Source organism: Rhinopithecus roxellana, chromosome 4, assembly GCF_007565055.1.
Source record: "Rhinopithecus roxellana isolate Shanxi Qingling chromosome 4, ASM756505v1, whole genome shotgun sequence".
Classification (NCBI taxonomy): domain Eukaryota; kingdom Metazoa; phylum Chordata; class Mammalia; order Primates; family Cercopithecidae; genus Rhinopithecus; species Rhinopithecus roxellana.
The window spans coordinates 12,831,815-13,090,801 of NC_044552.1; the positions used below are offsets into that span (position 1 = coordinate 12,831,815).

Below are 258,987 nucleotides of genomic sequence, written 5' to 3' on the forward strand. Positions count from 1 at the left end.
ATCCTCCTACCTCAACCGCCCAACTAGCTGGGACTACAGGCGTGTACCACCATGCCCAGCTAGTTCTTAAACATTTTTTTTGTAGAGATAGGGGTGTCTCACTATTTTGCCCAGGCTGGTCTTGAACTTCTGGTTTCAAGTGATTCTCCTGCCTTGGCTTCCCAAAGTGCTGGGATTATAGGAAAGAGTCACTGCCCTAGCCTCCAGAGCAAATAAAAATGCTGCCTGGGTGACAAGAGCTTTCCTGGGCACCTGATTCCCTCCGACGGTACCGCACACCTGGGGGCTGCCCCAAGTGGGCTGTGGGTTTGGGGATAGGATCACAACAAATCATAGGACGGCCATGTGACCGGCAATCTGCCGCTTTTAAAATATAACATTTATTGCTTAGATGGTTTGATACAGAACAGCTTTCTTCTCATTCTGAATTTGGAAGTTCTATACAACTGAATACAAAGAGGAACAAAAAGTACCAAAACCAAACTTGTGATTCTCTGTTCATGTGGCATAAACCAGTTTTGTACATAACATGTAGCAGCAGTTTTTAAGTTCCCTTTAGAAAAATATGCATTCTACAAATTTATTATTGTTTCCTGTTTAATGCATGGGCTGAAATCACTAGGATCAATTTCCTTCTTGAAGAAAGAGGAGAGGAAAGAGACGAACAGAGGGTCAGAACGTACGGTGAATCCTCCCGAAACTGGCATCCGGCTGTTCCGTAGCTTCCCCAGCGCTGCTTGGAAAACAGCCCTCTGGGTTGTTCTGTTTTCACAGCCAGGTGTTTCATGTAGTGATTGAATCTCAGCATCATGTCCATTAATCAATGAGGAAAAAAAAAAAAAGAGAAAAAACTTGCACCTCAAAAAACTTTTCAGAAGATCCATATATATATATTTTTTTGTAAAAGCCCTGAGAGAAGGAGAAAGAGAATCAAACAAAATGTATAGAAACAAATTAGCTGGACATGCAAACTAAGCTATGATTCACCCAGAGTTTAAACAAATCACAAATTTCACAGTTTAATATTGGGGGGTGGGGGAAGGGCAAAAACAAACAAATAATACGTTTCTCCACCTCACTAATAAAATGTGGCAAGACCTTATTGACTACGAGGGTACAGATCAAGGCTAAGTAAAGCTTTAAATCAATAGTGATTATTGCGAGCGGCAGCCCCGGCTACTCACGTTGCTGGGAGCTGATTACTGCTACATCTCACCGCAGCGTAGAGTTTACTCACAGCTTCTCCCCACAATATTGCGAGTTTAGTGTGGAGAGTCGCAAAGAAAAAACACAAGAAACCCCAAATGATAACAACAAAAATAACAATAACAACTGTAATAATAAAAAAAGAAACCTAAGGGATGTATGAACTGGTTTTAACTAAGTAGACCAAGGAATCATTGGTTCTGATTTGCATTCATCTCTACAGTAAATAAAACCTTATTTTTAAACTGGTTCATACATCCCTAATACAGTTAAAAATCATATATACCTCAACCTTTTTTCCTTTCATACGCGAAGATATCACTTTTCATTATCTCAAGAATATCTATCTTCCTTTGATGTCTGGGAGGTTGGATTTCAGAAACTGGTGAAGTGGCGGAGAAAAGGGGGTGTGCATGTTTCTGTGTGAACAAGTCTATGTAAAGGAGGGGCACTGGGGCCAGAAAAAGGCAGGGGAAAGCAGCTGGAGTACAGGTATGCCTCCCCAGGGGAAGGCAAGAGGCTCCACACACTGCAGCAAGCACAGGGGTCCCCAGCAGCAGGCTGGCTGGGGGCCCCTGAGGTCTTGGCTGAGGGACCAGGAGCTCAGATGCAGTGGGGTACATTCTCCTCCCTGCAGGCGGGGACAGTGAGGGAAGTCTATTGCCTGCCTAAGATGCTTATGGGTAAAAAGAATCCTGCCTTTTTGCACCCAGGGGTTTGGGCTATTTAAGAAACTAGAAACAGCACATTTATCTTCAAGCACCAACTCCACATCGCAGGAAGGTAAATATAAACCTATTTCTTATCTGACATCTTGCATGTGTAGTTTTATTACCAGTAGTAGTATTTCCTTGCTTTTGCAAATGACAGTAGCACAGCTGGGTAAGGCTTGGATTAGGCTTAGCAGGAAGACTGGGAATACCTCGCTCACGAGTAACGTGCCTGGTCACTGGGTCACTGCTTTGCTTTCTCCAAAGTCATCTCTGCAGTGCTCCAGGCACGGTCCTGGCTTCTTGATGCCTGTTTCCTGGATGCACACACCCTCACTCCACCCTCTCTGAGCTGCTCCTGGGCCATGCTTGGGAAGACTGCTCACGGCCCTGCTAAATTCTGCAGTGACAGAAGAAAGGCTTGTCTCATTCCGGTAGAAGAGCTACCACCCGAGGGTGCCAACCACAGCCGCAGGCACACGTTTACACGGGGACCCGGGTGCGGCACAGGTCTCCCAGGACAAATATTGCCCATTTGATTCTGCTCACTGCAGAGAACAGCAAACTGATGAACTAACAATAATAATAATAATAATAATATTAATAATATAGATACTGAAAGGGAAGAGGAGGCAATCAAATATATGCTATCCGTGCATATTTTCCATAGGTTTAGACGCCAGGGGAGTAACTCTTCTCTATAGTTAAGAATCGATGTCTTGAAACTTGAACGGTGACCATGTCTAATGCTGACAGAGTGGAAACGGACATGAGGCTGAAGCTAGAATCTTTCCTGGTTTTGGCTTGAAACCATATTGGAAACCTTCATCAACCACATCCTGTAATACCAAGGACCGGATGACAGCTCCACCATGAAGCACACAGAAAAAAGGAAAATGTCTATTTAAGAAATTATCATCTTATCCATCTTTCCTCTGGTCATTTACATGAAATTCACATCATTTTCTTCCAGTTATTGGCTATGGGTACCCAAGGGTATGTTTTTTCCTTCTGTTTCCAGCTTACGAACAAACGGTGCTATCACAGATTCACAAGAACAAGCTCACACACACCAATAAAAAATAACGCTAATGCTCAAATGAAGAAGTCCTCTCCAGACAATTCATTACAATATTTGTTTTGTTTAAGAAGTCATTTTGGAAAAATACAACACCCACGATAATATGGAGGGATCCGGTAAGTAGTTAAGGCACTGGAATCGGCACGGGTTGTGGCCTCCCGCGCACGCTGCGGTAAGGCTATGGCACTGAGTGCTCGAGCAGCCACGCTCCTGCTTGTGTCTCGCACTCGCTCTCTCTCTCTCTCTCTCTCTCTCTCTCTCTCTCTCTCTCACTCTCCAACAGCTGAAGGGCACTGAGGAAACCCCATGACGCTTTGCTCTGCTGGCTTTTGTCTGTGCTGAGGGGGACTGAGGCTGTCACTCCATCCCCAGGAGCTGCGAGGCACCATCAGCTGTGGCCAGGGTTGGGTGGGCAGGCCTCTTGCTGCGAGGTTCCAGCAGGTCCTGCCCCAGGGCCGCTGGGCTCTCTGGGTTAAGGTCACCCTGGCCAGGCTCAGACGGCTGCCCTGCCGTGACCTTCTCCTCCCTGTGGTTGCAGTCCTTTGTGGCACTGGCCAAGCCCTCCTTCCGGCTCCGGGTGACGGCCATGTGGCTGCTGGCGCTGGGAGCCAGCTCAGCCTCGTTCTCTGAGACGGGGTTGTTGCCACTGTGGGTGGACTCGTTCTCAGCTGTCTTCCTCACCCCGCTCATCCTTGTCGCTGTCCTTCCCATGGTGTTTGGCATGCCTGGCTTTCTGGTGGATCCGCTGGTGGCGAACCAGGCTGTGCTTCAAGGTGAAGGTTCGCTCGCAGGTCTGACATTTGTATGGCCTTTCCCCTGGAACAAGGGAAGAAAGAAAGAATTTCCATTACCCAAAAGGCACCAGTACCCACCGCACCCTGCTCTGCACAGGAAGAATGAGGCTCCCAGGCTATGTGCGGGGGACCAGGACTCCTTCCGACTCAGCCAGAGGCCTCTTCCTTGAACCAGCAAACGGGAGGGACAAGCTCTGTTTGCTGGTTCAAGCTGTCAGTTTGAGACGTTCCCTCTCCTTCCTCTCTCAGTCCAAGCACCCTACCTACTGATCCAGAAAACCCAAGTCCCAGAAGCAGAAGCCTCAGGAGATGTGCAGACTGGACCTCGACCAGAGCCTAGGAAGGAATCTAGAGGGGGACAGGAGTGGACCCTCTCAGGGATCTCCATGGACAGCAGCACCTAAGTCGGAGGCACCAGGTACCCTCTGCATTGCAATGTGGCACAGCGGGGGCTTTCCTGATGGCTCACATGTCAGGCCCAGGGCAGGGCCCACCACGCTTGCCGGGAGCCCAAGAATCTCTCTCTTCTGAGAGCCAAGGACCCTGGTCCTTCACACGGGCAAGTGCAGCGAACAGCTGACTGCGCTGGGTCGGGGCACACGTGTTCACTGCGGGCTGCAGCTGTGACAAGGAGGGAAGCTGCGGCTGAGAGGAGGGACAGGTTATTTTGGAAGGAAGAAGGATGTATCTCTGGACGCCATGGGCATATTCAGGTCTTTGTCTCAAAGTAAGCGCCCCTGCTCTGGGGTCTGCGGCCTCCACCCTGTGGGTGGCGGGTGAACTCTAGGAGCAGTGTGCAGGGCAGTGGCTAAGAGTCCTGTCCCAGTCACCTCAGCCGGGCTGCACGGCTAAGAAAGGAAAAGACCCTCCTGGCCCTAATGGATCACCCAGGGTGCCTGCCGCCCCACAGTGGCCTGGGGCAGCGCCTATCGTCCGGGCCACAGGACTAGACAGGACCAAGTGGGCCCAAATGGCCAGCACAAGCACCCTCTCCTAGATACCTCTATGAAACAGGGCAGCTGTCACCCCAGCTCTACAGATGGGAAGACGGAGGCTCAGCAGAGCTAAGAGGCAGATCACAGCGTTCTCAAAAACACAACGGCCAAGGACCCTCTCCTGCCTGGCTGCAGGCGGCCTGCACGGTCTTCAAGGGCTAAGAGGGCAACTCCTTAAAACTCCCAGTTCACGGGCTTAAAGGGCACACCCGCAACGTAAGCAAACGTTCTCTTGGTGACCTCCAGCGCCGCTTCAGGGCAGCTCCTAGGACAGAGGTGCCCAACTCGCCGCCTCTTGTTGGGCTGGGGACCTGGCCTGCCCTGGTTACCTGTGTGGGAGCGCATGTGCCGGGTCAGGTCCTGCAGCGACCAGAACCGCTTGTTGCACACGCTGCAGACCTTCTTCCTCTTGTCTGCCTTGCTGACCACGCTTTTGGGGGAGTCTGTCTTTGGTTTCTTGTCATCGTCGCTCTTCTCCGAGGACCTCTTCTCGGCCGCGCTCTCCCCGTCGGAGGGGCCCTCAGTCTCCTCTGCAGGCTTTTCCGCCGGGGCCTCCCCGGCGCCCGGGGCCGACTCCAACACCTCTACCGGGGTCTCGGGGGGCTTCTCCTCCTGCTCAGGGGCGGGCTGGGGCCCCTCCTCCGCAGTGCTGGCGCCATCTCCCTTCTCGTCCTTGGGCTCCTGGTGGCCGTGCGCCTTCCGGTGGCGGCTCAGGGTGCCCAGGAACTTGAAGCTCTTCCCACAGGTGTCGCAGGCGAGCTTCTGCTCCTGCGTGGCCGCGCCCCCGGCGCCTGCCTCGCCCTCGCCCTCGGCCAGCTTGAAGTCCATGAGCTTGGTGGCGAAGTCCAGGTCCAGGCTCTGGTTGCTCGACGCGTCCTCTTCAGCGCCGTCAGCGTCACCGGCACTCTCCTCAGCGCCAGGCTCCTCCTCCGGCTCATGGCTCTCCCCAGGCCCGTGCTCTTCTCCGTGCACAGGCGAGGCCGTTTCCGCCTTGGCCTGCTCCGCAGGGGCATCCCCTGTAACCTGGCGGAGCTCAGTGGCGCCCTCCGACGGCTGCTCTCTGTCCCGTGAAGTGAGGTCTAGCACTTCGCCCGCGGTGGCTGCAGTCTCCGCATCCGACTGGCTGTCTGTGGGGCAAGCACAGCGGGGAGGGCTCAGAGGGGCACCACCAGGTACGCTCATGCCAGGGATGTCACTGGGAGTGGGCTAGACCCACGCCAGCAGCCTGAACCCCAAACCAGTGAGGACTTCTTTCGGCCCAAATCCTCACCACCTGTTACATTCCCCCAGGAGGACCAAGATGACCCCGGGGAGGTAAGAAAGGCAAAAGCAGCCTCCACATCACCTGAGGTGTGTTCCCAGGGCTGGCTGTGCCCCCGAACCCCGGGCTTCCACTGCCCCCGCCCCCAGGAAGGTGTGAGTGACTCAGGCAGGGCAGACAGGGGCTGCGAGATAGGAGAGGGGTGCATTCCAGAGACTCGCAGCGCTAGGGAGGTTGAGGAAGCTTGAGTTATAAGTTATTTTTCCAGTGCAAAGAGATCATACAAACATGCAACATACACAGGACCACCCCCACCCCAATCCCCCAAAGCATGGTCTTATGAGTTTCACAGGAAACGACCCCAAGCCTGCATTCTGTGTGTATGGTATGCACTCTTGCCTGACGCTCATCTCCAGGTGGAGGCTGCAGAGACCCAAGGAGGTGCAGGGAAGCTTGTAGGCTTCCTAGCTGTCAGCCTCCCAGGAGTGGTGGAAATCTTTTAAAGGAAGGGCACCCTTGATGCCAGGCTTGGCAACAGCAGACAGTGAGGGGAGTGGACTGTGAAGGGCTGTGGGTGCCTGTGAAGACAAGGGGTTCTGGGTTCCAGGCATCTCACCTACCCTGACTTCTTGCCTTTGGATTTGTTCCTATCTGTCCATTCCACCCAGTAAAACTGTATGTGGAAAGCCTACCAGTTTTCAACAGTCCTTTTAAGGGGTGGCACGGTTGTAACATTCACAACATCAAACAGTGTCAAAAGGCCTTCCCTTCCTTTCCTAAGGTTGAAAGAGGACTTAATAACTTCTTAAAATTATGCACTACAACAGTGCATTGGAAGCTGGTGGAACCTATTATTTAGCTGCAGATCCTATGTCTGATTTTTTATTAGTTAAGACAGAGTTTCTCCCTGTCACCCAGGCTGGAGTGCAATGGTGTGATCTCGGCTCACTGCAACCTCCGCCTGCCGGGTTCAAGCAATTCTCCTGCCTCAGCCTCCTGAGTAGCTGGGATTACAGGTGCCCACCACCACGCCTGGCTAATTTTTATATTTTTAGTAGAGACGGGGTTTCATCATGTTCGCCAGGCTGGTCTCGAACTCCTGACCTCAGGCGATCTGCCGACCTTGGCCTCCCAAAGTGCTGGGATTACAGGCATGAGCCACCATGCCCGGCCACTGTCTGATTTATTACTGCAGGAATTCAGAAGTTCCTCTGAGAATTAGGTGGATGAAAGTCATTGTTTCATGGCACAAGTATGAGATGCGCCTCCCTCAATAGGCCAGATGTGAGTGCAGTCCTTGAGCCAGCAGATTCACGCACCTAACCTGGATTCTCACTTGGTGTGATCAGGCGTAACTACAGTGTCAACCTGCATCCATCACTCCTCCTCAACGTCACATGCTCCATTATTTGGCCATCAAGGCGGTCAGGAGGGCTGGGGTAAGGAGCTGGTCCTGCCCCATCCCGAGGTCTGAGGAGACAGTACCTACTGCTCACACCTGCTTGGGGCTTTAGGCTTACCCACAGCCATCTGCATAACGCATCCACTTCCATCATTTCATTTCATTAGTCTTACACTGCACTTTTTGGCAGCCACTGAGTATCTCAAGAGGTTTCAGAAGGAAATATTATGGTGTGAATATAAAACTTTAAGGAAGAAATGATTTTGCAAAATTATCCAAAAGCTTAAAGAATATGAATCCTGAGATATGCACACCAATGTCTGGGCCACATTCCAAGGAAAAACAAGATATTCGTTTTCTTGAATCATTTCAACAGAGAGCAGCTATAGAATGGATATTGGTATAAACTCTACAATAAAAATACGAACTGCTCAATTTGTTTGCTGGCTTTGTGGGTAATTTCCCTCCCTAGAGTCAGGGTCTCCCTATGTTGCCCAGGCTGGTCTCGAACTCCTGGCTCAAGGGGTCCTCCTGCCCTGGCCTGCCAAAGTACTAAGGTTACAGGCATAAGTAACTGTGGCTGTGGCTGGCCTTTGTAGGTTTTTTTTTTTTTTTTTTTTTGAGATGGAGTCTTGCTCTGTCACCTGGGCTAGAGTGCAGTGGTGCAATCTCAGCTCACTGTAACCTCTGCTTCCTGAGTTCAAGCAATTCTCCTGCCTCAGCCTCCCAAGAAGCTGGGATTACAGGTGTGAGCCACCATGCCTGGCTAATTTTTGTTTTTTTTTTTTGTTTTGTTTTGTTTTTTGTTTTTTTAGGGGAAAGCGCGAACGCAGTCCCCCACTACCACAAATTATGCAGTCGAGTTTCCCACATTTGGGGAAATCGCAGGGGTCAGCACATCCGGAGTGCAATGGATAAGCCTCGCCCTGGGAAAACCACCTTCGTGATCGTGGTATCTCCCCTGCCAGGTAAGTATAATTTTTTAAAAAAATTTTTGTATTTTTAGTGGAGACAGGGTTTCACCATGTTGGCCAGGCTGGTCTCAGAACTCCTGACCTCAGGTGATCCACCCTCCTCGGCCTCTAAAAGGGCTAGGATTACAGGCCTGAGCCACCACGCCCAACCAGTTATTTTTAAAAGATTTAATCTCTGGTTACTTCCCCTTTGTCCCCAGTATATCCTAGGCTACTTCTATTATTTTTTTTTTCAGCAAAGAACATGCATTATTTTAACTGCATAGAACATATTTAACATGATAAAGCTTGAAAAAAATAAAATAAATTTTGAAATGAAACCCAAATAAATATACTAAGATCAAATTGTTCCTGCTGTTGAGACCTTCCTTTGTGTGGATAATGGAGAGAGATCACCCAGAGTACACTGAAAGGACCAACGCCCTCTTGGGACACAGGGGGCTTGGCTGTATTCTACCAAACTCCCACTAGGGGGAGTGTTTTAGCAGTGCAGGCTGTGCCCTTCACATTCTAAGCAACAACTGATTTTCATTAGTGATTCTCATGAACAAACACTTCACCTCTAAACCTATCATGAACAGTCAACTTATAAGGCCAGGTGCTGTATAAATCCCTGCCCTCAACCACCCAGACTCCCAAATGCAGGTAACTGAGCTGATGACTTTTTATAAGCAATGCTACCTTAAAAATATGCAGTTCTTCCCTCTCCCCATCAGTCCCTCGGTTTGTGTTCAACAACTAAGAAAACTGCCAGAGGAAGCAGAAGGAATCCTGGTAGATAATAAACCCACAGCTCCTCCTACAGGACAGTGGAGACGGCCCTAGTCAGCTCAACAATTAATGATCTATTGCTTCCTAAACATTAAATGTGCCTCAACCGATGTGACAGACTACCAACCGAAGTAATCATCTGACCTGGCAGGGGTGCGTTTGCAGGGAAGCCACTGTGTCTGCACTCTACCCAAAGCATCTGAGGACTGAGAGGGTTTCCTGAGGTGCAGTCCATGCTGACATGTGGGACTTCTGGGCTGGTAAAGGTGGCCACCATTAAGGGAGAGTTTAAACACTTTCACGTTTATATGAATTAAAAACAGCCCTATGTAGGTGCCTACAAACACAAAGACGTGGCATCATCAGAGGAAGGACCAAGGGCATGCCCTTCAAGGGCAGAGGGGGCCAGGGCACCTCTCTGTCCAGGACAGTGAATGAAGAATTTCAGTTGAAATCTGAATATTCAAAATGGACCTTTAAGGGAGAACTGCCCCCACTGTGGCATTTTAAGCATGCTTTTGGGGGACTTTATGTGACTGAAAAAAGTGAGACCTGCATTGTAAAACACGTGTAGGAATTTTAAGAAAATGCCACCTAAGCATATAAGCCTAGAAAACCCCTCAGGGACCTCCTTGGTCATTTCCTCCCCCGCCCCCCCCTTTGTTAAGTGGTCTTCCTTCAAAGCCTCACTTTTTTAACTTCACTGGAGGGAGCCCAGAATGAAGGCTTCACCCCATGCCCATCATGCTCATCTGGTTTTTAAAATCCTCCTTGAAATCACTAAACTCTGCCTCCCTAACCTCCTTTCTCTCCCACTTAAATCTCAGTCCCTTTTCTCACCATGGACTGTGACCACAACTAAACCAAACACAGATTTTCTCTTTGCTGGTCTCACATTACAACTTTCAGTAACTTTTCCTTTTCTAGAGGTTTTGTCCCCTTCAAGAGAACCTATATAACTTCCGGGGTGGGGTGGAGGTGGGACAGGGCTTTGCTGGGATTTGGAAAACAAAACTTGTGAGTACAAACTTATAAATACACTTGGTGCTGAACCGAAGCTAAGACCATAAATTCCGACTCAGCTTTGTGTCTGCAGACGTCAGCAGGAGCCCCAGCCCTTGTTCCTCCCTTATGATAAAGAAGCTGAATGCAAAATGCATATCCAGCACAGAGTTACTAAGACTTATTTGTAAACATGGAAACCCAAGGGCTCCCCCTCAGCTCCCTCAGTTACTGGCTGCTTTCGCTACTGTAACCACTATGGGAAGATCACAGGGCAGCTTTCAAAACCAGGCTGAAAGAAAATGTTCCAGACTAACAGGTAACGTGGCGGCCGATGGTTAAACATTAACAGGATGGTCTGCAGCAAATGCATGCCTGCCAGCACTGGTGTGTGCTTCCCGTGGGCTGAACTGCAGGTCATCTTTGGCTCACAGGGGTCCAAGTTAGGGGAAGATTCCGTGGGCACCCACATCTTTCTGCACTCAAAGATACTGGTGAGTTAGGTGGAAGTGGAAGCTGGGGAAGCAGTGAGCAAACCAGCTTACACTTTCACACCCTCAGAGGGTCTGATCTAGACTGGCGGTGGGGCAGTCAAGAGCACTCACAGTTGGTTTCGCTGGGGCTCAGTGGGAGGCAAAGAGAGGGGCAAAGGGTGGCCTCTCCAGATGCGCCCCCACATCGCTGTAACCAAGGTAAGGACAAGCGGGCTAAGATTAATGCCCAACCCTCTGTCCACATTGACTCCTGAGGCAGGGGTGCCTCCTAACTATAGAGCACCCCATCTTCACCCTATCTGAGGAACAGAAGCCACAGGACGCAATTACAACCCTAGAAAAACATAGCTGGGGAGATCTCTTCGCAGCCAGGAGATAGTGTCAGGTTTTCGAGACTTGCAGAACTGGACCCAGCACCATGATGCTGTCCCTGTCGCTAATCAGTGCCAGCTGGCGGGGTGTCTAAGTGGCCTGCAGCAGGCTGGCTTTTGTTTTGTTTGCTCTTGGGGGTGAGGATGGAGAACCCCAGCAGTCCGAGCGGATGGAGTGTACCGATAGAGGACATGAGTAAATTCAGAAACTACAAGGTAAAAAAGGTGGCAGAAGACGTATCGGGCAGCCGTTAATTGCTCTGTGGGTGCCGGAGGGAGGAAGCACACATCAGCACAGGAGAATAATACTCGGATTCAGGTCAAGCAGAGATGTGATTAAAGAAAGGACATGCACAGTGCTTTTTCAAACAAGGACAGTCTTACACCGGGAAGAGAGTTATTGAAAAGAAGAACACCGCACCCCTCGTTCCTTCAATACCCTGACATCCCAGGGAGCCCAGGCCTGCTCCCGAGGAGGCTGCAGAGGCCAGGGCTCCCCAAACCTTTAAGGTTTCACATCCCCTTTGGATGAGTTCATACCCAGGGCTAAAGTTGTAGGCCTTCCCATACATCCCACCTCCCAACATCGGGAACAAAGGCCTCTTCTGCCAAGAGGGTGACAGATCTTCCCTAGCAGCCCCGAGAGTCACCAAGGGGCACTGTCACTGTTTCCTGCTGTATGTCTAGGCGACCTGACCCAGGAGTTATGCTCCCTCCCAATCATCAGTAGGGCCCGCCTTTCTACTAATAGGCTGCAGGCTCTGAATCCTACAGAGAAGTGAACAAGCAGCCCCTCCGCAGCTCGGACCGGAGTTAGATACAACTCTTAACCGAACTCCTCTCTCTCCCTCTCTCTGGGTTCTTGTTCACCTGGCGGCACTACCTGTGCTATCATGGGATCCAACATCACTCTCTTTTGACTGGGGGATAAGCCCGTTTCTTCTCAGGGAACAGGTGGTAACTCCGTGTTTGCGCAACTGGTGGCGTTCACAGTTAGATTTGGTAGAAAAGAAGGCATCGCATTTTTGACAAGGGAAGGGTTTCTGACCTGAAGCAGGAAAAAAAAATATATTTATCTGGCTTTCTACTGCAATGAAAAACAAAAGTCGCTTTTGTTTATTCTCCTGGGATCACTGGCAGTTGTTCCCCCCTCCTCCACCCCTTCAAGAAAATTAACAAAACATATTAAAAAAAAAAAAAAAAAGAGAGAACATCAGTGACTACAACGATCATTCTCCCTTTTCCTAAGTTAAATGGAATATGAATTTTTGTCTTCAAAATACTAAAATAAATGAAACTGAAAAATATACATTTAAAGTAAAACAATGCTATTACAATTAAAATATTAAATAATGACAACACAAAATAAAAGTGAATGAAGAGATTTTAGAGCACAGCAAGAAAACACCTATATTCTACCACAAAGAGAAAGATGCCCTCTAACGAGTTCTAGTGTGGCAAGGACACCGTAATATGGACACTAGGAAATCCATTGGGGAACCCCCCTGGGTATCTTTGGGGGCCCATGAAGAGAAGTCAGGGACAGCCCCCGGCCAGGGTGGCCAGTCCCCCTTCCTGGCCTTGGTGGCTGTGCCCCTCCCACTGGGGAATGGGAGCAGTTGAGTTCTGACTTCCCAGGACAACTCCTGTCTGACTTGCTGAGATATCCTGCAGTGACCTCTCCTCAAGTTCACTGTGGTCCTAGGTGGCAAGAGTCAGGAGATCTTCTCATTACACTAAAGGTTCTTTCTTCCCCCTGCTCTAAGCTTGGTTGCAAATGAGTGACCAATACGTAACTATGTCTGCATTTGATCATGTGCTCCATTCAACAGATGTGCATGTGAAGAGGACATTTTGGCATCCCTGCCTTGCCCCTAGACCCATCTCAAATGCACAGATGGGTGAGCCACTGAGAGAGGCACAGTACCCTCCTGCTTTGGTCTGCCTACCCTCTCCTTTTACTTGGATTCCTTTTGTGCTGTCAATGTCACGTCTGAAAATGCAATCAAAGCTCCTCTACAACTTTTCCTGGGTTTGTGTGGATGCATGAGGGAGAAAGAAAGCACAAGGGAAAAGGGGGGTGGAGAGGAAAAGAGAGGAGATCAGGAATCTTCAGGAGATGGAAGTTGGTGGTGCATCATTTGTGTATTACTGCATTCCTCCCTTTCCCCCAAGTCACTGGAGTCCAAGGTCCCAGTTGCTAATGTTACAGGGTAAAAGGTTTGGTGTGTTAACCAACATGACTTCAGAGCTGGGGCCTAGTACTTCTGTCTCATAATCCTGGGATTGCCACAATTAAACACAGCTCCCTGGAAACACAGATCACAGGGGCCTCTGGGGTTCGTTTAGATTAATGTCAATAGAAGCCTGAACTAGCACAGGTGCCCAAGGCCACGCACTCCCCTGCAAATGCACAGCAAGGGCCTGTCACCCGGGGACCAGCCAGAGGGGCCACGTGTTTTCCCAGGGGAAGGAGGGACTAGCCTTGACCGGCATGGCTGTGTCACACGACTCCAGGGGGCGCCATTTGTACAGAGCCTGAAGGTGTGGACCTGGCACCGCCCCCGTGACAGCATGGCCACAATTTCATATCAGGAGCAATAATCAGAGACAGGGGACACTGATTCCGTCCTGAGCTAAAAGACCTTTTTTAAATTTTTTTAAATTTTTTATTTATTTTTTATTTTTATTTTTTTTTTTGAGACGGAGTCTCGCTGTGTCGCCCAGGCTGGAGTGCAGTGGCGCGATCTTGGCTCACTGCAAGCTCCGCCTCCCGGGTTTACATCATTCTCCTGCGTCAGCCTCCCGAGTAGCTGGGACTACAGGCGCCGCCACCGCGCCCGGCTAGTTTTTTTTTGTATTTTTAGTAGAGACGGGATTTCACCGTGTTAGCCAGGAGGGTCTCGATATCCTGACCTTGTGATCCGCCCGCCTCGGCCTCCCAAAGTGCTGGGATTACAGGCTTGAGCCACCGCGCCCGGCCTAAAAGACCTTTTAAGATGATGCTTACAAATCTCCTCAGGAACTTTTAAGAATAAAGACACTCGAAACAATCAAAGACAATAGAATTAGAAACCTGGAAAGGGCAGAATCAGAAACCCAGAAACGCGGCCTGTGTGCTTCTGAGGAGCTCCACAAGGCAACCTGAACAGAGGTGAAGAACCCACTGACTGTTTTCAGGGTCTCCTCCTATCATTCTGTAGGTGTTTTCTGCAAAATTTATTTTTTTTCCTTTTTTTTCTTTTTTATTATACTTTAAGTTCTAGGGTACATGTGCATAACGTGCAGGTTTGTTACGTATGTATACTTGTGCCATGTTGGTGTGCTGCACCCATCAACTCGTCAGCACCCATCAATTCATCATTTATATCATGTATAACTCCCCAGTGCAATCCCTCCCTCCTCCCCCCTCCCCATGATAGGCCCCAGTGTGTGATGTTCCCCTTCCCGAGTCCAAGTGATCTCATTGTTCAGTTCCCACCTATGGGTGAGAACATGCGGTGGTTGTTTTTCTCTTCTTGTGACAGTTTGCTAAGAATGATGGTTTCCAGCTGCATCCATGTCCCTACAAAGGACGCAAACTCATCCTTTTTTATGGCTGCATAGTATTCCATAGTTTAAAACATCCACATTAAAAAAAAAAAAAGTATGACTAGTTGTACAGTATCTCAGTGTTTATGGTGCATCTTCCAAATTACTTCTTGCAGCCATGCATGGTGGCGCATGCCTGTAATCCCAACACTGCGGGAGGCCGAGGCGGGCGGATCACTCGAGGCCAGGAGTTCAAGACCAGCCTGGCCAACATGGTGAAACCCCGTCTCTACTAAAAATACAAAAATTAGCTATGCATGGTGGTGCGCACCTGTAATCCCAGCTACTGGGGAGGCTGAGGTGGGAGGAGCGCTTGAGCCTGGGAGGCAGAGGTGGCAGTGAGCAGAGATTGTACCACTGCACTCTAGCCTGGGCAACAGAGGGACTCTGTCTCAAAAATAAAATAAAATGAAAAAAATTACTTCTTGTTTTTCATTTAAAATTGAACACAGTATTTAATAATTTCAAGTAAAAATAAAGTACTTTTAATATTTTATTGTCAAAAGGTAACATTGCTGCTTCTCTGAGTCTGGCCAGATTGAGAAAATAACCGGGCCAAGAGGAAAACAAGTAAGAAGCTATTATGATAGGATTCTTGATTTCAAAGAAAACGATCGGCTTCTCGCTCCCCCTATCACATGGTTTACTCTGTAATTTTCACACTGGTAAGTGCGTCACCTTTACAGTTGGTTAGGACTGCCAGGCTGACGTCCCCATGAGAAGGTCCCTATTAATGCTGGCCAATGTGGTGAAACCCCGTCAAAAAACAGTCCACGATGCAAAAGTATTGCATCAAACGATGAAGGCTCCCGAAGTGACATAACAACTCACACGAGTCATTAAAAGCTCACATTTCACTGCGTAAGTCTGACATTTTTACATAGCAGTGGGCTCTCTGCATTGCAGGGATGCAGGAAAATGGGCCCGTTTGGTATTTTATAGTAACACAGGTTTCAAAAACACTTGTTGGCCAGTCATCTATATAGAAAGTAGCAAATGATTTTATCTATTTGGTAGCTGCCACGAATAACTGCTTTAGGAGGGGTATTTGTAAAAGCACCTGTAACCACAGGGAGTACCTGCACATTCAGGACCTACAGCATTCTGCAAGCCCCAACACGAGCACTTAAACCATCAGCCAGCTAGGCAGAGTGGCTCATGCCTATAATCCCAGCACTTTGGGAGGCCAAGAGAGGTGGATCGCTTGAGCCCAGGAGTTCAAGACCAACTTGGGCAACACAGTGAGACCTTGTCTCTACAAAAAAATAAACAAAAAGACCGGGCGTGGTGGCTCACACCTGTAATCCTAGTACTTTGGGAGGTTGAGGCTGGTGGATTACCTGAGGTTGGGAGTTCAAGACCAGCCTGGCCAATGTGGTGAAACCCCGTCTCTACTAAAAACACAAAAAATTAGTTGGGTGCAGTGGTGTGGGCCTGTAATCCCAGCTACTCTGGAGGCTGAGGCAGGAGAATCACTTGAACCTGGGAAGCAGAGGTTGTGGTGAGCTGAGATCATGCCACTGCACTCCAGCCTGGGCTACAGAACAAGACTTTGTCTCAAACAATAAAATAAAATAACTAAAATAAAATAATAAAATAAAATAGTAAAAAAATTAGCCAGGCATGGTGGTGTGCACTTGTAGTCCCAGTGACTTGGGAAGCTGAAGCAGGAGGATCACTTGAACTCAGCCAGGAGTTCAAGGCTACAGTGAGCTGTGATCATGCCACTGTACTCTAGCCGGGGTGCTGGGTGACAGGGCGAGAGCCTGTCTCAAAAAAAAAAAAAAAAAAAAAAAAAAACAAAAAAAAAAAAAAAAAAAACTTCAAAAACAAACAAACGAAATTAGCCAGTGTTTACTCTCCCAGAACAGTCAAGAAATGAAGAAGGGCATTGGGGCAAGAGAAGAGTGAACAGTGAGAATAGTTTGATGAGGAGATTGGCACCTTGGCCTCCAAGATCAAAAAAACAGAACTGAAAACATTTCTGTTCATTTTTCAAAGACAATCAGGATTAGACAGGTGGGGTCTAACTAGCATGGAAAACCTTGCAGTTGCTTTTCTCTTTTTAACAAGTTGAGCCTGAGCAGCCCAGCCTTCTCTCCATTGCTCCTTCACCCCTACGTGAAGGCATGCTTTCTTTTGGTATTTTCTCTCTGTATTTGGCAGAAGTGTACACAGGAATGGGTAAAAATGGCCAAAGCTGTCTTTTAAGAAAGCTAAAAGTAGCCAAATACAAGTGGTGTCCCAGGTGCTTTCCACACCCAGGTCTGGATGACTCACTGACTGAAGCTCTGACCCTCACTGCCCGGTAGAAGCAGGAGGAAAGGGTGTCGGGGGAAAGCCTGAGCTGGCTCAAAAAGGGTGCTCAAAGCACCCATGAGAAAGTGAGCAAGCCAGGGAAGCCCAAAATGGACATCCCATAGTCCCAAGCCCATCACTGTGGGACAAGGAACCGGAGCAAACGGAAGGGGGAAGAAAATGAGGACAGGCTAGAACAGACTGGCTGTGTTTTCTGGCACCCTCTCCTCCACCTGTGGCCTAAAAACACACGAGATGCTCCCGAGGGGTAAAGGCAGGAACAGTGCACTCTTGTCTCCTATGGAGTGGCACGTTTAGGTAGAGAAAGCTAAGGAACCAGGAACTGTCCTCATCAGCAGGAAACTATGGGCTGGGAGAGAGCTGGAGAGGAGTGGAAGGAAGGAGGAAAGGCAGGTGTGTGTGGAGATTGTGCCAGGGGTATGAAAAATGACAGTCCTGCCAGCTTCCTCATCAGACACAGTTCCTGGAACTTGAGCCGGGAGCAAGAAAAGGCTGAGGCCACATGCTCCTTGCCAGCAGCCAGCAGGTATACCCCTCGTTGGACACTGAACACCGGATCTGCTTCTTGCTGCCCCTGTGAGGAATGGGAGGACTGGAGAACACGTGTTTTGAGACAAAGTAGAGACAGTACAGTAATTTGCTGAGGGGGTAGGAGGAGGCCAGCATTCAAGGTGTAGACAGTTTGTTTAAATGCAGTCCAAAACCGGATGCTGCTCAATGTTTCTGGCTGGAACTCAGCTAGATTTTAACAGTATACTCAAAAACACAAAATGGCCAGGCATGGTGACTCACGCCTGTAATCCCAGCGCTTTGCAATGCCGAGGAGTTCGAGAACAGCCTGGGTAACATGGTGAGACCTTGTCTGTACAAAAGCAAAAAACTAAAAAACCAAAAATACCGCACAAAATATCTTCTCTGAATAACACCTTTGTTTGCAGGGTGGCTGCAGAGTCAATGTTTAACATGTGTACACTTAAGACTTTTTTCAAAGTTTTGGAGACAGCACCTCACAGAAGCCTAGGGAGCCAAGGATCCATGTGGCTTTGAGTGACAGCAGAGCTGCCTACCAGAGGAAAAAGATCATGTCTGTGGGGAGAGGAGGCCCATCAGATGACTTCCCAGGCTCCTTCCAGCTCTAATGCTCCATGAATGGAAAATGCTCTAACACGACACTGGATGTAGCCAAGTGCTCCATATAACATGATTTAGCAGTGGTGATGCTGAACATCCCTGGAAGCTGAGAGTGAAGCACAGCAAAGGAAGTTAATGGAGCTCAGTGGGCACCAACCTTCATACAGTGTCTATGCAGGTGGCTAACACTAATTTGAAGTCTCAAATTAGTTAACAACATTCTGATCCACAGTGGTGTCCCCCCTTATCTCAAACTACTTCCCAATCTTCTGCATGTAGACACGTGGGAACACAGGGAAGCATGGAAGGTGCACCCTGCCCGCTTTCTGCCTTCACACAGAGGAAACACTTGGCACACATACCCTGGCCAGGGGGCAGCTGCACAGAACCTGACCCTGGCTTGGAACAGTAGCTCCATCTCTTATTCCCCATATGGCTGTAGGCAAGTTACTTAGCTCCTTAAGTAAACCTCGACTTCCTTGTGGCAACACATAGATGACATCACCCTCCCAGGGCTGTCATGAACACTAGCTCTACCAAGAACATATTATGATAGGATATAGGGACTGTGCCAAAGCAGACACATCTATTGAGGTTATCAGTAACGTTTAAGGGACAAGAGGCAGAATGTTTGTATTTATATCTACCCCATCCTATCTTAAACAAACCTCCTGCTTTCTTGCTCAGTTTTAGATGCTACTAAATTTTAAACCAACACTGATATTTTGGCATTCAAAGGCCAGGCAATCACAACTGGATTCACAAGTGGGAACACCTATCATGCACCTGCAAAGACATGGGCACAACTCTTAAAAAAGGAAATACTAGAGGAGGAAGATGGGGAGGCTGGGTGACAGCAGGGGGAGGTGAGAGCACTGAGGAAGGGCGCGAGCCAAGCCAATCATCAGATCCAGACCATCTGCTTTCTGAAAAGTGGTAACAGAAAGACTCACTTCTCCATAGAGTCTCAGTAGGCAATAAACAGGTGATACCCAAAAAGGGTAGCAAAAGAGACTGCTATAAGGGGCACCTTCTCTTGAAGATGCATTTTCTTCCCTGAACTGCTGTCATCATTAGAATGGCTGCTTTACTTGTCAGGCTTAAACTATTTTAACAGGGAGACAATGGTAGGAAAGGGCAGTACATACTTTACAAATCTAGAAATCCTGGTTCTCCTCGAGTCTTCCCTGGATAGGCACTCCTGACTTGCTACTCCTCAATCCCTGGATTCAAGGACCCACCACAGTAGAAAGAAATGCCGTGTCTGTGTGGCAAGCTCTGGTGACCAGTGCAGCCTCTGAGAGACCTATGGCTCCCAGCCACAACTCCATCTGGCTCCCAGCTTCCTCTCCCTCCCCAGCTCCATTCTGCACACTGTTCAGGTATCCAGCAGTGGCTCCATGACTTCCCTCCTGCTGTTCCACCCCATCTAGGAGAAACAGCCTTCCACGAGCTTCTCCAAAGCTTTGTAGGATGATCAACTCCACGTAATGCATTTCCACAAAGATACAGAGCACAGCTCACACCAATTCCCACAACCTACCCTCAACATCCTGTCATAAACCTCCTGACTACCTTGGGTTACCATATTTAGCGCAAAAAGAAAAACCCACAAAAAACCAGGATGCCCAGAGCTAAATTTGAATTTTGGATAAACAAATAATTTTTTTAGTAAATCCCAAGAACTACATAAAAATACTTATACTAAAAATTATTTGTTGTCTATCTGATATTCAAATTTAACGGGTGTTCTGTATTTTATTCGCCAATCCAGTACCATTTGGTTTTAGGGCCTATCTATTTATTAATATTTTGGCTGTAAACCCCAAAAAGATAGGATCTCACTAATTTGCCCTTAGTTCAATAACATAAATCATTGAATACTGAGGCTGTTCACTGAGAAAACTCAGAAAATTGTAATTCAGATGAGAGTTGTATGGCCATTTATATACTAGAAGCACCTGATACAAAATTATTTCAAGTATATTCCTATCCTAAACTTCTCTTAAAAAATCAACTTCTAAAAACTAACATTTGAAAAATACTTTTGGGCAGGCCGGGCATGGTGGCTCATGCCTGTAATCCCAGCACTTTGAGAGGCTGAGGTAGGCAGATCACCTGAGGTCAGGAGTTCGAGACCAGCCTGGCCAACATGGTGAAATGCCATCTCTACTAAAAATACAAAAATTAGCCAGGCATGGTAGCGCATGCCTGTAATCCCAGCCACTTGGGAGGCTGAGGCAGGGAGAACTGCTTGAACTGGGGAGGCAGAGGTTGCAGTGAGCTGAGATCACACTACTCCACTCCAGCCTGGGTAACAGAGCGAGACTCTGTCTCAAAGAAAAATACTTTTGGGGCCAGGTGCGGGGGCTCACGCTTGTAATCCCAGCGCTTTCGGAGGCAGAGGCAAGAACACTGCTTGAGCCCAGGAGTTTGAGATCAGCCAGAGCAATGTAGTGAGACTTTGTCTTTAAAAAAAAAAAAAAAAAAAGGAAAATAGTTTTGGGGGTATCATTTTGACAATTTAAGTCTATTACTTAGAATTTTTTCACACTTGGGTGTGAGTTCTTGGGGACGGGCAGGTCGATGGGCTCTATGGACCAGTTGTAGGGGGCCAGGGAAGAAGGGTTCAGGAAGATGTTTTCCTGCTTCACCTGGACCAGCGCCAGGCCTTTCTGAGAGAAGTTTCTCAGAAAGTCTTACAATTGTAGCATAAACAGAAATTTTAAAACATTCTACCACCACTCATTGATTTTCACAATCAACAGGGGAAGATGTGACTTAGTGAACTGAAAGAAAACAGCCAACATCACAATTTGTAATATTTAAGAATATATGGCATCCAAAAAAACTTCACAAAATTTTCAAAATTTAAAACGCTGCATTGAGGACACTGGAATGGAATGTCTAGTGTCAAAGCACCGAGCTCATTATGCCCCAGTACCTTCAAAGTCTCACTTCTCCGGAGCTGCCTCCCTGCTTAGCCCAGCAGATAATCTGGCTACCGCCTCCGGAAGGGATGAGGCGACGCCATGAGTGATCTGAGGGCCTGTGACCACTTTCACCTCAAAACGCCCTGGGTGAACACTCACTAGAATGCCGCCCTTGGAGGGCTCAGCCCCTGCACACAGGCCATGTGGGTACTGAGAGCACATAGGAAATACAGCACCACCAGACAAGCCCGGGGCTTGGCAGACTGGGGAAGAAGGCAAGCTAGGAATAACTGGAGCTGTGGGAGATTGGTCTCGCTTATGACCCCCACCCGTGGCCCCCCCTGCCACCACATAGGACTCACCGCCTGGGAGCCCGGTGGCCCTCTTACCAGTGTGTGTGAGCATGTGCCTCTGTAGGGAGCTGGCCCAAGGGAAAACCCGGGGACAATGGGGACAGGTGATCTTCTGCAGGCAGTTGGTGTACGAGTTCCGCTTGGCCCTCAGCAGCTTGTCTTCTGGGGGACTGCCCTGCTCTTCATCACTGGGCCCGTGGTGGTCGGCGGGGGCTCCGGCCACCTCATCCTGAGTGTTGTCCTCCGCTGTCTGCAGAAACGGACTGAACTTGTTGGTGTCCGTGGTGGCCAGCATCTTCTCGATGCTCGCAAACTCCCCGCTGGAGTCCAGGTCCACCCCAACGCTGTTGGCGCGGGGACGGCTCCTCACCCCCCTTTTCCGGCCCCTCTTCTTCGAGGCGCCCGCTGGGCCCTGCTCAGTGGGAGAGGCAGCCTCTGGGCTGCTGGCTGGAGCGGGAGGCTCACTAGACTCTTTTGGGCTGGTGGTGGCAGCGGTGGCGGCTTTGGGGACACAGCCTCCTAAGCTGTCTGAAGCCGTGGTGTTACTGCCAGTGCTTGCTGGCCCTGGATCTGCCACCTTGGTTTTCAGGAGAGTGGGGGCCGAGGACACAGATGAGATGATCTGGGCAATGGAGGCCAGCGGGGGCAGCTCTTCTGTCACGGGGGGCTTTGGCAAAAGCAGGGGGGGCTTGGGCCGCAGTGGCCGCAGCAAGGCTGTGCCACTCAGGAGGCCTGAGCTGCCCACGAGTGGAGGGCTGCTGACCAGGGCTGAGGAGTAGATTGGGACCGCCAGCTGAACGGGGCCCTGCAGGGGCTGCGCTGGGGGCTCCGGGGTGGCCGCCGGCGCAGGGGCCATGGGGCTTTCCAGGATCCCGTTGGGCCCCAAAGTCATGGGAAGAGAAGGGCCGGGTGCTGGGCAGGGAGAGGGTTGCCCGCTACTCCCCGTCTCCTGCTCAGGCTTCTTGGCTTCGCTGGGAGTGGCCAAATCCTTGTCCCCTTTCCTGAAGTTCTTGGGGATGGACAGGTCGATGGGCTCCATGGAGCAGTCGTAGAGGGCCAGGGAAGAAGGGCTCTGGAAGGAGGTGTTTTCCTGCTTCACTTGGACCAGCGCCAGGCCCTTCTGAGAAAAGTCCAGGGGCTCATTGAAGTCCACCGCAAAGCTACTGGTGGGCTCCAACTTGATCGAGACATGGGGAGGCGGAGCCTGGGTGGGGCTCCTGTGAAGAAAGCCGTTCTGAGGCTCCAGGAAGGCTGTGAGGGGCTTGCAGTCACCAAGGGCAGCGCAGCCACTGTCCTCCCCGCGCCCCGAGGCCTCAGTGGCTGGCGCTTCCGCGGGCCCCAGGCTGTCGGCGGCCAGCACGTAGCTCTCGATGTCCTGCTCGGGCACGTGCAGGTGCTGCTTGAGGATGTGGTGGATGCAGTTGCGCTTGGCCGCGAACGCGGCGCTGCACTCCTTGCACTCGAAGGGCTTGCGGCCCTTGTGGCCCCCGCCCAGGCCGCGGCCGCAGTGCGTGCGCATGTGGATGCGCAGGGCACGGTAGTGCTTGAGGTCCTCGCCACACAGCCGGCACACGGTGTCCGGGGCACAGAAGGCATCCACCAGCTCGGCCGCGCTGCTACTCACATACTCGATGTTCTTCTCGATATCCTTGCGGGTTGCCTTGAGGTGCTTCTTGCGCAGGTGCCGCTCGCAGTTGGCTTTGACAGTGAAGGGATAGTGGCAGATCTTGCAAATGTAGGGCCGCTCCCCACTGTGCGTGCGCAGGTGGCGGATGAGCGCGGCCTTGTCGGCGGCGATGTAGTCGCAGATGTTGCACTGGTATGGCGAGATGCCCAGGTGGGAGCGCACATGGGCACGCAAGACCCCCGAGAAGGCAAACACCTGGTTGCAGAAGCGACAGGGGTAGAGCACCTTGCGCATGGCTGGCGCCTTCTTGCCGCTGGGCGCTGTCATGAAGGCCTTGAGCTCCCCCTCGGTGATCTCCTGCTTGATCTTGGCCTCCATGCTCAGCGGCAGCAGGGCCTCGATGATGCTGTCCTGCTCCAGCTGCGTCTTCATCTCGGGCTGGCCCGGTAGCTCCGCCCGTGGCTGCTGCAGGGAGAGCCGCGTGGCCGCGCTGGGCGGGGTCCCGGACTTGGACTGCAGCAGGTGGGCGTTGGAGGGCGCCTCCACTGAGCCTTTGAGGAGCTTCAGGGGCGGTAGCGGCAGGCTGGGGCTGATACAGCCTGGGGAAGCCTGCTGGGCGTTGATGAGAGGCGGGGGCGTGGAGGTGGCCACCACCGTCCGTGGTGTGACCAGGGGCTTTGGCTTCAGAGGGGGCATGTGCTTGAAGATCGCCTGCAGTGGGGCGGCGGGGGCCTTGGAGAAGGGCGGAAGACTGATCTGAGGGGGAGCCGAGGCCGCCATCTTCAGAATCTGCTGGATGTCTGCCAGCTCAATGGCCGACTCGCCAGAGATGGGCTTGACCACGATGCTGCTGTCAGGCTGGATGATGAAGCCCTTCTGGAAGGGCTGCAGGGACAGGTGCTTTATGCTGTCCTTGGTCGCAGGGAGAACTGTGAGAGAACCGCCTAGGGAAGCAGCTTCAAAAGGAGACAGGCTCAGCAGGTTGGTGCAGCCGGGGTCCTGAGGTAGCTGACACTTGAGTGTCTGGAGCTGAATTGCCTGGTTGTCATCTGGCAGGGGCTCCTCGGCGGGGACAGGCCTGACGTCTTTGGTGTGCTGCAGGCCAAACAAGGCCAGGAAGCCCTTCTGGTCCAGGGCGTCACCAGGCAGGGGCGTGGCCTGCAGCTTTTCTTGACCCTGGTCTGCTGCCATGTGGGTCTGCTTGTGCAGGGCCAGTGAGCAGAGCATGGGGAACGCCTTGTCACAGGTGTCGCAGACAAAACGGTGCTGCTCGCTGATGCACCTCCGCAGGTTTGTTTCACACCAGGCCTATATAGAACCCACCGGTAAAAGCAAGGGAACACACGTGAAGATTGAAAAAATAATCACTAAATGGAGATGCACAAAGTATTTGTTGTACAATTATCCCAGTACACAATCTTCCCCCATAATATAAAGAGTTCCCAGTCTGGGCAACATAGCAAGATCCCATCTCTCTACAAAAAAAGAAAAAAAAAATTTGCCAGGTGTGTTGGCTCATGCCTCTAGTCCCAGCTACTCCAGAGACCGAAGTGGGAGGATCGCTTGAGGCCAGGAGTTTGTGACTAGTCTGGGCAACATAGCAAGACCTCGTCTCTATAAAAAAATAAGAAAATTAGCCAGATGTGGTGGTACATGCCTGTGTCCTAGCTATTGGGAAGCTGATGCAGGAAAAGCACCTGAGCCTAAAGAGGTTGAGTCTTATGCCACACTGCACTTTAGCCTGGGCAACAGAACAAGACTCTCTGCCTTAAAAAAAAAAAAAAAAAAAAGTTGACCTCCTGCTTGCTAACACACTGGACTGAATAAGGAAATCCAAAAAACATCTTAAGAATCATGTTTGCATGATAAATGATATCAACCCCACAGGGAATCTCACGAGAGATTCTGAAGCATAGTTAAGTAACAATACCACAAGGGTAGAATTAATTCTTTTAAAAAATGGGTGCCTTGCAAAACTGAGAGTCGGAGACGTTGGAGAATCAGCTACCCTACCCCTCTATGATTGTGGAAGGGGGACACTGCCTAGGAGGGGCTATGAGGAATATCACCTGGGGGGTTAACATGGGTGTGTGCATTTGGAACAATCCATTGAGTTTGTACCGTATACACTTGAAGAACAACACTGTTGATGCCTTCTATCTCAACTTCTTTAAATGAGGAAAAAAATAATTTCAAAGTAGTTTTGTTTTATTTATTTATTTTTGAGACTGAGTCTCGTTGTGTCACCCAGGCATGATCTCGGTTCACTACAACCTCCACCTCTCAGGTTCAAGAGATTGTCATGCCTAAGCCTCCCCCGCAGCTGGGATTACAGGCATGTGCCACTATGCCCAGCTAATTTTTCATATTTTTAGTAGAGACGGGGTTTCACTGTGTTGGCCAGGCTGGTCTTAAACTCCTGGCCTCAAGTGCTCCACCCGCCTTGGCCTCCCAAAGTGCTGGGGTTACAGGCATGAGCCATTGTGCCCAGCCAATTTCAAAGTAGTTTTAGCAGGTGCTTTATTAGTGGGAATATATATGGCTCTTTTCTTATTCAGGTCAATAGTGACCCAAACTGTTTTTAATAGAAACCACAACACTTAAGAATATTTAGCTGCGATGCAGATAGTAAAGATTTTTTTAAAAGCTCACAAATTCCAATTATTATAGGGCTGGGGTGTTTTACAATTCACAACTTTTATTTTATTAAAAAAATTTTTTTTCTTTTTTTTTTTTTTTTTGAGATGGAGTCTCGCTCTGTTGCCCAGGCTGGAGTGCAATGGTGCGATCTCGGCTCACTACAACCTCAGCCTCCTGGGTTCAAGTGATTCTCCTGCCTCAGCCTCCCGAGTAGCTGGGATTACAGGAGCGTGCCACCACATCTGGCTAATTTTTGTATTTTTAGGACAGATGGGGTTTCACCATGTTGGTCAGGCTGGTCTTGAACTCCTGACCTTGTGATCTGACCACCGTGGCCTCCCAAAGTGCTGGGATTACAGGCATGAGCCACCGTACCCGGCCCTAAAATTTTATTTTTGAGACAATCTTTCTCTGCCACCCAGGCTGGAGGGCAGTGGTGCAATCATGGCTCAATGCAGCCTCGACCTCCTGGGCTCAAGTATCCTCCCACCTCAGCCTCCCAAGTAGCTGGGACTACTAGGTGCACACCACAATGCCTGGCTAATTTTTAAATTTTTTGTAGAGATCAAGTCTTGCTATGCTGTCCAGGCAGGTCCCAAACTCCTGACCTCAAATGATCCTCCTGCCTTGGCCTCACAAAGTGCTGGCATTACAGGTGTGAGCCACTGGGGCCTGGCCTACAATTGACATCTTAAACCTCAAAGACCCAAGAATAGGCAAAAGGCACAGAAGAGCTAGACTGATGCACAAGTTCTTAGGATATTCAACCCCAAACAAGACTACGCACCCTTCTCAACCCAGCAACCCAAGGGAGACTGAAAGGGCCAGCGATAATTTTAAGAAAAAAGGTGTTATAAAAAAGACAAAGCCCAACCGACATTTTAAGGAAAGAAACCTCAGGGAGAGGAAGTTTAGTCTAACTGTGTGGACCATGGTAGGCAGTTGCTGGTTGCTTCCATGAGCTGATCAGAATACCTGAGAAATGCGAGGAAACTTCCTACAGGAGAAGTCCGTGAATCCTAAGTCATGGAAGCCAGCGGGAATCGAAGGGTTGTTCTGTATGAAAGGCCTGCCCATTGCATCCCTGGGAAGTTGTTTGTGGACAAGGGCGTTGTGACGCAGCAGTCCTCGATGTGTTCGAAAGGTGACGCAGCAAATATCACATCTAGGAGAGGAAAGGGAGAACATATGAGGAGGCAGAAAGGGAGAACATATGAGGAAGCAGTTAAGTCAGAATTTCTACTCTTCCAGCCTTATGTTTTTGTTGACTCATTTCAATTGAGTAAAATAAAAATGATATGATGTCAAGAAGCCAGGCTGCATGGTTAGCACCAAAAACCTCTTCCTTTTAAAAAAAAATTGTATTCTATCAACTTCTGGATACCAAATCTTTGCAGGCAGCACAAGATGTACATATGACCTGAACACTCACAGTCTGGGCACAACAAGAAGACAACTGGGAACCTGAAGCCACTGTGGCAGACCTGCACGCTCTCACCTCAATCAGGCATTAGTGGGATCATGTCAGAGGTTTCTCTCTCCCTCAGTTCACTGGATTCTAATGTTTAAAAGTCTAAAGAGTAAATGTTTAAAAGTCAAAAGAGCATATACATTTAAGTAGTAGCTAGAGCAATCAATCAGCATCCCTGGCATCTGATAGGGATAAAAATTATTAAACTTTCCAATCTAATGAGAAGTGATGGTGATTGTGCTTTAAGTTGTGGTATTAGCATCATCATTATCTGAATGATTACCACGGTCCTCACGGACGGAGCCTAGGCACCCTGACAGCACAGCACATATGACAACCCCAGTAGGCAGGTGCATACCATGACTCTCATCTTTCAGATGGACACTGGTGAAAATACGAAGCAATGTGACACTGGTAAAAAATACGAAGCAATGTGACTCATGCCACATAGCCAGTAAGAAACACACATGAAATGTCAGCCTGAGTTCCTGCTCCCACCCATGCCTATCACAAGGCTGCTCTCCTTCCTTGAAAGACTCCCACAGATGCAGTCCACTTCAAAATCTGACCCTTCATTTCAGAGATGATCTTTGACATCCTAAATGTTCCGGGCCACACAGATGCATAGCAAACACCACTTTATAATATTGTCTCTGCTTTTCACACCAGTATTGTCTTCTAGGTCCCCACTGAGAACCATATTAAAAGTTTTACATCAGTGTGCAGATGAGTGGATAAAAACAAAATACCATCGTTATGGTATTATCAACATCCCCTAGACTTGCACGGAATGTAGTAGCCACCAAAGCCACATGTGGCTATTCGAATTTAAATGAATTAAAGTTTCCTCAGTCACTTCAGCCTTCTTTTAAGGGCTCAACTGCATCGGGAAGCACAGACACAATATGTCTGCACCATAACAGGATATTCTGTTGGACAACGCTGTATACCAAGCATCATTCCATGTATTTACGTGTGCGAGCGTTATCTGACCCTCACCACCTCTAAGGTAGCTAGCTCCTTTTATCCCTGTTTCAGCCAGGCAAAGCCACTTGCTTATGTCCACACTGCCTGCACCTCAGTGAAAACTTTTTTGAGAGTCTTCCCTGGAAATAGAGAGATAACGAAGTCAGCCATGAAGCAGCTGCACTCACTTGCAGGAAGCACCGAAAGAAGAAGTATCAGTATGTGCTGCCCTGCTTGCCTTACTGCGCTGTAGCGGGCACAGCAGAACCCGGTCCTGCTGTGCATGCTCCTCCCCTGGCTCCCCTGTTCAGGCAGGGCCTCTCCTGAGCACTCTCTTGTCACTGCTCAGCTACCTTTGGAACCCCAACCCTGGGTTCCCATGAGCCACTCAAAACACAGCGTTCCTTTTGAAGGAATTCTGCTGAGCTTACCACTGTGGTCAAGACCCAGGGAAGGGATGGGTCTGGATAATGAAGAACACCTTTAGGGGCTGGAAATCCTCACACTGCGGGCCCAGACGTCACAGGCCATGAGACAGATCCTGCGGGGAAGCAGAATGGACGCAGCCCCTCTGGGTGGGGTTCTTTCTGGCTGAAACACGTTCAAGCTCTGGGCTGTGCACACAGGGAGGACGGTGACCCTTGGAGGCAACAAGAGCCTCTGTCCCGGAGATGGAGCTCGTTCCTTCTCCCACCCCCAGTTCATTCTCCCCATGCTCAAGTTCAACTGCACCCTCCCCATAGTCACCAATCCATCACCTCGCCACCAGTCGGCTGAAAGATCTATATTGGACTGAAAGGCTAAGATAAATGTCTGAATTGGGGAAATCTAACTCTGATCAGAGATATGTGATATATTCACAAGTGACTGAATGTTTCAGTTATGATATTATTTTGGCTATGCTTTTTAAAAAGGTCCCTTTTAAAAAAAGATATACAATGAAATACTTATAAATAAAACATAGGCTATCTGGGATTTGTTTTGAAATTACCTCAGTTGGGGAAGAGAGGAAACAAAATTGGCTGTGAGTTGATAATCCCTGCAACTGGAGAAGGGTACATGGGAGTTTATTATACCAGATTTTTGCAAGCTAAACTAAAGCAGAATCCTAGATTTTTATGATTATGGCATTCAACTGTGCACAGGTATCTTACCTAGCCTAAATTTGACAGCAACTAAAAAAAATACTCTGTCCAATCTGCACTGTAAGTAAGCCTTTCCAACATAAGTTTCTGCAGAGATTATTCTTTTATTAAAATAATATTCCATCAGCTTATATTAAATTTAATTAAATTATAATAAATGATTACAAATATTACAGACATAAACAGGTTGGGAAGAGACTTTAGGTAGCATGCAAGTCAATTGCAAAAGGCAGGCAGGTAGGACTGAGAGGTGGCTGCAAACTTTCTAAAATGTGCACCACTCCTATAAAAAAGTTTTTCGTATGTGGCCCATATGTGTTTGTTGTTTAGCTGAGAATGTGTATGTGTGTACACAGGTAGTATGTATATGTATTTATATACATGTATATTTGCATATATGTCATGTGCCAGGTACATTATCAAATAGAAATTTTAAAACGGTGAGATAAAAAATATTTTTTTTCCTTGTATCCTAGAGATCTTACTGAATACTCTTCACTTTTTTTTTTGAGACAGAGTTTTGCTCTTGTTGCCCAGGCTGAATGAAGTGCAATGGCGCGATCTCGACGCACTGCAATCTCCGCCTCCCTGGTTCAAGTGATTCTCCTGCCTCAGCCTCCTGCCTAAACCCTCCTGTAGCTGGGATTACAGGCATGCGTCACCACGCCCAGCTAATTTTTGTATTTTTAGTAGAGACGGGGTTTCTCCATGTTGGCCAGGCTGGCCTCGAACTGCCTGCTGATCTGCCCACCAAGGCCTCCCAAAGTGCTGGGATTACAGGCGTGAGCCACTGTGCCCAGCCTTTTTTTTTTCTTTAAAAAAAAAAAAAAAAAAAAAAAAAAAGACAGTCTGGCTCTGTCACCCAGGCTGGAGTGCAGTGGCATGATCATAGCTCACTGCAGCCTTGAACTCCTGGGCTCAAGTGATCCTCCCACCTCAGCCTCCCTTCATAGCTGGGACTATAGGCATGTGCTACCATGCCTGGATAATTTTTAAAATTTTTTAGAGACATGGTGTCACCATGTTGCCCAGGCTGATCTCAAACTCCTGGGCTCAAGCAATGCTCCTGAATTGGCCTCCCAACGTGTTGGGGTTACACGTGTGAGCCTCTGTGCTTGGCTGCTCTCCACTTTTGAGACTTTTGTACTAGTGCATATAGCCTATTGGTTATGAATATTTAGTGTGACTGGCATTAATAAGTAGGTTTTATGAAGGGAATGGAGAATGAATGCCTCTTAATATGGCAATTAGATTTAGAATTTACTGTACCTCTATGGTTGTAGTGATTTTTTCTCTTTTTTGAGGCGGGCTCACTAGGTTGCCCAGACTGGCCTTGAACTCTTGGGCTCAAGCAATCCTCCTGTCTCAGCCTCCCTAGTAACTAGGGCTACAGGTGTGCACCTCTACACCTGGCTTGCATTTTTAATAACATTGAGGTTTTTTTGGTCTCTTATGCCTGTGTCTATCTTCTTCATTCTCTCACTCACCCTCAAAATCCCTCGTTTCTGGACAGCTTCATACGTAGTAGGTGATGAAGACATGACAATAAAGACGTGGCAGAATTATCCAGTATTGACCACAAACTCTGTGTCCCTGGGAAGGCAGCTGTGGAGCAGTGAGTGGTAGGGGGATGTGGACTCAGGGACCAGAGACACCAGGTGGGGATTAGGGAGTCCAGATTGTGTGACCTTGGACAACTTATTTCCATCTGCACTTCAGCTGCCGGCTATGTAAAATTTCCCAAACATGCCAAGAGATAAGAATCCCCACATGACCTTGTTAAAAAAAGCAGACTCCTAGATCACCCCAGATCAACTGAAATCAGAATAACTAGAGGATGGGTCTAAGAATCTGTATATGAACAAGCACACCAGCTGATTCTTATAGTTAGACAAGTTTGGAAGATACAGTGAGTTAGGCGTGAGAATCTGCTATCTAGAAACGTCTTAAAGTACAAGCCTGTTAGATTGTTAGAACTCCCAGAGAAAAGAAATTACCAATACTTCAACTCATCTTTATTACTTCTCTCCTGTTTCTTTCCTTCTCCATACCTCAGTTTCCCTTCTCATCTACAACAGGGGGATCTTTGCAGTTACTGTGAATAACAAAGTCCCTTGAAAACCCCAAAGTACTTTTCCAAATTTAATCATTATGTTTTTGTACTAGAGGAAAAAAGAAATCAGGAAAAGCCCGTTTCCTGGCCCGTTTTAGACAACATGAAAAATCAGGAAAAACTGAGTTTTAATTTCAAAGGAACGTGTTCTCTCTTCTCACAAGAACTTCACAATCGTCCTTACTACTTCTGTCTAACTGAAAGCCTCATGGGAAGAAAAGTGTTCTTTCTGACCAGTCTTCTGCCTCATCCCACCTGCTCCCTTTACCTGCCTCGTGAAAAGAAGTGCATGCTCTCCCAGCCTGCACAAGCACTCAACCTCCTAACAGAATCAAAGCAAGGTCTAAATCCACACTTCACACCCTTTTCATGGAATTTCAACTAAGGCACTCCTAGAAGTGTAAAGACATAAAACGTGAAAGCGGCAGAGAAAAAAAAATCTGCTTTGAAACCAGAAGCATGTGGTGCAGTTGGTTAAAAGGAAGAAACACCCACAGAAAAACACTTGCCTCCCTGCCTCACACTCAGCACCTGTTGATAGACCTTAAATAAAACCAGTGTGGAAAACCACCACCCAGAAACACTTGGATCAGCCCTATCAGGTGGAAACGGGAGGGTTCATCCAGCTTTCCCAAGGCCCCAAGGAGAAAGCTTTGCAACCTTGTTTCTAAGCAGCTCTTCAAGGACAATAGAGGCCACTGTAAATCTGTGGATGGAGCTGCTGGATGCAAAGCCGGCTGCAGGCATCAGGGTATTTGCAAACCTCCCTTGGGCTTGTCAATCTTCATTAAGACCACAGTCACTGGCCAGGTGGTCCCCACGACTCTCTTCTCACCCCGTCTGTGGCGTACCTCCACTCTGCCAGGGACTCATAAAGAGCACGATTGCAAAATATTACTATTTAGATGGGGCAGGACTGCACTTAGAGCCACAGGAGAGGGGAGGGCTGTAGGACAATTTCATTTTGCAAGAGATCTTGACAATGTGCCAGAGGAAAGGTTTACAAATCTGATTGGCTGCCTTTTGATTTTCTGGCAACAGAGATAACTCGATGTTGGAAAAGGGTAACTTTTCCAAATGGAAACTAACTTTGCTGTCAGTAAAGTAAATGTATTTGGGGGAAGTGTATCTCTTTGTAGGATTTAAAGAAATTAACAGAACTCCACTCACCCTTCCAAAAACAACTTTCTTTTTTTAAAAAAATTACACTCAGGAATACATTACTTTCAGGAAGAAAAAAAAAATCATCAGGGATTGACAGATTAGGTTGATTAACTAATCCAAGATACCTTAACTACGAACTGAGTAGAATATCACTGTACTTTTTCTGTAGAAAAAAAAATCATCAGGGGAAAAATCTCCAAATGACAGATTAAGGTTAGATTACACATGGAATCCAAGATGGACCTTCAGCCTGACCTCAACTTACAGGAACTGCTTAGCATATGTGAACTCCCAATCACTGTGCTCACAGAAATAAGTGTTTCTGTACCAAGACAGTGCACAACAGCCTGTTTCACCCACCCCCCAGACCCCCAGGGGACCTGCATTCTAGCACACGTTGGCCAATGTTTCTGTAAGAGGATAAGAAACTTTAATTTAGAATGCTGGAATAGATTGGACCATTCCCCACCCCATGTATGACATTCCAGCCCCTGAAATGTGGGTCCTGCCTCCAGTGGGGCTGCTCCACTGTGAAGGTTCCTATTATGGGGTGGAGGGGCTCTAGCAGTTCTTAGGGTAGATGGTAGGAGGGGGCTGTGGTGTTCAGGTATGTGGAGGTGGAGCTCCCTGGAACAGCAGAGGTGAAGCAGCTGCCTGCACTTATCTCTTCCATCCCTTCCTCCCTCCCTTAGAGTATCAACTGTAATGTCCCTGGTGGCACTGGGTAGGTGAAGCAGAGTGGAGGGCCTGCGGGGCCCAGTGGAGGGAAATGCCTCCCAGGTCACAAGGTAAGCTGTTTCTACATGGCCGCTGGTATATAAAGGCACAGATGACAGGAAGGTGGCTGCCAACACCAGGGGCCGGGAACCATGATCACAGAGTCTTTGATATGTGCTTAGAGAAGTGCCCGTGGTTGTCAGTGACTAGACAGGCACTGTCACAGCCCTTCCTGTCCCTTCTCCAAAAATCAAACAGACAAGCAAAATCCCACAGTATACTGGCTCTGACCCTTGCTGGGCTGGAAAGGGCACAGTGCTAACATGGTCAGAGAAGCCTGACTCCCACAAGAGCTGGTGAACTCCACACTGTCCTGAAGTCACAGAGACCCAACCGGCCAGCCACTGCCTGACCACGTGCATGAGTCACTAAAGGCAGGAGGTACACAGGGCAAGGGGTGGGACCAACCAGCTCCAACAGGTCAAGAAAATACACTCAGTTGCTAACTGGGGTTTTGTCCTTTCAATCCTCAGGGGACTTTAATACAACAAATAATGTTCTTATTCACACTCAGATCCACTAAGTCTTAAGAAAACAAAAGTAAATTAAAATTTTATTTTATTTTTGAGACAGCGTCTCACTCGGTCACCCAGGCGGGAGTGCAGTGGCGCAATCTCAGTTCACTGCAACCTCTACTTCCTGGATTCATGTGATTCTTGTGCCTCAGCCTCCCCAGTAGCTGGGATTACAGGCCTGAGACACCATGCCTGGCTTTTTTTTTCTTCTGTATTTTAGTAGAGATGGAGTTTTGCCATGTTGGCCAGACTGGTCTCCAACTCCTGGCCTCAAGCGATCCCCTTGCCTTGGCCTCCCAAAGTCCTGAGATTATAGGCATGAGCCACCATGAGGCCCTAAAATTCTAAAAAGTCATTGAATTGATGGCTGTCTGTGCTACACAGCCTGCCTATTTAGGCAAGGCACAGATATGTGTTCTTCTGACAGCAAATGTCCTTGGAAGAAGACAGGACATCCTTTTTTTTTTTTTTTTTTTTTTTAAAGAAAGTTGCACAATTCTGAGCTGGGGTAGAAATGCAGTGTGATAAATATGTTGTTATGGTATGGACATTCTTTAGAAGGAGTAATGGTAAAGAGGCAGCCAAAAATAGATCCATCAGTTTTGATACCTCACAGCAGAGTTAAGGTACTTATCAGGAATAACTATCACCGTTAACAGTATCAGCCCTGAAAAGGGCATGTGGAATCTGTAGCCAGTAACTGAGCCTAGTACCTAAAATGGGTAGGGTGCATGCCCAAAGGCAAATTTATCAGCAATGTGATTTACAGAAATGGAAAACAAGGATATCCAAAAGTCTTTTTTTTTTTTTTTTAAACTTCTTAACCTTGTGGCTTAACAGTTTTGGGATTAGTTTCCCCAGTGCTCACTAACAGTAATATTTTATTCATCTGGTGACCTTAACTCTCCAGAACAAGATGAAAATCCCGAAGTCAACAAACAAGCCTTAACAGAGTGGCCCAGAGATGAAAAACCACTCAGGTGCTTCCTTGGGCTCTGTTCTCTGTCACATAACTCCATCAAGTCCACCACTGTGACAGCTGAAGGACATATGACCTCCTCACAATCAGCAAGAAGGGTGAATTTTTTTTTTTTTTAAACTACGCTAAGCATATTTTTGAAAGGCTGCATTGGCAAATTTCAAACATCAGGAAACCCACTTCCTTAGAACCCTAAGGATCCCCCGGCAATCTAAGGAAAGTGATGTGTGGTTCGGTTACGTAGAGGTGTCGAGTTCCTTCACGTTTCTAAATATCTGCTTTCCACATAGTGGGATTAAGAAACATGGGAATCAGGACTCAAACCAAATTTAAGGAGCCACTCCATTTCCCAATCTTTACAAAAGTGAAACTAGATAAAAACAGCTGTTTATAAGAGTAAAGGACAAATTGCTTTCATGTTCTCTACCAAGTAAATCACACATGGAATTTGACTCCTTTTCAATTCCGCTGGAATGGGATAGCCATAGAGTGGCACAACACCTATAACTGTAAATGTTGGAAGGTTTAAAATACTTAAAAAGACATGCATTCTAAATAGTATCAGAAAAAAAATTGCATTTAGTATTTGTTACATACTGAGGATTGTGGAATATCTCCCTTCCTCCTCACAACAGTCTTCAAATCTATTTTCCAGATAGGGAAATCGAGTCACCACTTGCCCGAGGTTACAGAGCCGCCAGGCAGCAGGCTGGGACGGAGCCGGCTGGCTTCATTCCACTTTGCTGGGCTGTGCGTTCAGAGGACAGCTATTTGCAGATGCCCTGGCTCCTTATGTGACCCACACATCCTTAATTCCTGGACGCTGGCTCAGCTGGGAGCATTTCCTAACCCTGACACTCCCTGCTCCCTGCAACCCTCATCAGCAGAACCTGCGAAATACCTGCCGAAAAGCTGCCACTCAGCTTGGCCATTTCCTTCAGATACTGAATTCCTTCCTCATTATTGTGTTTTAATGGAGAGGCTGGCATTCCTTCTCAAAAGGGATTTCATGCTTCATTTTTCCTGTTCTGTCTCCAGAGGCCAAAAGGAGTAAGTGCAAACAACCTCTCCTCTAGAGTCTCAAGCAACTCACACATTCCTCTCTCCCCTCAGCCCACCCTCCCCTGCCCATCTCAGGGCAGAGAACTGACATCCAACAGCTGCACTAATCTCTCCCAGTTGCTTCGAGCAGCAGTGATGGCCCTGTGACAGGGCCCTGGCCAGGCAGCCGCCCCTCCCCATGCCCCAGGAACCCGCCTGGGTTGCACACGGCAACTCAATGCCCCACTCCGATTGTTCAACCAAACCAGCGTGGCGTGAAGCACTGGGCAGAGTCTGAGGGACTTCATGAAGGGTGTGTAGTGGGCACCAAAGCTGGGTGGACCACTCCTTGCTCTGGCCCTTGGGTGGGGGGCAGGGTAGTCCTGACCAAGGCTTCTGTACCTGTCAGGTGAGGGGTGGGAGCAGTCCTCCCCTCCTGGAGGGACCTCCGTTCACAGCCCCCAGAAGTGTTTAAAATCTGTTTCTGCCTGCCCAAGCCTCAGACTCGTGGACTCTTGAATACAAGATGCTGACAAATATTTTATCTTTTCCCTGTTTTTAGGATGACATTTGACAAGGATGGGATCAATACCGGGTAGATGAGGAATCTTGGGGTCTCTGTACATGGTAGGTGTGCAGTGAAGGGAGGCAAACATTCCTTGGAACAGTCGAGAATGTAGGAAAAAGAAGGCATTTCCCTCTGGTGGCCCCACTACTAAGATACAGGCGGGGGTGGTCTCAGCTGCCCTCCCTACTCATGGAGCTGAGGTGCCTGCCAGAGCCCCCTTGGGCTCCCTACGTACTAATTTCCAACAGAGATTTTATGTCATCACCTTGAAGTCAGAGATGACCAGGGTCAATGAAGTACCAGACCCAGTTGGGCCCTGACCCAGAGGAAATTAAGTGAAGCACCACAGCCTCTGATGTAAACAAGGAGAAGCTTTGCATCCACCAGATCCCTCTGCCTGGAATTTGAGGGAAATGTGCCCTCCTGGGCCCTGAACTCACCTCTGAACTTTGTTTTATAACCACCCAGCTTGTTTTGTGCCTAGCCCGTACCCTGTCTCAAACATCACTCTTTCCTTCAAGCCTGGGCAAGTGCCTGGCACACAGTACAAACTCAATCATTTGCTGGGTACATTTTAACTGAAATGATGTTAACATTACTTATTACCCGAACTCCTTTCATCAGGGGACCATCTAAGATTACACAATAACTTTGGCCAAGTTTCACCCTCAGCAGTGGCTGTGCCAACAGGGTCACCATCCAGCTGCCACCCTTGGGCCTTCACACACAAGACACAGCTCTGCATCAAAGCTGCAGCCCTCCCTGCCATAGGTGGCTTGTCTGAAACCTCTCTGTGAGCTGTTAAGCACCTGAAATGTGGCTGGTGTGGTGCAGTCAAGATGGGCTGGTGTCGTGCCACACACACCAGATTTCAAAGAGTCAGTACATGGAAGCAAGAATGTGAACCACATCACTCACAATTTTTCTGTTGATTATGTGTTGACATTATATTTTGATGATATTGGTATACTTGATGAAGCATTATTCATTTTGTCTCTTTCTGTTTACTTTTTAAAACATGACTACTAGGGCCAGGCAGGGTGGCTCACACCTACAATCCCAGCACTTTGGGTGGCTAAGGAGGGGGGATCACTTGAGCCCAGGAGTTCAAGACCAGCCTGGACAACATAGGGAGACTCTGTCTCTACAAAAAATACAAAAAAATTAGCTGCATGGGGTGGCACATGCCTGTGGTTCCAGCTACTTGGGAGGCTGAGGTGGAAGGGTCACTTAAAAGCCTGGGAGGTCAAGGTGCAGTGAGTAATAATCATGCCACTGGACACCAGCCTGGGTGACAGAGCGAGATCCTCAAAATGAAATGAAATGAAATGTGGTTATTAGAAAATTTCAAGGACACGTGTGGCTCGGATTCTCCTGCTGGCCAGGCTGACCTGGATGCTCCTCCCAGCTGACTTCATTCAGAACAGGGTATGGGCAGTTGCTCTGTTCTATTCTGATGGACATTCAATGCCCAGCAACATCCTCACACAAAGGATGTCCTCTGTGTAGCCGCCTGCTCTCTGAACACTCTGTCCCTCACCTCCAATTCCAAACGCCAGCTCACCATAGCCTGACTTGGTTTCCTCCTCTGCCTTCTCTCCCTCATCTGGGGAGTCATGGGGGAAGGGGGATGACTGACTATTGGTCGTGTCAGGGTGAAGCTAACACCCGACCCTAAGAGCCGGCATCTCTACAGGCAGCTTTGGATCTTCCTTTTGTTCTATGATAACATTTCATTCATTTGAAACACAGTGGAGTGGAGGGACATGGAATCAAGATTTACATGAGTTTGGATTTCCAACACTTTTTATTAAGGAACAATGGGCATGTTGCCAGTGTTGGTGGCGGGGGAAGGGAGACAAATGCAGGAGAGTGAGAAGGCAACAGCTGTTTCGAGTTACAAACCTTCAGTCTAAGCGGGTAGCATCCCACTGTGGTTCTGCTGCCTCTGGGGTTTGAAATGGAGCTGGTGTCTATTTTAGTTCTGGGTTAACAAGATGTCTCTGCCACCAGCTACTGTCCCAGTTCACCGCCCAGCTAGTCCCTGCTGGCGCGGGCTGCCCCAGGCCTCCTCTGATAGCAGGCTATTACGGGGATCGGCAGGGCAGAGAGGAGCAAAGGGACATTAACCATGTTCTGTAATCAACTCTTTTTGGTTTCCATGCCAGCCCCACCCCACCTAGCAACAATTATAGATAGAGGCACAGGGCAGGGGTGGCCTGTGTGCCCCCACAAAGGATGCCTGGCAACCTCTTCTTATGGGCCACCCCTCAGCCACAGCTGTGGGGCCAGCAAAGTGAGAGCCTGCCCAGGGGGCCAAGTCCCTGTCAGGCTACAAAACTGTCTCAGCCAACCCCTCACCAAACACAGGGCATTATTTGTAAACAGGTGAGGAAAATCCTCTAGGTTGGCTAGCTGGACATGCGGGACTGAGGGTTCAACTTCACAGCCTGTCTACACCACCAGCCCTACCATCACTGTGGAGTAATCACTCACCAAATCCTGCCCATCCCAACCATGAAAAAAGTGAGAAGCATCCACTGCAACGCCCATCTCCAACCTCTGTGCAGAGGAAGCCTGGCCTCTCCCTGGAGCAGGTCCTTGCTCAGAGGACTGCTTCAGGAGAACCTCGTCCCTCACCCAGGTCAGCATTTCAGAAGGGGACACCTGATCTGCCTCTATCGCTGCCACACACCATGCTATGCAGGCTTGGACTGCTCAGAAATCGCTTGTGGGAGCCACATTACTTTTCCTGCAGAATAGAATTATCTAGACGGGGGTAAATGATAGTTTCTAAGGTGGTATCTGATCATAGAATAATACGAAGTGAGATAACGTACACAGAGGGGCCCAGAGACAGCCTGTATTCACTGCAGCACCGGCTCTCAAGGCTGCTGGGTAGGCACGTGAGCAGGAGCTGGGGTCCCCTGTGCTGTTTCTGCCTCTGCTCATGATTCACTTTGGGAGGCTCAGCTGATAGTGTCATCTCTGCTCACTCAAGTCCTTCATCTAGAGAACGATTGCAGTATTTGCCACCCACTACAAGTCCATATCCTGGGGATGCTGTGGACATTCCTGAACCTGGGAAGTTTCCCAAATCTCTCAGAACTAGAGGGCCTGCACAGAGAGGAGCCATATGCTTTTTCCTGGTAGACAGAATAAAACAACTGTTAAGAAGCAGGCTTTGGGGCTGGGCATGGTGGTTCATGCCTATCATCCCAGCACTTTAGGAGGCCAAGGTGGAGCAGATCACCAGAGGTCAAGAGTTCGAGACAAGCCTGGCCAAAATGGTGAAACCCCATCTCTACCAAACACACAAAAAAAATTAGCCAGGTGTGGTGGTACACACTTGTAATCCCAGCTACTTGGGAGGCTGAGGCAGGAGAATCGCTTGAACCCAGGAGGCAGAGGTTGCAGTGAGCCAAGATTGTGCCAGTGTACTCCAGCCTGGGAGACAAAGCAAAACTTTTCTCAAAAACAAACAAACAAAACAAAAGAAAAGAAAACGAAACAAAAAACAAGAAGGCTTTAGGAACACAAGTTTTATCTGGTCCTGCCCTCCTTCAATTTGAAGGATGAGAAAATAGGCTCAGATGTGGCTGGCTGAGGTCCTGTATGAGCAGAGACAGGAGTGGGGTCTAGGCCTGACAACCAGTCTGTGCCCAACTCAGTGATCAGGCAATTTCTTGAGACTGGGGAGTTCCGTAAAGACATTTTATAGCACTTGAACTGTTCAGCAGTTTAAATTCTTCGTAAGTTCCTTTTTCCCTCACCAATGGAAAAATGTCAGGCTAATATGATTAAGGATAATCATATTTGACCTGGCATCATGTTACTGTACAATTCGGCTTTTCCCTATAACATACGTCTTCAGCTTGCTCAGATATTCCCATTCCTAAGTCACAGCTAAACACGTGTCTTCAAGAAGGAAATCTGGTCCATATATCAGGGATTCAGGCAAACAGATGCCCAAATTCCTGCATTCCCAAGCTGTCTTCTAAAACCCAAAGCTGCACGTGTGTATGGCCCCGCTCTGTGCTTGTGACCCTGCAGCTGTGTGTGACTTCCAGGATGGGCTACTTTCAAGTCTCTCAACAACAGCAGGGGTTCCTAAGTAGTTCTTTGTTCTTTCCAATGCTTAAAATCTCTGGCAGATAACATTTTTAAAGTGGCAATTCTCTAGGAAAAACTTCCAAATCTATCCATTCATCAAGAATACAGGACTGATTGCCTGATGAGTTATCAGAGAAGGTAGAGAAAGAAAGATGAGTCCCCTGAATTCTTCTGGGAAGTCCTGTCACCACCCATGTTTTCTGCCTGGCAAGGCTGAGGATCAGAAACACTGGAGCTGGGAAGCCCCTACAATCGAAGCTGGATGGCAGAGCAATCACCTTTCACTTTTTTATTGAAACATATCAGGCTCCATTTTTGACCAAGTGTCCTGCACTAAGTAGAACTTTCTCTTACCCCAAAATGGCTTCTCAGGTATCTGTGCTGTCAGGTCTAGCTCAGTTCAAACACTTCTGAGTGCCTGTGATGCACCAGTGCTGTGCCGGGGGTATCCAACACATGGGCTGTCCCTGTTTGGGCCACATATTCATGCGTTGCTAATAGTCATTTGAGTGGCAACATCTTTTGCCAAGAAAATCTATCTGTTGTCCAAGAACAACCATAATAGCAGACGGTTGTAGTAGTCAGGGGCTCACCGGTGACTACTCAAGGAGCTTTGCTGAGAGAAAGAAGGCATAGTGAACCATGTGGACACCCTGTGGATACAGCCACCCTCTGACAACTCTCAGCCAACTTCTTCCCCACACCAATACTTTCTGAACTGCCTCCCTAATGTGCACAAGTTCAATCACTGGAGCCCAGTGTGGAGTAACAGGACTTAAGAACATTGTCACATGCCAGGAGAAACAGGAATGAACAAGGTCTAGTTCACCCCTTCTCCTACCTTAGTGGGTTATCTGAATGGGTCTCCATGTGGGTCTCCAGTCCATACTTGCAAACAAACTCCTTGAAACATACTGGGCAGTGAAAGACTTCATCAGCCTTCTTCTCCAAGTCACCTGACTGCCCGTCTTCTACCATCTGAGGGAAAAGGAAAAAAGTGAAGTCACGAGGGAGGTCTCCCACATGGGATGGCTTCGGAAGGGAGGCCAATGCTAAATTCAGAGATTTACAATAATAAAAGGCAAGGGTTGCATTATCCAATCCTGATTATTAAGGACCTGACCATTCATTCATTCACACAACAAATACTCCCGGAACAATACCATTCATTCACCCACCCACCTGACAAGCACTTATGCAGCACCTGGTATCTGCCAGCACTGGTAATAAAAAAGTGAGAACAAGAGTCCCAAACGCTTTTGAAGCTTGCGTTTTAGCTAGAAAAATCAGGTAGAAAGCATGGAAACGACTGTAAAAGCTCTTCATTTCATCTCCGGGCTCAGCAAAGGGGCTCCAAAGAGGAAGTGTACACTAGCACTCTTCTCTCAGACACTCTACAGAAACAGTATGGGAAAACACAGCTTAAGAGCTTAGGATGGATGTCTGCCAAGTCTCCACACTGAGAAAATAAAGATTAGTGGTATTTCTGACAGAAGTCCCATGAGCAGGTGAATCTGCACTGGGAGCCAAGAGGACCTTTTTAGCTGGTGCTGGGTCTTCTCTCTCTGACTCGGCATCGTGACTCAGTTTCCTCTTGGAGGACAATCGCCTACGTTTCAGAGGAGATGGAGGGGCTGTGGCTGTGGCACTGTTAGGGTCCTTCTCATGGATCTTCATATGTCTGAAAAGAAGATCACACAATGTGATCTAACAAAGAAGTCAGTTCATTTATGTTTTTAATATTTTATATTTAGGCATTGGTACTTAAATTTTCTTTAGTTAAGAGATATGAGGTATAATTTATACAGTGACTTCTATCTTTCTAAAACTCTATAATCTCCTTGAACCTCTCTTAAAGCTCTTCCAACTGCTGTTCACTGGAAGACATTCATGAACTTAACTGGCATTAACAAGATGAAAACAAACTATCTGGTGACCTGATCCACTCATGCAGACAAAAAGTACTATTTTAGGACATGGAATTCTATAGAATAAAGAATTCCCAGATACTAAACTGTTCCACTAGTTCATAAACTAAGTGATAATGCTAACCTTGCCCCCAGAACCCACCTCCCATCTATCTGTTGTACACATCTCTCTTTTCTGCTTTGGAAGCATTTTGGTGGTCAAATTCGAGACATGCTAACAGAGCAAATGTCCAGAGTGCTTAAGACCTGAAAGCAGTTCCCTGTTGTTCGTAGTATTATGTGGATTTATAGATCACAAGAGTTAACTCGGACAGTGGAATGAAAAAGTTACATGCGGTAACTCTAATATCTACAGGACTAGGCTACCCATATAATAAGAAAGTATTACGTAAAATATGTGTATGTCTATTCCAAAAAGAGTTTTATGGGTTATTCAACTTAAGTGACCTTACTTTACTGAGTTCTAAAACAAACATTCTAAGAACAAGGTCCCAAGATATGCAGGAAACGAATGACATTACAAATGAATAGTGAGTTTTAATTTCCTAATTTTGCAACATAAAAATGATTTAGTTTTGCCAATGACAATCACCATGACCACTGTCATGTAACTGTGGTTGAACTGTGCCAGATTTAGGAGCATAGTCATAGCTTTTTATGAATAACTATTTTATAGGATTATCTTGCTTGAGAAATTCTCAGGAGTAGGGAAAGACAGCAAAATTTTCATGAGCTATCCTCTCACCCTTCTGAAAAGCAGTTTCGCTCTCTTTTTAGCTGTACTCTCCTTTTTTGTTGCTGTTGAGACGGAGTCTTGCTCTGTCTCCCAGGCTGGAGTGCAGTGGAATGGTACTGGCTCTCAGGAGGTCACGGCTGCAGTGAGCTACGATCATGTCACTGCACTCTAGCATGGGAGACAGTGAGAACCGGTCTCAAAAACAAAAAAAAAAAAAAAAGAAAGAAATAGAATAATAATAAAGAATCACAAACAAACATTATTTAGTTCTTGGCCTCCTAAAGCCTTGTGAAAGTTAATGGAAACAAATAGCTTTGTTCTAAGCACCACCTCTATTCCAAAGTGATTGTGATTTGAGGACACCATCCCTCAATATCAGCATTAGGAGCAAAAAAGAAAGGCTGGCAAGTTTTTGACACTCCAATTTTAGAAATGCTCATTTTAAAGAAAGCATCTAAGAGTTGAGAAAGTATGATAAGAGATGTAAACTAGCATCAAACTTGCCCTTTCAATAAATTACTCAAAACGAATTTTAATTAACAAAATCCACACCCTTTTCTACAGTTGATATGAGAATATTAAAAATTAAGAGGTTGACAACTGTAAACAGTTCATGAGCCCATTTCAAGCAATATCTTTTGAATAATATGACATAATATTTATAAAAATACAAAATGATACTTAATTATTTTGTTCTTGGGATTTATGAAAGAAGCTGTTTTCATAAAGGAGGGACTGGGGCCAACACTTAGTGAGGGCCTAGTAGGAACCTTAGACAGATTTGCATTTTGCAGATGTGGCAGCTGACGTGCAGGGAGGCCAACCTGCCCACAGCCTCAGAGCTTGATTTGACCTATGTGCGCCGACTCTGAGCTCATGCTCTTCCCCCAACCCCAACCTATCTCTCAAGACCACGCCAGTCAGTTAACTCTGTTCTGGATCACCAGCTGCAATCTTAGGGATACAACCTGAACCTGGACACTTCCTCTCTGGTGGACTGTGGCCAAAGGTGGCACAGTTACTACCAAACTTCAACAGGAGAGTGAAGGGGGTGAGGAGCCCACAGCTCAGGCATAGAACGCTGCCACCTCCAGTTTTGCTCAAGGACTGCAGAGCCTCTGTCCTAGTCTGGAAAGCTGGGGCTGCCCTTGAACTGCATCACTCCTAGAAGCGGCAGAGCGACAAAAGCAGGCCAAGGCAGTCTGACAGACAGGGGCTCACTCCAGTTCTCCCACGGAGCCCCAGAACCCCAGGTGCAAAAGCACAAGCACCGCTCCATTCCAGGGTGAAATCCCCAGCTACTGGGCACAACATGGGAAGTTCTTGCTTTGTCCTTCAAGCCACATGATGAGCAAAAGCCACAGGTGCATTGACAACCTCAATTCAGCCCATGGGTGAACTGCAGGGTTGGAGGGGTCCGGCCAGATCTGACGATGGATGTGATGTAGTGAGAGATTCTCCCCACTGCTCTGACCCCGGCTCTGCTTCCCTGGCCTCCAACAACAGGAGTGGCAACTTGCGCTGTTCATTTCCTCCCAAAAGTTCACAGGAAGTGGAGCCAGGATCATCATGATGAGACACTAATGACCCCTTCCCCTCAAGCTGTGGCCAAAACAAATTAGGGGCGGTGGGAAAGAGAATATTCTAATCCTTAGAAGGCTTGGGTCTTTCTCTCAGGGTTGATTTCAAGGGCTAATCTGTCTAAGTTCCATGCATCCTGAGAGTCAATAAATGACAAGGAGCCCATGAACTGGACGGGAGCTGGCATGGGATTCAGCCCTCTATTCTGCATAGAAAGTCCCTCTCCACAACAGACTGGAGGCATCACCGTTTAGTTCTGCTTGGACACTTCCACCACCAAGGACTTCTCCATTTTCACCGGCTGTTCTAATTGTTAAAACCATTTCCTTCACATTGAGTCAGAAATTCTGTCCTTGCTTTAACTGTCTGTCCTCAAGGGAGATGCTGTGTTATAGCATCAGTGTATGTTCTCATCCGCGTGGCAGCTCTTCCAATAGTGTACGAGGACTACTGCGCTTCTGTAATGTGTTCTCTTTTCAAAAGCGAACAGCCCCCCTCAAGCTCTGCTTGCAAGTCTGTGGAATTATATTGGTCCTAAGTAACCTTGGAATGCTCTCCAGTGTACAGGTATCCTTCATGAAATGCTGGATCCAGATGCAAATTCAGTCTGGATGTGATCTGACAGCTCAGAGCACATGGCTGGCACTATAACCTCCAGAAGCTACATAAAGGGAGCCTGGGTGGGTTCCACTGGGTGTGTTTATACCCTCAGTTCCTACCAAGTTTGTTGTCAATCACAACCCCCATGATTACTTCATTTACTGCTATCAAACCACATCTCCTCCATTCTGCACCTGAGCAGTACATCTTTTCACCTTCCAGACTGGTGAGGGTGAGAAAGTCTTACATTAACAATATGCAGTGCTGGTGTGGTTCAGAAGACTGGTACTCTCCCATCATTGGTGAGAGTAGAAATGAGTGACCGCGTTTCTGCAAAGTGGTTGAGCACTAGAGATATGAATTTTAAATATATACGATCTTTACCTTAGTAATTCCACTCCTAGAAATCTGTCTTAAGGTCTAATAACTGAACAAGTGTGCGAAGATCCATATATAAGGATTCACGTTTCAATGGATACGTTGCATAAACACTAGCAATGGCAGGAATTCCTATCAGCTGGTCTTAGTATCTTAAACTGGCCACTGTGCTCTTCCTCTTGCTCTCTTACTTTCCATTTTCTATCCAGCAGTCAGACTGAGCATCTAAAACACAGGACCCAACATACCACTTCCCTGCCTAAATTCCTGTGACAGTCCCATTCTTAGAATTAAAATAAATCTGGCTTCCACCTATCTGCTAGACTTCAACAGTGGAGCACCCTGCCCTCTTCCATCCCAAGGCCCTTTCAGACAGACTAGCCGCTGTGGGTCCCTCAAATGCATCCAACTAGTTCCCACCTCCGGGACTCAGGTGCTTGCTATTTCTGTCCAGAAAACTGCACCCCAGACCTTCCCAAGCCTGGCTCCTGCCATCCAGGTTTCGTGCCACATGCCTCTCCTGCAAAGCCTTGCCTGAGGCCCCACACCCCACCTGTGCAGTTGCTCTCATGCCCACAATTCAGTGTTCCTTCCTCCACAGCACACAGCAGTAGTTGAATATACCATGTATTTTACTCGTCTGACTGTCCCCTCACCCTCAATTGAAAGTAAGTTCCATTACAGCAAGAACCTGGTCTCTGCTGTTCTCTGCATGAGCCCTGGTGGCACATAGGTGTTGGTCAGTAACTATCTGCTAAACTGCTGGATGGAAGAACAAACAAATAACTATTTGTTGAATTCCTGAATGGACCAATGAAGGAGGGAAGGAATGAAGTGCATGTAGAAAATGTTTGCTTCACTCAGAGTATTACTATGACGTTCATTCTCAGGTTCCAGGACACCTTATAACTTGCCTTGCTAGAATGTGGTGTGAGCAAACCTGACATGAGATTGTGAACAGTGCCACACTGAAGGGCCTTCAATCGAAAACACTCCAACAATGAACACTGAGGACATGTGTTAATCTTTTCTTATTGGAATTCGTATGTTTGTTCATTCCAAACAATACCTACACTCATTACAGAGAGAGGTTAATGTAAAATCCAAGTATATTTCTGCTTTTCCATAAAATTCTGTGGTTCTCTTTTGGAAGCATGACACTTTAATAGTAGGAATCCTGCCGCACTGTGGTCTAAGGAAGGAATTTTATCAGAGCTTTTGGAGTCAAGAGAAGTTTTATCCTATTCATAACACCCAAAGAGGCTTTTACAGTGATGAACGAACACAAATATTGCAGATGTTTTTTAAACTTGGAAAAAAAAACAAAACAAAACCCAAATCTGAGCACTTTTTGGCACAACCGGAGCCTACTTTGAATCTAGGAGTAGATGCTGATTTTCAGCTTAAATGGCTTTTCTCCCACAAGTGTAATCATTTGCTTTCTAAAATTTGAGATGGTCCATTGTAGTAGGGTAGGTTATCTGTGAGAATATTGAAAACATCAGAGTTAAACCAAAGAGTACACCCTGTGCAAGGGCTGAAGGCTGGTCAATAACTCCAGGGAGACAGACCAATCCCTAAAACCTGACCCTCCCTGCCTCCCTGAATGTTCTCCTTTCCAGTTCCAAATACAGGAACTTTCTGCTGACCTTCCTTAGGCATGTAAATCATCAGATTTGGGAATGGGGTAAAGCTCTTAGCTATTCAAGCACTGGCTTTCTCTGAGCAGCAATCAGGAATCTGGGTGGGAAGATGGTGTAGACAGACACCATGTGATGCAATGAAACTTTTGGGTGGTCTCTGAGCAGTGACACATTTGAGATGTGTGATCTTTGTTCTGCCACCAGTAACCATGGAGACTCCAGAGAATCTTGGGCTCCCTCAGCTTCAGTTTCCACACTGGTAAAATGAGGACAATCCTGTCAGTCTCCTAGAACACCAGTGTTCACTCTGTAGGCTTCTGACCAGCAGCATGGGCACCATCTGGGAGCTTAATGCAAATAAAAACCCCTGAGTCCCACCCTAGACCTGCAGACTGGTCAGGGCCCAGCAGTCTGGCTTGCACAAGCCCCGCAGGTGATACTAAAGCCTGCTTAAGCATGAGAACCACAGGATCATAGTGAACTTCTCCAGCTCTCTGCACCGTTTGCAGGTTTGGTTAACCATTTGACCAGGACACTAACATTTTTTGGATACCAGCATTAGACATCTCCCAGACTCATCTTCCAATATACCAGCAGTCTCTGCATCAGTTTACCAGGCATAAATGCTTAACCAAAAAGTTGGGAAATTTAACATTCTTAAAATTCTTTTGGGGGCAAAATCCTTTGGGAAACTCTCAACTAGTTTAAATGTGACCCAAACCAAAGATTACTTGGTCATAGCTGCCCTCACAGCAGGTCTCAGACATTCTTCAAGCTCTCCGTGTGTAATTTACGTGTGAAGGTTAAACCTCAGGAGAAATATAGACACTTCCAGTATTTGCTAACTTTTCAGTCTCAATTTCCTCCTAGGACTGTTAATGGAGAAGCCGACTTATTTGATACTCTGAGTAAATGGTACTGTAAAGAAAGTCACTCTGTCAGGACACAGGACGCTGTATACAAAGCACACACAGCACAGCCCAAGATATGCCAAGCCAGAGGCAACAGGTTCAAACAGGGTCTGGCAGGCTGGTTACAGAGACATCCTCATCCGTACCTGGTGCTTGCTTTTTTTTTTGTCCAAAAAAGCCTTTTGATAAACAAAGAGGGAGTGAATAAGATTAAGAACCTCCACAGCTGCACAACCTACATTTGTGGCCAAAGTACGTCTATAGAAAGATGTGTGTATGGTTTCATCACAAATGCCTAGGAGAGGAGCTCAGTGTGAAGGGCTGTGGATGATGCTTGTAATCCCAATCAAATTCTATGCAAGCAAACCGGGGATGGAGAGCAGACAGAGTGGGAGGGGGTAAGGGGAGTACAGCAAGGTGGCAATTCCTGGTGTGGCCCCACCTGTAAAGTGCAGAGGCACCTTCTAGTAATTCAGGTGTTGTTTGGGTTCAGTCATGCCTGTCCGGAAGGCAGGTCACACCAGCTGTTCCAGGGTGTGGAGGAAGGTTAGACAATGCGTAAGCACCTTTGCTGACCCCCAAAGCCAGCCATCTTAGAAAACTCCAAAGTCAGCCTGGCATGAAGTATAAACCCGCAGTCTGCAGGCTCGCTGTGGGAATGCCGTCAGCCAGGCGGCTCCCAGGGCTCTCGGGATGCTCCTGGTGAAATGCACCGGACACTGCAGCCACCACCAGCGGCCAGTTAGATCCCGCAGCCTCTGATGTGGGCAATGTGGCCCATGGAGGCCATGACAAAGTCAATCTTTGTGGCTGATACTGAGGTTTATTCCTACTGCCTTCATTCAGGGAGGTGTCTATAAAGACCATATGCTCCACAGCACAGATTTCCTCTACAAGCCCCCCTTTCCCTGCAATACTAGGGCAACACGTCCCCAAATGGAGAACGTCTGTCATCTACTGACTGTAGCACAGCATTCCAATGGAGCCAGTGTAAGGATAAAGTTAAATTTTATGAGATTTAATTTGAAGTCCAGGTGTACCAGGGGTTCATTTTCATGTTCCTTGTAAGCAAACGCTTTGGCAGGCTCTCAATCTCCACTGCTCATCAGCCCAGAGCTTCTCTCCAACCCCTGGCATGGGGTCATGGTTCTCCACGCTGGACCACCATCTCTGCTCTCCTGCCTCAGGTTCCTTGGCAGTATTTGGAGACAGCAGTTCCTTTTCTATCTTGGTCCTGGGTAAAGATCCTTCTGGTTTCTTGGTACAGATACTTCCTTAATGATGGACTGAGCTAGAATTATAATGCCTGAAGAATATATATTCTTTTCTTTCTGGAAACAGAATCTTGCTGCACCACCCAGGCTAGAGTGCAGTGGTGCGATCCGAGCTCAGTGCAGCCTCGAACTCCTGGGCCCAGCGTCAAGGGATGACATTCTCTTGCTAATGACCGTCTACTTAGAAAACGGAGGCCCCTTCTCTGCTACCTCTACAGCTCCTTCCTCCTCTCGAGTTTCAGATCCAGTAGCGGGTAGGGGGTGTTGGCAGTCAGTCCACATTAACCAGCACTAACCTTTTAAAAATCTTTTACTCTAGACATGATTCCTAACTGCCCTGCCCTTGAATCAGTAGTAACACCCTACATCTGCTTGTGCTTGTCTTTTTCCCTTGCCTGCTTATTTATGCTAAAATAAATGTTCATGTTATTTGGTCCCCATACCTATTTACAAAATCCACAAAGATACACAGTACATATTTTCATACAAAATCAGACATTCTTAAAAACAAACAAAAGACCTCAGAAGTTGGATGAACTGACGTTTCTCTCACCCAAAGAGAACTCTCATTAACACAGAGCTGCAATCGGCCGGCTAGGCCCTTCCTGGGTCAGTCCAGAGACATCAGTGGAAGGCTCCCATTTCCCATGGACAGGCCTTAGATACCTCAGGGCAGCCGCTGTGTTGTCATGGCCTCTTCTTCTTCCCCAGGCTAACCTCCCTCGGTTTCCTCAACATTTACATGCAGCCTGGGGTCCAAATCCCACACCCATGGCTGGCCTCTCCCAGCAGGGACGCTGAATATCCTCATATTACAGCCTGAGGTGATGGTGCCCCAACTTAAGTCATCATTCCCAAAGTGACCTCAAGAGCCCAGAGCTGTCCCCTCTGAGGGAAGCCATCGCCAGCCACCACGGAGACCAGCTTCCCAGGGCAACGGCTAAAATCATATACACCAACCCCCACACCTAAGCTTCGTTGGAGGAGGGAAGTGCTGAAGTCACAGGGGCCATTTCCCACTTCAGCTTGAAGGGAGACCGCTTGAGGTGTCTTCAAGAAGGCAGGACCTAGTCACTCACTCTCTGTGCAGGAGGAAGAGATGACTATCTTCATGACAGGGCAGTGCGAAGTCACTGCCACTCCTCAGCCAGTTCCAAAAGAGGAACAAGAAATGCACGGGCAGGGCCATCCCAGATGGTCGGCCACGCACCCATGAGGAAAGTGGAAGGTGCAGTGGGCGAGTGCAGGAAGAAGCAGAGTGAGAAAGGACAGCCACCCACTCTGGGGATGTTGTGTTATATTGCTTAGCGGCCGCTGAGAAACTGCTGGCAAGGAAAGGGGAACCAAGATTGGAGAGAGAATGATGAATATAAATGAATCCAAAGAGAAATGTCACCTCCCAAGACCAACCAGGCGACAGAGTCCTTCTGTACGACCAAGGCCGTTTATAGCCACTTTTATCTAAAACGGATGGACACGGTGCACACATGGCCCCTGTTCTCCAGAGATGTCGAGGGAGGAACAGTATACCATCTACCAACAGAAACCGGAGAGGAGAGACCCGAAAGAACCTGCAGCATCGCAGACCTCAGTTTTCCTACCCATAAACTTGGAACAGCAGTCCTCTTGAGCAAGCTGGGTTATATAAGCATGAAGAGGAAGAATTAAGTGCTGACACCGCAGGACCAATGAACCCATTATGCAACTGAATCTCCGGTTTAAGGAAATACAAAATCTTTCTCCACTGAAGGCCAACAACCTTTCCATTAAGCATCCCACAGCCCCAAGAGAAGCTGAGGATGGCCCACAGGCACACAAACGTGCCAAAGGTGAGATGAGAATCCGTGTCATGAATACACAGGCTAAGACTTCAGTGCTTCTTGTTCATGTTTCAGTGGGGAAGGTGGGATGGGCGCTGAGGGGGCAATGTTGCCACTAATCACCTTCCTTAACACATCAGAAAAAGGTTGACAGTGAGTGGGCACGCTTCGGGGTTTGCTAGCACCAGCTTGTTCAGCCCGAACAGGTCGGACAGGTTGGATATTTAAACAAAGGCGGAAAAATGTAAGGTATAAAACCCTGTGAACTGCTACAGTGGAACTGCTGCCAGCTCCCTGCAGGTTTCATTTTGTGATCTAATGCTGGAAGTCAGGCTCCCTCTTGACTTTGCCACTTTCGTGTTATGAAACTAAACTGAACACACACTCAGGACCTGTTCAAAGTCCTCAGCGCATCAGACAAGGGGCATGGTCGGAGAGGACACCAGGGCATGTTGCATTCCAGAGCAGAGGCCAGCTCCCTGCTCCTCATCCTACCCCCAGCAAGCCCATCCCTTACCTTCCCTAACCTAATTTCTCACTCTCACCCCTGCTTGCTGTTCAAGTGTGGGCAAGCATGATGTTCCAGATTCTGCTGCGATCCACCAGTTTTACCTGGTAAGACTGAGCTGCTGAAATAACTCAACAAGATATGTCAAAAATACTGTACTGCCTGCATTAAAGATAAAATTTATTTTGCATTTCCTTCGTTTCCAAAAAACAAACTAACGAACACCAACTCTGCTAAAACAGAAGAAAACTTAAGTTATACATATTAGCATCCAGTTGACCAAATGATAAAAAACTAATTATGAACCAGATCACAAATTTGAGAACCAGTGATAGGATGAAAAAGACTTGATTGTTGCTTAACATGTCCACTAAGGGGACAGTGTCCACTTGGACAGTGTTATGATTGTTATGCTCTTTGGCATAACTGAACTTGAACTTGGTCAGTTCAATTCAGAGAGAAATTCTAAATCAAAAGTAAGCATCAGCTACAAGTAGGTTTTTCAAATATTTCTTCAAAAATATAAAGTAAGCCGGGCATGGTGGCTCATGCCTGTAATCCCAGCATTTTGGGAGGCTGAGGCGGGTGGATCACCTGAGGTCAGGAGTTTGAGACCAGCCTGGCCAACATGGTGAAACCCCATCTCTACTAAAAGTACAATATTAACTGGGTATGGTGGCACATGCCTGTAATCCCAAATACAAAATTAACTGGGTATGGTGGCACATGCCTGTAATCCCAGCTACTCAGGAGGCTGAGGCAGGAGAACTGCTTGAACCCGGGAGGCGGAGATTGCGCCACGGCACCCCAGCCTGGGCAACAAGAGCGAAACCCCATCTCAAAAAATTTAAAAAATATATATATATAAATATACATATATACACACACATATATGCATATATATAAAAAATAAGTTGTGCTGATTGTTGAAGGGTATCAGAAAAGAAAAAAACACAAAGTAAAAGGGAAAATATTTTGAGGAAGGTCAAGTCTAGCAAACAAAAAACAGGCTACACAAGAGACTGTCAATTAAAATTGGCCAACTTTTGGCTTTGGTAACTTTCTCATTTGAAGAATAAAATTCAGTGACAAATCCCACTTGCCTACCCTTTTTCTCAGAGGATAGTGGTAGCTTTCAACTATTCAGGTTTCTAAAATGCAAAGTAAAAATTCTGGAAAGAACCACAGAATCTCATCTAATAGTATTAATGCAAATCCACACTAAAAAAGTATAAAAACAGGCCAGGCATGGTGGAGTATGCCTGTAGACCCAGCTACTCGGGAGGGTAAGGTGGGAGGATTGCTTGAGCCTGGGAGGTTGAGGCTGCAGTGAGCTATGATGGCACCACTGTACTCCAGTCTGGGAAACAGAGTGAGACCCTGTCTCAAAATAAAAAACCACACACACAAAAACCCAAGCGCACACACATACACACATATATATGTAAACATCATAGAACAAGCAATAAAAAAAAAAAAAAAGGCAAGTGTTCAGGTAATAATAAGGATTTGTACAACGTGGCCATGGAAATTCAGCACGACACACAGCTACTGTTATACAGCATTGTTACCAGGCTCTTGGGTTCTTAGAATGCAGCCTATGTTGCCCCAATTGTTAAGAAGCTGGGAGTATATTTTCTCACTTTAGTAAATCCATCTGCTGAACTAGTATGTATAAGGAGCTGGTGGGTTAAATATCTTAAGGGAGAAGAGAAAGGAAGGCCTTGAACTACAATTTGTTGTGCACCTAACATGAGCCAGAGGCTTGAGTATATGTTACAGCATTTAATCCTTCTAACAGATTTTGTGAGTAAACATTACCCCCACTAAAGACGAAGAAATTGAGGCTCTTGACCACTCCAGGGATTATCCTTTATCAGCCCTGGCCAGAAAAGTTAGGCAGAGCTATCAGGACTCAGAAGCACCACAGAAAATGTCGCCCTTCTTTAAACCACTACTGAAGTAAAAATAAAAGCACGCAGGTTTCACATCCAGCCAACGAGATGTAAAGAAAGGCTAAATTTGTTTAATCAGTAAACTTATGTGATGAAAGCTTCATAATGTTATTGGGGGGAACTGGTAGCTGAGACATTCTGCTGTAATAAACAGATGTGTAAATACCCGCTCTTTTTCTCCATGTCTTATCTAGTGGAAAATCTCCACTCTGGAGGGAAGATTATGGGCCTCTTACCAAGGTGCACTCTCAAGAGAGGGAAAAGCATATTAAGTGGAATGATCACAGAATGGGATATTACTTACATATATTTTGTTTTATCTGGTTAAAAAGAGAAGTTTCAGCCCTTCTTAAAGAAAAGCTTTCTAAATTATACCAGAAGCATGTCTATTTTAGTGTTCAGAGTACTAACATATGCTGAAAACTGCTTTGATACCCAAGTATCATCATGATGAAACTACAGTACCAAATATTCACTAAATGCCTACCATGAATCAGGAGATATATACAGTTCATACAGCTATGCTGACTACGAATATCCCATTAAAATCACATTTACACAAACCCCTCAACAGTCTGTGTACAGAACATTTATGTCCTTCTAAGTGGAGTTAAATGTGTGAAGATCTCTGAGCATCCCTGAAGGACATTTGCTTTTGATTTGTCCTTCCCCCTTGGATATAGACAACTGAAATGCTTTTAAGATTTTCTTTTCCAAAGAAGTATTTCAAGGGAAACAAAACATTCACACAGTCCAGGGCAGGGTGACCCACAGATTTTTATCCTACAAATAAATATATAATTTATTTCCATGTGAACTGTCCTGATACCTTCCTTCCTGTAGAAGAATATGTCAAGAGGGACAGGGACCTGGTGATTATGAGATTAATTTTAAGATGGGACTGGCTGAACCTTTGAGTGGTCACCTCCACCCTTGAGAAGCAGCAAGTGCCAGCAAGTTTCTGTCCTCAGAAACTTGATATGACCATGATGAAAGTTCACAGGACCCTTCCTCTTGCTGGGCACTGAGGGTAAAGAAATGACTGTCCCCTGCTTTCAGAGACACTGTGCTACCTCTGCCCCTTCTCTAATACTGGCCACCTGTTCCAGATACCCAAGTGCAGTTGTGCGCCAAGGGCTGGCTTAGCCTAGGCATCTGAGAGTAGTATGCTAAATTCAGAGGCTTCGTGGTCTCAATTGTCATGGAGTAGGTCACATTTCTGTGCAGCTAATATTTTCTTCAAGCATAATAGGAACATATAAGCCTCTGTTCCTGAAGCCTATCCTGATGTCCAGGGGCATCCTCAGGTCCTATGTCTCCTACACTTGGGAGCAGAAAAAAATCATGCCTATGGCCGCAGGAAAAAAGCCTGCAACGAAACAACTAGATGATGTTCCAAGGATTTCCCTTCTTCATCTTACCCCTTCTTTTTGAGGCAAAGTTTCGCTTTGTTGCCCAAGTTGGAGTGCAGCAGCGCGATCTCGGCTCACTGCAGCCTCCGCCTCATGACTACAAGTGAACTCAACCTCCTGGGCAGCTGGGATTACAGGTAAGTGCCACCACACCTGGTTAATTTTTGTTTTGTTTTGTTTTTTTAATAGAGATGGGGTTTTGCCATGTTGGCCAAGCTGGTCTTGAACTCCTGTCCTAAAGTGATCCACTCACCTTGGCCTCCCAAAGTACTGGCCCATCTTCACCATTCTAACGACAGCTGAAACCAGAACACATCCCTACTCTTCAAAGAATAAATGAAGTTAGTCATGAAAACCTGCCTCTGCCAGGGTCTTAAGCATGTCCTTAAATGTAACACATGCTCCACAACTCTCTTTAGAATTAAAAGTCTACAGTCTGTAAAATACAGAGCAAAGTGAAAATTAATTTCCTATTTTCCCAAAGCAATTTTAAAAGGAAAATACCAGTTTTAGAGACAGGCTTTTTTCCAAATGAGGCACATTTCAATCCTCTGTTTCAAGTATCATTTCTTCACAGCTTTGCAGCCCAGCACTTTCTGGAACAAGCTTTGCAAATTGCAAAGCTCAATGCCCTTTTTCCTACATTGAGCTCTCCCAGAGGCATGCTCTGGCTCAGTTTCCCAAGTTTGTTTTGGAAGACGAGCACCACTCAATCCAAATTTTCAATGTGGGAGCAACTGATAAAGAGTTCTGGGAAGTTAAAAGCTGGAGCTACGGTGATGTTTCCATGATACATGTTTTGTACTTGATGGCAACCTACTCTTCTGCTCAGCAACTGAGCTGTGGTTAGAAAGGCTTGGGACAAAGGATTTTCAAACCTCAAAAACATGAGAATCTGCATACAGGGAAATGGCAGCTCACAAAGCTATACCAGATACAGTAATAAATTTAAAAGGTCTTTAATCTTTCTCAAAATAAATTAAAATAATATAAGTAATAAATTAAAAAGGCCTTTATCCTAACCTTTCTCAAAATAAGTTGGTATTAGCATCACTCTCATCTCCCTACTTGCCAAAATATAATTACTTTTAAAAGATCAAGTAAATTTATTTACTAGAAAAAAGTATAAGTTTTATCAGTATAAGCTTTATCAGTGCTACAAAGCAACTGTCTATGACTACACATAATTTAATATGCTACCTTCATTCTGTGAAGTTTACTTGATTTGACCAATATAACAATTCTGAGTGTCCTCTTATAAAACTAAGATAAAGAAAACTCTACAAAAAGACTGAGTAGCATTATAAATACAGATAACTAACAAATACTCATAAAATGACTATAGGCTAAAGGAAATAGAGTGAGTTGCTCTATACACCTCAATATCAGCTAAGAGTAACTTGAAACTTCAAAGGATGTAGTCCTCAGAGTCTGTGTTGTGAGGCCCTCTGCGTGTTTCAGCAAAAAAAAAAAAAAAAAACAACTTTGGGGTGGAGCCCAGATCTGCCTCAAGCAGGCAAAACTGGAGAGCTGTGCTCATCTGGAAGAGTGTGCACATACACGGAGGTGTGCACCCCATGTGAGAGTGTGGACAGCCTTCACAGCAGGGGGTGAGCAGAAGAAGGGGGAAGGGTAAGCTGTGTGGTCATCAACTGTGCTGTTGAGGAGCACAGCACAGACCAGCCTTGTGGAATCAAGCCTTCAGAGAAACGAAACTCCAGAAATCCACGCTACAGAGAATCATGCCACGGCAAAGGCCCCACCCAATCTGTGCCCCTCAGGGGAGGAGCCAAAAATCAGAGCACAGGGCCATGTCAGACGAAACTGGCACAGTTGAGGGAGAGCCTCGAGCAGGTTATAAACAAGATGGAACGGAGGCACCTGGGTGTGGGTGTCCTGGGAAGCGGAGGCAGAGGTTCTCTGATCCCTCAGCTTAGCATTGGCTCTGGAGACCCCATGAGGGAATTTCTGGGCACTACCCAATCCCAGCAGGTGCCAACAGACCTTGGGAAGCCTGATAGCGGAAGGGAAACAAGAAACAGAACTTTGATCTTAAGCACTAAACTCTCACAAGTCGACTGATTGCCTTCCATGCTTCTCAGGACCTAGGTTGCATTACTCTTTTTAATTCCCGCACACACATCCCAGGGCAGTTCTGGCCCCTGATTAATGTAACACGGGCCCACAGGTATGCGCTTGGGAGAGATCACAGCTCACTACTAGAGTCTCAGATTCTGGAACAGATCCACTGGGGCAAATAAATCTAACTCCACTCTCTCTGGCACATTTTTGTAAGTGTTCTCACATTTTTATAATTTTTTTCAAAAGTACAGTTTCGCCAACAAATGAAATGGTAATGACTTTTATGTGATTTACCAAAACCCAAATGTTCTTTTAACTCATTATTTGCAACTTTCTGCAAAGACATAATAAATGTAGTATGATAATCCCCAATATTTCAAAAATAGTTACTTAAATTACAGATTTAGTGTAGCAAAAACTAAAACAAACAAACTTAAAAGAAATCACTCTCAATTTACTCAATTTATTTTCTGGCATTATAAGAATGTTTACTCAATATATTTTCCCTCTCTGGCACATACAACAATAAAAGAGTAGTAATCATTATTGATACGTACCATTTAACAACCACTACCAAGTGCTTTGCATGTATTATTTACTGATCATCACAGCATTTCCATGCGGTAGGTACGGCTAATACTACCTTTCACAATGAAATAATTCGGACACAGAGGTGTCAAGTAACTTGTCTGGGATCACACAGCTAGTAGTGGAACACTTTCCTAGATTGTCATTATGGTGGTTTCAACTCTAACAATACAGACTCAGAAACTCCCTCTACCCAGGGGATGTCCATAGTACACTGTAAACCTTCAGAACCTTTTACAAACATTATTAAATCTGAGTCCAAATTCAATGTGAGGTAATACTAAGCCATTCTGTTAAAGTGTCAAAAAATTAAGAGATGTCCACAAAATTCTACAGAACTAAGATTAGAACTCAGCCCCAATTTAGTCCTCTTCTCTGAATCAAGGTGTCTCAAAATAAGTAAAATCAGTACCAGAAAACCAAAAATTAGCAAAAACAAGTATCCCCAAGGCCTGCTTTTCTTCTGTTGCCCAGGCTGGAGTGCAGTGGCAAGATCTCGGCTCACTGCAACTTCCACCTCCTGGGTTCAAGCGATTCTTGTGCCTCAGCCTCCTGAGTAGCTGGGACTACAGGCGCACACCACCACATCTGGCTAATTTTTGGCATTTTTAGTAGACACATGATATTATTATGTTGGCCAGGCTGGTTTCAAACTCCTGGCCTCAAGTGATTGGCTTGTCTCAACCTCCCAAAGTGCTGAGATTACAGGTGTGATCCACCATGCCCGGCCAATGTCTGCTTTAAAAAAATATTTATAAACGACTCCAAAATACAATGACCATAAATGAGAAATGTATCTTAGAATAGTACCAAGGGCTATGCTATAAAAAATTCAAAATAATTTCTAAGACTATCCAAGTAAACCCAAACAACACAGAGTAATAAAATTCAGTCAAAATGGTTGCCCCCAAAACTATCCCATGCTCACTATACATAGAATATGCTAGTGGGATGACAGTAATAGTTTAACATTGAAAATAACGTTCTATAACAGCACAGAATAGTATTGAGAATGAGGAAAAGAGTGAAAGAGTGTTTTTTCTAATATGCAAAGTGACACAAAAGCTACATCAATTATTTCTCACATACAGTCTGTGCGTCCCAATCAGAAAATCTGAAATCTGAAACATTTCAATATTGAAAACTTTTTGAGAGCTAACATGATGCCACAAGTGAAAATTCCACACCTTACCTCATGTAATGGGTCCCAGTCAAAATTTTGTTTCATGCACAAAGTTATTAAAAATATTGCATACAATTATGCTCAGGCTATGTGTATAAGGTGTATATGAAACATATATAAATTTTGTGTGCAGACTTGCATCTGTGTCCCATCCTCAAGATACCTCATTATGTATGTGCAAATATTCCAAGAAAACAAAACAAAAACACAACAAATCAAAATCCCAAACACTTCTGGTCCCAAATATTTTGAATATGGTGTACTCAACCTGTGGTAGTTAAAAGCATGGCCTCTGAAGCCAGATATCCTTTATTCAAATCTTATCACTGCCTATTACTTCAGTTCTTTCCTCATTTGCAAAATGGGATAATAATTATACAATCCTTACAAGGCAGAGTACATAAAAATAACTGGAGATCAATAAGGAAATGGAAGACTTGAACAATGCTATAAACCTACTAGACCTAACAGCAAATCTATAGAACACTCCACCCAACAACAGCAGAATACACGTTCTTCTCAAACAGATGGAACATTCTCCAGGATAAACCATATGCTAGGTGATAAAACAAGCCTCAGTACATTTAAAAAGTTTGAAATCATGCAAAGTATGTTCCCCAACTATAATGGAACGAAACTAGAAATCAGTAACAAATTAATGGAATGAATTTTCCCGACCATAATGAAATGAAACTAGAAATTAGTAAGAAATTTGAGAAGTCACAAATTTGTGAAAACTGAACACCACACTTCTAAATAACCAGTGGGTCAAAGAAGAAATCACAAGGGAAATTAGAAAACATGCTGAGATGAATGAAAAAGAAAACACAACATACAAAAACTTACGGGAAACAACTAAAGCAATGCTTATAGGAAAATGTATAGTTATAAAAGCCTGTATTTAAAAAGCTCTCAAGTCAATAATCCAGCCTTATACTTTGCTGTAACACCGGAAAAAGGTCAAACTAAACCTAAAGAAAGCAGAAAAGGGGAAATAATAATGTTTAGAACAGTAATTTAATGAAATAGAGGACAGAACAGAGGGAAATCAATGAAACCAAAAGTTGGTTCTTTGAAAAGATCAATAAAATTTACAAATGTTTAGCTAGATTGACTAAGGGGAAAAAAAGAAGATTCAAATTATTATAGTTAGGAATGAAAGAAAGGAAATTACTACTGACTTTGTAGAATAAAAAGGATTACAAAAGGATATTATGAGTTATTGTATGCTAACCAATCACTTGATGAAATGGCCAAAATTCCTAGAAAGACACAAACTATTGAAACTGACTCAAGAAGAAACAAAACCTGGGGCCAGGCGCGGTGGCTCGCACCTGTAATCCCAGCACTTTGGGAGGCCAAGATGGGAGGATCACCTGAGGTCGGGAGTTCAAGACCAGACTGGCTGACATGGTGAAACCCCATCTCTACTAAATATACAAAAATTAGCCGGGCGTAGTGGTGCACACCTGTAGTCCCAACTACCCGGGAGGCTGAGGCAGGAGAATCGCTTGAACCCGAGAGCTACAGGTTGCAGTGAGCCAAGATCACGCCACTGCACTCTGACCTGAGTGACAGAACGAGACTCTATTTCAAAAAAACAAATGAACAACAAAAGAATAAAGGACAAAAACAACCCAAGTATAGATGCAAAAAAAAATATCATCTGACACAATCCAATACTTTTTCACGATAAAAACACTCAAAAAACTAGGAAAAGAAACTTTCTCAAACTGGTAAGGAACATTTATTTTAAAAACCTACAACTAATATCATATTTAATGGGGAAAGACTGAATGCCTTCTCCTTAAGATCACAAACAAGAAAAGAATGTTCATTCTCTTTACTTCTATTTGACATTGTTTTGCAGGTTGTAGCCAGGGCAAGTAGGCGAGAAAATGAATACAGACATGATATAGAATAACCTAAGGAATCCACTAAGTAACTACTAGAATGAATAAATTAGGTCACTAAGGTTGGAGGGAACAAAATCAATATATAAATTTTAACTGTGTATCAATACACTAGCCATGAACAATTGAAAAATTAATTAGAAAACTACTTATAGTAATATCAAAAATAATAAAATACTTAGAAATAAATTTAACCAATATACATAAATTTAACTTGTACTCTGAAAACTATAAGACGTTGAAAGAAATTCAAGAAGACTTAACAAGTGGGAAAACATCCCAAGTTCATGGACCGAGTTAGTATTGTTATAATGGCAATACCCCCAAATTGGAACTTTTAACAACAGTTTAGCAATTCCTCGACTTAAACATGGATTTACCATATGACCCAGCAATTCCATTCCTAAGTGTCTACCAAGAAAAACAAAAACACAGGCCCACAACAAATGTTGTACAACAATGTCAACAGCAGCTTTGTTCATAATAACCAAAAAGTTGAAACAACCTAAATGTCCATCAACTGATGAAGGGATAACTAAAATGTGGTATCATATTTCTACAATGAACTATTATTTAACAATAAAAAAGAATCTGAAGCCCACTGAAGTACAAGTACATGCTTTACATGGTATAACGTATGATGTATGAATTATACCGTAAGATGTAAAAAAAAAAAAAAAAAAAAAAAAAAAAGAAAAGAAAAGTGAATACAGATATGTATTCACGTAATACAGATATGACACCCAGAGCACCACAGCTTCAGCAATGATTATTTATTTGTAAAACACACTGCCACACAGGTTATTGTAGAAGACAATAACTATGCCTTTTAGAGCTGTGTTTATTTCAATCATGTCTCAAAATAGAAATTTTCCGAATTAGGAGTGATTGGGCCTAATATCAAGAGATGTCTCATGGAGGATCACAGCGGTCAGTGGTTAGGGCCAAAACGCCACTAGGAGGGTCCTCTTCATCAATGTGCCCACTGCCCCTGCCAACTTGGAGCTGGCCCACGGGGAGTTCCACTGAGCAGGGGCTCAGTAGGAAAAAGTGAAGGAATCCCCAAGAGGGGAACAGGCAATACCTCTAGGACCAGATTCTGAGAAGAGCAAATACGTAAAGAACAAAGGACTTTTTGGGCGTGTGGGGTGTAGAATGAGCAGACCTAAACGCAAAGCAAAAATAAATGATATCAACAGGCCAACACGGTGGTAAAAAAAAAAATAAAAAGCTAAAATGCAAAATATTGTATTGTAAAATAGTGACACTATTCAATTCCTTTATACCCGAAAACACTCCCAAGAGGAGGGGCAAAGAGAATAACCCATCAAGACCGAAATTTATGAGAAAACAAAAAAGCAAAACACTTTGTAAATTCTTAAAATACTCCTACTTTTCATGAAGTCATACTATGCCTCACTTCTAAGAGTTCAGACCGAAATATACATAGGCTTTAAATTATTGCAGCAATACTTAGAAATGCGAATAATAATAAATAACATTGAGTGCTTAGTTTGTGCCAGGAACTGTATGCTAAACTAATTATCACCTAATCCTCATCCTTATCCAATGAAGTAGATACGATTAAAAATCTCATTTTTGGGGGTCAAAATAGCATGAAAGAAAATAATGAAACAAAAAAATCTTTTTTTAAAGATGAGAAACTGGAGTACAAAGAGGTTAAGTAACTTGTTTGAGGATAGAAAATTTACAAGTAGCAGCTGAGACCTGAATTCAGGTGCCTAGTTCCCAAATCAAGAAACTTAACTGCTGTATCAGTATGTCCCACGTGTACGTATAATAAACTGGCCCATCTCATTTTAGTGTTTATATAACCAAATATAATTAGCATATCAATTTTATAGTAATTATATAAAGTTTTCTTTTGAAATAAACATGTAACAAATGCGACTCAACTTTTTTAAAAGAAAGCAGAATAAGGACTGGACAGGAATATGGAAAAGTAAATCCCTCAAAACATGTATGATCTGCCTGTAAACTATTTTCCATAGGTTCACCCCAATTTTACTATGTCCACCACTCTACTGTCTCCCACCTGAGTGAGCATCTTTTTCTCTCAGGAAGTAATGTCCTGACGTTTATCAGATTTTCTTTTTCTTAATTTTATCCTATCTTATCCTGAAGCTCCAGGACCAAGCCATTTAACTATTTATTAAAAGGTCCCAGACTGATTTTTGCAACGAAAAGGTCTGTGAGGAAACTGGTAGGCATATGCAAGTATTTTTTAAATGGCAGGGTTACATGGATGCTACTCTTGGAGGGCTCTTCTTTTACATGTGATAATCTGCCCACTTCTAGCACCCAAACAAACTCCACCTGGCAGAGGGGAAATGACTGTGTTTTATCCTGAAGAACTCTGAAGGGCCACAGACCTTGCCAAGGTACTTCTGTTTCCCATGATCCGACACCTCTAATACCCCAGAGATAGTGTGCATCTCTGGTTTTTCCATACAACGGACACAGTTCCAGAACTCTCTGTATCTTTAGGCAAGTCTTCCGAAGGCTCAGAGGCCACTGTCCTGCCTGCCAACCTCCAGGTACCAGCCAAGCCCCCAAGCAAAGGGCACCCTCACCCACCTGTGCATGTTCCCATTGGTGGTAAATGATTGGCCACACACAGTGCACTTGTAAGGCCTCTCACCAGAGTGCACCAGCATGTGGCGATCGAGGGAGCTGGCCGAGCTCAGTGACTTCCCGCAGATGCTGCATGAGTGGTCGGCTCCTCCAGTGTCTGTGTTGTGCTGCAGAAAGCAATGATCACAGCGGTCACTTACGAAAGTGCATCAAAAGCTCAGCTCTTAGGAAATGCAGATCCAGAGCTTTATTAAAAAACCAATGAACTTTCTTGGCTATGTTTTTTTTGTATTTTTTAGTAGAGACGGGGTTTCACCGTGTAGACCAGGATGGTCTCGATCTCCTGACCTCGTGATCCACCCGTCTCGGCCTCCCAAAGTGCTGGGATTACAGGCTTGAGCCACCGCGCCCGGCCGTGTTTCTCTTTCATTTTAAATATCTTCTTGAAGGGGTACAATGTATCAGGAAAACAGGCAAATAAATATTTTGTATGATCTTCCTCCACTCCCACATTGTTTTGAAAACTATTTTTACTGAAAGGCTCAGAAGAGCCTTCCCAGGTCTTTCTTTGAATCACATACAGATTCACTGACCACATATATTAACTCCTATGAGCCGAAGGACTCTCAACAGTGAAGGAAATATGTCCTCCCATTAAAAGAGTCGATGTCCCTTCTTCAGATTTGATGACTCAGGCCTGCCATCAGAGAAAGAGAACTGAAACCTGCACATGGCAGAGTCTCGGCCTCTGAAAGACGGTAAAAAGGAACATTTCTATTCAAACCCCAGTTACTTTAGTGACCTGATGTTATTCAGTACTATGTCATGATTATACTAGGTCATCAATCCTTCACTGTTCTACACTCATCAATATTTTGTCATGAATTGGCCATAGCAGAAGAAGAAGGATAAATCTTATAATGAAGGAGAAAAGCAAAAAAAGACCCCAAGCTGAGCAGATTTCCTTCTGTGTGATGTACATTTATACTAAGGAACAGGGTCGCAGCTATGATTTCATTATGTTGTAAGGGATTTGGTTCATATCGACAAGCAACATACAACAAAAGGTCCTTTAACTCAATGTTTGTTCAAATTTAAAACGGGATTTTAGGCCGGGCGCTGTGGCTCACGCCTATAATCCCAGCACTTTGGGAGGCCGAGGCAGGTGGATCATGAGGTCAGGAGTTTGAGACCAGCCTGGCCAATGTGATGAAACCACATCTCTACTAAAAATTTTAAAAAATTGGCTGGGTGTGGTGGCGGGTGCCTGTAATCCCAGCTACTTGGGAAGCTAAGGCAGGAGAATCATTTGAACCCAGGAGGCAGAAGTTGCAGTGAGCCGAGATCGTGCCACTGCACTCCAGCCTCAGTGACAGAGCAAGACTCTGTCTCACCAAAAAAAAAAAAAAAAAAAAAAAAAAAAAAAAAAAGGGGGGGGGGTGATTCTATTTTATTTTATGTATTTATTTATTTATTTTGAGACAGAGTCCTGGTCTGTCACCCAGGCTGGAGTGCAGTGGCGCAATCTTGGGTCACTGCAACCTCTGCTCCCGGGTTCAAGTGATTCTCCTGCCTCAGCCTCCCAAGTAACTGGGATTACGGGTGTGTGCCACCATGCCCAGCTAATTTTTGCATTTTTGGTAGAGACAGGTTGGTCAGGTTGGTCTGGACCATGTTGGCCAGGCTGGTCTCAAACTCCTGACCTCAAGTGATCCGCCCATCTTGGCCTCCCAAAATGTTGTGATTACAGGCGTGGGCCACTGCACCCAGCCAAAAGGGAATTCTGCATTGACCTAAGACTTTGTCACAGGAATATGCATATACACAAGTCATTTCATAACCATCTCCCAAAATTATTTAAAATACTAAATTTAAATTAGGCACAGCTACAACTCATTCATTAAAATCCAATTACCCTGCCCTCTGTTTAAGAAGAATAATTTAAATCAAAAATAGGCTGGTCCGAAGGTCGTGAGTTATCTCAACTGACTGCCCACAGTGAGTGCTTAACTCCTTGTTCTACTTTCCCCTCTTCTCACTACTGCACTTGACGAAAAAAAAAGAACAGTGGGAGTCTACCTGGCGAATGTGCATGGTCAGCTGGTGCTGGGTAGTGCAAATCTTCTCACACAGGGGGCAGTTATAGGAAGACTTCTCCTCTTTCGTTTCCTAAAAAGAAAGATTAAAAGGGAAGATAAATTTCAAATCACGGTCAATGAGTGCCTTTTCTTTCTGTAATAAGCACTTGTGTCTATGTAGCTGAGAGCATGGGCTCCAGAACCTGCCCAGGTATGAGCTTGTGCAAGTCACGGCCCTGTCTGCCTCAGTTTCCTCATTTGAAAGATGGGAAGAACAGTACCACACCATGCTGCGATGCAGGTTAAAGTAACACATACCAATCACTAGAACAGTGCTGGGATCATAGGAAGTACTCAGTAAATACTAGCATTCTAATTACACAGACACCACTTCATCATCCGTGATGGTGAAAAATTAAGCACTGACTCACGGAAGAGCTAGAAAGGAATACATTTCTCCCCAAGTCCAACCTGGGCTATTTTCCAACAGGTTTCAAGGTCTCCAAGAACACATTAGAGATAATAAGGTTCTCATCAGAAGAGCCCACTTTACCAAGAGGGAAGTCCTCAGTGCCTAGCTGTGCACCCAGTGGGCATGCTGTGATTCCTCTGCCCACTGCTAGCATCTGCTTAATGTTGCTCATAAATAATCAACAAAAACATCACACAGAAAATTGCTGTCCTCATCACGACAACTTTGATAGGAATGCCAACCCAAATTGAAGACTTCCACAGAAGGTGACAAAAGAACCAGTTCACTACTTGGTGAGGGGGCTCCTTTTATGTTCCCTCAGAATGCACAGGTCAAGCAGTATGTTTTGCCTTTTTAGGAAAAAGCCAATGTCGTTCACTAACACTATGCTACAGATCCTCTTTCCAAATAGTTCATGCAGAGTTCTAGGCTGTGTGCATCATTGCCTCCTCACCCTCACAGTCCCTAAGCACCACGGGTTCCTGTCTACATACCCAAAACTAACTGGACCTAGGCTTGGATGCCTCTCCCAGTGATTTGGAGTTGCGATGCTCAAGAGATTTCTGAAGATCAGCAGAATCACCTGGGGGGCTTTTTCTATGCATTTAACCAGATTCTGGACATGCCACATCAGAGTCATTGGCGGACTGGGGTTGGGGGAGTAGAACCCCAGAAATCTGTTTGTCTCACAAGCTCCCCAGATGATGGTGACATGTGCCCAGGTTTGAGGATGGCTAAGTTACTAAGTTGGGTGATTATGAGCACTTGAACTGAAAGTTCATGGAGAGGTAGAGCTGAACCCAAGGAGGCTTGCACCTGGGCAAGCTCAAGTCAGGAGAAAGCAGTGTGGAAGATGTCAGTGCTAACCCAATGGGATGGAGGGCACTGTCCCTAGGGCTGGATGCTCTGTCTAGGCTCTGGGTCATTTCCTATCCTCGGGCATCTTTCAACAGACCTCTTTTTACTTGCATTCATTTGAATGAGTTTCTGCTCCTTGCAAATAACACCAATTATTGAGCACTTACCATGTGCTAAACTCTATACAGAACCATCAGGGTTTTTTCACAACCACTAACAGACAAGTATTATTACGGATCCCATTTTCTGGACGAGGAAACTGGGGCACACAGAGGCAAGTAACCTGCCCCAAGTCAGAGAACTATCAAGTGGTAGGCACAGCATTAAAACCCAGGTCAGCTGCTCTACAGTCCATGCCCTAAACCACTATGCTATATAAAGTCTGACCAAAAGAAGGATTAACCCCAAGGCACAGAAAGGAAACACTCTTGTGGTTGCTTATGAGCGATGATTAAAATAAAAGTCACCCTGAAGACTATAAAAACAAATGGTGCCATAAACCAGACAGGTGGAATGAAGGCATGATGATGTCTAGCTCACAGCCACCTTTTCTCTCACTACTCTTCAAAGACAAACAAGTCTCATTCTGAGCAATAGGAACTTATTATTATTTTTTTTTAAATGGAGTCTCACTCTGTTGCCCAGGGCGGAGTGCAGTGGCATGATCGTGGCTCACTGCAACCTCTGCCTTCTGGGTTCAAGCGATTCTCCTGCCTCAACCTCCCAAGTAGCTGGGACTACAGGTGTGTGCTATGACGTTCGGCTAATTTTTGTATTTTTAGTAGAGACAGGGTTTTGCTACGTTGGCTGCGCTGGTCTTGAACTCCCAACCTCAGGTGATCCACCCGCCTCGGTTTCCCCAAGTGCTGGGATTACAGGCATCAGCCACCGTGCCTGGCCAAAACTTTTTTCTAATCTATGGAATTGGGTCTGAGAATTAGGTATGCTCCACATTTTCTCACTCTCAAAAGGAGTTAAGAATATGGATTCTACAAAACATGAACATCCTAGAGACAGTGGGAAAAAAAATTCCCGTTCTTACTCATTTATCATACTTCTAGTTCTGAGATATAATGGGGGGAGGGGGTGTCACACTTTCTCAGCCCAGTTCTACAACTGCAGTCGGAGTAGAGCTGGCCAAGGACCCCCATGGGGGCAGAGGTGTGGGGAGAAACAAAAGCAACAGCAACAAAATAAGATTTAACAAGGAGGGATATCTCACAGCCAGGCCAAAAGTTGGGGATGGGTTCCATCTCCGGGGTATTGTTGTCAAATTAGTAGATAGGCAGTTTTATATATATAAAATTTTAAAAGTCACCAATAGGATGTAAATACTTTTTTTTTTTTTTTTTTTTTAAAGGCCTCCAAGTGACCAGCTATGGGGAGACAAATGTTTTTTAAAAATCCTCTTGCATTCACCTTGCAATAGACAGCAGGCACACCGTGTGGCTGCTGGGGCTGACTTGTGTTGACTCTGGGGTGACTCATGAACTGACACCCCAACCTCTGAGGCTGGCAGTGCTGTGCTGCCAGCCATCATACAGGTCCACAAAATCCAAGTTATCTGGGAGGAGGTCTACAGGCCCAGATGTAATCTTTTAAAACTAACCAGTTCAAGCATGGTGGCTCACACCTGTAATCTCAGCACTTTGGGAGGCTGAGGTGGGAGGATCGCTCGAGCCCAGGAGTTTGAGACCAGCCTGGGAAAAGTTTTTTATAATTAAAAAAAAAAAAAGCAAAGCCAGATATCACAGTAATTAAGGCAGCTTACACACTTTAGCTGTATAGTTTATGAAACTAGGAATCAACCATGCTCTGGTGAGAAATAGAGATTCTGTTTATATTTAAAAAATAATAATAATAATAGTAATAATAATAAAATGAACCTCCAAGAAAAGAAAGCACTGTGATACTGGAAGAGAGGCCCTCCTGGAGAATTTTGTTTTTGTTTTTTATAAGACATGGGGGTCTCATAATATTGCCCAGGCTGGTCTTGAACCCCTGGGCTCAGGCAATCTTCCCACCTCCGCCTCCCAAGTAGCAGGGATTAGAGACATGACACCACACCCAGCACCCTAACGGAGAATTTTGAATCCAGTTATTGCAGTCATGCTGGTGGAAGGAGCACACCTCCTGAGTTGAAAGATAAAATTAGCAGCTAATGTGATAACTAACCATTCCATAATGAAACAATCTGGCACCCATGTCAGCATCCGGCTATGGCTAATCTCTCCTGGAACTCTAGGCTCACATCGATGGGACTTTCCCTGGGCTCCCTCTCTCAGCCCTCCCTGTCTAGTCCACAGGTAAGGAGCCTGCTTCCTTCTTCCCCATACTCTCTCCCCACTGACTTTTGTTTTTTGGATTAAGAACTATATTTACCAGGCTACCTCTAGCCAGAACCTCCATTTCAAAAGCAAACTCAGGATACCAGATCCCTGGAGAAGAAGGGAGGGGGGTGAAAGGCGGCCCTGCCCCACCTGCACAGCTGCCTCCTCACACCTGAAGAGGCAGCCTCCAGTTAGCATGCAAACATGGGGGGTGCTGTGGGCATCCTCCAGGGCCCTAACCACTGTCTCTGATCTGGAGGCTGGACTTGGGACAACTTGGAGCTATTTGAGGAAAAGCTCTTCCTATTACTTCCCTTGTTCCTGGTAGAGCAGAAGGATGAGGACGACAACCTTGTCTGTCTTATTCTTCCCCAAATGCCTGGCACCTGGCACAGTAGCTAGCTGGATATAGGAACTGGGTACATATTGTCCAATGGGTTGATGGATGGAGAGATGGATAGATGGACAGTCACATGAGAGTGGAAATAAACCTTTTCTTCTCAGAGCTAGCGCTCCTTCTCGACTCAGGCCACAGTCATACAGGCTGAGTATTTTCTCAGGCACCCATAGGAAGACAGGCACGAGGAGAAAAGGAAAAAAAAAGAGAGAAAGGAATCAATGTTCCAACACTAAAACATCACTGAACTCTGCCAGGTCCCCATCCTTCAGCAAGGTGTGGGAAACGCATCCTCCCCCACACTGCTGACAGGGTTTGGGGCTGGTACAACTTTTCTTGTAGGGCAAGTTGTATCAAAATCTTTAATTAAGGCTCTACTTCTAAGAATTTATAGAAAACCATCATATTAATACCCAGAGAATTCTGTATAAGGACAGCCACAGTAGGATTATTTATAAAAAAGAAAATTAGTTCACAAAAGCCCAGCAGGTTTGCTTTCTCATCCATCTCTGGTTCCTAGACAAATGCAAGACCTCCTTCTCTCCAAGGATTTAGTATAGCCTCATTAAATCAGTTAAACCAAACTTAAACACCAGGAAGTCAATTCGTATTACATGGATCCAGAGATGAAATGAGAAGTATTCATTCTCTGACTCCTTCCTCCACCTACCCTCTGTTCAACAATATGGTGCCAAGATAGCAACACCTTTTCAAGGAAATGTCCCATTTGTACATTGAAAAATCATTTTATTTCCCAGTAGAGAAGACATTAACTTTCATAACAGCATTAACCCTTCTCAATTCCACCTATTTACTTTACTGTGTTCTCCTGATCTGATGCCCAGTGAAAATTCAAGATGACTAAACAGCATCTTAAGTGGAATTATCTGAAGCCAAATTCTGTGCTTTTTCAAGGATAGAAAGCTAAACAGCAGCCCCAGCACAGGCAGTGCTTATTTGCTATCTAATCTGAAGACACTTAAAAATAGCCAGCTGTGTGAATGAGGAAACAAATCACATCACAGTACAGAAATCAGTCACATTCCCTGCCATGGCCATCACGTGAAGAAAGCTTGAGTTAAAATACAATGGTGGGGCCAAAAATAAGGGCACTTCCACCAACATCGACACCACAGCAAAGAAAACTTTCTCCACGAAAGGAAACTAACATAAGTCATGAAAATTTTGCTCTTGAAAAATGATTAAGGCCTCTGGGTATGTCCGTTTTATTCCATATTCTTCCAAGGTTTTATCATAGGAAACTGGGAAACATCTCCCAATGTTCTCATGGATTGAACCCACCAGAGGTCACCACCAGGTGTGAACACTTACCTGGTTCCTTCTGCCAATCCGATTTGGTCCTGGAGGCTTCGAGGGGGACTTGATGCCCTGGGGGCTCCCGCCATTCTCTGTGACCTTCCCTACACTCATGACCGCCGACATCATGGTGTTGATGGAAGACAGGTCTGAACCTTCCAAGCCAACGGGCGAACTTGACGTCATTGGGACAGGGGTTTAAGCTTCTAAGAAGCCTCTGCCATAAAACTGAAAATTGGAAATTGCTGATGTGATCATGGGGAAGTTTAGGCTTCTGTCACTGCCAGGGGGCACTGGCCATGGCTACTCTAATTGTAACTCAGGTCAAAAACATCCAACACTGTCTTTCTCCAGTCAAAGGCCACATTCATTCCCAGAATGATGGAAGCTTTCATCTAAACCAAGTCTCGGCACACCAAGGACTAAGTAACCTCGCTTCCCTTCTGAGTGTGCACTACCAACAGGACTCAAACTCATGAGAGGCAGGTTTCTTCACCTTTCCTAATCTGGGTTAGGCAGAAGTGGGAAAGGCCAAGCTAACAATTACAAAGCCCAGAAAGCTGCCACCCTGCCAGCACCCTCCTAAGGACCTAGACTCATTTACTACTACATAAATGTTCTAGACCTAAAACTAGTGATGAGAAACATCAGGTTTCATTTAACTCCACTGCTGCAATACAGTGATTTTGATGGGGAGCCTGAATTTTATAAGAGATTTGAGAAGCCAACGCTATCAGAGTTACAAACAAATTTCAAATTGACATATAAAAGCCTGTTTCTTAAAAATATATATATAAAGCAGGTAACATACCCTAGAAAATGGAAAGAAGAACCCCCCCCCACCACACCACACTGCTGATTACCTCCATTTTCTGACCCAACTGATAAGACTATGAAACTTCCCCCTGCTGTAGCTATCATTCACATGGAGTAGAAAATGAGTCTGTGTTGACCTTTTCTTCTTCTCTTGTTAGTATTCGTTGACACTGGAAGGGAAGCAAAGGTCCAAAGTGAGCATCTTTTCACTTAGTGAAGAAAAAACTGAAATCATTTATTTGCTATAATCTTAGACCACTATATTCACAACACTGCAAGGAGTACAAATGAGAGGCAATGTCTGCCTTTCTTTCTTCCAAAACCACATTCTGTACCTGTTTCTCAACCTTATCTTAGCCCCTACAGTACTGCCTGTTATGCACACTCCCAACAGCCAAAAGGACTCTGCAGTAAAATTTCACTTTCTGAAGCTCATATTTATATCCATACATCAAATTTTCTTTTTTTTTTTTTTTTTTTTTTTTTTGAGACAGAGTCTTGCTCTGTCGCCTGGGCTGGAGTGCAGTGGCCGGATTTCAGCTCACTGCAAGCTCCGCCTCCCGGGTTTATGACATTCTCCTGCCTCAGCCTCCGGAGTAGCTGGGACTACAGGCGCCCGCCACCTCGCCCGGCTAGTTTTTTGTATTTTTAGTAGAGACGAGGTTTCACCGTGTTAGCCAGGATGGTCTCGATCTCCTGACCTCGTGATCCGCCCATCTCGGCCTCCCAAAGTGCTGGGATTACAGGCTTGAGCCACCGCGCCCGGCCATCAAATTTTCTTTCACACTGTGCCTCAGTCCTTTGCAAGAATGCTCAGGCTCCACTTGACCCATCTCATGCCTTTACCTAAAAGTAACCAAAGACACAAAAGTTCAGGCATTCACTAAAGGCTGAGTTTAGACCCTCTCAGGACAGACCTAAAAGAAACCTGGCGACATGAAAAGAATGACCAAAGGGAAAACTATGGCCCATGGCCATGTCACAATTTACTTCTTCAGGCCCTGTGTGTTCCTTGCAACTAGAACTATTATGGCTACAGGTCCGGTCAGTAGGTATGAAGTCTACTGCTTCCCTCATTTTATCTAGGAGGATATTCTATAGCTGAAGCCCTACCATAAGGTATTAGGATATTAATATCCTATTATCTCACAATGTATGCTAATAAATTATGTAAGTCCACAACAGCAGCTGAAGATCAAGCTCATCATCTCAGCTGTAAAGAGAATGTGTAGGAACAACACAAGAAAGAATATGATTTTTCATGGCTTCCTCCTCCAACTTTAGGGGATATGACCTAGCATATGAGAAATGGTACCACCCAGAGCATTTATAAACATGCGGTACCAGCCTAAATTCTTACCAAAAGGGCAAAAGGGAATCTTACGGAAAGTATTTGTCTTGTAAAGAGACAAGATGTGCCTTCCTTGTTAACAGACATTTTGAAGATGTGAATCAAAGGGTTTTCCAACTGGTAGGTAAAAGGACTAACTGCAGAAACATACAATTTGAGACTATGGATCCAACCTCTTTGCCCACATCTTTCTCCATAAAGAGAGGAAAGCTACAGCCAAAAAAAATCTACACTCTCATCTTTCCATGACCTTTCCCCATGCTAGCAGACCCCTTAAATTTACGAAGAATTGTGCTTCAGGCCGGACACAGTTGCTCACAACTGTAATCTCAGCACTTCGGGAGGCCAAGGTGGGAGGATCACTCGAGCCCAGGAGTTTGAGACCAGCCTAGGCAACATAGCAAGACCCTATCTCTACAGATGATTTTTAAAAATTAAAAAAAAAAAAAAAAAAAAAAAAAGAAGAACTGTGCTTCAAACTTCCTGTTTTTAACTGTCTTTGAAGGTTTACTTTGGGCAATTTCTCTATAGGGAAAAAAAACGTAGACACAAAGTGCACACAAGTGTGTGCACATACTTTTTTCTTAATGGACTACTAAAAAGAGAGTCATCAGTTCCCTAGAGTTTCTGTAATCAATCACGTAATTACGTACGTGATTCATAAATGGATACCTTCAATACTGAATTCACCTCCTTTTAAATACATATATCTCCCTCATAATTTTAATGTACAGAAAATTATAACATAACTAGAAATCTATCTTTCCTGTAATTGTTACAAACTTTCCACCAATTTATACCATGAGTTTTGAAGATGATCTTGCTTTTGTCATATTACTACATTTAGAAAAGAGGGCTACTCCCAGCTACTTCAGAGGCTGAGGCGGAAGGATTGCTTGAGCCCAGGAGTTCAAGTCCAGCCTAGGCAAAACAGCAAGACCCCATCTCAAATTTTAAAAGCAAAGACAAACAAACAACAACAAAATCTATGTGTGTGTGTGTCTGTGTCTCTGTAGACAAAGAAAAGAAAAATGTGGTAGAGTTTGCTCAAGTCTGGGAACAGGTTAAACACCTTTAAGACTAAATGTAAAATTGTAAGTTATTTAAAAAAAATTCTAATTATATCATTGAATAAGGGAAGAAACTGGAGAGGAGGGAAATAATAAGTAAACTGACAAAAATATATTCACTAAACAGAGCCAAATTGCCACTAAGAATTATTTTCAGTCATGTTATCAAAGATACATTCTTACAAACTACCTAAGTATCTTAAATACAGAAAAGCCTAGCAACAGTCAGTATAGTTAATCAATGTAAGGGCTGAAAATTGCAAAAGCTTATCCCACTTGAAAAGGAGAAAAGCCTTGTTGTTTCCCGTTTTGTCTGGGCAGGAAGATATTTGCTAAATGTATTTCTTCCTTGGGGATAAAGTATGAAGTGTGACACTATCCACTGATGACACCGAGATCACTTACATTTACTTCCTTTTCCTATTTTAAGTAAATCGCAATTAAAAAAATAGAGACTCTTATCTCTAATCTGAAAGCATAATTAATAAAATGAAACTCCCAGCTACACTGTTTGAAAAAAAGAAAAGAGTCATTGGCCTCATCCCTGAGAATTTGTTCCAGAAGCAACCAACAACCAGCCCCTTGGGCTGTGACAAGATTGTACTTCAGTTTGTTCTTATGTCTTCTATTTTAGAGTTCTTCCTTCAGGACCACAGAGCAGGGCAGAAGGGGAAAAAGATGGTGCACGGCACAATGGAGCTCATTGTTCTCTGTTAGAAAAAACCCACCATAACATGTGGGCTCTTCTACATGATCATCTAACCAGAGCAAGCTGGCCAGTATTAGTTGGTCCTATCTACCCTATAACCACATCCTGGACAATTTTCGAACAACAGCCCAAACTAACCAACCTAAACCCTCTGATACTCAATCTCAGGGAATAAAAGATCATTTCTAACATTTTTATGGTCTATTCATGAAGCATTTTTTTCTTTCTGGATATTTACATTCCTAGACTTTTCATTCTTTCCTCTGTAACCTTTCTTCTCTCTGACATCACCCCAGTATTAATAATAATATATGATATTATAATAAAATAAGGCCAGGTGTGGTGGCTCACACCTGTAATCCCAGCACTTTGGAAGGCTGAGGTGGGAGGATGGCTTGAGCCCAGCAATTTGAGACAAGCCTAGGAAACATTGCAAGACCCCATCTATACAAAATAAAAATCAGCCAGGGGCGGGCACAGTGGCTCACACCTGTAATCCCAGCACTTGGGAGGCCAGGGCGGGCAGATCACCTAAGGTCAGGAGTTCGAGATCAGCCTGGCTAACATGGCAAAACCCCGTCTCTACTAAAACTACAAAAATTAGCTGGGTGTAGTGGCACATGCCTGTAATCCCAGCTACTCAGGAGGCTGAGATAGGAGAATCGCTTGAACCCAGGAGGCAGAGGTTACAGTGAGTTGAGATAGCCCCATTACAGTCCAGCCTGGGTGACACAGCCGGACTCCATCAAGAAAGACAAGAAAGAAAGAGAGGAAGACAGAAAGAAAGACAGAAGAAAGAAAGAAGAAAGAAGAAAGAAGAAAGAAGAAAGAAGAAAAGAAAGAAGAAAGAAGGGAAGGGAAGGGAAGGGAAGGGGGAGGGGGCAGGGGGGAGGGGGGAGGGGGGGAAAGAGAAGCCGGGTGTGGCAGCATGTGTCATATAGTCCCAGATACTTGGGAGGCCAAGTGGGAAGATCACAGGAGCCCAGGAGTTCAAAGCTGCAGTGAGCGATGATCACACCATTGCATTCCAGCCTAGGCGACAGAGTGAGACCCTGCCTCTTAAAAATAAGTATCACTGGTCATATTCTAATATAATCTCTTCCGACTGGAATCAGAAAGCACTGGGAAGCCAGATGAAGTTCCCAAGTCATAGATATGATCAACATTACCAAGCAGATGAACCTAGTGTTCCAGTTTTTAACACACATGGTCTGGATTTGGAGGGGAGGGAGGGAGAGAAAAGAAAAAAAAAAAAGATGTACAAAGTGTTGCTTCCTGAGACAAACCCTTGGCACCCTTTCTCATTCCACATTTCAGGCCCATCAGATCAAGAACTAACAAGTTATAGTTACAATTTCTTTCCTTTTTTTTTTTTTTTTTGTGAGACAGTCTCACTCTATTGACCAGGTTATAGTACAGTGGCACTATCTCAGCTCACCGCCAACCTCTGCCTCCCAGGTTCAAGCGATTCTCGTGCCTCAGCCTCCTGAGTAGCTGGGATTTCAGGCATGCGCCACCACGCCTGGCTAAGTTTTTGTATTTTTAATAGAGATGGGGTTTCGCCATGTTGGCCAGACTGGTCTCAAATGCCTGGCCTCAAGTGATCTGCCCGCCTCAGCCTCCTAAAGTGCTGGAATTATAGGTGTCAGCCACCGTGCCTGGCCTAGTTACAATTTCAACATGATTTTGCACCAAAGCCTCAGGAGGACCTGGAAAGGGGGACGACAATGAAAAGGGAAGTGGGGAGGGTAGGAGGGGAGGGCATGGGAAGACTCAATGTGCAACATTATTGTGACTCACTGAGAGTCAAAACCATTTCACTAACCTGTTTTCTTTGTGTTATCAAGCTGCCCTCCTTACTGGGGGGCTGAACCTGGCTGGGCCCAAAGGTGGGCAGGGTCACACCTCAGAGCCACCACTCCTGGAGCACACAGTCGGAGCAACCTACAAAAACAAGAAAAGATGATGTTAAAAGAGGATTAAGACCAGAAATGGTCCTCTGCTCAACATCACTGGGAGTCACAAATTAGGACTAGAAAACATTTCCCATCCCTTGCCTGCAATTACAAGCCAGCTGCCAGGAGCCAGGCTGATTCCATCCAGAGTTGTCCCATTAACATCCAAGTAAGAGCTTGGAGCTGAGTGTGCCTTGAACAGACAAGGACACCCCTCTCCCCCAGTCACATTTCAGCAATGTCAAGGGCAGCATAATGTAAGAATGGCTCGGACCACTGGCTCCCGGTGGAGGTGGAGCTTCGTGCATCCTAATGGCATGTTCACAGCAGACACCTACAGACTGCCAGTTTAACAAGAAGAGAAAAGCAAGGCAGCAATTAGTGCTATCAGAAACAGAGGGGAGAAAAATAAGACAGTCGAAGAAATTAAGAAATACACAACTAGCAATGGCTCATGCCTGTAATTCCAGCACTTTGGGAGGCCAAAACTGGGCAGATCGTTTAGCTCAGGAGTTCGAGACCAGCCTGGGCAACATGGTGAAACCCTGTCTCTATAAAAAATACAAACATTAGCTGGGTGTGGTGGCATGTGCCTGTAGTCCCAGCTACTCTGGAGCTGAGGTAGGAGGATGGCTTAAGCCCAGGAGGCAGAGGTTGCAGTGAGCTGAGATTGCACCACTGCACTCCAGCCTGGGCAACAGAGCCAGACCTTGTCTCAAAAAATAAATAATAAGAAATATACAACTGAACAGTGCCTTAAAGTAGAGGAGAGATGATTACATCCTCTTGCAGGTGTGAGAAGAAAGTGTTGCTAACACACGTCAAACAGGACCAAATGCAGACCTTCTCCTGTGGGGAAGATGCAGAAACCGTCTCAAATTACACATGCCCTTCAAAAGTTTGAGCAAGTCTGCTCTGGGGTGTCAAGGGCTTCAAAGCCCTGTGCTGGGAGAAAACTGGAATGCAGCATTTCCCTGAGCTACAGCATGTGGCCACATTCTCTGCTCTCAACACAGCCTCCCTCAGCTAAGGTGAAGAGCACAAAACTGGGAGAAAACTCAGAGGTAAAATAAACCCCACACGGATAACGCCGGGGGAGAAACAACTGCTTGGCATATTTTCTCACTTTTATTTCCCTTCTGGAGCTTCTAGAGACAAGCTGCCCATCTGCGCCACACAGCTGTCACCATGAACCTCAGGACTAACCCACGGGGCGGACCCTGTCCCACAGAAGGGGAGAGACCCTCAAACTGAACATTATGCCCCCCACCCCACTGAAAAAATCCACATACTCTATACTCAACATTTTCATTCAGTACCAGGAGGGTCAGGGACCCTAGAAACCCACCTAGGGACAGCAGGGTAAGAATCCCTGTTTTGCGTGACATATGACCTGCCCTCGTGTAAACTATGAATCAAGTCCATTTTATTAAAAATACCCATGGAGTTTTGAGAAATGCACAAACATCTTTTCAGACTATCTTCACCCATCTAAGGTGAAATTAAATATTGCCTTTTTTTTCAAAGCAAAGTTATTGTTCTTTTTTTCATATTTTAATTAATGACAAATTTTATTAGGAACAAAGCCTGGAGAGGAATAGCCCTTTGGTTTTTTTCTAGAAACTGCCAAGATCTTCAAATAAATAGCACGAGCCATAGTTTACTCATAACTAATAAAAACACACTTCAAAATAAAAAGATGTAACAAAAATTTTTAAAAAATAAATAGGCCAGGCGTGGCGGCTCACGTCTATAATCCCAGCACTTAGGGAGGCTAAGGCAGGTGGATCACCTGAGGTCAGGAGTTCATGACCAGCCTAGCCAACATGGCAAAACCCCATCTCTACTAAAAATACAAAAACTAGCTGAACATCATGGCGCACGCCTGCAATCCCAGCTACTTGGGAGACTGAGGCAGGAGAATCACTTGAACCCGGGAGCCGGAGGTTACAGTGAGCCGAGATTGCGCCTCTGCACTCCAGCCTGGACGACAGAGTGAGAATCCATCTCAAAAAAAACACATAAACACAATAAACACACTTCGGAGTGAGAACAAGTGTCTGGAATTAAAACTTTCTAGCATATAGCTAAGACTTCCATTAAAATTTAGAACTGCTACTTCCCCTTCATTCCATTTTATTTCCCTTCATTTTAAAAAGACATCTCAAAAAAAGGTCCACCGAGTAGCTTCCGGGAAGCCACAGGATAGCAAGGGGGAGAGGATGGTTTTAAAGAAAGAGGGCTAGGCTGAGAGTCTTGACCTTGAAACACCCATCCCCTTGCCCTTGGGTGTAAATGATTTGAATATTGAGAATGTCTTGCAATATAAAGCCAGAGTTCACTAGGCTGTTTGTTTTGGGTTCTATTAGGCCTGAGGGAGTTGCAGAGCTTGAAGAGTGGAAAAGTACAAAAGAGTTATTAGAAGAAACTTTGAGATACCCCTCAGCTCCACCAACAGTGCCTCACGGAAAAAAAAAAAAAAGTAAAAGAAAGACTACTAGCACCCTAAAGATGACTCCCATAGGTGAAATGTGACAGAAAGGCTGGATCTGGTTGTTGGTGGAGGCTGCTGAATTTCTGGATTTGCACTCCCACAAGGTTTATGCAAAGCCAATGGAGGCAGGAGGACTAAGAGAGGGCGGAAGTCCCTCTGTCGGGGGAGGGAAAGGCCAGCCCCCAAGCCCCGGGGAGATAAGGGACAATGCTATGTAAAGCCAGAAACAGAAGATTAGGGGCAGGTCTCCAGGTCTAAGGAGAGAGCAATGAAAAGATGAACGATAAGGGCTGCATCCCAGCTTCTGAAAAATCGGAGGGTTTCTTTCCTTTTTTTTTTTTTTTTTTGAGATGTAGTCTCACTCTGTCACCAAGGCTGCAGTGCAGTGGCACAATCTGCAACCTCTGCCTCCCTGGTTCAGGTGATTCTTGTGCCTCAAGCCTCCTGGGTAGCTGGGATTACAGGCGTGTGTGCCACCACGCCCGGCTAACTTTAATTTTTGCATTTTTAGTTGAGACTAAAATTGGGTTTTTAGGGTTTCGCCATGTTGCCCAGGCTGGTCTTGAACTCCTGGCCTCAAGTGATCCACCCATCTCAGCCTCCCAAAGTGCTGGGATTATAAGCAAAAACCTGAAGGGTTTTTCCCCCCCGTGTTTTTGAGATAGTCTGATTCTGTCACCCAGGATGGAGTGCAGTGATGTGATCTTGGCTCACTGCAACCTCCGCCTCCTGGGTTCAAGTGATTCTCATATCTCAGTGTGCACCACCATGCCCAGCTAATTTTTGTATTTTTAATAGAGACAGGGTTTCGCCATGTTTGCCAGGGTGGTCTCAAACTCCTGACCTAAGGCGATCCAACCACCTCGGCTTCACAAAGTGTTGGGATTACAGGCATGAGCCACCGCGCCCAGCCTCCTCAGGGTTCTTGAAGTGAAATCTAAACTCTGTCCTAAGGCCCCCAGGAAATGTGGAATAAGTTTAGATGCCTAGGATGATGGTTGAGGCCCTGAAAAAAATGTTTCCACAGATGACAGAACAGTAGGTTTTACAACATTTGACCAGGAGGGGCACAGTGCAGAGCCTCCACAATGCCCACAAATACTTAGGATGGCTGATGCATGCTGTGTAAGAGCCTAGTTAACCAGTTCAGGCCAACCCAGGACAGGCTAAAAGTTTGAGTTAACAGTTCAGACACTAAAATGGTCTGAGCCAGGAGGGAGCTTAACAAATAGCAAAGGCATCTCTTGAAGGACGGGCTGAGTCTTGGCTAGGCTGGGGACAGAATCAAACCAGGCTAAATGTTCCACGAGGGCCATGCCTGTTCTGCCTGCAAAGCTCGGGGCAAAACAGTCTCTTCTCACCACCTCACATGTGCTCTGAAGGCTGAGACAGCTGTGATGACGGCTTTGAGTTCCAGAAAGTTGATGTGTTTCTTGGCTTAGGGTCCAGGCTATGCCTTGGATAGGGCGGCAACCCATGAAAGTCACCCCCCCCCCCCCACCGCCACTGCCACCACCAACCCGTGGCTGGCACAGGCTTTGGTAAGACAGGAGCCTTAGCGTGTCACACAGCGCCTCTCAGCATCTAAGCAGGCCCCTACACCATGGGGCACTGGGAGCTGCTTCAGCCAACTCTGATCTTCTCTTCCTGGGTGAGAAGGGACTCCTAAGAGATTGGGGGGAGCTGGGCATGGTGGCTCACGCCTATAATCCCAGCATTTTGGGACGGAGAGGCAGGAGAATCACTTGAGGTTAGGAGTTCAAGACCAGCCTGGGCAACACAAAACCCATCTTTGATAAAGAAAAAAAAAAAAAAAGAGGTGGGCAGGGGATGTATCCCTTGGTACAGGCCATATTCAAGACAAAAGTGCAGAGGTGAAGGGGGGCAGCAAACTTGGGACCCAAGACATACGTCAGCCTCCTCTTTGGGTGTCTTCTGAGCTCCAGAACATTTCTATACTCTCATCCTCTGAAGATTACAGCAAGCCAGGCACAGTGGCTCATGCCTCTAATCCCACCACTTTGGGAGGCCAAGTGGGAAGATCACTTAAGACCAGGAGTTTGAGACCAGCTTGGGCAATGAAGTAAGACCACATCTCTACCAGAAATTCAAATATTAGGCAGGTATAGTGGCACCCTCCTGCAGTCCCAGCTACTTGGGAGGCTGAGGCAGGAGGATTGCATGAGCCCAGGAGTTCGAAGCTGCACTGAGCTAGAATGATGCCACCGTACTCAAGCCTGGTCAACAGCGCAAGACTCTTATCTCAAAAAACAACAACAACAACAAAAAAGACTAATCGTCAGGCTCTTTAACCTGCCATTCAATGGTCTCCATGCTCTGGCCTCAGTCTACCTTCTGGCCCCGTTGCACACCAGTCCCCATGGTTACCCTCTCTGCTCAGTTCCTTGCCCCAGAATATCTGCCTGCACTCCTCTCCTGACCCCATCCCTCACAGCCATGTTCCACATGACTCCCACCCATGGCTCTTGGTTCCAAATTCCAGGACACACCTCTAATTCTGCCATCAGAATCATGGCTAACAATTTTTGAGCACCACGTGCCACATGCATTGTCTCATTTAATCCTTATAACAACCACCATGAGGATTGTTCCCACTGTACAGCCATAAAAACAAAGGTTGAGAAACAAACACTTGTCTCCAAGATCCTAGAGCTGCTGTGTGGTAGAACAATGTCATAAATCCAGTTTCTGACCTCTGTTAAATTTCTTCTGGAAAAGTGTGTGACTCCTGGCCCATGGCTGGAGAGCACACGTGCGCTCCCTTAGTCACATTCTCTGACTTCTAGTAATCTCGCTCTGCATCACTGCTGCCCTTCCAGATGCTCAGCACCTGGCTTTCCATTTCCATCCCGGTCAACACAGGAAGGAGGAGTGCTCTCCTCCCCCTTCACCTCTGCCTTCCTCTCCTTGGCAGGAGGTAAAACTGGACTTCCACCTCAGTCTAAAAGGTTCGCTGCAGCGGGCAAGAGTTTGGAAACACTACGCTTGCTCTGCAAAGTGATGGGACACTTCACGTTTTATACCCTTGTGTTCTAGAAGCAGCCAAGCAAGGTAGGCTCTGCCTGAATCCTGAACAGTCCAGTCCTATCTGATGAGCTGACTTTGCAGAGAAGATCCACCAACACAATGCAGGGAGAGATTAACTACTACAGACCCTCCACCAAACCTCAAGGGCAGAAGCATCCAGCCCTTTATTGGAAAGGCAAATTCTCAGTCCCACCTCAGGCCTACTGAATCAGAAACCCTCTGGGGGCTGGCGCAGCAGTGTAAGTTTCTGAGTTAACAGCTCTCTAGAGGCTTCCATCCAGCCCTGAGAACCAGCTCATGAAGAAGCCCAGGATCTTCCTGAAAATCTTTCTTTAGTGAAGATTTGGGAGAAGCTGCTTGGCTTATCATACACCTCCAGAGCAAAAACCAAGGCCCTGGATCAGAGACAAAGATCCCCATTTCTAACTTTGGCTTTATCTACCACAACAAAAAATAATAATAAATAAGGGACAGGGAGGAATGAATCTATGCAGGGCTTCCTCAGGAACAAAAACACATCAGAGGTAGGCTTCAGACAGGCAAGGCCAGCCTGCAGTGGATGGCTGGCAAAACCACATGGGCCTGGGCCTTCAAGCAGCCCTGGACACTAAAAGCCTTCTCTCCAGCAAACAGCAGTTGCCAAGCCTGTGCTACTTCCCAAAAAACTCCTTGGAGGGGGTTGTGGAATCACCTCCAAACCTGAGCCCTTCAGCCAGGATTCCTGGTGGCCCTGGGTACTCTCCCTCGCCTCTCTGCTGCTCCCGGGCAGTGAGGAGTGAGCAACAAGGTGCAGGTGACGGGAGAGCAGTTAGGGAGATGACTTCAAGGGGAGACACGCAGCCCTGAGGTTCCCTCTGACAGCCTTAGAAATTGCTCACTGTCTACTACAGTTTATCTCTTAATGGGACCAGAGAGTGGAGGAAGAAAAATCAGAGGTCATTCTCACAGGCCAGGGTGTCTGCTCCTTACTCTGACTAGGTTTCAGATACTCGGTTGGTCTTGACCTGGAGCATTTTATTAGAAATAACACAAGCTACTGATGCTCCTTTTCAAAAGCAATGTTGGTTGTTCCGAGGTAAAGGAAAACTTCAATATTTTGTCAAGTGTGGAGGAGGGAGCAGCTTAGTGCAGAGTAATAGTTCCATGCAGGAAGCAGCTTCTCTTAAAAAATCACTTGGACATTCAAATTACTACATTACATATAACTTCAGCAGGGAGGCACACGTTGACTGGGAAGACAGGGTCCCTGCCTACCAAACTTATCTATGTCAGTCAGATTGAGTATTTAAAACATGAACCATGGGAGAGCTGGGGAGATTCTCTGGACAATGCCAGATAAAACCATCCCGTGGTACCCCATTCTTCTTCCTGCACCTCTCTGCAAGGCTCTGTGCTTCTTTAAGGGAAGGAAATGGGGCACAGTCGCAATGATAAGCTTTCCTGCTAGTACATGAGGACTATGAAGAAGCTGACTCCACTTCTTGTAGCTCTTCTCCAGGGAGCATGTCTTCCTGCCAGGATCTAACTACTGCCAGATTTGCAAGGCCAAGACACAGCTGCTAAATGGCAGCCATTTGTCACACAGCACCCTGCTCCCCTGGGAGGGGACACAGCAGCCCTCGGCGCTCAGCTGTGGGAAGAGTTGAGTCCCTGGCCCTTTCCCCAAAAAAGCCAGACTTTTCCTAAACATTGTTTCTCAGCCTGCCTGCCAGGACCTGGTATTTCATCATTTTCTTGCCTAACTTAGCAGAAACGTGTATCATCCTCTACTCTGGGTGGCCAAGGTGGGCTATGCTGTAATAAGGAAGCACCCATGCTGGACCACAGGGGTGGAGGGCCCACAGGTCACCCTCACCTACCCCTAGGGCAGGGCAGGGTCTCCTGGGCCAAGGTTAAAGATGACCCTGCAGGGGATTAAGTTGAGCAGCTCCCCTGCCCTGTCCCACCCTAAGATCTGCTCTCCTGGCTTATCAAGTAGACACAGGTACAAGAAAGGGTAGGGAGAGGCCTCTCCAACCCACCTTGGTTGAGGAATTTGAAAACAGAAAAGAATGTTGCTGTAAGTAACAGAAAACGGGATTCAACTCAGAGTATACTGGAAATCTAATGTGCATCCAATTTTATTTATTCCAGAGCACCCCTTCCCTGATAACCTGGGGCACTGGTACTTGTGACACAAACTCCATGCCAGAAATATGCTAGCCACTTTACATATATTTAATCCTCCCCCAAATCTTGGAAGGTAATGATTAGGCTATTTGCTAGATATAGCACAGTTTTTAAAGGGCAGAGCCAGGAGTCTAGCCTGGGATTGTCTGACTCCAAAAATCTTGTACTTTCCACTGTACTACAAGAAGGGTCTTCGAAAAACCATTCAGAGAAGGGTCATTAGCAAGCTAGAGGATTGGGAAACCAAGTCAAGGGGAAAACTGGAAAGGCTAACAGAATGAAGACAAGAGCCAGCTACAAAAGCTACAGGACTGGTGTGTGGAAGAGGGGCACACTCATTGCACGGGTCCACCATAGAAGGAACGAGGCACAAACAAGCAACTCTGGAGCTCCACGATTCTTTAAACCAGAGTTTTGAACTAAGCCCTCAGATGGATAGAGGCCAGATAAGGTAATGAGCTTGCTGTCACCAGGAGTCTTCAAGCAGAGGGTAGGTAACCCTCTGCTTGAAGGTTAGTAAAAAGCAAACAAAAAACCCCAGTCCAGCAATGGGTGGGAGACCTGGTTGGAAGACTCTTCTGACTTCCAGATTCTGCACTTCTAAGGGGACAATCTATTTTGCATAACACTTGTCCTCTCTGCATAATACCTTAAGATTCCAAAAGCATGTGCAAGAATAAATAATTACAGCATAACTTAAAAAGTACATGACATGGGGAATCTTTTTTTTTTTTTTTTCCCAGACGGAGTCTCACTGTGTCACCCAGGCTGGAGTGCAGTGGCATGATTTTGGCTCACTGCAACCTCTGCCTCCTGGGTTCAAGCGATTCTCCTGCCTCAGTGTCCTGAGTAGCTGGGATTATAGGCGTGCACCACCACACCTGGCTAATTTTGTATTTTTAGTAAAGGTGGGGTTTCACCATGTTGGCCAGGCTGGTTTCAAACTCCTGAACTCAACTGATCCTCCCGCCTCGGCCTCCCAAAGTGTTGCGAACACAGGTGGGAGCCACTGTGCTCAGCCTGACATGGGGAGTCTTAAATCTTGGCCTGGAAACTCAGCTTGCCTTCAATGGAGCCACCAAACTCTGAGCCTCAGTTCTCCCGGCTGGAAAATGAAGCTGGTAACACTGCCCTCCCTACCTTACAATATAGATTCAAAGGAGTGCTTATTAAAATACTTAACAAACATTGTGATATCCTCCAGCGTGCGAGCTATTGATGCTACACTATTTATCCTCCAACATTCCAGGCAGTCCCTGGGCTGATTCTCCCAACTCCTCAATTCACCCATCTGCTTCCCCTATTAGATTGCCAAAGCTCTGAAGGCAGGAGCTCAGCTTGACAGTCTTCTAAAAAAATTCCTGTCCCCAGCGGGGTGCGGTGGCTCACGCCTGTAATCTCAGCACTTTGGGAGGCCGAGGCAGATGGATTGCCTAAGGTCAGAAGTTCAAGACCAGCCTGGCCAACATTGTAAAACCCCATCTCTACTAAAAATATAAAAAATTAGCTGTGCGTGGTGGCAGGTACCTGTAATCCCAGCTACTTGGGAGGCTGAGGCAGAAGAATTGCTTGAACCCGGGAGCCAGAGGTTGCAGCGAACCAAGATCCATTGCACTCCAGCCTAGGCAACAAGTGCAAAACTCCATCTCAAAAAAAAAAAAAAAAAAAAAAAAATTCCTGTCCCAGCCCACAAGTTGGACAATTTAAAATAATTTGGCTTTTCCCAAATGCAATCCCCTGGACAATGAGAACAGCTGCTGACACAGTTGCCATGCTATATGGCGACCAGGAAATAAAAACCCCTCTGACTTCAGTTGCTGCTGAAACCAATCCTGGTCAGCTTCACGTCTGGTTAATTACGGAAGTACACACTACTGGCTCCCACAAGGATGCAGCTCTTTCTTCCCTATATTCACCAAGTTTCTTCTCTTCCAACTAACTGCAGCACCTGAATACAGCATGGCTGACACCGTGACATTGTATGGTAGAAATGGGAGTGATCTGGACACATCTCTGAAGTGAATCTGAGTATCTTCAGTCACATTTCCAGCTTCTGGTTAAGAAGCTGGGGTAAAGTTCAGTAGCAGTTTGCATAGTTTTAGGCAATATCCTGCAACTCTTTCACAGGCCCTGAGGTCGCGGGACTGGCCTTTCTGACATGCTTGGGGAAAGGGTGCAGCAGCAACAGGATTCTCCACTTTGCCCCAGAGGACGAGCTGCAAGCTAAGCAATCCCAGGGCAGGTGGTTTACCTTAAATCTGGGCTTCGAATTCCCAGAATTCAGGATGACACTCCTTAGAAAACCAAAATGACTTGTGGAAGATAAAAGTGTTTGAAATGCTTCTCCCCTAACAGCTTACTTAGAGAAGGCAGTGGAAGGAGGAGATCACATCTTTCCTCGCCCATTGGAAAAGTGGTCAGCTGTGGTCAAAATTTCACAGTGCGTAATCAGACATTACAAACCGTCAGCTGGCAATGACTGTGTGCGGTGAAGTGACCATGCCCAGATCCCAGGAGCTGGATGGGCTGCCCTCTATGCCATGTAACAGAAAACCTTCTAACCCCTCACCCCCAAATTCACCTCTAAGAAAAGTATTTACTACTGTGCATATGAAGGAAAACAAATGCTCTGAGATACACGTGGTTGATAAGTGTTTATCTCAAGCTAGCCAACCAAAAACACTGGCAAGTAAATGTTTTTCTTAAAGTAAACTGAGCAAACCAAAAATGACTAGCAGGCAGGATGGGCCTTTTCGGAAAGCCCATGTACAGCTGGGAGAGGAGGTGGCATGTTCCTGGACCAGCAGAAGCACCTTGGAAGGAGGGGGCCAGGGCCAGGGGCTGGCAGTGGGGGTGGGGAGGGGGATTCATGCAGTCCTGGAGGAAGTGGGAGGCACACAGGCTCTCCAGGCGGTGATGAGTTCACAACTGCACTCCCTGGGGGGTCTAACTGCACAAAGGGCCGCCCCCTCCACAGCCCAGCGGGACCTGAAACAAGCATCACGTCCCCAAGCACACTTGTTCATTTGCTTTGGATTGAGCTCACATAGGGCACTGAACATGCCCAGGCTCTTAAGTGTGGGTTCACATTTATAAGCCCCACCCTGAAAAACAGATAACCCCTTTGCAAGCCCCCAAACTCCCCCCAAATGTTACAAAGAACAGGAAGGAAAACTGAAAAGGAAAGACAGACACCAGCAGGACGGTCTCTTCCTTCAAACTCTTTCATACCTGGGCAATACTTGGGCCAACACCAGACGTACAACTAAGAGGAGACGCGCACACTTCAGAGAAGCAGAGCTGCCCTGCCTGCTCATCTGCTCAGTCCAAGGACAGCTGGACACGTCCACCCAGTCCCCATGGGTCAGGCACACCTCAACAGAGAAGATCTCTGTAGCACTCAGACATGAAAATCCAAGCTGATGCCCATTTAACCTAAGCAGTATGTAATGGGAACATTCTCAATCAAAAGCCTACTTCTACCAATGTTTTCGTGACATGAAATTGTTTTGGCATACTTGTGAAACCAAGTCCTGCTTCTCAGAATTCTTCAACACGCTTGTGATGATAAAAATGAGGCATGCCTTGCTCACTACCTTTAATTTACTTGAATGCATGTGACAAAGGCACCTTCATGTTGTTGAAAAAGAACATCCCTACTCTTTCCTTTTATCTTCCCTTAACAGTTTGCTATCCAGTGATAGGAGGGGCCTAGTCTCCAACAGTCCACACTTTTATCTCCTGCTGACCACAGGAAGGCAAGGGCTGGACTTCCTGCAGCTCGCCTAGAGGGGCTGTTTGAGTTGTTTAAAATACTTGCCTCCAGAGCCTCTTGGAACAATGCCCAAGCAACACCTACCCGGCATCCATTGCAGCTCCAACTCTAACAGCCTTCAAGTCCAACAGATAGCACTCCTTGTGCCTCTGTGTGGGAGAGGCCAATGCTTCCAAGAAGAGAACTTACTTTCAGGGCTCACTTAGATATCTGCTTTCTGTCTGCAGCAAACACAAGTGCTATCTTCATCAAAGTCCAGAAACCCCAGAAGTTAGTTACAGTAGCTCAAGTTAAATGCAGTTTACACTACTATTCTTAAAATAATTCAGTGGCATTTACTAGCATCTTTTAACCACTGGAACTAAAAGCAGAACACCATGTCCTTGCACAAGCAAATGGCCTGAAATACACTGGACCCCTCAGCTGTGGAGCGAGGTCAGGTCATGGTCTTTGACGTTCCTCCCAGCCCTAACTCTGTGCCTGAGATTTGACTCTGTGGGGATGTCTAGGTGTTTTTAGGTTCAGACTCAAAAGCACTTCCATACCTGTCACACAGAGCTTTGCTGTGAATATCCAGGACTCAGTATAGCAGCAAAATCCACTCTTTTGTGCATCAATCAAGAGGGTTGTGAGGCTGTGGGTGCCACTTATTGGATGGGATGCCCTGAGGGAATTCACACACCAGTGGACAGAGTTCCTGATTCCCTGCCATCCAAGGGTAGGAGTTTCATTTTCTTGGCATCTCATCAGCATATGTGAGGTTAATGTATTCAGAAAATGATGAAATCAGACATTTACCACAGTCCCCCTGGAGTTCCTTTCTGGGATACAAAAGATCTTCCTGAAATCAATTAAGGAAAGGAGAAATTTCCTTGCCCAAATACCTACCAATGAACCCCTAACAGTCACACAGGTAAGAGAGCCGGGTCGGGAGAAGGAGATGGGCAATGCGGAGTGGTGATAGTAGGTAGGGAAGGCCATGGAGAAAAGGGTGGGAGGTGAGGAACAGAAGCCAGCTTACAGAATGAGTCCACAATCTGAATTTCTGTGCCAACTCTCCAGAACGGGGCCAGTATTTTTTAGGATCTTTTCTTTTTTTATGAGTCTAGATAATAGATGAGTCAGACAGGGCATGTACAGCGACCAGAGGAACTGTGCTGTCCCCACACAGAACTTAGAACGGTGCCTCTATGTGGCCCCTCTCCTACAGTCACAGGACCCAGCCCGCGGCCCATGGGAGAACAGGAGCCAGCTGACTGGCTCAACCCCACTGGCCAAACGGCAAGTACTCTTCGGCATCCTCAATTTCCTCCCAGCCATGAAGTCAGGAACAACCTGTACAAAGAAAATAGAAAATTTGTGAAACAATGGCATCTACCATGCTCACTGGATATGCCTGAGGAAACTTTTTCAAAATCCTTGAAGATGCTTCATTATAATTCTGCAAAGAAAATGCAGTCAACTATACCCAGGCACACACATGCTCACACAAACCCAATTTCATGCTCTGCCAGCCCCACAACTAAAATGCTGAAGTGCCGGGCGCGGTGGCTCACGCCTGTAATCCCAGCACTTTGGGAGGCCGAGGCGGGCGGATCACAGGGTCAGGAGATAGAGACCATCCTGGCTCACACAGTGAAACCCCATCTCTACTAAAAAAATGCAAAAAATTAGCCAGGTGTGGTGCTGGGCACCTGTAGTCCCAGCTACTCGGGAGGCTGAGGCAGGAGAACGGTGTGAAGCCGGGAGGCAGAGCTTGCAGTGAGCCGAGATGGCACCACTGCACTCCAGCCTGGGCGACAGAGCGAGACTCCATCTCAAATAAAATAAAATAAAACAAAACAAAACACTGAAGTCAACAGCCTCAGTCACCAAACCCATTTAGAATGGGAACTAATACATTTCCACAAAGTATTTCAGAGGCCAATGACATCCTGGAGTGTTCCCAATCTGGAAACAGAACTTTTCTAAGGGGGAAAAAAAGGCTTAACAGATTATACAAATGGCTACCGGGCCACAGTAAAAATGTGAGAAAAAACTCACTGTCTCTTTATTTCGTGTAGTTAAACTTTAATGCTCTGCTCTCATCAAGGGAAGAATAGTCCTTTCAAGGCTTCCCCCAAAAGATACTGCTAGTTATGGTGATGGCTTTCTCTTACCCTACTAGTCAAAATTCACTTTTAATGGATGAGAGTTTGGAAGACAGATATGCAAGTGTGGTGGTAGATACCTTTAGTCCCAGCTACTTGGGAAGCTGAGGTGGGAGGATCACCTGAGCCCAGGGAGATTGAGGCTACAGTGAGCCTTGATCGTGACACTGGACTCTAGCTTAGGCAACAGAGTGAGACCCTCTCTCAAAAAATAAAAAATAAAATGAAATAGGGCCGGATGTGGTGGCTCAAGCCTGTAATCCCAGCACTTTGGGAGGCCGAGATGGGTGGATCACAAGGTCAGGAGATTGAGACCATCCTGGCTAACATGGTGAAACCCCGTCTCTACTAAAAAATACAAAAACCTAGCCGGGCGAGGTGGCGGGCGCCTGTAGTCCCAGCTACTCGGGAGGCTGAGGCAGGAGAATGGCGTAACCCGGGAGGCGGAGCTTGCAGTGAGCTGAGATCCGGCCACCGCACTCCAGCCCGGGCGACAGAGCGAGACTCCGTCTCAAAAATAAATAAATAAATAAAATAAAATAAAATAAAATGAAATAAAGGGGAGCAGTCTACTCAGTTTCCCGCAGCTGGAGTTGTAGGCCCATCCTTGCTGCTTTCAGAGTATAGCCAATCCGTAGGCAGAGAAAAGTGGGCATTCTCAGCATGTTGTTAAAATTAGTGGCATAAAATATTCTATACTGTTTGTATACCCTACACATAGGGCAAGGTTTGGGATCTGTGTGAAAACCTGGGATATGATGACAATCATCCTCAGACATCCAAGGCTAGTAACATTCCAGGTGTCAGAACCACCAAGAGCTGTAAGACAGACAGCCCTGGCTTCCTATGTCAGAGGAGAAACAAGAGAGAGAAATTTCAACTCCAGGGAACCTGGAGTATGAGTCAAACACTTCCAGAGCTGCAGGGGCTCACCAGAGGTAAGCATCACTGAGTACGAGGCAAGGGCAGCAGAACAAAAGCAAACCTGAGCTTGAAGAAGAGATTCGCCTCCCAGCCACATGCAGAAAGCTGGAACACAGTGTGCAGAAAAGGCAGATGATTTGCTGAGTTTCTCACAATGCTGAATTCATTTTTTTTTTTTTTTAGGGTAAACTGCCATCTTTTAAAATGAGATAAAGACAGTAGATGGTGGAGATCATTTTTTAATGCCCTTAGCAAAATTTAAAAAATGGCAACCTTAGTGTCTAACTGCAAAAGTTTTTTGTGTCCTGACCATGAAAACAAAACCCCTGGGAGCCATCAGAGTGCACCAGTGTGTTATGAGAAAGGAGGGAGAGTGGAGTGGGGGAAATGGCAAAGATGCGGCTGGCAGAATGATGCTGGGCTCAAGGTTCCATCTAAGAGCCATGAACTTTATCCCGCTCTGGAAACCCACTGAAGGGCCCCACCTCACAATTTTTAAAGCCCAGGATGAAATAATCATATCTACAGCTTAAAAAGCTCTTGGTAGCAGATTTAAAAATGGACAATCACAGGCATATAACCCAGTTAGGAGGCACTGCAATACTCTTAAGGGACAGGGGCATTGAGGCTGGTGGGTGGAAGCAAAGCTGCAGAGAAGGAACCAAAAGGAGGCCAGGCAGGCGTCGAGAATGAAGGGCAGGAGTTAGGAAAACAGCTCCTAAGACGGGAGGGAGTAAAGAGCATGGATGGTTATCAAGTAGGATTTAGAGGAGTTTTGTTTTAAAGAAAACATACAAATACATGTCTATAACCAAAATGCAGCAGATGGGGAAAAACAGCTGGTTTTGAGAGAGATAGGAAAGGAGGGCATGGGAGCTCCCAGGCACAGGAAGATGAAACACAGCAAAACGTAACACAAAACACAGGCAGCCATATCAATATATATGTTAACTGTCAAACTGAACTCTATGAACAAAACTGACCATCATAAACTGCTGATTGGAGGGGAGCAGAGTGGGGAGGACTGCTTAAAAAGACTACACAAAACTCCATCAAGTTTAAAACTTAAGAGAACAGACCGCGTGCGGTGGCTCACGCCTGTAATCCCAGCACTTTGGGAGGCCAAGGCGGATGGATCACGAGGTCAGGAGATCGAGATCATCCTGGTTAACACAGGTGAAACCCCGTCTCTACTGAAAATACAAAAAATTAGCCCGGCGTGTTGGCGGGCGCCTGTAGTCCCAACTACTAGGGAGGCTGAGGCAGGAGAATGACGTGAACCCGGGAGGCGGAGCTTGCAGTGAGCCGAGACTGCGTCACTGCACTCCAGCCTGGATGACAGAGCAGGACTCCATCTCAAAAAAACAAAAAAACAAAACAAAAAAAAAAACTTAAAGAGAACAATAATATCCACCCCTGTGACTCTTTCAAAGTGGTTAATATAACTAAGGAATTGAACTTGAAGTGTACCTCTTTCTCTTTCGTGTCAAGTTTAACCATCCTAAGAACATTTGCAGTCTTTAATTTGTTTGCCTCCCGGGGTTTTTAAACCCTAAAGCAGGAATAAAGGTAATCTGGGATAGTTTTACCTGTAGGCATGGGAGGGGAGTTAGTGGATCTCAGAAGTAACTTAACTTTGCCTAGCGCTGATGAGAGTTTCAGTTCATAGAGGGAAATAATCCATGAAACCCACAATAGAGGGGTATGTCCTACGCAAGCTGATCTATCCCAGGTGAGTTATCCCCACTCTGCCCCAACTACCCTAAACCTGCTTGAAACTGGTCCCACCTCAAACAAAAAGGTCAATGTGAGCTGGACACTGTGCCTCACACCTGTAATCCCAGCACTTTGCAAGGCTGAGGCGAGAGGATTGTTTGGCCCAGGAGTTTGAGATCAGCCTGGGCAACATGGTGAAACCCTTTCTAGACAAAGAATACAAAAAGTTATCCAGGTGTGGGCCGGGTGTGGTGGCTCACGCCTGTAATCCCAGCACTTTGGGAGGCCGAAGCAGGCGGATCAGAAGGTCAGCAGATCGAGATCATCCTGGCCAACACAGTGAAACTCCATCTTTACTGAAACACAAAAATTAGCTGGGCATGGTGGCGTGTGCCTGTAATCCCAGCTACTCTGGAGGTTGAGGCAGGAGAATAGCTTGAAGCAGGGAGTCAGAGGTTGCAGTGAGCCAAGATTGCACCACAGCACTCCAGCTTGGGAACAGAGTGAGACTCCATCTCAAAAAAATAAAAGAAAAAAAAGTTATCCAGGTGTGGCATTGTGCGCCTGTAATCCCAGCTACTCAGGAAGCTGAACCAGGATTGTTTGAGCTCAGGAGGTCAAGGCTGCAGTGAGCGGTGATCGCACCACTGCATTCCAGCCTGGGTGACAAAGTGAGACCCTGTCTCAAAAAAAAGTCAATGTGTGAAAACATGGGAAAATGCTTATAAAGTTAGGTAAAGTTTAAAAAGCAAGCTGGCACATTTAAGATTCTACGCTATATTTATGGAAAAGTCTAGAAAAGGCAATCTGAAACGATGTATGTATCATGAGAATACAGTGCTTTTTCAAGTACAATTTGATGTCACTATTTAAAACAAACAAAAAAAAACATAATTTTTGAAAATATACCAGAAAGATCCAACTATTCGTGAGGCCAGGAGTTTAAGACCAGCTTGGGCAATATAGCAAGACCCCTGTGTCTAAAAAAAAATCTTAATTTGCTGGCCTTGGTAGTGAGCTGTAATTGTACCACTGTACTCAAGTAGCCTGGGTGGCAGAGGGAAACCCTGTCTCATTTAAAAAAAACAACAACAACAAAAAAAAACCGCAAGAAAGAAAATGATCAAATTTCAGTCCTTCTTAAGATACGGAATTGCTCCCTGTCCTCGCTCCCCCAATTTATGTATCTTTAGTCTGTAGCTCAGTGCCTGGCACACAGTAGGCATTGTTTCTCTCAATCTATAAACAGCTACTGAAAGCCTACTATGGGTCAGCTGAGCTGAACAGATGACATGCTTAGGTTGATAAGCCTTGTTCTGTAGACAAGTGCCAAGAGTCATACCCTTGAAACCACATGTAAAATGTAGATAGTTTTGCACTTTAGGAAAATAGTCCATCAATTTGATCAGCCTTTCAAAAGAATCTATGATTTCCAGGAAAGGTCAGAACTACAGCAGTGGTCTCAGCCTCAGCAGATTTAATCCTACCTTTGGAGAGTTAAGGAGATGGTCGGGCTTTCTCCTTACTTACTATTGTCATCAGTTTCAGGCAGGCCACCAACAATCAGTAAAAACACTGGCAACGCCAAATCCTCTAACTTCCCTTTTCTTGTAAGGGTGAGATGAGCTAAACCATCTCATCAGCGTTTTGGTACTTCAATCAAAACATTATTGACACAAGGCAATAACCCAATGAACATTCGTTAAATCAATTCTTAAAACAATCCACCCAATGCCTGTAATAAACAGTTATAATTTTAAAACAGAACTCATCCTCTGGAAAGGAACAAGAGCGGAGACTTCCTTGTGAGCCCCATCTATTCGGCTGCCTTTGTGTGTGTTTTTTCCCCACTCCCCAGTTATTCCAGGAATGATGTTGGGATTCGAGTTAGTTTCTGAACGGTGACTATTAGGTTAAAACTTTTCTCAGTGTGACTGTGAACACACCTAGGCCGTCAAAGATACTGGGGAGGTTTTCTGTAAAGAAGTCCTCCTGTGGGTGTAAATATGGCCCACAAACTATCAATTCCTAGGAACCTCAAAGGGGACACACAATAGAGGGTGGTCTTATGGAGAACGTTTGTTTTGCAATTAATAAGAGGTACAGGGGCCTTAGTGAGCCTTTTAAAATTAAGCCAAAAATCATTAAATTTGAGTCCCTCGATGCACTGAACAATTCTGCTTACTTAAATTGCAATGCATAAATCGGCTATAAAAGGAGGGATTATATCAACTATAAAATTCAAAAGTCCCAACCAGGGGAGTGGGAAAAGTGACTGTGATTAAAAGCTGTTCGGAGGGTAGGGGTGAGCTGGCTCAGTCCTTGTTTTATTCTGTGTCCTTTGAAGACGAAAACTAATCATTTTTTTCCTGGCTTTTAAGCTATCAAGGTTTAAAAAAAAAAAAAAAAAAGTCTGAAAAAAATAAACAAATGGGACCCACACTCTACCTTCAAATGATTTGGGGGTGAAATACTCAACTTTAGGCCCTCAAATATTTCTTGATGATAAAAATGTATGTCAGTTACTTCAATTACTAACTCCTGATCCACTACTAGGTTGGGGTGGGGGGTTCCATAAGCTTACCAGTTGGTGAGAGGTAAAAGAAAGCTTGGGAAGGTAAGAGAATTAAGTGCTGTCTATACAATTCTAATTTTAGGTCTAGAAAAAGCAGAAATTAGTGGACTGGGGTAGTGTAAGAGGAAGGGTACGGAGGTAGAGGCTGGAAGGAGCTGATACCCAGGAAGTACCACAAGAAGCCCAGGAGCCAGGTCCTGCTGAAGGGCAGAGCCATCATTACAGAGGGTGTGTGTGGAGTGGGCAAATTACAGGAGCTGGGAGAGTTGGGGTTGGGTCTGGGGCAACAGGGGGTATAGGCTGAGAAAGGTGATGTAAGAGTTTTAAGAAAACCTGTTTGAACATGGTATGGGACTGCAGGGGAGGGAGACCTGCCTAGAAACGGTAACAAAGGGAAGAGGGAAGGAAAGTTAAACCTGAACAACTTTCAAAGGGGAGGCAGGTGGGGTAGACAATGGAAAGGGCAGAAAGGAAGACAGTCACTCTGGCCACCGGCAAGGTGTCCTGGGGCACTCAATGGTGCTTGGGCACAAGTTTTAGATTGTTAGGGGGGTTAGGCTACATTCTTTTGTAGAGATTCTTGAATGTGAAGAAATGGAAAGGGATCCAGAAGGTCTTGGTCCTGTGGGATTCATACACTGAAGAATGCACATGGGATGAATCCCTCCACAGAGAAGCCAGGCATGAGCCAGCTGATGATATTCAGGGATAAGAGGGGTCAGACACCCCTGGTAGGGCACAGGCACAGCAACAGGGGCTGGCAAGGATGAGGTCCCCAGGAGGCAGGAATCCAGATAAATGTGAAGGCATTAGCGGCGAGTGGTGGGGCCCTCTTCTGGAGTCAGGAGGGATGAAAGAACAAAGAGGAACAGTGGAGAGGGAGCACAAGAAAACTCGTATTTGGATTTTTTTTTTTTTTTTTTTAAGAGACAGACAGGGTCTTGCTCTGTCACTCAGTTTGGAGTGTGGCTCAGTGCAGCCCTGACTTTCCAGGATCAAGCAACCCTCCAACTTCAGCTTCTCAAACGCTGGGATCATAGGTGCGCACCACCACACCCTGCTAACTTTATTTTGTTTTGGAGAGACAGAGTCTTACTATGTTGCCCAGGCTGGTCTCGAACTCCTGGGCTCGAGCCATCCACCTGCTTCAGCCTCTCAAAGTACTCAGATTACAGGCATGAACCACTGTGCCTGGCCCATGGTCACGCAGCGTACAGGTACACACAATAGGCACTCAAATTTTTTTTGAGATGGAGTCTTACTCTGTTGCCCAGGCTGGAGTGCAGCAGCACGATCTCAGGTCACTACAACCTCCACCTCCCGGGTTCAAGCAGTTCTTGTGCCTCAGCCTCCTAAGTGGCTGGGACTACGGACACGCCCCATCACACCTGGCTAAGTTTTTGTATCTTTGGTAGAGACGAGGTTTCACCATGTTGCCTAGGCTGGTCTTTCTGAACTCAAGCCATCTGCCTGCCTCTGCCTCCCAAAGTGCTGGGATTTCAGATGTGAGCCACCGCACCCAGCCAAATATTTTACTAATTAATTAGTCATCTCTGAAAAATGGGCAGTCAGGTTCTGTGCTATGAGTAAGAAGAAGAGAAAAGAAGAACTGTCAGATTAAGGAGCAAAGGACCCCAGGGAGCTGGGGCAAGGCAGCCCAGTGGCAGTCAAACAGACAAAGGCCTCCCCAACAGCCAGGGAAGATGAAGCTGAACAGAGGGGCAGCTCTTGGTCAGCTTTGCTATTTAAGACCATGTGATCTCAAGGTGCTCTTGAACAAGAATGGGTACACAGGAGCAGCCAAGTGGCACTCTGGAACCCTCTCCTCCTACTCAGGGTACATACAGCATCCTGTTTCCCACACTGGATGGCTGGCTAAGGAGAAGGAAGGAAAACTGACTGTCTTATTTCAAAGGGCTACAACTTATATTCCAGCTGTGACAGGCAAGCCTGTTACATTTCTTCCAACGGATGCCCAATTTACACACACAGCTGCTCTCCTCAAGAATAAACAAGTGAATTCTATATACAAATACCAAGGGCACCAGGTCTCCAAAAGGAGAAAAAATGTTTTATATATGCCCAACCCAAAATGGCTTTCACATTTTTTTCAGGCTGAATTTTGCAGCTTCAACCCAGATGTGGCTCAGTGCAGAAGGTGGCTGGGAGAACCACAAGGGACTGGCTGGTGTTCCCTCCTAAGAGGCAAAACGCCCACCAAGGACCCAGTGTTCGCTGGCCTTCCTCACAGGTTAAGTTGGTCTGAGCAAATCTGTGATTCAATTAGTGTGAGTTCAGTTGCTCTTTTTTAGGTCAGTTCTTTCTTTTGTTTAGATTTGACTCGAGATTTACTTCAATTATCTACACCTCTGCTGAAGTACCTAAGCAAATTAAACCATTTAAAGTGAAGGGAAAGGAAGTGGATGAAGCTTTAAAACAACTTATGCAAATAATTTCCTCCCGCTCCCACCTCTGTTCCCTTCAATTACTTAACTCCAAGACTAGCAACTGCTTCTCAAAGGAAAAGTCTGGACTCTTACGTGTGAATGCGAAAAAACCCCATGGTTAAGCCCTGGCTTGCAGAAAACTAAAAATTTCAGCAAATCTGGAATGAAATGTTACTTTCTGAGTTATACAAAGCTTAGCAGCTGTTCCCAGCAAACATGAAACCCGAAAGGGGTGATGCTATCTTTATCTTCTACCTAGAGTTAAAGCCGGTACTGTCCAGGGCAGAGCTGCCAAGGAGCCGTCTCAGTTCTAGTCTGCTGAACACAAAAGACAAAGAAGCCAAGGGAATACATGGGCCAGCAAAGGACACCTAAACAACAACAAATAATAGGCCCACCTGGAAGAAAGAAAATGCAGTTAATAATTAAAAATTTTAAAAGGATGCAAGGAAACAAGCAGTTCTCAATGTCACTTGGAAAATCCTTTTCAATGAGTTCAAAATTCAAAAGATTAAATCACATCTAACTCTATCTGGATTTCCCAAGTGCAAGCGGAGGAAACTATTTTATCAGGTTTCTTGGAAGGGAAAACACATTTTCTCTATAAAAACCTTAAGTCTTGGCTGGGTGCTGTGGCTCACGCCTGTAATCCCAGCACTTTGGGAGGACGAGGCAGGCGCATCACCTGAGGTCAGGAGTTCGAGACTAGCCAGGCCAACAGGGTAAAACGCTGTCTCTACCAAAAATACGAAAATTAGCTGGCTGTGGTGGCACATGCCTGTAATCCCAGACACTCAGGAGGCTGAGTAAGGCAGGAGAATCGCTTAAACCTGGGAGGCGGAGGTTGCAGTGAGCCGAGATCACGCCACTGCACTCCAGCTTGGGCAATAGAGCAAGGCTCTGTTTCAAACAAACAAAATAAAACAAAACAAAACTGAAGTCCAGCTCATAAAGACTTCATAGAAACCTTCTGCCGGGCGCGGTGGCTCAAGCCTGTAATCCCAGCACTTTGGGAGGCCGAGACGGGCGGATCACGAGGTCAGGAGATCGAGACCATCCTGGCTAATACGCTGAAACCCCGTCTCTACTAAAAAATACAAAAAAACTAGCCGGACTAGATGTACCATATGACCCAGCCATCCCACTACTGGGTATATACCCAAAGGATTATAAATTAGTCTACTACAAAGACACATGTACACGTATGTTTATTGCGGCACTATTCACAATAGCAAAGACTTGGAATCAACCCAAATGTCCATCTGTGACAGACTGGATTAAGAAAATGTGGCACATATACACCATGGAATACTATGCAGCCATAAAAAAGGATGAGTTTGCGTCCTTTGTAGGGACATGGATGCAGCTGGAAACCATCATTCTTAGCAAACTATCACAAGAAGAGAAAACCAAACACCGCATGTTCTCACTCATAGGTGGGAACTGAACAATGAGATCACTTGGACTCGGGAAGGGGAACATCACACACTGGGGTCTATCATGGGGAGGGGGGAGGGGGGAGGAGGGAGGGATTGCATTGGGGAGTTATACATGATATAAATGATGAATTGATGGGTGCTGACGAGTTGATGGGTGCAGCACACCAACATGGCATAAGTATACATATGTAACAAACCTGCACGTTATGCACATGTACCCTAGAACTTAAAGTATAATAAAAAAAAAAATAATAAATAAAAAAAAAAAAAAAAAAAAAAAAAAAAAAAAAAAAAAAAAAAAAAACTAGCCGGCCGACGAGGCGGGCGCCTGTAGTCCCAGCTACTCGGGAGGCTGAGACAGGAGAATGGCGTGAACCCGGGAGGCGGAGCTTGCAGTGAGCTGAGAGCTGGCCACAGCACTCCAGCCTGGGCGGCAGAGCAAGACTCGTCTCAAAAAAAAAAAAAAAAGAAACCTTCTTCAGACCACCTGATGGAATCAGCCTCAGCTCAGATGAGCATCTCAGGGCAGGCAGATGGATGATGGAAAAAGACCAAAGAAGAATCAAAAGGGAGGGTGATGAGAACAAGGCCTTTCTTCTCATAAGCCTGAACATTACACATAGGTTAACTGAAGAAAATATTCTTCTAGTGCGACTGAACTATCTCCCTCTGAGAAACCACTTCCCACTAGGCCCCTTCGTTCCGCCCTTAACAACCCCGTTCTATTTATTGTTCAGTTTTAAATGACTGGGCAGCTGCTGCCTAGCCAGGCCCCTCTAGTATTGGCCAACACTGTCACCAGCCCCCCACACACGTAAACCACCAACGAATGAAGCTCGTGGTAAGGGGGCTTAACTTGGAATGTGAACTGTCACCAGCACACCACACTTCCTGCAAACTCTGACAGACTGTCTTCATGCAAGAAAAAATGAAAAGACTACCTTAAGGCCTGGTGCGTTACCATCCAAAGATGAACAAGTGGAACTGCACAGTAGTTAAGGAGTAAGCTCTGGAGCCACATCGCAAAACCTGCCTCTACCACTTGCCAGCAGCGGTAAGTGGCCTGACCCTTAGACAGTTAGGGAACCTCTCAGTTCTGCAATTTCCTCGTCTGTGAGGTGGAGACAATAATAATACTGAATTCATATGACTGTTGTGAGAAATAGCTTAGTCAAATCTATAAAGTGCTAAAACCTATCTGGGACACATACCACCATCCCTCAGTGCTTTTTATTATCATATACAATGCTCACACCTGAGCACACATACTGTACGTTCACATTAGCAAGTGTCTATTAGTCCTTCACATCCCCAGTCATGAGTTCAACACTCCCACTGGGCAGTCATTTTCAAACTTTAGTATGCACCTGGAGAGCTTACTATAACAGATTTCTGGGCCCCACCTCCACATTTTTGATTCAGCAGGGCTGGAGTGGGGCCTACAAATTTGTGTTTCTAACAAGTTCCCAGGTGATGCTAATGCTGCTTGTCTGGGGACCACACTTTGAGAACCAAAGTGTCATTATGTTCTAGGCTTCAGGCCTAAGCTTCATCTAGTTTATGTGCATAGAGAACCTTATGGAGATGAAATGGAAAAGGAGAATAATGCAAAGATGCTTGCTGCTCAAAGAATATCCACGTATTCTTCCGTATTTCCTGGCAACCCTGTACCTTTGGGGTCAGGCAGGTCATATGACTAGCCCTGGCCAATGAGCTGTGAGCACAAGTGCCAACCATCACTTCCAGGCTGCAGCCTTTCAAAGCTGGTATGTAACCCACTAGCTCCTTCCTTGTGGTGGCAACCTGGAAGCATGTGTAATGAGAGTAGCTGTAAGACAAGAGCAGCCTGGATCCCTGGGTTACCACTTGTAAGGGAGCTATACTAGAGAGCTGCCAGCTCTGCAGAGGATTCTACACAAACAAGCAACAGCATTTTGTGGGTTGAGCCACTGGGATTTCAGGGTTTGTTTGATACTTCAACATAGCTTCACCTAACCTGCCTTCACTATAAAGAGGATGCGCATATCATCCGTCTTAAGCCCAACCTATCAAACAGATCTGAGATATTTTATAAAATCAGCCAGAATTTCTACCCTACTCTCATTCACTTCTATTCACCAAAACAGATGAATTGTTTTTAACCTCCTATTTTGGGTCTGTTTCTCACTAACTAAAAAAATTATTTACTGCAACATGATTATGTACTAGTTGCTAATAATTTAGAAAGCTCGGTCTGCTAAAATGTATTAAAAATGTGAAAAGTAAATACGTTGGAGGATTTGTGTGTGTGTGTACGTGTGTGTATGTGTATACCACTACTGGAATCCTTTGGCTTTAATTCAGCAGGGAGGAGCAAGAGCAAAGGGTTTCAATTTTATTTATGTAATCATGTGTGGACTGATAACCGGTTTTGCCAAAACAGGAGAAAGCGATCTCTTTAAGAGCATCAGAATTTAGCCACAAAACTACATTAAAAAAAAAAAAATTGTTCTACTAACCTAGGAACATTTTGCAATTTAATGTGTAGGTAATGAGCTGTCAACAGTATACAACTTACCAGACAGTGGAATTAAATGTTAAAAAAGATTTTCCTCTTACAAAGATTAATATCTCCTTCACTCACACTCTCTCTCTCTCTCTCTCTCTCACACACACACACACACCACCCCAAAACACATTACAATCCAGAACACCTCAATTAACAACTTAAGACTACAAAATTCATGAAATACACAAAATTAAAATAATTAGGGAGACGGAACTAAGAAGTATGTAAGAGAATCGCATAGGACCTTTCAGGTCTACAGAGCAAAGCAGCACTTCTTTGGAGGGCTATCTTTTAGTGGGATTGACAACCAATCTCAAAGGTGGTGGAATTTCCTGCTAGAATTCTCCCCAGCACTTTTTACAGAGAGCAGTGGAACAACTCCTCTGTGTAGACACACGTTTTAAAAACTCACTTGCTAAGGAGCTCAGTGACTTCTGCTTCCCACTTAGCACTGGCAAAGCTAAGCACTGAGATGAAGGGACCCTGCTGCTCCTGGCCTTCTCAAGTTCATAGGCCCCTCGAGTGCCCCATTCTCTGGGTGTGTCACATTCCATCTCTTTAGGTACTTCCATGTGGCCAAAAAGGAAAGGAAAAAAAAGGTAAACACTCATGTGATGCATTTGGTCACATTTATAGCTCAGCTGTAAAATCAAAGTTGAGAATAATAAAAAGGCCCCAATGCTAAAAGTTGAATTTCTTTCATATTTTTCATAGCTATTCAGCAACTGTTGGGTTTTTTGGTGAGGGGATTATTTTCTCCTTTTTTGTGTTTCAGGAGACATGAAAAAACGTCAATCAACAATAATGAAAACCTGAAGATCTAACATTAGTGCAAGTCTATTTTTTAAAATCACATAGTATCGCACTTATAAGAAATTAGGGAGACCAAGAAAGTCGTCATGTACACCCTGAAACAGGATTATTTCTTTACTTTTCATAAGGAACTAACGCTGGGGGAGATTCCCTTAGGCTACTGGAAACAAGAGGAATAATGTGCAATTAGATACCAAGTGGACTTATACACATAGCTAAAAAGCTCAGCATCACATATTACTATCACTGTCCCATAAAGTCCCAGAACTCCCTATTATTTAGCAAAGTGATGTTCTAACACTCATAATGCATCCTCAAATCAGTGTCCTTGTGTATGTACCTACAAGGGAAATATAATAAGAATATCCAACATTTTGAAAACCAAAGCCATCTAAAAGTGATTTCACGTAGCTTCTGTGATTTCACTTGCTTGGTTTATTTCTCCCATAGTCCTGCTCATCACAAAAGACACTCAAACTATAAGTAAATTCCTGGGAGCTTATAAACGGTATGCTTTATAGAGCCAAAATGTCCAAAGAGATTTGTGGTTTCAGATTTTTACACATTGTCCCCGTGTCAGTAATTGATTTGTGAGAACTTAACAAGATGATCTCTGCCCCCAGCCTCAACCTGCAAGGCCACCTTCTCCCCGGCCCTGCAGGGAACTGCAGCGTGTGCTCCCCAGTGGGGCTGCTGCCCATTGGCCTCACTAATGTTACCTCCCCTTTAAGCTCTACCAACTTGCACCTAAATCTCAGCCCATTCAAGTGTCATGTGCCTGCAGTGTGCAACATCTATGCAGATGTTAAGGCCATGACCAAAACCAGTTCTCAGCTAAATGACTCCCAAGCCAGCACACCCCAACCACTTTGAAGTCCCTCCTCTGTGTGGACTCCACAGCACAGAGTTGCCAGGGCTGCTGCTCCTGGGGGCTGGTTTGCAGATCATATGACTGCTGAAATCCCTCAGATACAAGCAGGCATTGTCCACTTTTCCTTGAAATCTTGAAATCCTGGATAAGACTGGCAATCAAGTAACATTTCAATCCTCCAACAACCTTAAATCAATTGATCAAATTTTTCTCTTTGGGTCTCAGCTCCCCCCTTATAAATAATACAATGTCTAGTAAAAGTAATTTTAGTCAGTGTTTAAAGCAGACTGATTGCATTTATATTAAATAAAAGATAGGATTATGTAAAGGGGGCAAAGCTTTTAAAACAAACAATGAACCACCCAACAAATTTCTGCAATATCTTTAAAGTGCTCTGGAAGCACCAGAGTATTAACTGAAAGCAGCTCCCTTCCTTCCCTCTCCATGTTCAGCCTCCAGCCGCACAGATGAGTTCTCTGTGCCTATGACTGATTCATGGAGGCTGATCTCCGGGCGGCCAGCAGCTATTCAAATCCACACCTGGATGCTTCCTTCCCTGCACCTCCTGGCCCCACCACCCCAACCTCTCAACATTTGTCCTTGAGGCTCTGCCTACCCGGCGGACGTTACAAGCACATCATCTCAAACGGAGTCACCATCGCAACAGGCTGCAGGTCACTTCTGCAGGTTTTCACAAGGCACCAAAGACAAGCTCTTCCGCCCTTGGCCACATCTCTCCTGCAAACCCACTCTGTGCTGTCCCCACCCCCAAATAGTCAGCACGCAGACCTGCCACCTGCTTCTTGGGAAGTCCTGGTTTTTCTTACTTTTCCATCTGCCCTGAGCATCTCACAGTCAGACAACGAATTCCTATTTCTGGTATGCAATTCAAGAAACAGAAATTAGGCCGGGCGCGGTGGCTCAAGCCTGTAATCCCAGCACTTTGGAAGGCCGAGACGGGCAGATCACGAGGTCAGGAGATCGAGACCATCCTGGCTAATACGGTGAAACCCCGTCTCTACTAAAAAATACAAAAAACTAGCCGGGCGAGGTGGCGGGCGCCTGTAGTCCCAGCTACTTGGGAGGCTGAGGCAGGAGCATGGCGTAAACCCGGGAGGCGGAGCTTGCAGTGAGCTGAGATCCGGCCACTGCACTCCAGCCTGGGTGGCAGAGCAAGACTCCGTCTCAAAAAAAAAAAAAAAAAAAGAAACAGAAATTAGTTGCATTTCCCTTGCCTCACAGTGTGACCAATGTCTATACTACAAGAGAATATTTCCACCTTCAGCATAGCAATCAGGAGGTATAGTTGCCATGGATTCGCACAAGACCAAATTTCAAAGCTAATTAAAATTTCAAAGGGAACAATTTATCTTATGGAGAAAAAACCCAAAACACACGAAAATCCTATTTGCATCAGCAACAGAAAAATGTATACCAACCTATTATGTTAACTATGCGTTACAGCAAACCTAAGTGCACAGAAGACTTAAAGAAATTCAGTACTATTAAAAGCTGATATGACAGTGTTTCAAATGTATCTATCTGTGAGTCTGATTATTAAAACCTGGGTCCAGCAATGTTCCATACTTATGTATATAATATCAAATCACTTGAGAACCATTAGCAGGTATTAGCAACTCTGGGGAGTCTTCAACCCTGGGATTTCCATGAAAATGTCCATTAATATGTAACAAGGCCAAGGAGGAGTCTGGTGTAGTACCATGGAGTGCTGAAGTGTTCTCTACCTATAAAATGGAACTACTGAGAAGAATAAAATTAGCAAATAACCTTTAAAAAAAAAAAAAAAAACAGGCCAGGCGCAGTGGCCCATGCCTGTAATTCCAGCACCTTGGGAAGCCGAGGCGGGGTGGATCACCTGAGGTCAGGAGTTCGAGACCAGCCTAGCCAACATGGTGAAACCCTGTCTCTACTAAAAATACAAAAATTAGACAGGTTTGGTGGTGCACACCTGTAATCCCAGCTACACGGGAGGCTGAGGCAGGAGAATCACTTGAACCTGGGAGGCGCCAGGTTGCAGTGAGCCGAGATTGCACCACTGGACTCCAGCCTGGGTGACAAGAGTGAAACTCCATCTCAACAAAAAACAAGAAACAAACAAAAACCAAAACCTAATAATTTCTGCTGAGGAAACACCTTTTATTTTTCAAGTTAGGATTATTCCTCATGGCCAAAAAGCCATGTGGACACTATTCCAGGTGACTTGTTCAATTCTGGGCACAGACATGAATTGTGGAAGAACATTAAGTAAAATGAAGACAAACTCATAAAAACAGAACAAGTCACCTCTCAAGTCCATTCCAACTCTAAAATTCTACGGTTTTTACAGTACATCTTAGTTGAGGACACTCCTTCCTTCCAATTCACCATTTGATGGTTTAAATTTAACTTGACACTTCCTTTAAGTTCAGGATTCCTTTTCTACAGAAACTATGTTTTCCAGGATGTCTATGACTTCTCTGGTACCTAAGGATCTTCGGTATCATTTGCTTTTAAAAAATCCATGACATTTTATATATTCTTTTCGTGATAAATACGCACAATTCACATTAGGAATACAGACAAATGGTCAGGTGCAGTGGCTCACAACTGTAATTACAGCACTTTGGGAAGCCAAGGTGGGCAGATCACCTAAGGTCAGGAGTTTGAGACCAGCCTGACCAATATAGTGAAACCCTAACTCTACTAAAAATACAAAAATTGGCCAGGCGCGGTGGCTCACGCCTGTAATCCCAGCACTTTGGGAGGCTGAGGCGGGTGGATCACGAGGTCAGGAGATCGAGACCATCTTGGCTAACACGGTGAAACACTGTCTCTACTAAAAATACAAAAAATTAGCCAGGCGTGGTGGCAGGTGCCTGTAGTGTCAGCTACTTGGGAGGCTGAGGCAGGAGAATGGCATGAATCCAGGAGGCAGAGCTTGCAGTGAGCCGAGATCGCGCCACTGCACTACAGCCTGGGCAACAGAGCAAAACTCTGTCTCAAACAAACAAACAAACAAACAAAATACAAACATTAGCTGGGTATGGTAGCACACGCCTGTAGTCCCAGTTACTCGGGAGGCTGAGACAGGAGAATTGCTTGAACCTGGGAGGCAGGGGTTGCAGTGAGCCGAGATCATGCCATTGCACTCCATCCTGGGCAACAGAGTAAGACTCTGTCTGAAGAAATAAAGGGAATACAGACAACCTGGTATGGTATTTGGACATCATCTGAATCTGTTAATGAGTAACTTTTTTCTACAAATCTGGGCAAAATAAATAATATTTCAGTATATGTCAGACTATACCGAAAGGTTTGTTCTAACACGTCATGTTAACTCATGAAGCAGCTGCACATCACTGAGGGGGAAGGAAAGTATTCAGAAACTAATTTTCCATAGAAAACTCCTGGGTGTAAATCATTCTAAAGTATCTTTCAAACTTCCCTGTCTCCTTAACACAGCATGGTGAATCAATGTATGATTAATTCAACCTTTTGTGGGGGTGACTCAGGATCATCACGATGAACAACTTATACTAGGCTGCCTCTGGAAACTAGTGACATACCCCCTGCTACTTTACTTTTGCCACCATACCACATGGCTCTGTTGGCCATGCTTGTTTTTCTCAATTGAAAATTTTACTGAGATAATTGTGGATACACAGGCAGTTGTAAGAAATAACACAGAGGGCTACTCTATCCAGTCTGTGAAATTCCCCCAATGGGAATCCGCCATGCCATCTGAATTCTTGTCTCATCCCCTGACATCTTTTCTGCTTGCTGTCAATGTGTCTCCTTCTGATGGCTTTTTTCCATCCCTCACATTGGCCTCAGAAGTGTTGACTGGAAAATGTGAGACAAGGTGGTCAGGGCTGTATCTACAGTAAGAATAAATAGTGCTAAAGTGCAGGCCTAAAGGATCAATGGGAATCAAGGTAGGAGTGTTAGTACCAGGACTTCCTAACACCTTCGTGGTTTTGAAAACTTTATTTTACATGCCTCTCCCCGGACATATACCCTGCTGGCTCTCATTCACATGCACATCGGCTGAATATTCTGGATCAAAGAATGCCAAATAAGTGACCTCTACATAAGCAACACATTACTTTTGAGTCAGCTAGCTAATCGATTGCTATATCCACAATGGTAATAACTGCCACTCCAGCAGTGTCCCGTGTCTTACTGTGACTACTATCCACCAAGCCATTAATAGTTTGGAATGAATACACATAGCTTAAAAACAAACTGTGTTTGGGTTTTTTTCCTGAACTCACTGATGTTTCTAAGTTTTAACTTATCAGTCACTGGTACTCCGGAATAATTCAATTACCTCAGTTGAAGGAATGAAGTTATAAGAAAGATACAATGAAGAGCATTATGAATGTGCTTTAGAGACTTCAGTAAATAAGAAAACTGTCACTTTGTTCTTCTACTGCATTAGGAACTTCTCAAACAAAGAAGCTTGATGGAGGCAGACAGAGAGGGGCTTATCAGCTTAGGACACGGGAAGGATGGTACAATTAACTGCCACACAGTCAGATATAATTCACTCCGATGAGGCCAGTGAAAGAAAACAAGGCAAAGAAAGGGCTCATCTTGTCCCTTTACATAATATCCAAATATCCCAGCACAGAAATCATCTTTTCCTCAAAGGTTATCTACACACGTGGCCTGAGAAGAAGGCAGTAAGCCTTTGGGGAGTGGGGGAGAAGGAAGGAAAATAAAACAGGAGGAGGAAAAAGGAAGACCTCTTATCTGAACCACAAATGCCTCATGCCGCGCACTCCAAGCTGAAATGCAGTATCGTAGGTATTCTAAGGGGAAAAGAAAAACTGCATTTCTTTCCTATTACTGATTCCTCTCTGCTTCACAGACCCAGCTCAGCCAAGTGGAAAACGGCTGCCATGAGTTCTGCAGAAGCTGCCTGTTTTGCCCTGGCAGTCTGAAGGTGAAGCAGACTTCAGAGGGGGACAGCTCAGAGAAAATCCAGAGAGGACACAGAAAAGCACACCAGGGCACCTTCTCCACAGTCCATGTTACAGGCTAGAGTTCACCCTCTCAAAGTTAGAGGGTGCTCCAAAAACAGCTGGAGACTAGAGACCATAAACTACAAAATCCATGTGATGTTAAGATACTAAGAAAAACACGGTTTCATTCTAAAACAGATACACACAGAGAATTGTTTCTTCTGCCATGACAATACACTTCCTTAGCGTTCAGATTGCTAGACAAACTAGAATCAGAAACATCTTCCAAACAGTGTGAAGATGGAAGGAAAAAGAGCTCCTTTTCCTCTCCCTCCCCCACTTCCCCCCCCAAAAAAAGAAAGAAGAAAGCCACGACACACCAGAAATAGCCTGCGTGAGTCTGCTTCTAACAGCCAAAGGATGTGTGCACTATGAGCGGCTCCCTTGCAATGTGTGTCATAGTGAGCTCAAGCATGACTATATATGGTATGTTTACGGAGTGAATGAACACAAACACGAAGCAGAACTTATATCAGACCCCAAATGGCTTTTAAAGAGCTCGGTTCCTCCACATTTATGGCCACAAGACGTCCCCTAAGTCAGAGCTAACTGTGGATACTTCCAGCTGCAATGTCTCCTGACTTACTGGCACCGAGTTGCAGTGACTCCACCTTACTGCCCTCCCTGGCTGTCTGCGTGTGCACACACTTCCTTCTCCATCCCGTCGCCTCCTCCCCTCCCGTCTCCTGCCTTCCCCTTCTCAGGCCATCTATCCCACAGTCCCACAGAGACATAAATGCACATTCAAGAATGCTGTTGCTGAATGGGGCCTATGTTACATGACAGAGGGCATGGCAAGCGGGCCATAGACCACTCTAGAAACAGATGGCAAGGCTGAGGCCCACAGCCGCTGCCTGCTTCTCACACAGGCTCCACAAAGTGTTTTATTCACATCAATGTTCTGCCTAGAAGGAAAGCCAGATACTGAAGTGTGTGTGTGTGTATTGCTGGGGTGAGTATAGTCCGAAGATGTATTAAAGTTTATCCTTGGGTTGGCGGTGGTGAGGGTGGTGCGCAGAGCAGGAAGGAGAGGGATACAGAGAGGTGGCGTAGGGAGAGGGAGAGAGGGAGAGAGGGAGAGAGGGAGAGAGGGAGAGGGAGGGAGAGGGAGAGGGAGAGAGAGAGAGAGAGAGAGAGAGAGAGAGAGAGAGAGAAAGGCTTCATCACTGGCTTTAACAGTCTTGCCCAACCTGTTCTGCGGTATGTTCTGTTAACTCCTTTCTGGCAAATAGATGCAAACAGCAACCCCTTTCTTCCCTCTTCTTTTCCCCACAGGCATAGGGGCAGTTACAGGCAGAGAAAAGTCCCAAAGAAAAAGACAGGGCTCATTACTGACTGTAATAAACCCATAATTTTGGTCATCTAGTGTGACACCTCCACTATCAGCTACTGGGGCTGACATTTCACTGGAAACTACCAACCTCACAGGCTCTCTCCATCTCCCAACTCTCCTCCTGACCCTGCAAAATAGGTAAATCGAGGTTAGGTCCTCTAAAATAGATACATCGAGATTAGGCTGAGCTAGGTCCAGTTTTCACGCACTTGAAAAAAGCACTAGGTAAGAAGGAGGCATCAAGTTCTTTTCTTCTTTTTTGGTTGACATTAGGCATTTATAGGGTTAATAAGGGCAGCCTGAAGACCAGAAATTTACCTGCTTAGCAACAGAAGCATCAGCTAAGCTGTACTGGTTGTTTTGATACAGGAAAAGCAGTTTGTACCTGATGAAAATTCCTGGTGATGTTTCAGTTGCCATTTTAAGCAACACACATTATTAATCACAGGTAGAAACCAGCAAGAAACTATGGGAAAAGGAGAAAAGTCCAAGGAGACTTTGCTCAATTGAAAGGTGCAGATCAAAACCAACCACCAAAACATGGGACCACACATGTAAATCTGCTCTGAAAATTAGAACAGACCAGAGCTGAGAAAACTGCTCTTGGAAGCACTACCACACAAGCTCGTTTTCCCTCTAACGTGTTGTTTATGGCTGCTTAGTCTTCACATGGACCTTCAGGATTCTTCAGGTAGTGGAAAGAGTGGGTGTCTTTTTTAATCATAAAAATACAGATCTTCCCCTCTACACAGTGAGATGAAAAAGAAAGCATGACTCTCACACAAGATTACACTTTCCCCCCTTAACTATGTTCGTGTGTCACAATTTTATCAAAAATGCAGATGTAACCCAGGGTCTTCATAACCTCTCTGAAGGACAACAAATAAACATATCTACTTCAAAATTCAACTATAGAAAGCTTCTTCATTTTCAACAAGTTACTGTTTCATTTTTGGAAGCTCCAGGGTACCAAGGCACAGAGTTGGTTGCTATAAGATGTTTACTGCTGCCTCAACAGAAATTTATCTCCTTGGCCGAAGCAAGGCCTAAAAGCAGTTAGAACTGACAATTTGAACCAACCGTTGAATATGTAAAGCACAGCAGAAAAAGATTAAAATATACTTTATTAACTAAAATACAAATAAATAGAATTTGTTAAAAAAAAAAAAAAAGGAATAATGTCAATGTATACAACCAGAGAACACAACATCTACATAAATTACACACGGTCAAAGAATGTCTATGTGAGAAAAACAAAACAGAAGTGAAAATCCTAACATTAATGCTATCACCTTTGGATAAGACCCTGTTTCAAGAGCAGAAGAATAAGAAATTAAGCAGTTACTTATAAATACTCTTCAATACCACATTGTAAAGTTTGGTTTTCAGTTTCCCTTAAATTCTTTTTTAAAAATTGAGTTTTACATTATAACATAGTTGACAAACTAAAATTGTATATGTATGGTGTACAGGTTAGGTTTTGATACATGTATATATTGCGAAATGGTTAAATCAAGCTAACATATCTATAACCTCACACACTTACTTTTTGTTATGAGAACATTTAAGATCTATCTTAAATTCCAAACTGAAGACATTATTTGTGTGTAAAGCTCAAAAAGAAAACATATAATGACTTAGAAAATAATAAAACTTTCTAACTTCAACCCAATTTAAAGGAAAATCTGCAAGTCACATGTTTGAGAATTTTTTTAAAAGTGTGCAAAATCAAGCCACAAAAGCAATTCCCCCTTTAATGAAGTAAAATACTTGTACTTATTCAGGATCCCTAGACCAATAGTTTGAGCAAATTAAAACCTTATTTCTGAAACTTACATTTGAAAAAATGTAAGTTGGGTCAAAGAAATTCTAGTGTGGACAAAATGGTGGTATTCAGAGCAAAAATTTGGCCTATGCAAAAAAAGAAAAAAAAAAAAGAAAGAAAAAAAGGCTGCAGTGATGCACACTGGTCGCCGGCAGAGTGGGCTGCGGAGGCCAGTTGTATCTAACAGTTGTGCTCAAAACAACAAATGGTGCATTCATAAACTGCAAAAGCAGAGGCTGTTCAGAGGCTGTAAAGTCTGCACCCGAATGATGAGCGGCCGACTTTGCTGTTGTTCCACAGTAAGGGAGTGAAAAAAAAAGGACTGAATTCAGTTAGAAGCACAGGCTGTCACTTCAGCTGTGGCAAAACGGTCTAGATAAAGAGGCCCCAAGCACCATTTACTCTCTTCTAACAGGAGCTGGGCCTGACGATAATTGAGTCAACACCTCTACATAAGATAATACTTACTGCATGAGCCAGTGTCAGGGGAAAGCCCAACTAGAAACCAGAACGTGCACCTCCCCACACCCTTCTTGGTTTAAGAAAATATTCAGCACCACAAAACCCATAGTCTCAGACCAAGGGAGTGAACGACCATAGCCTGATTACCTGTGACACTGCCTCTCCATACCCTTAACAAAAGAAACATCTGGTACCAGCTACTCAGCATCCCTGAAAACTGTCAGAGCTCCAACTTCTTAAAAAATTAATGAGCCACATTTACACCTGCCGGTGCTGAAGGTCTATCAGGGCTAGCACAGGAACCACAATGCCTCACTTAATAGAAAACACTCAGGTTTGCAGCAGGCAAGCAAGCATCAGATGGGAGAATTTCCTTATGCATCATTTCCTAACCCTTTTAGCTGTATTTTCCCCAAAAATCCCAGTGGCTCAAATGTATTCATTTGTCTCAAGCAAGTTTCCAACACAAATATAAAAGTGACCTGTTTCTAACGCAGTTTTGAAAGCTTTATTAGGGCTTTGTATTTGCATCGCCTGGGAAGCTTCCAATGGCCATGCCCCAGTCAATGGTTCATGCTCCACCAGAACCTCCTGGAGTGGGGTCCCCGCATGTGCAGAAGAGAAAAGTTATCCCCCCATGAAGAATGAAGAATCATAGTTAGGAGAAAAGCAACCACCAAAGGTGGTGAAGCAAAAGTGAGGTAAGTCTCCAAGTGGAGAGAGGTGGTGCCACGTAAAGTCACTGAACTCGTTCTAGTGTCCTAGGGTGCCTGGTGCTGGGGTCCTCCCTGCCCGGCCTTGGGGCAGAAGTCAGTGCCCTGGCTTGGTAAGCTGGCCCACGTGGTTCTGCCCAACACATGGCTGCAGAGGAGCCAGCTCATGAAACGGGCCTGCTGGGGGTCAAGACTGACCCCACGAACTGTCTTAGACTAAGACAGGGCACACTCAGCAAGGCACCTGGCAGCAGGCAACCTTTAGCCACCCGGAACAGCTTGATGGTTACCAAACAGTGACCTACTGCCCTCACCGGTGATGTACTTCCAGTACAGAACATCGAGAAACTGCGTCCTGGAGGGAGACTTGACACTGAGGGCAGGCGAGGGAGATAAGGGCGTCCAGCTTTGCGGGAGACAGGCACCCGGTGGTGCCAAGGGCAGCGCGACTGGGAAAGGCACGGGAGCCGGCTCTCGGAGGACGGTATAAAAGTGGAAGCCACAGGAACTGATTGGGTTTTGTGTGGTCCTCCACCTCCATTCTCAGAAAACAGCCATTTTTTTTTTTTTTTTTTTTTTTTTAAAGACGGAGTTTCACTCTTGTAGCCCAGGCTGGAGTGCAGTGGTGCGATCTTGGCTCACTGCAACCTCTACCTCCCGGGTTCGAGCGATTCTCCTGCCTCAGCCTCCTGAGGAGCTGGGATCACAGGCGCGCACCACTATGCCCAGGTAATTTTTGTATTTTTTTTTTTAGTAGAGATGGGATTTCACCATGTTGGCCAGGCTGGTCTCGAACTCCTGACCTCAGATAATCCGCCAGCCTCGGTCTCCCAAAGTGCTGGAATCACGGGCGTGAGCCTACGGGCGAGGGCCACAGTGCCCGGCCCAGAAAAACGGCTCCTTTTAGAAAGGAGAGGCAATTATCCAGCCCTCTGCGGAAAGAGCCAGAAAGGCCCTGCCTCCTGGCCCGGCCACGCGGCTGCCCGTTCTCCTGGGCTCTGTCCTACACACGCCCCGCTCCTTCCAGGTCCACTTTGCCGCAGGCAGTGTCTGCACTCCTCCTCCTCGTCAAAAAAGGCTTTAAGAAGCATTTTCTAGATACGTGGTTCTTCTTTTAAACAAAAGTTTTTGGAGCTACCCATCATGAAATACCCTGCTCCATGTTTTTATTCTGAAATAGCCATCAGGGAAGCCAAATGTTTCAATGGGGACTTATTTGGGGAAATAATTACATAATGCGAGTAGGCATGCTCATGTCTATGCAAATCTTGTGAAAATTTAAAAGTGGTCACAGGCTAAATGCCCTCTGGCCAAAAAAGGAGGTGGGGGGGCACGGATTCGCTCCAAGCACACTCATCTTCTCATCTTTCCCTGACAGGAATTTATTATCATTTTTAAGGAGCTGAGTTGCTAAAGGCATCTGAAGAGCTCTGGTTGTTCATTAGGTTGTGTTCCCAACGGCCGTGCCCTTCGCGGCTGAGGAAAGGGCGGCAAGGTCCGCTGGAAGACGCGGCTCTCCTCACAGGGGAACACCAGCGCGAACGAACACCGAGCCCCGCCCCGCCCGGTCCCCGCCAGCCAATCGGCTCCCGCCGCCCTGACTGATGGCCTCGCTACCCGCTCACCGGACACCCACCGCGGGAGCCCTGGGGGCGGCCCGAGGGTGCCCCCGCGGCAGTGGAGCCCTGACGCAGGACAGCCCGGGCAGTCGGCTGCCCACTCCCCGCCTGCCGCACTCGCCTGCCGCACTCGGACGAGGAGGGCACAGAGAGACCCTCGGGGCCCCGGGAGGGCAGCCGGGCGCCTTCGGCTGTGCGAACACCACTCTACTCAGACCGTGTTCCCGAGGCACAATGGCTGCCCGCCTCTGAGGGAAGGCACCCGCTGTCTTCCCCTCGCCCCTCCCCAGAAAAAGAACAGGGTGAAAAGACCGTCCGGGGCGGGGCACGGGTCACCCACGCTGGCGCTCGAGGGCCGGCGCGCGCCAGCCACGACACGAAGCCTGGCGCGTGCAAGCCCACCTGAGAGCAGGACCAAGTCCACTTTCAAGTTTAGGGACACCACCCTAAGGAACAACTCTTGTTCTAGCTCCGCAACGTTCCACTTCAGCCTCCGTCAAGGGGCAGATCCCGAATCCGCTGTCCAGCTAAGGAGTAAAAGGCAAGGCCCAGCGGCCTCAATACCTATGGGATCGGAGGAGCAGGAGAATAATTTTTCTCAGTAATTTCTTACATGTTCGTGTCCTTTTCTCTAAAAATAAGCACAAATCACATTCCTGTTTTTCGAAAATGATAGGCAAAAGATGGGGAACATTACATGATATTCAAAACATGTTTATTCTGTATCTGTGTTTCAGATTTCATCTTAGCACTTGGTTTACGAGTTACTGTGCTAACTCCAGAAAAGAAATAGATTATCAGAAAGCAATCCTGAAAAATATTTGAGAAAGGGAAAAAAGGATATCCCTATAAAATTCAAAGGAGTCTTCAGAATCACCATGATAAGTGTTACATTATGTCTTTGATGGGGCCTCGAGAATCTTTCATCCTAGAAGGCAGCCCTGAATAAAACTTTTTTTAATTGAAAGAAAAAAACCCAAGTTTGAAAGTCACTTGCCTTGCCACTCACAGCATCAGAACAAATGTTTTAGCTTCAGTACATACAAAAGCTGGCAAAGAAGCCATGTGGCAGGCCCACGTAAAGAGACTTACAGTGTGAAGCCTGATGTTCTTTCCCCTAAATTCTCAATAATTAAAAAAAATTCAACATCCATGTGACCTTGGACTCTCTCATTTTCATCTGTCTCTTGCAGTACACTCTCTTTGCTAACCATTCAGCACACTGCAAGCTCTGATAAAAGTAGTTAATGTTTACTGAAACCTGCGCATGAACTGTACTAAACCTGATAGGAATGAAAAAGGCAAAGTTCTGTTAACAGCATCTATGTACAATAAAAAGGGTGGGTGGGGGAATGGACCAAGAAGGAATTTTTTTTCTAGTCTGAATCTAAAAGTTCTGATAAAATATAAATTTCCAAAGTCTAATGAATTGAGTCAATATATACTACCAATTAGAAGATACTTTTAATCTATTTTATCTTTTTGGAAAATTCTGAACACAAATATGCCTAAATGGTTTTACAGATTTTGTTTTTACAGAACTTAATTAAATCTGTTTATATTTCATGTTCTCTCATACTTTTTTTGAAGGCCCAACTACCTGATCAATAACCAATTCAGTTATATTGTCAAATATTTATTCGTCTGAATAGCTACTACACATAGGTTATAGCTGAAGAACTATTTCATGCAAAAATATATTTAACATTTCAACAGTTATCATCCAAAATATTTTTTCTCCCCTCAACTCCAAATGTAAACAGTTAACTTCAGTCAAATCAGATCTTTAATTTTAACATTTCTTACCATTATATTCACTCAAAGTATATTGAGTTAAATATCAGAACCTACTGATATTTTTAACTTACTGTCTTTTCCTCCCATTTCTACACTATCCCCTTTTCTCCAATTACCTCAGTTAAAATAAAATTTCAACTTACAAACATATACATACACACACTGTACCCAGAACAGGATGCTCTCAGGTATTTAAAGCCAACTTTCTCTCTCCCCCACCCCCCCTCCCACCTTTGCTTAAAGGGCAGCAATAGAACCAGTCACCTTGGAAACAAACATCACTCAGTGTTTGCAGAACAAACAATGGTACCTTTTCAGCCAGTACCAGGCAGGCAGGGCAAGGGGCAGCCAAGCAATTCTGGGCCTTACAGGAGTGTTAACATATTGTATTCATTCAGTGCACGAAAAAGTAGTTCAGTACTAAAAGGGAAATGCTCTCAAATGTGTGAACCTTTGGCTAGAAACATACACAAAAGTGAGTAAAGGTTTAAAGTCAAATAAGGCTACCCACTAATTAGAAAAAAAATCTTTTCATTATTTTTGTAATTGTTTTACATAACTCATAAGGTAAACTATACTCTTGTTAAAGAGGATTACCTTTAGGAACAAGTTGCTTTTAAAAACAAAACAAAAAAAAAGTGTCATCTAATTGCTCCCATAAAACAATCATATTCACGTCACTTTTGTCCCAATATGCTAGCATATAGTGATTTTTAAATGTGTATACTGCTGGGTGCGCCTTAACCCATTTGTGAATTTCTGGTATTAATAAAGAAATATGAGTGTGAGCTAGAAACTGTCAATTTTTAGAGCACTTTGTAAAACAGGGGCAAACAGATACATAAATCTGTAAGAGCCTTGGATAACAACCACCACTTTGACCTTGGATAACAACAATTACTAAACTTTCATTTTCTGAAGACTTATAAAACGTAATCATCTGGGGTAGCTCAAGTTTTAGGGGAGATTCTTTTGTAACTGTTTTTAAAAAGCTCAACTGGATAGTTAATTTAAAAAATATTCAAGTGTCCTTCAGATCCTTCAGAATGAACTTTAAAATGTTCAACGTAAGTAACAGTTTCCTCCCTATTCTGGGTGTGTGCCGAAGTTTTCCTTCCCACCAATTAAGAGAGAAGGCTGGGCCTAACTGAATTATTTGGACAGGAGTTTGATGTCAGTTAAATACCACAGTAACTGGCATTTTCTATCACCTCCAGACTAAAGGACAAATGCCTAATTAACATGGACCAACATGCAGCTTAAACTGGAAAAGTGCCTGTCCTTTTTCCTTCTTTTCTTTTTTTCTGAAAGATTTAGGTCTTTAACATCCTTGAGTTAAAGTGCACAAAGGGTGTCTAATGCCATCTGACTGAGGTGTAAAAGTCTAATTAACTAATGCTTTTTGCAGCGATAGTAAATCAGTTAACATTATTAATCTTCCTGCCTGGGCATAAGTGAGTGAGGAGGGCTATTGAAAAGGAGCTAAACAGTTAGACTGGGTACCCTTGAAAAAGAAAAGGAACTCTGAAAGTGATGACTGATGATACTGAAAATAACTGAGAAATACTTAAAATCCAACCGCTCGACGGGCCTAGCACCAGGCAAGAGACTCTGAAAGCTGAGGCTGCAACTCCAGGGCAAGGAAAGGAAGAGGAGGAGCTAGGCAGCGGTGAAATGACTCTCATCTCCCATCCTTCCCTCCCAGCATCACCGAGAGAGACACGACTCTCACGTGCTGGAGGCTTCCCTGCCTTAAATTAATGCGGTACCTTTCCAACTAATGTTTTTGGTAGACCAAACAAAAGTTTGGAGTAGTTTGAGCAAATGACTCCAACAGTGGAGCCAGTTAGGCTAGTTTCAATTCATTAACAACTATCTTAGCATTTGGCTTCTTAGTTTTATCTGCCTATGTGTTTGGCATCCAAAAATGCACATGCATATCATACTCATGTTAGCAAACCATACTTTATCAAAGGCACTTCCTGCATGCAGACATCTGAAAAGGCCAACAGACAAACAATTTCTGCACCAGAGCTTGGTCTGTCTGTCCTGAGACAATTGCAGTAACTGCAGTCATGCCCTCCACCCTCTTTTCTGGATTCCAACCCTCTATTCTCTGTACCCCAGTCCACAAGGTAGCTCCTTCCCTGGGGGCCCAGGGGGAAGGGGGAGGCATCAGGTCTAGCAGGTACTCCCTTGGTCCCTTGCCTGCTCCTGCCTCCTCCACCCAGGCCTTCCCAGGAAAGCCAGGGGACAGGACTGCCCAACTCCTGACAGCAGCTGGATGTGACGAGTTAGCTCTGGACTTTGTGGAGGGAACTCCCAGTGCTGAGCCACTCCCGTCGCCAGATCCTGGGTGATGACCCTAAACCCAGAAAGCTTCCTCCATCTTCTCGAAGAACATCTCAAAGGAGCAGAGTTGGAAAGGGAAGTGAAAGAGGGAGGCCAGGTGCCACGGTGGCTTCATCTTTTCCCCTCCTCAATATTTCTATCAAGTTTCTGTTTCACTGCCACCTCACATAAGGGGGATATGAACGTATGCATACATTTTTAATGAAATTCTGAGGCAAACACAACACGTTTGGTTAACGATGGGCTTTCACAAGCCACCTGATAATAAAGAATTCTTGAAAACATCAGGCTTCAGAACCCAGTTCATCCTGAATAAAAATATTTATACTTTATTATTTTAAATGTCTTTAGAAACTGTTATTTGTTACTTTGCACACCATTATACCTAAAAATCACCTCTTCTCCTGTTCAAAAATGTAGGTTCAAGAGAAAACTTTTCATTTGTACTCCTCCTAGGTTTATTATATATTCATGACCTCCTCCTCAAATAATGTCTTAGGCTGAGCGTAGTGGCTCATGCCTGTAATCCCAACACTTTGGGAAGCTGAGGCTAGAGGACTGCTGGAGCTCAGGAGTTGGAGACCGGCCTGGGCAACATAGCAAGACCTTATCTCTATTTAAAAATAAATAAATAAATAACATCTCTTACAAAGAGCTTAGTTGTTTACTATTATCTCCATATTCCCTAGCCATGGGGATCTCAAGCTACTAAAGTGGGGAGAAATCCTAGCCAATTAAACAGTTCTCCAAAACAAACTAAAATCCTTAAGATATAATTTATAACTCATTTCTACTTTTTAAAATACTGGCATTACTGACATGTATAATAAACAAAGGCAAGAGAGAAGGTGCAGATGAAGTCCCTCTTCAAATCAAACTTCTACTCAAATCAAAATTGTAAAATTATTTTGGAATTCTTAAAATAAAATTTGGTGTGTTTCCCCCCCCCCCGGAAACTTGTGTGAGGTCAGTTCCATCAAAAGTCATCATCACCCCTGATCACTCCTCAGACATGGAATCTCATTCAGCTGAGACCAACAGTTGGAGGAGGTACTGGTCCCATTGTACAGATGGTCATAGCCCTTTAACTGAGGTCAGCTGACTCGCTTAGTCATAAGACACCTCTCTCACCAGGTCCACCACATGATGGTAAATTCTCCCTGCCTGTGTAGTAGAACTCCAGTTTTAGTATTAGCAGAAAATCTAAACAATGTGATCTTCCCAAACCCCATTCTTTCCTGGGCTCAGTTGATCCATACTTACTGTATACCTGTTTTGCTAAGAAACTGCTGAAGTTTCCCTAGCGCAACTTGAAAGTGCTATAAAAGCTTGAAATAAAGATCATGTTAAATGTTTTTGAAAATATACGGATGGCACATAAAACTTAAACTGAATGCCTGCTCCCAACCCCAACTCCCAGACAAAGGTAGAATACTGGGATGCTTTTCCTGTAGGTAATGCAAGCACATCAGAAATGAGGCAGTTGCCTCCCCTGCCTGCATCTTGGAGAGTTAAGTGGTGCAAGAATGCTGTTGTCATCATAAGAATAGCAATAAAAGAGGCATCACTGTGGAGTAACCACAACTAAGCCACTAGACCCCATTTGAAAAAAAGGAAAATGGAGCCACAAGAGAATGAAGTCAGGTTTTTGAGACAAGTCTCAATCTACCAGCTGGTCTTTTGGCGGCTGCCCTGCCTAAAAGCAGCTTTCAGAATGCTTAGAATTTCCCTGGATTCACGGTCCTAATCCTCTGTATGGTACTTTCCAATAGCTTCCATCCTTACAAAGGTTTTTGTTTACGTTTACTGATTAAAAAGAAAGAAAATGCTGCCCATGGGTATCATCGTGTCACCTCCTAAGAAGGCACAAGGAAGACATTCTACCCATTTAAAGATGGAAAAACCAAGGTGTGAAGTATATCTTTTTCTATTTTAATCATAATCAAGGTTGGGCTTGCCTTCAGGACCTTACGTTAGTCTCCTAGCTAACAAAGCCAGTCCTCTCTCTAATAGATCACAGTAGATTAAAAGGGCCAAGGGAGAGTCATTTTCTTCATATTCCTTCTTATTATCTACAGTGAGTAAGAACATTCATTCATTCATTCAAAGTATGTCCAAATGTTTCTTACAATCTGGCTGATTGCATTCTCTTCCCCAATTGAATTCTTTGAAATGATGGGGAAAATGAGGTGATATCAAGGGCTGCTCTGGAAACCGTTCAGTGTATGAACAGGTGGAAGAAAATATATCTTCCTAACTTGTCATACAGTGGCGTTTAGCTCTAGAGTTACAGAACTCCACTTGAAGTTCAGAACTGGTCTAATCATTATTTTCCTGACATTAGACTTTAGGGTTACATATGCAGGATCTGTCTTCCTCTAGGGCAGGAGCCCTCCAGGGAGCTATTTCAAGGGATCCACTTATTCATTTACTCATCAAGCATCTAGCAATCATTCAATTTACACATACATGTACTGTTATTTTGCAAGTGTATGAAGATGCTGCTATATTTAATAAAGGTAAGTGCCACTAAAATGTTGATAGAGTTTTTCTATCGTTAGAGCTTCTCAACAGAATCTAAAAAAATAATTAAAATCATACTTGGTCCAGACATTTTTTACATTAAAAGAGTACCTTAGACGTTTAAAAAGATCAGGAATAATTGCTCTAGAATGTCCAAATAACACAACATTGATTAAAGAAAAACATCCAATAAAAACACAACCACAGATAAAGGACATATCACATCATTCCTAACATTTACTACAACACGTAAGAGGACAAACACCTTCCTCTCAGGTGGAAGACTTTCTGAACTGCTCTAGTGGAAGGACTTTCTGAACTGCTCAATGTGTTTTTCGTCAGTAACCCTCACGTGTTTGGGGTAATAAGATGACAGATCACATGCTATCCAAAAATAAACAAGCACATTTTGTCAGTTCAGTATTTTCCTCTTTAAAATAAATTTCTGATGAACTACGTATTCACAATTTACCATAAAAAGTTTAATACTATGTTGGTTTCATGTAACCTAGAAGAATACCTTTCCTTACTCACACAGTGAGTGCCCAGGAAATGCAAAATAATTAAAACATTAGCTTATGACTCTGCCCCCTAAAATTATGTCACATCAAAATGTGACTTTCATGTTCAAGAATATTTGAATGCACCAAAAAAGACTTGTCATATCATACTAAAATTTTAAAACATATGGTATAAAGACATGTACAAAAATGGGTTTTTTTATTGTCCACAATAAATCCCATTTTTGTACTATGGGTATATATCCATAGAAAACCATCTAGAAGGAGATAGTAAAGTATTGACAATGGTTATCTCTGACTTGTAGGCATAAACAATTTTACTTTCCCTTTTCCTTTTTGCATCATTAGGTGTTTTTTCCTTTTAGTTCATTTATAATTCTTCTATTGTGGGCAAATGTGCAGTGAAATAATTAAAATTCTGATGAGAAAAATAATTTTTAAACCTTAGGACTATTTACTTTATTATCTTAATTTAGGATAACTTGTTTTGTCCTCATATTCCTTCTTATTATCTACAATGAATAAGAACATTCATTCATTCACTCATTCCTTTACTTATTTAGAGATGGAGTCTCACCATGTTGCCCAGGCTGATTTCAAACTCCTAGGTTCAAGTGATCTTCCTGCCTCAACCTCCCAAGTGGCTGGGACTTCTGGGGTATGCCACCGTGCCCGGCTAAGAACATTTTATGATGGGTAAAAAACAATGTTTACACAGTCCTGATTTTGATTTCTTGGCTCTTGGTGGATTATTGATATAATCTGCTAACAACATCATAGTAGGAATAATTGTGGCTCCACCACTAAAGTGTTCATACAAGCCCATTCAGGAACCTGGATTTGGCAGGGTGAGCTGATGTCTAAGAGAATATGACATGCAAGACCAGAGTTTCACATCCAGCCTGCCCCCTGCATCTCTCCAGGCCTCACTTTCCTTACCTGTAAGTTAAGGGGGTATAAGGAAAAGAAACGAACCATGCTTCCCTGAGGCCCCTTCCACCGCCATGCTCTAAAATTGTAAACAGGGAAAATGCAAATATCATTTAATCAAATCTTGCCAGTCATAACCACTTGTCCACTTGCCCAGGATAGATGTGAACTCATTTCACCAATTTGACTACTTGTATTGCTTGATGGATAGTATAGCAAAGATAGAAACACAGGATTAACTAAACATGTTTTTAAAAGGTTTCCATGGCTCACAAATTTTCAACATTCCTAATCTGTGTGGCAACCCTACCCAAAATGAGGGCACATGCAGAAAAGACGCTCCAACCACAACAAACACAGAGTCACTTACTGAATGTTTACATTGTATACCAGACACTGGGTATTTATATTGTGTTATATTACAGTCTACAATCCCATGACTTAGATCTAATGACTTCCATTTTGTACTTGTAAAAAAAAAAAAAAAATCTGTTTAAAAACAGAAAAGATTTGTGTCTGAAGAGCAAAAGCTGTTTTCAACAACGGTGCATGCCTATGGGTAAGACACCCAACTGCTCTGTGTCAATATCGCCACCTGTGAAACAGGTCCAATAACCCGTACCTCATTCATTCCTTCAACAAATACTCACTGAGCACCTAGCATGTGCCGGGCACTATGGCAAGTGCTTGGAAGGCATCAGTGAATAAAATGCTTAAAAAGAACAAAAAGTGGCTGGGCGTGGTGGCTCAAATCTCTAATCCCACCACTTTAGAAGGCCCAGGTGGATGGATCGCTTGAGGTCAGGAGTTCGAGTGCAGACCAGGAGACCAGACTGGGCAACACAGTAAAACCTGATCTCGGCTGGGCGCAGTGGCTCACGTCTGTAATCCCATCACTTTGGGAGGCCGAGGCAGGTGGACCACCTGAGGTCAGGAGTTCGAGTGCAACCTGACCAACATGATGAAACCCTGTCTCTACTAAAAATACAAAAATTGGCCAGGCATGGTGGCGCATGCCTGCAATCCCAGCTACTTTGGAGGCTGAGGCAGGAGAATTTTCGCTTGAACCCAGGAGGCGGAGGCTGCAGTGAGCTGAGATCACACCATTGTACTCCAGCCTGGGCAACAAGAGCAAAACTCCATCTCAAACAAACAAACACAAAAACCCCGATCTTTCCTAAAAATACAAAAACTAGCTGGGAGTGGTGGTGCACGCCTGTAGTCCCAGCTACTTGGGAGGCTGAGGTATGACAACTGCAGGAACCCAGGAGGTGAAGGTCGCAGTGAGCCAAGATTACACCACTGCACTCCAGCCTGGGTGACATTGGAGACTCTGTCTCAAAAAAAAAAAAAAAGAACAAAAAGTCCTCAAGGCGCTTAAACTATAGTACATTATCTCCCTCTCTTCCCCCATTTAAAAATGGACAAAGCATTAGAAAGCAAATCCAATAGAAGCCATCAGCTTTGGCTGGGTGTGATGGCTTACACTTGTAATCCTACCACTTTGAGAGGCTGAGATGGGAGGATCCCTTGAGGCCAGGAGTTCGAGAAGCTATCAGCTTTGTCAGCCCTATTTTTACTTATTAAACAAATGCAGAAGTGAAAAGATGAAGAGCACTTGTACTGGAGTACACTGGCCTGGATTTGAATTCAGACTCCCTCACTAACTAGCCAGAGCAACCTTGGGCAAGTTATTTAAACTAAACCCCAGTTTCCTCATCTGTAAACAGAAATAACAGTGAACTTATAAATTGATGCAAAGATTAAATGAGATGAAATACAGACTGCAAGAGGTATAATGCCTCCTGTACATTACATTAGGTAACTGAAAAGATTAGAGTGATCTCCCCAAATGCCACCTTCCAAATCTGCAAAATGAGGATAATTATACCAATTTAATAGGACTGTTGTGAGAACTATGAAGAAAATGCACAGAAAGCATTTAACATGACTGGCATATGATGGTACATATTTTTCTTCTTAGAAATGACTATTAACGGTCACGCACAGTGGCTCACGCCTGTAATCTCAGCACTTTGGGAGGCCGAGGTGGGTGGATCATGAGGTCAGGAGTTCGAGACCAGCCTGGCCAACATAGTAAAACCCCATCTCTACTAAAAATACAAAAGGTAGCTGGGTGTGGTGGCAGGTGCCTATAATCCCAGCTACTCGGGAGGCTGAGGCAGGAGAATTGCTTGAACCCGGGAGGCAGAGGTTGCCAGAGCAAAACTCCATCTTGAAAAAAAAAAAAAAAAAAGAAATAACTATTAACAAAAGTGAATGGGGACGGTAGGCATGGCAGCTTTCATAGTGAACCCCGTGGCTAAAGCTACAGAGAAAGAGCTGGGGAAAGCAATTCTAGGGAAGAATGCTATGCTCCCAGGACCAGGCACCAGGCAGAGACTCCCAGCAGAGAGTTTGCCCACACAGTGGGATCAGATGCAGGTGGTTGTGAAATGACAAATGCAACCAAATCTGAGTCACCCGGGGTGACGTCCAGAGCGTGTGGATTACGGCAGCCCTGGCTTCAGTTGCCTCTCTTTCAGACGCTCCCAGCTTTACCAGAAGCCTGAAAGAGTAAAGGAGAGGAATGGAAAGGGATTTACTACTACTTTGCAGGTTTTTAGAGGAAGGAGTGTCGGCTATGGAGGATAAAAATGATTTGGAGGAATTATCAGTAAAAGTCATTTATCCAGACTTGCTCTTGCCCCCAATGAGGGCAGGTGAAGGCATTCCTTGTCTCCTTTTGAGCTGAGGCAGAGAACAGCAACAGGCAAAGACTCAGCATGACTCCAAAATTGGGTGGGGGAGGGGTGTCAGTAGCGTGGGCTCAAGTGCCACACTACAACACCGGGGACCACAAGCAGGTCCACTAGCTCATGGTGCTGTGGGCCAGGTGTCCTGACTGACCCGTGGCTCCACTCAACAGACTGCTGGAAAGCTCTTGGCCCTACCTTCAGTAAACCAGAGGTCTCGGTATATATATACCCATCTACCAACATTATAAACACGATAGATCCGTTCAGTAAACAAGCACCCAAAGGGGGCCTACCAGACTTAAGGTACATGAACCAAAACCTTCTATGTCAGGGCTAAAGTGGAACCCAGGTTCCCTGCTGCCCAGCCGCACCTTTCTGACAACAGGATGTTACCCCTCTTGAAGGGTGGCTCACCTGGAATTGGTAACCACGAAGTCAAATATTAAGCCAGAGTTACGTGATTCAGCTTTTCAACAAGTCCATGGCTGTACGGAAATAAAGCTTCCCTATGTGTGTACATCACTGCAGTGGCTTTAGGCAATTCAGATATCCTGGGTGCTGCGTCTCGGTTCATCCTGTACCAGCTGCCATGGGATGCACTCTCTGCCTCAGGCCAAAAGCAAACAGTAAAGTAAGCCACGGCAGCCACCCAAAGCACAGACACACAAACCACATGCCCACTGCTGAGGGTGTCTCCAAGGCCTACGCAGGCCAGCCTGTCACGCCTCTACTCAAAAACTTTGGACTCCCTACCACTTAAAGAAGAAAAGGTCGAATCCTGCCCCACTGTTCCACCTTACCCCACTATCCCTCCAACCCATCTTCTCAGACACCTTCCTTAACACCAAATTACTCTGTAAACTCAAAACCAACTTGCTTTCCCATTGGGCTCTCAGCCCCTACTTGTGCTTTTCCTAGAAGTGCAGACCCACTCCTAAGAGCTTCTGTGAGCCTGGCCTTCCCATGGGAACTTGGCTCAGGGTCCACATGGCATAAGAATTCCTTTCATAATGTCAACTCCCCAAAGGCAAGAACCACCAAACTCCGCCATGCCTAAACCTAGCATCCTAAACACAGCAATTGCTCAATTAAGGATATTTCAGATGAAGCTGGAAGTATTCAAATAACATGTTATGCTCAAATCTAAGCAAACTGAGAAGAATCAAGACAAACAAATTTTTTTTTTTTTTTTTTTTTTTTTTGAGATGGAGTCTCTCACTCTGTTGCCCAGGCTGAAGTGCAGTGGCGCAATCTCAGTTCACTGCAACCTCTGCCTCCCGGGTTCAAGCAATTCTTCCTGTCTCAGCTTCCCGAGTTGCTGGAATTACAGGTGCCCACCACCACAGCTGGCTAATTTTTCTATTTTTAGTAGAGATGAGGTTTCACGATATTGGCCAGCCTGGTCTCGAACTCCTGAACTCAGCTGATCTGCCCACCTTGGCCTCCCGAGTGCTGGGATTACAGGTGTGAGCCACCGTGCCCGGCCCCAAGACAAACAAATTGAATCAAGTGGTAGAAACTCTCCAGGTACCACCGTATATTGAGATGATCTCAAACAACTCCTCTTAAAGCCTGCCATAAAGCTTCCTGGTCATGTGTCACCGGCCACATGATCTCAGAAACAGGAGCATCTCTAAGCCTCAGTTTCCTGTCTGTAAAAAGGGGAAAATAATAGCTACACCTCATGAGATTGTTGAGATGATTATGCACAGAGACATACATGGTGCTCTGCTTCCCCTAAGTAGTGTGCCCTGGTTGAACCCACCACTAAAGGCAGCACTTTCAGATGCTGTCCCCAACCCAGCTCCCCTCCAGTGCCCCCAAAGCTCCACTTCAGCTTACCAGAATCCTACTTCCTCCTGCACAATCCTAGCTCAAATGTGAGAACACATTAAAAAACAAAACTAAACAAAAAATGTTTGCCAACAATTTGGAAAATCATAAAATGAAACAATCCGTTTTCAGTGATGAAAATGATTGAGGTACGTGTTCTGTCCAACCCACCAAATTTACAGGAGGTCTACTCACATTTTGCACAATCCTCCCATCCAAGTCCCTTAGTCCATGAGTACAAGCTTTGAAATGTATAAAGTCAGGCTATAAAAAATTCATATTTCTTCCCCAGAGGACTCTGAAAACCTGAGAGTACAAGGCAGTGTTGTGCCTCTACAAATACTACACCATTAATTGTCTTTGGGGCCTGCAGTCTGACTTCCTTCACATCCACTCTAACTTTTCAGGCCTCGAACACATGATGCTGCTTTGTTGGCTGTTTCAGCTGCAGTGAAAGCGGTGGATCCAAGCAGAGGACCAGGAACATCTGAGGGGCAGAGCCGTGACCCAGATGAGGGCACATGCTCTGCAGGTGAGCAGCGAGCTTGGCAACTGCTGTAAGGCAGCTCCACCTTTTGAACAGATTCTATTTCCACCAGATGCTGCCAGCCCCTAAAGCTGTCACCCACAGAGTCATCAAGACAGCAAATTAGCTGACCCTCTGCTCACACCCTGTCCCACCCTGCAGTCACTCCCAACTGACACACCAAACTCGTGGTTACTAGGAAATACATTGTCCCAGTTCAGCTCCCAGTATCCATCCTCAATATTTTTGAGAAATGAGTCCCTCTCCTCTAAAGAATTCCAAACTCTAATGACCTTCAATAAGTACCAATTAGTACAACACAATTAGGGAAGTCTAAACACTGTTGAATTCTATTTGCTGAAAATAAATGTTGCCACCTTTCCACTATCATTTAACAAGGCTTCAGAAGGCAGCCCACATATCCTGGGCTGAAAAATCTCTTGTGAAAAAAAAAAAAAAGGAAGAAGTTATTCTGTTAAAGAGAGTACCAAATTCCAAGTTCACACTGCAGTTTGCTAAACACCTTGCCTTCTCTCCGACTTAAATTTTCTAAAGGGTTACAGTTCTCTGAACCACAGAGCTGCTCACATCACAGTTCTGCTCCAAAGCATTTGATGGCTCACAACAGACTCCACCACGGAGCCCCCGTCCATTTTTCCAGGGCCAACACCTCTCATCATTCCAACTCAACACAACACGCCTAAGCCCTATCCTCCAGTCACATTCCACGTTTTGCCCTACCCTGTCTTCAACTAAACCTCGCATTTTCATACTCCAGGGCCTGTACTTAAACGGCTCTTTTTGCCTAGAAGGACGTTTCCCTTCCCCACATCCTCCTCCTCCACGTGACAAGCCCTGCACATTTGAGAGCATCACTTCCTCTTCTTTTCCCAACCACTTCCCACTTGCAGGCCCCTCCACTAGTCCTTGCTGGTTATGAGGCACTGATGAGTTTTAGGGCAGGGACCATGTTTTACCCATCCTTGTGTTTCCAGAGTCTGGTACCCGGGGCAGGTGTCAAGAAACAGTTCTTGATGCAGGGTGGCTGACGGCGATATTCCACAGATGGGAAAAAAGGAGCCCAGAATGCTGGCCTCCTAATCCAGGTTGCTTTTCACTATTATTTTGCTGAAACTACCCCCGCTGCCGTGAAAAAATCACAATGATAATAGTAGTAGTAAATAGAGAAGATAGGTCAGTTATTACCGAGTTGGTAGCACACAAGACGTAATTCTGTTACTAGTTTCCAAACAGTCCTTCTGCTGGCACGGTGGCACATACCTGTAATCCCAGCACTTTGGGAGGCAGAGGCAGGTGGATCACCTGATGTCACGAGTTCAAGACCAGCCTGACCAATATGATGAAACCCATCTCTACTAAAAATACAAAATTAGCCAGGCGTGGCGGCGTGTGCCTGTAATCACAGCTACTAGGGAGGCTAAGACAGGAGAATCCCTTGAACCTGGGAGGTAGAGGTTGCAGTGCACTCCAGCCTGGGCAACAAGAGTGGGGCCGGGGGGGAATAAGGCCAGGCGCAGTGGCTCACACCTGTAATCCCAGCACTTTGGGAGGCCAAGGTGGGCAGATCACAAGGTCAGGAGTTCAAGGCCAGCCTGACCAACATGGTGAAACCCCGTCTCTACTAAAAATACAAAAATTAGCCGGGTATGGTGGTACGCACCTGTAATCCCAGCTACTCAGGAGGCTGAGGCAGAAGAATCGCTTGAACCCGTGAGGCAGAGGTTGCAGTGAGCCGAGATCGTGCCACTGCACGCCAGCTTGGGCGACAGAGCAAGACTCTATCTCAAAACAAACAAACAAACAAAAAGAAACAGTCCTTCTCCGCAGACAGGAAGAAGCAGGAAACAGACCTTGAGGTACTTATCGTAATTCAAGATCTGCCAGTTCCATAACTTGCTCTGATGCCCTCACAAAGGAGCAAGGCACACTGGGGATCCCCATCCCAAACACACTCTAAGAGACAGAACAGGCTCCTCTCATTGCCCTCCAGTCCACACAGTTCTTCCTGCTTGAAAAGCAAAACAAAGAAACAACACCTCCCAGAGGCGATCACACTTGAGTAGTGCCACATGTCACTGGGCCTCTTAGAATCACCCCAATACCAGTTTTGAGGCAAAACCTTGAGTTTCCATATTACATAAAATAATAAACTATTATAAAACAACAATAAACCTGTTCTCAAGGCACTGGCCCTACCCAACGCAAAACTAAATTCCCAAATGCTTACAGAGCTTAGAGTCTCTTCAAAAGAGGGCAACCTATGAGTCTGAAACAGGGCTGAGTACTTTCAGGGAGGTTAAAAGTGGTGCCCACATGAAAGGTTTCAAGAGACAGGAGAGCCCCCCCCGCCACCACCATTAACCACATGGAGGACTAGCAGAAGCCTGGAATTGAAGCCCCCACTCTTCCACTTCTGGGACATCTCCCACCATGCAAAGATCATCTCTGGTCTACACTCTAACCTTTCCAAGGGGAACAGCGTGACAATTCCATACTGGGCAGGATTTGTCCAGTGTTTCACCCTACCTCTCCACCAGGTCTTTCCCTGACAGTCTTCTGCTTTAGTGTCTTGTTGACCTCCCTTCCATAAGGGCTCCCAAATCCCAGTCAGTTGGTTTGTGTACTAACACCACCTTTGCAAACCCCTCACTTCCACAAAACACTGAATCTCCCTCCTGACCATCACAGAAGTGAAGATCTAGCTTATGTTGTCAAATACCGGCTAGAATAAGCTGTTCCACTGGTAAGCTGTAATCTGCTGTTTCCACAAGCCAGGACAGTTTTCCCCTTGATGTGCCTCACAAGGAAGGTGCTGCACACAGTAGGTTTTCAGTGAGTTCTTGTTTGGTGAATGGATCATGTCCCTGTGACAGGTAGTCTGCCAGAGGTCAGCAGCACAGCTCAGAGTCACACTTCACAGCTTGAGCCCTACTAGCTAGCTGCTTCTCTGGGTCTCAATTTCCTCATCTGAATCTACATCATGGGGTCAATAACAATTGCATCTACATCATGGGGTCAAAGAACTGTTGTGATGAATGAATGAGATGATGCAGGAAAAGAATTTAGGCCGCTGGTAACTAGTACAGGCTCAATAAATGTTAGATCTTATGACTACTGCTCCTACTGCCATCATGCTGGGAGTATTTCTACATGAAAAGCCTAACAACCAACAAAGGGTGAAAACTAAATTATAACTTTAGATTGTTGACATGTCAGAATGGAGTCCTATGGAGTAATCCAACATGGGCAGAAGAGAAACTGAAATGCCTAACTTCTGGTTTATCTGATTCAAAGCAAATACAGGCAGGCCTGGCCCTGGGATGTTTTTCACCAAAGGTGGTCTATTACTTGAATGCTGGGGGTTGAACTTATTTAAAAGTACTCTAGACAGATTAATTTGTAATATAACCACTTGCAGTTTCTGGTGTTTAGGACTGGATTTCTGTGTACTCTGTTTCCTGAAGAGACACAAGAGGCAATGCTAGCTACCATGAGACTTCTAGAGACAAGCTGGCCAAATGAGCCTTTCCAAAATTCCATTTCCTGCAAAGGTAACAATGAAATAAATCATGATCTCTAAATATAATAATTTGGCCAGTGCTAACCACACCACCTCCCCAATACACATATACTCCCCGCCTTTTCTTGAGCACACCACAAAAGGAACACATGACCACACAGCATCTACTCTCCAGGGCAGAATGGAGGGACAAAGGCATAAAGCAAGCCTCAGAACACACAGGCCACCATGTTTGCTACATCTACATCAAGAGCTGCTTAAACAAAAAGTAAAATCAACGAGAAAACTCTCAGATGGGTGACCACCCGGGTCCCAGAGCTTACTGCCGCAACAGGACCAAACACCCATACACTCTCTTTCAAAAGCAGAGTGTCCACTTTCGTAAGGAAAAAGTAATTTTTACATCATGTATCCCAATACCACATTCTTAGCAAGATGACAGACCTTTGGGTACACAAAGGACATATCACAGATACCCTTAAGACATATCACATGAGGCCGGGCGCAGTGGCTCACACCTGTAATCCCAGCACTTTGGGAGGCCGAGGCGGGTGGATCACGAGGTCAGGAGATCAAGACCATCCTGGCTAACACGGTGAAACTCCATCTCTACTAAAAATACAAAAAATTATCCAGGCGTGGTGGCGGGCACCTGTAGTCCCAGCTACTAGGGAGGCTGAGGCAGGAGAATGGCGTGAACCCGGGAGGCGGAGCTTGCAGTGAGCCGAGATTGCGCCACTGCACTCCAGCCCGGGCGACAGAGCGAGACTCTGCCTCAAAAAAAAAAAAAAAATTAAAAAATTAGCCGGGCGTGCTGGCGGGCACCAGTAGTCCCAGCCACTCGGGAGGCGGAGGCAGGAGAATGGCGTGAACCTGGGAGGCAAAGCTTGCAGTGAGCCGAGATGGCACCACTGCACTCCAGCCTGGGAGACAGCGAGACTCTGTCTCAAAAAGAAAAAAAGTAAAAAGAGAGAGACAGATGGAAATTCACATTCTCCTCAATATAGGAGAACACTACATGGGGCTCAAAGGAATGTTCAGGTTATATCCATCAGGGTTGATATCTCATAAAAGAGAAGCTTCCTTGGAGCATGCTCACCTGAGGTTTTGATGAGTTATTTGATGACATTAGAGAAAAGCATTACCCAAAATGGGAGCCCAATAAGACCTTCACGCGAGACCATCTTAAAGGCTGGTGGCCCAACTGAGGCAGGCACCTTCCCTCGGGAAGCAGAAATCTTAAATAGGAGACAGCCACTTGCTGAGCGGCCGGAGCACACCTTGATAGAAGTTTCAGGGTCAGATTGCACCCTGCCTGTGTTGCATAAAGCAGGGCAGCACACCTGCACTCCAGCTTCTAGTGTGTACCAACTCAGTGGAAAACATGTCACTGTTGGTTTTGTTCCAAAAAGATTTTGTTTGCCATTAAAAAAAAAAAAGGTTAATTAACGTAATAGAAACCAAAGGACTGACTGGGGGTAGGGAGCAAGTCAGCCATCACCAGAGGTATTTAAATACCAGCTAGACAATCACTCCATGGGGACAAGTTCCACTTCTTGTGAAAGGGCTCAAATAAATCTTCTCCTTTGGCACCCACAGATCTAGTGGAGGGCCCAACGCGTTAGATACACGACAAGTGTTGACTGAATGAACTATGTTTTCACACAGATTACAGGTCAAGCAAAATACTAATGTAACTCTAATATATTAAGGACATCGGGTGACCACTGAGGTACAGTATGTGGTTCCAACTAAGAAATAAGTTGGAAAATCAGGTGATGAAAAGAGTTCTGATGCTCCTAAGTAAAAGGCTTGAGCCACTGTGAGAGTCCTAGCTTGGTCTCTACCCAAAGGTTCTTCCCATGAACCCTGTACTGAAGTCAAACAGATAAAGCATCGCTAAAACAAACTTCAGTGCTTTTAAGATTTAGGTCTAGGCAGGATGTGGTAGCTCACACCTGTAATCCCAACATTTTGGAAGGCCGAGGTGGGTAGATCACTCGAGCCCAGGAGTTCAATATCAGCCTGGGCAACGTAGTAAAATCCTGTCTTTACAAAAAATACAAAAATTGGCCAGGCCCAGTGACTCACACCTATAATCCCAACACTTTGGGAGGCTGAGGTGGGTGGATCACCTGATGTTGGGACTTCGAGACCAGCCTGGCCAACACGGTGAAACCCCATCTCTACTAAAAATACAAAAATTAGCCAGGCATGGTGGCAGGCGCCTGTAATCCCAGCTACTCGAGAGGCTGAGGCAGGAGGGAGAATCACTTGAACCCAAGAGGCAGAGGCTGCGGTGAGCCAAGATCGTGCCACTGCACTCTAGCCTGGGTAACAGAACAAGGCTGTCTCAAAAAAAAAAAATTAGCCAGGCATGGTGGCGCACGCCTGTAGTCCCAGCTACTCAAGAGGCTGAGATGGGAGGATCGCTTGAGCCCAGGAGGTCAAGGCTCTAGTGAACCGTGATCACATCACTGCACTCCACCCTGTTGACAGAGCAAGGCCTTGTCTCAAACAAACAAACAAACAAACAAAAATTTAGGTGTACATCTCATCTAAAAATAATTTAAAAGCTCAGACCATCTACAAGAAATTTTTCCTGTTCCTTTTAGCATCAGGAAATTAAAAGAAGAAAAAGAAAGAGAATCGAATAGGAGGCAGCCATTTTTTTTTTCCCATTAGTAAGAACATAACATCTGTTTCTCACTGTTACATAAGTACTATTCATGCTTCATCCATACCATGCACTTTTTTTTCTTTTTGAGAAGGGGTCTCACCCTGTTGCGCACACTGGAATGCAGTGATGCACTCACGGCTCACTGCAGCCTCAATCTCCTGGGTTCAAGTGATCCTCCCACCTCAGTCTCCTGAGTAGCTGGGACTATGGGTGTGTACCATCACGCCTGGCTAAGTCTTGTATTTTTTTGTGGAGACAGGGTTTTTTACCTTGTTGTCCAGGCCAGTCTCAAAGTCCCAACCTCAAGTGATCTGCATGGCTCGGCCTCCCAAAGTGCTGGGATTAGAGGCATGAGCCACCACGCCCGGCCTAGGCACATAATTTTTCATCAACTAAAACACAGTGCAAGTAAAGAAATAGCTGGAAAAAAAAAAAAAAAAAAAAAGCGGGCGGGGGGGGTGGGGACATAAATGTAGCTCTTTAAAAGGTAGAGAACACACCTTGTTCATAAACCTTGATTAATCCAGCGTTTCACTGTCAGAGGCATCATCATTCACTCAACTGCAAAAGCTAGAGACCAGGAAGTCTTGTCTCCCTTCCGCGACCCTGCCTCATCACCAAGCCCCTCCCACCTCTTAAACCTTTATCAAATCCTTTTAAGCTCCCTTTTTCTACTGCCACCACCGGTTTTCAAAGTTTCAAAAACTGGCATTCTAACTGACATTCTTTCAAACAGAAGGTAAACAGTTGCTTCCTTCTAGCCAGGTCTATTCTCAACTCTGGGTAGGAATAATCTTTAAAAATGCAAATCTCATCATGCTAATCTGGCCTAACACTTTTCGTAGCTTCCCAGAGTTCCTAGCAGCCTGCTCTAGCCCTTATCTACCGCACCATCCCTGTAATTCACTGGTTCTGTGTCTTGTCTTCCTCCAAACACTGTGCTTCTCTCATTTCCCTGGACACACACCTCTCTCCAACCTCAGGGTCTTTGTACAAGCTATTCAGATATTAGCTCAAATGTCACTTCCACAAGGTGCCTTCCTTGACCGGCCTCCCAGCATCTTTCACTCCTCCCATACACACAAAGACCAATACGATTAACTGGTAGCACGTAGCACAAGTATAAAAATGACTTCTTAGTTTCTGAACATGTCTCTTTATTTTCTTTTTTGAAATGGAGTCTCACTCTGTCACCCAGGCTGTAACGCAGTAGCATGATCTCAGCTCACTGTAACCTCTGCCTCCAGGGTTCAAGTGATTCTCCTGACTCAGCCTCCTGAGCAGCTGGGATTACAGATGCCTGCCACCATGCTCGGCTAATTTTTGTGTTTTTAGTAGAGATGGTGTTTCACCATATTAGCCGGGCTCGTGATTCGGATTACAGGTGTGAACCACCATGCCCGCCATTTCTTTCGATGCAATATATCCTCTATGAGGCTTTCAACTATCTTTCCCATATCAGTAAGCTTGGTGCTTAACACAGTAGCCTTGCATAGTGGATATTCAAATACGTATTGAATCCATAAAAACCTGTGTTAAAAAAATAAATAAATAACACCATGGGAGGCCAGGCGCTGTGGCTCACACCTGTAATCCCATCACTTTGGGAGGCGAGGTGGGTGGACCAACTGAGGTCAGCAGTTCGAGACCAGCCTGGCTAACATGGTGAAACCCTGTCTCTAATAATAAAAAAAATTTTAAAAATTAAAAAACACCATGGGATTGGAAAATTTGGTGGTAGAAAAGTGCCTGTTTCCAAAAGGAGGCTAATTCTGATACTGAATCACACTTCAGGACAGGAGGTTGTGAAGCCTTCTTAAGTTTCTGAACAAATGGTTCTCAGAAACCTTATTTTCATGATTTAAATACAATCAAATTCAGAGACATGCATGTTAAGCCTCCTTTAAATTATACTTGGTTTTAAACTTTTAAGTAGAACACTTCAGCCAAATACATACAGATTTAACTAACCAAGTCATAGAAAACCTGTTTGAGATGTTCACTAGTTTTATAAAATTATCCTCCAAAACATTTAAAATTCCTAAAGCAAAAGAAAAACTGACTTTAAAATAATCTATTTTCTGGGCTGGGAGCGGTGGCTCACACCTGTAATCCCAGCACTTTGGGAGGCCAAGGCGGGCAGATCACTTGAGGTTGGGAGTTTGAGACCAGCCTGGCCAACATAGTGAAACCCCGTTTCTACTAAAAATACAAAAATTAGCCAGGTGTGGTGGCATGCGCCTGTAATCCCAGCTACTCAGGAGGCTGAGACGGGAGAACCGCTTGAATCCAACAAGTGGAGGTTGTAGTGAGCTGAGATTCCACCCCTGGACTCCAGCCTGGGAGATAGTGCAAGACTCTGTCTCAAAAAAAAAAAAAATTTCTGTATTGGAGAGGAAAACATACAAGCCTCTTGATAAATAAAACTATGTTAGAATATTATATTTGAATGTATCTGCCAGATCTGAGCCTAAACTCTAGTTAGCAGGTAAGCGCTTATTAAAAAATATTTACAGTAACGTATTTTTAATCAACCAGGATTTCACCTTGTATAAAAAATACCAAGAACTTCCACACACTATGTCTTTTTTTTGTTTTTGCTTTTTAAAATTCATGTCAGGTGCAGTGGCTCATACCTGTAATCTCAACACTTTGGGAGGCTAAGGTAGAAGGACTGCTTGATCCCAGGAGTTTAGGAATTTGAGACCAGCCTGAGCAACAGAGAGAGACCCTGTCTCCAAAAAAAAAAAAAAACCACTGTTTAAAAAGGAAACCTAGCGGTGTGCGGTGACTCACGCCTATAATCCCAGCACTTTGGGAGTCCGAGGCAGGCAGATCACCTGAGGTCAAGAGTTCCAGACCAGCCTGGCCAACATGGTAAAACCCCATCTCTACTAAAAAAAAATACAAAAATTAGCCAGGCGTCATGGTAGGCGCCTGTAATCCCAGCTACTTGGGAGAGAATCACTTGAACCTGGGAGGTAGAGGTTGCAGTGAGCCGAGACGGCACCACTGCACTCCAGCCTGGGTAACAAGAGTGAAACACTTCATCTCAAAAAAAAAAACCAGAAAACCTATTCACATGGTTCACCTTTGTGTTTCAGAACACCCACCCCATCTTCCTGGTTATCTCCCCTATTTGTGAAGACATATCTACCTCTTTTATGAGAAATTAAGATTTTGATTTGGTATATTCAGAGAAACTTTTTTTTTTTATAATGAAGTGTCAGAATAAAGGAAGCTCCCCTAAAGCAGTGAAAGTGATTTTTTATAAATATGATCTAAAATCAACTATTATCACATGTGTATATTGCACATACACACACACATACAAACACATAAAGCAAGATTTATACCCTGTAGGTTTCTGGCTTGGTATTCTGTTTTAAATCCTAGGAGTAACGGAAAAAAGAGAAGTTAAATTATACACAGACCAACACTCCTATTAACTTATACCACTAATGAAACAAAACTCTAACTAAGCAGAGAAAATGGGCCCACACATTGGAGCTCTGAAATTATTTTGGTCTTTGATCTGTGTGCCCATCTCTCCTATTTAATGTAAACTTCAAATCAAGAGCCATGAAAAATGGTTATAATTAGTAAAGTCCCCAGTGTGACAGCTTTTAGCGCAACCAGGCATTAACAAGGAGTTTTTTTCACTTTTACGTTAAGCTGAGCCAACTTTTATTTTAGAATTTCTGTAATTCAAAATTCTTTCCCACCAAAGCACTTAATTATTTCCCACCTAGCACCACCTTCTGCATGACAGGTATGCTGAAATCTTTAGTCATGTCCATTTCCTTCACTGAATTTGTAGCACTATTTAGGCCTTAGCTTCCAAATTACATGTGGCTATTCTCCAAAATCTTCAAAAACTCTCATTTTTGTATCAGAAATCAACACAGAGTGGTGAGTGAGCACCAACTATGCAATCGTTCTAGGTACAGGAGATGGAAAAATATTCTTGAAGTGAGAGAAACATGTTAACAGATAAATTAAAACAGACAAGACTTGACAGATGGGGGTAAAAGTTATTCACAACAGAAAAGCTAATTCTCCGTACAAGAGGTAGTATTTAAGCTGGGTCTTGAAAAAAGAGTATGAAATCTTTATTGCTGAAGGAAGGGGATGGGGACGCAACAGAATGAACAATCCAGGCAACAGGAAGCAGTAAGAATCAATTCAGTGTGGCAGCGCGGCAGAAGAGAGTGACAAGAGCTGAGACTAGAAATTCGGCTTGGAAGCAAAGTTCCTTGTATGCCAAGTTAAGGAGTTTGGATTTCTTCCTGTAGACAACAGAAAGCCAAGAGATGTTTTTAAGCCTGCAAACACCACGCACAGCTTTAGTTTTGATGATTCTGGCAGCAGAGTGGAGGATGAACTGCAGTAGGGAGAAACTGGTGGCAGGAAATTAACTTGGGAGGCATTTGTGACTTGATGAGGGCCTTAGGTCAGAAACGACACAACAGTCAATGCCAGGGCCAGACTGGAGTGTGGTTTTGCAGAGGGCCTGGTGACTGACAGAATATTGGGGCAGGAGAGACAAGCCTCAGGACAGCAGTAAGCCTCCTGGACTAGAAGGCTGGGTGGATGGTGATCACCTTCCAGAAGGAAGGGAGAGGATTTCATTTTTACAAGTACCTGCAGGGTAAGGTACTTGCAGGGTGATCAGGGTGACAGAAGGTTCAAGCTTAGGACAAGTTAGTTGTAAATGGAGATACAGAGTTGGGAGTTGGCAGTTTACAGGTTAGAGGAGAAGACAGAAAAGCACCAGAATGCAGGGGCGTTCTGCAGGAACAGGACTTATTACCAGGTATGGAACTGCAAAGGTGGCTGCAGAGCAATGGCCCTGAGCACCATCAGTACGACTGATACCAACGGGACACTGACTAACTGCTGGTTTAAGATGTAAAAAGAGCTATCTTCAAGTATTGCACATGTCTATAAAGTTAAGTGGGAGCCCAGGCCACTCTAGGGGTGACTCTACCTACCACTGGCAGCCCTTCCTGCTCTGGAATTCAATCTCTGTCTCCCTGTTTTCTTCTCCCCTCCATGGTTTCCTCACCTCCTGTCTGTGTGACAGACTGGAGGGGGTGGGGGGGGAAGGCCAAGGGTCAGATCAGTAGCACTTGTTGGCTAAAAGATCACTCCTGTCACTATATTAGACATTTCTGGTCTGAGGCCTGGAGTCCCTTAACATAAAAATAATCACTGCTTCCTACCCTGCATCCCCTTATTCCCTTCCTATCCCTCCCAACCACAGCAGCTGGCAGCCATCCACCCTCTCAAGAGGAGATGTATGGACAGAGGACCTGGCTTAGAAACACTGCCCTATAACAAGGGCAGACGGTTATGTAAGAATTTTGCAAAAACTTGAGAAAATAAAATACAGGAGACTACGAATGCAAAAACATTAACTGTCAAGCAAGTAAGGGCTAGTTCAAACACATTTAAAAAAAAAAAGTATACTCCACATACCTTAGAGCATGAAGGAGGCTACAGATGACAGCACCAGAGCAAGTTTCCCAAATACCTGAAGAGGTGCCTGGGAAAGCTGAGCCATCTACCAGAACAGCTTCACAGAGCCAATGAATATGTTTTGTTTTAGAAGCAGATGACTTCTAGAATTTTCATTTACTATGGGGTTTTCAAATACATTTAATGCCACTTAATGTTCTCCTCAACCCCAAATTTTCTGTGAAAATTAGAACTTGCCAACCATGGTACCTCAGATACAAATAAGAGCTTACTTGCTTTACGGAATTTCAGATTTATAAATATATCACATGCAATACAGGGAGTGCACCCGGTGGACTTGGAGATGAGACCCAGGCCACGACTACCGTACCTTTCAAGCAGGCTTTCTCAACCTCAGCTCTGCTGACATATGGGGGGTGTTCTGTGCACTCTAAGATGTGGAGCAGCATCTCTGGGGTCTATGTACTAAAGGCCAGTAGCAACTCACCCCTGCCACCCTCCTCCCCAAAAACAAAAATGTCTCCAGACATTGCCAAAAGTCTCCTGGGGGCAAAACCACCAGGTTGAGAACCACTGCTTCAAAGAGTAAGCCCCAAGCTTATCATCTGCTTTTTCCTTAAAACTCATCCCTCAGCCTAATCAACATGGTGAAACCCTGTCGCTACTAAAAATACAAAAGTTAGCTGGGCTTGGTGGTGTGTGCCTGTAGTCCCACCTGCTCAGGAGACTGAGGCAGGAGAATCACTTGAACCCTGGAGGTGGAGTTGCAGACAGCCGAGATTGTGCCACTGTACTCCATCCTGGGTGAGAGTGAGACTCTGCCTCACCTAAGTGAACCACATTAAGAAGTTTGCTAGTTCTGTTAGTCTCCCAGCACTAAAAACAAAAAGTGCTGCGTTTCCCCAATTTGAACATAGACTCCTAGGCAAAATTTGACTAAGGTAATGGAGGTGTGCAAAATTCTGGAAAGGAAATCCAGAATGGATACCCACAAAGCTTCCTGAGCTCAAAATATACCACTTTCTTCCATTTATACATTTTGACTTTCTGGAACATTAATTTATTCTTACAACAATCTCATGAGGTAGAAAGGCTACTAAAAAGATGCGTATCATCACATTCATCAACAGAAATGCTACCAAGAGCAAGAGTGCTTTTTAAAATTTCCTTATACTTTCAAACTCAATTGGGTTTATTTTGAAAAGGATCTAGTCTTATTTAAAACACACACACACCACACACGTGGAGATAAATAGGCAGTATATATTTAATGCTGCTAAGTCCTCTTGAGGTCAAGCTGACTCTGAAAAGCAGCTGTTCTACAGGGCTAGGCTGGAGTTAGGAGTTCTGGGTTCCAAGTTTGATTTATTATCAGTCCCTGGGTGGACCACAGCGCAGCTGTAAAATGGGTCAACATACCCACCCAACTCTTAGTGTTCCTCTAAGCATAAACATGGAATCTTTGCTAAAGGCCTCCACAAAAGCAGGGTGAAATTAACTAAGCCCTAGAAGGCATATCTGAATGAAAAAGAAAACTTTTGAAGGGATTAAACCACCAGAAGTATCACACACTTTTATAACAATCCTATCCTATAGTCTCTGAAAAGAGTGAAAAAGAGATGAAATACCAAGCAAGCTAGGGAAAAACAAATAGAGCATTTAAAAGCTTTATCTAATTACCCCCACTGAGACGTTTTCTCTTCAGTCTGGCTGTCTGACAATGCCTGTGGGGGTTTTCATTCTCTTTCTCCACCCACCCTCATGATGTCTGCAAGCCCTCAGGTGAATCCCTGCAGGAGCAGTCAGTGCCCAGTCCCGGGACTTCACAGAGGTTTTCGAATTCTCTTAGCATTACTTGCTTGAATCACACTGAACAAACAGTCTCCACCCTCTCCCACTGCTTTTGTCTGAAGCACCTATTCACAGGCAGCCACCTTTACTGGTGAGCAGGCTGGCTAACTTCAATACCCTTGAAGTCCCACCAAAAGCAAGATGCACCCGTCACTCCCAGTCTCCTCCTCCCCATCCGCTTCACCCCAATCTGCCACTGCCAACGGCAGAGTGCAATCCCCAGCTACACTCGGCTGCAGTTCAGACCACGATGAACACCAGGGAACATGACAAGAGAAACTGAGTGGAGCACAGTCGATGACACTGCAGACAGGACTGCTAACATAAAAGGAAAAACCCCTCTCCACCTTTCTCATTCTTTTACCTCCGTAGTAATGAAAACAGCAGCAGTCTTCTTTTCTGTCTTCTGCCTTCTACGGGAGTGGGGGAAATTAAAACGAAGTGATGCATTTCAGAGAGCACACCGTATGCTTCCTCTGGGTTTCATATAGTGTACCTTTTCCCTCTGATATAAGGCGAGGTCCCTGCAACCCTCACCCCCGTGTGGAAATCACTGTCTGACCCTTGCTCTTTGAAAAGTGCCATGGCTACTTCTACTCAAAAATCACTCCCTAAATCAGGAAAGAAAGAGAGAAAAGAAACAGAAAGAAAATTCATTTATCAACTTCTTAATCATATTTGGATATAAAAAATATGACTCAACACTGCCTGTTCAATAGGTCAGATGTACACAAATTAACCTTGAAGCAGGGAAACTTTTGGCTTACAACAGGCTTACCATTCAGCCAAGAGATGATAATTACGAATCATGGTTTCAATTAGATTTCAACCATTTTATCTCACTGAAAAACTTCAAGATACTTGAACATACTTATGGCAGAAATGTAATATACATACCTATTTTTGTTTTCTAACATTTGGCCAGTCCTTCCAAAGATACTCTGAACCTAACATAATTATTTTTAAAAAGATATCCATGAACTGGGCGGAATAAGCTGTACCAGGGAGGTGGAATGAAATGGAGGAGGAGCCCTATCAAAACCTAATCTAAGGGAATGATAATCTCAGTAAAGGGGGAAAGAAAGCTATTGTCCCCTTATCAGGACAGACTACATTGCATACTTTGTATTGATACTAAATTGCATTTCTATCTTTGAATACAAATCTGTTTGATGTGGAATAAATGAAAGACATAACTTTATGGATTATGTAGACTTTCCAAAACAAACCAAGGAATCAGTTATTATTACTAGAAATAAGAGGGTACTATACACACAAACCCTCAGGAAGGTTCAACCTGAACACATTGACAATAATCAAGAAGTCCACCAGACAAATTGCCATCCAACACCACAAGGCTGGTCATAGAGTACTGAACTTCAATTAAAGACACTTACAAAAGAAAGAGATTATTTAAATACAGTAACAAAACCAAAACAAACTTTAACATCCTACCTTCCCAGGTCAAAGGACACAGAAGATTCAGAAATTAATTAAACCCAGTAAATAATGTAAAACAGGGAAGGATTCCCTTTCAAAAATGCTTTGGTTAATTTTAGCATCCTTCTGTTTAGCTGCTTAGCAACCCTTATCCTATGACCTTCTAAGCACCACCTACTTTTCAGAAGGATAATGAATAGAAACATCAAAAGAATTCACTTCTGTTTCCAAAGAATATATTTAACCAATTTTTATAGGAGTTAAATTTGTATTAATTATGCCGTGCAAAATCCTAAAAGGGTAGCATTTTAAAACTTCATTAACTGGGACATTTCCTTAGCTGAAGGTGATAAACGATGTTAGCAAGTGAGCATAAGATAGCAAGCAAAGACTTCCAAACTGACCTCAGAAGTGGAATAACACAACAGCTCAAAATTGAAGAGCAAAAACGACCTAAGGCAGCTACACTGTACAGTGCCTGGCACACAGCAGGTAACCAATAAACTGCTGTTGATCAGATGCTGGACTAATAAGTGTAGGTTTCTTTCCTTCCTTCAACATGTTGTACCTGTGTTGGATACAAATAAGGCCTTGGGAGTCTGCCTGAAGAAATTAAAAAAACCCTTCAATCAAAAGGTCGCTTGTTGGAATATGTAACTAGTTAGGAATGGATGCACCACCTGTACCAGCTCAATAAGACGCATGTTCCCCACCACATAACAAACACTTGTCTGCCATAAAAGCTTAGCGTCTGATTTTCTGATGAGAAATAAAGCAGTATCTACAAAAACCCAGAGAATGATATTTCACGTAACAGTAAGCATCAGCAGCATTTCTTAAGAGTATTACACATCCAGCAAATCCTCTTTTAAAACAAGACATTCTAAAATGCAACCAGTTTAGCAGTATTTTTAAGACAAAGACAATGCAAGTTCATTAACCTAAAATGGAGCACAAGCTAAGCAAATAACTAAATCAAAGAGTTCTTCTCTCCCTTTCTTTTGTAAAAATGGGGGAAAGGTATTTTTTTTAACACATTTAAAACTTGATTAAAGTCATTCAAATGTTTAATTCATCAGTGTAACCAAAGCTCAAAGCACATCAAAGCAGGACCCATCAGCGGGTACCCAGAAAGCTCCCTCCAAAGGGCAGAGGTAAACACATCCATACAGACACACGCACACACACCACCCCTAAAATTAGTGATCCGTCTTTGTATAAATTACTTGTAGAGTAGCTCGAACCCATTCCTTCAAAAGTTCTGTGGACTCTTGAAGGTAGTACAGAACTCAACGTTTGTTTTTCAAAGAGATTTTAGCCAACACTTTGGCCTCTAACTCAGACTTCCGGGTTGAAATATGTCTTAGAAACTATACCTGCCTACTTGAAAAAGCACCAAATCTAAAGGATGATTTATTTTCGTGGGTGTGAAAAAACAAAACTAAACCACATTCTTTTCTTGGCAGTTCTCTTTTTCCCCACTCCACTTCAATTAAACTTATTTCAGAATCAACTCGCATATATGCAGGGTCCACTACATATATAAAGGGGAAAAAAAAATCTCAAAAATAATGGGGATGCACTAGCAACTCTGCCTTTGCAGAAATCATTTCAAGTCTTCTTAAGACAGAAATTCCTCGCTATTTCCAGCAGCACCATTCAACAGACAAACTTTATTCCCACTGGCTTTTAAAGAGCTAAGCTTAAATCTAAACGCTTAAGAGGGTTCAATTTTCTACTAATGAAAACCCCCGGACAGGTTTTTCAACATACCAAAACATTATATTTTTTTATTCACCCTTCTGTCTGTCTCCACATCCACCACCATCACAAGCAGCAGCAGCAGGAGCATCCTCAAAAGACGAAAACCCCTCCAAAGTGCCCCGAATGTGTGCTGCTGCTGGCTCTGAAGCCGTGTAGAATTTCGTAATGGAATGTGAACTGCTCGTCCGGATCTGGGCTCACGTTCTATCTCCTAACCAGTAAGGAGCGAGAGAGGGCAAATCTGCTGAGCAAGGAGAAATACTTTCCTCCTCTTTTATAACCCATCACGGATGCACGGCGGCCGAGGGGCGCGAGCTGCACGCGGCGCCTGTCAAGCTGCCCGGGCCCGCACCCCGTGGGGTCCCCGCGTCCCCCAGCTCCCCGCCCCGCCCGGAGAGGAAGGCGGCCTCGCCGACCCGTGGGCTCGGCCGACGCGCCCCGCACTCACGCGCGGCCGCGGAGCAGGTCACATCCTCGACGCGCCCTTGGCCCGGTCCAGAAAACACGCCGCTTCCCAGGGAGGGGGTCGGCGACGGGAAGGACCTCCCCTGCTCCTTAGCAACCATTAAGGTCGCAGTTTCCTAAGAGACCGCGAGCGGGGAGGGGGCGCGGGGGGCCCGGCCCGAGGCTTGTGAGGGAAGGGGGGGGCAACAGACCCCCTCCCCCCACCCACCTACACGCTGGGGGCCGTGATGGGAGGAGCAAGGGAAGCCCCAGAACTCGCAAAAAACTGGTCCAGCGGGCGGCGGACAAAAGTTTCCGAGCGCGCTCCACAGCTGGGCGGTGGAGCGGGCCCCGGCGGCCGGCCCCGCCTCGGATGCTCCCGGCCTCCTTCCTGTGCTCGTGACGGCGCCGAGCCCCCCACCCCCTCCCCCGCCCGCGAGGCAGGCTAACTCCACACCGAGGGCTCCCACGAAAACACGCACCCCGCCAATGGAAGGGCGAGGGAACAATACGTTCCCGCACGGCTCGGGCCCGGTCCCCTCCTCCCCTGGTCCCCCAGGGCAGTGGTCGGCGTGACCACGACCTCCAGCCGGGAACCGGCGAGGGCGCGGGGCTGCCCGCGGCCCCCTCCCGGCCGGCGCCGTCCGCCCGGGAGGATCAAAGTCCGCAGAGCAGGGCGCGGCGGATGCTCCCACCGAGCAGCCCCGAGCAGGCACCCCCGCTCGAGCACCCCGAGCAGACACCCCCAAGCCGGCACCCCCGGATACCTTACGGCGGCGGCGGGAGAGCGGGCGCCGTCATCTCCGCGCTTCCCGGCCCGAGAGGGACTCGAAAGTATGTAGGAGAAAAGTTTCCCCTCCCACATGGGGGGGAGGATGTCGAGGGAGAGAGGGCGGAAGATGGAGAGCAGCGCTGGGAAGATGTTTCTGGCCGGCAGTGCGCGCACCATCCGAGTCCCGGCGGTGCTGGTTAAAAATAAACTCGGCGGCGCGGGTCGGGCCGGATTCCTGCGCTCAGACGGCTAATATGGATGCGCATCAGGTCCTGCTGGCGGGGTTGCTGCGGCGGCTCGCGCTGGGAGCTGGTTGGCAGAGCCGGCGGCTCGGGAAAGGGAAAAGAGCGGAGGAAGGGGAGGAGGAGGAGGAGGAGGAACGGCCCGGCGCGCAGCCCGAGGGGAGAGGGCTGCCCGGCTCATCCCTGGCCGCCCCGCCAGCCCGAGCGCACGCTGCGCGGCGTGGGGCGTGCGGGTCCCGGGCTGCGGGACACGCCGAGTTTCAAAAGTACAACGCGCTCTGCAGACTTCACCCTCCCCATCCCCAAAGTTCTTTAAAAGGTCGCTCCGGCTGTGCCCCAGACGTCTCGCTGCCGCCGGAGTACCGCGAGTCGGAACCCGGGGCACGTACTTACGGCCGGGCAGGACGCTTGGCTCCCAGGCATGATGCGTTGGGGACCGGTGGGCTTCAGGGAGAGACCGAGGAGAGATGCAAACTTGTTCCGGAAAAGGAATCAAAATGGCGTTTCTGGATGTGCAAAGTTCATCAACTCCGCAGTCACTTCCCCTCCTCCTCTTCTCCCACAGGGAGGGAGGTGGGCGAGGAGCTGGCGACCCCAGCGCCCCAGCCGTCGTCCCGGCCCCCGTCTCGGCCCCCCGCCCAGCTTCCTCGCCCGCACGCTCGGAGTCTCGCTCTCCCCCCTCACCCTGATAAGTAGACACATCACGTGTTGCTCCTGCGAGTCTCCTGGGGACGTGTTACTGAGCGGCCGCGGCGGCGGCGGCGGCGCTCGGACTGGGGGGGGTGAGGGGGAGGACCGCGGTACCCGCCTGTCCCCACCGCCGCCCCCGCCCCGACTTTAGCAGGGTGACCGCAGTTGCCATCCCGGGATGGATGGAGGTGGAGTCCCCTCCCCACCCCCCACCGCAGCCCCAGGTTTGCCCTACGCCCTCCCAAGGCGCCCCGGGCCATGGGAGGGCCGGGCTGCCCGAGGGTAAGGGTCCGGGAGGCCGCGACTGAGCGCGATCCCAATCGTCCCTTTGCTCGCAGGCCACCTTCTTCGGCCACCGCGCCCCCTCCCCTGCAGCCCCTCGCCGCGGGCGGCTCCCCGCCCCCGGCTTTCCATCACTTCGCAGTTTGTTTCACTATTTTAACGGAGGCGGGGGAGACACGGTGATGCCCCGAAATTGCGAGAGAGGGGCGCCTCGGAGGCGCTGGGGTTGGGGGTATGGGGGGCGTGGGGCTCGGGGTCCCTGGCCTGGCGCCGCCCCTCTGGGTCTCCGAGGCATCTGGGAGGTGGAGCCCCGCCCGAATCGTTTCCTTTCCACGCGGTCCTCGCTCTGCATCCAGGTGGGGCGAGTGGATGATGGGGCAGAAGATTAAGGAGCAGGCGCTTCACCCCGCCCCTAGCTTCAAGCTGTTTCTCTCCGGGGCCATCCTTCTTACTCGGCCTGCCGCCCTGAGCGTGCTCGCCGTCTGACAAACTCAACTCCGACTCGACTTTGGTCCCCTTCCCTTACCCACACCCCACAAAGGATGCTTCAGCGGGGAACTGCGTGGCCGCCAGGGGCTGAGGACGGCTCCTGCCGCTACTGTGTCCCCACCCCGCGATGGAATGGCTGATGCTGTGTCATCCACGTCGCCCTCCAAGGCTTCAGAGAAGCCACACGCAGTATCTCTTTCTCTCAGAGGGCTCCTGTTTCAACTCTGAAAAGCAGGGGCCCTTCTCCGAGCCGCTCTCCATCTTTCCAGCTCCTGCCACCACGCTTTGCACTGCCTGCCTTGCCCCAAGTTATCACGGAGCCCAGAGAAACCAGGCCTGGGCTGTGCTTCCTCCATAAAGCAGCTGACATGTTTCCAACTGTTAATACTTCTGCTACCGAGGTCCTGAAAGGGGTCTGTTCTCGGCCTTTGGAAACATCTTCAGAAAGATAAGAATGATTGTGGTTGTTGAAAATAAACACCCCCCCCCCCCCGCCCCCCTAGTTCTAAAGAAGAATGTCCAAAGAATACTACAGTAGAATTAAGCGTTTGGGTCTCGTTAGGCAAGATGATGTTATGCAGGCAGAAAGCTGGCTACTTTCTATTTACTATGACCTTTGACCCTGGCTCCACCACACCAGCTCCTCTGAGAAGGCTTGAACACCATGGAGAGTTGTAAGCCCAACTGTGGGCCTTTAATTTGAGTCCTTCCATTGACCTCTAGCTTTCAGGGCTGCAGACAGAAGTGTCTGACTCGATATGGGTCCTGGCCAGAACAGAACTCTTTAGAACCAAGGAAAAGCAGCTGGACCATTAGGTCTGATATGAGATAAGTAGGCTAAACCACTGCCCAAAAAGGTGATTCAGCTGGCTGTTTCTCTGACTTTCATCAAAATTAAGTTTTCGGAACCTGTTATGTTTCCCAAGGTCTACTGTTTACTGAGGAAAACTCCATCCAGAGAAATTTTAGCAATTGCATTTTTCTGAGCCTCCCCGAACCCCGCCACCCCAAAATGTATTATCAAATGCTTTCTTGAAGACAGGCCAGTCGTGGAGGACATGGGCATGTCTCTAGACAGGAATAACAGTTCACATAGCCATCATAGAATAGGTGTCTTGTGTTTCTAAGTTGTAATGTGTTCCAATGAGGGCGAAGGAAGGGCCCTGTGGGGAATGCTACTTTATTTACTCACTTTGCCTCTGATTCAGGAGCTAGCCTTTCCTGGTCTCCCCATTCAGGGATAAGTTTTGAATAGGAAAAATATAAAAATTGGAATTTTATGCATAATTTAGCAAATCTCCAATGCTATATGAATTTTCATGACAAATTGCCACCTGTATAATGCCATCTAGAAAATACTGGCAACAAAAAAGATTGAAAACAGTTTTACTACAATTTTTTTTAAATTTTTTTTTTTGAGACAGAGCGTCACTCTGTTGCCGGGGCTGGAGTGCAGTGGTGGGATCACGACTCACTGCAGCCTTGAATTCCTGGCCTCAAGTGATCCTCCACCCTTAGCCTCCCAAGTAGCGGGGACTACAGTGCATGTCACCACACCTAGTTAATTTTAAAAGTTTTAGTAGAGAGGAGGTCTTGCTATGTTGCCCAGGCTGGTCTCAGGCTCTAGGGCTCAAGTTATTCTCCCACCTCAGCCTCCCAAATTGCTGGGATTATAAGTGTAAGCCATTGTGCCCAGCCTATTACAAGTTATACTTTAAAAATTGGAGTATCATGCTGGGCCCTGTGTTTCTCATTTCTAGCTAATTAATAAACATGGCCATCAAACCACCTGCTCAAGAGTCATGCTCTCTAAACCATTATGAGATGCCACTTCACACCCACTAGGATGTTTATAATAAAAAAAACAGACAATAAGTGTTGAAGAAAGTATGGAGAAACTGAAACCTTCATACATTGCTGGTGAGGATGTACAATGATGCAGCCACTTTGAAAAATAGCTTGGTAGTTCCTCGAAATGTTAAACATAGAGTTGCCATATGACCCAGCAATTCTGCTCTTAGGTACATAAACAAGAAATGAAAACATATGTCCACACAAAAACTTGTACTCAAATATTCATAGCAGCAGTATTCATAATAGCCAAAAAGTGGAAACAACTCAAATATTCATCAGTTGGTGGATGGATAAACAAAATGTGATATAGCCATACATAGACTGTTATTCCACCATCAAAGTAATAAAGTACTGATGTCCAATACAACATGGATGAATCTTGAAAACATTATTCTAAATGAAAGAAGTCAGATCCAAAAGGACAAATAATGGATGATTCCGTTTATATGAAATGTTCAGAATAGGCAAATTGATAGAGATAGAAAGTAGATTAATGGTTGCCTAGAACTGAGGGCTAGGGAGAAGTGAGGATTGACTGCTAACATGTGAGGTTTCTTTTTGGGATGCTAAAAATGTAGTAGGCCAGACTACCCCTCTCCCCACTCCTCCCTCCTCCCTCCTCTTTCCACCTCTCCTCTTCCCCTTTCCCTTCTCCCACTCTCTCACTCCCTCTCACTGTGCCATATAAGAAGTATCTTGCTTCCCCTTCACAAAACAACAACAACTAGCCTACACCAGGCAAGGTGGCTCCTGCCTGTAATCCCAGCACTTTGGGAGGTCAAGGCAGAGGATCGTTTGAGTCCAGGGATTTGAGACCAGCCTGGCCAACATGGTGAAACCCCATCTCTACTAAAAATAGAAAAAATTAGCCTGGCGTGGTGGCAGGTGCCTGTAATCCCAGCTACTTGGGAGCCTGAGGCAGGAGAATCGCTTGAACCCAGGAGGCGGAGGTTGCAGTGAGCTGAGATGGCGCCATTGCACTCCAGCGAGACTCCAAAACACAAAAAACAAAAAACAAACAAACAAACAAAAACCATCCTGGCCAACACGGTGAAACCTCGTCTCTACTAAAATACAAAAAAAAATTAGCCGGGCATAGTGGTGCGTGCCTGTAGTCCCAGCTACTCGGGAGGGTGAGGCAGGGGAATCCCTTGAACCCAGGAGGCGGAGGCGGAGACAGCAGTGAACCAGGATGGCGCCACTGCACTCCATCCTGGCGACAGAGCAAGACACTGTCTCAAGGGAAAAAAAAAAAATTAAAACTTAGCCAGACATGGTGGCACATGCTTATAGTCCCAGCTACTTGGGAGTCTGAGGCAGGAGAATCACTTGAGCCTGGTAGGTCAAGGGTGCAGAGAGCTATGCTTGTGCCACTGCATTCCAGACTGGGTGACAGAGTGAGACCCTGCCTCAAAAAAATTAAAATTAATTAAAATTAAAATGTTTTAAAATTGATTGTGGTTAGGGTGCACAACTCTAAATATACTAAAATTCCATTGAATTGTACATTTTAAATGGGTGAATTCTATGGTATGTGAGTTATACCCCAATAAAGCTGAGCTGTATAGACATATATGGAATTGTGCTAGGTTCTGTAGTGGAGAACTGATACAAAAATGGGTAATTTATAATCTGTGCCTTAAAAGAGCTTGCAATCTAATCTCTGCATCCTCATGATATAATCATGAAATGCAAAACAACATATAATAAAAAAACATCAAATACATACAAAATTCAGTTCAGAGCAAAGATCACTTTTTTTGAGACATAATCTAACATGTAATAACAAAAAAAATTAAATACATACAAAATCTAGGAGTTCAGAGCAAAGAGATCACTTCTTTCTTTCTTTTTTTGAGACAGAGTCTCGCTCTGTTGCCCAGGCTAGAGTACAATAGCGAGATCTCGGCTCACTGCAACCTCTGCCTTCTGGGTTCAAGCTATTCTACCGCCTCAGCCTCCTGCGTAGCTTGGATTACAGGCGTCCATCATCATGCCCAGCTAAGTTTTATATTTTTGTAGAGATGGGGTTTCACCATGTTGGCCAGGCTGACCTTTTTTGTTGTTGTTGTTTTTTGTTTTTTTTGTTTTGCTCTTTTTACCCAGGCTGGAGTGCAATGGTGTGATCTCGGCTCACCGCAACCTCTACCTTTCGGGTTCAATCGATTCTCCTGTCTCAGCCTTCTGAGTAGCTGGGATTACAGGCATGCGCCACCATGCCCAGCTAATTTTGTATTTTTATTAGAGACGGGGTTTCTCCATGTTGGTCAGGCTGGGTCTTGAACTCCTGCCCACCTCAGCTTCCCAAAGTGCTGGGATTACAGTTTTGAGCCACCGTGCCCAGCCAAGATCAATTCTAAGAAGAGTGATCAGGGAAAGCTTCATGGAAGAGAAAATAATGGATTTGGGCCCTGGAGAATGACTAGAAATTCAGTAGATGAAGAAGATGAAGATTGGGAATTAAAAACAGCAGCAGATGCAAGAGCACAGTTGTGACAAATTACGGGTCCCACTCAGAGACCAGTAAGGATTATAGCTTGGCTGAATATAACATTTACAGGAATGTACTATAGGTGATGAGACTAAAAGATAAATAAGCTGAGCCTGTCCCACGAAGAATTCTGAATATTGGCCACGGAAAAGCTTGGGTACCAAGGGCCTGAACTAGGGTGAAGGTAGAGGAGGTCAAGAAGCACTTCAGAGGAAGAACTCACAGAGAAGCAACCAGTAGACCTGTAATGGAGAGGGAACAAGGGATCGGGGGTGAGGTGCAGAAGTCAGGGCCAAGATGATGTCTGGGTCTTAGCTAGGTAGGTGACAGAAGAACAAAAATGAGAAAGTCAGGGAGAAGGGGAGCCCATTTGAGGTGGAAGGTGACAGAGTAGGTGATATTGAGCCTGGAGGTAGAAATAAATGGAAAACAGAGCTAAGCTGTGGAAGAGGATCATGAAGAAAAAAGGTGTGGATGCTGGAGAAGGCCACTTGGATGAGGTCTCACAGCTGTGTAGGTGTCCCCAGGCAGAGAGTAGGGGGCAGGGCACTCCAGCCAGAGTGGGCAGGGAGCTGCAAGCACAAGGGCACAGAGGCGTAAAACAAGGTCAGTTTCCTGAACTGCAAATACCACCCTCTGGAGCTGGAGCAGCGGAGGGAGGAGGGGAGGCAGCCAGAGATGGGGCTGCAGGAGTAGCCAGTGGGCCAGATCGCCAAGAGCGCTATGCACAGCGGACTTGGACGTTATCCAGCGGTGAGGCCGTGAAAGGGCTCATGGAGGAGGGCACCGTGGAGGATGGTCTGGAGGATGGCAGGATGAGGCAGGAGGGGGAGTTAGGAATTAATAGAAGAATTTAGTTAAGCAAGAATAAGGACCTAGGGAGGCACTGGCTGTAGGGGTGGAGGAGGCACTGGCTGTAGGGGTGGAGAGGAATGGATTCATCTGGGATATAATTAGGCCATAGAATCAACAGAACTTGACCAACTGAATTATGAGAGAAAAGGAAACAATCCGTTTGGAGCACTGACCAAGGTGTGTGATAACAAAAGAGGTGAAGCTGCCGCAGCAGTGAGCGTGACCCATGGCAGTGCAGGAAGGACCAGAGACAGGAGATGTCAAGGGGACAGGTCTGCAAGGCTTGGTGCCCATTGGTTGTGGAGTGAGAAGTCGTGGGGTTAAGAAGGCCGATTCTCTGGGCTTGGCCTTGGATAACTGGATGGAGGGTGGGTCCATTCTCCAGTGGCATGAGTCGTGGAGGAGGGTGAAAGTTGTGGGATTGGGGAGGAGGGGAACTCAGGAGGGAGGCCTAAAGACATGTCTAGGTAAAGAGACTATGGACAATGAAAGGCTAGGGCAGGACCCAAGGAAATGCCTGCAATTCAGTGGAAAAAGAAGAGGGAGTGATAAGAGCGCCTTCTCTTTTGCCTCTAACGAAGCAGAACAGCTAAGGGAAAAGGGGGCCCGCAGTGTGAACCACAGAAATCACACAGAATGTGGGATAATAGACATTGGAGACTTGGAGGGGTGAGAGGGTGGCAGGGGGAAGAGATGAGAAGGTACTTAATGGTACAATGTATATCATGCAGGTGATGGTTACACTAAAAGGCCACATTTCACCACTGTGCAATATATCCATGTACCAAAACTGCACCTCTACCCCTTAAACGTATGCAAAAAGCAAACAAACAAAGAGAAACCAAGGCAAGTGGCAGAAACAAAGGCTGAGAGCTGAGAAAGTGAGTTCATGTGAGTACGGCAGGCAGGGGCCAGAAAGCAAGGGGTTAAACAGTGAGTAGATGAAGAGGAAGTGAAGGCCCTGTGCTCTGGCATAAACTTAGGTGAGAAAGGAAGGGAAAGAAAGAAAAATAACAATAGCAGCGACCATTAGCAGTTAGCATTTATTGAAGGACTGACTCTGCCCAGGCCCTGCTCCAGGGCCGTCTCTTATAGTCTGGCTCTGTGCCCGCCACCCTCACTCAGGTGGGTGCCATTACCATCCCTATTTTGCAGCTGATGAAACTGAAGCAGAGAGGTTCCTCAACTGCCCAACATCTCCCAGCTGGGAAGGGGTAGCACTGAGATGCAAACCAGGCAGCCTGACCCTGAACCCCACACTTTTTTATTGTTGCTGTCATGGTTGCTGTTGTTAGCCTATTAAGAATCAAATAGTTTACTAATTTAAAAAATACCTACCACAAAAATTAGCTGGGCATGGTGGCATGTGTCTGTAATCCCAGCGACTCAGAAGGCTGAGGCAGGAGAATTGCTTGAACCTGGGAGGCGGAGGTTGCAGTGGGCCAAGATTGCGCCATTGCACTCCAACCTGGGTGACAGAGCAGGACTCCATCTCAAAAAAAAAAGAACAAAAAAAAAAAACCCTACATAACTGTCTTGACTAATCTAAATGAAACCCTCTTGATTGCAGTTTTGCAGAAGGGCCGTTGTTGTCTGTGCAGTTGTTTTATAAGGGTTTAATTAGAAGGCTAAGTGAGTGCACATTTTTAAGTATTGCTAATTTGGTTTATAATCACCCCTCCCTCACATGAACATAAGGTACAAATCTCTTTCTGTTCTCCAAGTATTACGTTCCATATGTGCAGAATAAATTCTGAAGCTGTCGCTGGGTATTTTGTAGATTCCAACATGCCTAGCATAGCAAGGCTAAAGATGAACCAGCACAGTAGGGTCCACATTTTCAGTGTCTACACCAGTGGTTCTCAACCAGGTGATTCTGACCTCTAGGGTATGTTTGGCAATGTCTGGAGACATTTTTTGGCTGTCATAAGCTAGGGGAAATGTGCAAATGGCATTTAGTGAGTAGAGGCCAGAGATGCTGCTTAACATACTACACTGCACAGGGAAAGCCCTCCACAGCAAATAATTATCTGGTCGCAAAGGTTAATAGTGTCGGGGTTGAGAAGCCCTGCTCCACAGTGCCTTGGAAATGATCTCTAGGAGCTGGGTGTGGTGGTGCACACCTATAATCCCAGCTGCTTAGGAAGCTGAGGCAGAAGGATCTCTGAGCCCAGGAGTTTAAGACCAGCCTGGACAGCAACATAGCAAGACCCCATCTCTTAAAAAAATATTAATTAAAAAAATTATCCCTATGAGTATCAGAATGTGGAGAAGGGGTTTTAGAAGGGTGAAACCACCCAGACAATTTATGTCAACAGGAAAGGAATGCAGAACCAGAGAGGGAGCATATAGAGATGTATGAAACAATGTTGGAAGGGAGGTGAGAGAGAGTCTATGGCACAGGAGGAAAGGCAGAGATCAACCTAGGAAGGAAAAGAGATACTTCATCCTCCAAAATGAGAGAGAAGGGGGAAAGAATAGCAGGAACACACTGAGAAATATTAGTGGGAACAGGCAAGTTGTGGGAGCTGGTATCTGCTGGCCTTGACTGTGTAAGGCAGCATTGAGGAGAGTAGGGGTGGGGCCCAGGGCTGAGGGTAAGGAGAGAAGAAGGCAGGAACCGGTGGTGGAAGACCAGCTGTTTCAGCTTCCTTTCATGCTATGGGCACCCCAGAGGGGAGGAAACTTACAGTGGGAATGATGACTGGCAGCTGGAAATTCAGATAGCAAGGCAGACACAAAAGTGTCCAGAAGAGCCACAGAAGATGTCCAGAGGTTTCTGGATGTGATTGGGTGCCAAAGTGGGCATGCCCAGGTCCAAATGGAGCCAGGAGGATAAGGCGGGGAGGGGCTGAGACCTTGAGAATGGGGAGTGGTCGAGGGGCCTGAAGATGTGGAAGGAGGCAGACTTAGTGGCTGGAGGGGTGGCAAGGGGGTGAAGCAGGTGCAGAGAAAGCAGGAGGGGTGAGTGTGGGAGACACAGGGTCAGAGCCCTCGAGGGGCAGACCCCAGTGACTCTAAGATGGAGCAGAAATCCCAATCACTGGGCTGAGGAGGTAGCACAGATATGAAGCCAGAATAGACTCGGTCCTTGACAGAGATGGTCCTGTCTCTGAAAATGAGGAAGGGGAGGGAGTGAGAGGAAAAGTATGGAGCAGCCACTTAGGCTTTTGTGAAGGAAGTGTGTCTTAGAGATCAGAAGAGGGGAAGAGGCAGGTAGTCAACAGATGACCCCAGCTTTACCGTAGGTGCGATGGGCTGAAGTGTCCCCCAAAACCTGTATGTTGAACTTCTAAACCCCAGGACCTCAGAAAGTGACTGTATTTAGTGAGAGGGCCTTGACTGATTGATTGATTGATCAAGACAGAGTCTTGCTCCGTCACCCAGACCAGAGTGCAGTGGTGTGATCCCGGCTCACTGCAACCTTCACCTCCCGGGTTCAAGTGATTCTCCTGCCTCAGCCTCCTGAGTAGCTGGGATTACAGGTGCCCACCACCATGCCCAGCTAGGGTTTCACCATATTGGACAGGCTGGTCTCAAACACCTGACTTCAGGTGATCCACCTGCCTCGGCCTTCCAAAGTGCTGGGATTACAGGTGTGAGCCACTGCACCTGGCCAAGAAAGGGCTTGTAAAGAGGGGATTAAGGTAAAATGAAGTCTTTAGGGTGAGCCCTGATCCAATGTGACTGGTCTCCTTATCAGAAGAGGAGATGAGGACAGATACAAAAATAAGTGACGGCCAGGAACAGTGGCTTATGCCTGTAATCACAACACTTTGGGAGGCCGAGGGGAGCGGATCACGAGGTCAGGAGATCAAGACCATCCTGGCTAACACGGTGAAACCCTGTCTCTACTAAAAATACAAAAAATTAGCCAGGTGTGGCAGTGTGTGTCTGTAATCCCAGCTAATCGGGAGGCTGAGGCAGAAGAATCGCTTGAACCCGGGAGGCGGAGGTTGTAGCGAGCTGAGATCATGCCACTGCACTCCAGCCCAGGTGACAGTGCGAGACTCCATCTCAAAAAATAAATAAATAAATAAAACAAGGGAACACCACATGAGGGCACAGAAGACAACCATCTGCAAGCCAAAAAGAGAGGCCTCAGGAGATGGACAACCCTATCCACACCTTGATTTTGGACTTCCAGCCCCCAGAACTGTGAAGTAATAAAATCTCAGCTGTTTGGCCAGGCAAGATGTATATATAGTATACGTAGTATTGTGTATATACTTTTTTTATAGTATATATAGTATACAAAGTATTGTAAGACTGGGCATGGCAGCTCATGCCTGTAATCTTAGTACTTTGGGAGGCCGATGCGGGTGGATCATGAGGTCAAGAGATCGAGACCATCCTGGCCAACATGGTGAAACCCTGTCTCTACTAAAAACACAAAAATTAGCTGGGTGCGATGGCACGCGCCTGTAGTCCCAGCTACTCGGGAGGCTGAGGCAGGAGAATCACTTGAGCCGGAAGGCAAAAGTTGCAGCGAGCAGAGATCGCACCACTGCACTCCAGCCTGGTGACAGAGTGAGACTCCATCTCAAAAACAAAAAACAAAAAAAAAAAGTATTGTATATATACTTTTTCAGTGCATGTATATAATATGTATATATACTATGTATATAATATGTATATATACTATGTATACAATATGTATATATACTATGTACATAATTGTATATATACTATGTACATATGCAAATACATACAGCTTGTATATACATATAGATGTATTACAGTGTATGTATAATACATATATATAAAATATGTATGCATGTGAAAGATACATGTAACATACACATACATATACGTATGTATACATGTGTAATATATACATATGTATATATGTACATATATATGCAAAATGTACTTGTGCATATGTATTTTTTGCAGAGATGGGGTTCCACTCTGTCACACAGGCTGTAGTGCAGTAGCCTGATCATAGCGAACTACAGTCTCAAACTCCTGGACTCAAGTGATCCTCCTGCCTCAGTCTCCCAAGTAGCTAGGAATACAGACATGCACCACTACACCTGGCTAATTTTTAAATTTTTTATAGAGGGGGGTCCCGCTACGTTGCCCAGGCTGATCTCAAACTCCTAGCCTCAAGTGATCCTCCCACCTTGGCCTCCCAAAGTGCTTGGATTACAGGTGTGAACCACTGCACCAGCCCTTCATATTATGTATTTTTAAATTAGATGTTTTGTTCTCACTTATAAGCGGAAGCTAAATAATGTGTATACACAAACCTAAAGTGTGGAGTAATAGATACTGGAGACCCAGAAGGGTGGGAGGGGAGTGAGGAATGAGAAATTCCTTAATGGATACGATGTACACTATTTGGGCAATGGTTACACTAAAAGCCCAGAGTTCACCACCATGCAATATATCCATGTATCAAAACTGCCCTTGTATGTACCCCCTACATTTATACAAAGGAAAAAAAAAGGGAAGAAAAAGAAAATGAGGTGCTTAATAGTCATATTTTGCAATCAAATACATGTACTTTAAGCCAATAAAAGTGTTAAGGTTACATCAAATTGCCTTTTTTTTTTTTTTTTTTGAGACCAAGTTTCACTCTGTTGCCCAGGCTGGAGTGCAGTGGCATGATCTCAGCTCACTGCAACCTCCGCCTCCTGAGTTCAAGCAATTCTCATGCCCCAGCCTCCTGTATAGCTGGAACTACAGACGTGAACCATTATGCCTGGCTAATTTTTATATTTTTAGTAGAGATGGGGTTTTGCCATGTTGGCCAGGCTCGTCTTGAACTCCTGACCTGAAGTGATCTGCCTGCCTCGGCCTCCCAAAGTGCTGGGATTACAGGTGTGAGCCACCAAGCCCAGCCACCTTTTTTTTTTTTTTTTTTTTTTTTTTTTTTAATAAAGAGAGTAGCACTACATCAAGGCCTGCCTGTTGGCTTGCCTGCCTGCCTGCCTTCCTTCCTTCCTTCCTTCCTTCCTTCCTTCCTTCCTTCCTTCCTTCCTTCCTTCCTTCCTCCTCCCTCCCTCCCTCCCTCCCTCCCTTCCTCCCTTCCTCCCTCCCTTCCTTCTTTCCTTTTTTTCTTTCTTCCCTCCTTTTTTTTTTTGAGATAGAATCTCGTTTTGTCACCCAACTTGGAAGGCAGTGGCTTGATCTCAGCTCACTATAGCCTCTGCCTCCCAGATTCAAGTGATTCTTTTCCTGCCTCAGCCTCCCAAGTAGCTGGGATTACAGGAATAAGCCACCACGCCCAGCTCATTTTTGTATTTTTAGTAGTGACAAGGTTTTACCATGTTGGCCAGGGTAATAAAGGTCATTATTTCTAAACTGCTAATGATGATAATAATTCATTTATGATTATGTTTATATAGTTGGATTTACATGCACATAAGGTGCTTTAAAAAGTTATTCATAATCCTTCTTATTATTATTAAAGTTATATTACATGACATTAGACCATATAAGATAGTTATAACCAAAAAAAGAGCTACAAATTTTCTAGTCATTAAAACAATGGGTTTCTTCTTTTTTGAGACAGGGTCTCACTCTGTCACCCAGGCTGGGGTACAGTGGCACAACGTCAGCTCACTGCAACCTCTGCCTCCCGGGTTCAAGCAATTCTCCTGCCTCAGCCTCCCGAGTAGTTGGGACCACAGGTATATGCCACCACGCCAGGCTAATTTTTTGTATTTTTGGTAGAGACAGGGTTTCACTATGTTGCCCAGGCTGGTCTTAAACTCCTGAGCTCAAGCAGTCCACACACCTTGGCCTCCCAAAGTGCTGGGATTACAGGCGTGAGCCACCACACCCGGCCAACAATGGCTTATTTTGCAGAAATATGTAAACCTGAGTGATGTGACTCCAAGGTTTGTCAATTTGGTCCCATTATTTCAGAGGAACTTGGGGTAAGTGCTGATTTTCACAGGATTATTTCAATGAAGAACCCGAGGTTTACAGAGAATAACATGCCCAATTTAAACAACTGCTAAGTGGTGGAGCCAGGATTGGAATCCAAGTCCTCTGAGTCTACAGCCCAGGTTCTTTCTGTGCACTGTATGGAATGACAGAAAAATTTAAATCTTCATCAGACTGTAATCCAAGTCTGTAACTTCTGAAAACAATAGATGGTGTTGAGGGGAGAGGGGATGAATGCTTCCAGATATTAATCCTGTGATAAAGCTAGAATGGACACATTCTGTACATACTACGTAGGACGGTACAGTGCTGGTGCAGCAACAGATGGAGCAATGGGATCAAACAGAAAACCTAGAAGTGTTTGGTGTATGGTGAAATGGCACTTCAAGTCAGTGGGGGAAAGAATACAATTAGTCAATATACTTGGAACAATATATTTGGAACAATTCACACCAAATATCCACTTTGCACTAAAGATTAAAACTTACGGCTGGGCGCGGTGGCTCACACCTGTAATCCCAGTACTTTGGGAGGCCGAGGCAGGCGGATCACTAGGTCAGGAGTTCGAGACCAGCCTGGCCAACATAGTGAAACCCCGTCTCTACTAAAATAACAAAAAATTAGACGGGAGTGGTGGCAGGCACCTGTAGTCCCAGCCACTCCAGAGGCTGAGGCAGGAGAATCGCTTGAACCTGGGAGGCAGAGGTTGCAGTGAGCTGAGATCACGCCACTGCACTCCAGCCTGGGCAACAAGAACGAAACTTCATCTCAAAAAGAATAAAAGAAAAAGACAAAACAAATTTACTCCAGACCAGGCATGGTGGCCCACTCCTGTAATCCCAGCACTTTGGGAAACTGAGGCGGGAATACTGCTTGAGCTCATGGGTTCGAGACCTGCCTGGGCCACATGACAAAACCCCATCTCTATCAGAAATACAATCCCAGCACTTTGGGAGGCAGAGGCAGGCGGATCACTTGAGGTCAAGAGTTTGAGACCAGCCTGGCCAATATGGTGAAACCATGTCTCTACTAAAAATACAAAACTTAGCCAGGCATGGTGGTGCATGCCTGTAGTCCCAGCTACTTGGGAGGCTGAGGCAGGAGAATCGCTTGAACCTGGGAGACAGAGGTTTCAGTGAGTCAAAATCAGGCCATTGCACTCCAGCCTGGATGTCACATGAGACTCCATCTCAAAAAACAAACAAACAAACAAACAAAAAAACAGAATTAGCCAAGTATGGTGTCGCACACCTGTAGTCCCAGCTACTCAGGAGGCTGACGTGGGAGAATGTCTTAAGCCAGGAGATGGAGGCTGCAGTGAGCTGAGATTGTGCCACTGCTTTCCAGTCTGGGCAACAGAACCAGACCCTCTCACAAAAACAAAACAAAACAAAACAGTTACTCCAAGTGGATTAAAGAGCTAAATATAAAATATGAAATGATTAAAGAACTGCAACAGGCCGGGTGCGGTGGCTCATGCATGTAATCCCTGCACTTTGGGAGGCTGAGGCAGGCAGATCACCTGAGGTCAGGAGTTCCAGATCAGCCTGGCCAACATGGTGAAACCCCGTCTCTACTAAAAATACAAAAATTAGCTGGGCGTGGTGGCAGGTGCCTGTAATCCCAGCTACTCAGGAGGCTGAGGCAGGAGAATCACTTGCATCTGGGAGGCAAAGGGTGCAGTGAGCTGAGACTATACCACTGCACTCCAGCCTGGGTGGCAGGCAGAGTAAGACTCCTTCTCAAAACAAAACAAAACAAAACAAAACAAAAATCAGAACAAAAGTAGGTAAATATTTATCTGATCTTTGAGGGCGTGGAAGGGTTTTTGAGGAAAAAGAAATGAACCACAAAAGAAAAGGTGTGTACTTTAATTAACATAATTCTATATATACTACCATAGGTTCAATTAAAATGGAAATTACAAACTAGGAAAAAACATATTTACAGACAGAATTAAGAGCCTCAGTATAAGAAAAGCTTCACTTTATTGATCCCTTATTGGGTATAAGACATGCTAAGCACTTGCATAAAATATCTCATCATAATCCTATAAGGGAGGTACAATAACCACGACTTTTTTTTTTTTTTTTTTGAGACGGAGTCTCACTCTGTCTCCCAGGCTGGAGTGCAATGGCGCGATCTCAGTTTACTGCAACCTCCGCCTCCCTGGTTCAAGCAATTCTCCTGCCTCAGTCTCCTGAGGAGCTGGGAGTACAAGGTGCTCACCACCATGCCTGGCTAATTTTGTATTTTTAGTAGAGACAGGGTTTCACCATGTTATCCAAGATGATCTCCATCTCCAGACTGCGTGATCCACCCATCTCAGCCTCCCAAAGTGCTGGGATTACAGGATTTTTTTTGGTTTTTTTTTGCTTTGTTTGTTTGTTTTGAGATGAGAGTCTCACTCTGTTGCCCAGGTTGGAGTGCAGTGGCACAATCTCAGCTCACTGCAACCTCCACCTCCCGAGTTCAAGTGATTCTCGTGCCTCAGCTTCCTGGGTAGCTGGGATTACAGGCACATACCACCACAACCCCATTTATTATTGTATTTTTAGTAGTTCGAGACCAGCCTGGCCAACATGGTGAAACCCAGTTTCTACTAAAAATACAAAAATTAGCCAAGTGTGTGGTGAACACCTATAATCCCAGCTACTTGGGAGACTGAGGCGGAAGAATCACTTGAACCTGGCAGGCAGAGGTTGCAGGGAGCCAAGATCATGCCACTGCACTCCAACCTGGGCAACAGAGCAAGACTCGTCTCAAAACAACAACAACAACAACAACAACAACAAAAACCCCAAATTCCTAAACTTTCTTAAAACATTATCAGATTTTTTTTTTTGCGTTTTTTTTTTTTTAAACTCCTCAGCTATCGTTAGTGTATTTTATGTGTGGCCCAAGACAATTCTTCATCTTTCGATGTGGCTCAGGGACGTCAAAGGATTGGGCCCCCCAACTTAAAACTTAAATATTCCATAGTTGCATTATACATGGGAATCAAAGATAAAAATGTGCCTGTAGGACACTAACCAGATATAAAAGTAAGGTACTAATTTCTGTAACAGAAAGAAACTGGTGGTTTGGCCAGTAAAAGGAAGATATCACCTAAAACTCATCCCCAGGCAAATTAAATTAATTTCCTTTCCATATTCAAATCCCTAAAAAGTACTTATAAAGACTTCACACATGAAAAAAAAGTTCATGAGGGTCTGAAAGTGAAGCGCACACACGCACACACACACACACACACAAATCCACTTCATAATAAACAGTCTAAAAAGAAAAAATAAGTGCTTCACTCATGAGCCTGAAGTCAGTGACAAAAAAAATTAAAATAAAGACTTCACACAGACAGGATAGGATTGATCCTACATCTCTTGCTTCTTAGGTAACATTAATATTATAATTTACAAATCAAGTTGTTATAATTGTATAAATCTTCCAAGATAATTGATTTCTAATTTAAAAACACTTAAAAAGAAAGAACTGAAATATACTCTCCAACCTAAAAAAAAGTATCAGTTTCAAGCTATAGTCAATATTATACTTAATGGTAAAAAGCTAGAGGCATTCATTTTAAAATCAGAATAAAACTCCCCTGGAATGAATATGTTGACGTAATTGTACAGCATTGTCCCAAAAGTTTTTCTGGTGAATACAATATAACAGGAAATGGATGTGAGAGATTTAAATATTGGAAAGAAAAAGTTAATATTATCATTAATTGCAGATTATATCATTGTGTAACCAGAAAATTCAAGGAAATTAATGGAAATTATTTAAAGAGAAATCTAACTGTGGTGGCCATCATTAATTGAATTCCTTTATGTAAAACACCATACTAAAGTTTTCTCAGTGTCATGCATCTGTTAAGTAGCAGAGCTGGGATTCAAACCCAAGTCTGACTGACTATAAAGACTGTGTTCTTTCGAGTATCTTATTGCTTTGCTCTGTAGATAGTTACAACGCACACTCACAGACACACACACACTCACAGACACACACACTCCTATATGAAGGCAATAACCATTACAAAAATACTATTTTAATACGTCATTCACAAAGCAACAAATTCAGGAAGGTTTGTCTACAACCAATAAATGAAAAACAACAAACCTAGATATACATATAAGAAGAGATGAAGGAAGATTTACATAGAAAGGCCAAAATTTTATTTTTAAAATGTTCATTCTACATTAATTTATATCTTAAATGCAACTCCAATCAAAACCCTAACTGGATAAAATATTGTACAGGGAGAAATATAACAAAAATAATTCCCAAGTACATCTCAGAAAAACAAGCAGATGAGAATAGCAAATACAATTTTGCTAAAGAACTATAGAAAGGAGTACTAGATATTAATACTCTTATAAATCTATAATAAAAGAGTATGGGGGCATGCAAGAAAGCCCAAAAAAGACCTCACCTCACACCTATCAGGTGCCTGTTATTAAAAAAACAAACAACAACAACAAAAAAACCCAGAAAATAGCAAGTGTTGGCAAGGCTCTGGAGAAATATAAACCTTTAAACACTGCTGGTGGGATTGTAACATGGTGTAGACTTTATGGAAAGTATGGCAGGTCTTCAAAAATTAAAAATAGAATTGCCATATGATTCAGCAATTCCACTTCTAGATATATACACCAAAGAACTGAAAGCAGGGACTTGAAGAGACATCTGTAAACCCATGTTCATAGCAGCACTGTTCACAATAGCCAAAAGGCAGAAGCAACTCAAGTGTCCATCAACAGATGAATGGATAAACAAAAAATGTGGCCTATCCATACAATACAATATTATTCAGCCCTAAAAAGAAAGGAAATTCTGACACATGCTACAAGTGGATGAACCTTGAAGACGTTAGCTCAGTGAAATAAGCCAGTCACAAGAGGAAAAACATTGTATGATGCTACTTATATGATGTACCCAGAGTACTCCAATTTAACAATACAGGAAGTAGAATGGCAGCTGCCAGGGGCTGGGGGTGGGGGAATGGGGAGTTTGTGTCTAATGGGTATAGAGTTTCAGTTTCGGAAGATGAGAAAGTTCTGGAAATGGATAGTGATGATGGTTGTATCACACTGTGCATATACTTAATGCCACTGAGCCGTATACTTAAAAATTGTTAAGATGCTCAATTTGTATGTAATTTATACTTTACCACAATTTTAAAAAAATTGCCACATGACTGCTGAAGGCACCAGTCACATCCAATATTTTATTCAAAGATGCATCTTGCATTCAGAGCATCTCAATGACACAGCACACAGCTGTGGCTGGGCAAACGGGATGTCCCTGGCACTACAGCCAGTTCTACAGACCTAACTAAGAGCAGGGTGATACCTGCTTCTCAGGCTTCTTCTCATGACTCGAACCAAAGACCAGGGACGCCACAGGAAACCGAATGCTGGAACCATAAAACAACGCAGAGCCATTTCTTTATTGCCATCTCCTCAGCTTAGAACTTTTCACAAAAGTAATTTATGAAGGGCAAAGTTCTCAGCCCATGGAATTCCAGGGGTTTGGCTCATCTGGTGCAGACAGAGTTCTTTCCTGTTCCCACAGATAACACTGGGGGGCTTTTCTGTGGAGCTGTGAAGGATGACACCATGTCATAAATGAAAGGTGAAAATGAAGTATGCCTGAGAGGTCTGCCCTGAGTACTTGCTTCAACAGTCTGAGCTCCAGTTTCAGGGATTATTTTGAGAACTTAATTTAGCTATAGTCAAACATGCCCATTTGTAAGGGGCCTAAGTAAGTCACCTGTCTTTAAGCCCGAGGTCTGAAGCACCATTCAGCTCCTCCAGCATTGTTTGCAATACAAAGATACAAGCACACTTTCTTTTTAAAATCTGGTCCAATGGCTCTCTGAAGCTGCCTTTAGTCTTCTAAAGGCTCTTTGGCCACCTACTGGATTTTTTCAGTGCCAGAGCTGGGCAGAAAAAGAGCAACTTACTGCCCTTGTTCAAAGGAAAGCGAGAAGAGTTGCAGACTGGAAGCTAGACAGACTTTGTTATTCAGTACCCTCAGGGATTTGCAAGAGAATAGCTCAGACACAGTCTGTCACTACCCTTCTCTCAAGGAAAAGCCAATTATTTCTCTGACCTAAGGAGTCCAGCAGGAGTGTGGAATGGAAAAGCTTCTATGACATCTTTACTGTGGGCAAAAGGAGGGAAAAAGAAAAGGTGACAAAATTAAAGTATTTTGCTTATTTTTTCTAAGTTACCGGGGGAAAAATGTTTAAATGACTTGCCAGTTTTTTCCCCCTCATATTTAAAAAAGGATTATCAGCTACTTTCACTTTCTAATGAACAGCTCTAGTCTTCTAAAGGAATTCTGTGTGGGACATTTAATTTAAACTGAAGTCATTCTGATTAATAAAAAGATGTGGAAACCTCCCGTTCTTTTTTTTTTTTTTTTTTGTATTGAATACGTGAATTCTGTTAGATGTGGCCCTTGAGATCAGAGAGCGAAGCTAGAAAAAAATGGAAGTTACGACTCATTCAGGAAGAACACACTGAAAGTGAAAGATTCATTAAGAATACGCCTTTGATTCTCAGATGGTGCAGGCGCACAGGTGGAAGCTGAGGAAGGCTGGGCTGAGGGGGTCGCTGTGGGTGCAGCCAGGGTGTAGGGTGTGCTGGAAACTCATCAGAGTCATTTGAGAAACCTTGGTCATGGTTGTGGACATCAGGCTCCCAAAACTACAATTTTTCAAAATCAGATCAGAGTCTGAGAGGTGCTGGTAGTTAGGGACTGTGCCTTAGGTACTGACCCTGACAGTTGGTGCTGCCTTGAAGGAGGCTTGGGGAGGTGACTTCAAAATGCATACCAGCCAGTGGGGGGAATGACTCAGAGCCCACCTATTAAATGAGTCTAACAGTCATTTAATAAACTGGGAAATTGGGATTCTGAAAGCTGATGTGTGACTTGCTGAAGGTCCAGCGCTACTCAGAGCAGCAAAGCTAAGCAGAGATGAGACTTAGGTTCAGACCTCCTGACCCCAAGAATTGAGAGTTCAGCAGTCTTCTACGTGAAACCCCAAAGCATCCACTGATGCTAGCATCCGTCAGAGAGAGGCAGGACAAGGACAAGGCCACATGGCTGTAGCTAGTATCACCAGCCTCCGCTCTGTCATCAGGAGGCGTGGCATTGGTACAGATCCCTGGAACGCTGCCAAGTGCTCCAGCTTTGACGGCAGCCTCTTCAGCAGTGAAAGAAATCAGGGAAAGACAGGAAAGCCCCTCCAAAGCCAGCGGGCTAGGATGCAAACCACCCAGATAGTCTCCCAGGCTTGAAGCTCCCTTGGGGCTCTTCATCCGCCTTGGGTCTTTCTAGGTGTTCTAGCATCTCAAGTTGCTCGAAGCATTGCTTTTATTTACCTCTCTGTTCTCATTCCCTTCTGTCTTCCAAGCAGCTAAGGATACCCCTTGTGGACCTGGTCTCCTTCAGTTTCCTTAACCCATTTATAGTGAATTTCAGATCAACAAAACATTGCATTGTCAATAAATCTGGATTATGAAGTTGGAAACAAATAAAAGTTAACATGTGCTGAGAGCCCTGACTCAATTTTGAGTCAAGTGGTTTGCCCAAGTGACCTCATTTAACCCTTGCAATTGCCCTTTGAGGCAGATAGTCTGCCCCCACTGACAGAAAAGAGATTCAGAGAGGTTAAACCACCCAAGGTCCCAGAATGAACCAATCCTAAGTCCTCACTGTGGACAGTGAAATGACGCAGTACCATTTGCCAACATCCATAAATCACGACAGTGAGGGGTCCCGCTACCGACTTAGTCCCTACTTGAAATAGTGATTTTAATTTTCTTAAAAGGTGTTGTGGTTAAAACAGACCAACAAATCGAACTTGATTTGGTCAGACAGCTCTGAACCCCACCCTCCCTGTGGGCCCCACCTTGAGGATAGGAAGAAGAGGGCTGCTGGAACGCCAGGCTGGACACGAGAAGCTGAGGAAGTGCCATTCTTCTTTTTCCTAAATGTGCACCAATACACTAGATTTGTGAAAGGCAGAGAAAGGTTCTTATTTAAAAACTAGAGTGATAAGGAGCATCTTGGGATGAAATGGAGAAATGGCTCTAAGCACAGAGTTGTTGTTTTTCTGCCTGCCCCTCCAACGTACAAAAATGTCACCCAGCTGACAGGACAAAGGTGAAAGAGGGGATGATCACTGGAAAGGAGATTTGCAGCCGAGACTGCCATAGCTGTCTGAATGCTGTAAAGCAAAGCCACATGCAGGAAGAAGAGAGGCAGAAACATCACGTACCCAGGGAGAGGGCTTAGTTGACAAGCTAACTAGAGTAAGGGGCTTTGCTTTTTTTTTTTGGAGATGGAGTTTTACTCTGTTGCCCAGGCTGGAGTGCAATGGCGTGATCTTAGCTCACTGCAACCTCGGCCTCCTGGGTTCAAGCGATTCTCCTGCTTCAGCCTCCCAAGTACCTGGGATTAGAGGCATCTGCCACCACGTCTGGCTAATTTTTGTATTTTCAGTAGAGACAGGGTTTCACCACGTTGGCCAGGCTGGTCTCAAACTCTTGACTTCAGGTGATCCCCCCGCTGCGGCCTCCCAAAGTGCTGGGATTATAGGCGTGAGCCACCATGTCCGGTAGAGTAAGGGGCTTTTTTATTTTTGAGACTAAGTCTCGCTCTGCTGCCCAGGCTGGAGTGCAGTGGGGCGATCTCAGCTCACTGCAACCTCTGCCTCCTGGGTTCAAGCGATTCTCTTGCCTCAGCCTGCCGAGGAGCTGGGACTACAGGCGTGAGCCACCACACCCGGCTAATTTTTTATATTTTTAGTAGAGACGGGGTTTCACCGTGTTAGCCAGGATGGTCTCGGTCTCAATCTCCTGACCTCCTCTTGATCCACAGGCCTCAGCCTCCGAAAGTGCTGGGATTATAGGCATGAGCCACCGCACCCGGCCAAGTAAGGGGCTTTTCAACAGAAGAAACCACCCAGAGGAAGCTGAGGAAGCAGAACGCTGTGAACTCATATGTAGGATAAATGGTGCTCCTTTCTGCATATTCAGCCGTCACCAGCATAAACAGGTAGTTTATGCTTCATCCACTGCGTGCATTATGGATATTTCAAACAACACAATGATATGGGTCAAGGCAGGGTGTAAGTCAAAAATCTGCCAAGCAGAGGACCAAATTCCATCCAAAATGAAGATTACTTGTGAGTGTGTATGTGTGTGCTCTCCACTTAGAAATACTAATTTCTGGCTGGGCGTGGTGGCTCACGCCTGTAATCCCAGCACTTTGGGAGGCTGAGGCAGGCAGATTGTCTAAGTTCGGGAGTTCGAAACCAGCCTGGGCAACATGGCGAAACCTCGTCTCTACTAAAAATACAAAAAAGTAGCCGGGTGTGGTGGCGGGCACCTGTAATCCCAGCTACTCAGGAGGCTGAGGCAGCAGAGTCGCTAGAACCCGGAAGGCAGAAGTTGCAGTGAGCAGAGATTATGTCACTGCACTCCAGCCTGGTGACAGAGCGAGACTCTGTCTAAAAAGAGAAAAAAAAGAAAAAGAAAAAGAAAGGCTTATTTCCAGTTCCTCAAACTTCTGAAATATTCCAGGATTGTACTGTTTTTTGATGGGATTAATACACAAAGCTGTCACCACTAAGCACGGCCATAAGTCACAATGTCTTTCTGGCAGTTGATGGAGAAAGTTATCTGGGAGGGTGGGGAGGGGAGGGAGGTGGTGCCCAGACAGGTCAGAAGAGGCTCCTATGGGAACAGAAATACCTGCCATGGCAGGATCCACAAAACCCCAAGCAGTGGAGACCGGATGGCTTTGAATCCAAAGGTTCTCTTAGATTGAACCTACCATCCCTGTAAAGGTCCAAATTAAAACCATTTACAGGGCCGGGCGCGGTGGCTCAAGCCTGTAATCCCAGCACTTTGGGAGGCCGAGACGGGCGGATCACGAGGTCAGGAGATCGAGACCATCCTGGCTAACCCGGTGAAACCCCGTCTCTACTAAAAAAATACAAAAAACTAGCCGGGCGAGGTGGCGGGCGCCTGTAGTCCCAGCTACTCGGGAGGCTGAAGCAGGAGAATGATGTAAACCCGGGAGGCGGAGCTTGCAGTGAGCCGAGATCCGGCCGCTGCACTCCAGCCGGGCGACAGAGTGAGACTCCGTCTCAAAAAAAAAATAAAATAAAACCATTTACAGGTCCAGAGAGGTCTCCTCTAGGAGATAATTCACAATCATCTGCCCTGGCAATGAAAGAAAAAATCTGAAATCTTAACTGGTTGTGGCACAAGGATGGTGGAAGAATACAGACCTTGCCATGGATATTTTCTTGGCATTCAGTAACATGTCAGCATCCCTGGAGGCGGGCTTTCCCAGTTAACTGGGTTCTTCATTGTTCCCAACCACACTCCTTGTGCATTCAGTATGCACAACACATTTGTAGATGCCCCTGGCTGCTTTTGCAATGGAAGAGTCCCAACCTGGATGTGAAAGTTTCTGCACCTTTGCAAGAACATGGTCTAAAAGCTACTTCACAATAGGTAAGTATGGCAAGGCCAGTCCCTGTCTCAAAAATGGATGGTGGAGAGTTAAATGAGAAATTTGCTTCCTTAAAATAGGCTATCTAGAACAAGGGTGTTATAAAAATGCACAAATCCTGGTTCTCTCTCTTATTAGCTGGCAACCCAGACAAATTATCTAACTTCTATGGGTTTCCATTTGTTCACCTTTAAAGATATACGACCTGGTGTACTAGAGAGGATTACTATATAAATTAAATAATGCACACCAGCACTCAGCACAGTGCCTGGCCCATGGTGAAGAACAGGATTCATTCCCTCAGAGGCTCTCTTTCTACCAATTCCAGACTCACAAATACCAACTGTATCTATTGATCTTTTCTGATTTTGTGATGCACTTTTATTAGAAATAAGCTCCATAAGGGCAGAGACCTTTTCTATTTTAACAAACAGCCCTAATCTCAGTGCTAAATAAGTATCTGTTGTACAAACACATTAATAAACAGAGATGTCAATACTCTTTGGAATAATTGTTGATATTTATTTGTAGGTGTGTATCCAGTGGGTGATGGTAGTATGTTTTTGAACTTAGGAACCACAGCTGCTTTGTGTAGCATAATTAGTGCATGGTACCAACACAGTCTATGGTATACATATGCCTAACACGGGGCTTCTCAAACTTTTTGGTCTCAGGACTCCCTTACACTCTTAAAATTACTGAGGGCCCCAAACCACCCCCCCCCTTTTTTTTTTTTTTGAGACAGAGTTTTGCTGTGTCGCTGAGGCTGGAGTGAAGCTGAAGTGGTGCAATCTCACCACTTAATCTTCACTGCAACCTCTGCTACCTGGGTTCAAGCAATTCTCTTGCCCCAGTCTCCCAAGTAGCTGGGATGACAGGTGCCAACCACCACACCCGGCTAATTTTTGTATTTTTATTAGAGACGGGGTTTTGCCATGTTGGCCAGGCTGGTCTTGAACTCCTGACCTCAAGTGATCCGCCCACCTTGGCCTCCCAAAGTGCTGGGATTACAGGCGTAAGCCACGTGCCTGGCCTTTATTTTTTCATTTTTTTTTACTTTAAATTTCTCCTAACTCCCCAAACTTGTTATTTAAAAAAAAAAAAAAAAAAAAAAGATAAGATTATTTGTTTCTTTTTGAGACATTCTGTTGCCCAGGCTAGAGTGCAGTGGTGCAGTCATGGCTCACTGCAGCCTCAACCACCTGGGCTTAAGTGATCCTCCTACCTCAGCCTCCTGGGCAGCTGGGACTACAGGTATGTGACACCATGCTTGGCTAATTGTTTTATTATGTGTAGTTTTTTTATTAGGCTCACTGCAGCCTCAAACTCCTGGGCTCAAGCGATTCTCCTGCCTTGGCTTCCCAAAGTGCTAAGCTCTTTTTCTTTTTATTTTTTTGAGACGAAGTCTCGCTGTGTTGCCTAGGCTGGAGTGCAGTGGCGCGATCTCGTCTCACTGCAAGTTCCGCCTCCCGGGTTCATGCCATTCTCCTGCCTCAGCCTCCTGAGTAACTGGGACTACAGGCGCCTGCCACCACGCCCGACTAATTTTTGTATTTTTAGTAGAGACGGGGTTTCACTTTGTTAGCCAGGATGGTCTCAATCTCCTGACCTTGTGATCCACCCACCTCGGCCTCCTAAAGTGCTGGGATTACAGGCATGAGCCACCGTGCCCGGCCTAAGCTCTTTTTCTTAAGTGCTTCCTCAAGACCATACTTCCTCCCTGGAGTCTTCTTTAGAACAGTCATAGAAAGTGCTTCTTTCTCCATCTGGCCTACACATAGAATTTCCATTTACCATGACACTGCTTGGTAGGTTTAAAATGTCATAAATGAATTTATCATAGGTTGTGTGTAACCAGTCTGTGTTGATTTTCTTTTTTTTTTTCCTTCTTTTTTCTTTTTTTCTTAAGATAGAGTCCCACTTTGTCACCCAGGCTGGAGTACAATGGCACGTCTCAGCTCACTGCAACCTCTGCCTCCCGGGTTCCAACAATTCTCCTGCCTCAGCCTCCGGAGTAGCTGTGATTACAGGTGGCTGCCACCACACCCAGGTAATTTTGTATTTTTAGTAGAGACAGGGTTTCGCCCAGGTTGGCCAGGCTGGCTCAACTCCTGACCTCAGGTGATCTGCCCACCTTGGCCTCCCAAAGTGCTGGGATTACAGGTGTGAGCCACCGCACCTGGCCCAGTCTGTGCTAATTTTCATAGCACCATTGTAATATTAGAGAATATAATTTAATCTATTTTATGGTCATTTATCAAACTGTTTTTATTAAATGAAGCACTGACTTTGTGTCACCTGTCTACACAGAGGCACAGTGTAATAAATCAGATACTCTGCTAGTTTACATTAAATTCTCTTTGTGAAGACCCATGGAAGGAAGGTCTTGGGGCCAAGAAAAAAACTGAGTTTCTCCTGCACCACCAGTTTGTTTTCATATTATAAGGACCTTCCAAATTGTATCATTAATCATTTCCCCTTCTTGCTTTGAGTGCTTTTAGGAAGCTGAAAGCCAACTCTGCAGACCACATCTAGTAGATGATCTGGATCTCAGGATGTATATTTTGTGCATCAATCTTATCTCAAGGTTTAGCCTCAGTTCACCCACTTATTTATTTTAAATACTGTTGTACTAGCTGGATAGGAGGAGTAAGTTCCAGTGTTCTTTTTTTTTTTTTTTTGAGACGAAGTGTCGCTCTGTAAGTTCCAGTGTTCTACAGCACTGTAACAACAATTATATATAGTTCAATTATATACTTCTATAGCACTAAAACAACAATTTATTGTATATTTTCAAATAGCTAGAAGAGCAGATTTTGAATGCTTCCAACACAAAGAAATGATAAACGTTAGAGGTGATGGATATGCTAATTACCATAATTTGACCATTGCACATTGTACACATGAATGGAAAATCACACTGAATGCCATAAATATGTACAATTATTCTGTGTCAATTAAAAATAATAATATGAGGCCGGGCATGGTGGCTCACGCCTGTAATCCCAGCACTTTGGGATGCCAAGGTCAGTGGATCACCTGAGGTCAGGAGTTTGAGACCAGCCTGGCCAACATGGAGAAACGCTGTCTCTACTAAAAATACAAAAATTACCGTGGCGGGAGACGCCTGTAATCCTAGCTACTCAGGAGGCTGAGGCACAAGAATCACTTGAACCCAGGAGGTGGAGTTGCAGTGAGCCAAGATTGCACCACTACACTCTAGCCTGGGCGGCAGAGCAAGACTCTATCTCAAAAATAATAATAAGAAGAATAAGAACAACATGAAAAAACTGTGGGTATAATGAAAGAAACTTTCAGCAAATAAACAACATCTGAAAAGACTAGAATCAGGCCCCAGAAATTCATGACACTATTTAAAACAGACTGGCTAAGGTTAAAATAGACACATTAGAGTCTTCATAAGTTTAACATTATTTTAATTTCTATAGTTTTTTTTCCCCATGGAGAAATAAATACTATTATACTTAGTATGTGTATTTCTACAATCCCTTTTTGGGATGAGGCAGGGTATGTATGAATAAGTAGAATTATTTATTTATTTATTTATTTATTTTGAGATGGAGTCTTGCCCTGTCACCCAGGCTGGAGTGCAATGGCGCTATCTCGGCTCACTGTAACCTCCGCCTCCCAGGTTCAAGGGATTCTCCTGCCTCAGCCTCCCAAGTAGCTGGAATTACAGGCGCCCACCACCACGCCCAGCTGATTTTTGTGTTTTTAGTAGAGAGGGTTTCACAACGTTGGCCAGGCTGGTCTCAAACTCCTGACCTCAGGCGATCTGCCTGTGTCGACCACCCAAAATGCTGGGATTATAGGCATGAGGCACCACGCCCGGCTGGAATGAATCTTTAATCTACTACTTATAGTTTTAATTTTAATCTCATTCCCTCCCCTCCCCTCCCTCCCTCCTTTCCTTTCTTCCCTCCCTTCCCTTTTACTCGCTTTCTCTCCCTCCCTCCCTCCCACTTACTCCTTCCTTCCTCCCTCCCTCCTTTCCTTCTCCTTCCTCCCTCCCTCCCTCCCTCCCTCCCTCCCTCCCTCCCTTCCTTCCTTCCCTTTTTTCTTTCTCCCATTCATTCATTCATTCATTTTTTGATACAGTGTCTCTCACTGTTGCTCAGGCTGGCCTCAAACTCCTGGGCTGAAGTGATCCTCCCATCTCAGCTTCCCAAAGTGCCGAGATTACAGGCATGAGCCACCACTCCCAGACTAATTTACTTCTTTAATCGACGTTCTCAGATGAGTCCCTGAGATAAATGGTCAAAAATCAGTTGTAGCAAAGTAGGAAGTAGAAAAACCTTCAGCCATTTGTTTTCCATAGTCCATATTATTAACTACATTTCCACACACAAATGAGCTGTTTTTTAGCATTACAAACATTGAACTACCACACATCTAATGCACTTTGAGGGTGACTCTTTCCAAAAGCTCTCTTGCAATCAGAGGAAAGGAAGAAAAATGCCAGGTAAATGACATGTATTATCTTTTACTCCTCACAAACACCTATGAAATGCTATTATTTCTTCCCCATTTGATAGGTGAGAAAATGGAGGCCCCAAAAGGTTAATTTTCCTAAAGTTACACAGATGGTAAAGGCAGAATTTGAAAATCAGGTCTTTGGCACTCAAACGCTCATGAAAGTGTGTTCATTGTGTGAAAGTTCACGGAAGTGTTCGTTTATGATCTGCACTTTTCTGGGTGAATATTACACTGCTATACAATGGGGAAAGAAAAAGGTCAAAAGGTTCTTCTGATGTATCCCATTCAATGCCAACACGACAAAGTGAAGGATGTAGGTAGAGCAGAAGAACAAGGTACATGTCCCTTGGCGGCCCCAGCAGATTGGTTCCAGGACCCCCGAAGATATCAAAATCCATGGGTGTTGAAGTCCCTGATGTCAAATGGTATAGTATGTGCAAATAACCTATGCACAATCTCTCCTATACTTTTTGTCATATACTTTTTACTTTTTTTTTTTTCCAGTGTCAGTTTGTTCACGTGTATTTTTTTTTTTTTTTTTTTTTTTGGTAGAGGCAGAGTCTCACTATGTTGCCCAGGTTGATCTTGAACTCCCGAGCTCAAGTGACCAGTCTGCCTTAGCCTCCCAAAATGCTGGGATTACAGGCATGAGCCACTGTGCCCAGCCTTTTCATATACTTAAAATCAGCTCTACATTACTTCTAACACCTAATGCAATGTAAATTCTGTGTAAATAGTTGTTGTACTGTATTGCTTTTTATTTGTATTATTTTTGTTGTTTTTATTTTTCAAACACATTTTTACATTATTTATTTCTTTATTTATTTTTTATTTTTTTTTATTTTTTTTTTTGAGACGGAGTCTCACTCTGTCACCCAGGCTGGAGTGCAGTGGCCAGATCTCGGCTCACTGCAAGCTCTGCCTCCCAGGTTTATGCCATTCTCCTGCCTCAGCCTCCCGAGTAGCTGGGACTACAGGCACCTGCCACCTCGCCCAGCTAGTTTTTTTTTTTTTTTTTTTTTTTGTATTTTTTAGTAGAGACGGGGTTTCACCGTGTTAGCCAGGATGGTCTCGATCTCCTGACCTCGTGATCCACCCGCCTCGTCTCAGCCTCCCAAAGTGCTGGCATTACAGGCTTGAGCCACCGCGCCCGGCCATCAGTCTTGAACTCCTAGTCACCTCAGCCTCCCAAGTAGCTGGGATTACAGGCACAAACCACCATGCCCAGCCCTGTTTTAGAATATTTTGGGTCCTTGATTGGTTGAATCCTAAGATGGGGAAGCCATGGACATAGAGGGCCAACTATAATGAGGTAGAGGACGAACTTCCTGGGAAGGAAGTTGGTATAGTCAGGACCAACTACAATGAGGTCCTGATGTTACTGTCTTAACTATTCAATGCCGGTGGGATTATTTTTATGAACGAAATAAATGTAATGAATGGATTCTTTATTAAGTTTGCACTGGGTCAGAGGGATGACGTAAGTGATAACCCATGCTTGTGTGTTTGAAGCCTTCACAGTAAGGGCGCAGGCCGAAAATAGATCGAAATGCAATAATAATGGTAACAACAACATGTACCTCATCTTTTATTATCTTTTTGTTAGATTTTCTTCTTTCTCATTAAAAACATGTATAAGCGGCCGGGCGCGGTGGCTCAAGCCTGTAATCCCAGCACTTTGGGAGGCCGAGGCGGGTGGATCACGAGGTCAGGAGATCGAGACCCTCCTGGCTAACACGGTGAAACCCGGTCTCTACTAAAAATACAAAAAACTAGCCGGGCGCGGTGGCGGGCGCCTGTAGTCCCAGCTACTCGGAGGCTGAGGCTGGAGAATGGCGGGAACCCGGGAGGCGGAGCTTGCAGTGAGCCGAGATGGCGCCACCGCACTCCAGCCTGGGCGATAGAGCGAGACTCCGTCTCAAAAAAAGAAAAAAAAAAAAAAAAAAAAAAAAAAAAACATGAAATGTAATATCAACAAGTAGGTTTTCTACTTTACTGGATATTAAACTTTCCAGCTGACCTGATACTATTTTAGGAGCACCTCTGCCATCATCTGCCACCATTTATTTAGAAATGTAAAGTAGCTTTATTATCATTAACCTAAATAATTCATAATTAGGAAGGTAAACCTGCCTCTAAAAACAAAGCCCCACCATAGGAATCATTTTGAAGTTGAATTTCTTACAGCTTATTCAGGACAAGATTCAGACTGATTAGCACAGTCCTCGTGTAAAATCAGATGAAAGGGCAAAAGGAAGGTACTGCACTGAGATCAGGAACTGGATTCCAGTTTTGCCACTAATTAGTTGCTACCTTGAATAAATCACTTAATATGTAGGTTGTTCCTTCCTTTTTCAGTAAAATGGAGACATCAAATTCCTAAAGTTTCCTCCATTTTACCCTTCTGAAGTGGCTCAAAAACAGTTATATTGAGGCCGGGCACGGTGGCTCACGCCTGTAATCCCAGCACTTTGGGAGGCTGAGGCAGGCGGATCATGAGGTCAGGAGGTAGAGGCCATCCTGGCTAACATGGTGAAACCCCATCTCTACTGAAAACACAAAAAATTAGCTGGGTGTGGTGGCGAGCACCTGTAGTCCCAGCTGCTGGGGAGGCTGAGGCAGGAGAATGGCATGAACTCAGGATGCAGAGTTTGTAGTGAGCCGAGATCGGGCCACTGCACTCCAGCCTGGGCAACAGAGTGAGACTCCGTCTCAAAAAAAAAAAAAAAAATTATATTGAATATCCATCTGCATAGGGAACAACACAAAACTTTGAACATCCTCTTGTGAAAATGAAGAAGTCTGAGTAGGGACAGAGGGCCCCTCACCTCTGCACAGCAGTAAGTGCGGATGGGTGAAGCCATGATGCTCCTCCAAAAACAGTTCTTGGCTTCCTCCAGCCTATAGACATCTGCCAATCTGGTTATAGGCCATGGACATGGCCTTGATACTAATGTTTCTGAAGGATTCCCTAGGGGCCAGGTGAGGACACCAGAACCAGAGGACAAAATAGAGAGGCCAAGCCAACAATGACTGACATCATAAGCCCCTGCAATGACCTCTCTAAAGCCCGGAGTGATGCTAGTGATGGGGCCATCTGGGTCCCTGTCAGAGAGATGACAATTCTCTTCCAGAAAACAAAATCCTGTTTGACCGAAAGCAGAAAATCCAGTGGATGAAAGCCAGAGTCTAGAGAGAGATACACATTGCCTTCATATCACAACCATGAGGCCGAAGCCATATGACCACAGGCAAGTCTCTTTACATCTCTAAGCCTCAGTTTCCTGTTCAATAGAGATTCATAGAATTTAACCCAGGGGGTTCTTTTGATAAATTAATGAAAAAAATACACCTACAACATCTAGCACACAGCCAAGCTAACAGATAACAAGATAACAACTCTCTGGACAGTAGTTCTCTCAGCACCGCTCCCCCCAGCCCCAACTCGAGTCCTATCACTCATGCACAGGCATCTGCTAAGAAGTTTCTAGTTTGTCTGTATAACTTCCTGTATATCCCTCCCTTTTGTGGAATACCTGTCCCAAGCCATAGGGACTCTAAATGCTCAGTAAGGACTTGCTAAAAGAATGACTAATTCATAAGGGACCTAATATAGCACCAAGGCATGATTATGATGCAAGCAGACTCTCTGGGCCCATTTGTGCCAGAGCCTCCGTTATTTTGTAATTAACAAATATCGTGAATTTGCTTTGAAGATTGTAGAAGAACATGACGATTCTGCATCAGGTGTTTGACTCAGGGCAAAGCATTTAACCTTTACGTACCTCAGTTTCCTTTTCTGTAAAGTGGGACTAACAATAGGAATCTACACACAGGTTTAAATGTGAAGGGACTGCCTGACACATGGCACTTAATAAATGTTAGTTATCTTATTTCATTTTATTTATTTATTTATTTATTTTATTCATACAGACATGCAGTTTCACTATGTTGCCCAGGCAGGTCTCAAACTCCCGGGCTCAAGCAAACCTCCTGCCTTAGCCTCCCAAGCAGCTGGGACTACAGGTGTGCGCCACAGCATTTCGCATTAGACATCTTATTTTAAACCTGGTAAAAAATTTTCTATTAGGCCAGGTGCAGTGGCTCACGCCTGTAATCCCAGCACTTTGGGAGACTGAGGCGGGTGGATCACCTGAGGTCAGGAGTTCGAGGCCAGCCTGGCCAACATGGTGAAACCCTGTCTCTACTAAAAATACAAAAATTAAGCCCGGCGTAGTGGCCCTCACCTGTAATCCCAGCACTTTGGGAGGCTGAGGTGGGCGGATCACGAGGTCAAGAGATCGAGACCATCCTGGCCATCATGGTGAAACCCCATCTCTACCAAAAATACAAAAATTAGCTGGGCACGGTGGTGTGTGCCTGTAGTCCCAGCTACTCAGGAGGCTGAGGAAGGAGAATGGCGTGAACCCGGGAGGCGGAGGTTGCAGTGAGCTGAGATCACACCACTACACTCCAGCCTGGTGACACGGCGAGGCTCCATCTCAAAAGAAAAGGAAAAAAAAAACAGAAAAATTAGCCGGGTGTGGTGACTCATGCCTGTAGTCCCAGCTACTTGGGAGGCTGAGGCATGGGAATCACTTGAGCCCAGGAGGCAGAGGTTGCGGTGAGCCAAGATCACACCACTGCACTCCAGCCTGGGCAAGAGAGTGAGACTTGGTCTCAAAAAAAAAAAAAAAAAAAAAAGTAGCGATAGTGTAGTGATCAATACAATCCTGAGCCCATAACACCTTCGTCATTGTTAGTGAGTCCCGTTTGATTGCCAGCACCACCAGGCAGTCAGGAGACTCAACCTTCTACTTCCTCCTCTTCCCACTGTCTTACTCCCTTAGTCTAGATCAGGCCCTGGAATCTGCATTTTAAATATCTTCCTTGAGTGAGTTGGACACAGGTGGTCACCAAACTGACACATATGAACAAAACGAAAGGAAAGAAAAGAAAAGAAAAAATACAGACAGATATAGCCCTGGAACTTAATGTGAGGGAACTGGGCCAAATTTTGGGTGATTCCCCTCTCCCTCGAAGAGAGGGATTTATGGTTTGGGTAAAAACCATTAAGAACACATTGGTTTTTTTCATTGGTTTCACTTTGAGTTTCTGCCTCCTGCAACCCAAAACACAATCATACAGAGCTTCCCAGCGTAGGTCTGCGCCCTGCGTGAGCAGGGCCATGTGACCGAGACTGCCTGTGCTGAAGAGCTGAAACCAGAGGAACACACAGGCAAGGGGAACCTACAGATATTTCCCCCTTTACTTTCTTTTCTTTTTTAAAAAAATTATAATCCCATAGAGACAAAGGTGACATGTCTGACAAATGGAAAAAGGAATGACGCTTATTCTCATTTAGAGAAAGCTTGCTGATGCTGGATGTGTGTCAATGCACAAAGCTGTGGCTCGAATAGCCAAGGACATAGCATCTTTTTTTCTTTTTTCTTTTTTTAATATAGATGAGAGCTTCCTATGTTGCTCAGGCTGGTCTCAAACACCTGACCTCACCATTTTATGTGCCAGGACAACAGGCCTGAGTCACCATGCCTCCCGACAGGGCATCTTTCGTACAGGATTTAGGGAAGCAGGAGAGCACTGAAAATAAAACCTAAATGGTAGGTGAGCTATAAGTAAACACTGAAATATCATGATCTTATTAAAAAGAAAACAATGAACCCAAACAACCTGATATACAAGAGAAAATGAACCAGGTTGCCAAAATCCTCTGGCAAGTTTAAACAACAGAAGTCAATGGGATACAGTGGTTTAAAATCATGTAAAGTGAGTAAAATGTTCAACCCCGTGAGAATAGAGCAGTAATCGTGACCATGTTTCTGGTCCCAGACAGTCTCTCTCTCTCTATCTCTATCTCTCTCTTTTTTTTTTTTTTAAGATGGAGTTTGGCCCAGACTGCATTGCAATGGCACGATCTCGGCTCACTTTAACCTCTGCCTCCCGGGTTCAAGCAATTCTTGTGCCTCAGCCTCCCTAGTAGCTGGGATTACAGGTGCCCACCACCACGCCTGGCTCATTTTTATATTTTTAGTAGAGATGGGGGGTTTCACCACATTGGCCAGGCTGGTCTCGAACTCCTGACCTCAAGTGATCTGCCCACCTTGGCCTTCCAAAGTGCTGGGATTACAAGCATGAACCACTGTGCCCAGCCTCCAAGCAGTATCTCATGCAACACAAGTACTTAAGTATTTATCAAAGATGGTCATAATCAGCTCTTAAAACATACTACCTAAACACAACAACACTGTAACACTTTAAAAATACCACTTACAAGAGCATCAAAAGTTTTAAAGTATTTTAATATATTTTAAAAGTTATATATATATTCCTATATATTATATGATATGTAGGAATATATACTATACACTAATACATATGTAATATAATATATTCTACATATGTAGGGAGATGTGGGAATATACACAGTTACATTTCAGTCAACAATGGACCACATATATGACAGGGGTCCCAAAAGGGATAGTATATACACATTCCTTATAACACCATATTTTCACTGTACCTTTTCTATGTTTACATATGTTTAAGGACACGAATAATTTCTGTTGTGTTACAGTTGCCTACAGTATTGTGTACAATAACATGCTGTACAGGTTTGTAGCCTAGAACCCATAACCTATATACCATATAGCCTAGGTGTGTAGTGGGTGATATCATCTAGGTTTGTGTTCACATAATGACAAAATCACCTAATGATGCATTTCTCAGGATGCAGCCCCTTCGTTAAGTGATACATGACCGGACTGTATATTCTATAGATAGTGTTTTATAAAGAAAACCACAACGTTCTTGGGGCATTGAAGAAGATATACTTAATTGGTGTTCAGGCACTTAGATAATTTTACTATGTGCCTGACACTATTCTGAGCACTTTGCACATATTATATGCAAGACATGTAATCATCTAATCCTCTCAATTACCCTATACAGTAGGTACTATTATGACCCTATAAGGTAGGTACTACTACGATCCCTATTACACAAGTGAGATAACTGAGACACTCTAAGGTCAAATTCTCCAGGGTCACATGGCCAATGAGGAGCGGAGCTATGATCTGCACCCAGGAGGTCTGGCTCCATCCTTTCAGCAATTCTGCACACTGCCTTTCAATGTGGTAGACACCCTACTGTAAACGTGCCGGTCCTCCCCACATTGGTCTACAGATTCAGTGCAGTCCTAATAACTCCAACAGGTTCTGTAAAGGAATTCGAACTGTTTCTAAAATTTATATAGAAGCACAAAAGGCCAATAACACCAAGACATCCTTGAAGAAGAACAAGGTGGAAGAACATGCCCTCCCAGATGGCATGACTCCTTAAAGGCTGTCATAACTAAGACAATGTAGAGCTGGGTCTAAGGTTGACAAAGAGCCAGATGGCACATAGAGAGCACAGAAACAGACAGAGCACATGCATGACACAGGTGGCATTCCAGAGTGTGTGGGAAACATGGAAGCTGCAATAAGCTGTGCCTGGACAAACACATATCTATTTAGATGAAAACTGAGAATGGACCTCTACCTTCCAACATTCATAAAAATCAACTCCAGGTGAGTGAAATATCATACAAGAAAATGTGAAAGGGGAAAAAACAATAAAGGTAGAGGAGAATATCTTCAAAAAACTATGAAGAATAACTTCATCAATAGGGAAGAATTAAATAACTTCATCAATAGGGAAGAATTAAAATGACTGATACATTTAACAATATTAAAATTAAGAATGTGTGTGCCAGCCAGGCACAGTGGCTCACGCCTGTAATCCCAGCACTTTGGGAGGCCGAGGCGGGTGGATCACTTGAGGTCAGGAGTTCGAGACCAGCCTGGCCAACATGGTGAAACCCCGTCTCTCCTAAAAATACAAAAACTGGCTGGCATGGTGGCGCACACCTGTAGTCCCAGCTACTCGGGAGGCTGAGGCAGGAGAATCACTTGAACCCAGGAGGCAGAGGCTGCAGTGAGTTGAGATCGTGCCACTGCACTCCAGCCTGGGTGACAGAGTCTCAAAAAAAAAAAGAAAAAAAAAAGTGTATGCCTTTGAATGCATACACATTCTTAATTTTAATATTGTTGAATCTATCAGTAAAAAGTAAAAAGACAAACGAGTAAAGAGACAAATCACCAAGTCAGAGAAGGTATATGCAATACATATACTCAACAAAAGAGTCCTACTATATTTTCGGATGCTGGGCACTGAAAAATAAAAAGAAAAAAAGAGATTCATACTGGAATTTATTAAGGAGTCCTACAAATCAGTAACAAATTAGTTTTTTTAAAAAGAGACAACCCATAGAAAAATGGGCAAAAAGTTTGAATAAACACTCAAAAAAGAAAGGTATACAAATGGCCGACAAACCTATTAGTAATCAGGGAAAAGCAAATTAAAACCACAATAAGACACCATTTCGTAGTCACCATCTTGGCAAAAATATAAAAATCTAACAATACCAAGTTGTGGTGAAAATTAGGAATAATAAAAATGCTCATCCTATTTTTTTCTTTTAAGAGACAAAGTTTCTCTGTTTTCCAGGCTGGTGTGCATTGGTGCAATCATAGCTCACTGCCACCTTAAACGACTGGACTCAAGAGATCTTCCCACTTTAGCCTCTCAACTAGCTAGCACTACAGGCAAGAACCACCATGCTCAGCTAATATCTTTAAACATTTTTTGTAGAGATGGGGTTTTGTTATGTTGCCTAGGCTAGTCTCAAACTCCTGGCCTCAAGTGATCCTCCCACTTCAGCCTCCTAAAGTGCTAGGATTAAAGGCATGAGTCACCCTACACAGCCAAAAGAAAATTTTTTTTTTTTTAAAGATAATTATGTAAGGTGACAGATGTGTTAAACTGATTTTGGTAATCATTTCACAGTGTATACATCTATAAAATCATCCTGTTGTATATTATATTTTATTTTATTTTATTTACTTATCTTTGAGATGGGGTCTTACTCTGTCACCCAGGCTGGAGTGCAATGGCACAATCTCTGCTCACTGCAACTTCTGCCTCCCAGGCTCAAGCTATCCTCCCACCTCAGCCTCCCAAGTAGCTGGGACCACAGGCACGCGCCACCACGCCTGGCTAGTTTTTTTTTTTTTTTTTTTTTTTTTGAGATGGAGTCTCGCTCTGTCGCCCAGGCTGGAGTGCAGTGGCCGGATCTCAGCTCACTGCAAGCTCCGCCTCCCAGGTTCACGCCATTCTCCTGCCTCAGCCTCCCGAGTAGCTGGGACTACAGGCGCCCGCCACCTCGCCCGGCTAGTTTTTTGTACTTTTTAGTAGAGACGGGGTTTCACCGTGTTAGCCAGGATGGTCTCGATCTCCTGACCTTGTGATCCGCCCGCCTCGGCCTCCCAAAGTGCTGGGATTACAGGCTTGAGCCACCGCGCCCGGCCGCCTGGCTAGTTTTTGTACTTTTGGTAGAGATACAGTTTCGTCATGTTGCCCAGACTGGTCTCGAACTCCTAAGCTCAAGTGATCCGCCCTCCTCGGCCTCCCAAAGTGCTGGGATTTTAGGCATGAGCCACTGTGCCCAGCCCCTGTTGTACATTTTAAATATGCATTAACATTTTATTTGTCAATTATACTTCAATAAAGCTGGAAAGAAAAAACCCTTCTTAAAAACCCAACCTTGGCCAGGCAAGGTGGCTCATGCCTTTAATCCCAACACTTTGGGAGGCTGAGGCAGGTGAATCACCTGAGGTCAGGAGTTCAAGATCAGCCTAACTAACAAGGGGAAACCCCATCTCTAGTAAAAATACAAAAATTAGCCGGGCATGGTGGCACGTGCCTGTAATCCTGGCTACTCAGGAGGCTGAGGCAGGAGAATTGCTTGAACCCAGGAGGCAGAGATTGTAGGGAGCTGAGATTGCTCCACTGCACTCCAATCTGGCTGACCGAGTGAAACTCCATCTAAAAAAAGAAACAACAAAAAACCCAGTCTCTTATTCACTGTTAGCGGGAGTACAAACTGGAACCAACCCTTTGGAAAACAGTTTAGAGTTATAGCACAGAGCTAAAAATACAAATATCTTACAATCCAACAATCCATCTTCCACCTATACCCTGGAAAAAATTTTGTGTAACTGTACCAGGAGATGCATACAACAATGTCCTTCACTGCCATTTTCGTAAGAGTCAAAAGTTGGAAACAGTTCGATGTCCATTGACAGAAAAACGGATAAATGCATTGTTGTAGTACATAGGAATACTGAACAATGAAGATGAACAAGTGATAGCTATTGGCATCAGTGTGGCCTAGACTCACAATCATATTGTCGACAAAAGCAAACATATAAAAAGTAATATATACTGTTCTAATTTATATGAAATTAAAAATTGCAAAAATAGATGATGTAGGCCGGGTGTGGTGGCTCACACCTGTAATCCCAGCATTTTGGGAGACCAAGGCGGGCAGATTGCCTGAGCTCGGGAGTTTGAAACCAGCCTGGGCAACATGGTGAAACCCCGTCTCTACTAAAAATACAAAAAAATTAGCCAGGCATGCTGGCAGGCACTTGTAATCCCAGCAACTTGGAAGGCTGAGGCAGGAGAATTGCTTGAAACCGGGAGGCAGAGGTTACAGTGAGCTGAGATTGCGCACCATTGCACTCCAGCCTGAGTGACAAGAGCAAAACTCCATCTCAAAAAAAAAAAAAAAAAAAAATTAATTAAAAATGAACAACGAGAAAAAGAAAAAGAGGCTGGACATGGTGGGTCACATCTGTAATCCCAGCACTTTCGGAGGCTGAGGCTGGTGGATTGCTTCAGCTCAGAAGTTTGAGACCAGCCTGGGCAACATGGCAAAACTTTGTCTTTACAAAAAATACAAAACTGAACTGGGCATGACGGTGTATGCCTGTGGACCCAGCTACTTGAGAGGCTGAGGTGGGAGGATCTCTTGAGCCTGGGAGGCAGAGGCTGTAGTGAGCCATGATCGCACCACTGCACTCTAGCCTGGGTAATAGCGCGAGACTCTGTCTCAAAAAAAGAAAAAGAAAAAGAAAAGAGAAGTATGTTGCAATCAAATTTTATTCAAGACAGCAAGTATGTTCAATGACAAGAAACCCTAAATAAAAGCAACAACAGCTGACCAAAATTTGATTTTACTGTTTGTATAAAAGTTAGAAGATGAAGGTTGAAAATTAGTATGGATATTGACTTGTATTATGCATTGGAGGAATTGCCACAAAAATAATTAGAAAAGAGGTAGGAAATTCAGAGCAGAGCAAATAACTGGTGATGTTTTAGTTATATTTTAAAGGTAGGCTATGAAACTTAAATATGGCAATATGATGATACCTTGCTTTTATTTTTTATTTATAGAGATGGGGTCTCCTTATGTTGGCCAGGCTGGTCTCAAACTCCTGGGCTCAAGTGATCCTCCTGCCTCAGCCTCCCAAAGTGCTGGGATTACAAGTGTGAGCCACCACACTTAGCCAATACATTTTATTTAATAATTCTTTTCTATTTCTTCCTTTCTTGCCTCAAAAAAATAATTAAGTTCTCTTCCCCAAACCTAAGACTTTTCACTCTGACTGCAGCTAAGCACAGAACTATACAGAAAGTACAAATTATATCCCTGAAGGTCTAAACTCACCCTGTAACAGCAAAGAGATTTCTGCTCAGCCCTGAGTTTTCTGAAAATGGTTTTACATTTGTTTTTACTAGGAGGCCACTTAAATCTTACCCACTTGTTTAGCTGTAAGGATTGAAACAAAATGTTTGCTGGCAAAACAAACACTGGTTTTAAAATTCTCCACTTGGGCTGCTGGATAAAACACTTGTTTACTGAAACAAATGTTTTATTTGGAAAATGCCTGCCAGTGCGAACACTTTCCAAGAAACACACCAGGATATACCAGGATAGTGATGTCACGCCCTTGATAGAAGCTAGCATTTTAGGGCAACTTAACAAAGTTTTCTTTCAGAGACTAGGACAACAATGGGAAAATAAAGCTGTTAAAAACTCAACCCCCTGGGCCGGGCGTGGTGGCTCACACCTGTAATCCCAGCACTCTGGGAGGTCGGGAGATCATCCTGGCTAACATGCTGAAACTTTGTCTCTACTAAAAACAAAAAAATAAACTGGGCGTGGTGGCACATGCCTGTAATCCCAGCTACTCCGGAGGCCGAGACAGGAGAATCACTTGAACCCGGGAGGCCGAGGTTGCAGTGAGCCAAGAGCGCGCCACTGCACTCCAGCCTGGACAAATGCGGAACACGGGTCTCAAAAAAAAAAAAAAAAAAAAATTCAACCCCTGGCCAGGCACTGTAATCCCAGCACTTTGGGAGGCCCCCACAGGAGGACTGCTTGAACTCAGGAGTTCGAGATCAGCCTAAGCAACATGACAAGACCTGTCTGTACAAAAAATTAAAAAAAAAAAAAAAAAATAGCCAGGGCATGGTGGCACGTGCCTGTAGTCCCAGCTACTTGGGAGGCTGAGGTGGGAAGACTGCATAAGTCCAGAAGGTGGAAGCTGCAATGAGTCATGTTCAAGCCACTGGACTCCAGCCTGGGTGACAGGGTGACACCCTGCCTCAAAAAAATTAAAATTAAACCTCAAAGGCCTAAAATGCTCTTACTGGGTCATTAGGTAAACTGGTTCCATACCTTCACAGCTAAATTCTTTATATAATCAAATTAGTTTTATAAATGATATTCTAATAATAATTTTAGAGGCCGGGCATGGTGGTTTATGCCTGTAATCCCAGCACTTTGGGAGGCCGACGTGGGCGGATCACGAGGTCAGGAGTTCAAGACCAGCCTGGCCAACATAGTGAAACCCTGTCTCTACTAAAAATACACAAATTAGCTGGGCATGGTGGCGCCTGCCTGTAGTTTCAGCTACTTGGGAAGCTGAGGCAGGAGAATCTCTTGAACCCAGGAGGTGGAGGTTGTAGTGAGCCAAGATTACACCACTGTACTCCAGGTTGGGCAACAGAGTGAGACTTTATCTCAAAAATAATAATAATAACAACAATAATAATAATTTTAGAATCAAGTCTCTTCCTTTATATTTAAACTGTGCCTTCTGTTCTTGTTTTTGTTTTATTATTTGAGACGGAGTTTTGCTCTTGTTGCCCAGGCTGGAGTGCAATGGCACGATCTTGGCTCACTGCATCCTCTGCCTCCCCAGGTTAAAGCGATTCTTCTGCCTCAGCCTCCGGAGTAGCTGGAATTACAGGCACCCACCATCATGCCCGGCTAATTTTTGTATTTTTAGTAGAGACGGGTTTCACCATGTTGGCCAGGCTGGTCTCAAACTCCTGACCTCAGGTGATCCACCCGCCTAGGCCTTCCAAAGTGCTGGGACTATAGGCGTGAGCAACCATGCCTGGCCCTAATCTGTACCTTCTGGTTCTCATATTTAACATGGTACGAAAAACCATTTCTATCTCTTAATAAGATATACTAGCACCCTGGATCGCCACCGTTAACCATAAAACGCAATTGAGCATATGGCAAGTCTATGTTAAAACCCATCTAAGGAGATTCACTTTATTTTTATTTTTATTTTTTTGAGATGGAGTTTCGCTCTGTCGCCCAGCCTGGAGTACAGTGGCGTGATCGGAGCCCACTGCAAGCTCCGCCTTCCAGGTTCACACCATTCTCCTGCCTCAACCTCCTGAGTAGCTGGGACTACAGGTGCGTGCCGCCACGCCCAGCTAATTGTTTTGTGTGTTTTTTAGTAGAGATGGGTTTCACTGTGTTAGCCAGGATGGTCTTGATCTCCTGACCTCGTGATCCGCCTGCCTCGGCCTCCCAAAGTGCTGGGATTACAGGCGTGAGCCACCACGCTCGGCCGAGATTCACTTTCTTAACTACCAAAAGGAAACATCATAAAAGACAGCCTTGGGACCCTAGGGTTAATTTCATATGGTGGCTCCAAGAAACATGTTATATTTAACCAAATAAGATTCTCCTGATAAAAGCTTAAGGATTCTTATCAATAGTTTCTTGCTAATGTTAGGCACTAAGAAATAACATGGATCGCCTGGGCGTGGTGGCTCACGCCTGTAATCCCAGCACTTTGGGATGCCGAGGCGGGTGGATCACAAGGTCAGGAGTTCGAGACCAGCCTGGCTGAGATGGTGAAACCCTGTCTCTATTAAAAAAATACAAAAATTAGCCGGGCATAGTGGCACACGCCTGTAGTCCCAGCTACTTGGAAGGCTGAGGCAGAAGAATCGCTTGAACTCGGGAGGTGGAGATTGCAGTGAGCTGAGATTGTGCCCCTGCACTCCAGCCTGGGCAACGGCGTGAGACTCCGTCTCAAAAAAAAAAAGAAATAACATGGATCATCATTATGGTCCATTATAATGGTCTCCTAACTTTTTAAAATTATTCCTTATATCTTTAGAAAACATTTGCGGCCTGGCGCAGTGACTCATGCCTGTATAATCCCAGCACTTTGGGAGGCCGAGGCAGGCGGATCATGAGGTCAGGAGATCGAGACCATCCTGGCTAACACAGTGAAACCACGTCTCTACTAAAAATACAAAAAATTAGCTGGGTGTGGTGGAGGACCTGTAGTCCCAGCTACTCGGGAAGCTAAGGCAGGAGAATGGTGTGAACCCAGGAGCCGAAGTTTGCAATAAGCTGAGGTCACACCACTGCACTCCAGCCTGGGCGACAGAGTGAGACTCCGTCTCAAAAAACAAACAAAAACAAACAAACAAAACATTTGCATACACTGAAGCATATCCCTATTTTTATTATTTATATGTAATGCATACAATTACACACTGCTGTTACATATTTATTATAAAACCTGCAAAAATAGGTCGGGCGCGGTGGCTCAAGCCTGTAATCCCAGCACTTTGGGAGGCCGAGACGGGCGGATCACGAGGTCAGGAGATCGAGACCATCCTGGCTAACACGGTGAAACCCCGTCTCTACTGAAAAATACAAAAAAAAACTAGCCGGGCGAGGTGGCGGGCGCCTGTATTCCCAGCTACTCCGGAGGCTGAGGCAGGAGAATGGCGTAAACCCGGGAGGCAGAGCTTGCAGTGAGCTGAGATCCGGCCACTGCACTCCAGCCCGGGCGAGAGTGAGACTCCGTCTCAAAAAAAAAAAAAAAACCTGCAAAAATGGACAATGCAAAGGACTTTTTTTGAGATGGAGTCTCGCTGTCGCCCAGGCTGGAGTGCAATGGCACTTACTCAGCTCACCGCAACCTCCGCCTCCCACATTCAAGGGATTCTCCTGCCTCAGCCTCCCAAGTAGCTGTGACTGCGCGCACCACCACACTCGGCTAATTTTTGTATTTTTAGTGGAGGGGGGTTTTGCCATCTTGGCCAGCCTGGTCTTGAACTCCGACCTCAAGTGAGCCACCCTTCTCGACCTCCCAAAGTGCTGGATTACAGGCGTGAGCTACTGTGTCCAGCCCAATGCAAAGGACTTAACAGACATTTCTCCAAAGAAGATATACAAATGGCCGGTAAGCACGTGAAAAGATGCTCAACATCATTAGCCATCAAGGAAATTAAAATCAAAACCACAATGTGATACATCCAATAGGATGGCTAAAATTTTTTTTTAATGGAAAATATTTAGAAATAACAAATATTGGTCAATGTATAGAGAAACTGGAACCCTAATTCGTTGCTGGTGGGAATGTAAATGGTGTAGCCACTGTGGAAAACAGCACGGAGGAGCTTAAGAAATTAAACACGGAAGGCCGGGTACGATGGCTCACATCTGTAATCCCAGCACTTTGAGAGGCTGAGATGGGTAGATCGCTGGAGACCAACCTGGCCAACATGACAAAACCCTGTCTCTTTTTTATGTAAAAAATTTAAAAAGAAAAGAAAGATTAGAGGTTACCAGGGACTGGGGGAAGGCGGAATAGGGAGTTACTGCTTTATGAGTATGGGGTTTCTATTTGGAGTGATGACAAATTTTGGAAATAGTGGTGATAGTTGTAGAATACTGTGAATGTAATTAGTGCCACTGAATTATATATGTAAAAAATCGGGCTGGGCGCAGTGGCTCACACCTGTAATCCCAGCACTTTGGGAGGCTGAGGTGGGTGGATCACCTGAGGTCTAGAGTTCGAGACCAGATTAGCCAACATGGTGAAACCCCATCTCTACTAAAAACACAAAAAATTGGCCAGGCATGGTGGTGGTGTCTGTAATCCCAGCTACTTGGGAGGCTGAGGCAGAAGACCCTCTTGAACCCGAGAAGCAGAGGTTGCAGTGAGCCGAGATTGTGCCCCTGTACTCCAGCCTGGGCAACAAGAGTGAAACTCTGTCTCAAAACAAACAAACAAAACAAACAAACAAACAAACCATGGTTACAGTGGCAAATGTTGTTATATATATTTTGCCACAATAAAATAGTTTTTTAGAAAGGACAAAGTAAAAATACAAATGGGGTTATAATATTTTCTTCTCACATTCCAGTGGGTCATCCTGCATGATGTGGGGCAAGGAGATGAGGGGAAGTTTCCAAAGCCAAACCCAAAATTAATGAATCGGATGTGGGGTAGAGGGAATACCGGAGAAGATAAAAATGTCTGAGCCTTGGTAATGCCTACAACTGAAAAAGAATCCTATTTTTAGGTGTAAAGGAAAGAGGACCCTTTTCTATAACCTTTCCGCAGAGCTAAATACAGACCATCTGGAAGGTCTCAGCATCCCTCACACCACAGACCCAGAGACCTGAGCCACCAGAATCACTGCACAAACACCAGGAAAGCCCTCAGCACTCCTAGTCCCAAGCACTCATTATTAGCACACTTGCTCCCTCACTGCAAGGAGCTATGTAGTGCCTTACAAAACATTCCGTGCGCTTTTTCAATCATTTTAGGGTCTCAGGTAAGACCCAAGTCCAACTTAAAATACTCCTTTTCAAAACTGTTTTCAAAGTCATTTTCATCACTTTTCCCTCCTCTGGCTCAAGAGCATCAATCACGGTGAAAAGTGACAGGAAATAATAAAAAGATTAACAGCTCAACATCAAGAAGAACCTACACTGCCCGTGCTGAAAGTGTCAAATATGAGGCTGGCTGAGGACCAAGGTAATCAAAAGTAGAATAGACATGAGTTTGAGGGCTAAGCTGACATTTCAGGAGGCAGAAAGTCCTGTTAAACACAGCCATGACAAAGCAAAGGGCCATCGCTGTAGAACAACGTATTTCTATACCAGCATGCAATACTTAAATTTCCTGTTTGTGATCACAGAATTTCACTGTAAAAATAGGGCTTCCATAGATTGATGAATATTTTGATTTTAAATGAGAGCATTTTCAATTAAAATGTAAGATCTTGGCTTTATAATAAAGGTTAAAATTAAGACATGCTGGACTCTCAGAGCCATCTCAACTTGCCTTTTCTGTATAGATTTGTGATGCAGAAATATGAACCAGCTGCCCCTTTCCTTCAGCAATTCCACTGAAACTCGTGACTATACTGCACTGGGAAGGACAAACATATTCTAGAACTGCAACAGAAAATAGTTGATTCATACACTTCAAATTGCTAGAGTGACTGTACCTTATTTTTTTAAAAACTTTTTTTAAAAAATTGAGATGGGGGTCTCACTATGTTGACCAGGCTGGTCTCGAACTCCTGGCTTCAAGTGATCCTCCCATTTTGGCCTCCAAAAGTGCTGGGATTACAGGCGTGAGCCTCCATGCCCAGCCTTATTAAAAATAACTATGACATCCAAATGAAGCATTTAGAGAGAGCTCTCATTTGAAATACTATATGTCTATGCTATTACAGTACAAAGTATTCAAATACATGTGTAAAGTCTGCTTCTAAACAGATTCCAGTAAGTTTTGTGGAATGGAGTGGAAGGCAAGGTTGTGAATATGTAAGTATCATACAGAATAAACAATCTCTTGAGTTCTTTTTTTTTTTTTTTTTTTTTGAGACGGAGTCTCGCTCTGTCGCCCAGGCTGGAGTACAGTGGCCGGATCTCAGCTCACTGCAAGCTCCGCCTCCCGGGTTTACGCCATTCTCCTGCCTCAGCCTCCTGAGTAGCTGGGACTACAGGCGCCCGCCACCTCGCCCGGCTAGTTTTTTGTATTTTTTAGTAGAGACGGGGTTTCACCGTGTTAGCCAGGATGGTCTCGAACTCCTGACCTCGTGATCCGCCCGTCTCGGCCTCCCAAAGTGCTGGGATTACAGGCTTGAGCCACTGCGCCCGGCCTTGAGTTCTTAACAAAGCTCTAGAATTGCCTATGCTGGGTATGGTTCTACCATTGAGAACTCTTCCACTGGTAATTCAGTCCCATCACAAAACCTTGGTTTTTAAAAGATGAGCCCTCCAAATACAGAGACATGTGCATCATGAATATTCTTGTTTAAAAGTGTTCCGTTTTAGGCCGGGCACGGTGGCTCATGCCCGTAATCCCAGCACTTTGGGAGGCCAAGGTGGGCAGATCATCTGAGGTCAGGGGTTCAAGACCAGCCCAGCCAACATAGTGAAACCCCATCTCTACTAAAAATACAAAAATTAGCTGGGTGTGGTGGCACATGCTTGTAGTTCCAGATACTCAGGAGGCTGAGGCAGGAGAATTGCGTGAAGCCAGAAGGCAGAGGCTGCAGTGAGCCCAGATTGCGCCACTGCACCCCAGCCTGGGCGACAGAGCAAGACTCCGTCTCAAACATAAATAAATAAATAAATAAATAAATAAATAAATAAATAAATAAATAAATAAAAGTGTTCCCTTCTAGTTCCAACACTGATATTGCTTCAAAACTCTTCTCTCAAGGCCTTCCAGCATGCTATATTTAAAAAGTTGCCAAACTGGTTTTAACACATCTTTTCAAGACTGATAAGCAAAAGTTTACTGAAGCAGTTTTGAATAAGATAAACTCAGAATTATTCTATAAATTTTCCCAAATCTAGCAGCACTTTTTAAATGGAGGGTTGCTAAATAAGCTATAGATTTCCAAAGCCATGAGACATATACATATGGGAAGGCATTTCTCCTTTGGTAAAACACAAACCTACACCTTCTTTGGAACTGTAGCTCACATCCTGTTGGACTGACTGCCTTGAAACCTGTTTTGTAGGTATTATGAATAACTGAGTGCAAACAGTAAGTGGCTGTGAAAATAAATTTTCTAATGTGAAAAAAAAAAAGAATGAACTGTTAATACAGTTTGGGTTGACTAAGAACTTCAGCAAACAGCAATAATGTTTCCAATCTTTCTTGTGAATCTTAAGTAAGATTTATTTAACTTTAAAAATTGTTTCATTTAACAATGTGGTCATTTACCTGATAATAGATTTAAAGATTCCTGCTCATTTGGATTTTTTTGGCCATTGATATCCATATTTTCATATATAATAATAAGCTGTCTTTCACTAGGAAGACAGTGGCAAATATCACCTACTTTCAGTGTCTGTCAAGAGAATATTTCTTACAGTACAGAAAAACAAAGTGGAAACTCTAAGAAATTGTGTAAATTAAAATCTGTAAATTCACAGTTGACTGGGTGTCTCCTCTCACTGTATACTCACAGGTTCAAGAAAACTTGAACATCTGTATCACGATGCTAACACTACGCTGGACCTGGTGGCTCACACCTGTAATCCCAGCACTTCAGGAGGCCAAGGCAGGTGGATCACTTGAGGTCAGGCGTTTGAGACCAGCTTGGCCAACATGGTGAAACCCCATCTCTACTAAAAGTACAAAAATTAGCTGGGCATGGTGGCGGGCGCCTGTAATCCCAACAACTCAGGTGGCTGAGGCAGGAGAATTGCTTGAACCCGGGAGGCGGAGGTTGCAGTGAGCCAAGATCATGCCACTGCACTCTAGCCTGGGTGACAGAGCAAGACTCTGTCTCAAAAACAAACAACGACAAAAAAAGATGCTGGCACTATTTGTGACTTTTTTTTTTAAGACTTTGACCTCCCAAAGTGCTGGCATTACAGGTGTGAGACACTGTGCCCAGGTTTTTCTTTTTCTTTTTTTTTTTTTTGAGACGGAGTCTTGTTCTGTCGCCCAGGTTGGAGTGCAGTGGTGCAACCTCCACTTTTCGGGTTCAAGCGATTATCCTGCCTCAGCCTCCCCAGTAGCTGGGGTTACAGGTACATACCACCACTCCCGGCTCATTTTTGTATTTTTAGTAGAGACAGGTTTTCACCATGTTGGGCAGGCTGGTCTCGAACTCCTGACCTCGTGATCTGCCTGCCTTTGCCTCCCAAAGTGCTGGGATTATAGGCATGAGCCACCGCACCTGGCCTATTTCTGGCTTCTTAAAGCCATCAAGGACCAAATTGTCTTTTTCTCTGTACTGATTACAATTGTTACTGTGAAAGGACAGACTCAGGCAAGCCTGTCCTACAAAAAAAACATTCTATGTGCCTTCTCTTAGGACAGAATACAAATTCTGTGTTTGCACATAAAACTATTCTCTTTCATGTATAGTGTTTTTTTGTTTTGTTTTGTTTTATTTTTACCCCAGGTTTCATTTTCTGACATTTTTAGAATACTTTCTTAATATTCTAAATGGATTTTTAAAACCTATATTCTCTTGCACAACAATGTGAATACACTTACTACTACTGAAATGTGTGCTTAAAAATGGTTAAGATGGTAAATTATTTTATTTTATTTTATTTTACTTTATTTTATTTTTTGAGATGGAGTCACGCCCTGTCGCCCAGGCTGGAGTACAGTCGCGTGATCTTGTCTCACTGTGACCTCTGCTTCCCGACTTCAAGCCACGATAATAAATTTTACATGTGTATTTTCCCACAATTAAAAAAAAACCCACTAGCCGGGCGCGGTGGCTCACGCCTGTATAATCCCAGCACTTTGGGAGGCCGAGGTGGGAGGATCACAAGGTCAGGAGATCAAGACCATCCTGGCTAACACAGTGAAACCCCGTCTCTACTAAAAATACAAAAAATTAGCTGGGCGTGGTGGCAGGTGCCCGTAGTCCGAGCTACCTGGGAGGCGGAGGCAGGAGAATGGCATGAACCCAGGAGGCAGAGTTTGCAGTGAGCTGAGATTGCACCACTGCACTCCAGACTGGGCAACAGCGAGACTCCACCTCAAAACAAACAAACAACAACAAAAACAAACAAAAAAACCCCCCACTAGACTCTATCAACTTCCACTGTTTATTGGGTAGGGGTGGAGCAAAAACAAAATGACCTACCCTTAGCTTCAACAGTTAGAGACTTAGAAAAATGGACAGCTTGAGTTATGTGTATGTGATGTTGGAGTCACGTGTGGGGTGTGGGGTGTGGTGTGATCCTGCCCCTCAAACCCTCCATCATCAATTTCAAACATTCATTTCTGCCTGCTCATTCACCAGGCATGTAATAATATAGACGTGTGAATCTGTCTCTTTACAGCTTATAAACCAAATGGGAAAATGAAGAGCAAATGATAATTTGTAGGCAGATCATCAGCATCAAACTAATTCAAAGTTGGCTGTGACAACATGTATAACTGCTGCTCCATAGGACAGCCATTTGTTTTCTGACAATAAAGAAACATATAGCTAGAGAGTATGACCACCTTTCCTTGAGAAAGGTGGTCATACTCATCACCTTTTAGAAATCCCCCTCCAAGTTTCTGACAATCCATCTATCCCTCAACTAGAAACATTTGTGGGTTTAGAGCCTGCAGCCTGCCTGGCCTTACCTCTGACTACTCAGCTCCCTTGAAGAGGATCAGCCAGCCTACTCCTGAGAGTACTGCCAAATACCACACCCTGGGTCTGCATATCCAAAGGTACAGGAAGTGGTCTGTCCAATGCCTGGGTGATTGCATCATTCTAACAAGCTTCAATGTACAAAGTTTGAGTCACTCTCCACTCTCCACATAGCTCTTCAACCCGAGTCTCCTTCCAGCCTAGCAGCAGGGCACAGGACTTCTGACACATCCCTCCACTCTTTCAGACCAGTGCTAAATTTGGAAAGCAGCAGGTCATCTGGATAAAAACAACTTTGAGCACCACTATCAGTGACCGTCCATCATATACAAAAGCAAATGAACAGGTTGAAACAAACTCATAAAAAGTTTGAACCCTTTTCTCTCCCTGGGAGAGACACAGGAGGTCTCATGGGGAGGTCTCAGGCTGCACAACGAACTAGTTAAGGAATTGGTTCCCCAAAATGATCCATACCAGAGCAACCTGTAAAGCTTTTTAAAAATACAGACTGGCCGGACACTGTGGCTCACGCCCGTAATCATAGCACTTTGAGAGGCCCAGGTGGGCGGATCACTTGAGGTCAAGAGATCGAGACCAGCCTGGCCAACATGGCGAAACCCTGTCTCTAAAATACAAAACTAAAAACACAAAAATTAGCTGGGCATGGTGGCGCACGCCTGTACTCCCAGCTACTCGGGAGGCTGAGGCAGGAGAATCGCTTGAACGCGGGAGGCGGGGGTTGCAGTGAGCAGAGATCACGCCACTGCACTCCAGCCTGGCTAAAGAGTGAGACTCCGTCTCAAAAAAAAAAAAAAGGTGGACTACTAGCCAGGAGATTCTGGTGCAACAAGTATGTGGTGCGGTCTCTTAATTTGATGAGGCAGGTTAGGGAGCCACTGGGTTAAAGCACTTTGGTTGGAACAGTGCTGAGTCAGCATATCAGCTCTAACTAAAGCCACAGGAATGACTAACTTACACTCTATGAGGAAAGAGGACAATCTGCAAAATTACATATATGTAATTTTATTAATAAATGTAAATTTATTAATATTAATTTATATATATATATTTAAAAAATTCTTTTGACAGAGTCTCGCTCTATCACCCAGGTCTCGTCTTGAACTCCTGGCCTCAACTGATCCATCCACCTCAGCCTCCCAAAGTGCTGGGATTACAAGCATGTGCCACTGCTCCCGGCCTGCAAAATTATACTTTGAGGCAAGTTCTGATTGTGAATATTCCCTAAAACTAGTCGTTTGCCACCAAGTTCAAATTTAGGTGCTCATTCACACCTGTGAATGATAATCACCTCTGTATAGAGGACTCACAGCTCTACTTTCAGCCCTGACCCATTCATTGCCCCTAACTCACCTAAACCCAGCCACCCCTCCTAGCCTTTAATGCAAATCAACCCTTCAACCTCCCTTGAACACCGGCTTCCGTTCTCATTTCTGTTGATAGTCCCACCTCTCTAGGTGTCTCTGGATTTAAATCCTCTGTTATCTTGGACTCTTCAAGTTTCCTGCATTCCACATCTAAACACTATAAAATGATGACAATTTTTCTTTCCTAACAACTCACAAAGTACTGTGTTCCAAGCAATTCCCATTGATACTATCCTTGTCCAGGTCCCCTTGGTTCCCTGCAATAGCCATTCATGGTCCCTAAACTCCCACTCCTATCGGACCTACAAGATTAACCTTCCCCAAATCCAACTTTGACCATGTATCTCCCCTGCTCAGAATCCTTTCATAATCCCTGTTACCTGCAATATAAGGGCCTAACACTATAATCTATCATTAAATGACAAATTTCGTACTTGATCCATCTCTTCTAGCAAAGCTGACCTACTCAAATTCCCCAAAGGCGCCCCACAACTTCCTGCCTCTTGGCTTATCTCGCTAGGCTCATGGCACTAGGAAAGCCTCTCTGTTGCTAGGTATAAAAGAATGTACAGCCTTTAAGGCCTAAGTTCAAGTCCCACCATCTCCCTTTGAAGCACTTCCTGATGGCTGCCACCTAACAACCACCCTCCCAGAACACATCCAGCACCCCGCAACATCTGAACCCGAACCTTTCCTCCTCCCCCTCTCCCTTCCCTCGTTCCCTCTGCGTTCTACCTTTGACAAAGCTGAACTTGGTTCCTATCACTCCACACAGTCCCCTTGGCCCAGCCCGCTTTGCTCTCTGCCCTTTCTAGAAGTTCCTGGGCACTTTTTGTCTGACCCCTCATTGACAATCATCCATACACTGGCTTCCTGGCAATGTCTCCCTAAAAAGAGCAAATCTCTTATAGAGAAGCAGTACAGGTTTATTACTAACATTTTAGAGACTAACTAGAAGCAAGAAGAAAAAACTTAAAAAAAACTCTTATTATTCCACTTATCAACTCATTGAAACTTTCGTGTGCAAACCCATCATCTCTTTTCATGCACTTTTTTTTCTGCTTTTTTTTTTTTTTTTTTGAGGCAGGATCTGGCTCTGTTGCCCAGGCTGGAGGGCAGTGGTGCAATCTCCGCTCACTGCAACCTCCGCCTCCCAGGTTCAAGTGATCCTCCTGCCTCAGCCTCCAGAGTATCTGGGATTACAGGCTTGTGCCACCACACTGGTAGTTTTAGTAGAGAGATGAGGTTTCACCATGTTGGCCAGGCTGGTCTCCAACTCCTGAGCTCAAGTGATCTGCCCACCTCAGCCTCCCAGAGTGCTGGGATTATAGGTGTGAGCCACTGCGCCCGGCCTTACTGGTGTTTTTATTTAACTCTTCAACAGTTAAACTTCTTATATTTGTCATCTAGCTGTTGAACCCTTTGACTCTTAAGGGAACATGCATATACTTCTCTGTAACTCTCAAAGTGTTAGACATAGATCTGAACACACAGTAGGTGGCTCTGATGTTTAAAACATACATTCAAAAAATATTTTGGGGGTGTCAGTGAGTAAATGGTTCCAAGTACATTGCCCACAGTAATCTACATGAAAACCTGCTATACATAGATGATTTCCTGAAAAGCGCCCCAAAATGTATATATAAAATGTTCTAAATATACAAGAACATTCATAATATTAAGAATCCTATTGGTAATGTTTTCTTAACAGATGCTCATTCTTTAACTTGCTTTATTGATCTGATTTATAGCTAAAATGCACATCACCCTATATATAAATGTCACATGAATTCAGAGATGAAATATGGGGGTAGGGAAAAAGGATGAGAGGAAAAAGGAAGTTTGCCGCTTCATTTTACTTAAATGTTTAATTTATTTTTATAACAACAATTCGGTTTGAACCAAAATTTTAAAGTCTAATTATCTTACATGGAAGGAAATCCTGCTCCTTAACAGGGTGATACAACCTGAGATCACGAATGTGTTAATTCTTTTCAAGTTCCAAGAAAACTTTTGTATAACTCACCTATTTTCACTCAGAATGCAAGACTATTCAAAGTATAGAATTTGTCGTCTTTCAACGACAGCTGTTCTGCAGTTTAAGCAAACACTGTAAATGAAAAGAATGACTTTTGCCAATTGAACTGAAGATTATCTATCCAGAAAATAATGTAGAAAATCCAGGCCAGGTGTGGTGGCTCATGCCTGTAATCCCAGCACTTTGAGAGATCGGGAGAGGAGGATGGCTTGAGCCCGCCCATGAGTTCGAGGCCAAGCTGGGCAACATGGTGAGACCTCATCGCTACAAAATTAAAACAACAACAACAAAAACTAAAAAAGTCCAATCTACCTCCCCAAAGAAGGCAAACTTTTTTTTTTTGTTTGTTTTTTGTTTTTTTAAAGATGGAGGCTCACTCTATCACCTAGGCTGGAGTGCAGCAGCGCAGTCTCGGCTCACCGTAACCTCCTCCTTCCAGGTTCAAGCGATTCTTCTGCCTCAGCCTCCTGAGTAGCTGGGACCACAGGTGCATGCCACCACATCTGGCTAATTTTTTTTATTTGTAGTAGAGACAGAGTTTCACTGTGTTAGCCAGGATGGTCTCCATCTCCTGACCTCGTGATCCACCTGCCTCAGCCTCCCAAAGCGCTGGGATTACAGGCGTGAGCCACCACACCCGGTCAATAAGGCCAACTGTTATTATTATTCTCATTCTACTAGTGCAACAACTTCAGCAAGGTTTACCTAGCTACCAAAACAATAAAAATAAAATAAAATAAAGTAGACTGGAGATAATTTCATCTCCACAAAAGTTTCCACAACAAAATAACTTCTACTTTTATATATTTAGAATATAATTCAATTGACCAGTTTTTGTCTCCTAAGAATATACTACATACTCCTTAAAGTAAAATACATCTCAATGTATGTTTCTTTATTTTAGAGTGCCTTGGATACAGAAATTTAATTCCTAAGTCAGCTTTTCAGATAACCCTTAAGAGGACAACACACCCTTTTTTTGCTTCTGGATAAAAAGTCCCAGCAGTTGCACATTGCTTCTGGGTTTGCAGCTTCACTGCTCTTTGGGCCTTGGGTCAGCAGCCCTGCCTACACCTTGTGACTAAGGTCCATTGGACAAAACCAGATGAAAAAAAATGGGACAAAAACCAGGTAGGGTGCTCAAGAAGAGTTTGGGCTATAAATTCACGTAGCGAAATTTCCCTTTGCAGTCTCATCTTTTATTTTTTTTCTTGGCTTTGCTTGTTTCACTAGCATTCAAACCCAAAGCTCATCCCTTTTAAACCTCCATTCCTCCCTTTCCTCATCAGGTGCCTGGCGTGTGAGGTGCCACTGTGCTCATGAGGGAACTGGGCTGCTCTCCTTCTTCTGCTTTGAGGAGGGTCGGTTTTTTTTTTTCTTTTCCTTTTAATAAAGGCCTTTTCACGTTTGTTTCTCAGGCCTTCCTCAAATACAAAACTGTCACTGTACCCTGCTCCTTCCAACTCTAGGATATCAACTTCAAACCTTTGATGAACTAAGTGGTAAGTAGGAAAACTTGGGTAAATGTACGGCAGCCTGGGCATGCCTCTGGAAGACTCAAACCCTAACGCAGAAACGTTTAGTTCGTAATCTCTGAAATAGTAAAAAACAAACAGAGCAAAACTCCACCTCCTCCCCAGCTTTCCTTTCACGTCTTGGTTCGGTAATAAGAAAAGCTAATCCACCCCCTAGTGCAGCTGCAGCCTCCTTCTCTGCCAGGCTCACCTAGAACATTCACTGCATCATTGCATCCAAGCCAAACTCAGTTACTGAGGCAACTAAGTTTTCCTTCCCAAAGGGTCACAGGGAAACACATCCCTCGGGATCCCCTGGTAACCGTCCACCGATAATGCTGGGGAACCACAACAGCAAATGACTCGCTTTCCAAGGCTGGAGCTGGCCGCCTCGGTCGGCCACAGCGGGGGTGTGCGTTGGGGGTGTGCAGCATCCAGTTACATTCCTGACCCACTTTCGCGTCCCCTCCCTCCCCCTCCTCTTCCTCCTGCTCCCCAGCAAGCCGCGAGGGCGCCAGCACTCCGAGAAGCCACCCGCGAGCACTCCCTAGACCGCTGCCGGCTGGGTGCACCCGGCGTCGGGCACTACGGGGGGGACCCCGAGGGAGCCTGCCCCCACCCCCACCCCCGGCTTCCCTGCGCGCTCCCTCCTCGGCGGCGTGGACCCGCGGGCACCTGTTGGCGACCTCATCCCCAAGCCGAGCCCCCCCCCCCCCGCCCCCTCTCCATCCTCGCGGCAAAGTCCCCTGTGGGAGGGAATGGGAACACTGCCCAGCTCCCGTTCTGCAAACCCCGCTTTGCTAGGAGGGCGCAGGGGCCGGCGGGGGACGTCTGCACAGCTGTTCAACTTAGCAAAGTGCAAAAGCGCCGCAGCCAAGCAAGCGGCAACTGCGTGGAGGGGATACTAACCCCCCCCATCACCCGCCTCCCCCGAGGGGAGATGGGGTGCGCCCGCCCCTAGCCCAAATCCTTTGGAAACCTGGGCTCCTCGCTCTCGCAGGGTGGGGATGCTGTGGAGTCCGGGCTGGGGCCGCAGGGGCGAGGGCAGGTAGCGAGCGGGTGGTGACGGGTGGGTGTGCGTTCCGGGTAGCCCGGTGCAGGAAGGGGGAGGGAAGCTGCCGTCGCAGCTGCAACTTCTGAGCGTGCAGAGCAACTCAGCAACTTTGCCTGCCCCGCGCGCCCCTCCCCCGCGCCACCGGGCCGGGCCGGGGGCTGCGCGGCGCCTTCGGGGGCAGACTGGAGTTGCGGGCCAGTGGGGAGGGGACTGGGCTGGGGCTGCGGAAGTGGCACAGCCTCTCGGGGGGCAGGCGTTGGGGGGCGCACCCACCAGCCCCGGGGCTTGGAAAGTGCGCCCGGGCCCCCACCAGCCAGGCCCTCGACTGCCGCAGGGCTCAGCGCAAGGAAGAGGGCGGAAGGATGGCGGCGGAACCATGGAAACTGTGCTGGGCGGATAAATAAGGAGAGGGCCGCGCTAGGCCGTCCCGGGCTGCCAGCATCTCTGAGGGCGGATGCAGCGCCCGGGGGAACCGCGGCTCAGCTCGCACAAGTTGTTCTTCTCGAGCCGCCGCAGGGCTGCTGCCCTCCCGCCAGGCTCTGCGCCTCAGCCGCCCTCGGGGGGCGCCGCCTGGAGAGGCAGGCCCCAACCGGGAAGCAGGCCGCCGGGGAGGGCTACGAGGTGTGGGGCAGAGGAGAGTGTGAAGGTGACCCCGGGGTCATCAGCTGTTTGTTCCGGGTCTTAAAGACTGCGCAAAGCCCTGGCCGGTCTCGCTGGTCCCGAGAGCCTGGAAAACCCCAGGAGCGCGTCCGGGAAGGTGGATTCAGGTAGTTCAGACACTCAGAAGCTTCAGTGGGGCTAAACCCAGGAGTACAGGGAAAGACTGGGAACCTAGGACGACCTGGCATAGCACTCGATGTCCCCGAAGTCGTGCCCACACCTTTTCAGGGCGGCTGCCGGGAGTCTGATTGGCAACTGGGAAGCAGGGTGTAAACCGGGAGGCTCTGGCCAGGCCCCTGCGCTCAACCGCACCCATTCCCTGCAAGCAAACTTAGCCTCCAACCTTCCTCCCAGAGCTCACACACCATCTGACTCACTGCCGAGTTACGGATGCTCTCTGGCCAAGCCTATTGCCTGTAAAGCTAGAGGTTGTTCAATGGTGGTATTTTGGGGTTGAGTCACTTCAGGGTGTGGGGATCTTCAGACGCAAAGGGGTTATTTCAAGTGAAAGTAAACTACCTGCGCGGAGAAGCCTGGCAACCAGCTGAATGATTTAATTACATGCCATCTTAATTTAAAGAGATTTGCATGCTCATGAGGTCAGCTGGACAGTTACCTTGTGATGTGTACCTGGAAATTACTTTTTAACTGGATAAGGTCAATTAATTTCACACCACGAACGGGTGAACAGTATTTCTCTTTTTTGGATTCAAAATTTTGGTTATTTTACTTCTTTTTCTCTTTTCTCTAATCCCATGACATTATTTTCTCCTACTTCTTAATGAAAAAAAAATCACCTTCTACCTTTTTCCTCTGAAATAATTATGAAAGTCTAGGCTAGAGCATAGTTTTCCAGAATATCATGCCAAAGAACTAAATCTTCAGTAGGTCCTTAAGTTATATTTGAAAAAAGGGCTCTGAGGTCATATATCACAACACATTTATTCCCAAACAGTTTTGAATATTAACATCTCTCATGTCTTATATTTGGTGCCGTCTTAGCATTGGGTCATAGTTTAATTGGCAATAATTTTCTTTCTTAGTGGTCCATAAAATAAGGAAGTTTGAGAAATGCTGACTTAAACGAGTTAAATCAAGTGTATTTGTTACACAAGAAAACAAATACAGCAGCGTAAGGCCTTTCAGAATCTTTGATGTGCTAAGGTGTTTGTGAATCACCACGAAGCGTTTATAATATGAAAACTTTCCTAAGTATATTTGTTCAGTCACCGTTTTTGGTTTTGGTTTTTGGTGAGGATTTTGCCTAGGGCTCGTATTCCTTTTGGGTGCTGCTGCTCTGCTGCTGTAGGGATTGTGGCAGATTTGAACAGGGTTGAGAGAAATGTTCACGTTTCAAAATGATGTCATTAGGAATCATCAATTGATAAACCAAATTTAGTATAATTACCAGAAAGAGATAGACCATTTGAGGAAACATTTAAAGGCAGAACTATTGACATGTGACTGTAGAAACTGAATCAGGACCATCTTTAGGGAATTGGTTCCAGGGAACATTTAGTAAGTCAGAAATTTCATGTATCTGATATATCTAATCCATCTTACACTACCTCCTGCATTATTTTAATTTGTAGGAGTTAATAAAAATGTCTTATTTAAATTAGACTGGCACTAAGCTACTCCCCAATTACTTACAAAAAGCCCCCCAAAACATTGTTATAGAAAAATAAGAAAGGCTGGTGAGCACATAAAAATGTACTGCAGGCTGGGCGTGGTGGCTCACACCTATAATCCCAGCACTTTGGGAGGCCAAAGTGGGAGGATCACCTGAGGTCGGCAGTTAGAGACCAGCCTGACCAACATGGAGAAACCCCATCTCTACTAAAAATACAAAAAATTAGCCGGGCATGGTGGCGCATGCCTGTAATCCCAGCTACTTGGAGGGCTGAGGGAGGAGAATCGCTTGAACCTGGGAGGTAGAGGTTGCAGTGAGCCAAGATCCCATCATTGCACTCTGGCCTGGGCAATAAGAGTGAAACTCCATCTCAAAAAAAAAAGTGTACTCTAATTAAAAAGAAAGAAAGAGCAAGAAGCAGGTACAATTTTCCAAAGACAAATAAAATTGGAGATAGAAGGCCAGATGTGGTGGTTCATACATGTAACCCCAGCACTTTGTGAGGCCAAGGCAGGAGGATCTCTTGAGGACAGGATAAGACCAACCTGGGACAACAACGTAAGAACCCATCTCTACAAAAAAACTTAAAACAAAAAATTAGCTGAGCGTGTTTTCATGTGCCTGTGGTCCCAGCTACTCAGGAGACTGAGGTGGGAGGATTGCTTAAGCCCAGGAGTTTGAGGCTGCAGTGAGCTGTGATCACACCACTGCAGTCCAGTCTGAGTGACGGAGTGAGATCTTGTCTCTGGGAAAAAAAAAAAAATTGAGCATAGGAAAGAAAAATCTACCTCACTGATCCCTTACTAAAGATAAGAAGTAAAGCAGAGACTTTTATAAGCAAATAACATATCCTACTTAGAATGTTTAAGATACAAATATAAAATGTGAATTTATGTACATTGGCTCATTTCATGGTACAGTAATCCTGTAAGTTGGATGGAGCTACCATTCTTACCCTCAGATTGCATACCCTCCCATTCATTTATGTAACAAGCACTTATTGAGAACTTACCAGGCTCCAGACAGGACCCTGGACTTTGATGAAAGAAAGACAAATACGAGAAAACCCGACTCTCTAGAAATTCAGTTTTGATAGGAGAGATGATATGTAAAATAAATAATTGTAATACAGTGTGACATTAAGGCTTAGAAAGGTTAATGACTTACCCAAGGGACCTAGAGTCAGGATTCAACTAGTCTTACGATTTCATAAGACCCACTCTCTTCTACAATAGACATTCTCTCATTTTTGCAAATAACACCATGCAGATGTAGCTTTTGACGTAGACATAAAACCAAACATGTTGAATCTTAAAAGCCAGAAAGATATTTAGAAATTACATAGGCTAACCCACTCATTTTACAGGCCTGGAAACTGAGACAAAGAAGAGAGATACGCTCAAGGTTATACAGTTATATAACAACCACATTAAGATTAGAATCAAGGCTTCCCCACCCCCAGCTCTGTGCACTTTAAGGCACTGCCGTACAGTAAGAGACAGTGAGAAGAAGTCTTAATAGAGCCTGTTTCCACTGCTGTGCAGTGTTTGGGCCCATCTCAATAAAGGCCTAGAGTGATTGTTGAATCAGTGATAAAATGTCCCATGACTAAGCACTTATTTAAAGATGTATTTCTCAGAGGAACTGTAAGGGGATTTCAGCTGTGTGAGTTCCTTAAAAGCAGCCACCATCCTTAGAAGTTGAAGATACAGTTGATTTTAAAAAGTAAACAAACATGGGATGTTTGGGGAAATTTGAATACTATATATTAAAGACTATTAAGGAATTATTGTTACTGGTTTGAGTATTAGTGAATTTGTGATCACACTATATTTTTCAAAGAGTTCTCATGTCTTAGACATACATCATGAAATATTTGCACCAAAATGATGTGATGTCTGGTATTAAAATAATACAGCTTTTTTTTTTTTTTTTGGTGGGGGTAGAAAATGAAAAATATAAATGAAATAAGATGCCATTTGCTGAAACTGGGTGGTAGGCATGTGAGAATTCATTATACTATTATGTCTACTTTTGTGTATCTTTAAGAATTTCCAAAATAAAAAGGCCTTCTTTTTTGTCTATATGAAAGAAAAATGTTTTCCCTTCATTTTAGTTATGCACAGAAAGGGATACGCTCTATGTATTTCAGCCAGCTAACATTCTTCCTATGGAATATTAAGTTAGTCCCAATGCCACATCATCATGGAATCTATAGTATCATTAAGGGCCTCTTTGTGGGTAAGAAGAGTTGGTGCATTTCTGTTTTTATTATAAGATTTATAGAGCTGGTTTATAATACTGTATTCTTAATTGTATGGGTCATATATTTAAAACACATGTGGTAGCTACAGTTCTGGTTCTATTTGGAATGACTTTGGATTTTTTTCCCTTTCTGTTCATATAAGGTGTATCCGCATCTGGAAACGATCAAAATCTCACAAAGACAACAATGAATGTGGTTAATTTAAGGGATGGACACCACTGAGGTTGTAAGCAAGATCACTATCATTCAATAAATATTTGATTGGCAAAACTTCTGGTTTTGTAGGGAGCTGGAAAACTGTAATGTGGGCGGGATTTCTAAGCACATGGGAATGAAACTAATTGCAAGATGAGACTAACTTCACGTACTCAGATGCTTAGGGGAAAAATATTTTTATTTCACTTGGCTTAAATTTCAGAAAAACACTTTAAGGATGTGTTGAGCATCCCTTCCTGCTTTCGCATCGTATTTCTGCTTTAAGTCAGTGGTTCCCAGTTGGTGGCTAAATACTCCCTCAGGGACACCGAGTTACTGCAAAGGGTCATGGGTGTTTTATGTGCACCCAGCACTTCCTGCAAATGGAATAATAGTACTGGTATAAAAAGGCACTCTGTCCAAATGTATGTCTTTGTCATTAATTAATAAACCACAAATTCATTTAGAAGCATTTTTACATTTATACATTTTTACATTATTATTTGGTTATGTATCTTTTATTTATGTATTTATTTTTTTGAAACAGAGCCTCCCTCTGTCACCCAGGCTGGAGTGCAGTGGTGTGATCTCGGCTCACTGCAACCCCTGCCTCCCAGGTTCGAGTGATTCTTCTGCCTCAGCTTCCTGAGTAGCTGGGATTACAGGTGCCTGCCATCACGCCCAGCTAATTTTTATATATCTTTTAAATTAATGAATACTAAAGTACAACTATTGTTTTATATATATGGTGGGGGTCAAAAAAGGAGATCCAACTCTGATGAGAGAGAAAATCAATTTAGTAAAGCAGACATTCTCTCTCCCTCTCTCTCTCTCTTTCTCTTTCTATCCTTATTTTATGTAACACATAATTTTTTGATTGATTTTATGGAATATAATGGTGTTGGGGATAACTCTATGTTCTCATCACATTTGTTTTATCATTTGGCTATCAAAACTAGAAGCTCCAAACATCTTTTCTTTGCAACTTCTTTATTACCTAATCTACTTTGGTGCCCAAGCCAAGAAAAAATTTTACAATCCATGCACACTATCAGACCTGAAATACTCAAGATATACGTCTCTGCTGGAATTTTTTACTGTCATGAAAACAAAATCGAGTGGTACTTGTCAGAAATACAAATGGTGTTCATAGTGACTCAGAAGGTTTTATTACAAAGTAAATTTTTACTCTGAATTTCTCTACTTGCCCTGTATAATTTTCCCTTCAGCAGGATATCTTTTTTTTTTTTTTTTTTTTTTTTTTAGGGGTCTTTAGTCGTGGATTATTGCAGCAAGCAAACAAGCAGATGGCATCATTGCTGAGCAGGGTTCTAGTGCGAAGGATGATACACTGAGCTCCCAAATCATAACTGAAGGTGGGATTAGTTGGAAGAATCTTGTTTATTAATGAAATCCTCTTCATTTATTTTATTCTCCAATAATAATTTGCCACTTACTAAGCCCTTACTCTGCACCTGGCATTTTATGCTAATCTTCACAACAACCCTAAGAGACAAATCTTCTTCTTCCCTATTTTACAGATGAGGAATCTGCCACTTAACAAGGTTAAGTAATTTAAGGTCATGCATCCAGTGAGTGACAGAATTAGAATTAGAACCCAAGTCTGTGACTCCAAACCCCTAACTAGCACAGATGGGGCTTCCTCAGCAGCTCTTAGGTCTAATGCTTTGAACCCCTGGTTATCTTTGCAGAGGCAAGAATTGCTGTAAACTGAGCCCAAATAAGGACAGCTGTCTCCTTAGCATTGCTAGTCACTTCTTCCTTCATCACTTCCCAGTGGATAGGAGGTTAGTAAGTGGCTTAACCGCTACCGAGATCATCCTCACACTCCATGCACAGATGGCACGGGGCTAGATGTGACTTAACCTAATTATTCTGCCCTTTCTGGCTTTTACTTCTAGAAATAGTCATCAAAAAAAAAAAAAAAAAAAAAAGGGAGACTTTGAAAGACTTACTTAGGTCTCTCTACCTGAAAGAAGAGAAATTATTTTCAAGGCAAATGAATTTCTAACTTTCCTGAAAGAAAGGGCGATTATTTATTTATGACTTGTCTGAGGAGCGGTCGATGAAGAGGCCATTGCACACAATAGCTATTAAGTCCTAAATAACATGTGGACCCTGGAAGATTCCACTATTTGGCATGTATGGTGGCTAAAAAAGTGGAGAATCTTCTTGGTTTCTCTTCCCACCCAGCCTTTCTTAGGCACTTTGAAGAGAACTCACCTCTCACTTTCTGTGAGCTTTTTAGGACCCTGAGCCATATTACCATCAGCTAAAGTCTTTATTTGGTTTTATTTCTTGAGACAGAGTCCCGCTCTGTCGCCCAGGTTGGAGTGCAGTGGCACAATCTCAGCTCAGTGCAACTTCCGCCTCCCAGTACAAGTGATTCTCTGGCCTCAGCCTCCCGAGTAGCTGGGATTACAGGTGTCTGCCACCATGTCCGGCTAATTTTTGTATTTTTAGTAGAGACGGGGTTTCACCATGTTGGCTAGGGTTATCTTGAACTCCTGAGCTCAGGTGATCTGCCCACCTCGGCCTCCCAAAGTGCTGGCATTACAGGCGTGAGCCACTGTGCCTGGCCAATAATGAAGTCTTTATTTGGCCATTTTCCTCAGTGTATTTTTTCCTCAGCATGTCCACTTCGAGATGGATGAAGAAGCAGCCTCTCTAACCACCCCAACTTTAAATCCAGTAGGATTGTCTGCCAGAAATAAACCCCTCTCTTTAGGAAGACAAAAGCCAAGTGTTTCAGGCTGACAGCTTCTGAGCCCTCCCCTACACTATGTAAATCGTCACCACTCGCTGGGTAGAGAAATAAAAGGAAGGCACTTAAAAAGTTTTTCAAAAAGTAGAAAAAGTTATTCAAAAGGTAGAAATGAGGTCTTGTTATGTTTCCCAGGCTGGTCTTGAACTCCTGGCCTGAAGTGAGCCTCCTGCTTTGGCTTCCCAAAGTGCTGGGATTACAGGTATGAGCCACTGTGCCTGCCTGGAAGCCACTTATGTTTATTTGAGAGTTGGGAGGAAGGGACGGCTTTCTGGACCCAAGGAAGCAGTAAGGCAGCAGGGCAGGGAGCAGGTGCTACAGGCAGGTGGCCGGCACTGCTGCTGGCCTGGAGGAGGAGGGACAGCAGGAAGACAGGCAGACTAAGAGACTACATGCTTTGTGGAAATAGCTGAAAATAGAACATGAGCTTAGGCCTTGAGAATTCGATTCCTGCTAATGGCAAAGAGAGAAGCCAAGGTCTTCCATACATAAGACCAAGGCAACAAACAGGGCCTTTGCACATCCTGGGTCTGGCCTGCCTGCCCAGGATGCCAGCTATCAGCCCTGACTCGTGGAAAGAGCTCAACTTATTATTATTATTATTACTATTATTATTTTGAGATGGAGTCTCACGCTGTTGCCATGCTGGAGTGCAGTGGCGGGATCTCATTGCAACCTCTGCCTCCTGGGTTCAAGCGATGCTCCTGCCTCAGCCTCCCAAGTAGCTGGGACTACAGGCGCCAGCTACCACGCTGAGCTAATTTTTATATTTTTAGTAGAGACGGGGTTTTGCCATATTGGCTAGGCTGGTCTCGAACTCCTGACCTCAGGTGATCTGCCCACCTCGGCCTCCCAAAGTGCTGGAATTACAGCACGGTGAGCCACCGTTCCCAGCAACTTTTTAATAATTTGTCTTCTTGCTGAATAACAAAGCTATCTAAGTAAAAGGATGTGTGTGTGTCTTTGTGTGTGTGTGTTTTACCTACTTGGTTGATTTGGGTCACAATTGCAGTTTATACTGGGCCTCTAAATTTTGTTTGGAAGAAAAAGCAATATTTCTTTACTTCTCTTTTCTTTTTCTTTCTCTGTCCTGCTTTTAGGCACGAAAGCGATATTTCATATCACAAATTCAGCTGCTGCTGCTGACAGTTTGCTCTGACTGTTTTTCACCAGACAAGGCAGGTTAAACTCTTGTCAGCCATATGTTGATTTGTTAACACTACCCATGTCCCAGGTAGCAGGCTCAGATGGGTCTCAAAATAGACCAGGCACACATGGCTGATAAGATCCCAGTGGGCAGAAGATAATGTTACACCATCTATGACATAACCTCTAGAATAATCACTGCTGCCCTTTGCTCCAGAGTCCAGCTCCAGCGTATGCATAAGTGGAAAGTCCTCAAACAGTTGGGGGTTTAGTGTGTGTGTGCTTTCCTTGAAACTGGTTAAACTTCCACTCAGCTTTGGAAGCTTCTAATAAGCGGTTCACAGCCTTTTCTTCTCTTTCTTCTCCTTTTTTGCTTCAGTGGGATGGATGGCCAAACAAACTTTCTGGTGGCCGTTAAGAAGAACAAAATTCTTTGCAGAAGCACGTGCCAGTGTTTTACAATGCACAGCACACATCGAGGCTTGCGGCACACACTGGAACACAATCGGATTCTGGAGCTCTAGGGACAAAGAGTGTGGCTAATTTGTGCAGCCGCTGCTTTAGAATGGTGAGCAGGGAGGACACTCCTCTAAGGAGAGGGAGTCAAGGCATCAGCGCAAATTGGTTTTCCAGGTGAAGGAAGGGGAAAGCCTCATCTTGGAAGAAATTTCAGTTTCTGTGGACCTGTGGACCTGATGTCGGGTTACCTCGCCCCTCCCCAGCAGGAGCCAAATGTCCGTGCCTTCTCTCCTGGAAAGTTGCCTTTCTAAGCTAGAGAATTGCTGCCACAAACTGATTCTGAGAGGAAGGGAATGTACTCTTCATATTTGTACAGAAAATCAGGAATCGAGGAGTCGCAGCCCCAGCTTCCTGGTCGGGCTGCTGACTCACACTGTCATCCTTTAGGCGATTTCCTTCATTTCTTTGCACCTCAGTTTCTCAGTTAAATAAAGGATGAAAATGGAATTCCCCTAGAGGCATTGGGAATACCTCATAAATGTTTGCATGTCTTCTTGATAACTGGGATTAGAGATCTGATTACTGCAAAGCAGCATTACATGGAAGATTCCATCTTTATTGTCAACTCGAGGCCTATCTTTGAATAAATATCATTCAAGGTCTTTTGGTCACCTTTCCCACTGTTCATTCCATGACGTCCCCTCCTCACTCCATCTATTCTTTTCCATGGTGACTTCAAGTGATGTCATTTGCATGACTGTTTTGTCTCTGAAGAGAGGAGGCTTTAATTTCTCTTGGTTCATTCCAGAACATGGTAGTCCATGGGTCACCACAGGCTTGACTGGTTGTGGGAGACAGGATTCAGAGGCCAGGAGTGGGATCTCAGTCACAACCTCCATGCTCTTTTCAGGAATTTAGGTTGATTTTCTTTTTCCTCTTCAAAGTGTCGCCCTCTTTGTTTGGCTAGGGTGAGTACATCACTTCCTCTTTGGGGGTCTGTGTTTTGTCTCCTGCTGGGTTTGAAATGTCATGTAATTTGTTGGGTTTTCACTAGATTATGTTTGGAGTTTGTTTGTTTTTTTTGCTGTTCCCAAATCATCACTGGTCACCAGAACCCTCTCTCTTCTACCTCCTGATTAATGAAGTGATAGAAATGTGCACTCCTCAGCATTTACCAAGAGAGACACATTTATCTTGAACTGCTCTCTGTTCTGTTGCCTATGAAGGGAGTTCCCCTGCAAGGACAAAAAAAAAAAAAAAAAAAAAAAAAAAAAAAAAAAAAAAAAAACACCCAACAAAACCCCACAGTGCTGTTATCTTTTCTTCCTGCTGAGCGGTCAAGCTGCTCTGTTGCTTTGCTCATTATCTGGTCAAACTTCATTTGAGGGTGATCTCCATGCTCCTCATCCAGAATATGGTGCAAGCCTCAGGTCCTTCTCTCTTCAGACTCACCAACCTTTCCTTGGCTCCTCATAGATGACATTTTCTGTTCCTAGAAGCAACATTTCTCTGCTATAATAAGTAAATTTGGGGGAATACACTTGGAATTTATTATTAACTCATCCCACAAGCATTATTGATGTAACATGCCAGGCACTATGCTAGACATCAGGTATGTGATAAGAATAATGAGGTCGGGTGTGGTGTCTCACACCTTTAATCTCAACAATTTGGGAGGCCAAGATGGGAGGATGGCTTGAGGCCAGGAGTTCGAGACCAGCTTGGGCAACATTGCAAGACCTTGTCTTTACAAAAAATAAAAAATAAAAATTAGCAAGACATGGCAGTGTGTGCCTGTAGTCCCAGTTACTCGGGAGGCTTAGGTGGGAGGATCCCTTGAACCCAGGAGGTCGAGGCTGCAATGAGCTAAGTTTGCACAACTGCACTCCAGCCTGGGTGACAGAGAGAGACCCTGTCTCTAAAACAAAATAGGCCAGATGCGGTGGCTCACGCTTGTCATGCTAGCACTTTGGGAGGTTGGGGCGGGCAGATAATGAGGTCGAGAGATTGAGACCATCCTGGCCAACACGGCAAAACCCAGTGTCTACTAAAAATACAAAAATTAGCTGGCCATAGTGGAGGGCGCCTGTAATCCCAGCTACTCCAGAGGCTAAGGCAAGAGAATCACTTGAACCTGGTAGGCAGAGGTTGCAGTGAGGGGAGATCACACCACTGCACTCTAGCCTGACAATAGAGTGAGACTCCGTCTCAAAAAAATAAAAATTAAAAAATAAAATAAACTAATGAGACTTATCTCCTGCTTCTAAGAGCAGGGCCACAGGCAGAAAAGGGGTGGTGGAGGTGCAAGTCGTGATGGAGAGGGCTGAGAAAAACCTGCAGAGTCATAAGTTGCAAGGCAAAGGGAGGCCCTTTTGTAGTTCATAAGCATAATGATTGGGTTTTTGCACATATGCCAAACCTTGTTAAGATGTTGGCACTTTACCCATAAGACATTAAAACACACACACACACACACACACACACACACACACCCCCAAAAGCAATGCAAAGAGAAAGATTTCTGTTGGTGACTTGAATCTAGTAGTGATAATATTCATTGCATAACTTTACTGTCTATTATAGCAAAAACATTCCCCTGAATTTTTACTGTGTGCCAAGCACTGTGCTCAGTAATCTTAATCCTTACTCAGCCCTTTGTGGTGAGTTCTATATTCACCCTTATTTTACAGATGAAGGAATGGAGATTTGAAGAGGCTGAGTAATGAGTGCAGGGTGATTAGCTAATATCAAACTCAGGCATTGAGGCTATGCTGTCTAGAGAAAGAAATATATGCTAGGGACCTTCTGGACAGGGCTCTGCCTATACTTGTCACAGCACTGGAAATGAAGTCCTCTCCCCTGTGTTTCTCTGAAAAGAAATAATTTGTTTCCTGTGTTCCGGAAGGACATTGGTGAAGTTGGTTGTGTTTTAAAGCATGTCCATTGAAGCTTCTTTTGGCTCCTGAGTCTTTAGCAGGAGGCTCCTGCTATATTTCACATGACCCTGTCTTAGTGAGCTCTCTGTTGGCCTTAGGGAAAACATGGGGCCATTTTGCTAATTCAATGAAGAGTATCTGCTTAGAAAGAGATTTTTTGGGGGGCAATGCCAGTGGCTGAGTAACTCTCCCTTCATCTGTTCGTAAAAAAAAGAAGTTTGCTGGGCGCAGTGTCTCACGCCTGTAATCCTAGCATTTTGGTAGGCTGAGGCAGGCAGATCATGAGGTCTGGAGTTTGAGACCATCCTGACCAACATAGTGAAACCCCGTCTCTATTAAAAGTACAAAAATTAGCCGGGCATGATGGCACGTGCCTAGAATCCCAGCTACTCAGGAGGCTGAGGCAGAAGAATCACTTGAACCTGGGAGGTGGAGGTGGCAGTGAGCCAAGACTGGGCCACTGCACTCCAGCCTGGGCAACAGAGCTAGACTCCGTCTCAAAAAAAAAAAAAAAAAAAAAAAAGCGAAAGAAAAGAAAAATAAATCTTTGTCATATATTTAAAACTATTAAGAACTCCGGCCTGACACAGTGGCTCATGCCTGTAATCCCAGCACTTTGGGAGGCCGGGGCGGGTGGATCACGAGGTCAGGAGATTGAGACCATCGTGGCTAACATGGTGAAACCCCATCTCTACTAAAACTACAAAAAATTAGCTGGGCGTGGTGGTGGGCGCTTGTAGTCCCATCTACTCTGGAGGCTGAGGCAGGAGAAGGGCCAGAACCCGGGAGGTGGAGCTTGCAGTGAGCCGAGATCGTGCCGCTGCACTCCAGCCTGGGTGAGACTCCACCTCAAAAAAACCAAAAAACAAAAAAACAAAAAAACACACACACACAAAAAACTCTTTGTTGACCTCAAAAGAGCATCCCTGAAATTGACCTTCCTTCCACAGTGTTGGATGATGTCTTTGTTGTTACGGTTAAGGGGCACATCACAGTTCTTATCTGACTTCTCAACATCATTTGCTGCTGTCATCTTTTGAATGAATCTATTCTCTTGGTTTCCTTCCTCTGTCTCTGAATGATGCTTTGCTTGTCTCTTCAGGGTTGGTGGTTTCCAAAGATATATTTATTCTCTCATCTCAAGGCACTCTCATCTTCAGAGATCTCATTCATTATCAGGGCTTCCACTGTCAGCTCTATGTGAATGGCTTCCAAATCTCTGTCTTCAGACTGTATCTTTCTTCTTGGGTACACATGTATCCACAACAAGTTTATTGCTTGAGTATCCTCAAACTCAAAAGGTCCAACACCTAACTTGTCCTCTTCGCCCCAAGCCCTCTTGTGTTATCCCTGAGAAGGGCATCACTGGCCATCAACTGGCCAAAGCTGGGGGCTTTCGCATCATCCTCCATTCTTCCCATTCCCTCCTCCAACAACAGCTAATCCTTCAACACGTTCCATTACATAGTTACGCGTATCTCTTTATTTCTCTCCACCTCATCACTGCCACCTCAGTTCATGCCACCGTCATCTCTTCCCTGTGTGGAGTCTTGCTCCTGCCAATTCATGCAACTCGGATAATGTGAGTCTCCTTACCTTCTCAAAACTCTCCAAGGGTTGCTACTGCTCTTAGGATGAAATTTAAATGCTTTGATATGGCTCAAAAGGCCCTGTATGACCTGGCATCAGCTTTTCCTCTATTCCCTCACTTCACACTCGTAATTCTCCAACTTCACATACTACATCTTGCCTATGTGGTCTTCAGTACGTGCTAATCCATCTGCCTGGATTGGTCTCCCCTCTGCTTGTATGCTTTCACTTGGCTAATTCCTGCTTATCTTTTAGATCTAAAGCTTTTAGATCATTTAGATATGACCTCCCAGACTGGGCTAGGTGGTTTTCATCTCTACCCCATCCTTAAACTCCCACCCACTGGGGCCTCTTTCTTCCTATTAGACCTTTTGTCACTCAATATTAATTGGTTTTTGTCTGTATTGTCTAATAGACTGAGATCTGTGAGGCCAGGGATAGAGCTATTCTATATACCATTATATTTATAGAGCCTTGCACACAGTAGGATAGAGGCCTGTAAGAGTTATTTATGGCTGCATAACAAATGACCCTAAAACTTAGTGGCTTAATACAACAAGCATTTAGTATGTCACAGTTTTTTGTCGGTCAGGAATTTGGGAACAACTTAGCTTTCTCATGAGGTTACAGTCATCTGAAGGCTTGACTGGGGCTGAATGATCTTCCAAGATGGCCCACTCACATGGCTGTTGGCAGGAGACCTTAGCTACTTACCACTATGTGGGCCTTTCCAAATGTCTGCTTGAGTGTCCTCATGACAGGCAGCTGAGTTCCCCCAGAAAGTGTGATCTAAGAGAAAGAGCAGAGAGGAGACCACTATGCCTAGTATGCTCTAGACTCACTTGGATCATTATTTTGGCCATTTTGGCAACATTGAATTTGTTAGAAGAGACTAAATACAGCTCACACCTAATAAGAGGGGAATTAGCCTCCACCTTTTGAAGAAGGACAGCATATCAAGGAATTTGTGGACATACTTTAAAACCACCACAGGACTTGTTGAGTAAATGAGAATGTGTTGAATAAATGCACCAACGTAAGACACCCCCACGTCCCAATTCATTGATCCAGTCAGATATTTACTGAACACCTACTAGTGTAAAAATTCCCCTGGATAGAAGAAGGCTGAACATTCCCCTAAGAAAGTAGGAAACAGAAAAGTAAATGTGGAACTAGTGCTTCTTCTCTCAAACATGACGATAAGGACCAAAGGGCCAGCCGAGCGTGGTGGCTAACACTTGTAATCCCAGCACTTTGAGAAGCCAAGGTGGGAGGATTGCTTGATCTCGGTAGTTCAATATCAGGAAACAGGGAGACCCCCTTCTCTACAAAATAAACATATATATATATAAATTTTCCCGGCATGGTGGAGTGTACCTGTAATCCCAGCTACTTGGGATACTGAGGTGGGAGGATTGCTTGAGCCTGGGAGGTCAAGGCTGCAGTCAGCCACGATCATGCCATTGCACTCCAGCCTTCGCGATAAAGCAAGACCACATCTCTAAAAATAATAATAATTAAAAAAAGACCAAAGGATCACTCTGCCCCAGCAACACTGTCTTTTTTTTTTTTTGAGCCTACACCAAAATCTGAGGTTAAGCAACCCTGTCATTGCCATCCCAAGACTATCTCAATTCTTGGTCTGACCTCACCCATCTCCATTGCTTGTCTCTCTCCTGTTATCCCCAAGCTTTTAATAACAGCTCTTTCTTCTTGTTTTCTGCGATATATTTGGGAGTCATCTGCATGATTATTTGTCTCATATCTCCTCATATCATCAGCTCTTGGAAGACAAAAGCTGGGTGGTGTCATGTTTAGTACAGAGCTTTGCATCCATTAGTTACCACACAAATGTTAACAGACTGTGTAGGTGCACTATATCATGCATATGAATGTGTGCACTCAGTAGCAGCTTTGGTTTGTACAGCATGGGGTCTGCGGCTGCTGTCATCGCCTTGGGAGCTGGGGATCTACCCATGATCATTCTCTCCCCACTCTCACCCCACAGGGCTAGGCTAAAGGGTCAGAACTTTGGCTTCACCTTTCAATAGGTTGCAACCTCTGACACAGCCCTTCCTGCTTTTAAAACTCCTTTGCAAAGATTGCTTCATTTCCTTTGCCAGCAGGTCCCTAAGACTCAGGGACGTCGGATGTGAGTCTTCTGGAAAACCAGAATGGAAGAGCTAGGAAATACCTGGAGAACATTGTTTGGTCAAACATGTTAAGATCTTCCTCTATCTTACTCAGTATGTTAGAACAAGCTAGTGGCAAGTAAGAGGAAGGTCTTGAGGCCAAGCCAGTCTTCCGATTCCTGTCTACCACATTCTGCAGGGAGGTAGCAGAGCTTACTGGTTAAGGAAATGAGCCCTGAAGTAAGACTGGGTGCGAAACTTGGTTCTGCCACTTACTAGGCCTTTTTTTTTTTTTTTTTTCTTCTGTAGACAGAATCTTGCTCTGTCACCCAAGCTGGAATGCAGTGGCACAATTATAGCTCACTGTAACCTCAAACTCCTGGGCTCATTGCCAGACTCGTTAAGCCTCAGTTCATTACCTGTAAAATGGGAATAATAATGATATCTGCCCACAGGATTGTTGTGAGGGCTAAATGAGATAATCCATGCAAAGTATAACATGTGATAACTGCTCAACAGATATTAATACTTATTATACCATCTCCGCCTATATTTTATTGGGGGAGGGTAGACAAATAGTAAAAGTTCTTTTTTTATTTTTTATTTTTAAATTTTTTGTAGGGATGAGGTCTCCCTATATTGCTTTGGCTGGTCGTGTACTCCTGAGCTCAAGCAGTCCACCCACCTTGGCCTCCCAAAGTGCTGGGATTACAGGCGTGAGCCACTGCACCCACCAGAAAAGGTTCTTTGCCCCGTAGCAGCTAAGGATACATTTTCGCTAGGTGTGGTGCACACGCTTGTAATTGTAGCACTTAGAGAGGCCAAAGCAGGTGGATTACTTGAGGTCAGAGTTTGAAACCAGCCTGGCCAACATGGTGAAACCCTGTCTCTACTAAAAATACAAAAAAATTGGCCAGGAATGGTGGTGAGCACCTGTAATCCCAGATACTTGGGAGGCTGAGGCAAGAGAATCGCTTGAACCTGGGAGGTGGAGGTTGCAGTGAGCTGAGATCGTGCCACTGCATACCAGCCTGGTTTTCTCATTTTTGTATTTTTAAAAGTTATTTATTTTTTTGTTTTTGAGACAGGGTCTCGCTCTGTTGCCTAGGCTGGAGTACAGTGGCACAATCACAGCTCACCGCAGCCTCAACCTCCCAGGCTCAAGTGATCCTCCCATCTCAGCCTCCTGAGTAACTGGGACTACAGGTGTGCACCATCATGCCTGGCTAATTTTTTTTTATTTTTAGTAGAGACGAGGTCTTGCTATGTTGCCCAGGCTGATCTTGAACTCCTGAACTCAAGCAATCCTCCCGCCTTGGCCTCCCAAAGTGCTGGAATTGCAGGCATGAGATGCTGCCCCCGGCCTTCATTTTTGCATCTTAAATCAGCAACCCCCAAATGTCTTTTTTTAAATATATATATATACAGTATACATTGTCTTCCCCTGAAGGACAAAGCTTGCTAGGAGCAGTTCCGACAGTTGAAGATGAAGGTGGTGTTGGTGGTGTGTATGTATGTGTGTATGTGTGCATGTGCATGTGTGTATTATTTACTTGATATTTGCAGAAAATTTCTTGTTGTCATCTTTCGGTTTTGACAGTGGGTAGAGTCAATCCACTATGATCCACTGATTAGAGATTCTTGTGTACCTACCCAAGAGAGAGACAGAGAGAGAGGGAGAGAGAGAGGTGTATTCTTGTAGATTTTGCTTGACACAGGCAAATACTTAAGCTGAGGCTGAGGTTGAATATTTGATGCCTGAATCATGGAGTGTAAAAGGAGGGAGCATGCTCTCAATTATTTGGATAAGGAGAGAAAAGAGAAAGAAATTATTGTTTTTAGATGGGTGGCAACATTTGAGGAAGGAACCACAGAAATAAGGTGACAACTCTCATATTTTTTGAAGTTTGTTTTTTATGTTGCTTTCTGTTTGATCTAATGCCGTCTCACCTCTGCTAATATTAAAAAATTAAAACCAATTAAGAATAATTTTATTTGAGAATTGAACTATATTACAATTCCCTAAGATGATGAAATCATGTAGTTTATTCAAATTAAGCCCAAGAACCTCATGGTAATGTTGTCTGCTAGGCGTTCAATTGTTTGTGTGACTAAAAGAGTCACCTGTGCCCACTCCCCTCGTATAATACCCTTCTCATACCCTTTCTTGGGCTTCATTATTTTCTGATGCAATGGTGACATTTTTTTTTTTTTTTTCAATTCTTCCAAAGGGAAACTTTCCCAGAGAAAATTCCCTGGTAACTACTTTTTGTTGTTGTTTGAGACTGAGTCTTGCTGTGTCACCCAGGCTGGAGTGCAGTGGCACAGTCTTCACTCGCTGCAGCCATCACCTCCTGAGCTCAGGTGATTCTCTCATCTCAGCCTCTCAAGTAACTGAGACCACAGGCATGCGCCACCACACCCAGCTAATTTTTGTGGAAATAAGGTTTCACTATGTTGCCCAGGCTGGTCTTGAACTCCTGGACTCAAGTGATCCTCCTGCCTGTGCCTCCCAAGGTGCTGGGATTATAGGTGTCAGCCACCATGCCCAGCCCCTTGTAGCTACTTTATTTGGCAGGAAAAGTCCAACTTTCTGCATAACCCCAGTAACTTAAACATGTAGCTTAAATTTCCTTTGATTCTCTTATCCCCATGCAGATAACTTATCCCCACACAGACAGAAACTCCAGACAAGGTCTGAGTCAGTGGATAGATTCCTTGTGTCATAGACTGGAGAGGAAGGGGTACTTGGATGGCTTTATTTAACCCTAATTCCGAATTTATTTTACTAAAGAAATTTAGAGACAGAGAGAGGAGGGTGGGGACAGTAATTTGTGTTTCTGCTTTGAAAGTGCTGAGATGCTTTTGCCGCTCATTCCCGTTTGTCATTTGGCATGTCTCTTCTGCGATCCAGTGCAGTCTTGTTTCCAGAATGCCTCCTGACGCCCGCTGCATGTTGTTTTCTGCCCAGTAAGGGTCCCAAAGTGACGGCTAGGGCTGATGTTCTTGAAAATCTGAATGTGCTTGTTAGGTAAAAGTTCTTATTTGCAAAGTTCCGTTGAATAACTTTAGCTGCATGCTCCTAGTTTCTGTCTTCCTTTAATTTTGTGAATTCTGGGTTCTAGATTCCAGAAGTCAGATCTATCTAAATGAAGGCACAATGGAGAATGGTAGATTTTAAGAGAGGAACAGTGACGGAGTGCCTGGAGGGATGTCCTCACCACCTCACACAACAGGGGCTCAGTAACTGTGTGAAGTGACCTGAGGATGCAGATATTCCCAAACTCCTGCAGGTCCGTTTGCATATGACTTGCCGCCTTACTGGAGGGCACCAATTTCCTTTTTCTCCTTTTTTTTTTTTTTTTTGAGACAGAGTGACGGAGTTTCATTCTTGTTGCCCAGGCTGGAGTGCAATGGTGCCATCTTGGCTCACTGCAACCTCTGCCTCCCAGATTCAAGCGATTCTCCTGCCTCAGCTTCCCAAGTAGCTGGGATTACAGCTGTGTGCCACCACATCTGGCTAATTTTAGTATTTTTAGTAGAGATGGAGTTTCACCATGTTGGTCAGGCTGGTCTCAAACTCCTGACCTCAAGTGATCTGCCTTCTTGGGGCTCCCAAAGTGCTGGGATTACAGGTGTGAGATAACACACCTGGCCTTTTTTTTAAATTTTAAAATTATTTTATTTATTTATTTATGATAAGGTCTTGTTTTGTTGCCCAGGCTGTAGTGCAGTGGCAAGATCATGGCTCACTGCAGCCTCAACCTCCTGGGCTCCAGCTATCCTCTGCCTCAGCCTCCTGAGTAGCTAGGACTACAGGGACGCACCACCACACCCCACTAAAGGGGCACCAATTTCAACAGTTTACAAAATATACTTTCAGCTTACACACCTTGAAAGGGTTTTCATGCCTTGGTTTTCCTGCCCTGCACTCAGTCATTTTCCCTTTCACTTCCTGCCCCTGTTGCTGCCGGGCTCTTCATTGTTTAGACCCTGCAGCGGAGGAGGACAGGCATGCAAGCCAAGGGGCAGAGGGGAAACCGCTCAGAAAACATTGGTTTGAAGGGCGCAGAATTCAGTGTCAAGTTTCCATCTCTGGCCTGTGGACCAGCTGGACACTGTGCAGGGCCCTGGGATGGGCCCTGGGGGGTCCCTCTCTGATGTCTCGCTCAGAACAGAGGCTTCCACTGGGACTCCTCATTATGTGGCTCTTCCTGCCTGGCGAGACACCATATTCCTTGCACTGGGCCTCCCCAGCGCTGACTACACTTCCCATCGCCTGTTGCCACACTCGCTGTTGCCGTCCTCTTCTTCCCTGGAAGGACTCCCTCCCTCCCAGCCACTGTAGTGGGTCTGTGCCCCCAGAACCTGTTCCACCCTCCATGCAAGAAGAGTGTCTGCTTGCTGCAGTGAGCCTTAAAGACCCAGGGCCATCCCCACACAGGACATCCACTGGAAATAGTGGAGATAATGGAAAGAGGCCAATTGGTTGTCCGTTCATTTTCTCATTATGCGTTTACTGACCTCTTCTCTAGGGTGAGCACTGGGCTGATGGCGATGGGGAAGAAGAGCTCAGACTAGGAGGGACACTTTGGTCTGTGAGCAAACAATCCAGTACAGGACACTGAGTATCCGGAGACAGAAATACATCTATGACGGGGTGTCTGACAAGAACAGAAAGGCCAAGTTCCCATGAGAGGGGGATCTGGAGACCTGAGAAGGGAATTCATTTGTTGCTTCATGAAGTAAATGTATATTTTTGAAGATGCTGAGAGATTATTTTACTTTTTTTTGCCTTAAAAATTTTTTTTCCAGGTTCTCTTTTTTTTTATTATTATGCTTTAAGTTCTAGGGTACATGTGCAAAATGTGCAGGTTTGTTACATAGGTATACATGTGCCATGTTGGTGTGCTGCACCCATTAACTTGTCATTTACATTAGGTATTTCTCCTAATACTATCCCTCCCCCTACCATCCACCCCAGAACAGGCCCCCATGTGTGATGTTCCCCGCCCTTTGTCCAAGTGTTCTCATTGTTCAGTTCCCACCTATGAGTGAGAACATGCGGTGTTTGGTTTTCTGTCCTTGTGATAGTTTGCTCAGAATGATGGTTTCCAGCTTCATCCATGTCCCTACAAAGGACACGAACTCATCCTTTCTTATGGCTGCATAGTATTCCATGGTGTATATGTGCTACATTTTCTTAATCCATTCTATCATTGATGGACATTTGTGTCAGTTCCAAGTCTTTGCTATTGTGAATAGTGTTGCAGTAAACATACGTGTGCATGTGTCTTTATAGTAGCATGATTTATAATCCTTTGGGTATATACCCAGTAATGGGATTGCTGGGTCAAATGGTATTTCTAGTTTTAGATCCTTGAGGAATCACCACACTGTCTTCCACAATGGTTGAACTAGTTTACACTCCCACCAACAGTGTAAAAGCATTCCTAGTTCTCCACATCCTCTCCAGTATCTGTTGTTTCCTGACTTTTTAATGATCGCCGTTCTAACTGGTGTGAGATGGTATCTCATTGTGGTTTTGATTTGCATTTCTCTGATGACCAGTGATGATGAGCATATTTTTCATGTGTCTGTTGGCTGCATAAATGTCTTCTTTGAGAAGTGTCTGTTCATATCCTTTGCCCACTTTTTGATGGGGTTGTTTGTTTTTATCTTGTAAATTTGTGTAAGTTCTTTGTAGATTCTGGATATTAGCCCTTTGTCAGATGGGTAGATTGCAAAAATTTTCTCCCATTCTGTAGGCTGCCTATTCACTCTGATAGTAGTTTCTTTTGCTGTGCAGAAGCTCTTTAGTTTGATTAGATCCCGTTTGTCTATTTTGGCTTTTGTTGCAATTGCTTTTGGTGTTTTAGTCATGAAGTCCTTGTCCATGCCTATGTCCTAAATGGTATTGCCTAGGTTTTCTTCTAGGGTTTTTATGGTTTTAGATCTGAAATTTAAGTCTTTAATCCATCTTGAATTAATTTTTGTATAAGGTATAAGGAAGGGATCCAGTTTCTACTTTCTACATATGGCTAGCCAGTTTTCCCAACACCATTTATTAAATAGGGAATCCTTTCCCCATTTCTTGTTTTTGTCACATTTGTCAAAGATCAGATGGCTGTAGATGTGTGGTGTTATTTCTGAGGCCTCTGTTCTGTTCCATTGGTCTATATCTCTGTTTTGGTACCAGTGCCATGCTGTTTTGGTTACTGTAGGCTTGTAGTATAGTTTGAAGTCAGGTAGTGTGATGCCTCCAGCTTTGTTCTTTATGCTTAGGATTGTCTTGGCAATGCAGGCTTTTTTTTTTTTTTTCTTCCATATGAACTTTGAAGTAGTTTTTTCCAATTCTGTGAAGAAAGTCATTGGTAGCTTGATGGGGATGGCATTGAATCTATAAATTACCCTGGGCAGTATGGCCATTTTCACAATATTGATTCTTCCTATCAATGAGCATAGAATATACTTCCATTTGTTTGTGTCCTCTTTTATTTCATTGAGCGGTGGTTTGTAGTTCTTGAAGAGGTCCTTCACATCCCTTGTCAGTTGGATTCCTAGATATTTTATTCTCTTTGTAGCAATTGTGAATGGGAGTTCACTCATGATTTGGCTCTCTGTTTGTCTGTTATTAGTGTATAAGAATGCTTGTGATTTTTGCACATTGATTTTGTATCGTGAGACTTTGCTGAAGTTGCTTATCACCTTAAGGAGATTTGGGGCTGAGACGATGGGGTTTTCTAAATATACAATCATGTCATCTGCAAACAGGGACAATTTGACTTCCTCTTTTCCTAATTGAATATTCTTTATTTATTTCTATTCCCTGATTGCCCTGGCCAGAATTTCCAACACTATATTGAATAGGAGTCGTGAGAGAGGGCATTCCTGTCTTGTGCTGGTTTTCAAAGGGAATGCTTCCAGTTTTTGCCCATTCAGTATGATATTGGCTGTGGTTTGTCATAAATAGCTCTTATTATTTTGAGATACGTTCCATCAATACCTAGTTTATTGAGAGTTTTTAGCATGAACGACTGTTGAATTTTGTCAAAGGCCTTTTCTGCATCTATTGAGACAATCCTGTGGCTTTTGTCATTGGTTCTGTTTATGTGATGGATTATGTTTATTGATTCGTGTATGTTGAGCCAGTCTTGCATCCCAGGGGTGAAGCTGACTTGATCGTGGTGGATAAACTTTTTGATGTGCTGCTGGATTCGGTTTGCCAGTATTTTATTGAGGATTTTTGCATAAATGTTCATCAGGGATATTGGTCTAAAATTCCCTTTTTTGTTGTGTCTCTGCTAGGCTTTGGTATCAGGATGATGCTGGCCTCATAAAATGAGTTAGGGAGGATTCCCTCTTTTTCTATTGATTGGAATAGTTTCAGAAGGCATGGTACCAGCTCCTCTTTGTACCTCTGGTAGAAATTGTGAATCCATCTGGTCCTGGACTTTTTTTGGTTGGTAGGCTATTAATTATTGCCTCAATTTCAGAGCCTGTTATTGGTCTATTCAGGGATTCAACTTCTTCCTGGTTTAGTCTTGGGAGAGTGTATGTGTCCAGGAATTTATCCACTTCTAGATTTTCTAGTTTATTTGCATAGAGGTGTTTATAATATTCTCTGATGGTAGTTTGTATCTCTTTGGGATCGGTGGTGATATGCCCTTTATCATTTTTTATTGCATCTATTTGATTCTTCTCTCCTTTATTCTTTATTAGTCTTACTAGCAGTCTATCAATTTTGTTGATCTTTTCAAAAAATCAGTACCTGGATTCATTGATTTTTTTTTGAAGGGTTTTTTGTGTCTCTATCTCCTTCAGTTCTGCCCTGATCTTAGTTATTTCTTGCCTTCTGCTAGTTTTTGAATGTTTTTGCTCTTGCTTCTCTAGTTCTTTTAATTGTGATGTTAGGGGGTTGATTTTAGATCTTTCCTGCTTTCTCTCGTGGGCATTTAGCGCTATAAATTTCCCTCTACACACTGCTTTAAATGTGTCCCAGAGATTCTGGTACGTTGTGTCTTTGTTCTCATTGGTTTCAAAGAACATCTTTATTTCTGCCTTCATTTTGTTATTTACCCAGTAGTCATTTAGGAGCAGGTTGTTCAGTTGCCATGTAGATGTGCGGTTTTGAGTGAGTTTCTTAATACTGAGTTCTAATTTGATTGCACTGTGGTCTGAGAGACAGTTTGTTGTGATTTCTGTTCTTTTACATTTTCTGAGAAGTGCTTTACTCCCAACTATGTGGTCAATTTTGGAGTAAGTGCAGTGTGGTGATGAGAAGAATGTATATTCTGTTGATTTGGGATGGAGGGTTCTGTAGATGTCTAGTAGGTCTGCTTGGTGCAGAGCTGAGTTCAAGTCCTGGATATCCTTGTTAACCTTCTGTCTCGTTGATCTGTCTAGTATTGACAGTGGGGTGTTAAAATCTCTCATTATTATAGTGTGGGAGTCTAAGTCTCTTTGTAGGTCTCTAAGGACTTGCTTTATGAATCTGGGTGCTCCTGTATTGGGTGCATATATATTTAGGATAGTTAGCTCTACTTGTTGAATTTATCCCTTTACCATTATGTAATGGTCTTCTTTGTCTCTTTTGATCTTTGTTGGTTTAAAGTCTGTTTTAATGGAGACCAGGATTGCAACCCCTGCTTTTTTTGCTTTCCATTTGCTTGGTAGATCTTCCTCCATCCCTTTATTTTGAGCCTATGCGTGTCTCTGCACGTAAGATGATTCTCCTGAATATAGCACACTGATGAGTCTTGACTCCTTATTCAATTTGCCAGTCTGTGTCTTTTAATTTGAGCATTTAGCCCATTTACATTTAAGGTTAATATTGTTATGTGTGAATTTGATCCTGTCATTGTGATGTTAGCTGGTTATTTTGCCCATTAGTTGATGTAGTTTCTTCCTAGCATTGATGGTCTTTATAATTTGGCATGTTTTTGCAATGGCTGGTTCCGGTTGTTCCTTTCCATGTTTAGTGCTTCCTTCAGGAGCTCTTGTAAGGCAGGCTTAGTGGTGATAAAATCTCTCAGATTTTGACCCCACTCTGACCCCACTCAGAGGTGGGGTCTACAGAGGCAGTAGGCCTTGCTGAGCTGTGGTGGGCTCTGCCCAGTTCGAGCTTCCCCGGCTGCTTTGTTTACCTACTCAAGCCGCAGCAATGGCAGATGCCACTCCCCCTGCCAGGCTGCTGCCTTGCAGGTCGATCTCAGACTGCTATGCTAGCAGTGAGCAAGTCTCTGTGGGCATGGGACCCGCCAAGCCAGGTGCGGGGTATAATCTCCTGGTGTGCTGTTTGCTAAACCCATTAGAAAAGTGCAGTATTTGGGCAGGAGGGTCCTGATTTTCCAGGTACAGTCTGTCATGGCTTCCCTTGGCTAGGAAAGGGAAATCCCGGACCCCTTGCGCTTCCCGGGTGAGGCGATGCCCCGCCCTGCTTTGACTCGCCCTCCGTGGGCTGCACGCACTGTCCAACCAGTCCCAATGAGATGAACCAGGTACCTCAGTTGGAAATGCAGAAATCGCCGTCTTCTGTGTGGATCATGCTGGGAGCTGCAGACCAGAGCTCTTCCTAGTTGGCCATCTTGGAACATCTGTCTATTTTACTTTTTATAATTATGAAAGTAATAGCTACTCATTGCAAAACATTTAGGAAGCATAAAACAGAAATAAATATCACTTGTGATCTCACCTTTCATTATTCACATTTTGGCATTCTCCTTCTTGATTTTTTTTTTTTGGAGATGGAGCCTCACTCTATCACCAGGCTGGAGTGCAATGGCACAGTCTCGGCTCACTGCAACCTCTGCCTCCTGGGTTCAAGCAATTCTCTTGCCTCAGCCTCCCAAGTAGCTGGGATTACAGGCATGTGCCACCACGCCCAGCTAATTTTTGTGTTTTTAGTAGAGATGGGGTTTCACCATGTTGGTCAGGCTGGTCTTGAACTCCTGACCTCGTGATCTGCCCACCTCAGCCTCCCAAAGTGCTGGAATTACAGGCGTAAGCCACCATACCCAGTCTCTCCTTCTTGATTTTATCTTGGCTTCAAGAGGGATTATTTCAACTGGGCTTTACAAAATGAGTAGGAGTTTGCCAGGCAATTCAAAAGTGGCAAGGCCTTCCAAAAGGACAAAATGACATGCCCAGCCCCAGAGATGTGAAAATGCATGGGCAAGGTGTGCAAAATCTGATGAGAAGGGACAGGAGAGCCAGAGTCATGAAACAAATACCGATTGAGCCCTTGCTTGGTGCCAGATAGTGTAGCAAGCACTGGAGGCACAATGGTAAGCAAAGCCAGATAAGGTCCCGTCCTTGTGGAGGTTAAGGTCATTTGGGGAAGACAGATATGGATCAGATAAATGATCTGATCCACACACACATAAATGAAGGCTTACCAACTATGGGAGTGGTGAGGGAGCATGGGTAGAGCTTGTGACAGGGTATCTGGCTGGTCTGTGGGCAGACAGGGGACTTGAGAAAGGAGATTGTCATTTGAATTGAGATTTTGTTTTCTTTCTTTCCTTCTTCTTCTTCTTCTTCTTTTTTTTTTTTTTTAAAGAGGGTCCCACTATGTTGCCCAAGCTGGTCTTGAATACTGGCCTTAAGTGATCCTCCAGCCTCAGCCTCCCAAAGTGTTGGGGATTACAGGCGTGAGCCACTGTGCCCAGCTGGAATTGAGATTGGAAGCATGAATCAAGTGGGCCTGGTGAAAGGGGGGTGACTAGAGAGCATTTCAGCAGAGAAGTTGCTGGTAAGGCTCAGTGGTAGAGGGAGAACTGTGGACCCAGAGAGCTGTGGGTGGAGCTCGGGGCAGTGCGGACCAGCTAGGGCCGCATCCCAGGCCAGGATAAATATCTGTTTAGTCTTTATCCTAAGAATGATGGGAATCCAAGGTTAGATTTTAAGCCTGGGGGGCAGGGTGGGTGCAGGGGCTGGTGGCCTGATCAGATCTGAATTTTGAAAAGTCCTCTCTGGCAGCAGAATAGAGGATTTCAGAGGACAAAGGTAGAGGCAGGAAGCTAGCATTTATTTGTTAATACATACATGGGATCCTATTGGATGTATTATTCTGAAACTTGCCATTTTTGTGTTAGTTATTATATCATCTTGATCTATTTCATTCAATTTTACAACTCAGTCCAATATTCCATAGTGTAGATGTACATAATCTATATAAGCATTCACAACGTATTTAACCATTTCTACATTGTTTCCAGTTTTCCATCCACCAACTCTATACTGGCAGGAGCATCCTCTAATATGGGCGGTGGCAGGCAAAATTCTGAGATTTAAAAAAAAGGGTCTCAGCCAGACGCAGTGGCGCATACCTGTAATCCCGGCACTTTGGGAGACTGAGGCGGGTGGATCACCTGACATCAGGAGTTTTACCAATCTAGCCAACATGGTGAAACCCTGTCTCTACCAAAAATACAAAAATTAGACAGGCGTAGTGACATACACCTGTAATCCCAGCTACTTGGGAGGCTGAGGCAGGAGAATCGCTTGAACTGGGAGGTGGAGTTTGCAGTGAGCCGAGACTGTGCCACTATACTCCAGCCCTGGAGACAGAGTGATGCTCCGTCTCAAAACAATAAAATAAAATAAAGAAAAAAATAGTAAAATAAAAGAGTCTCACAGGCTGGAATGCAGTGGTGCAATCTTGGCTCACTGCAGCCTCAACCTCCTGAGATCAGGTGATCCTCCCACCTCAGCCTTCTGAGTAGCTGGGACTATAGGTGCACGCCACCACGCCTGGCTAATTTTTGTATTGTTTGTAGAGATGGGGTTTTGCTATGTTGCCCAGGCTTGTCTCAAGCAATCCTCCCGTCCCAGCCTTCCAAAGTGCTAGGATTATAAATGTGAGCAACCATGCCCAGCCAGAATTCTGCGATTAGCCTGAGAGTCCCACCCACCTTGCTGCCCCTTCTCTGTGTCGTCCCTTCTCCTTGAGTGTGGGCAGGACACTGAAACAGATGGGATACAACCTTGTGATTGGGTTGATCAACTTGGATTATCCTAGGTGGGTCTGGCCTCATCGGGGGTCTCTTAAAAGGGGATCCCTGCAGGGAGAGATTGGAAGTGTGAGGGGGCATAAGGAAGGGAGTTATAAGGCCAGGTCATGTGATCCTTCCCAGGACCTCTAGTTGCTGAGAGTGGGCCCTCTCTGACAGCTAGCAGGAAAATGGGGACCTCATATAACCTTGATAAAATGAATTCTGCCAACAACCTGAGGGAGCTCAGAATAAATCTTTCCCTTGCTGAGCCTTCAGAGGAAACACACTGGGCCGGCTGGTAGAGTGGTTCATTCCTGCTGCACTCCAGCCTGGGCAACAGAGGGAGACCCTGTCTCTAAAACAAAGAAAAAAAAGGGCTTGGTGTGGTGGCTCACGCCTGTCATCCCAGCACTTTGGGAGGCTGAGGTGGGTGAATCACTTGAGGTCAGGAGTTTGAGACCAGCCTGGCCAACAGGGTGAAACCCTATCTCTACTAAAAAAAATTACAAAAATTAGCCAGATGTGATAGTGGGTGCCTGTAATCCCAGCTACTCAAGAGGCTGAGGCAGAAGAATTGCTTGAACCCGGGAGGTGGAGGTTGCAGTGAGCCAACATGACGCCACTGCACTCCAGCCTAGGCGACAGAGTGAGACTCCATCTCAGTAAAAAAAGAAAAAAAGAAAAAAAAAAAATGCACTGGGCTAGCAGGGCATAGTGGGGCACACCTGTAATTCCAGCACTTTGGGAGGCTGAGTCAGGAGGATTGCTTGAGCCCAGGGGTTTGAGACAAGCCTAGACAACAAAGCAAGATCTCATCTCTAAAAAGAAAAAAATTAAAGTAAAAAAATTTAAAAAAGAAAACGCACTGGACTGACACCTTGACTTAAATCTGTTGAGATCCTGACTGGAGGACTCAACTAAGCTGTGTCTAACTCTTAACCCTGAGAAGCTGTGAGACAGCGATTTTGTATTCTTTGAAGCTGTTTTGTGGTAATTTGTTATGTAGCGATAGAAAACATCATGGTCATCCGAATACATTTCCCAGTATTTCTACTGGATAGACATAGAGAAGCGGATTTGCTGGAGTTCAAATATATGCACTTTTACATTTTTAATAAGTATCTTCAAATTGTTCCATAAAATGTTGTACCAATTTAAATGCCCATGAAGACAAAAATAAGTATTTTCCCAAACCCTCACTGGCTGATTATAAGTTTTAAAAGTTTTGTCAATCTGATGGGTAAAAATGATTTCTCATTTTTGTTTAATTTTTTGCTTCCTTCAATATTATTGAATGTGTCTTTGAATATCTGTCATCTATCTATCTATTTATCTGTCTGTCTACACTTGCCCACTCATATCTTTGGCTTTCTTTGGCTTTTTAGTCTATTTTTTTTTTTTTTTTGAGACGGAGTTTTGCTCTTGGCGCCCAGGCTGGAGTGCAATGGCGCCATCTCGGCTCACTGCAACCTCCACCTTCCAGGTTCAAGCGATTCTCTCACCTTGGCCTCCCGAGTTGCTGGGATTACAGGTGCCCACCACCACGCCTGGCTAATTTTTATATTTTTAGGGGAGATGGGATTTCGCCATGTTTGCCAGGCTGGTCTCAAACTCCGGACCTCAGGTGATCCGCCTGCCTTGGCCTCCCAAAGTGCTGGGATTAGAGGCGTGATCCACCGCACCCTACTTGGTAGGCTGAGGCAGGAGAATTGCTTGAAGCCGGGAGGCGGAAGTTGTGGTGAGCCGAGATTGCACCACTGCACTCCAGCATGGGGACAAGAGCGAAACTCTGTTCCATTAAAAAAAAAAAAGAAAAGAAAAGAGATACATAGAGACAACAGCGTGGGTCAAACAAAACTGGAGTGATGCTTTTGCTGTCTCCTCCCTGCCTTTCTCTCTCCTTCCTTCCTTTCTTTCTTCCATTTTGTTATCCTCCAATTTGTATACACTGATATTTATCCCTATTAAATGAGTGGAGGAGCCCTGGCTATTTTCTTGTTCCTGGAAACAGTTTATAAGAAGCACCTGTTCTTTGAAGGACTGGAAGTCACCAGTAAAACGCTTCTGCCCTTGATGTTCTTTTTTGTGGGAGAGGGGATACAATTTTGGCTATCTTTTCAGTTTTTTATCTGACCATTAGCCTGGTCTGATTTTTCTATCCTTTTCAAAGTCAATTTTTGACATTTTATTGTCCTAAAAATTACCTTTTTCTTTTTTTTGAGATGGAGTCTCACTCTGTCGCCCAGGCTGGATTGCGCTGGCACGATCTCGGCTCACTGCAACCTCCGCCTCCTGGGTTCAAGTGATTCTCCTGCCTCAGCCTCCCACGTAGCTGGGATTACAGGCAAGCACCACCATGCCCAGCTAATTTTTTGTATTTTTAGTGGAGACGGGGTTTCACCATGATGGCCAAGCTGGTTTCGAACTCCTGACCTCAGATGATCTACCCACCTCGGCCTCCCAGTGTGCTGGGATTACAGGCATTAGCCACCATGCCCGGCCAAAAATTACCTTTTTCATCTAGAGCTACATATGTATTCATGACAATATAAATATTGTTCTCTAATACTTTTTGAATTTTTATTCAATCTTTGGTTATGACTCTTGGGATTCCAAATGCAATTTCCTTTTTTATTTTTTATTTTTTTGAGATAGGGTCTCACTCTGTCATCCAGGCTCACTGCAGCCTAGACCTCCCAGGTTCAAGCAATCCTCCCATCTCAGCCTCCAAGTAGCTGCTACCACAGATGTGCACCACCAGGCCTGGCTAACTTTTGTATTTTTTGTAGAGATGGTTTTTTGCCATGTTGCTCAGGATGATCTCGAACTCCTGACTCGAGATCTGCCCGCCTCAGCCTCCCAAAGTGCTGAGATTACAGGCATTAGCCATCACTCCTGGCTCCAAATGCAATTTCTTTGTAAAATATTATTTTATTTATTTATTAATGAATAGGTTATATATATGCATGATACAAAATTAAATAAGCATCCAGGGCATACATATATATGTGTGTGTGTGTGTGTGTATACGTTTATGTGTGTCTGTATATATATACTTATATATACTTACCCACCCATATATATGTGTGTGTGTGTATATACTCACACAGACACACACACACACACACACATATATATATACACACACACACATATATAGACACTTCTGGTCCCCAATTGTCAAGTTTCCCTTCCCAGAAGCAACAACTGTAATTTGTTTCTTGTGCAACCTCCACCACCCACCACAATCACTTTTAGAACATTTTCATCATCCCCAAAATAAACTCTATCTTCATTAGTTATCAGTCCGCATTTCCCCTACCCTCTTCAGCCCCAGTCACTAATCTAATTTCTGTTTCTAATCTTATTTCTGTTTCTAGATTTGTCTATTCTGAACTTCTGAACATTTCAAATAAAAAGTGTCATAGTAGCTAGGCACGGTGGCTCATGCCTGTAATCCCAGCACACTGGGAGGCTGAGGCAGGGGTATCACTTGAGCCCACGAGTTTGAGACCAGCCTGGGCAACATTGTGAAACTCCATCTCAAATACAAAAATTAGTCGGGCCTGGTGGCATGTGCCTGTGGTCCCAGCTACTTGGGATGCTGAGGTGGGCAGATAGCTAGAGCCCCAGGGAGGTTATGGCTGCAGTGAGCTGAGACTGCACCTCTGCACTCCAGCCTGGGTGACAGAGTGACACCCTCTCTCAACAACAACAACAAGAAAGCATCAAAAATATTGGTCTATTGTGATTAACTTCTTTCACTTAATCATGTTTGCAAGGTTTATCCTTGTAACATACCAGCACTTTCTTTTCTTTCTTTCTTTTTTTTTTTTTTCCTGAGATGGAGTCTCACTCTGTTGCCCAGGCTGGAGTGCAGTGGCGCGATCTTGGCTCACCGCAACCTCTGCCTCCCAGGTTCAAGCAATTTTCCTGTCTCAGCCTCCCAACACTTGGCTAATTTTTGTATTTTTAGTAGACAATGGGTTTCACCATGTTGGCCAGGCTGTTCTCAAACTCCTGATCTCAAGTGATCCACCTGCCTCGGCCTCCCAAAGTGCTGAGATTACAGGCATGAGACACTGTGCCTGGCCCAGCACTTGATTTTCTACTGCTAAATAATACTCTCTTGTGTGGCTAGACGGTATTTGTTTATCCGTTCATCAAGTGGTGGGTATTTGGGTTGCTTTCACTTTCTGCCTATTATGAATAATGCTACTGTGAACATTCATGCACAAGTTTTTGTACGAATACACGTTTTTATTTTCCTAAGTCTTGAATTGATGGGCCATGTATTAACTCCATATTTAACGTTTTGAGGAACTACCAAACTTTTTCAAAGCAGCTGCACCATTTTACATTCCTACCATCAATGTAGTGGGGTTCCAATTTCTCCACATTCTCTCCAGCACTTGTTGTTTTCATTTTTTTTTTTTTTTCACTACAGCAATCCTACTGGGTGTGAAGTGGAACTCACTGTGGTTTGGATTTGCATTTCCCTATTCACTAATAATGGTGAACATCTTTTCATGTACTTATTGGCTATTTGTGTATCTTTTTTGGAGAAATGTATGTTCAAATCCTTAGTTCATTTATCAACTGAGCTATTTGTCTTTTTATTGTGGCATTTCATTGCTTTCTTGGGAATAATTTCTTTAAAAATGCATTAAGCTTCACAGCCATATTATTCACAATTAATCAGACCAACATGGTCCAATTGAAATATATTGCTAGCCACGAGTGCAAGCTGCATAGGTAATTTTAAATTTTCTGATAGCCATATTATAAAGGCAAGGAGAACAAATGAAATTAATTTTAATAATAATTTTCTTTAACAATATAATTTATGGCTGAGCATGGTGGTTCATGCCTGTAATCCCAGCACTTTGGGAGGCCAAGTCAGGTGGATCACTTGAGGTCACGAGTTCGAGACCAGCCTGACCAACATGGTGAAACCCTGTCTCTACTAAGAATACAAAATTAGCCAGGCATGATGGCACATGTCTGTAATCCCAGCTACTCAGGAGGCTGAGGCAGGAGAATTGCTTGAACTCAGAAGGCAAAGGTTGCAGTGAGCCAAGATCGCATCATTGCACTTCAGCCTGGGCAACAAGAGTGAAACTCCATTTTAAGAAAAAAAAAAAAAAAAGAAAACAAAATATATCTAAAATTTATTTAACCCATAATATTCAGATTAGTATCATTTCAACTCAGACTCTATATAAAAATTATTGGCCGGGCGCGGTGGCTCAAGCCTGTAATCCCAGCACTTTGGGAGGCCGAGACGGGCGGATCACGAGGTCAGGAGATCGAGACCATCCTGGCTAATACGGTGAAACCCCGTCTCTACTAAAAAATACAAAAACTAGCCGGGCGACGAGGTGGGCGCCTGTAGTCCCAGCTACTCGGGAGGCTGAGACAGGAGAATGGCGTGAACCCGGGAGGCGGAGCTTGCAGTGAGCTGAGAGCCGGCCACTGCACTCCAGCCTGGGCGGCAGAGCAAGACTCCGTCTCAAAAAAAAAAAAAAAAAAAAAAAAAAAAAAAAAAAAAAAAAATTATTTACCTGCTTTTTTCTTGCATAAAATGTTTTAAGGGTATGTTTAACACTCAGCACCTCTCAGTTAAGACTTCATTACATTTCAGGTGCTCAGTAGCCACATGTGGCTAATTGTTTACCATTTTGAACAGCACATATTTAGATTTTATCAAAAGTCTAACTATTGTTTTACTTGCACTTTTCTTGAATTACATTTTTTTTTTTTTGAGACAGAGTCTCACTATGTTGCCCAGGCTGGAGTGCAATGGCATGATCTCGGCTCACTGCAACCTCTGCCTCCTGGGTTCAAGCAATTCTTCTGCATCAGCCTCCCGAGTACCTGGGATTACAGGTGTGTGCCACCATGCCTGGCTAATTTTGTATTTTTAGTAGAGACAGGGTTTCACCATGTTGGTCAGGCTGGTCTCGAACCCCTGATCTCAGGTGATCCACCCTCCTCGGCCTCCCAAAGTGCTGGGATTACAGGCATGAGCCATTGCCTGGCCAATTTTATTTTATTTTTTTTGAGATGGAGTCTTGCTCTGTTGCCCAGGCTGGAGTGTAGTGGCAGGATCTCAGCTCACTGCAACCTCTGCCTCCTGGGTTTGAGTGATTCTCCTGCCTCAGCCTGCTGAGTAGCTAGGATTACAGGCATGCACCACCACACCCAGCTAATTTTTGTTTTTTTAGTAGAGGCAGGGCTTCACCATGTTGACCAGGCTTATCTTGAACTCCTGACCTCAGGTGATCCACCCGCATCAGCCTCCCAGAGTGCTGTGATCACAGGTGTAAGCCACTGCACCCAGCCTTCTATAATTTCTTTATTTCTCTCCTGCATCCTCTCTGTCCTGTCCTAGAATCCCGTTAAGACAGCTGCTGTAACTCATGGATCTGTCTTCCATGCTTCTTCATGTCTAGCTCACATTTTAAGTCTCTTTCAACTTTTGAACTTTATTTTGGGAGAATCAGCCCCATCTCCTATTTAACGATTTCATGCTTCATGGACACCCTTCTGTGGTTCATTCCATCAGCTGAGTTTTCCCTCAGCAATTATTGGAAGTCTTTGATTTCCAGTAAGTCTGATGGCTTCTTTTTCTGAGCAGCCAGTCATTCATGGGCTTGGCATCCTTGTGCATCTGTCTTGGGAAACTAATTACACTTAAGTTAAGGTTCTCATCCCTTTCCTATAGTACTTATTTCCCCAAGGTCTAATTTCTTCAATGCATCAAGTTTAGTGTTTGTTATTCACCTGTTGTTTTTCTCAAATGTGTGGGGATCCCTGGTTATCTTTTTTGTTTGTTTGAGACAGAATCTTGCTCTGTCACCCAGGCTGGAGTAGTGGCGTGATCTTTGCTCACTGCAGCCTCTGCCTCCCAGGTTCAAGCGATCCTACCTCAGCCTCCTGAGTAGCTGGGATTACAGGTGCCTGCCACCGTGCCTGGCTAATTTTTGTATTTTTAGTAGAAATGGAGTTTCATCATATTGGCCAGGCTGGTCTCGAACTCCTGACCTTATGTGATCTACCCGCCTCAGCCTCCCAAAGTGCTGGGATTACAGGCGTGAGCCACCACCCTGTCCCTGGTTATCTTTTACATGCTCGATGAAGTTCTGGAGACCAGCTGGCATTGGTAGCAGGTGCATATTGTTCAGCTCTGATGAGAATCCCTTAGTTTCTGGCAATGAACCTGGGTACTGACCACGGGAATCAGAACTTGGTGGCTGTATGAGGGGAGAGAAATGCGGACGAGATAAATAGAGTCTGGAGTGGAGATGACAGGTTAGAATGCGGGGCACATATAAGGGAGTCAGGTTGGATTGGAGAAGAACCAAGGGTAAGTATAGATGTAGAGAGGTTGTAGTAGGAGTAGGCTTGATGAGGTGGAGAGTTGAGAAAATTCAAGCCTAAATGATGTCTTTTTACTGTGAGCAGCACAAAGCCGGATTACAGATTGTGCTTGGGGCTTGAGATAAATTGAGATAATAAATAAATATCAAAGGCAAGGAGACCATTTTGAGGTGGTTGCAACAGTTAAGGTGAATGACAGCTGTAACTAGGATGGTAGCCATGGAAAAGGAAAAGAGGGGACGTATTCTAAAGACACGGGGGAAATGGCACGGCCCAGGCTTCGTTGATCAGTTGGGTGTGGAGAGCGAGCGAGGGAGAGGGAGAGAGACTAGGGACTCTAGTCTGGGTAAACGAGCGACTGCACTAACCAAGAGAACTTCAGAAGAAAACGGTTTGGGGAAGATAGTGAGCAGTTTGGCCCCACTGAACCTGAGAGGCCCCTGTGACATCGGGTGGGCAGCAAGTTTGGAAGCATGGGTGCCACACTCAGCAGGGAGGTTGGAAGCGCAGGGATTAGCCTGGGATTCATCTGCATAGAGCACCCTCATGGGTGGAGGAACTGCTGAGAAAGAGATAGAGGAGCCTCAAGGAACTCCTAGAGGGTGAGAGGATGAAGAGGAAGCAGTAAAACAATCTAGAAAGGAACGAAGAAGGAAAGCCAGAGGAGTCCAGAGTCACAGAAGCCAAAGGAAGGAAGTTTAAGAAGGAAGTGAGTGATTAGTAGTGTGAAATGCAGTAAGAAAGTAAATTGCAACAACAATAAAATAATGATAGTGGCTGGGCATGGTGGCTCATGTCTGTAACCCTAGCACTTTGGGAGGCCAAGGTGCGTGGATCACCTGAGGTCAGGAGTTCGAGACCAGCCTGGCCAATATGGTGAAATCCCGTCTCTACTAAAAATACAAAACTTAACCAGGTGTGGTGGTGCATGCCTATAATCCCAGCTGCTCAGTAGGCTGAGGCAGGAGAATCGCTTGAACCGGGAAGGCAGAGGTTGCAGTGAGCCACTGCACTCCAGCCTGGGCAGCAGCGCAAGACTCTGTCTCAAAAATAAATAAATAAAAAATAAAAATAAAAATAAAATAAAATAACGAGAGTAATCACATATGGGTGCTTACCTTGTGCTTGGTTCTGGTGTAGGCCCTTTACTTAGATCACTCGTGTAAGCCTTATAACTACCCCACAAAGTGGGTATTATATTGGCTCCCATTTTACAGATGGGAAAACTGAAACTAGAGAGGTAAGCAACTTGACCCACATGTGACACAGCTGGTGAGGTGGATGCCATGTTGACTCTAGAACCTACATCCTTATGAAATACTGCATCTCTTTTTAAAGGACTAGTGTATTTCTGATGTAAATCTGTATTTCTGATATAAGTCTACATTTTATATCCATACACCCTAAGTTGGAATAATCAGCTTCTCTCCTTTACCCATTGAGCTCTGGAGAATGAGAAAACCATTGCTTCATGTGGAAGAATGTGAAGAATGTTAATACATTTTAGTAACTCTGAAAAACAGTGTAAAATTTGGATCTTTAAAGACAGAATTTATTCCACACACTTGGTCCTTGTTATTAGGGGAATTCATTGCCTCAACACTATCCACAATAGAAAAGCCATCAAGGCCGGGAATGGTGGCTTATGCCTGTAATCCCAGCACTTTGGAAGACCAAGCTGGGAGGATTGGTTGAGCCAAGGAGTTTAAGACCAGCCTGAACAATGTTGGCAGGGTCCACACACACACACACACAAACCATCAAATGAGTTTAGTAAATGGTGATCATGTCAGTCCTGCTTCGAGGCCTCCAGATGATGCCAGTGTGCTTGGCATGGTATGTGCGGAGTGGCACATGAGAACCTAGGTGTGGCATGGGAGAATCTTGTTGGTCTGGCCCTGGCCGGAGTCTCCAGCCTTGCCTCTCTCCATTCCACCTGATGCTCTGCAACCAGAATGGCCACACAGAACGGCTTTGCATCGCCAGGGCCGCCTCCCCCAGGGCCTGTTCACATGCTGCCTCCTTCAAGCACTCTTCCTCCTCCCCACTCCCTGGGCTGACCACGCAGCTGGGGTGACCACTTTAAAACACAAATCTAGGCTGGGCGCAGTGGCTCATGCCTGTAATCCCAGCACTTTGGGAGGCCGAGACAAGCGGATCGCCTGAGGTCAGGAGTTTGAGACTAGCCTGGCCAACATGGTGAAACCACCCTCTCTACCAAAAAAAAAAAAATTATCCGTGCATGGTGGTGTGTGCCTGTAGTCCCAGCTACTCTGGAGGCTGAGGCAGAAGAATTGCTTGAACTCAGGAGGCGGAGGTTGCAGTCAGCTGAGATCGCACTCCTGCATTCCAGCCTGGGTGACAGAGGAAGACCCTGTCTCAAAATAAAATAAAATAAATAAAATAAAATAAAAAACACAAATCTGATTTGTCACTCTCTGGCTTAAAATCTTTTAATGATTTCCCACAATACATACAATAAAATCCAAATTTGTAACCATCCAACTCTGTAATCATCTAAATTTGTAAGCCTTGGTTGATCTGGTCCTTGTTTGAACCTCTGACCTGAGCCCCTTCATGCTTTCCTAGCCCACTTAAATTCTAGCCACAGTGGTCTTTTTTCCCGCTACTCTCATTGCACAATGAACTTGTTCTGGGCTCAGGCCATTTCTTCTCCGCTTGAAAAGCATTTTCTGTCCAGATGCAATGGCTCACGCCTGTAATCCCAGCACTTTTGGAGGCCGAGTTGGGCAAATCACTTGAGGCCAGGAGTTCCAGACCAGCCTGGCCAACATGGTGAAACCCTGTCTCTACTAAAAATACAAAAATTAGCTGGGCGTGGTGGCACACGCCTGCAATCCCAGCTACTCAGGAGGCTGAGGTAGGAGAATCAGTTGAACCGGGGAAATGGAGGTTGCAATGAGCCAAGATCGTGCCACTGCACTCCAGCCTGGGCAGCAGAGCAAGACTTCCTTCAAAGAAGAAGGAAAAAGAAAAAAAGAAAGAAAAGCATTTTCTTCCGTCTTATCATTAGGGTCTCAGGGTAAAAATCACCGATTCATGCCTGTAATCTCAGCACTTTGGGAGACCAAAGGTGGCAGGGATATCTTGAGCTTTGGAGTTTGAGACCAACCTGGGTAACATAGTAAGACCCATCTCTACAAAAAATTCAACCATTAGCCAGGTGTGGTGGCACATACCTGTAGTCCTAGCTACTCAGGAGGCTGAGGCAGCAGGATCGCTTGAGCCCGGGAGTTCAAGGCTGCAGATCACGCTACTGCACTCCACCCTGGGGAACAAAGCGAGCCTCCTTCCCTAAAAAAAAATGTACACACACACACACACACACATTTTAATATATATGTTTTATAAAATATATATTTTATATTTATATCATAATAAATATAAAATATTTTAAATGAAATATATGTTATATATTTTATTTTTTAAAAGTATCTATATACCTCCCTGGGCCCCGGAGGACTCTCTGTCATATTCCTTTATCCATTAGTGGGTCTCTTCCCTGTGCTGTATCTCAGCACTCAGAGCGGTGTCGGGCACATGATAATCACTCAATACTAGCTGAATGGATGTAAGTGTTAGTTAGGGTCACTCCTTCCGGCACTCTTCCCTGACTCCAACTGCTCGACCCCTATCTTGTTTAGACTCTGCTCTGATGTGCTCACATGGAGCCTGGGCCTCTCTAGGGTCCCTACCTTCACACTGGGTTGTAACTGTGTCCTGGCATGACTGCCCCATACCCCATGAGCCTGGAGGCCCCAGATAACCCATCTTGGTATCTATTCCTGGAGTGTGGCAGAGCACAGAACTGCAACCAATGTCTGTCGGATATGAGTGAATGAGGAAAGAGGAAGCAAGAACGACTGTCAAAGTTGAGAGTCCCCTCTTCCTGTGACTCCAAGAAAACGTGTGTGTTCCCTTGGGTCGCTCCTCCTGGCAGAAACAGGAAGTAGCCCTTGTTCCAAAGCAAAGGCCGGGCGTCTGCACCCCTGGCTGCTCATTTCTAGATTTGTCTGTTCAGGACAAACATTAGCCAACCTTCCTGGGAGAGGTAGGTACTGGAGGGTCCTGTGAAGGCAGGCCAAAAGGGACAGATTGCCCTGGAGGTGTGTCCTCTAGAGGAGAGGGTAGTGTTCAGAAACTGGCCTAGCTGATTTTTATCAGTCTGCCTTTCAGTGAAATTGTGCAAAATGGAACAATACAATGACTTAACAATTGCCATCTGCAAAACTATTTTAGACAAAAGCAGTTTTCTTTCAACCTGATTTTGGTGAAGTAATTAGGAAAACTTTAACAGTCAAATTTCTGGATTTAAGTGTCAAACATTGTTTAAGAATGAATATTGCTAAAATTTAGCTCTCTAGATTGCTTACTGATTTTTAAAATAAAATGCCACACTTAGGTATTAACCTGATTGCCTTTCCATAACCGTGATGCTACGATTGAGGTGGCATAATTAATTAAATAACGTGAGGTGGGAGACATTTGGTTCTTACTGCTGAGGAGAAATACAGTTCAGAAGGGCACATGGAAATAAAAAAAATTTAACAAAAGTAAATCCAATTAAATGAATGTCCTTTTGCCTTTTTCATGCCACTGTCCTTCCATGCTCATTTCTTTTCTTTTCTTTCTTTTTTTTTTTTAGACAGAGTCTCGTTCTGTTGCCCAGGCTGGAGGCCAGTGGCACAGTCTCGGCTCACTGCAACCTCTGCCTCCCAGGTTCAAGTGATTCTCCTGCCTCAGCTTCCTGAGTAGCTGGGACTACAGGCACATGTCACCACACCTGGCTAATTTTTTGTATTTTTAGTAGAGAAGGGGTTTCACCGTGTTGGCCAGGATGGTCTCTAGTCTCCTGATCTCATGATCTGCCCGTCTCAGCCTCCCAAAGTGCTGGGATTATAGGCGTGAACCACCGCACCTGGTCCCATGCTCATTTCTGACTGCCCTGATCCCTTCTCCTCACCCCAGTCTGCACCAATTCTTTCCCCTAGGTCCTCAAAACACATTTGGTTCCAAGTCACACTTCCTTGTTCAAAACTAGAGCCACAGGCATGGCCTCAACAGGCTGGCATTCAGATTGCAGATCTCACTGTACAAAGGCAAGGGGAAAAATAGTTTGGGGCAGAATGAACCTTGAGAGAGAAGACAGTGATGTAAGGTAGATTATTATATTTTAATAAATATGGTTAGATACAAATAAAGATTGTATCACAACACAATATAGTATTGCATGTAGGCACACCATTTCCCCAAGATACTGACCCCAAAAGTGACACGGCCCTCCCACCATAGCACTTGCAGAAGTGCTGGAAGAAACAAGGTGTCCCGGAACTTGAGGGTACCACCTGCTAGTCCCCACGTACTGGGCTGAGGGTGAGGCTTGGCATTTCCAAAAGCATAGGCAGTAGAAATGACTTTCAGCACTATTTACAATAGCAAGGACATGGAACCAACCCAAATACCCATCAGTGATAGACTTGATAAAGAAAATGTGACACATGTATACCATGGAATACTATATAGTCATTAAAAAGTGAGTTCATGTCCTTTGCAGGGACACGAATGAAGCCGGAAACCATCATCCTCAGCAAACTAAACCAGTAACAGAAAACCAGACTCACTCATAAGAGAGAGTTGAACAATGAGAACACGTGGACACAGAGAGGGGAACAACACATACCAGGGCCTTTTGCAGGATGGGGGCTGAGGGGAGGGAACTTAGAGGATGGGTCAATAGGTGCAGCAAACCACCATGGCACACTTCTACCTGTGTAACACACCTTCACGTTCTGCACATGGATCCCGTTTTTGTTTTCATTTTTTCTTTAAGAAGAAATAAAGAAAAAAAGAGAAACGACTTTATTTCTACTGATACTATTTGTAATGATTATAGCTTCCCCTGTTTTGTGTTGAACTGTTTGTTTTTGAGAAATTTCTATTACTGGTTTTTTTTTTTTTTTTTTGTCTTTTATTTATTTTTTCATCCTCCTCCTTTTGTAACTGTTGTATTTTGGACAGTGGGCTGGAGCAAATGTTCTTAGAGGCCCTGGGCCCAACCTCCTGGCAGAGCCTCCTTTTTCCTGAATAAGTGTCTTTTTAATTTAAAAATTTCTTTAGAGATAGTTTTGCACTGTTGCCCAGGTTGGAGTGCAGTGGTACAATCACAGCTCACTGCAGCTTAGAACTTCTGGGCTCAGGCGATCCTCCTGCCTCTGCCTCCCCAGTGGCTGGGACTACAGGTGTGCACCGTCATGCCCAGCTAATTTTTTTTTTCTTTTAAGAAATGGGGTCTCACTATGTTGCCCAGGCTGGTCTCGAACTCCTGGGCTCAAGCAATCCTCCTGCCTCAGCCTCCCAAAGTGTTGAGATTACAGGTATGAGCCACTATGCCCAGCCCTGAATAAGTGTCTTGATTCCGTTCTTGCCCCTAACTTTTACTCCCAGATCTTGGCTGAAATGTATATTCTCACTGCTCTTTGTCAATAAGTTAGCCCTGCTGGTCAGATAGGTCACCTCGTCGACCTTGAGCTCAGGTGCCTCTGGGCCGCCTGTGAAGGCTTCTTCCAGAGAGGTATCTGTGTAATGCCACTCAAGATGCTAACTTAATCTACTAACCTGCATCCTTGCTCCCATGCCAAAAACGAGTCATGGTGTTTCCAAATGTTTTCATGCAGCTTCTAATACTGCTGTGCTTTGAGGATTTTGTTCATCATTTCTTTTCTCCCTGAAGGCATAAGCTCCACCTATATTTTGTAAAGGCTTTCCATGAAAATGGTCCAGAATTTCCTATTTCAGTCTCTTATACATGGCCTTTCCCATCTTTCCTCTCGTGTTCCCTCCTCCTTTCTGTGGTGTGGCTGTCCCCAGGACATCCTGGACAGATTCCACCACTCTGGTCATTGCCAGATCTTTCCAGCAGCCCGCACCTTGCCTTCTCTGAGTGGCCCTTGAAAAGCATAGAGGAGCTTTGGAGCCTCGGCTGTTGTGACCATCACTAGAGCTGAAACCTTAACTCAGGTGTGAAAGATGGATCTGGCTGTTTTCCCAAACCTGAAGCCCCTTTGAGTCCTCTATAAAGTGCTACAGAGGTGACAAAGACAGATGGGCTTCCCCTGGGAGTATATATCCCAGTGGGAGATAAGAAAAGGTAAGCAAAGATGATGCCCCAAAGGAGGGTGGGATGAGGGCTATTTGGTGAGATAAAGGAACCTAGTTTCTCACGTTGATGCCCCTTTCCTCCATAAACTCACTATAGTAAGGAATGTCGGGAGCAGACAGGACCACGAGGAAAACATCTACCATTGTCTTCCCCATCCAACAGATTCATTTCATCCATCTCTCCAAACCTTCCTCTGGGCCCTGCTTTCTGCATTTCTATAACTGCACCACCTTCTCCCTGTCGTCGGTCACATGGGACCCCTCGCTGCCCTCCTTCCCTCAGGACTCACTGGGGCAAATCCAGTAGATTCCGTCTCAAACTGCCTTCTTCTTTCCTCGCTTTCCTGATTGCATATATTATATATATATATATATATATATATATATATATATATATATATATATATATATTTTATGAGACAGGGTCTTGCTCTGTTGCCCAGGCTGGAGTACAGTGGCGTGATCATGGCTCACTGCAGCTTTGGCCTCCTGGGCTTAAGCGATCCTCCTGCTTCAGCTTCCCAAGTAGCTTGGACTATAGGCATGTGTCACCCTACATGGCTAATTAAAACAATTTTTAGTGGAAAACAAAAACAAAAGCAAAATATTTTTTGTAGAGATGAAGTCTTGCTGTGTTGCCCAGGCTGGTCTCGAACTCCTGGGCTTGAATGATCCTCCTCCCTCAACCTTCCCAAGTGCTGGGATTTCAGGCGTGAGCCACCGCCCTGGCCTCCTGGACTCTTTAAATCTGGCAGACCAGCCCATGCATCATTCCCCTGATATCTCTGCCGTGTTTGTCTTCCTCCTGCTCTTGGTTCTGGGTCCTTCCTTGGTCCTGGCCTCCTGCTCGATCTACCCTGTCCTGCTTTGGCCTCCTAGTTGTGTTACCTTCTCTCATTTGCTACCTTTATTTGGATTTCTGGTTTCCAGTGTGGTTTCTGGCTTGGCTGGAGCCCAGCCCTCCTGCCAGAGCATGTTGTAGAGACAGGCAGCCCCTTTGCTTTGCTGCGACTTTCCTTCAAGTGAGAGAGGCCTGACAGAGAGAACAGGTTGAAGGGACAGGTTCTGAGGGGGCACTGCAGAAGCCAAACCCTCTCTCATGTCCCTGCTAAAAAGCCTCTAGGAAACCTGCAGAAGACCTAGGATCTGAGCCATATTTGTTAAACAAAAAAATCTAGTTGCAAAACAGGTTATAAGCCATATACATAGATGCTTGGAAAAGGTGCTGGAAAAATATAAACCAAACTGATCAAAGGAATGTTCTGTGCCTCCCTCTATAGTTATTATAGCAGGGACGTACTAAAGTAATGTGTTTTGTGTATATACTTTTTTTTTTTTAAAGACGGAATCTCACTCTTATCACCCAGGTTGGAGTGCAATGGCCTGCCCTCAGCTCACTGCAACCTCTACCTCCCAGGTTAAGCGATTCTCCTGCCTCAGCCTCCCAAGTATCAGGGATTACAGGCGCCTGCCATCATGCCCAGCTACTTTTTGTATTTTTAGTAGAGACAGGGTTTCGTCATGTTGGCCAGGCTGGTCTCGAACTTCTGATGTCAGGTGATCCACCTACCTCGACCTCCCAAAGTGATGGGGTTACAGGCATGAGCCACTGTGCCGGGCCGTATATACCTTTTATTTTTTAATGGAAAAATGAAACCAAGCTTACAAGTGCTGGAGAGGACAGCCTTTAGTGGTGTCTCTGACAATCCCAACACAGTTCTGGAGGCTGTCCACTCCGTGATAAGATCCGTAAAAAGGACTGAAGTGTGGGCTCTGTTGGTTAGGGGCCAGCTTAACACAGTCCAGTGTGCTCCCTTAGGCTGCTGAGACACAAGATACGAAGGCCTCTGGGGAGGACAGGTCATATGGGAATAGGTCATATGAGCTTGGCCTACTGGGACATGGGAGAGGATAAAGCAGAGGTTGGCTCAATTACCAATTACCTTGCCAGTGAAGTAAGCCTAATATTACCACCATGGGAATTGGAGTAATGCTATTTTATATTTATTGTTTACATTAATTTGTTGTGAACTTATATTTTGTTACTGTGGACCTCACTTACCACATACTATAGACATCACAATGGCAGGGCCCCAGAAATACTGTTTTCTGGATTCTCCCCAGGGCATAGTTGATTCCTAGTTTAGTAAACTATACAGCTAATGTGTGTAAACTGTCTTAATTACCATCACCTGCTTTTATTTTTTTTAATTGTTAAAAAAACCTTTTTGTAGAGATGAGATTTCACTCTGTTGCCCAGGCTGGTCTTCAACTCCTGAGCTGAAGTGCTGTGCTGGGTTACAGTCGTGAGTCACCACGCCCAGGCAGGTTTCTTTGCTTCTTTCTTTCCTTTTCTTTTCTTTTTCTTTTTCTTTTTCTTTTTCTTTTTTTTTTTGAGACAAGGTCTGGCTCTGTTGCCCAGACTGGGATGCAGTGGTACAATCTCAGTTCACTGAAACCTCCATCTTCCCTGCTCGAGCCATCCTCCCAACTCAGCTTCCCTAGCAGCTGGGAACACAGCCGCATGCCACCATGCCTGGCTAATTGTGTGTGTGTGTGTATGTGTGTGTGTGTGTGTGTGTGTGTGTGTGTGTATTTTTTGTAGAGATGGGGTCTCATCATGTTGCTCAGGCTGGTCTTGAGCTCCTGGGCTCAAGCAATCCTCTTGCCTCGGCCTCCCAAAGTGCTGGATTACAGGTGTGAGCCACCAAGCCACACCTCTGACTTTATTTAATTAATTAATTTTCGAGACAGGGTCTTGCTCTGTTTCCCAGGCTGGAGTGCAGTGGCATGATCTCAGCTCACTGCAACCTCTGCCTCCCAGGTTCAAGTGATTTCCAGCTAATTTTTGCATTTTTAGCAGAGATGGGGCTTCACCATGTTGGCCAGGCTGGTCTCGAACTCCTAACCTCAAGTGATCCGCCTGCCTCGGCCTCCCAAAGTGCTATGATTCCAGGCATGAGCCACCGCACCTGGCCTGACTTTGTTTTAATTACCCAATTTCTCCATTCTCTTGGCTCACCTGCAGGTATAACAGTAAATCTCATGTCTTATTGGCCAATTAGTTGTTGCTGTATGTTGTTTTATTATTTTATAACAAATAGCAGGTTTTCTGGTCTCATCGGCCTTGATGTTGGGATTGCAAAAGGCTCTATCCATCATTTGTGGTTATTGTCAAACGTATTTGTAGGTGCATGCTTTCCTTGGTCTACCATAATTCTCTTTTCAAATCTTGTTGTTGTTCTGCGGGCATAAGAAGGAACCACTTCACAGCTTTGGAACTGGGGGTAGAAATAACACTCTGCTAAAGACCGACCTTGGTTGCTGTGTTTGTAGAGAGCAGTCTCCAACCCGAGGAACGTTCAGGTGCTTGTGCTAAAGAGCTGTGTTATAATGGAGTTCTCTTGGTCTTAGAACACTGCATTTTGCTGACAGAATTCCCTCAGCTCTATCATGAAACACGTTTTGGTGGCAGAGAGATTGAAATCTGTTGAAACAAAATTCTTTCCTGAGTTGGTGATGCATTTGGGCATTTTCCATTCTCGCTAACGAAAAAAAGAGCCTTTGCTCATGTGACTGCGAAAGCCTGGTGAAATACGCCACGAACATCCTGAACTGAGTCCTGGCCCCAAAGCACTGACGGCGAAGTCTTATATTTTGACATGAAGCACAACACGGAGTAAAGAGCTAGCCAGCACTGTAATGCTGCCTGAGTTGGTCTTTGGCCTTCTCTAGCTTGACTTTTCTGGGGACTGACTACCCCTGGATGCCTCCTGGAGCTTTTCAAGAGGCGATTGTTTCCTTGTGGCATGTCTATGCTGACAATTCCTGGAGACTCCACCTCCTCTTTGAGTTCCCCTGGGCAGGCTGTATTCCCTAAGAGCCCCACTCTAACCTTATTGTTTCATGGAAAACCAGTCTTTCAACACAAAGGGTTGTGGGTCAGCAATGGCTTTCCCTTGGAGCTATTTTTATTTTCCTAAGAGATTCCTGGTAAAATTACCAGTGCCTTCATCTAAGTAAATAAATCTGTGGTGTAGGGAATTTGAGGTATGTGGCATGACAAGTTGGGTAGAAAATTTTGCCTGGGAGAGGGGTTCTTTTCAACAGCTCCTCCTCCCCAAACGTAGGAACCGAACATTTTACAAACCATTCTAGTTAAGTCTCTTCGTGTCTGTTTCCTCATCTGTAAATAAATATAGATGATGATTTAAGAATTGTTTCCTGCTGTAACATTTTCTGATTCCATGATGTAAGTGATTTCCTGGGACCAGTGAGATAGAGGTCATCTGCTTTATTTTCCTAGACACATATGGCTCACCAATTGTTAACATTTGTATTGAATTTTTGTACACCCAGGTTCACAGTAGCATTGTTCACAATAGTCGAAAGGTGGAAGCAGCCCAGGTATCTACTCATGGATGAATGAGTAAACAAAACATGGTGCATATCTACATGGACTATTATTCAGCCTTAAAAAGGAAAGAAATCTTGCTACATGCTACATCAATGAACCTTGGAGACATTATACTAAGTGAAGTAAGCCAGTCACAAAAAGACAAACATCGTATGATTCTACTTTTTATTTTTATTTGTTTTATTTTTTGAGATGGAGTCTCACTCTGTTGCCTTGGCTGGAGTACAGTAGCATAATTTCCGCTCACTGCAATCTCTGTCTTCTGGGTTCAAGTGATTCTCCTGCCTCAACCTCTCGATTAGCTGGGATTACAGGCATATGCCACCAAGCCCAGTTAATTTTTGTATTTTTAGTAGAGACAGGGTTTCACCGTATTGGTCAGGCTGGTCTCGAACTCCTGACCTTAAGTGAGACTCCTGCCTTGGCCTCCCAAAGTGCTGGGATTTCAGGCATGAGCCACCACACCTGGCTACTTTTTTTTTTTTTTTTTTTTGAGAAGGAGTCTCGCTCTGTCACCCAGGCTGGAGTGCAGTGGCCAGATCTCAGCTCACTGCAAACTCCGCCTCCCGGGTTTACGCCATTCTCCTGCCTCAGCCTCCCGAGTAGCTGGGACTACAGGCGCCCGCCACCTCGCCCGGCTAGTTTTTTGTATTTTTTAGTAGAGACGGGGTTTCACCGTGTTAGCCAGGATGGTCTCGATCTCCTGACCTCGTGATCCGCCCGCCTCGGCCTCCCAAAGTGCTGGGATTACAGGCTTGAGCCACCTGGCTACTTTTTATTTTTTATTTTTTTGAGAGATAGGGTCTCTTTTTCTTTTTCTTTCTTTTTTCTTGAGACAAGGTCTCACTCTGTTGCCAAGGCTGGAGTGCCGTGGTGCAATCATGACTCACTTCAGCCTCAACCTCTGGGCTCAAGTGGTCCTCCCACTTCAGCCTCCCAAGAAGCGGGGACCACAGGCCTATGCCACCATGCCTGACTAATTTTTTGATTTTTTTTTTTGCAAAAAAGGTATTGCTGTGTTGCCTCGACTGGCCTCAAAATCCTGGGCTCCAAGCCATCCTCCTGCCTCAGCCTCCCAAAGTGTTAAGATTACAGGTTTGAGCCACTACGCCCAATCAAGACAGGGTTTCACTGTGTTTCCCAGGCTGGAGTGCAGTGGCATGATCATAGCTCTTGTGTAGCATCGAACTCCTAGGCTCAAGCAATCCTCCTACCCCAACCTCCCAAGTAGCTGGGACCACAGGCATGTACCATCACACATAGATAATTTTTTTTATTTTTAATTTTTTGTAGACTCAGTGGTCTATGTTGCCCAGGCTGGTCTCAAACTCTTGGCTTCAAGTGATCTTCCTGCCTAAGCCTCCCAAAGTGCTGGGATTACAGGCATGAACCACAGTGCCTGGCCTAGATCATTTTTGTTAAATTGTAGATTATCGAACAGGAAGGCGCATGGCATATTTGCCAAGTATTACTACTCACTTAAATGTAACAGACGTGACATGATACAGAAAATGTGTAGGTAATGTAATGCTATCCTAAATTTCTCATTCTTGTGATTATGAAAAAAGGTCTAAGCAAGCATATTTGTACCCCTGAAACACTGAATTTAGATTTGGAATTTCCTTTTAAAAAAATAATACTTAGTATAAAACGTAAAGGAACTTATTAAAAGGAAATAATGAGGTTTCATTGTTTCTTTCTAAATAAGAGTCTCTGCATGCATCTGAGATGAGTCCAGAGGTCACTGTTTAGCATGGTCTTGGACCACTCATCATTGTCGCTGTACAGATAGGAACACAGCATCAAGCAGGGCTGGTGGGAGCTGGAAGGGAAAGCATCTAGACAAAGTCAGCATGGTTATTTAGTTTTCTCTATTTTTTTTTTTTTTTCTTTTTGAGATGGAGTCTTACTCTTCTCCCAGGCTGGAGTGCACTGGCACAATTTCAGCTCACTGAAATCTCCACCTCCCGGGTTCAAGTGATTCTCCTGCCTCAGCCTCCCGAGTAGCTGGGATAACAGGCATATGCCACCAGACTCGGCTAATTTTTGTATTTTTTTGGTAGAGACGAGGTTTTGCCATGTTGGCCAGACTAGTCTCGAACTGCTGACCTCAGGTGATCCACCCACCTTGGCCTCCCAAAGTGCTGGGATTATAGGTGTGAGCCACCATGCCCGGCCTAATTTTCTCTTAATGCAACTTTTTTTTTTTTTTTTTCCTAGCACAGTAAAATACATATTTACAAATAATTTTCCTTAACCATTTTTTATTTTGGTACAATATACATAATATTTGCCATTTTGACCATTTTTAAGTGTGCGGTTCAGTGGCAGTAAGCACATTTCACACTCACATTGTTGTACAGCCAGTACCACCATCCATCTCGAGAACTTTTTCATCTCCCTAAACTGAAACTCCATCCCCATTAAACACTAGCTCTCCACTCCCACTCCTCTAGTCCCTGGCAATCACCATTCTAGTTTCTGTCTCTATGAGTTTGATGACTCTAGGAACCTCATACAAGTGGAATCAGACAGTATGTGTCTTTTTGTGCCTGGCTTATTTCACTGAGCATAACATCATCAAGGTTCATCCATGTTGCAGCGTGTGACGCGACTGCCTTCCTTTTCCAAGCTGAAGGATATTCTATTGCATGCATCTACAATTTTGTTTATCCCTTCATCTATCAATGTATATTTGAGTTGTTTCTCATTATAGATCGTTTTGGAAATTACAGAAACATGTAAAGAAAAAGAGAAAAATATAGCTGTGCCATAACCTCATTGCTGGAGGCAGTCGCTGTTAACATCTTGTGGCGAACACTGAGCTTCATGGCTGACTCTTCACAATTGTAAGTGATGAATATCTTCATCTGAATTTCTGATCATGATTCTTTTTTTTTTTTTTTTGAGACGGAGTCTCGCTCTGTCGCCCAGGCTGGAGTGCAGTGGCCGGATCTCAGCTCACTGCAAGCTCCGCCTCCCGGGTCCACGCCATTCTCCTGCCTCAGCCTCCCGAGTAGCTGGGACTACAGGCGCCGCCATCTCGCCCGGCTAATTTTTTGTATTTTTTAAGTGGAGACGGGGTTTCACTGTGTTAGCCAGGATGGTCTCGACCTCCTGACCTTGTGATCCGCCCGCCTCGGCCTCCCAAAGTGCTGGGATTACAGGCTTGAGCCACCGCGCCCGGCCTCTGATCATGATTCTTATAAAGGGAATAACTGGGGGAGGGAGTGACGGAGGTTGGCACGGGTTGAAAGACCATCTATCCGGGAGTATGTTCACTACTTGGGCGACAGGATTGTTAGAAACCCAAACCTCAGCATCAGGTAATATATCCATGTAATAAACTTGCACATGTACCCCTGGAATCCAAAACAAACAAATAAGTAAATAAAAGAGAATCACTGGGCCAATGGGTATGGATAACTTAGAGCACTTGATGGACAATGGCAAAAGGGCTTCCAGAAATAACTCTGAGATTTTAGTCCTAGGAACTGAGGAGCACAGGGGTTTCCTTTGTGTCTTTGTGATTCTCTTTACAGTGAGAAAATATGCCAATAAAAAACTGAATTTATGCATTTAGCTGAATAGTTTCACATGTGCACACCCTTGGTAACATACAAATAAAATACTGAATACTTACTTTACTTTTTTTTTAGAGATGGGGATCTTGCTATGTTGCCCAGGCTGATCTTGAACTCCTGACCTCAAGCTGCCCTCTTGCCTCAGCCTCCCGAGTCTTTGGGATTACAGGCGTGAGTTGCTGCACCCGGCCTATTTCGTTTTCTATATGACATTTGGTACTTTGAATATTTCTTTCATCCAGGAGAGAGTTACTGCTTCTATGTGCAGGCCTTATTTGGATTTGGGATCAGGGACTGGAAAGGGCTCAGGGGTTTATATCATTGCACTGATTTACAAGAGGTGTTGACAGCGGGAAGGACGATCTGAGATCAGGGACATCACGAGGCTGTGCTGAGCCTCATTTCCTGCTGCCTTGAGCAACGTCTCCCAGTCCAGTGACTGTGGGAGGGCTGCGCCTCACGGGAGAAGGCTGCTTTATAGTCTGGGCGCTCAGCCCCTTGCTCTGGGACTCTCCATGTGAGGTTGCAAACCAGCCCAGCAATGGTCCTGGGTCCGGATGAGCCTTTGTCAACAATGGGCATACACTCTGAGATACCAGTTTGCCCAGACTGGGCAGTTTCTTTCCAGAGGTAATGTGGTTTTGTTGATGAAGTGCCTCACTGAGCGTTGGAAGTCCAGCCCTGCCATTCATTAACCTGGTGACCCTGAGGATGTTGCAGGCTGCTTTGAGTGCTGGTTCTGCTCTGGTTTCCTCAGTGAGAATCAATGCAGAAAGTTGTATTAAAGGCACTTGGTAACCAGGAAAGGTCTAAATACATGCCTGATATTATTATTACTCCAGAAGCAATTATTTCACGCTGCAAAGAGGGAGGTATTTATCAACTTGGATAGCAACTGGCTTTCTGAGATTTTATAATCATCATAACAATTATCACTTAAAAAATATAGCATCTGTTACTGATATTATTGCTTGATGTATTTCATTTAATGTCATTTTACATTTGCCAAGTTCTGTTACCCACGTTGTCTCACACAACACCACCATGAACAGGTGCTTCCACTTCTGTTTGCAGAGGAACGCGACGTCCCATGAGGTTTAGGGATGTATTCGGGCTCACACAGCAGCAGAGCTAGGGAGAAACGCAGGGCTCCTGGATTCAAGCCCGGCATATTCTACAGCAAACCCCCAAAGCGTAACCTCCTCAGACTGGAAGATTCCCGTGGGCATTTCCTGTTTTACCTTGCGTAACCTCAGGTAAGTCACTGAGGACCAGGCAAGCTGGAGTTCAAGGGACACAAAAGTTCTTTCCAGATGTAAAATTCTGAATTGCTCTGGCATTGCCTCTCCAGGTTTTGCTCTTCTCGCCGCTTTACAGGAACATGCCTTCCCGCTGTGCCAGAAGCAACGGTGAGGACAGAGCTGAGTCGTGAACACATTCCGCTGCACCCCACTCCGCCCAGTGTAGGCTACACACAATATGCTTCTTTTTGTTGCTGTTAATTTTAAAGGCAAGAGGCTTATTGTTTATTAGCCATTCCGAGGCAGTCTATTTCGAGCCATTATTGCCTATTTTGCAAACACTCTTTAGGGATATGTACATATTGTGGTGTTTGACTCTGCAAATAAGGGTTTATTATTATCCACAAAGGCTCACACTGCCATATGAAAAAGTGACAGTAATATCTGACATTTTCCCTCCCTGTGGCTAATGCTAACCAGCAATCTGTGTTCACCATTTCAGACTGTTCTCACAGGGAGGAAGAAAAAGGGCTTCTTATGCTATTTGTGAGTGTGGGACGTGGCAGAAGGTTGAAGGAAAGGTAAATGGTTAAGGTTTTAGTGCTTTTTTCCACTTTCAGAGGTGTGGAACCCTGTGGAAATCCCTGCTGGGCGCAGGAGTGGGAGTAACCACACTTCGGTGTGCTGGGCCTGACGTTATGCACGCCTGTAACGCTGCCCAAACTTGGCTTCAGCCTGGGCCGCCCAGACAGCCCTCTGTGAGCGCCGGCCGTGGAAAACCATCCACAGAGACCGGCAAACCCAGAGTCTTCTCAATACCAGGAATTGTCCCGCCCAGAGCGGTTCTGAGCTCTGTGGGGCTGGGTGATGCTAGTCAAGGAAATTATAGGCTGTCCAGCCACCAGGCCTTCTAAAAAGATTATGGGGTGATGGCCGGGCACGGTGGCTCACGCCTGTAATCCTAGCACTTTGGGAGGCCAAGGTGGGTGGATCACGAGGTCAGGAGTTCAAGACCAGCCTGACCAACATGATGAAACCCCGTCTCTACTACAAATACAAAAATTAGCCAGGCATGGTGGTGCGCACCTGTAATCCCAGCTACTTGGGAGGCTGAGGCAGGAGAATCGCTTGAACCTGGGAGAGGGAGGTTGCCTGCCCTCCAGGCATGGAGCCAAGATGAGCTGAGATGAGGCCTCTACACTCCAGCCTGGGCGACAGAACAAGACCCTGTCTCAAAAAAAAAACCAAAAAGATTATGGGGTGACTTACCGATCTTGAGGTGGGTCAGGGGTTTTGAGGGAAGTTTATATGTTAAGCCTGTAGTTAGCCTTGGAAAGGCCTGGCTTAGACTCTTAGGGCTCAGGAATCTCAGAAAGATGTAGGTACAGTGGAGAAAGTAACAGGCCAAAAGATATCTACCTGGGCTCTTATCCTGGTTCCAACTCAGCCAGTGAGGGGATTTGGTAACTTATCCTCTTTGAGCCGTGGCTGGCTCACTCGCGACATGGGGGTTGTCTAGCCCTTCCATCCTATGGGGCAGGGTGCTGCAGTTTAGCAAGCACAGCGATGTGCTCAGATTTCCCGGGTGGACTAGACTCAGAGCCCACGTGTTCTGATGCCCAGGCCAGGACACCTCCTATGACCAATGTCATTTCATTTCAGTGATTCTCCATCAGATTTTCACCTGATATCATTTCATTTCAGTGATTCTCCATCAGACTTTTTACACCCCTTTGGCAGCTATTCTGTTGCTTCAGAGTCTACTTGTAATGCATTTCCTATGTAATGAAAGAGGTGTCACTGGGTGTCACAACCACGAAAAGAGTGAATAGAAGAGAAGGGGTTTGGGAGTCTTCAGTGTGAATCATGACCATTGCCTTTGTGTTTGCACCCCCCAACTTCATATCTTGAAGTCCTAACCTCCTCAGAAGGTGACCTTGGAAACAGAGTCACTGCAGGTGTAATTAGTTAAAATGAGGTCACACTGGAGTAGGGTAGGTGCCTAATGGGACATGACTGGTGTCCTTATAAAAAGGGAAATTTGGACACAGAACACACCCGGGAGAATGCCATGTGAAGATGAAGGCAGAGGCCAGGCGCAGTGGCTCACGTCTGTGATCCCAACACTTTGGGAGGCCAAAGTGTGGGAGGATCTTGAGCATAGGACTTGGAGTCCGGTCTGGGCACTGTGGCAAAACCCTGTCTCTACCAAAAAAAAAAAAAAAAAAAAAAAAAAATCAGCTGGGCATGGTGGCATGCACTTGTAGTCCCAGCCACTTGGGAGGCTCAGGTGGGAGGATGGCTTGAACCTGGGAGGTCAAGCCTTCATCGAGCTATGATCGCATCACTGCACTCCAGCCTGGGCGACAGAGTGAGATCCTGTCTCAAAAAAAAAAAAAAAAAAAAAAAAAAATAGACTGGGTGTGGTGGCTCATACCTGTAATCTCAGCAATTTGGGAGGCCGAGGTGGGAGGATTGCCTGAGTCTAGGAGTTCAAGACCAGCCTGGGTAACACGGTGAGACCCTGTCTCTAAAAATAAAAACAATAAAAATAAAAATAAATAAAAAGATAAACACAGAGATTGAGAGGATGCTTTCACAAGTCATAAGACATCAAAGATTGCTGGCAAACCACCAGAAGCTGGGAAAAAGTAATGGAACAGGTTCTCCCTCACAGCCTTTGAAAAGAAGTGCATTCAACAAGCAGGAGACTTTGGCCTGAGGCTGTCTCTAAGAGTTCCCACACAACAAGCCACAACCGAACTTAATAGTCCAGTTTTGTAACAAATAGGTTTCAGCCAATCATAAGCAGCCAACAAATCACACCATGCCCAAACAAGGCAAATGCCTAGTTATAGCCAATCAGGTAATTTGTCTACTTTGCCTCTCTGTCTTTGGCCTATAAAAGCTCTGTTCACAAGGCTGGCTGGGGTTCTCTGAACCTCTTCTTTTTCCAAGGACTGCCCCATTCATGAATTATTCTTTGGTCACGTAAACGCTGCTAAATTTGATGTGTCTGAAGTTTTCCTTTTGACACAAGCAACTCTGCCAACACCTTTATTTTGGACTTCCAGTCTCTAGAACTTTGAGTTGGTAAATTTCTGTTGTTTAAGCCCCTCAGTCTATGAATTTGTAATGCAGTCTGAAATTTGCAATGCACTAGCAAAGTAACGCGCTCTTCTGATTCCATGCTCTTCTCCGATGAGCACTTCAGTGGTTGCCCATGGTATTGTTTTCTTCAGCTATTCTCCCTCTGAAATATTTAACACTTTTCTAAAATATTTTTTTTTTAGTACTCGTAACAGGCAAAAGAAGTTAAGGAAAAAATAAACACCCCATTTAATTTTAAGACAAAATTAAGTTTAGTTTTAGTTTTAGTTTAGTTTCTTTTTTTTGACACTGAAAATGCAAATACTCTTTCTGAAACAATGTATTTGACAAATTTGCTCAGTGACTTTATTGGTGTTCTGCTGTTGAGGAGAATAACCTAGGGGTCATTTATTCCTCAGTCCAGTCCCCAGAGTTTCTATGGGCCTGGGAGATTTGTGTCAAACTCTACTACATAAAGAATGTGCTTGCTTTCACTCCTTCCCTCCCTCCCGCCTTCCTTCTTTCTTGTATTTCCTCTTTCTTCCCTTCCTTTCTTTGTCTTTCGTTATTTCGTTCTTTTTCTTTGTTTCTTCGTCTTCCTTCCTTCTTTTCTTTCTTCCCCTTCCTTTCCTTCCTTCCTTCCTTCTTTTTTTTTCCCTTCCTTCCTTCCTTCCGTCCTTTCCTTCCTATCTTTCTTCCTTCCTTCCGTTTTCCTCTTTCTTTTCCTTTCTTTCTTTCTTTCTTTCGTTCTTTTCTTTCTTTTTCTTTTCTGTCTTTCTGCTTTCTTTTCTTTCTTTCTTTCTTTCTTTCCCTTTCTTATTCTTTCTTTCTTTCTTTCCTTCCTTCCTTCTTCTTAGTCCTGCCTTCTTTTTCTTCTCTTTTCTTTCTTTCTTTTCTTTCTTTCTTCTTATCTTTCTTTCTTTCTTCTTTCTTTTCTTCTTTTCTTTTCTTTTCTTCTTCTTCTTCTTTCCTTCTTCTTTCCTTCTTTCCTTTCTTTTTCCTTTTTCTTTCATTTCTTGTTCTCTTATTCGTTTTTCTTGTTTTTCTCTTTCCTTCCTCTTTTCCTCTTTCTGCCTTTCCTTGCTCTTCTTTCTTTTTTTCCTTTTCTTTCTTTTTTGTCTTCTTTGTTCTTTTCTTGTTTCTTTTCTTCTTTTCTTTCTTCTTTTCTTGTCTCTTCTTTCCTTATCTTTTTCTTTTCTTTCTTTCGTTCTTTTCTTTTCGGTTTTTTCTTTTGTCTTTTTTTTTTTCTTTTTTTTTCTTTTTCTTCTTTCTTTCTTCTTTTTCTTCTTTTCTGTTCTTTCTTTCTTTCTTTTCTTTCTTTGTTCCTTTTCTTTTCTTTTTTTCTGTCCTTCTTCTTTTTTCTTTGTTTCCTTTTCCTTTCCCATGTTCTTCTTTTCTTTCTTCCTTCCTTTCTTTCCTTTTTCTTTCGTTTTTCTTTCTTTCTTTTTTCTTTTTTCTTTTCTTTTCTTTCCTTTTTTGTCCTTTTCCCTTCTCTTTTTTTTTGCTTCATCGTTTTCTCTTCTTTTCTTCTTCCTTTGCTTCTTCTTTCTCTCCTTTCCTCTTTTCCCCTTTTCTCTTCAGTTCTTTCTCTTTTCTTTTTTTTTCTCGTTTTTTTCCCTGTTTAATCTTCTTATGGTTTTTCTCACCTTTGTTTTTTTCCCCTCTTTCTTTTTCTTCTT

General features: G+C 44.9%; 1 protein-coding gene, 1 non-coding gene and 1 pseudogene across 2 annotated transcripts; 1 reads left to right on the forward strand and 2 right to left on the reverse strand.

Moving 5' to 3' along the window:
• Positions 1-358: 358 nt before the first annotated feature.
• Positions 359-147,017, reverse strand: RREB1 (ras responsive element binding protein 1). Its single transcript, XM_010381707.2, is given in 14 exon segments — positions 359-3,663; positions 3,665-3,813; positions 5,116-5,913; positions 11,945-12,109; positions 21,425-24,323; positions 26,631-26,820; positions 41,349-41,485; positions 42,044-42,188; positions 63,618-63,781; positions 65,694-65,783; positions 71,082-71,294; positions 71,930-72,052; positions 76,838-76,956; positions 146,765-147,017. Coding segments are annotated over 11 exon segments (5,217 nt in total). The 5' UTR covers positions 71,253-71,294; positions 71,930-72,052; positions 76,838-76,956; positions 146,765-147,017; the 3' UTR covers positions 359-3,354.
• Positions 8,262-8,425, reverse strand: LOC115897226. Its single transcript, XR_004057143.1, has one exon. It is a non-coding gene; the product is annotated as a U1 spliceosomal RNA (small nuclear RNA).
• Positions 147,018-214,126: 67,109 nt separating the features above from the next.
• Positions 214,127-214,213, forward strand: LOC115897221 (annotated as a pseudogene).
• The last annotated feature ends 44,774 nt before the right edge of the window (positions 214,214-258,987 follow it).